Source organism: Mya arenaria, chromosome 17, assembly GCF_026914265.1.
Source record: "Mya arenaria isolate MELC-2E11 chromosome 17, ASM2691426v1".
Classification (NCBI taxonomy): domain Eukaryota; kingdom Metazoa; phylum Mollusca; class Bivalvia; order Myida; family Myidae; genus Mya; species Mya arenaria.
Genome location: NC_069138.1, coordinates 55,676,617 through 55,963,234, shown reverse-complemented (window position 1 = coordinate 55,963,234; position 286,618 = coordinate 55,676,617). Strand labels below are relative to the sequence as shown.

At 35.0% G+C, this 286,618-nt stretch overlaps 10 protein-coding genes and 1 long non-coding RNA gene across 17 annotated transcripts; 6 read left to right on the top strand and 5 right to left on the bottom strand.

Annotated features, from left to right (window-relative positions):
• The first annotated feature begins 12,995 nt into the window (after nucleotides 1-12,995).
• On the top strand, nucleotides 12,996-17,582 carry LOC128223633 (melatonin receptor type 1A-like). The gene is made up of 2 exons (XM_052932908.1): nucleotides 12,996-13,278; nucleotides 16,864-17,582. The coding sequence occupies exons 1-2, from the start codon at nucleotides 12,996-12,998 to the stop codon at nucleotides 17,580-17,582; spliced, it is 1,002 nt and encodes a 333-aa protein (XP_052788868.1).
• A 66,763-nt stretch (nucleotides 17,583-84,345) lies between these two features.
• LOC128223652 (uncharacterized) lies at nucleotides 84,346-85,027 on the top strand. The gene is made up of 3 exons (XR_008259316.1): nucleotides 84,346-84,403; nucleotides 84,731-84,837; nucleotides 84,937-85,027. It is a non-coding gene; the product is annotated as an uncharacterized LOC128223652 (long non-coding RNA).
• An 11,792-nt stretch (nucleotides 85,028-96,819) lies between these two features.
• Nucleotides 96,820-99,229, top strand: LOC128224656 (protein Dr1-like). Its single transcript, XM_052934590.1, has 4 exons — nucleotides 96,820-96,893; nucleotides 97,516-97,852; nucleotides 98,123-98,286; nucleotides 99,009-99,229. Exons 2-4 carry the CDS (start codon nucleotides 97,636-97,638, stop codon nucleotides 99,138-99,140), a joined length of 513 nt encoding a protein of 170 aa, XP_052790550.1. The 5' UTR covers nucleotides 96,820-96,893; nucleotides 97,516-97,635; the 3' UTR covers nucleotides 99,141-99,229.
• An 813-nt stretch (nucleotides 99,230-100,042) lies between these two features.
• LOC128224510 (uncharacterized) lies at nucleotides 100,043-108,243 on the bottom strand. Of its 2 annotated transcripts, none has more exons than XM_052934375.1 (6): nucleotides 108,175-108,243; nucleotides 107,148-107,309; nucleotides 104,545-104,641; nucleotides 103,584-103,714; nucleotides 102,162-102,257; nucleotides 100,043-101,467 (listed from the first exon to the last, which is right to left on the bottom strand). In XM_052934375.1, the coding sequence occupies exons 1-6, from the start codon at nucleotides 108,211-108,213 to the stop codon at nucleotides 101,300-101,302; spliced, it is 693 nt and encodes a 230-aa protein (XP_052790335.1). In that variant the 5' UTR covers nucleotides 108,214-108,243; the 3' UTR covers nucleotides 100,043-101,299. The 2 variants fall into 2 exon arrangements, with proteins under 2 accessions (XP_052790335.1, XP_052790336.1); XM_052934376.1 differs by having other exon boundaries at nucleotides 101,333-101,467; nucleotides 102,066-102,257.
• Nucleotides 108,244-108,397: 154 nt separating this feature from the next.
• Nucleotides 108,398-117,952, top strand: LOC128222906 (isocitrate dehydrogenase [NAD] subunit beta, mitochondrial-like). The gene is made up of 10 exons (XM_052932081.1): nucleotides 108,398-108,463; nucleotides 110,638-110,685; nucleotides 111,112-111,260; nucleotides 111,604-111,744; nucleotides 112,198-112,330; nucleotides 113,143-113,276; nucleotides 113,897-113,999; nucleotides 116,045-116,191; nucleotides 116,549-116,704; nucleotides 117,428-117,952. Exons 1-10 carry the CDS (start codon nucleotides 108,404-108,406, stop codon nucleotides 117,500-117,502), a joined length of 1,146 nt encoding a protein of 381 aa, XP_052788041.1. The 5' UTR covers nucleotides 108,398-108,403; the 3' UTR covers nucleotides 117,503-117,952.
• Nucleotides 117,953-119,280: 1,328 nt separating this feature from the next.
• Nucleotides 119,281-134,444, bottom strand: LOC128222969 (uncharacterized). Of its 4 annotated transcripts, none has more exons than XM_052932164.1 (8): nucleotides 134,335-134,444; nucleotides 127,339-127,512; nucleotides 126,100-126,555; nucleotides 125,648-125,764; nucleotides 124,882-125,009; nucleotides 123,752-123,845; nucleotides 123,409-123,498; nucleotides 119,281-121,948 (listed from the first exon to the last, which is right to left on the bottom strand). In XM_052932164.1, the coding sequence occupies exons 2-8, from the start codon at nucleotides 127,468-127,470 to the stop codon at nucleotides 120,608-120,610; spliced, it is 2,358 nt and encodes a 785-aa protein (XP_052788124.1). In that variant the 5' UTR covers nucleotides 127,471-127,512; nucleotides 134,335-134,444; the 3' UTR covers nucleotides 119,281-120,607. The 4 variants fall into 4 exon arrangements, with proteins under 4 accessions (XP_052788124.1, XP_052788126.1, XP_052788123.1 ...); XM_052932166.1 differs by lacking the exon at nucleotides 134,335-134,444 and adding an exon at nucleotides 130,413-130,519; XM_052932163.1 differs by lacking the exon at nucleotides 134,335-134,444 and adding an exon at nucleotides 130,363-130,470.
• Nucleotides 134,445-134,560: 116 nt separating this feature from the next.
• On the top strand, nucleotides 134,561-212,864 carry LOC128223804 (uncharacterized). Of its 2 annotated transcripts, XM_052933216.1 has the most exons (17): nucleotides 134,561-134,645; nucleotides 136,952-137,085; nucleotides 137,503-137,954; nucleotides 138,373-138,489; nucleotides 139,283-139,427; nucleotides 180,558-180,739; nucleotides 199,236-199,310; nucleotides 200,963-201,128; nucleotides 203,675-203,752; nucleotides 204,545-204,724; nucleotides 205,898-205,999; nucleotides 206,313-206,425; nucleotides 207,360-207,401; nucleotides 208,039-208,214; nucleotides 210,596-210,774; nucleotides 211,475-211,552; nucleotides 211,886-212,864. In XM_052933216.1, the coding sequence occupies exons 2-17, from the start codon at nucleotides 137,073-137,075 to the stop codon at nucleotides 212,038-212,040; spliced, it is 2,253 nt and encodes a 750-aa protein (XP_052789176.1). In that variant the 5' UTR covers nucleotides 134,561-134,645; nucleotides 136,952-137,072; the 3' UTR covers nucleotides 212,041-212,864. The 2 variants fall into 2 exon arrangements, with proteins under 2 accessions (XP_052789176.1, XP_052789177.1); XM_052933217.1 differs by lacking the exon at nucleotides 207,360-207,401.
• On the bottom strand, nucleotides 142,179-153,386 carry LOC128223808 (uncharacterized). Its single transcript, XM_052933220.1, has 12 exons — nucleotides 153,257-153,386; nucleotides 152,994-153,068; nucleotides 152,567-152,651; nucleotides 152,007-152,114; nucleotides 151,409-151,560; nucleotides 150,750-150,880; nucleotides 149,406-149,508; nucleotides 147,805-147,897; nucleotides 146,771-146,887; nucleotides 146,438-146,550; nucleotides 145,898-145,998; nucleotides 142,179-145,682 (listed from the first exon to the last, which is right to left on the bottom strand). The coding sequence occupies exons 1-12, from the start codon at nucleotides 153,383-153,385 to the stop codon at nucleotides 145,489-145,491; spliced, it is 1,401 nt and encodes a 466-aa protein (XP_052789180.1). The 5' UTR covers nucleotide 153,386; the 3' UTR covers nucleotides 142,179-145,488.
• Nucleotides 153,612-168,399, top strand: LOC128223807 (uncharacterized). Its single transcript, XM_052933219.1, has 15 exons — nucleotides 153,612-153,798; nucleotides 153,996-154,076; nucleotides 155,757-155,831; nucleotides 156,160-156,328; nucleotides 156,601-156,713; nucleotides 156,971-157,097; nucleotides 157,517-157,655; nucleotides 158,390-158,511; nucleotides 158,694-158,769; nucleotides 159,460-159,722; nucleotides 159,893-160,006; nucleotides 160,385-160,473; nucleotides 164,692-164,741; nucleotides 165,615-165,662; nucleotides 166,690-168,399. Exons 2-15 carry the CDS (start codon nucleotides 154,016-154,018, stop codon nucleotides 166,831-166,833), a joined length of 1,590 nt encoding a protein of 529 aa, XP_052789179.1. The 5' UTR covers nucleotides 153,612-153,798; nucleotides 153,996-154,015; the 3' UTR covers nucleotides 166,834-168,399.
• Nucleotides 212,865-213,057: 193 nt separating the features above from the next.
• Nucleotides 213,058-229,722, bottom strand: LOC128223806 (A disintegrin and metalloproteinase with thrombospondin motifs 19-like). Its single transcript, XM_052933218.1, has 17 exons — nucleotides 229,628-229,722; nucleotides 227,877-227,964; nucleotides 227,286-227,382; nucleotides 226,225-226,302; nucleotides 225,266-225,417; nucleotides 224,851-224,891; nucleotides 224,418-224,523; nucleotides 223,833-223,985; nucleotides 223,359-223,503; nucleotides 222,477-222,593; nucleotides 221,936-221,987; nucleotides 216,631-216,872; nucleotides 215,460-215,591; nucleotides 215,161-215,212; nucleotides 214,425-214,577; nucleotides 214,018-214,155; nucleotides 213,058-213,254 (listed from the first exon to the last, which is right to left on the bottom strand). Exons 1-17 carry the CDS (start codon nucleotides 229,659-229,661, stop codon nucleotides 213,139-213,141), a joined length of 1,896 nt encoding a protein of 631 aa, XP_052789178.1. The 5' UTR covers nucleotides 229,662-229,722; the 3' UTR covers nucleotides 213,058-213,138.
• Nucleotides 229,723-231,800: 2,078 nt separating this feature from the next.
• On the bottom strand, nucleotides 231,801-242,876 carry LOC128224690 (zinc metalloproteinase-disintegrin-like BjussuMP-1). Of its 2 annotated transcripts, none has more exons than XM_052934663.1 (17): nucleotides 242,777-242,876; nucleotides 242,227-242,317; nucleotides 241,376-241,472; nucleotides 240,965-241,042; nucleotides 239,878-240,029; nucleotides 239,518-239,558; nucleotides 238,936-239,041; nucleotides 238,020-238,069; nucleotides 237,388-237,490; nucleotides 236,557-236,701; nucleotides 235,550-235,672; nucleotides 235,358-235,409; nucleotides 234,709-234,983; nucleotides 233,552-233,689; nucleotides 233,200-233,251; nucleotides 232,740-232,895; nucleotides 231,801-231,985 (listed from the first exon to the last, which is right to left on the bottom strand). In XM_052934663.1, exons 1-17 carry the CDS (start codon nucleotides 242,817-242,819, stop codon nucleotides 231,867-231,869), a joined length of 1,821 nt encoding a protein of 606 aa, XP_052790623.1. In that variant the 5' UTR covers nucleotides 242,820-242,876; the 3' UTR covers nucleotides 231,801-231,866. The 2 variants fall into 2 exon arrangements, with proteins under 2 accessions (XP_052790623.1, XP_052790624.1); XM_052934664.1 differs by having other exon boundaries at nucleotides 242,227-242,311; nucleotides 242,777-242,848.
• Between the last annotated feature and the right edge of the window lie 43,742 nt (nucleotides 242,877-286,618).

Sequence of the window (286,618 nt, the reverse complement as noted above, 5' to 3'; positions counted from 1 at the left end):
CAACGCCTAGGTTCTTTATTATCACACTTGCAATAGGACACATATGTTCTGTTTAACTGTAATACCATTGACATTTTTGAAGTAACCTAAGACGATATTGTGACCTACGAATTTTTGATGAAATGCAATTTGCAGTTATCTGTGTTTCTAATGGTGATCATTTCCATTGATAGATACCTATGTATATGCCACCCCTTTACAAGTTTGATCAATACCTTTAGAATAAAAGTCATAGTGGTTTGCCTGTTGTCTGTTATAACTGTTTGGGCATTCTATCTGCCTTGAATTACAAGTTTGTAGGCAACACAAGGTCTGCGAAGCGCATCCCATCGTCTATGTCTGAACAATACAACCATACGACTCTTTTCTTCGCAGACATCACCATTGTTGAATATTTCGTTGTATCAAGTCGAATCAGGGAACAACGTTATTGTATCGGGCTCATACAGAAGTGAACACGAACGAGGCAGTCATTGCCAACCAAATTCTGAAAGTTTGGAGATGTATAAATCTGTGTCATATGCTTATGCAAGCACATTGCTGATATCAGTCGTTAGAGTGCTTGTGTTCTATGGATGTATATTATGTTTTGTACGCAAATATATGTCTCGAAATAAAAAGATATTCCAGAATGTTTGTAACATTGAACGTGTAAGTTATTTGTTAAATATGGTTTTAGAACTTCAACGATATATTTAAACAAAACGAATACAATTTTTTATCCGAACGTCTGTTAACGAGTTTTGCAAATAATCAAAATGTTGAATGTCAGACCGTGTTAAAGGCGCTATTTATAAAACCCTTTAATTATCATGCTAGCGGGGAAAAAGAAATAGTACGAAATCTGTCCAAAATAACGACTGGCTTTTCGATGATTTCGTGCCGTTAACTTCACTCATCCTAAACATAATTTTAAATGTGTTTTTTTTTGTGTGGGGTGGGGGACTTCAATGCATATGATAATTTTCAAAATTAAGACGTTAAGAAAATGCTTTTCCCGGGATAATTTAAGAACTTGAATATTTGTGCACGTAAACTGTCTTTATTCGGCTAGTATATATAAGAATGAACCGTTTGTATATGTTTCAGTGTGTAGTGTGTACTCAGTAATTGCACTCTGACCGACAGCAACCCAAACAACAACATCAGAACAGCTGCTATGTTGTTTCTTCTTCTGTTGTGTTTATCATAACCATTCTCCCAACTTTACTTATGAGCTTCAGTGTCATAAAAACTGATATAATCATATAACATGTGTACCTCATCAACCATGCATCTTATCCATTCATTTATGTAATCATGAGTACAGCCTTTCGCCGTGATTCTAAAACGGCTTTTGAAGACCCCTGTTGTAAGCAGTAATACGCTGTAAGCTCCAGAATAAAGATATTTTGAAACATGTAAGAGTTCTGTTTTCTTTGTGATTGACACTACGTCAAGTGAACAAATGCACATTATACTTTATAAATAGCACCCAAATACCTTAAAGTGGGGGAGTAAATGTCGCATATATGTCAGCTTCTGCAGAAGTCGGGACCGGTTTTGGTCTTTAGTCGGCCTTGTTCCCGATGTAAGGCTACCGTCGAGGCGCCTGGGACGTAATTTGGTCACCGGTTTCTTACGTCGGTATACGTAAGTGTATCCAAAACGTTTCAATAAGGGCTCACAAACCTCATAATGGGGAGTTAATGTCGCAGATATCTCAAGATACGCGCATGCGCGGGACTGGTTTTGTTCTTAAGTTGGCTCGGTTCCCGACAGAAGCGTCGCGACAGTCGCGGTGCCTCTGACGTAAATGCGTGAACGGTTTCTCCTTTACGTTAAAAATGGCGCCGGAATATTTTAATATAGGGGAGTTCATATTTCATTTATCTCGGCATTCGTGCATGCGCGGAGATCGGGACGTTTTTAATTTTCATTAGATCGCTGTTCCCGTCGTAACGCCACCGTCGGGCGCCTAAGACGTAATTAGGTCACTGGTTCTGATGTCGGCAAGTTTCTTAGAAACGTTACATTTAGATTGGGTCACCAAGACCTTATAATGGGGAGTAAATGTCGCAGATATATCAGTATTCGCGCATTTTGTTCTTTAGGTGGCCCGGTTCCCGACTAAACACGACCGTCGAGGCACCTGTGATGTAATTGCGGTTTCAGACAAGCTTCTACTTTACGTTAAAAATTGCGCCAAAATACCTTATGATGGGGAAGTTTATGTCACAGTTATCTCAGCATCCGCGCATGCGCGGAAATCGGGGCGGTTTTGTTCTGTTCCCGACATTACGCCACCGTCGAGGCGCATTGGAAGCAATTTGGGCACCGGTTTCTGATGTCGGCAAGTGTCTCCAAAACGTTACTTTTCGATTGGGCCCCCAAACCTTATAATGGGGAGTTAATATCGCAGATATCTCAGAATCCGCGCATGCGAGGAAGTAGGGACTTATTTTGTTCTTTAGTTTGCTTGGTTTCCGAAGGAACACGACCATCGCGGCACCTCTGACGTAATTGCGTCACCGGCTTCAGACGTCAACAAGTTAATCCATTACGTTAGAAATGATGCCAAAATACCTTAAGATGGTGGAGTTAATGTCGCAGATGCCTCAGCAACCACGCATGCGCAGAAGTCGGGACCGGTTTTGTTTTTTAGGTGGCCCTGTTTCCGACGTAACGATCATTTAGAAGGCTTTTTTATAAATATGAAATGTAAGTCTATATTTCATCGCTTAAGTACTAAAGTTAGGCTATCATACTCTAGAATGATGTATTTTAAACACATGTTAAACATACGTTTAATATAATAACACAAAATTGTCACTTATTTATAAGGCTTCAACCATCAAAATGAAAAACTGTATATTTTGCAATAATCCACAATGCTTTGAATGGCTTCTATTAATGTCACAGTAGAGCTATTTCATATATAATTTCAACAGAGCATGCAACACTTGCAGATTAAAGAAAGATGCAGAAATGAGTTGCCATGAAAGGAGCAAACGTTAGCATAAAAACATATAAATATGTATGTATATAATTTAAATCATAATGTTTACTTATTATAAGATGAACAATTTAGATTACAAAATCTAAAATTTATAGCATTGAATGAACATGTGTGAAACTATATACACATGTTTATATATATAGTTACTGTGTTTACCTGTTGTATATTGCTCAGTGTAAGAGCACTTCATAATATGTAAATATATTTGCAAATCTTATATAAAGTATGAAATATAGATTTGATTGACTGAGTGATTGTTTGCCTCATTTTCAATACCTGAAACTTTAGCAATAACTTTATAATTCAGACATTCAATTGACCGATAATATGATTATGTTTTGTAAATAAATAAAAGCCTATGGTTGCATTATGAAATGGATCAACTAACAAACCTCCTCCGAAATAATCGCGACAAGTTGCAATAATTGCTTTGGCGCCTGGTAAATTGCTGATATGATTATACTTGACATTTTCCAATATACAATCTCGTACAGTAGAGTTCGGAGGTTCACCTCATTAGTGATAATGAGTTACAAAAAATGCCTTGTTTTCGGTAACTCATTTACCCTATGAGATTAGCCCCGACGCTTTTCGAGCTTGTGGTGTGTTTTTTATCAATCGTAAATCGATGGCAATCGCAACGTTTAAGCAAATATAAATTAGCTGCAAACGTCTTACCTAATCAAACGAACTGATAGTAAATAAATGTTGTTCACTGTTAGCAGCCTTGCTTGGGGGGTACAATATTACTCTCTCTAACACCAAGCTTATATAGGTATCGCAAACGCCCCGTTCCGACACGAGTGAATAACCAAATTTGTCAAGTATACATCAACATATGCTATTTTAGAGAAATATTTAAAAAGTAGACGTTAATGTGTTTCCGGTGAGAACGGTATCATTCGACCAGAGGGAACATGGCAGGTATATTCCCTTCCATACCTGAAACACATGATTGGTACATTTTGTTTGCATAGAAGATTTTTTTATTTCCTTGTATACAGTTTTGTACATTTCATAGAACCAATCAGCGCATGTTTACTGACGTCATGACGCGCAAATGATTCTAAGATACTAAAATACTTAGAGCATCGCAATTTTGCAGAGTTTGATTATTTCGTAATAGATATTTGATTTCGTTCTTTTGATTTATCATTTTTTAAGTTGCAGAAGTTAGACATCAAAACAGTTTCAATCGGTGCATTGTTCCGTGATTCTTAACTTCCGTAGATCAAATTTCTGGCACTCGTCACATGACTGGACACATGTGTCCAGTAAGCATCAAACCTGTTTAGTCGTTCGTTATCTAATGTACAACCCTTTATACGCTACGTCTGTCATAAAGCTCCTTGCATAAAGACAAAAACCAAATTTTTATTGTTTACGCCTGACAACTTAAGCGAAGCGGCTGCCGCGGGTTCATACTGTCATTAATGGTATTAACAGTATGTTAGTTTCGCAAATGTCAGAACAAATTGCTATTAGCATAATGTTTTATGATGTGTAGCTTTTTTGCTTGAAACACAGCTAAAGTGTACTGAAAAAGGTACGTGTGGTGGTCGCTCATACTTGACATGCTTCAACATAGTATTTGAAAGATGACTGTTTGTTTGCTTTCGTTGTTTTCTGTTTGTGGGATTATTGGAAATACGATTGTTCTTGGAATTTATAGAAGCAGACGACATACTACAGCTAGGTTGTTTATAATCACACTTGCAATAGGAGACATATGTTCTTGTTTAACTGTAATACCATTGACAGTTTTGCAGTTGCTTGATTTTAAATTACGATACGATATTGTGTGCAAGGCCTACGAATTTTTGATAACATGCAATACGCAATTTTCAGTGTTTCTTATGGTGATCATTTCGATTGACAGATATCTATGTATATGCCATCCGCTTACAAGTGTGATCAACACACTTAGAGCGAAGGTTATAGTGATTTGCCTGTTGTCTATTACATTTGTATTTGGCATTCTATCTGCCTGGTGTTTAAAGTTCGTAGAAAATACATGGTCTGCGGAGCCCTCATCATCTTTGTTTGTGGAATACAATCGCACGACAATGTCATCGCTAACATCATCGTTGTGAAATATTTCGTCTTACAAAGAACAAGCATTAGCGCGAGGGAAGGAGGCGGTTACTGACAACCAACTCCTGAAGGTATGGAGATGTATGCATCCGTGTCATATGCTTATGCAAGCACTTATCTGATGTCAGCCGTTACTGTGCTTATGTTCTATGGATGTATATTCTGTTTTATACATAAACATATGTCACGTAATAAGGACGTGTAAGTTATGTGTTGAATATGTTTTTAATAGTTCGTTAAATACAGCCTATATTTTCAGCCAATGAAATAAAAAGGCAGTCATTAAATTTAAATTACTGTATCAGATTTTTCATTTACAATGCGTCAGCCAATGAGGTAGTATTTTAAGCCAGTTAGATGACTTGAAGTGAATTCTTTATGATAAAGAAAGGCTCGTTTGCTTCGCTCACTCCGACCATTGTTTATCAGTTAGAATTACCTTCATGTCATTAGTTTTTATAACGTCCGATAAAAGATGTTTAATATCACACCGTATGACAGACGATATTCATAAATCTCTTTTAATAATATACCAACGGGAAAAGAAACTATGCATAGTACAAAATTCCTGAAAGCATATGATAGTTTTTAGAATGTATAAGAACTTGTATATTAGTGCATGCATAATTTCTTTATTCGGCTAGCATTTATAAGTTAGAACCGTTTGAATTTGTTTTAGAGTGTAGTACGGAGTGTTGACGGACAGAGGGACAATAGGAGCAATATAGCTTCACTCTCACTAAGAGTGACAGACACCAACCTGATTTCCAACATCAGAACGGCCGCAAGGTTGTTTGCTTCTGCTGTTGTGTTTATAATAACCTTTCTTTCAACTCAGTGTAACTGATTTTAATATGACCATTTTCTACATGTACTTCATCAGCAATGCCTCTAATCCATTCATTTATGTATTCATGAGTAGAGACTTTCGACGTGATTTTAAAAATACATTAAAAGCCTCCTGCTGGAAGAAGTAATACTTTGTAAGATAACCATCAATCAGATCTTTCGGCTACACAAAACATATCCATCGTTAAAAAACAACAGCCTCGGTTTAATTGAGATTGTTCGTGAACCGCAGATATGGTTCAGGCTTCATCGCAGATACGGCTCAGGCGTTTACATACGACGATACGGCAGTTCGCAGATACGGCCAAAGCGGTACCATTCGACGATACAGCCATTCGCGGATATGGTGCAGGCGTATCTATAAGACGATGCGGCCAAGTTGAACTTATGCGCCTTTACAGCTCATTTAAATAAGTACTAAGTTATTTTAATTAATATTTTATTGTTGTGTATTATGTTTTGATTAGCTCAACTGTTCACGAAGTGCTAAATGTGAGCTATTGTGATCGCCAAATGTCCTGCGCCAGTTCTCTGAAACTGCAAGGACATAGAGTTCGGACATCCATTATTATTTTAAAAAATAATTTATTTTAGGTACCTAATTTTCGGACACCCAAAGGACATCGATTGTAACTTTTACAATTTAATAGTTGGTTCATTTTCCTCTGTATTGCTATATACTTTTGTGCAAGTTGACCCCCTTAAAATTCCTTCGTAACCACCTACTTTCTAAGCAATCTACATCTTTAATAACCACCGACTGTTTTAATCAGGTGAGCAACAAAGGCCATTTTGGAGCTCTTGTTTTTAATCTTACACGTGCATGTACTTGTGAAATTGAATGATGATTAACTTAGATTAAGCTTCAAAGCTTCCTTCTCAATTTAGCCGTGATTATTTTGTTTTGTGAATTTCTGGAAAGTGAAAATGATTTTAAATGCAATCCATTTTGTTAAACAAAGTCTTTAATTAGTTTAAACAAATGTTGATAATTCATCAAAATATTTTGTTTCTTTATTTATTTGAGCTTTGCATGTAGACGAAATAAATATTTGTTAGTAGTTGATAATGGTGACCCGGACGGGACATGTGTGATGCCATATGACGTGGCATTGTTTGTTTTTCCGCGGTGAGACACAATACAATGACAGTTCAGATAACTCATATTTTAGTTTGGTAATTTGAAGAAACATGTGTATTCGTTGACAAACACCCTTCATATGCATATTCATTTTGTTAAAATCTTAGTTAATCACTTTAAACGAATCTGATCATGTGTTCAATAGTTCTCCATTTGTTATCTCATTACTGTATCGATTATATTGTATCTTTATTCAAATAAGTGAATTTGTTTTGTTATAAAAATAATACTATTTTAACTAACCACATTTCCCTTACTAATCATATTTGTTTTGTATAATGATGAACTCCAAACCTGTTGTGGAGCCGCCATTAACCCACCTCTTTATGCACCAGTCAATTGTAACCACGGCCCCCAAGGTCCGGGGGTATACCGGGGATAGCCGGGGAAATGGGCCGTGTTTTTACCATCCCGGTGGCCCCGCAGTGCCGGGTGAATGCGGTGGTTTTGTATTCGCACCAAATATAGCGGGGAATGTGCCTTACTTAGGGTCCCTGGGGTTCGGGGGCATTTGGCGGGGATTTTACCATCAGTTTGTTCCCGCAGGGCGGGGGTTTTACCCTGGCTTGGCTAGACCAAAAGTCAAAGTCCCCACTATTCCCCGGACCTGGAGGGGCCGTGGTTACAATTGACTGGTGCATTATACCTCTGTTTACGTCTATATATATATTGAGTTTTCACATGCTTTTACTTAAATGTAAACTGTGATATAATAAAATAATATTGAGTTGCAACTTATATTTTTAAGAGCCATTATCGGAAAGGGACGCAACTCATTCCATGCTTATTGATCAGTTCGTTTTACTGTTATATGTATTGGAGGATAGTTATTAAACATAAAATAATTCGCTTTTCCGTTTGAGTAAAAATGAAATAATGTGTATAATGAATATATGAGAATTATTTTACTTGACACGTTAGCGTTTCTATATTTATTAAATAAACGAATGTTTTTACATATAATATTTAATATAAACTATTTTACTTGACACGTGAATGTTTTCTATATTTATTTCATTAACGTAGTGTTTTACATGTTGTGTCTGAAAATTGTATTAACTATGATATATTTAGTTTGTGCATGAGCTGTGTATTATGTACAAGTAGATAATTCCTTAAATAAAACATGGTTTATTTTAATTTAATATTAGTTCTTTTGCTTTTTAATAAATGCTTAAAAGCAATGTTACTTCTCATAAAATCATTGCGTGTGTAAGTATCTACTTTTTGCAAATCGCTAATTGGCGTCGGTACCTGACCCGAAATTATGTTATCAAATTCCGTTTTAAGAACCACACTAGAAGAACTAATGTCATTGAAATCTGCAATGTGTTAAAACTTCAACTCTATAATATGGTGACATAAATTTGAACTATGTTCTTATTTATTCACTTTTTCAGAATACGGACATGCTTCGTAAATCAAAAAGGATTGCAGCTTGATTCTAAAAATAGTTGTGCATGATCCGTTTGTATTTATATATTTATAATATTCTCAATTTATTAACATCAAAATGATTCACACTTCAGTCTAGTTTTCATCGCTTTAATACTTGAACTATGAGCAGAACAGAGTGTATTCGACTTAAACCATTACGGTTTCTTCGATGAATATATACGAATAGAGATACACAATTGTTGAAAAATAAAAAATACACGAGTATGAGTTGCTAGATTTGACATATCAACAAATTAATACTTACATATTAAACAATGTATGAGTTCATAAATATGGAAACAGCATAACAAATTCTTGTATTATATACCCATCATATATCCACACGCAATACATATCGCAAAATACGGTAGTCCGTATTCCACTGCAGTGCAATACGGCGTTATTAGTCCTGCGTTTTGATCTGGAAAGTCGCATTCGACTCTCATGGAATTTTGCAGATATTGATTTCACTCGGCTGACGCCTCGTTAAATCCGAATCTGCAAAAATCTACTCGAGTCGAATACAACCTCTCGGATCAAAACGCAATAACCCTATTAAATTTCATCACATCATGTTACGCAAAGAGAAAAACGCTCAGTGTTGTTAAATACGTTATTTCTAAGTCTATATATATATCAGCTGTTTGAAGTTAGCTAAACATACGACATTGGACATTGGACATTCAAAATCGAATGTTGTGCTAGCACGACATTGGACATTGGACATTCAAAAGTGAAAGTCGTGCTGGCTGGCACGACATTGGACATTGGACATTCAAAAATGAATGTCGTGCCAGCACGACATTGGACATTGGACATTGGGATTTCGAAAATGAATGTCGTGCTAGCACGACATTGGACATTGGACATTGGACATTTAAAATCAAAACGGTTTGAAATCATCCGCTGGACACGCATTCATTCTCTGAGGTTTACTTAGATCTGTACATAAAATGGCGTATTCCTTTTTAATATCAGTTTTTTTATTGGTTCTAAAAGTATGCAAACCTTGTATAAGTTATTTTTCAAACAAACGTCTTTGATGATAAAATGTGAAATGAAAGAGCTAGTTAAAGCGTTATTGTTTCTGCGGATTATATTGAGCAATAATGATATAACACCTTTACTGAACATATTCCGGCTCTCAGTAGGGTGTCCACCTTTGATGGATTTAAACTATCCAAATTGAAATAAGACGTATTCTGTATATCAACGATAAAAGCAATCAACACAACTAATGAGTAAAAGAAAAAAAAACACAATCGATTGCAAAATTGCGTTCCACCAAACAATAATTCATATTAAGGTTATACAATAACAATTGTAAAGGATTATTATGTAGTGATATATCTACTGCCTTTATGTATACAATGACTATATTTATGTTCAATTTGGATTTCAATTTATTGGTGCTAACATCTGCAACATTTCATAAATATCGCGCTCACTAATTATTCAAATATAAACCAAACAGGTAAATTCGACAACATTACTGGGCCCGTATTATTCAGCTCATGGACGCGTGAATTGCTAAAATCTATCTTAAAGGATCATTCGAAGTCTCTGTCTATCATGGGTCCAAAATTGATATTTATTAACTAGACAACTAACCAGCACGACGTATTTTGAATGTCCAATGTTGTGCCATTTCGATTTTGAATGTCCAATGTCGTGCCAGCACGACTTTCGTTTTTGAATGTCCAATGTCCAATGTCGTGCCAGCACGACATTCATTTTTGAAATCCCCATGTCCATTTTTATTGAATGTCCAATGTCCAATGTCCAATGTCGTGCTGGCACGACATCCACTTTTGAATGTCCAATGTCCAATGTCGTGCCAGCACAACATTCGATTTTGAATGTCCAATGTCCAATGTCGTGCCAGAACAACATTTGATTTTGAATGTCCAATGTCCAATGTCGTGCTAGCACGATTTTAAGTTTTGAAATCCCAATGTCCAATGTCCAAACACTGGACATTCAAAATCGAATGTTGTGCTGGCACGACATTCATTTTTGAATGTCCAATATCCAATGTCGTGCCAGCACGACTTTCGATTTTGAATGCCCAATGTCCAATGTCGTGCCAGCACAACATTCGATTTTGAATGTCCAGTGTCCAATGTCGTTCTGGCACGACATTCATTTTCGAAATCCAAATGTCCAATGTCGTGCTGGCACGACATTCATTTCTAAATGTCCAATGTCCAATGTCGTGCAAGCACAACATTCGATTTTGAATGTCCAATGTCCAATGTCGTGCTTGCACGACAATCAGTATTGAAATCCAATGTCAAATGTTTAATGACGTACTGGCACGACATTCATTTTTGGATGTCCAATGTCCAATGTCGTGCTGGCACGACATTCATTTTTGATTGTCCAATGTCCAATGTCGTGCTCGCACGACTTTCATTTTCAAAATCCCAATTTCCAATGTCCAATGTCATGCTAGCACGACATTCATATTCGAAATCCCAAATTCCAATGTCCAATGTCGTGCTGGCACGACATTCATTTTTGAATGTCCAATGTCCAATGTCGTGCCAGCACGACTTTCACTGTTGAATGTTCAATGTCTAATGTCGTGCCAGCACAACATTCGATTTTGAATGTCTAAAAGTCCAATGTCGTGCCAGTACAACACTCGATTTTGAATGTCCAATGTACAATGTCGTGCTAGCACGACATTCATATTCGAAATCTCAATGTCCAATGTCGTGCTGGCACGATATTCATTTTTGAATGTCCAATGTCCAATGTCGTGCCAGCACAACATTCGATTTTGAATGTCCAATGTCGTATGTTAAGCTAACTTCACACAGCTATATATATCTCTTATTTAGGTGGCAAGATTATAAAGTTCGTTTCCTATTAAAAAAATGAGTTCGGAGACCGGGTTCGAACTGGTGTCGCCAAAATTGCATTCCAGTGTTGTATCCACTTGCTAGGAAGGATTACGATAAATAGATGGAATATTTAAGCTATATACCTAACTTGGTAATATCACGTGATAACATCGACTAGCCAATCACGCATAAGGAATTAATTCTACTAGGGGTAGACGTACCTAGTAATCATTTTTAATGAAAAAAAATGAACAAAATGCGATGAATTAATTAATTGTAAATATATGGTACTTTAGTTAGTAAGTTTCAATGCATTGTACACATCGATACCAAGTTTATGTCGGTTTTTGACACTTTTTTCGCTATTTCATTATACGGAGTACAGCCCCTTCAAATGTGCTTTAGTGCTTTATCTTTAATAACAATTTGTTCATGGCCCTTAATCCTTTACTTGCTTCAGTGCTTTGATTCGTACTGAAATTACTATTTGCACTAAACACAGTGCCTAGATTTTTGGATTCGTCTACAACGCCTAATTTAAAAACATTCATACAGGCAAACATAATGTATTGATTTAGAAATCACATTACTTACTCTACATTGATTGATTCACTTGTTTACATGCTATGAGCATTCTATAATGTTTTACGCATTAAACATATCGTATCGTATCGTAAAGTCTGAAAAGGACGTATAATTGATTTCGATTTGTGCCGGATTACACGAAAGCGTTATGTTTTCATAGCAGTATTTAAACTGTCAAATAAAATGAACGATGTATGTATAATAATCTGTTTTTAAAGACAACTACTTACGTGCACAAAATACTAATACCATAAATATCCTACATTTCCTCTAAAAAATATTTTACTTAAAAATGTTAAAATGAATTGTTTAATAAATTTTACCCATGTCACTGAACCCGCAAATACTTTTATGAAGCTTTAGTTCAGGTGCACATGTTAACATTATTATATTGTGTAATAATTTCACTTCGATAGCATAGAACTATCTAAGCAAATATATTGTAACGAAATATTCATTACCATCTTGTTTACCGATTCTTTATTGAGCTTTATAGCCTGTTGTAACAAATGTTACCATGGCAAATAAAGGTAATTGTTGTTGTTGTTAAAACTCACAACATTCTCACTTATTAATAAGGATTCCAGCATCAAAATGGAAAATGTTTGTTACAGATTCCGCACGAGATGACGTCCGGTAATTGGTTTCATTAGGTTTATTGCACAAACATATTGATGACGAAGCATTAACTTGTTTGTTTGCAGCTGTATCTCTATAATTGCATATCATATATATATCTGATGGTATTAATCACACTGTCTATTGTAAAACATACAACGTGTTAAATATTGAACGTTATGTAAAATGCATATAAAAACCCTGTTAATTGGTCAATTCAGAAAGTAACATTACTATGAAAAGCGATCCTTTAGGATTTGTGAACAGAGATTAACGCTTTTGCATATCTTGTGAAAAAGAATCTGTAAACATAAAATGTACTATAGAAACAACAAGACATCCTCGGACATGGGTATGGAGTTGACCAGATATAAGAAGTTGTGAAACCATACACGTACTCATCAATAAGCAATCCGATGTCAAAATGGAGAATATCACATACGCCAATGTTAGCGTTCAAATGAACACTGCATCGGATGGTTCATTAGGACGACATGCATTCCTCACTTCCCAACCATATGTTGCAGTTTCGTGTATAATCATACAAGCTGTTGCGTCGTTGGCCGGAACTTTCGGAAACGTTCTTATCCTGTTCGTTATTGCAACGAAATCGGAGTTACGTAACAAAATGGAGTCTACGTTCATCGCCAACTTGGCTCTCAGTGATATGTACGTCACATTGATAGCTGGCCCAATGAGTTTACTAGGTAAGAATTTACCGTTTATATCAGACGATACAAATATTTTTTCATGGATAATGCATATGTTCTCTTTTTTCATATTCGAGAACGGTTCCGTTTTTAAAACAAAACAAAAATGTCAATTTATTATCCGAAACTTCGAGAAAAACTCAAATTAACCTGGCAAAGTTTACATACAATGCAAACATCTTTAAAAACTTTTTTGTCCTTATTATTGTTGTGCTCTTATTTTAAAACTCTTTGTTGCTTTAATGAATGTATTTGCATTTGTTGTAATTGACATGAACATGTATATATGTTTTATGCAATAAACAATGTTGAGTTGCATTGAATATGCAAATGGTCTAATACATTTGTATTATCTTGGTTACTATCTATATATTTTGTTCCGGTGTTCCGGTTTATTAAGTTTAACATTGTAAGCTAAAGTAAACTAATAAAACTTGTGTTTTGATACGTGGTATTTTGTATGTCAACTAGCAGAACCATGCACGTTGCGATTGGCCGTAAAGCCAGCGCAACTAGTTATTGTTATCATTAAATACATTGCTTAAATCCAATTTACATGTACTTTTTGTAATTGGCTGCATAAAATGAATTGACATTTGTAAATACTTGTTTTCAATGTGTAACCAATTTAAAACTATATAGCTTTTCTTTCATGCCTTTTGACGATAAAGGAAATTTCAAATAACAACTGCAAACTAAGGAGTAAACATAAACGTTAAGAACTACCTTTAAAATCATTATAGTATACTTCCCTTTGGTCATCAAAATTAAAACAATTTGACATTTATAAAAGGTTGCATAAGTTTACATAAGCATATGTTTGGAAATAAACAAATTCTCTTTATTAGATAATCCTGTTGTTTTTTAAAACATTTTTTTTAACTTTGAAGCTGAATATTTGAATATATCCTTTTATGCAAAACAAATTACATATGTAAACAACTGCACTAACATAAATACTAAATTATTGCATCGTTTAATTATATTTTCGAAGAGTTTGTCGTTGGAACACGTTTTTTACGAACTTTCCGGGAAATTCACATATCAACAAACATATTTTATTTTTTCACCAAACCCACGTCTCAATTTGTTTTATTTTTTTATTCAAATTTATAATACAAATATTTGTTGTGCAGAAGAATATAAATATGTCCATTTCTTGAAGAAAATGATAATTGATCATATGAAAATTCGAAAATTGTTTTAGCTATACATTTTCCAACATTATTATAAAACAATGAGAATTATGAACACACACAAAAAAGGATTTAAAAATGATCAACAACCGTGCGGTGGTCTTTACCTAAAAAGCGACATTTCTACAAGCGAATCAAGCTTCGCCACTCATGAAAATATTTTTTTCTGTGACACTCGTGAAATAAAATACGATTATACACTGAAATCAAGATGATACGATCATACACTGAAATCAAGAAATATCATCTATTTCATTCGAAGTCACCAATTCCTTGTTATGTTAAGTATGCTTGTTATTCGTGTCGGAAAATAGCTCATAGTTTTTGTTATCGTATACCCATCTTTGAATAAAGATTCCTGTTTCTTGTATCTTGTACGAATGTGAAACAACAGTATCATCGTTTATAAAACAATATATTAGTGTTAGTGATGCTAGTTCCTTTGTTTATTATAAACAAAAGTTAAACTAACACTTCCGGACTAGTGACAAACAATTATGCCTTTCAAAATAATTAATGTCGTATTTTGTTTCTTGTTGTTTTTGGTTTTGATTAACTTCTAACTTATTACTAAACTTTATCTTTATATTTAAATCTGTTTTATTGAAAATAATAATGAATGATAACAAGATTGTAACCGGGCATTTAATAGCTGAAAACGCAAACATATTTATTTAAACGATTGGTAAGTGCTACGATACCGGTTTTTCTTGAGTAATCTAATATTTAATGTCTTATGAAATACTTATGGGGCCTCTATTTCTCAAATGTAAATATTTGTCATGATTAAATTATGCATTGCATTTATGATTCGCTAGACATGTCGTGTTATTTCATGTGGCTTATTTTTGGATCTTTGTTCGTCCATGACTGGCGATTTATGTCACAAATTCTTTACTTGGAATCATTACTAATGTGGTCGTTTGTGTTGCCATATATTGTAATCTTTTGTACTAATTATAAGTTTTATCCCAACTTAGTTTCAAAACGTGTATTTGTATTTCAAAATATTTGATCTCATATCCGACGTGTGTATATCGATCAGTCATGTTTTTATTAAATGACATTTTCAGTTCAAGCACTTGCTTTGAGTTTTAGCTTACATTTTAAATTTATGAACTTTATTCTAAGAAAGAGAATGGATGCATAGAGTAATTTGCATTACATTACTTGCATGTTGGTTGAACTGTTTCGAAAACGTTGATGGTTTTCAGTCTATGAGATATATATTAATTATTACAGAACAAAACAGTTGGTTATATTTCAGTGAAACGTCAAAGATATATTAAATCCTTCATACGATGTTTATTCTGAGAATGTTTAGTTAAATTGTAAAACATAAGGAAAATCGCTCGCCCAAAAATTGCTTAAGCACGCGAGTGTAAATGTGGAACAGTTGATGTTGCATTTTTATATTATATGTTTAAACGGCACACGCTGTTTCAAATTAAGCATGAAATGTCCGTTTAAGACATAGGGTTATCCGTAAAAGGAACCAGTTATACTTAAATTATTTTGAATTACACGTGCTTTGAAGAAATTCTGATTTCTTAGTTAGGCTATTGGTTTGTAAAAAGGGCAAAATATGTCCCCTTTAACTGTTTTCTTTATTCGTAAAAGACCTTGAGTTGTATTTACAAATTGATATTAAATCAGGTAACACATGAAATATATTGTTTTAAAATTATTATACTTAGCTGATAATATGGTCATTGTAGGCGAAGTTACTGAGGAAATTCAAAGCCATTTTGATAATCTATCAAACAAAAACTGATAAGACTAAACTTATGGTGTTTCGTGAATTAGGCGTATAATTGCCTTATGCAAGATTGACTTTTATTAAATGCTTCACTGTGGTTAATAGGAATTTATCAGTGCTATTAAATTGATACTTAACTGTTTAAACCAGTGAACATATAAATTTGATATTAGTAAATGTTTAAAAAAAATCCCGTTCTCACCTTCATTCAAACGTCAGCGCGCACAGGGCTTATACACAATTCCAATCCCGAAATGATGAAGTTCGCATACAATTTAGCGCGCTTCTTAATGACATTTTAAAACCGTTTTAGACGTGAAATAGGAGGATAAAACACTTGTGTAAGATCACAAAATATTTCACCACTCGACCACAAACAGTAAATATACTAATCCTGACTACACCGCTCATGCAATATAGCGTTTGGTGCTCACTGGGTGAAGCATATTGAGATCTTACACTGAAACATACAATTGTATGTCAACTGGTTGAATGTCGTTTCTGTCCGTCCGTCCGTCCGTCTGTCCGTCTCGTCCTTCTGTCTGTCTGTATGTCCGTCCGTCCGTCCGTCCGTCTGTCTGTCTTTTGACTATCAACTCTAAGTGCCATATCGTTTATATTTTTCAGCTAAAATAGAGGGAGAACAATTCTTTGAAAATATACCTAACCTGTGTAAGATCGTCGCCAGTCTTTGCACGATATCCTGCGTGACATCACTAATGACGATTTCAATGATGAGTATAAACAGGTACTTCTTCATATGCGAAAATGCTTTTTACAGCAAAATCTTTACCAGGAAAAGCTGTATCGCCATGTGCGTATCAGTTTACTTTGTTGGAACTGCACTGGTACTTCTTAACACACTAGGTATAGGCGACCATGGCTTTGACCAGAAAAGTCTGGAGTGCATTTGGGACAGAATGGCCACGTACCCATATACAATCGTGTTTTCGATAGTTCTAGTGTGGATACCCTCCATTATAACTGGAATAAACTATTTGAGAATCTACTTGTTCGTACGAGCTCACAGACAAAAGTTAATCAAGAACAGCATACACTCAATTGGAAACATGACACAGTTGAAAAGTGTTCAACTCGCGAAGACATTATTTATCATCTATGCTGTTTTTGTCACGTGTTGGGCACCGTATGCGTTGCTTATAGTGGTGGACACCAAAGACACCTTTCCGCATGAAGTACACATATACATCACGACGTTTGCACATTTACATCCGTCATTAAACTGGGTGATCTACTTTTGTACAAACAAACAATTTGCAAAGGCTTACAGAGAGATTTTTACAAGCTACTGTCGTGCACTACCACTGAGTCCTACATCCGAATAAAACCTGAACAGCAACACTTTCGACGATGGAAACAAGCTGGATTGGAGTATGATAGAGAATAGTTGGATGTGCAAAATAGATATAATGTTGAGTTGCTGATGGCTAAATGACGAGGTGATTTCCTCAGAGTAATTCACTATAAATGAATGTGAATATAAATCTACGTTAGAACATTTTGGCATGTTTTTCGTGTTTTATAAATGCTTTATGTATATGTTTGAATTTTTTCTGAAATATTGTGCTTTATTTTATAAAAACAGCATATAACATATAAACTACAGGGAAAATTCCAGTTTCCAAACATGTAACGTAATTGTTAAAGGCACTGTTAAGAGGCATATTGTTAATGCCTTACGTTCACTTAATGAGAGACACACAACTTCACAAAACAACCGACTGCATTCACATTTGATTACACACATATCAATAAATGTTAATGGGAACTCAACATCACACTTTTCCCAACTTGTATCGACAGATTGTATTTATTCGACAATACACGCACGTAATGCTACGATCTCATCATTTACGACATCAGTATATGTAACATGTTTCTAGCTTATTGCATACGTACGGGCAATTAAGACACTTAGGATTCCACTAGTAGTTTGCCTGTCCCAGTCCTTATCAATAATAACAAAAAAGAAACATATCAGTCTAATCAGTTCCACCATCAATGTGTAGATATCCAAGAATAGGGTAAAACAAATTCTATACAATAAGAAGCGGACTTCTTGTGTTCCACGACCGCATACAGACATTACATTTTATTGAATGAAACAAGCCAGTCAACTGTTCTTAATCTTCCAAGGTACGATCAAGTTATCCGAAAAAGCTTGTCTACCCAAATATTCAGGCTTAAAACCATTTATCAATTACTCTAGGCACGGTTATGATTCTCATATCCCCAGCTAGTAAGTAGTCAACAAACGACCATAAAATGGAAATTTATTAAATGCCGTAACAACAATATACATCAATTGTATAAACAATTGCAAACAGTTTAAAAAATGTTCAGAAACCTGGATGTCAAACCAAATAAGACATCGATTCAGTAAATAATATGTGGGACATTGCCTTACATGTTTGTACCTTAAATGGTAAAATGTTGCATTTCTTTTTCAATAGAAATAAATAAATGTATATGTTTGTATTTATCTTATATTCAATTTTCAATTATAAAAGGATGACATACTTTGCTCATCAGAAAGCTACAAAATCAATAGACAAAACAGATATACATACATTTATACTAAATATTTCATAATTCGTATACGTTAAAGATATAGTAATACACAAGGAACACTAGTATTTTACAAAACACATGTGGACCGCATCGCACGATTTTGTTCGTCGGGTGTAATTATTACAAATGAAATCATGAATAAAACTTGCAACAAAATAAAAATTAATATGTATATCTCTACTTTTTATGACCATTACATTACTCATGGCAGTGTTTAAAACGGCCCAATGATTTGAAAATACAAAACTAAATCATTATTTTTCTCTTTATTACTGTTTAAGAAAGATTCTGTGTTTGGAAAACAAATAAAATTATTAACTAGTTGTAATATTGATACACTAATATTGCAAGTCATTTCATTTCAAAAATGTACTTTTGTAATAACGTCATATGCGTGACGTCAAATTTTGCATTTAAACACGCAATACATGGTCTCACTTATAAACACGTATCTTAGGAATTTTAAGTGAGACATTATTTTTATCAGAAATACGTCCTGAAATGTCATTTATTTCAAATACCAAATAGAATAATAAAGCAAATTAATGTCCAAAGGTCCAAAATCGCACGATGCTGATCATATCTGGGTAAAACAATCCATAAGTTTAATAAACATTAATACATGTGTTACTATATATAGTAACACATTTGTACAGGGATTGAGCGATTATTTGCATGACTCAGCGATTATCAGTTTTGCGGCCCGGGCCGATTTTCGATTATTATTTTGCGGCCAGTAGAACATTCGCACGTGAATTCAAATTTCGCCTTAAAATCAATTTTGGCGACTGCAAAATAATGTCTTGACTAAATAAATAAAATTGTATTGATCTGCTTGAACATATTTATTATTAAAATCCTAAAGGGAGGCCAACGCGAACGCAGTTTAGGAAGATATGCTAGTATTTGATAACCAGTGTTGACCGTTAGGGCGGCGTTTTTTATTCTGCGTTGACATTCAAAAAAGAAAACAAAGCAAGCAGTAAAATAGAATTTACTTAAAAAACAGCAACTGTCCATACATGTTGACATCATTAATACGAGGTATTTGTTTATTTAAGTACAAACAGTCGTTCTACTTGCTAAGTGTTCATGTTTATTGAATTGAATTCAGTTATTCAGGACATGAACAGACAGACGGCAGTGATTCTTACAGAAAAATTCGGATAGACGTGTTGTGGAATTTTCAAAGTAATCAATTGAAATTGGAATAGGGACATAAAAGTGACAACAAAATGTTGTTTGCTTGTTTGGCTCGCTCTCAAAAACTTAATAATAAAAAGCAAATTTAATTTGAGAGTGAGTTATCTCATCGTAGTCAGGCCAGAGCGAAATGAGATTGCACAACTGGATTGCAGATAAACTTTAAAAAGCAAACTTAAAACTTGCTAAATAAGAAAAACAAACATATGTATTAAAGAGGTTAATACACGGTGTAGCCGGGCCGTTGAGTGAAAATTGGCCCTCGTGCTCATAATGTCCCTCGACTATGTCTCCGGCCATTATGAGTCACTCGGGCCAATTATCACTCAACGGCCCGGCTACACCGTGTATTAACCCCTAAGTTATAACAACCCAGTGATTACGCTTAAAGGCAGATTAAATACTTTTATGTATGGAGAAAGATTATTTTTATTTTCTGTTGTAAATAATAACAGATGTTTTCGAAAATAATATGGAAAAAATAAGGTGCACTGTTGGCGACAAATTCACAATTAATTTCCTGGTATTGTTTATTTTCCATTTTAGCTTCCCACAGTTTTTTTGCAACGGAAGCACGCTCTGCTTAGGCCACGAGATCCGCTGAAGCTGGCGACTAGTTGTTTTCTCGGGCCCAAATGAGAAGCATAAACGAGTTAATATAGTATAGGTCAATATTCATTTTTCGGCAATAAAAGCCTCATATGGCGAAAACAAATTCACTACCATATCTTTTAATTGAATCAAAAATCAAACTAATTCGTCTGCCTTTAACCAATTAATTGCATATGTAACTTCAATCCCGAGCTTTCTTGTACACTTTAAGGCACATAAGGGCTGAGAAAATGCGATAATAAATGACAATAGGAAAAAGAATCCTTGTTATCAGCCACCAATTCCTGCGTCCATATGTGTCATCTTGCATATCCTGGATGTATTGTAAAGGAGAGGCGGTCAAAAATGTGTCAGAAATAGAGTGCTCCAAATTTACAAGAAACAGGAAGACAAGGATGCCTTTCACATAAAGGTGTTGTTGTCCAGTCACTTGCGAGTTTGCCACTAAATCGTTGGCTTTGAGTATAAGTGCCAACATAATGTAATAAAATCTTAACAAGATAGATAACCTTCTCTCCTATGTTCTTTTTATCATGATTGTGTAACACGGATATTTTGTCAATTGTTTCAAATATAATCAGTATGAGGAAGCCACTGGCGCATACAATCAGCATTGAATTACATATGTCAAACTTCCACCTTGAAGGATTATTCTTTCGAGGAACTAAGTAACCAAAAAAAGGCACAACACACATAATGTTAGTATAGATAGTCTGAACATAACAGTTTGCCTTCTCGAAGCTATACAATGTTTTTTTTCAACTTTGTTTTTTGGAGTCTGCAATTTCAACTTCAACAAACAACCTAAATGCAAAATAAATTGAAACATATACAGAAGTGAACTTAAATGAATGTCGTGAAACGAAACCCAAAAGGTTAGTCATCATTCTTGAAAACTTATGTCTTGACGATAGGCTCTCATTCGTTAACAATGGCAAATGTTCGTTATATTCGTCGTCCTCTCCATCGCTGACATTGGCGTTAAACTCCTGTGGTGTCGGAATTATTATGTTCCATATTTGCAGAAGAAAACAAAGGGAAAACATGCAGTACTCAAATTGGAATGAATACACATACTTGTACACAAATTTGGCGACACTGTCTGTAGCTTCCGTGGTTGTGTTACACGTTGAAAACACAAGAATATTGTGAAAGTTATCCAATTTTGAGTCATTGCTATTTTGTTGCAAGACAATCGTATTGTTGGAGTCCGTGTTCGATGCTCTGAAAACATCCAAAACGTTGTTCACGCAGAAGAACATATTTTGGGACAAAATCATGGCCAACAGCATTCGGGAATAAAAACTTGTGCATTGCCACTTGTAAACAAATGTAATAAAACCAGTCTGAATTAAACTGAAACATCCTGTGAAAAACGTGGACAAATATTTCGTTAGGTTATAAAACAAGCCAATCTCATGCCTTATGCACGGAAACGTCCGGGTCGAATAATAAATTTGTGAGCAAGAAGTGGCTAAACCGATAGCTATAGTTGGTATAAGAAACAAAACAGGGCTCTCGATTTCTTCATGTCGAGTCACATACGCTTGTCTCCGTTGCACAACAAGATAACCAAAGATGACGATGGCTGCGACGGAAATAATAAACCAGCATATATTCCAAGAGTAAACAATGGCGAATGACAGTTCGTGTTTGGTCACCTCGGAGAGAATGCACGCTAATGGAAGGATGATAGAACTCAGTGTTATTACCACAACTGCCAGAACAGCTGTGGTTCTGCCTTCCGGGACAACCTGTGGAGTATCCATGTATAGTGGTCCTAGCGGACAAAAGTTCCTAGAAGTTTCGCTTCATTGTTTCTGTTTAGCTCACGCTTTTGGTGACAACCATCTCAAAATGTTGCTACAATGTCATTTTTCAATTCACTATGAATTGGAGTAAAAGTCATGTACTATCTCATAATTCATACATTTAGCTATATGTTTTCCTTTTTCCTTTGAAGATTACTGTATTGAAACGTTCCTTTTGTTGTTTGCTATCCATTACGCTTAACTTCCATTTGCAACCAATATTTTAACGATATGTATGACTAATCTTCATCCCTTGATAATGAGTAAATGTTCAGCTTTATTTTTGCAACATCCGTAAACCATTTCACAACATTGAAGCATACAGTCTGATTGTTTTGATGTAAACTCTAGCTATGCCCTTATAAGTTAAAGAAAACAATTCCATATGACTTAAGTACTGATTGTTTCAAAGTCCTGCGCAAATATGCGTACATTGATAATAAAGAATATGTTATAAGGAAGTTTTATCCTTTACTTATATTAAAGCACACATTGGATAAAGTTTCCTGTAATGTCTGAAAATCATTGATCGCGGCTTTACTTTCGTTTACTTTACACTTTCAAGACAAAGTTTGTATTATGATATATTCCATGCAATATCGAGACTAATGTACAAAGCATTAGTTTCATTAAGAGAAATAAAAGAAACTCTTGTACTACTTTTGCCCGTTTAGAATTTAGAAAGACGAAATCAAAATAGGTATTTTTTTCAGGAGCGTTAATAACGCTTTTTGGAAAATAGAGCAGTTCTATGTTATTGGTTTAAAAACAAGTTTTAAAAATAAAGCTCTACTTTGAACGTTGTATCATGTTCTATCGATAAACGAAACATTTAACTCATACTTAAATACAAATGAAATTAATTTGTTTGAGTGCTGACCTTATGAAACGTGAAACGTGAATGCGTCGGCTTTAAAAAAAGTTTTGAAAAAATGATCGAACATTACTACTTATACGGCATTTAATATTTAAGGTAGTCTGGTTTTCATACAAAATACTTAGGTCAGATATTCTTCAGTTATTTATCCGGTTAATAATTTTTTTTGGAATAACCCTTAAAATTTCATATTCATTTTATATCAAATTTTGTTTAATGAAAACATTGCATTTTACTAACATTACAACTGTCAAAGAATATTATAAGTGAAATTATTTTGTTTATTTTATTATGTTTAAACGTTTGGCTACTTAGCTTGTTTTGGTAGTTTTTCACATAGTATTGACCGGAGGCTTTAGCGATAAATTTACAAAACAACAGCATTTTGTTTTCTAGAACTTATAATGCCTTCAATGTTTGACCTTCAGAGAACAATAAAACTTAAACTATAAACTCGACACTTGATCTGTTTGCATAATCATATAATACGTTTTGTTTACTTAAGTTATTATTCACGGAAAAATAGTAAAGATTATCAGTATTGTAGTTGCCGTATCTAAATGATAACTTAATGGAGGTTAAAATTGTATACGTGACCGTGAAAACGTGTTCAATATACACTTATAAATAAAAAAAAGTTTTTTTCCCAAGCAGTATACATGCATTTGAACATAGGAAACATGTTGACAACTGAAAATGTGTTCCTCTCGGAAGGTTTATATTGATGTTATAAAGTTCAATATTATGTACTCAATCAAACCATAGTATGTCACAAAATTGTATGTAGTCCCTCTTAATCGTTATCAAACAGTATCAAATATATTAACAATAATTCATTCGCTATCCGTGTAAGTGTCCATGATAATGAAAGGTGCATCAATACAAACACTAATCCTATAATAATTTATATACACAAACATCGGTTTAAAAAAAAAATCTAGTTTTATTCGTTTGCCATTAAAATATAACTAATCGGCAGCCATATTGTATGTTGTTGTTTTTTGCCTCAATCTAACATTAATGTGCATATGTTTTGTTGACGTAATAGGACAGCTTACGCCATACGTAAAGCTGTAATAAAATGAAGGATGCTTATATGTATAGCTATATAAAGGTCAAACACAAAGGTTTTTAAATGTAATTTTGCACGAACGTTTTAATTTGAGGGGTTCCATCTTATGCAAATACTAGAAACGGATATGATTATAAGAAACATTTGTTAGCCAATTCATATTTACCTTATTTTTATACCAATCATATCTTTTTCACCTGCTCACCTTCTTTGAATATTCAGTTTACGTTTTCAGGACTGTTATTATGTCATTAGTTTTCCCATAAACATTACATATGTCCCTTGACAGTTGAAAACACAAAATCCATTTTTAATATGGGCGCCTCGATGGTGGATTATATTTAGAAACATCAATGCAGTTCTCTTTGCATATAATTTTTGACTCTTATTAAAAATTGGACTTATGCATGTTCTGAAAACAATATGTTGAATATTCGATTGAAACTACCGGGAAAAGCCCAATGGATAACATAACGCAACGACATGGTTAAGGCACTGTTGAGAGGCACATTTGTAAAGCCTTCCACGAGCCACTTAACGGGAGACACACAACGTCACAAAACAACACATACTATTAATAAATGATGGGGTTACCGCCATGGAATGGCCAGTAAAACAACGTTTATTGGGGGTTAAAACTAAATGTAGTTAAAACTAGTTACCCAATCTAACACTTGTCCCAACATTTATAAGTGTGTATATACGGTAATGTAGCCACAAACGATGACGTCACTTAATGCAACCATGTATTACTAAGGCACGTCAATATTATTATGTTTCAATGTAGTTTTCTTTGTCATATACATGTAACAATGATATTAAATGGTCAGCATAAGTATCACTTGTCCGTCAAGTTTCATATACCTAGCTCGCATTCTCCTTGAATTGTCGCAGCATTCATTTTTTTCGGACGAAAGGAAGAAGTTCAAATCATTATACTGTCATAGCAGCAACACATATCTTCCGACAAATTCATTTAACGACACACACAATCCACAAATATCCTTGTAACCAAATACAAGGCTTCATTGACGTAGCTTTCATACTTCTAGTTTTATTGTAGGGTTCAGTCAAAAAGTGTGATGTTTTCTCATAATGGCCCTTTATCCACATCCTTACGTTCATGCATGCAGTTTTTATATATTATTGAGTGATGCCAAGAATAAGTCAAAAGAAGGTATTTTTCACTCTTTTTGATGCCATTGCAAGCATCATTTTTGTGCAATAGAGGATAAAAAGAGTTGCATAATCTCCTTTTTTCTTCATACCAAGTTTCATAAATGTATACAAAGCTCCCTTACTTTTTGTGTTAGACTAAGATCCTATCTCAGAGTGGTGTTTTCACAGTATATGTTGCCATAGCAATCACTATATATTTCCTACTAACATAAAAATTACCGGCATAATCTCCATATGGCCTTCTGCCAAAACACTTAGTTGCACTAACCGAAGTTTGAATAGTTCATGATTTATTGCAGATGCAGTCTAAAAGAGTGATAATTTGTTTCGATAACAAGTAGAGTATTTTCCAAAAAAGGCCCTTTATCGACATCATTACTTCAGCCTTTATATACTTTTTGTGTTATGCCATTATCAAAAGGACGTGCATAATCTCCTTATGGCCCTCTATCAACATACAAAGTTCCATTAACCTGGCGTGCATACTTCTTATTACTTTACTCCAGAATTTAGACAAAAAGTGATATAAAATTCCATACGTTCGTTGCCATACTGACTATAATCATGTTTCTACAAAATAAAGTAATGACGTACATTATTTCCTAATGAGTTTTAAACCATATACCAACTTCATAAACCAAGCTTGCAAACTCGAGATTTTGCAGCTTCTATTTTTCGGAAGGACAGACAGGCGGACGGGCAGGGGATAAACTTATTGTCTATACAGTTTTGTCACATACAGTAGTTATAGGAGTAACACTGACAAACCTTTTGCAAGTGTTACTTTATTAGTAATTTAATAGCCTTTGTCATAGCGAAAATGGGCGGGGCTGGCAAAAAATTAAAATGTTTCAAAACTTCATGTTTTTTTCAGTTCTGAGAAACATTTTTATGCACGAGTAGAACATTCATCCTTTGCAAACGATTAGGGGTAAGGCGTTTAAAGACCCAACTGGGGTAAGATAAGACAGATAAGATAAATTTTATTCCAATCATTGGTCATGTTATATGACATATAAATCACAGATGTACATTCTACACAATGTAGAAAATAAATTGAAACAGTAAGGCAACATATTTAGTAAATGCAAATAAGGCTTCATTTTGATTTTTTTTAAACACAAATAACATAAGCTTATTTGGAAAATTAATAAGCATGTATCCCATTGGGGTATAACAGGGAGGTAATGGCGGGTGGGTGTTTTCCCCTGTTTTTTTATATTTTATGTTTTAGTCCTTCCATCAAGCTATTGCATTCTTAAAGACCATTAAGGCATTATAAACATGAATTTATACACTAATTTAATTGAGAATCCTGTACTGAACGAAAGGATTTTACAAACTTTGTTCATACATAGATATTCAAGAAATAAGCATAACAAATAAACTTACAGGTATATCACAGTTTGTACACAACATATGCATTGAAAGTTAATTCATCGCAATACACAAGGTACTCTTGTATTTTACAAAAAAACAGCATATTCCGGTAAAGCAATCCTAATTGTTTAAACAGAACAATGTTATTCGGCATAAAGGTAGACTAAATAGTTTTATGAATACATAAATACTTTTTTGAAGCTCAGTTTCGAATGATTCCAGATGTTTGCGAGATAATGTAAGTGTTTATGACGTTTCAAAAATGTACTATGTTCCGATTTGGGTTAACGCAAAATTGGCTTTGCGGTATAAATTATTTTCTGCAAAGATTTACAATGGAACCACGCTCAGCTCACGATCTAAACCCGTAAGCGGATGATAAGTTCCGATATTCTTTTTTAAGGGGGTGGGGGGAATTAGATGCATAACTGCTTTAAAACAGGCCAAAAACAATTAAAGCTTAATATAATGGAGATCTGAATGTAACAAAAGAGTCAGAAACAAAACTACTTAGTCTGTCCTTAACCATTTCATTTCATACGCAATTCCAATTTCGAGTTTTCTTATATACTTTAAGGCACATAAGAGCTGAAAAAATGCGATAATGAATCACAATAGGAAAGAGTATCCTTGTTATAAGCCACCAATTCCTGTGTCCATATGTATCATCTCCTTCCATATCTTGGATATATTCTAAAGGAGGGGCTGTCAAAAATGTTTCAGAAACAGAGTGCTCCAAATTTACAAGAAACAGAAACACAAGGATGCCTTTCACATACAGGTACTGTTTTCTGGTCGATTGCGATCTTGCCACTAAGTCGTTGGCTTTGAGGATAAACAGTATTTGACAGTACGTGCCAACAAAATGTAATAAAATGCCAACAAGGAAGATAACTTTTTCTCCTATGTGTATTTCATCATCTTTGTTTAGCACAGAAATAGAGGCAATGGATTCGAAGATAATCAGAATGAAGTTCCCACAGGCGCATAAAATCAGCATTGTGTTCCATATACCAAACTTCCACGTTGAAGGATTATGTTTTCGAGAAACTAAGTAACCGAAGAATGGCACGACGCAGAAGATGTTAGTGTAAATAGTATGGACATAATAACTCGCCTTCTCGTAAGCATAAAATGTATTGTTATAAGCCTCGGAACCTTCGTGTACACTTTCAATTTCAACAAACAACTGAAAGGCAAAATAAATCGATATGTATACTATAGTGAACTTAAAAGAATGCCTTGAAACGAAACACAAAAGGTCGGTCAACAAGTTTGAAGAAGCCGTTTGTCTTGACGAAATGTCTTCAGTAATTAACAAAGGTGAAGTCTCATTATAACTTTCCTCCTCTCGACTGCTGACAGTTAAGTTGTCATCTTCTGGTATCGGAAGCGTGATGTTCCATATTTGCAAAAGAAAACACAGCGAAAACATGCTGTACACGAATTGGAATGAATACACGTATTTGTACACGTGCTTGGTGACTCTGTCAGTAACTTCCGTGGTTTTGTTACACGTCGAAAACACAAGAGTATTGTGACGGTAGTCCCATTCGGAGCCATTGTTGATATTTTGCAAAACATTTGTAATGTCATAATCTGTATGCACTGCTCTGAAAACATCCAATATGCTGTTCACACAGAAAAACATGTTTTGGGAGATAATTATGGCCAACAACATCCGGGCATAGGAGCTTGTGCATTGCCACCTGTAGACACATACAATGAAACCAGTCTGGATTAAACTTAGGCATCCTGTGAACATCGTGGACAAAAAGTTGGTAAGGTTGAAACCCAATCCCAGCTCATGCCGTACGCACTGAAACACCCGGGTCGAACAATATATTTGATAGCAACAAGTTACTAAACCGAAAACTATAGTTGTTATAAGAAACGGAACATTGCTCTCGATTTCCTCACTTCGAGTAATATGCGCGTGTCTCCGCTTTCCAACAAGAAAACCAAATATGCCTATGGCTGCGACAGAAAAACTGAACCAACATATATTCCATGTGAAAACAATGGAGAATGGCAGTTCGTGATTGGTTACCCCTGACATAAGGCACGCTACTGGGATGATGATAGAACAAACTGTTACAACAACAACTATCAGAACAGCCGTGGTACGACCTTCCGGGACAACCCGTGGTGCAGCCATGTTCAGGTGGTCCAGAAGCTTTGCTGTTTTGGCTTTTCTGTTAACACTTATGACAACAACAGACAGTAAAATATTTTAAAAGTAGTTAATACCGTGAACATTCGGTAATAGGTACGTTATATACTGTCACTGTTTAGTTGACGCCGGTGCGGACACTTATATAATGCGACTTATCCGTTTAAGAACGCTATGCAATTTCACAATAATCATACATTTCTCTAGAATTTTCCAGTATTCCTATGAAAATCACTGGGTTTCAACACTTTTATTTTTTATTTATTTTATTTCACTCCTCTTTAAACAAATATTACAGAAACGCATATGACCAATCTTTATCTGATATCGCTTGATAATGAATATGATAAGCTATTATTAACATTCATATTTCACAACTTTACTCTTAATCAATAAAAGTAAAGGCTCCTTATAAAAAACGATAACAAGTGCATATGACTTACAAACTTATGTGCAAAATAATATATATTATATACAGTTAAAATTGAAAGTACTTGTAGCGAATTTGACTATACTCTATGAACATATAATCAAAGCTATACATACACAAACTCTTTTTTGTGTTTTATTCTTGACATATAGATATAAAAAAGTCAAACAAATATTATAACATTTGGAGACATCCTGAGAACTTCCACAAAATGATTTAATTATCATGATTTCAATGGTAATATATTGTACGACTTAATAATAATTATCTAAAATCAGATTCACTGTAATTTATGGTTTAAGGGACTCGCTCATGTTTTTGACCATTTGTTCACGGTTGTGCATCTAAAAACACTAATTTTATAATTATTTTACTCTTTGATGCCGAAACTGTAGTAAAGATACAATTAAAGTATAAAAAACTGGTTTCAGTGCGGAGCGAACCTACGCCGGTAAAGTAAAAGAGAGAGAGAGAAACCGGCAACAAAACCGCTCGACCACGAGGACTCTTGTATAAAGTGAGGGTTAATTTAACCTTAAAACCTATTGTTGAAAATTGTTACTAATATTTTCAAAACTGTGGTCTTCATAGACAATATTTGAGCATTTATCAGTATTTGTTCAAGGGTTCAATTTGCACGTTATTTCGTCATAACAACTGCATTTTACAAAACATAAGCGAGTCCCTTTTAAAAGCACAATGGAGTAACTGATAGTAGCAAAATTTTCTAAATATGCTAACAACCATGTCATCAAATAAACAAGTTATTTCATAGAACCCTGTCACGATAACTTGACAGTATATGAGACGATAAATTCATAATGCGAAACGAGGCTGTTTTAAATGAAAAGAACGTGCAATACTCACATATACACAGCAAAAGTTAATTGTTTTGGTTGTAATCTTTCCAAAATTGTATTATTTCTGTATCCAAAACATGAGCAACCAGTTAAAAGTAAAGGTATAATAATAGTATTGAACACCTACATTTCCATATCAATCGGAAGAGTTAAGGGCTTGCATTTCCTGAGAAGGCAGTACATAGCCCTTAGTGCTTGTTGTGATATTTCAGCGTATAGAAAGAGTCATTATTACTAAATACTATACCTAGTTACTTAAAACTAACAATTATTTTCAGTAGAGTGCCTTTATAAAAAACATGATAATAACGTATTCTGCCTTTCTGAAAAACTAACTTTCTTTGTTTTAGTTGTATTGGTGGTGAGTTTTTATTGATCACAATATTCTTCATAAAGATTAATAGTGTTTTGTAGATTATCGACTGTTTCAGATAAAAAGACTGTGTCATAAGCATACAAAGTGTAAATAATTCTAGATATATGACCTAATTGTTCTTTCATTCAGGTATTTTGGAAAATATTTGAAGATCATTTAAATAGTAAAAAAATATATTGGCGTAATATTTTGTCGAAAACCAATGGAACAAGAGAAGTAGTTTGAACATGTGTCATTTGCAGAAACACACGATTTTGCCTGATTATACATATTATTTATAATATTTATTAACCGACCAAAAATAATGTATGACATCAGCTTAGAACATATCAAGGGTCTTTTTACAATACCAAATGCACCTTTAAGGGTACACTCAAGCATAATATTTTTTCTTATGTTTTAAGTCTATCAACCCTATGCTATCGTCAGTAGAATAACCTTTTTTAAAGCAAGAGTGGTATTGGTTAATTTGAATGTACTTGACACCAAAGTCTATAACCTAAAATATACGTAAATAGTTTTCCTACACAAATTAATAATATTATAGGTCGAAAGTACGACAGTTCTTGTATTAATCCTTTATATTTGTATATTGTCGGGTTTATAACACCTATAGTCCTATGTCGGGGTACTAAACCAGAATCATCATTTCTAAAAAGTTTCTAAATCACAGGTCAACAGCAATATTTGTTTTCATTTGCCGTTAAAAGCTTCTAAATTTCCTCGGATTTGAGGATTTTAATGATGTTAATTTGATAACACTCGAATTTCGAAATGATTTGTAAGATCTTTTAATTGTTTTTTTAATAGAATTTTCTTGCGTGACTCAACAAATCCTTGTTATCGTGGCATCTTTGTAACTTGTATAAATAGTTGCCTTATGCATTTTCTTTCGCGCACTATAGATGGTTAAAATTCTGTTTTCTATCCTTTTAGGATTCTTAGCGTTAAACACTCTTTCTATAACTCGTATGATAAACATCGCTGATGCATTCACCAATCTTATCAATCAACAGCATCAACAGAGACCAAACTGTTTTTATCTAGCGCAAGTAAATTGTTCTAAATGACGTCTATTTTTTTAATCAAAATTTGAAACAAAATTATTTTCTTTCCCTTCGTCCCTCTTTAAGAAATTTGTATTTATATGCCTGTTATAATATTTTCAAAGTTAAACAACACTTTTACAATGCAATGTTCATCTGAAAGAAGTGAACACAAATCTAACACTTTGAAACTTAAGACGCTGTGAAATCAGGTCTATGAACGCATAAAGTAGTCCACTGTGATACTGTGTCGTACATCTATCTTGTTTTGAAATAAATTTCTAAATGGGCTGATTTGTGCAAGTAATGAACGTTATTGACGATATAGATGTTAGGTCTAAATCATTTAGATAAGCAAAAGCACATGAAACAATTGTCTCAAATTCTGTTAACAATACAGCTGATCACAAGTGTATTCAAACGAATAACAAAGAAATGTTCTGAACTATTATTAAAATATTGTTTACTTATGAGAAAGTACCTTAAAGGTGCACAATATAAGTTTTTAGATTTGTATATTTCTTTATGCATAGTCATGAATAAATAATTTGACTTCAATGATAAAATAGAAAAGAAAATTCATTCGATTTTGGTACAGATTAAAAAATATAGGCCTTTGTATAAATGCTTTTGAATCAATAGCTCGGTGTTCACAAAAACCCAGTTAAAATAGCGCCGAATTTTATCTACCTAGATCATATTCATGTTTTATTTGTTCTGATCATTTAAATCAAATGAGCTAAAGATGATATTGCATTTAAATGCAAAAACAATGGTTAATCTTTATTTTGCGCCTGACTCGTTCACGATTTAAAGTGTGAGATTGCGAACAATTTCATTTCATATATGAAATGTGAACATATTGATTGTAACAATGATTAAACTTAATATTTTATGCTTTCCGGTGGTTTCTTTGATACTATGATAAGATTAACCTTTTACGTTTTCCCTTTATTCAGGATTGTTGGGATAAGAGTGAGATTTGTACACGTAAACTGGTCCCCTATAAATTTAAATTTTACCGACCGTTCGAAGGCGGTACCTAACAATCCTTGTTAAACATACCTAGTTTTTTTTATATAGTATATATGCACTGTGCTGTTTGTGAAGTTTTGTGCTGTTGTTCCATGTTTCTTATTTGTGATTTCTTGTTTTTGTGTTCTATATCTTTGGCGTTTACTCTGTGCCATTAAATGGGGTTTATGTTAAAATTTTGGCTACTGGGCTTGTATTTGTAGTTTTTCACGTAAGTCTTTATATAGATTTATCAATGAAATAGAAATGATATTTCAAACAGTAAAATAAAATTTTGAGATATTTACTGTTTTGAAAATTTAGCCCGCTCTCAATACCAAAACGGTAGCGCGCACAGAGCTGGGACACGGGTTCAATCATTTCCGAAATGACGTAACGTTTGCATACAATTTAGCGCTCTTTTCTTAAAATCAACAATATATTATCAATTAATGTCCTTTTTAGGCATATAATTAAAGTAAACATATGACTAATATAGCACAAGTTTAGACATGCTTTCCCCGGCATTTCAATACGCATCCCTTCTATGTCCTTTCTTTCAGTGTGACTTTAGCTGTCCTCATTTGTGTGTTGACCGTAGCCGTTGCCGAGGGCAACGATGTAAAATGAGACTACGAACGAGGCCACCGGTGATGCCAAACTATAACCCTAAAATGGTAATCGTGTTATGGCAAAGAAATTCTATTTTAAACGTTAATGCTAAACATGAAGATATATTTTCCCAATATTATTGCTTATGTAATGAATTCATACAGTATACCACTACAAACAAGTAGAGCGCTTATGTTTAGTACACAAAAAGTGTTTGTTATCCCGTTTGAGTATATCAATAGAATGGTCAACTCACTATCTCGTGGTACGTTTTTGACTATGTGTAATCAATAAGCATTTGTGCAACTACCGTTTATAAGAGTGCAGAACGGTACTTCTACTTGGACCATTACGCCTAATAATTAAAGGAAAGACAATATTTGCAAAACGTAACATATGATTTGCTTTAACGTTTAAGCGTGGAGTCAGAACCTTTATTGGCGACAGAGACGATAACTTGGCAAACTGGCCATAACCATTATCTAACCCTGTTGCGCTTAACCCATTTAGTACGTCATATTGGCTCCTCGCTACCAGGTAGCAAGGATGGAAGGATTGAAGCAAGTCAATTTCGTAAAAAGTCGTCTTTATTACTTATATCACTTTGTCATTTTTCTGGCATGCAAAAGTGTAGCAAACAAAATACAAAACAATATTTCCTGTATCCCGCAGCGGAATGGCCTGTGGTATCTCAGCTATTGGTTTGCACCATGTTCATGGCAGGGCTCGAGCAAGTTTACGGAAAGGGCTGTCGTTTTTCAGCCCAAGGAAAAAGGCGCATTAGAGTTAAAATTATTCTGGAGGTAAGTTTAGAAACAGGTACGGACAATTCGACCAAAATTTCTCATAGTTCAACTGTCATTTCTTACCAAGAGTACAACAAAATGAAACTGACAAAAAATAAATGATTCCAAACATTTGCAGAATATCCTTTGCTTATGAAGCATGAGTGTAGCACTGAATGGGAACTGTGTTCCTGTTTGATTTTTCAGGCTGGTTTTGTTTTTAAACTATTTATATTTGATTCATACTCATTGACTGTACTAATAAATTAAAAACACGAAATGGCATTTATAATTACCATATCAGAGTTTGTAATCTCAGGCTTCGCGGTTTTAACTGTAAGATAGAAAATATGTTTACTGCTCATAGTGTCTTAAATAACAGATGCTTACAAAGTATTCAGTGTATGTTACTCACTGATGCGTTGATATGAACTGCGACATTATTTAAGCAAACAATAAATCACCCATCCCAAAAAGACATATGGCGTCAATATGTGTGATGTATCGGCTATGTTTGAATTAACGAAAAAAATAAGGAGTTTATGTACATTGCTATGCAACATATATATATATATATATATATATATATATATATATATCAGATTTGAGAAGTTTTACTATTAAAATTTAAATTTCACATTCAGATGATAATCAAATTGATAATTACCGATGGTTTTAGGTCTAACGGCCAGTGCACATCAGTGAAAGCGACGCATTTTCCCACAAAAGTGCCAGGCATATATAAGCACATCGATACTATAGGTAAGTTCTGTATATAAAAACACATCATTTTCAAATTTAAACGACAGTATCTGCTTAACCGCGTATTCGATTGTGTAAAAAGGGGCAGTAATACTACCTTGCAATTAAAATAGCTTTTGAAGCAGAACATAACATACTATAACAGAAGTTAATTTAAAATCATGCTACAAAGGATGTAATCGTTTAAAAGCTTCCAAAGCGAGGGGTCGTTTTATTATTATTATTATTATTATTATTATTATTATTATTATTATTATTATTATAAGTATTATTATTATTATTATTATTATTATTATTATTATTATTATTATTATTATTATTATTACCACTATTATCATCATTTTTATAATTATTTTAAACGATCGGCTACCATTTCAGGAGACGTCGTTAGCGGAGAGTTCCAGGTGGTGGCCACAGACAATAAATGTTTCTCCATTGGATGGTGCTGCACGCGGTTCAGTGCAATCAATAACACATGTGATGATCCCTGGCTTACTGTGTTGACCCGGACACCTAAGCCCGATCCGAAATGTTTACAGAAGGCCGACCAAGTTCTTGCCAACATTTGGCAACTACGCCATGGTGATTTAACGAGAGTCCCGCATGGTCAAAATAATGTTTTATCTATCCATAGAAGCTGATTTATGCCAGGCGTGTGCCTTAATTTGTTTCTTAAGGCGGTGTTATATAAAAAGTTTGATTGTTAAGAACTTGTTTATGTCAAATATCTTTGCATTGAGATCTAGTCCTGGCATTTGTGTGGTTGGAATGATTCTCATCAATATTTACAAAACTGCTAGTTTCTATAAAGTTTGTTTCTGGTTCAAATTATAAGGATTGAAAACAAGTGAAATCAGAAAACAAAATTTCGTTTAAAAACGTCGTTTACATAAAATGTTATGTTGCCGTTAAAGTCAATTGTAACAAAATCTAACACGTTCTGTCGTATGCGCATAAGTGGTCTTCCGTGAATAATCGTCGTGGTTTGCCACAATAGTACGAACATGTAAGTATGTACACACCTAATGTGTTGTACAGTGAGTTTTGTAAGCATTCGTTGAGATTCTAGTTTTATTCATTGTGACAACGCTGCGAAATACCTCGATGGCGTTACATGTATGGATAATCTCAGCAAAGTTCACGAACATTTTATCGAGATCAACGACAATGTCACAAGGTTCACAATTTTACGAACAAAGGAGTAATTAATTATTATCATAATTACTTTTATCATATAACATCTTTTGAACGATTGTGTTTGTCGAATATATTATGACTGTATTTCTTACATTTGCGTGGCAGAAACAGGTTTTGATTGCCCTTAATATATTAAAATTCGTTAAATACTTAGCAAATTTGGTTGTAAACTGTATACGTGTTGTTGACGTCTACATGTTTACATCTTACATTTACCACGTATGATGTGAAATTTAGACTTTGCCGATTTATCACGAGTGACATTGGAGCGAATACTGGGGCAGTAACATATGCACGGTCATTGATATGTGCTGATTGCAGTCGTTTATCATACCACAACGTCACTGAATATAAGTTATTATCTGATAATTCTAAATTCTTTTTTTTTTCATTAATTATTCAACATTACACAACACAATTAATCACATACACACTACATGTAAAACATTATGTTTATCATGAAATGCTTATTTAAGAAGTGGGAGTAGTGCCCATACAGAATAAAAGACGTTTTATATTGTTAAACAAACAGATAAAAAAGAAATATGCAAAACAAAACAAAAGATAATTTTTAACCAAAAATAATTTATTAAAAAAAGCAATTTTAAACTACGAAAAGGTATAAAGAAAAAAGCACTGTATTAGAGGATGTTGCTTAAATGCAATTTTTCTTTTAATTCATGCAATTTTTGCTCGTGGATTTAATTTGTCATTTATTTCAAAAATTCTTTGCTCTTTTAATTGTAAATTTGTATTCATGTTTTTTGTTTCAGGTTGCCTCCCATTACTTTATCCACCCAAACATGGTATATTTTAGGACAGGGTTGAACCACACAAAAATGGACTGGTCTAAGGCTGATTCGTTACGATATAATCTGTAACTATTAAAGATGAAATTAAAAATCGAAGGTTTTGAATTTGTTGTGCTTTTACTTTCTCAATTGAATATGATGTTTAACTCGGCCTTTTATGAAGCTGATTCTTTATTATGTTGAAGCTAAACATTTCAAAACGTAATTTATAAATACGTGTTTACAATTTCCAATGAACAAATAAATGTATATGTATGTCTTTATCCTATATTCAATTTTCAATTATAAAAGGATGACATACTTTGCTCATCAGAAAGCTACAAAATCAAAAGACAAATCAGATATGCATACATATAAACTAAATATTTCCTAATAAGTAAACAATGAAGATATAGTAATACACAAGGAACACTGGTATTTTGCAAAACACATGTGGACCGCATTGCACGATTTTGTTCGTGGGATCTAATTATTACAAATTAACTAATCATAAATAAAACATAAATTTAAACATGCAACAAAATAAAAATGAATATATATATTTATCACATGCTTTCCCTTGTTTTCCGTGTAATATACCCATTACGAATATTTTTATCTTACACATGTGTAAGATAACCTATCAGACATTTCTATTGGCTAGAATAATCACACTCAACCTAGATATCCCTCCGCATTGTTTGTAAACAAAATGGTTAAAATGCCAACAAATACTTACCGTAATAATGAAGATGTAAGACTTCCGGGAGACAAATGGCTAACGAATCATAGTGCCAGAAAGCATCTTGTACAAAAACTTTCTGATAACAATGTTCCGCCAACCAGATAATGCAGATCATAAGTCACAGAAATATCCAGTCAGTCAACAATTACAGCCACATAAGTGACACACACCACAATAACATTTCAAACATATCCGTCTTGACCAACACAAGCAATTTATATGCAATCAATGCCATTTGCTTGCCAGTTTAATCAGCTGTCGGTTACCGAAAACACAAATACGAAGTCCGCAGTACAGACATCTCCTTACACATCCCATGGCGGCTAGAACATCATTTTTTCTGGAAACATTCTTGGTGGAACTTTTTCAACATCAACATCCATGCATTACAGAGTAAGGCTTCGCCGTAATCATCCGCGTGTTGTGAAACGCCATATACACTACAAAAACGCTGCAAAATCATCGTAGAAAGCGACAGCGAATAACTTTTAAATCCGTAAAAAAACAGTAAAACTTGACAGACAGATGTAGGTCACAAAAACCGCGTAAATGCATGTACTCTCAGTGTGGCGTCATTAAATTGTACTTATTGTTTTTTTTTTGTTAAAATCGTTCGTTATTCATGTTGTTGGATATATTACAACACATTTTTATATTTGTGACTTGTTAAGCGCTTTATCAGAATTAAAACTAGATAACTGCTAGTTACTTTAGTCATTTTAATTTGGAACTATTTATATGGCGCATCGTTGACATTCTACTCTGAGTACTTTGGCTGTCAAACAATCGGTTCAGAAAGTTGAACTAAATTGGTAATAAAAACACCGTTTAAAGCATGTGATAAAAAAGATCTGACACTCGTTGTCATTTAATACAAGAAATTTTATTAAACTCGTCCATGAAAGTTGTTAGTAAGCTCGCCAGAGGCTCGCTTACTAACAAATTTCATGAACTCGTTTAATAAAATATTTTATTAAATGACAACTCGTGTCAGATCCTATATATATTCTTCTTATTAATTTCTTCCAAACGTCTTTCTTCTAAACATTTTCTCTACTATTTATGAACATTACATTACTCATACTTCCATAGTAACCAAGGATTTCGTACCAACTTAATTTGACTTTATTTACAGTGTTTAAACGGCCCAATGGATTGAAAATGCAAAACCGAATCATTATTTTTCTCTTTATTGCTCTTTTAGAACGATTCTGTGTTTGGAAAACAAATAAAATGATTGACTTGTTGTAATATTGATAATTCAATATTGCACGCCATTTCAATAATGTACATTTTCAATAACGTCATGTTTATGACGTCAAATTTTGCATTCAAAACGCGCGCTACATGGTCTCACTTATAAACACGTATCTTATGCATTATAAGTGATAGCGTCATTCTTTTTTCAGTATTACGTCCTGAAATGTCATTTAATTCAAATACCCAATAACATAATAAAAGCAAATTATTGTACAAAGGCCTAAAATCGCACGATGCGGCCCACTTCTGTGTAAAACGAATCCATATGTTTCATAAACAGTTATAACAACAAAGTGATTACGCTTAAAGGCAGACAATATAGTTTTATGTATGCAAAAAGATTATTTTTATTTTCTGTGTCAAATAATTACAGATGTTTTCGAAAAAAATATGGAAAAAAATAAAGTGCACCGTTGGCGCAAAATTCACAATTAATTTCCTGGTATTGTTTATTTTTAATTTTAGCTTCACACAGGTTTATTGCAACGGTAGCACGCTCTGCTTAGGTCACGAACTCAGCTGAAGCTGGCGATTAGCTGTTTTCTCGGGCCCAAATGAGAAGCATAAACGAGTTACTATAGTTTAGGTCAATATTCGTTTTTCGGCAATAAAAGCCTCATATGGCGATAACAAATTCACTACCATATGTTTTAATTGAATCAAAGATCAAACTACTTTGTCTGCCTTTAACCAATTAATTGCATATGTAACTTCAATCCCGAACTTTAATGTACACTTTAAGGCACATAAGGGCTGAGAAAATGCGATAATAAATGACAATAGGAAAAAGAATCCTTGTTATCAGCCACCAATTCCTGCGTCCATATGTGTCATCTCCTTGCATATCCTGGATGTATTTTAAAGGAGGGGCGGTCAGAAATGTGTCAGAAATAGAGTGCTCCAAATTTACAAGAAACAGGAAGACAAGGATGCCTTTCACATATAGGTGTTGTTGTCCAGTCACTTGCGAGTTTGCCACTAAATCGTTGGCTTTGAGGATAAACTGTACTTGACAGTAAGTGCCAACATAATGTAATAAAATCTTAACAAGGTAGATAACTTTCTCTCCTATGTGCCTTTTATCATGATTGTGTAACACGGATATTTTGTCAATTGTTTCGAATATAATCAGTATGAGGAACCCACAGGCACAAACAATCAGCATTGTATTCCAAATGTCAAACTTCCACCTTGAAGGATTATTCTTTCGAGAAACTAAGTAACCGAAAAAAGGCACAACACACATAATGTTAGTATAGATAGTCTGAACATAATAATTTGCCTTCTCGAAGCTATACAATGTTTTTTCAACTTCGTTTTCGGAGTCTGCAATTTCAATTTCAACAAACAACCTAAATGCAAAATAAATTGAAACATATACAGAAGTGAACTTAAATGAATGTCGTGAAACGAAACCCAAAAGGTAAGTCATCATTCTTGAAAACTTATGTCTTGACGATAGGCTCTCAATCGTTAACAATGGCAAATGTTCGTTAAATTCGTCGTCCTCTCCATCGCTGACATTGGCGTTAAACTCCTGTGGTGTCGGAAGTGTAATGTTCCATATTTGCAGAAGAAAACAAAAAGATAACAAGCAGTACTCAAATTGGAATGAATACAAATACTTGTACACATGTTTGGCGGCACTGTCTGTAGCTTCCGTGGTTGTGTTACACGTTGAAAACACAAGAGTATTGTGAAAGTAATCCAATTTTGAGTCATTGCTATTTTGTTGCAAAACAACCGTATTGTTGGAGTCCGTGTTTGATGCTCTGAAAACATCCAAAACGTTGTTCAAGCAAAAGAACATATTTTGGGACAAAATCATGGCCAACAACATTCGGGAATAAAAACTTCTGCATTGCCACTTGTAAACAAATGTAATAAAACCAGTCTGAATTAAACTGTAACATCCTGTGAAAAACGTGGATAAATATTTCGTTAGGTTATAAAACAAGCCAATCTCATGCTTTATGCACGGAAACGTCCGGGTTGAATAATATATTTGTGAGCAAGAAGTGGCTAAAGCGATAGCTATAGTTGGTATAAGAAACAAAACAGAGCTCTCGATTTCTTCATGTCGAATCACATACGCTTGTCGCCGTTTCATCACAAGATAGCCAAAAATGACGATGGCTGCGACGGAAAAAATAAACCAACATATATTCCAAGTGTAAACAATGGCGAATGACAGTTCGTGTTTGGTCACCTCAGAGAGAATGCACGCTAATGGAAGTATGATAGAACTCAGTGTTATTACCACAACTGTCAGAACAGCAGTGGTTCTGCCTTCTGGGACAACCTGTTGGGTATCCATGTATAGTGGTCCTAGCAGACAGAAGTTCCTAGAATTTTCGCTTTATTGTCTCTAATCAGTTCACGCTTAACGTGACAACAATCTCTTGCTACAATGTCATTTTTCAATTCACTATGAATTTGAGTCAAAGTTATGCACTATCTCATAATTCATACATTTAGCTATATGTTTTCCGTATCCCTTTGAAGATTACTGTATCTTAACGTTCAGTTTGTTGTTTGCTATTTTTTATCCTTAACTTCCATTTTCAACAAATATTGTAACGATATGTATGACTAATCATCGTCACATGAAAATGAGTAAATGTTCAGCTTTTTTGCAACATCCGTAAACCATTTCATTACTGTAACATTGAAGGAAACGGTCTGATTGTTTTGATACAAACTCGATAATAAATGCATATGACTTAAGTACTGACTGTTTCAAAGTCCTGCGCTAATAATCGTGCATTGTTAATGTAGAATATATTATAAGGAAGTTTTATTCTTTGTTTTTATTAAAGCACATATTGGATAAAATTTCCAGTATGCTTTATGGCATGCTATGTCTGGAAATCATTGATCGCGGCTTTGTGTACGTTTACAGTACATTTTCAGTTTGTAAAATGATATGTTCCATGCAATATCGAGATTCATGTACAAAAGCATTAGTATCATTAAGAGAAATAAGAGATATTTTACAAAACAAAAGCGTTTTGTTTCCTAGAACTAAGGCGCGCAAAGATTGTCCTTCAGAGGACAATAAAACTTGAAACTTTAAACTTGACACTTGATCTGTTTGTATAATCATAGCATACGTTTTGTTTACTGAAGTTATTATTCACGGAAGAATAGTAATGATTATCAGTATTGTAGTAGCCGTATCTAAATGATAACTAAATGGAGGTTGAAATTGTATACGTGACCGTAAAAACGTGCTCAATATACATTTTGAACTTATAAATAGAAAAAAAAATTCCCAAGCAGTATACATGCATTTGAACATAGGAAACATGTTGACATCTGAAAATGTGTTCCTCTCGGAAGGTTTATATTGATGTTATAAAGTTCAATATTATGTACTCAATCAATCCATAGTATGTCACCAAATTGTATGTAGTCCCTCTTAATCGTTATCAAACAGTATCAAATATATTAACAATAATTCATTCGCTATCCGTGTAAGTGTCCATGATAATGAAAGGTGCATCAATACAAACACTAATTTTTTAATAATTTATATACACAAACATCGGTTTAAAAAACAAAATCTACTTTTATACGTTTGCCATTAAAATATAACTAATCGGCAGCCATATTGTATGTTGTTGTTTTTTGCCTCAATCTAACATTTATGTGCATATGTTTTGTTGACGTAATAGGACAGCGTTCGCCATACGTAAAGCTGTAATAAAATGGAGGATGCTTATATGTATCGCCATATATAGGTCAAACACAAAGGTATTTAAATGTAATTTTGCACGAACGTTTTAATTTGAGGGGTTCCATCTTATGCAAATACTAGAAACGGATATGATTATAAGAAACATTTGTAAGCCAATTCATAATTACCTCATTTTTATACCAATCATATCTTTTTCACCTGCTCACCTTCTTTGAATATTCAGCTTACGTTTTCAGGACTGGTATCATGTCATTAGTTTTCCCATAAACATTACATATGTCCCTTGACAGTTGAAAACACAAAATCCATTTTTAATATGGGCGCCTCGATGGTGGATTATATTTAGAAACGTCAATGCAGTTCTCTTTGCCATATAATTTTCGACTCTTATTAAAAATTGGACTTATGCATGTTCTGAAAACAATATGTTGAATATTCTATTGAAACTACCGGGAAAAGCCCAATGGATAACATAACGCAACGACATGGTTAAGGCACTGTTGAGAGGCACATTGGTAAAGCCTTCCACGAGCCACTTAACGGGAGACACACAACGTCACAAAACAACACATACTATTAATAAATGATGTGGTTACCGCCATGGAATGACCAGTAAAACAACGATTACTGGGGGTTACAACTAAATGTAGTTAAAACTAGTTGCCCAATTTAACACTTGTCCCAACATTTATAAGTGTGTATATACGGTAAAGTAGCCACAAACGATGACGTCACTTAATGTTACCATGTATTACTAAGGCACGTCAATATTATTATGTTTCAATGTAGTTTTCTTTGTCATATACATGTAACAATGATAATAAATGGTGAGCATAAGTATCACTTGTCCGTCAAGTTTCATATACCTACCTGGCATTGTCTTTGAATTATCGCAGCATTCATTTTTGTCGGACGAAAGGAAGAAGTTCAATTCATTATACTGTCATAGCAGCAACATATATCTTCCGACAAATTCATTTAACGACACACACAGTCCACAAATATCCTTGTAACCAAATACAAGGCTTTATTGACGTAGCTTTCATACTTCTTGTTTTATTGTAGGGTTCAGTCAAAAAGTTTAATGTTTTCTCATAATCATTTAATGGCCCTTTATCCACAGCCTTACTTTTATGCATGCAGTTTTTAAATACTTTTTGAGTGATGCCAAGATAAAGTCAAAAGAAGGTATTTTTCACTCTTTTTGATGCACTTGCAACCACTTTTTTGTGCAATAGAGGATAAAAAGAGTTGCATAATCTCCTTTTTTCTTCATACCAAGTTTCATAAATGTATACAAAGCTCCCTTAACTTTTGTGTTAGACTAAGATCCTGTCTAAGAGTGGTATTTTCACTGTATCTGTTGCCATAGCAACCACAATTTATTTCCTACTAACATATAAATTGCCGGCATGATTCCCATATGGCCTTCTGCCAAGAGATTAAGTTGCACTAACCAAAGTTTGAATAGTTCATGATTTATTGCAGATACAGTCTAAAAGAGTGATATTTTGTTTCGATAACAAGTACAGTATTTTTCAAAAAAGGCCCTTTATCGACATCCTTACTTCAGCCTTTAAATACTTTTTGTGTAATGCCAATATCAAAAGGACGTGCATAATCTTCTTATGGCCCTCAAACTACAACGTTCCATTAACCTGGCGTGCATACTTCTTATTACTATACTGCAGGATCCAGTCAAAAAGTTATATATGTGTCCATATGTTCGTTGCCATACTTACTATAATCATTGTTCGACAAAACAAAGTAATGACGTTCACTATTTCCTAATGACGTTTTAACCATATACCAATCTTCATAAACCAAGCTTGCAAACTCTAGTTGCTGCGGCATCCATTTTTAGTTTTTTATATAGTATTGTAACATCCGTCTCATACGTTTAAAGTTTAATGATTAACTTTCGAAGATATGGGGTGGATCACTGCTTACACCAAGTATTTTATCCGGTGAGCCAAAGTATATCTGTGGTGAATCACTGCTTACACCAGGCCTAGTGCCTGGTGAGCCAATGTATATCTAGTTTAATAATGGTCAGTGATGAATATTCGAAAACGCAAGTCCGATTCTCAATTAAACGTTATTTATTCAAGTTAATGTCAATTCAACTAAAGTTAAGTCAATAATTACAATGGTGGACATGTTCGGTGGACAGTTGACGAGTTGATCAACAAGTTAAATAAAGTTAAGTTCAATGTAATTATAATGATTATTTATTCTTAAATTAGTTTAAATAATATGCGAGGTTCATTTACTTAATAAATGATGCGCGATGATTTAATTATATAATGTTTCAAAAGAATATACCTCGCATGTTTGTTTTCAAGATGTTGAAAATAGTTCAAGTTTCAGAAATATCAACTGTCCTAAGCTCGAACTTGACACTTCTTATATACCCGCAAGATGCTGCAGCAATGCTGCAAGGCTTTTGATTGGTCTGTAGAACTGCAGCTCACATTTGCAGGTGAGAAGAAGGTGCCAAGGCTCGAGTACAATACAACAAGTAAATATGAAAAGTCTTGCAAGACAATCATAATAATATATACATCAATCGATCGAGAATGACAAATTGCATCCTATTCGAAGAATTAATTAAACGGTCTAAATATAATAAATCAAATATCTTAATGCTGCAGAAATAATATTATCATTCATCCGCGAAATAGTGTCATAGCAACAATCGAATCAAATAGTGCGCTTGCAGCATTGAAATTGTAATCTGTAACATGAGCACATTTATATAAAACATTAATAATAAAATTATGTTTGAAACAATTTAACTTTACAATTCATACAGGAAAAGTTTACTCCAATGAATAAATATCTAATAAATATTACTGCGCTGTAACCCAACAGTTAAAATGGAGGAAATATTTGTGACAGTCGTGTGTACTTCAAATTTATAAACGGGTTATACAGCTTCGATTCAAGGTATACTTATGGAATTTATATCTGAATTGAAATTGTAATTATCAACATATTCATGTACTACAAGACTTCTGGAATAATCATAAAAGAAATGGAAAAACAGCGATAAGACAACAGAGTGTAAGTAAATTCGGATATCCGGACAATTGTTAAAATATAAAGGGGGTACAACATATTACAGTATATATGCACTGTGTTTTGTGTGGAGTTTTGTGCTTTTGTTCCATGTTTCTTGTTTGTGATTTTTTGTTTTGTGTTCTATATCTTTGGCGTTTACTCTGTGCCATTAAACGGGGTTATGTTTAAACTTTTGGCTACTGAGCTCGTTTCTGTTGTTTTTCACATAAGAATTGTGACGTCAAATTTGGATATCGCTGAAATAAAAAGTGGCCCGTTTAGAGTAGGAAAGTTCCGGAGGTCATTTTATACTCATAGGGTAAAACAATTGTTAAGTATGACGATATGTTATTGTTGTATTTTGTTCATGAAAAAAAGCAAAATGTAGTTTTGTCACATACAGTAGTTATTAAGTTATAGGAGTAACACTGACAAATCTTTCGCAAGTGTTACTTTATGATGTAATTTAATAGCCTTCGTCATAGACAAAATGGGCGGGGCAGGCAAAAAAATAAAATGTTTCAATATTTATGCGAAAAGCTACAAAAACAGGCACAGTAGCAGAATGTTTAAACTTCATGTTTTTTTCAGTTCTGAGGAACATTTTTGTTAACGACAAGAACATTCATCCCTTGCAAACGATTAGGGGTAAAGCGTTTAAGACAAAATACATAATCGTATTTTGGATCAAAAACCATTTGTATTTTTCGGAAAAGTCTGTCGAAAATATAAACATGCTTCTCTATCAAAATGCTCAATTCTACCGAATCAACAAAGCATTGTGGCTTCTTGATGATATATTTTCAAAACAGGAAGATATTCAAGAAAGTAATGCAAAATAAGGGATTGAGCCATTTTACTAGTTGCAAAAAGCAAATCATCTTTTTAAATAATTGCAATAAACAAAAAGACACAAGATAAGTTTTACAAACAAAAACACATTTTTATAAACAGACATTTCTGAAAAAAATAATTACGCTTTTTGATTGAAAATCTTGTAAAATCTTATTTTATAAATATTGCTGAACCTCTGATTACACCTACACATGTTGTAACAGAAGAATGAATTATGTTTGCTAAACAATGAACATCAAAACTTAATAAAAAATAAGCTTTTATGTTTAGATCCTTCCATCTAGCTATTGCATTCTTAAAGGCCATTAAGGCATTATAAACATGTGTAGTTATACTACACTAATTTAATTTAGAATCCTGTACTAAACGAAAATATTTTACAAAGAACTTTGGTCACACATATGTAAAACAAATATACTTACATGTATATTACAGTTTATACACATAATATGCATTGAATGTTAATTTATCGCAATACACAAGGTACACTTGTGTTTTACAGAAAAAAACATATTCCGGGAAAGCAATCCCAATTGTTTAAACAGAACAATGTTAATCGGCTTAAAGGTAGACTAATATTTTCATGAATACGAAAATATTTATTTGAAGCTCAGTTACGAATGATTCCAGATGATTGTGAGATAATGCGCGTGTTTATGACGTCTCAAAAATCTACTATGTTCCGATTTGGGTTGGCGTAAAATTGGCATTGCGGTATAAATTCTTTTTTTCAAACATTTACAATGCAACCACGTAAAGCTTATGAACTGAGCCCGGAAGCGGATGATAAGTTCCGATATTCTTTTTAAGGGGGATGGGGGAATTAGATGCATAACTGCTTTAAAACAGGCCAAAAACAATTAAAGCTTGATATAATGGAGATCTGAATGTAACAAAAGAGTCAGAAACAAAACTACTTAGTCTGTCCTTAACCATTTCATTTCATATGCGATTCCAATTTCGAGTTTTCTTATATACTTTAAGGCACATAAGAGCTGAAAAAATGCGGTAAAAAATCACAATAGGAAAAATAATCCTTGTTATAAGCCACCAATGCTTGTGTTCATATGTATCATCTTCTTCCATATCTTGGATGTATTCTAAAGGAGGTGCTGTCAAAAATGTGTCAGAAATAGAGTGCTCCAAATTTACAAGAAACAGAAACACAAGGATGCCTTTCACATACAGGTACTGTTGTCTATTCCATTGCAAGCTTTCCACTAGGTCGTTAGCTTTGACAATAAACAGGATTTGACAGTATGTGCCAACAAAATGTAATAAAGTGTCAACAAGGAAGATAACTTTCTCTCCTATGTGTATTTCATCATCATTGTTTAGCACAGAAATAGAGACAATGGATTCGAAGATAATCAGAATGAAGTTCCCACAGGCTGATAAAATCAGCATTGTGTTCCATATACCAAACTTCCACGTTGAAGGATTATATTTTCGAGAAACCAAGTAACCGAAGAATGGCACGACGCAGAAGATGTTAGTGTAAATAGTATGGACATAATAACTCGCCTTCTCGTATCCATAAAAGGTATTGTTAACATTCTCAGAACCTTCGTGCACACTTTTAATTTCAACAAACAATTGGAAGGCAAAATAAATCGATACGTATACTATGGTGAACTTCAAAGAATGCCTTGAAACGAAACTCAAAAGGTCGGTAAACACGTTTGTAGACGCTTGTTTTGGCGAAATGTCTTCAGTCATTAACAAAGGCGAAGTCTCATTATATCCTTCCTCCTCGCGACTGCTGACAGTAAAGTTGGCATCTTCTGGTATCGAAAGAGTGATGTTCCATATTTGCAGAAGAAAACACAGCGAAAACATGCTGTACACGAATTGGAATGAATACACATACTTGTACACATGCTTGGTGACTCTGTCAGTAACTTCCATTGTTTTGTTACACGTCGAAAACACAAGAGTATTGTGAAAGTAGTCCAATTCGGAGCCATTGTGGAACGTGTGCAAAACATTGGTAATATCATCATCTGTATGCTCTGCTCTAAAAACATCCAGAATGTTGTTCACACAAAAGAACATGTTTTGGGATATAATTATGGCCAACAGCATCCGGGAATAGGAGCTTCTGCATTGCCATCTGTAGACACACGCAATGAAACCAGTCTGTATTAAACTTAGGCATCCTGTGAACATCGTGGACAAAGATTTAGTAAGGTTGAAACCCAATCCCAGCTCATGGCGTATGCACTGAAACTCCCGGGTCGAACAATATATTTGATAGCAACAAGTTACTAAACCCAAAACTATAGTTGTTATAAGAAACGGAATATTGCTCTCGATTTCCACACTTTGAATAACGTGCGCGTGTCTCCGCTTTCCAACAAGATAGCCAAATATGCATATAGCTGCGACGGAAAAGCTAAACCAACATATATTCCATGTGAAAACAATGGAGAATGACAGTTCGTGGTTGGTTAGCCCCGACATTAGGCACGCTACTGGGAGGATGATAGAACAAACTGTTACAACCACAACTATCAGAACAGCTGTGATACGGCCTTCCGGGACAACCCGTGGTGCTGCCATGTTCGGTTGGTCCATAAGCTTTTCTTGTTTGCTGTTCTGTTTACGCTTATAAAGACAACATACTGTACATGATTTGTCTAAGTTAATACCGTGACCACTCGGTAGAAGGTGCGTTTAATAGTGTCACTGTTCGTTTGACGTTGATGCGGACAACACTATATTGTGACACATCCGTTTTAGAACGTTTCAGTACAAGTGACAAATTATGCAAGGTTACAATAATCTGGCATTTCGCTAGAACTTCCCATTATTTCTATGAAAATCACTGGGTTTCAACACATTATTTATTTCATTTTTATTCCATTTTTAATCTCCTCTTTAAACGAATACCACAGAAACGCATATGACCAATCGTTATCTGATATCGCTTGATAATGAATATGATCAGGTATTTTGCAACATTCGTAAATTATTGCACAACTTTACTCTTTATCAATAACTGTATAGGTCATTGTTTGATATGAAATCTACGGTATGTCGTAATAAAAACAATTACAAGTGCACATGACTTATAAAGCTTGTGCAAAATACATTTATACAGAGGAAAAAGAAAGTACTTGGATTGTGAATACATATTTTGTTTGTAAGGAGCACATGCTTGAAATAGTTTACTAAAATGTAGACTCTATTAAAATTGTTGGTAATACAAAAAATACAATAATTATATAATATGCAGTTATTCTACAATAAGAAACGAATAATAGGGACATGCCTATAAAAGTTAATAATATTCTGGTCCCAAAATCACGAAAATACTTCCAATCTCAATCTGAAGTCATTTATCTCAATCAAAGTATCTTCATCAACATAATCTACGAGATAATGAAATTTTAAAAAGTTTAAAAACATATATGATTTTTCATAACATTTTATATAACGCTGATGCGTGAGTTGAGATTTGACTTACTAGTATTTTTGTGGTATTGTGGCCAGGTTAAAGGCACACGGATGAATATCAAGCAATCTAAATAGGAAAGACACAGAGTTACGTTAATAAATTATAGTTTTAAAAATATGTAATTACCTTCCCGTACATATTAAAATTATCTCCAATTTCACACAGTATACAGTAAGATTAACAGCGAAAATGTAAAATGGGATTATTGATGTTAACTCGAGGCTTGCAATACGATCACATCTTGAGCATAAACGTAATTATCATACCTTATCATAATTTATTATTTGACACAATAGAATGTATGTAGAATTCCTGTATATTCATAACCAAATAGTTATGATGTCTATTGTAATAGTTTCTATTTCGATGGCAACTAGACGGAGAGTTTATTAAAGCTTTCCATATATTTCCATCGATTTAAATGTTGTTTTAAAAAATGGGTTTTTGTGTTGTTGCCATTAAGTAATTTGTAATTTGTGTCATGTTTAACTATATGCTCGAATGAGCAAAACGTGTAAGAAACGTAAAATGATGTTTTCGATAATTACATGAATTCTTTATATGCTATATATGATACTTTTTCAGAATATGGAATAATAATGTTTCTAGGAGACATGAACGCTGATATTGTTGTAGGAAATAATCAAAGTACTTTTCGAAATGAAGTGTTCACGAATTTTTTACGTACAAATGACTTGCTAACCTTAGTACATTTTCCACTTTGTAAAGGTCCAAGATATACCTATACTACTATGGAATCTATGTTAGACCATATTATTATTTCAAATAGAGATAAAAATCTTATTGAATGTGTAAATATATTAGACGATGTCATGTTTAATGTTTCTGATCACTTGCCTGTTTTTGCAATTGTGAAAGTACCAGTCATACGGATAATCAATGAAAATGTAAATCGCCACATAGCATGGCAAAAAATAAATCAGACACACATATCAGAATATCAAGCAAAACTCGGTATAAATTTACAAATAAGAAATACAATTCACGTTGATGAAATGTACGAAGCTATCGTTAAAGCAATAATATTATCGTCTAACCAATGTCTTCCACAATCTAAATTTAATCGCCATGCGAAACCTTACTGGACGCCGGAAGTGAAAAAATCATATAGTTTACAACGCGAAGCACGACGAGTATGTGTTCTAAAAGGACAGCCAAGAGGATGGCATAACGAATCATACGCGAAATATAAACGCTGCAAGCAAAATTTTGTAACGACACAAAAAATAGCAATTGAAAACGTTGAAAAGTACTTCAATAGTCAGCTTATCGAAGCAGCTGAATGCGATAGCAGATTGTTTTGGAGCTTAATTAAATCTAGGAAAAACAAAAGACCATCTGCCTGTACCCATCTATTCTACAAAAACACCTCTGTTAGAGAACCAGGCGATATTTTAAAGGTATTTACAAACTATTTTCGCGATGTGTACTCACCTCTTCAATGTGAACACTTTGATAACGATTTTAAAAAGCTTGTAGAGGAAAAAGTTAAACAACTAAAAATAAAAAACAGTACCGCAAATAGCATTCCAGAAATAAATCCAACTATCACTAGCGAAACAATTAAAACGTATATTAAAACGTAAAAAAAAGATAATGGTAAACCAAGAAGTGACCCCGGAAACTATAGACCTATAACGTTATTACCAAATATATATAAACTATTTGAAACAGTCTTACATGACATAATTGCAAAATGGGTAAAAGAAACCAACATTGAATTTCCAAACCGACAGCAAAACGCATACCAAAAGAATACAGGGGCAATAACTGTGTCTTTTAATTTGCAAGAATCCATCTATCACAATATTGAGCTCAACAACAAAGTATACGTCGCTATGCTCGACACAAAAATGGCCTTTGACACTGTATGGTTAGATGCAATATTTTACAAGATTGCAGGACTTGGAATTCAAGGCAAAATTTGGTCCCTTATAGTTGACGCGCACAGTAATATGTATAGCTGTATCATTGCAAACGGTTTAACTTCCGAGTTCTTTCCCGTGTTGCAAGGTATACGCCAAGGGGGAATTATTTCAACATGGATATATAATCTGTTCATAAATGGGCTTTTAGATTCACTGGAGCGAAGTGGACAAGGTTTAAATGTTATAAACGTAATAACAAGTAACACTACGTTGGCTGATGACATCGCGTTAGCGGCAATTTCACCAAATGGTCTTCAAAATCTACTGAACATCACATACGATTATATATGTAATTATAGATACATAATAAACTCGACAAAAAGTTTTGTAATGGTTTTCGGTGAAACTGCCAAAAATAAAACGAACATTAACTTCTATCTAGGGCCAAACAAAATTGAACGCACAGATAAAATAAGACATGTAGGTATACAACTAAACGACAAAATGACAGACAATGATAAAATATCGGTAGCGTGCAAGAAAGCGGAATCATCGTTCTATTCCCTACTATCAATCAACATCGGAACGTTTCACATCAATCCCCTTACATCAGCATCGTTAGTGTCAAAAATTTGTATACCAAAACTTCTTTTCGGAGCAGAACTCTGGAACAATCTAACAAAATCAAACTGCATGCAATTAGAACGTTTTATACGAATGGCGGCAAAAACTATTCAACGATTTCCCATTCGAACACGAACCGATATCTGTTTAGCGATGTTAGGCTGGAAACGTATAGAAAGCGAAATAAATTTAAAGAAGCTTATGTTCCTCGAACGGCTGTGCAATATGCCGACATCGGTGCTTACAAAACAGATCTTCAATAAAAGACTAGCCTTATTTTCTTGCAGAACTGATAAGTGTATTCAAAAAGGATTTATTCCAGACATTATAAGAATTTTCTCAAAATACAAGTTATCTGATTTTATTATTAGATATATACAAACAGGAATGTTTCCTAAAAAGTCAATGTGGAAACGTAAATGCAAAATGTTAGTTAATACGGAATTAGACGATCGGAAACTAAGAGTTCAAAGTGACGCAACGTTTTGTCGCTTCATGCTCCTACATACAAGAATCGAACTGGCCATTATATGGACTTGTGCAAACGATTTTCAATCAAGGCGACATGCTCTTGAAGTTAGTAAACTTTGGATTGAACCTAGCATATACGAAAATAAGTCAGTTATGTTATGTCACGCGTGTGGCGTTATTATAAATAATGCCGTAAAGCATGTTCTATTTTCATGCAATTTATCGTCTGATATTAGAAATAAATTTAAAAATACGCTTTCAGAAAACTTTCCTCACGACATATGTTCGTTGATTTCGTTTGGTAATGAGGAGGCAAAGTTGCAATATTTGATTGGAAAAAAACATTTAGCTTTCATAGATAAGAAGGTACACAAACATTTCTTGAGAATAGCAATTCACTTTGTCTACAAATGCTTAACTATCTTGAAAATACATTTCAATTTCAATTAGCATGTAAACATAAGTTAGCAAGATTTCGATGATGACTCTTATGATTCTTTTTATCGTAAGTGATATTTTATTGATTGCATACTTATGTAAGAATTTGTTTGCTGTATGATAATACCAATACAAATGTTACAATAAGTAGATATCGTAAATGTTCCTTTTTAACCTCATTTCATTGTAATAATGTCTGTAAACCTGTTTCGAGTCACTGCTTGCACAACAGTTTATCGTGATAATGTAACATTTATGCTTGTTCGCATATGCATTTTCCTCTCTTTTTTGATATAAACATATTCTTTACAAATGCACATTTTGTCATATTGTGTTGTCTTTCTGCTTGCAAATGTATATCTGATCGTATCATTAGTATATCTTCACATGTACTTATCATGACATATTTCTTTTCGTTTATTTTGTTAACACATGCATTTATATATTTATATGTTAATTAATATATGTATCTCGATCAGAGGAAATAAAGAGCATATATATGTATGCTCGAATGAGCAAAACGTGTAAGAAACAAAACGGTTTTCTTGTTCAACTTAAATTGGATTTTATCTTATAAAATTATCAAAAACATCTCCTATCGTCAGCACCATTTTTTTTTTAATTTAACGATTTTGTTTTTGGTAGTTTGTGCAATAAAAAATAACTTTTTTGCCAAAAAGTAGGTTTCACCGTTGTTTACTCATCACCGTATCTTAACCCCTGCATGAATGATTTAGAACTCTTTTCATCACCGACGTAACAGTCCTATCGCCGTTTTTGCACCTTCTTACGCCATTGTGTTCATTCTTTTCGCTGTAATAAGCCATCATATCGCCGTTGTTTACACTCCTGTCCCTGTTGATATTCATTCCATTGCCTTCAAATACCATTGCGCTTTTATTCCTACCGCCATTATTAGCCCTAATGTCGTCGTGAATTACACTTCTGTCGGCGTTATTCATTCCATTGACTATATTTTACCCCTTCCAATACCGTCGATTCTATTTCTACCTCTGTATTAGCCCTAATATCGCCGTTTTGTTCAGTCATGTCACTGTTGTAACCTATTCCATTGCCGATTCAACTCCTTCCAATACCGTTGACTCAATTCCTGTCGCCAAAATAAAGCCTCAAATCGTCGTTGACTCCATTCACAACGCCGTTATTTGCCTTCATATTGACGTTGTGTACTGTCCTGTCGCCGTTGTTACATTGCCGATTTTACTCCTTCCGTTACCGTTGACTCAATTCCTGCCGCCTTTATTAGCCCTCTCATTGCCGTTGTTTTCATTCCTTTCGCCGTATTTACCCCTCCCATAGCTGATTTCATCCCCGTCGTTACTTGTTTTTCTGCCGTAGTCGTTATCTACCACTTCTGTCGTAGTTGTTGCCGCCTAGCTGATGTGATGTTGACGTTTTTTTTCAACTCATGCTGTACTGTCGCTGTTCTGACATCTTCCGATGTTACCACATGATTTCGGTGCCGTTGAAAGCTATTAGTTTCTCTGCCGTAGTCGTTATCTTCCCCTCCTGATGTCGTTGTTTCGACCTAGCTGATGTGATGTTGTCCCCATCAACGTTCTTCCAGCTCATGTATTACTGTTACGCTATATTCGTAGCTTGTTTGGACTTCTTTCGATGTTTTCGGTTTGAATGCTCTCTAATCACTACATCAAGTGTCGTCGACATTAGTTAAACTGTCATCATCGTTACTGCAGCTCGCGTTGACGTTTTCCGTCGTCACTCAGTCACCAATGAATGCATTTTTTTTGTCTATTGTTTTGACACATCCTTGTCTTACCTGTGTCGTTATAATTATCTAGTGTGGTTGTACATGCTGTATAATATCTCATCAAGTTTTGTTTCGCTAAATTTTAAAACAAAATGGTCAAATCGTGTTCTTCTTCTGGCCCCATAATCCATAATAGTTTTGCTCATTTTCGTCAAGCAGAGCGGATGGATTAGATATAATTGACCCGTAATTATTCATAATCCATAATTATTCAACCCTTTTCCTTCGCCGCGATAAAGTAGTCGTAATTAACGATGTCGAATTATATGTTTATAGCCATTTTGCCAATGAGACCAAATACAGAAATGGTGCTTTTAGCATTCTGTAATCCGTAAAACAAAACATCAGATAAAAGTATTAATTCTTATAAATGAAAAACCCTATTAAGATAATAGTTCAATTGTTTAAAGAAAAACCTCCCTTGTAATACCAGCTTTGTGAAGGTCTTACGACAATAAAACTTTTAATATATTTTGTTTCTTTCTTTGATCTCTGACATCGATTAAGACAGCTTTTGAAATCTATTTCGATTGTACATGTTGAAAAAAAAAAAAAAATGATTATATAAATAATAAAATTCTGTCTACTTATGAGTTTAAGTCCTTGAGGTATCAGAGTAGGCTAAAAACAACAAACTGGCCGAAATTGTATGTATTTTCAAGCAATGTTTAAGGACATTGTCATGTTAACATTTTTGTGACTAAGGCAATTGCTCGTGGATGTCTGGCTGATCACCTTAGATATTTACTTCCCTTCTTGTCCCCGGGTAATTTGACCCGATTTTTAGTTATTAAAGGGGCTGTACTCCATATGATAAAATAGCGAAAAAAAGAAGAAAATTGTCGAAAACTGACATACACTTGGCATCGATGTGTACAATGCATTGAAACTTACTGTGAAGTACCACATAGTTTACAATTTATTCAAGTTTAGCAGTTATTTCGTATTTACTGGGTATGTCTACCAGGTAGAATTCATTCCTTATGCGTGATCATTGTATATGTGGACAGATGTAACTGCAATCATGCAGATGAGGCCACGACGTCAGTATAGGAAACAAACTTTGAAAGCATAATTAAACAAAACAACACGTTTTTCTTTTCAACATATAACATTAACACTTAAGATTTATTTGTCCAAGGCTAATTCATATTATTTTTGTTAACAACGTATGAGCATTTTTTTAAACCTTGATCCAACTTTCAAATACAAAAGCATGACATACTTTACTCATCAAAAAATTATGCAAGTAAAATAGGTATGCATACATATTTTTACATATGTCCAACACAAGGTATACGAGTACATTGAATATGATTTAATAGAAATACACAATAAAATTACAAAAACTTATTTCAGTAAATCACCTTACAACAACTTTTATTAACATTTATAACGACACTGTGATTAAGCTTAAAGACTGAATAGTATCAATGGATGATGCGATAATATTGTTTGACATGAAATGGTTAAATTTCTAATTTAGCTACACGCATGCTCTATTGCAACGGTAACACATTCGGCTTAGGCACCGAATTTCACTCAGGCGGATGATTAGCTCGACTGACTCTTTTATCCGAGTTCTAATAAGATGCATAACCGATGAAATTTTGTTTCGGCCAATATTTGATTTCTAAAAAGAAAGCTTCAAGTATTGTTATAATATATTAACTACCATATGTTTAACTTAAAGCAAAGGCCAAACGACTTAGTCTGCCTTTAACAAAATCGTCATATGTCACTCCAATTTCGAGTTTTCTGATATACTTTAAGGCACATTAGGGCTGAAAACATCCGGAAATAAATGACAATAGGAAAAAGAATCCTTGTTATAAGCCACCAATTCCTTTCTCCAAATGTATCATCTCCTTGAATATCCTGGATGTATTCTAAAGGAGGGGCGGTCAAAAATGTGTCAGAAATAGAGTGCTCCAAATTTACAAGAAACAAGAATATAAGGATACCTTTCACATACAGGTACTGTTGTCTAGTCGATTGCGAGTTTGTCACTAAATCGTTAGCTTTGATGATAAACTGTACTTGACAGTATGTGCCAACAAAATGTAATAAAATCTTCACAAGGTAGATAACTTTTTCTCCTATGTGAGTTTTGCTATGATTGGTTAACACAGCAATTGAGTCAATTGTTTCGAATATTATCAGTATGAAATGCCCACTGGCACATACAATAAGCATTGTATTCCATATGTCAAACTTCCACCTTGAAGGATTATTCTGTCGAGAAACTAAGTAGCCGAAGAAAGGCACAACACACATTATGTTGGTATATATAGTCTGAACATAATAACTTGCTTTCTCGTAACTAAACAATGCATTGTTACCAGCCTCGGTGCCTTTTACCACGCTTTTAATTTCAACAAACACCTTAAAGACAAAATAAATCGAAACATATACTAACGAAAACTTAAAAGAATGCCTTGAAACGAAACACGTCAGATCAATCATTACGCTTGAAAACACATGCCTTGATGATGTGTTCTCAGTACTTAACAAATGTACAGTTTCTTGATATTCGTCATCCTCTTCGTCGCTGATATTAAGGTTAAACTCCTGTGCTGTCGGAAGTGTGATGTTCCATATTTGCAGTAGAAAACAAAGAGATAACATGCAGTACTCAAATTGGAATGAATACACATACTTGTACACATGTTTGGCGTCACTGTCCGTAGCTTCCGTGGTTGCGTTACACGTAGAAAACACAAGAGTATTGTGAAAATAATCCCATTTAGAGTTATTGTTATTATTGTGCAAAACATACGTATTGTTGGCATCTGTGTTCGATGCTCTGAAGACATCTAAAATGTTGTTCACACTAAAGAACATGTTTTGGGAGATAATTATGGCCAACAACATCCGGGAATAGGAGCTTGTGCATTGCCACCTGTAGACAAACACGATGAAACCAGTCTGTATTAAACCTAGAAATCCTGTGAACAACGTAGACAAAAATTTCGTCAGGTTTAAAAACAATCCAAGTTCATTATTAATGCACGGAATAACACGGGTGGAATAATATATTTGAGAGCAACAAGTTGCTAAACCGAAAGCTATAGTTGGTATAAGAAACGGAACATTGTTCTCGATTTCCTCACTTCGAATCACATGCATATGCCTCCTTTTCACACCAAGATAGCAGAAGATGCCTATGGCAGCGACATACAAAATAAACCAGCATACGTTCCATGTGAAAACAATTGAGAATGACAGCTCGTGTTTTGTTACCTCGGATAATAGGCAAGCCACTGGGAGGATGATAGAACTAACTGTTACAACAACAACTGTCAGAAGAGCAGTAGTTCTGCCTTTAGGGACTACCCGTGGAGCATCCATGTCCGATTAGTCATATACGACTTTAAATATCAGTAGAAATTTTGTACTGGTGCCAATATAAGTTCACATCTATAGTAACAAGACTCTGCTGGAGAATCCTTGCTAAATTGTCAATGTTTAGTTCACACCTATACTATACAGACAGCACTCCGAAGAAACTTTGCTATATTGTCACTGTGTAATTCACATCTATATATATTGTCACTGTGTAAATCACATCTATACAGACAACACTCCGGATAAACTTTGCTATATTGTCACTGTGTAATTCACATCTATACAGACAACACTCCGGATAAACTTTGCTTTATTGTCACTGTTTAATTCACACCTATACAGACTACTCTCCCGATAAACTTTGCTATATTGTCACTGTTTAGTTCACACCTATACAGACAACACTACGGATACACTTTGCTATATTGTCACTGTGTAATTCACATCTATACAGACAACACTCCGGATAAACTTTGCTATATTGTCACTGTGTAATTCACATCTATACAGACAACACTACGGATAAACTTTGCTATATTGTCACTGTTTAATTCACATCTATACAGACTACACTCCGGATGAACTTTACTTTATTGTCACTGTTTAATTCACACCTATACAGACAACATTCCGGATTAACTTTGCAATATTGTCACTGTTTAATTCACACCTATACAGACTACACACGGATAAACTTTGCTATATTTTCACTGTTTAATTCACACCTGTTAGACTACACTCCGGATAAACTTTGCTATATTGTCACTGTTTAATTCATACATATACAGACTACACTCCGGATAAACTTTGCTTTATTGTCACTGTGTAATTCACACCTATACAGACTACACTCCGGATAAACTTTGCTATATTGTCACTGTTTAATTCACACCTATACAGACTACACTCCGGATAAACTTTGCTATATTGTCACTGTTTAATTCACACCTATACAGACTACACTCCGGATAAACTTTGCTATATTGTCACTGTTTAATTCATACCTATACAGACTACACTCCGGATAAACTTTGCTATATTATCACTGTTTAATTCACACCTATACAGACTACACTCCGGATAAACTTTGCTATATTGTCACTGTTTAATTTACACCTATACAGACTACACTCCGGATAAACTTTGCTATTTTATCAATGTTTGATTCACATCTATACAGACACCTATTAAACATACGGTTATCATCTTGTTTTCAGTAATTGAAATTTCACATAAATGTATTTTCTGGTAAGGAATTTAAGGTTTATCACTCAAAATTTATGTTTGTTATTCATGTGTATGCACTCCGAAGAATCCTTGCTATATTGTCACTGTTTAGTCCACACCTATACAGACAGCACTCCGAAGACTATTTTCTATATTGTCACTGTTTAGTTCACACCTATACAGACAGCACTCCGAAGATTATTTTCTATATTGTCACTGTTTAGTTCACATCTATACAGACAACACTCCGAAGACTATTTTCTATATTGTCACTGTTCAGTTCACACCTATACAGACAGCACTCCGAAGACTATTTTCTATATTGTCACTGTTTAGTTCACACCTATACAGACAGCACTCCGAAGACTATTTTCTATATTTTCACTGTTTAGTTCACACCTATACAGACAGCACTCCGAAGATTATTTTCTATATTGTCACTGTTTAGTTCACTTCTATACAGACAGCACTCCGAAGACTATTTTCTATATTGTCACTGTTCAGTTCACACCTATACAGACAGCACTCCGAAGACTATTTTCTATATTGTCACTGTTTAGTTCATACCTATACAGACAGCACTCCGAAGACTATTTTCGTTATTTTCACTGTTTAGTTCACACCTATACAGACAACACTCCGAAGAAATTTTGCTATATTGTCACTGTTTAACTCATATCTATACAGACAACACTCCGGAGAATCCTTGCCAAAGTGTCACTGTTTAGTTCATACAACTGTACAGTCAACACTCTTGAAAGTCTTTGTTATGTTGTCACTGATTTGTATTGAACTATACGGACTACACTCTTTGCGTTGTAATCACATCTCAGCTCACGCAAATTTGGACAACACTGTGAAGAATCTTTGCTAAATGTTTACTCCAACTTATATTGACACTACTCTGAAGAATTGTTGCTATAGCTTTACTTCTCAGTTCAAGCTAAACGGACAACTCTCTAAAGAACCTTTGCTTTATTTCTCACTATTCAGTCCTATACGGAAACTCTGTGGAACCTTTGCTAAAGTTTCACCATCCAGTCCACTCTTTACGGACAGCACTCTTGAGAATATTTGTTATACAGTGTCCTATTTCAGTTCACGCTTTTAAGGACAACACTCTGTAAGCTTTGCAAATATTGTAAAACCACAAGTTATGCAATTTTACCACAGTCATATATTTATTTATAATTGTTCTTTACTCCGCTTTCAGCCCTTCATTTTGTAACCATTATCTTTTTACTCTTAACTTCCTTTTCTTAAGGAATATTTAACAGATCAATATCTGATATCGCTTTATAATGAATACATATCCAGCTGTTTGATTAACATCCGTTTTCTATTTTTCACTATTCTTCTCTTTATGAATATTATTATAGGTCATTGTTTATTGTGTTGGTCCTACATCTAACAAGGAGTGTTTCAAACGTTTGTGCAACATATACATACAGTGGAAATCGAAAGTACATGTTTCACCAACTGCGGTGTTGAGTCATAGGTTATACATGTATTTATAGTTGGACATTTATCTCACTTTGTATTAAATTGTCTGCTTGTAGTGTTAAATGTGAAATGCTTTATTTAGATGATGAAAGGGATTCAAAACTAAAACTAACCCTAACCCCAACCATTTACATTATACCTAAACCCAATCCCTCAAATACTCGATTTCGTTTTTCATATAACACGCATACTTTGTTGTAAACACATTAATGATTGTATATTAATTATAGCTAGAGTTTCATCTTTTATTATTTTAACACACTTATGTTATATATTACCAGCATGCTTAAATAGCATATGTTAATTAAAGTTTCATACATATAATATTCATGTCAATGTTGTTGTAAATACATGTATAAAACTCAATATTCATATTCATTTCCCATAAAATGTATTTTGTAAAGATAGATACACATAAAATGATGTTTTGTTTTCTTAAAAATTGGAAGTATTACAGTATTACATTTTCTTCTATGTTTCTTGTTTGTGATTTTATGTTATATGTCTTTGGCGTTTACCCAGTGCCACTAAACTGGGTTTATGTTTAAACTTTTTGCTACTGAGCTTGTGTATGTATTTTGGATTCATTAGCTCAATGTTTATTCGTCTAATTTCATAAATGTAAGATGACCAAGATTAATTCAAGCTAAAAAAATGTCCCAAAATGGTATTTAATGAAACTATTCAGTGAGGATTACATGTCAATTTACTGTTTGCTTTGATTCTGAAAGTGTTATTGATTTAATTAGTGCTCATAGAGTGCTCAATATATCCCTTTATCATTTAGACACAAACACTAGGATGATCAGTCAATATATGTTGTGGACATTTGTACATTATTATTTATTAGTGGTATTTAATTTTTCAATATGTATTTGAAACTATTATGGTTAAACTTTAAGTTAATCAGGTTGCTGTTGTTTAAAAGTGTGTTGCTATTTTCTCTTTCTCTGTTGCTTTTGGTGGTTGTGTTCCAGACTATCCCTTGGCATTGATAAACCATGCTGCTAAATTTCTTCAGACACAGTAAAGATTATATGTAGTTAATTAATGCATGTCACTGTTATGTTCCACATTCAATGGTAACTGTATGAAAACCGTAGAACCCAACAATTACGAAATCAATGCAGTGAAACGGAAATATATTTATATGTTTATAATTTCGAACTATTTCATTATACTTAACTAGCTGCATTGTTGGGGGAGGGTTGTCGGTTTAGTTTTGTTATTGTCTAAGTTTATGTACTTTTAATTTGTTTTTTATTCGTTCCATGTTCAATGTTGGTTTATATGGTGTGTTCCCACTTTGTCAGCCGATAATGTTTTCTATAGAAATTGTAGGTGGGGTTGGGGATGTATTGTTTTTTGGTAACAATAGAGTTGATAAGTGCTAATTGGTGAAAATGCTAGACTGACCCCATTTTTTATTTAAAAAGTTTTATAACAGTTCAGCCGTAATAGCTTTTTTGCTACCATATAAAGTATCTTAATGCATAATAAATGAGTTTAAATCACAAGGTCACAACGAGTGTTCATTCTTTATTTTTAACAGAAAATGTACATGCATAAGAGAGTGAATATTGTCTGCATATAGAGCAGAAATAAATATGTAATTTTAAGAAACTAGAAAGTGCATTATTATTTATTTGGTTATTACTTATTTTATGGATAGTTACCTGTATAGGCTAGATTGTGACTCGTAGAATGTTGGTAGCTTAGCCATAACTTCCTGGGTGGAATCATCCCACTCCATGGATCGTGTGTCTGCCAACATATCATTGAAGATAGAGGGAACAGGTTGTGGTGATCCCCTGACTTGCTTTCGGACACCACTCATGATGTCCGCAGCAACAATAGCACTGTCATCTCTGGGATGATTGTGTTCTCCAGATACTTTGGTAGGAATATCATTCCTAGTGCTTATCTTGGCGGCGTTACAGACTCTGTCTTACACAGCACCAATAGCTTCTCTCATTTTTCCTGGTTTTCAGGCTGAACATGAAACCATTTAAAACCAGTGTTCGACCTCCTCTGCTATTCTTAATGAACATTACATTTACTAATGCGTTTGCCATTTTTGGTTTGACATGCCTGCTTAGGTAAAACTTCTCATATACCATGTTAAACAATGACTTACAGCTAGTGAGCTGTTTGTCTTAGTTTTCATGTTTGTCTTAGTTTTCAATTATCAGGAATGTATTAATTAATTTTAATAGGGCTGATTAGTGTTGTAACTAAACACAATGCTATGGAATGGTAATTGTTAATTATAAACATTCCAAGTTTAAAGTGGATACTTGTACAAGCTTATTAATTGAAGTTGTTGATTAATTTAGATTGATTATTGATAAAGATCATTTGGTTTCTTGTATGATATTACTGTTACAATTAACAAGTCAAAATCAACATTGTTTTTTGTTGAAACTAACTTTTAAATTTTAATACTAAAACATTTTATATCTGATAAGGAAGGATTAGAAGTTAATTTAAACTACAAACTATTTTTTCAAGTTTTTCTCTGTTGTCCGGTTAATTAAGGAATTATCGGGGTATGAACACAATTGGGCTGGTCAAAGTGTGTGGAGTCCGAAGTACTTTGACCAGCCCAATGGCGTTCATACACCCGATAATAACATCAGTCCCGCAATTCATACACCACTTCTGTAAATAGAACGATCCGACTGTAACCGGAAACATGTTATCAAATGACGTAACGATAACGCGGGAAAAGATCAACCAAGATCAAGGTGTTTATCGGATGATAACCACAACTGCCGAAAGGAATGGAAGTTGAGATGTTAATATGGTTGGTTGGTCTTATTTAGGTTACTGGTCATGTCCTACTATTACCATTTGTTTTTACAACTCGTTCTGCTCATATAAGCCATGGGTCAATAAGTTTTTGTTAAATCATGAGTAAGTCTCATTTAACTACATGTACCCCCCCCCGCACCCACCCACACCCACACACACACACACGCACACACACACACACACACACACACACACACACACACACACACACACACACACTGTATGGAGACTGAGGATAAACTTCCCCATTATACGCTTTTAATGACTTTATCCTTGTTAATATGGTTGGTTGGTCTTATTTAGGTTACTGGTCATGTCCTACTATTACCATTTGTTTTTACAACTCGTTCTGCTCATATAAGCCATGGGTCAATAAGTTTTTGTTAAATCATGAGTAAGTCTCATTTAACTACATGTAACCCCCCCCCCGCACCCCCCCCCCCCCACACACACTGTATGGAGACTGAGGATAAACTTCCCCATTATACGCTTTTAATGACTTTATCCTTGTACTTTTTATTGACGTTATTTCATTTTTTGCGGAAGGGGCAACCACTGTGTTTGGGCACTTTAACTTATTGGTAACTACGGCCGAGTGTTGAGTGACGTATATGACCCATGTTCAGAAAGTTCGACCCCAATCCGACGGAGCTTTGTCTATTATTGAATCTGGTTATCACCCAGGAATGCTGGACATCATCGCATGTACATCTACAAATATTTTAGAAGAGGTTTTGAAACCCCGGATAACCATGATAGGTTTTATTTGAACCATCGATCTATGCATTGTATGGTAACACATTTCCTCCAAATCATGGTTTGCGCCAGGAAAAATGTGGGAAAAGGTATAAATGCAATCTAGATAATTGCCCTCACAAATAGTCCGTGTACGCTCAAGCCAAGACCCAGTTGGTAAGTAGCAGTAATATACTTCCGCGACACAAGAGATGACATTAATCTAGTGAGACCTGTATCTTTAACAGGATCTCATTGCAAAGCGTGTAGTCATTCTAATGACACCCAAATTTTGACTATCTGAAACAATGCGGGAAGTATCAACGGGTCCTTATCTGACATTTTGTTTTAATCTCCGTTATTAGCTCTATTATTTTCCGATGATTCCTTGAATTTCGCTATTATAACCCCTCCCATTGCCGTTGATTCAATCTCTGTCTCCATTATTAACCCGTTTGTCGCCATTTATTTCACTCCTGTCGCCGTTATTAGCCCTCTCATTGCTGTAGATTTAATTTCCTTTGCTGCTTTTCCCTCTGCCGTCGTCGTTAACAACCCCTCCCGACGTCGTTGTGTCCACCTAGCTGATGAGGTTTTGTCCTCATTTGTCAATGTTACGATATCATAGTCGCTGTTCGGACTTCTGTTAGTACGGGTTTTCGGCTCCGTAACATTTCAAGTGTCATCGACGTTACTTAAACTGTCATCATCTTTATTGCGGCTCCTGTTGACAATTACTGTCGTCGCCAGTTCCACTCCATCGTCACTTCGTCACCAATGAATGCATTGTTGGCCCATTGTTTTGATATCTATTTAACGTTATATTAATCTAGTGTGATTATACATCAATTTTTGTCTCGTTCAATTTTAAAACAAAATGGTCAATTCGTGTACGTCTTCTGACCCCATAATGGATCCATAATAGTTTTGTTCATTTTCGTCAAACAGAGCGGATGGCTTAGATGTATCTGACACGTTATTATTGATAAACCTTAATGGCATTCGACCCTTTTTTCTCGCGGCGATATACTAGTCTTTATTAACGATGTCGGATTGCATGCTTATAGTAGTGTTGACAATGAGACCAAATGTTCTTTTGCTAATTCAAAGACTGTCAAAGGAAAACCGTCCGTGTGATACAAGCTACGTGGCGGTCGTTTCACAATAAAACCTTTAGTTATGTTATTTTCATACTATGATCTCTGAGTCGATTAAGAAAGTTTTAAGAACTATAGTACATGTTCATAACAAAATTTGAGTAAAGAGAGTAAAGTTGTGTTATGACGATTATATGTCCTTGAGGTATCGGAGAAAATGGCTTGACGAGTTTTAAAACAACAAAACACGCCGGAGTCGATGCTTATTGACGTTGTATGAATTTTAAGCAAGGTCTAAAGACTGTGAAGACAGTGGCAAGTTACCATATTTTAAGGCTATGGTAATTTTTAAAGCAAAATTAAAGAACAATCCAAAACAATAATTACAATTTTTTAACATATAACATTTACACCTCAGATATAACTGTTCTGGGATAATTCAGATTATGTTTTGAAAACAATGTTTACTTTACTTCGATTTTCAAAGAAAGAAACATGACATACTTTGCTCATCAATAAACTATGTTATCAATTAAGAAACATGTATGCATACATGCTTTTACATATATTGAAAAAAAGTGTACGAGTACATTGAACATAACTTAATAATAATACACAATGAAGACAATTATTTTATGAACACCTTTCCCAGAAAAAAAATATCTACAAATAATATAAACATACATAAAAAACTGTGATTAAACTGAAAGGTACACTAAAATGGTTGTTTACATGAAGAAATATTTATTAGCTCTTCAGTTTGGAATGTTTATAGCCGTTTGCGAAATGATAGGCAAACATAAAAGGTAAGCCGTTAGCCAAAAATTGCTCTTTAGTACAAGGGATGGTTGTCTTTTTTAGCTATACATATGCTCTTTTGCAACGGTAACACGCTCGGCTTAAGCTTCAAACTAAGTTCCGGTAGGCTGTTTTCTCGGATTCAAATAAGACGCATAACTGATCTAATGGAGCTAAGGTAAAGGTTCGATTATTTAAAAAAACAAAGCTTCATATATTGCAATTAGAGATTGCATATTATCATTTTTACATGTATAACAGACCAAACAAATGAGTGTACCTTTAACTTATGTCATTCCAATTTCGAGTTTTCTGATACACTTTAAAGCACATAAGGGCTGAAAAAATACGGTAATAAATGAAAATAGGAAACGAAATCCTTGTAATAAGCCACCAATTCTTGCGTCCATATGTATCATTCCCTTGAATATCATGGAGGTATTTTAAAGGAGGGGCGGTCATAAACGTGTCAGAAAAAGAGTGCTCCAAATTTACAAGAAATAGGAAGACAAGGATGCCTTTCACATATACGTACTGTTGCCCAATCGATTGAGAGTTTGTCACTAAGTCGTTGGCTTTGAGAATAAACAGTATTTGACAGTATATGCCTACAAAATGTAATAAAATGTCAATAAGGTAGATAACTTTCTCTCCTGTGTGACTTTCATCATAATTATGTAACACTGATATTTTGTCAATAGTGTCGAATATAACCAGTACGAGGCACCCACTGGCGCATACAATCAGCATTGTATTCCATATGTCAAACTTCCACCTTGAAGGATTATTCTTCCGGGAAACTAAGTAGCCGAAGAAAGGCACAACACATATAACGTATGTATACAAAGTCATAACATAGAAACTTGCCTTTTCGTAGTCAAACAATGTATTTTTATCGGCGTTGTCTTCGACTTCTGTTTTAAGTTCAACAAACATAAGAAAGGCAAAATTAATTGATACGTATACGACAGTTAACTTCAACGAATGTCGTGAAAGGAACCCAAAAATTATAGTCATCACTCTTGAAACCGTATGCCTTGATGATGCACCCTCAGTCGTTAACAACGGCGAATATTCATTGTATTCGTCGTCCTCTTTATCTTCAGCGCTGACATTGACATGAAACTCCTGTGTTGTGGGAATTGTGATGTTCCATATTGGTAGGAGAAAACAAAGAGAAAACATGCAGTACTCAAATTGGAATGAATATACATACTTGTACACATGTTTGGCGACACTGTCTGTAGCTTCAGTGGTTGTGTTACACGTTGAAAACACAAGAGTATTGTGAAAATAATCCCATTTGGAATGATTGTTATTATTGTGCAAAACATACGTATTGTTGGAATCTGTATTAGATGCTCTGAAGACATCCAATATGTTGTTCACACAGAAAAACATGTTTTGGGAGATAATTATGGCCAACAACATCCGGGAAAAGGAGCTTGTGCATTGCCACCTGTAGACACACACAATGAAACCGGTCTGTATTAAACTTAGGCATCCTGTGAACAACGTTGACACAAATTTCGTCAGGTTTAAAAACAATCCCAGTTCATTCTTGATGCAAAGAAACACCCGGGTGGAATAATATATTTGAGAGCAACAAGTTGCTAAACCGAACACAATAGTTGGTATAAGAAACAGAACATTTTTCTCGATTTCCTCACTTCGAACCACATGCGTATGACATTTTTTCACAACAAGATAGCAGAAAATGCTTATGGCTGCGACATACAAAATAAACCAGCATACGTTCCATGTGAAAACAATCGAGAATGACAGTTCGTGTTTTGTTACCTCGGATAATAGGCAAGCAACTGGGAGGATGATAGAACAAACAGTTATAACCACAACTGTCAGAAGAGCAGTGGTTCTGCCTTCTGGGACTACCCGTGGAGCATCCATTGTCGGTTGGTCCTATTAGGAAAATAATTTATAAACTTGTGCTATATTGTCATTGTTCAGTTTACGCTTATAAATTCAAATATCTGGAGAATCTTGCTATAGTGTTACTGTTTAGTTCACGCCTATACGGACAACATTCTGTAGAATCTTTGCTATATTATCACTGTTCAGTTTACGCTATAGGGTATACGATATAGGGACAACTCCCTTGGTAATTTTTGCTATATTGTCACTATTCAGTGTACGCTTAATATTGACAACTCTCTTGACAATCTTTGCTATATTGCCGCTGGTCAGTTAACGCTTTAGGGACAACTCTCTTGATAATATTTGCTATAGTGTCACTATAGTGTCACTGTTTATTTCACGCCTATACGGGCAACATTCTGGGGGTATTCTTGCTATATTGTCATTGTTTAGTTAACGCTATATGGACAACTCTCTTAGTAATCTAGGCTAAATTGTACCTGTTCAGTGTACGCTTAATAGGGACAACTCCCTTGACAGTCTTTGCTATATTGCTGCTGGTCAGTTTACACCATAGGGACAACTCTCTTGATAATATTTGCTTCAGTGTCCCTGTTTTATTACGCCTATACAGACAACACTCTGTGGGAATTCTTGCTATATTGTCACTGTTTAGTGTTTGCTATAGGAACAACACTCTTGATAACGTTTGCTATATTGTCGCTGGTCAGTTGCCCTCTATACGCACAACCCTCTTGATTGCATCGTCTATAGCTTCACTACCCAGGTCATGCTTTAACAGACAACACTCTCAATAAGTTTTTTCTATAGTGTCATTTTTTCAGTTCACGCTTATACGGACAACAATCTGTGAAACAAGGAAAACAATCCGTACAAGCTTTGCCAGAAGTGTCACCGCTTCGTTCATAAACGCTTCAAAATGGTGCAAAATAACAATTTCTTAAATGTCACAACAGTTAAATATTAAGCTAGAATTGTCCTTTATTCCCTTGAAGATCACGTGGTTTCAACACTTTATTTTGCTGCATTTATTTGTTAACTCTTAACTTCCTTTTTCAATGAATATTAAAAAGATTTATATCTAATATCGCTTCATAACGAATTCATGCCCAGCTAACATCCGTATTTCATTTCACATTAATTTACTCATAATAAATATAATCTTGATTTAAAATCTAACATATATGTCACCTCAATTGCATAAGACTTACTTACTGAGTGTTTCAAACGTTAGTGCATTGAAACATATACGTACATACTTGGAAATCGAAAGTACATATTTAGCCCACGAGTTGTTGAGTCATAAGCAATACTTCTTTATGCATGATCGCATATGCTGTGCGAATGCCCATGTTATTTATTCATATACCTGGTCACAGTGTCTGCAGTGCGCATGCTCAGAACCTTATAGATAATCCCGCCACTACATAACATCCTAGCAGTTGTAATAGCATAAAGCATAGTTTAACACGTATCATGTTGACTCACTCTCTCTATACATAACTCCAAACATAACACTTGTATTTAACCTTGACCAATTATCTCCTTTTAAAATTAAGTGTCCACTTAATTGCTGCAAACCCAGTTTTGGGGACATGAACAACCAGCTTCACCTGGCTTTTTACCTGGATTCTTTGCTTTATATAGTTTCACCACCCAGTTCATTCTTTACGAATATCACTCTTGAGAATATTTGTTATATAGTGTATTATTTCAGTTTACACTTTTAAGGACTCTGTAAAATGTGTCACTTTTCACCTAACGCTTCTGTACAAGCTATGCCAATATTGTAAAAGCATGGTTTTGCAATTTTACTACAGTCATTCATTCTTTTATAATTTTCTTTAATCCATTTTCAGCCCTTAATTTTGTGGGTTTTTTCTTTAAAATCTTAACTCCCTTATCTTAAGGAATATTGAACAGATCAATATCGGATATCGCTGTATAATAGAAACATATTCAGCTATTTAAGTAACATCAGTATTTTATTTTTCGCTATTCAGCTCTATATAATATAATAATACGTCATTGATCCTAAATCTGACAAGGAGTGCTTCACACGATTGTGCAACATATATATACATTGGAAATCGAAAGTACATGTTAAGCTCAGTGATGTGTTGAGTCATAAGTAATACATGTATTTATACTTGCACAAATTATCTCCCTTTGTATCAAGTTGTCTGCTTGTAAGGTTATATGTGAAATATTTAAACTAAATGATGGATGAGATTAAAACCTAATCCTTAACCTTGTCCTAACCCTAAAAGTTATTCAAAAAAAAACCTTAAATACTCGATTTCGTTTCCCATAAAACACTCAGGGTCCACTTGTTGCAAAAACAGTTTTGGGAACATGAAATAACAGTGGTGTAAGGTACTTTGACCAAAGTAGCTCATTTAGAAGCCATCTACGTTTTTTTAAATTTTATTTTGTTGTAAACAGAAATTAATAATTGTATATTGAATATGTCAGGAAGTTTAGTCTTCACTTTTATTCTAACACGTCTACGATGTATTTTACCAGTAGGCTTAATCAGCATATGTTAATTAATGTTTCATGGAAATAATAAGAGTGAAAGTGTTACAGGTATATGTATTTTTGGATATATTATCTCTTTGTTTATTTATCTAATTTCTTAAATGTTGGATAGACCAAGATCAATTAAGATACATTTTGTTTTCTCTAACATGGTATTTAATTGAATTATTCAGTCAGAATTACATTTAAAACTAATGTAGGTATTATTCTTAAAGTGTTGTTAAATTCAAATAGTGCTCAAAGAATGCTCAATATATATTTTAGTTATGTGGACACACATACTAGGATGATCAGTCAAGACATATTGTGAACTTTTGTACATTATTATTTATTTGTGGTATTTATTTTTGAGCAATATGTATTTGAAATATATATGTTGTATATAATATGTTTTGTTTCGGAATTACCGAAGTATATGTTCTTTTAATTAGTTTTTAGTTAAATGACAAAAATGTTGGTTGATATGGGGGTTTTTTTCGTGTTTTTTTTTTAATTCTTTGTCTTTTGTCTGGTAACGGATGTTTGGTCTTGATTCAATGATATATCTTAAAATATTGAGTAAGTCTCATTTAATTAATGTATTCCTCACCGTCGGGAGACTGAGGATTAACTATCCCACTTTACTCAATCGATAAGCTTATCCTTGTACTTTTAATTGGCTTTTTTTTCATTTCTTTGCAGTAGGGGTTACCACTGTGCTTGAGCAGAAGAGGTCAGAACTTATTTGTGACTACGGTCGAGTGGTGAGTGAAGTATCTGACTCTGGTTCAGAGGGTCCAGGGCTCGACCCCCGCTCCAACTGAGCTTCCTCGATTATTACCACTGATGAACATCATCGCATGCACATCTTCAAATATTTTAGGAGGAGTTTTAAAACCCCGGATATCCAGGATAAGTTTTATTGGATAGCACGGCCCATCGATCTATGCATTTTATGGTAACTACATTTCATTCAGATCCAGGGCTTTGCTACTGGAATACAGTGGGAATAGTCATAGAAGACATTAAGGTTATTGCCTTCACAAATGGTCCAAGTGAAGATACAGTCAGGAAGTAGCAGTGATATACCTTCAAGACATAAGTGCTGACATTGATCTGAAGTGAGGCATGTATCTTTAACAGAGTCCGGTGTCATTGCAAAACTTGCAGTCATTCTGATAACAACAACATTTTGTGTGTCTGAAACTTTGTGGGAAGTATCAACTGGTCGTTATCTTAGTACTCCCAAAGCATTCCTCATCGTTAGCATGGGTTTTTTTTTGGAATTTAAATTTAACGATTTAACCTTTTTTGGTAGTTTTCCTTCCATCACCGTTATGTACTGTTCTGTCACCGTTGTTACCCGTTCCATTGAACTCTTTCCAATACCGTTGAATCTATTCCTGCCACCACTATTAAGCTTCATATCGCCGTTGATTCCATTCCTGTCGCCGTTAATAACTCTCTTATCGCCGATGATTTCATTCATGCCGCTATTATACGCCCATTCATTGCCGTTGATTTTATTTCTACTGCCGTTATTAGCCCCCTCATCGCTATTGATTTCATTTCTATCACTACTATTCCCTCTGTCGTCGTCGTAAACACTCCCTTACGGTGTCGTTGTTTCAACCTTGCTGATGTAGTTTTGTCCTCATTTGTCATCGTTACGCTATCATCGTCGCTGTTTCGATCTATATCGATGTTAGTACAGGTTTTCGGCGGGGTTAAAGTGTCGGCGACGTTACTTGAACTGTCATCATCATTTTTGCCGCACCTGTTGACATTTTCCGTCGTCGCCAGTTCCACTCCGTCGTCATTCAGTCACCAGTGAATGCCTTTTTGGTCTATTGTTTTGATTATAATAAACTTGTGTGATTATACATGTTTTATGATATCTCATAAATTTTGGTCTCGTTCAATCTTAACACAAAATGGTCAAATCTTGTACGTCTTCTGACCCCATTATAGATCCGTAATAGTTTTGTTCATTTTCGTCAAACAGAGCGGATGGCTAAGATATTTTTGAACCTTGACACCTTAATAGTATTCGACCCTTTTAACTCGCGGCGATATAAAAGTCTTTATTAACGATGTCGGATTACATGCTTATAGTAGTGATGACAATGGGACCAAATACAGCAAATGTGCTTTTGCTAATTCAAAAACTTGTTAAACTCAGATAAAAACAATATTCTTATAAATGAAAGTCCTAATTAAGATAATAAAATATCAAATGTTGTAAAGGGTAACCGCCCCTGTTATACCAGCTTTGTGACGGACGTACGGCAATACAATGATTAGTACAAATGTTGATTCTTACTTCGATCTATGACGTCGATTAAGACAGATTTTCAAATATATTTCGATAGTACATGTTTATAACAAAATTTGATTGAGTAAAGTAGTGCAATCACGATTATGTGTCCGTGAGGTATCAGAGATAATGACCGTGACTTAGTTTTAAAGCAACAACGTTGCAACGTTGTATGCATTTTCAAGCAATGTTCAAGGACAATGGCAGGTTAACATGTTTTGTGGCTATGGAAATTCCTCGTGGAATTTACACTGATGACCTTGAACCTTCCTTTTTCTTTTCTCCGGGAATCTCAATCCCGAAATTATTGTAGAACAGATTGTGCACAGATGTAAGTGCATGCAGATACGCACACGATGTCAGAATCGAAAACAAACTTTAAAGCATAATAAACGATAATAATCAATGAACACACGAATTTTACTGACACCTTTACTTAGTAAAAAATCTGCAAATTATATAAACATGTATAAAACACTGTGATTAAGCTTAAAGGTAGACTAAATAGTTGTTTACATACAGAAAGATTCATTAGCTCTTCAGTTTGGAATGTTTATAGACGTTTGCGAAATGATATGCAAACATATAAGGTACGCTGTTTGCCCAATATTGCTATTCACTACAAGGGATGGTCGTCTATTTAAGCTACACACTTGCTCATACGGTAACACGCTCGGCTTAGGCTCCAAAAGCAGTTCCGACAGGCTCTTTTTTCGGGTTCAAATAAGATGTATAACCAATGTAATGCAGCTTAGGTCAAGAATCGATTTGTTTTAAATGAAAGCTTCATATATGGCAATAAGAAATTGGATACCATCTGTTTTACATAAAGTGAAGACCAAACAACTGAGTCTGCCATTTACTTAAGCATGTAATATGTCGCTCCAATTTCGCGTTTTCCGAAACACTTTAAAGGATATAAGGACTGAAAAAAAAACACGATAATGCAGCAGAAAAGGAAACAAAATTCTTGTAAGTCTGCCTTTAACCATTTGATTTCATTTGCAATTCCATTTTCGAGTTTTCTTATATACTTTGAAGCACATACGTTCTGAAAAAAATGCGATAATAAAAAACAATAGGAAAGAGAATCCTTGTTATAAGCCTGCAAATCTTGTGTCCAAATGTATCCCCTCCTTACATATCCTGGATGTATTCTAAAGGAGGGGCGGTCAATAATGTATCAGAAATATAATGCTCCAAATTTACAAGAAACAGAAACACGAGCATGCCTTTCACATGCAGGTACTGTTGTCTGGTCGATTGATTGTTGGCGACTAAATGGTTTGCTTTGAAAATAAACTATATTTGGCAGTATATGCATACAAAATGAAATAAAAATCAAAGAGGTAGGTAAAGGTAGATAACCTTCTCTCCTGTGACTTTTATCATGATGATGTAACAATGGTATTTTATCAAATGTGTCGAATATAACCAGTATGAGGAACCCACTATTTTAAAAGTCAAACTTCCACCTTAAACGATTATTCTTTCGAGAATCTAAATAACCGAAAAAGGCACAACACATATAATGTATATATCGATAGTCTGAACATAATATCGTGCCTTCTCGTATATATACAAAGCATTTTCAACTTCGTTGTTTACGAAGTATGCCATTTCAAATTCAACAAACAACCACAATGCAAAATAAATTGCAACGTATAGAAAGTGAACTTTAATGAATGTTGTAAAATGAAACCAAAAAGGTAAGTCTTGACGATGGATCCTCAATCGCTAACAACGGCCAAATGGGCGGAGTGTGACTAAGTTTGGTCATATCAGGTGGTTTGTAACGTCAAATTTGTTTTGATATCGGATAAGGTAAATAGCGGCCGATTCGAAAGTCGCTGTAATTTCTCTATTTTCAAACAAAACAAAGTGCAATCCAATTGGAAATGTGTACATTACACTCGGTTAATGAGTCGTATGTTGTACATTGCCGAATGTGGGGACACACGCTTTGATTGTATAAAAAGTCGTTTTATTATGCCAAAAACAAATCGCTTTTCTATACAAAAAAGGATTGCAATCACATCAAACAGTATTTAAATATGAAGGCAAGGTGTGGAGATCATTGTAAATCCATAGCGTATGAATAGTTGGGTATGAGGCTACGGCGATATAGAAATATGTAATTATTGTCAAAAAACATAAGGTATTTTCTATCACATATAGAAATTATTAAGTTATTGCAGTAATATCGACAAACCTTTAAAGTATTTTTCCATTTTTTAAGGCAGTAACGGACGTGATTTTTTCATAATTATAATATAATAATAAACCGTCTGGGGACAAACACGTGACATACTTTGTTCATCAAAAAGCTAAACAAGCAATAAACAAGACTGATTTACATACATTGAACACAAAATATACATTGAAAATTAATATATCGCAATTCATAAGAAACAATAGTATTTTACCAAAAATCAACCTTGATCGTTTAAACAGAACAATATGGTATAAGGGTGGACTAAGTAGTTGTGAACACGAAAATATTAATTTGTATTAATTTGTACAGAGATTTACGGAATTACAAGGTAGGCGCGAAATTGTCAATGCTGATAATGAAACGTTTGCAAAGGAACCACGCTCAGTTTATGATCCGAAAAAGCGGATGATCAGTTCCGACATGCACTTTAATTGCGTTTTAATAAGATGCATAACCGCAAAATACAGTAAAGACTAAGAGCAATTAAAATCTTCGTATTTTTGAAATTAGAATCACCATAGTCTGCCTTTAACCAATTCATTTCATATGTCACTTTAAATTCGAGTTTTCTTATACACTTTCAGACACATAAGAGCTGAGAAAATACGATAGTAAATCACAATGGGAAACAGAATCCTTGTTATATGCCACCAATTCCTGTGTCCAAAAGTATCATCTCCTTGCATATCCTGGATGTATTCTAAAGGAGGGGCGGTCAAAAATGTGTCAGAAATAGTGTGCTCCAGATTTACAAGAAACAGAAACACAAGGATGCCTTTCACATACAGGTACTGTTTTCTGGTCGATTGCGAGTGCGTCACTAAATCGTTGGCTTTGAGGATAAACTGTACTTGACAGTATGTGCCAACAAAATGTAATAAAATCTTCACAAGGTAGATAACTTTCTCTCCTATGTGTATTTCATCGTGAGTGTTGAGCACAGCAATAGAGTCAATTGTTTCGAAGATAATTAGAATGAAGTGCCCACTGGCACATACCATCAACATTGTATTCCAGATATCAAACCTCCACCTTGAAGGATTATTTTTGCGAGAAACTAAGTAACCGAAGAATGGCACAACACACATAATGTTAGTATAGATAGTCTGAACATAATAACTTGCCTTCTCGTACCCATAAAGTGTATTGTAATAAGCCTCGGTACCTTCGATTTCACTTTTAATTTCAACAAACAAATGAAAGGTAAAATAAATTGAAACGTATACTAAAGTGAACTTAAAAGAATGCCTTGAAACGAAACACAAAAGGTCGGTCACCACGTTTGAAACCGTATATCTAGACGATATATTCTCAGTTTGTAACAAAGGCGAAGATTCATTATATCTTTTCTCCTCCCCGCTGCTGACATTGACGTTGATATCATGAGCTGTCGGATGTGTGATGTTCCATATTTGCAGAAGAAAACAAAGCGAAAACATGCAGTACTCAAACTGGAATGAATACACATACTTGTATACATGCTTTGTGACCCTGTCTGTAAATTCTGTGGTTGTGTTACACGTAGAAAAAACAAGAGTATTGTGAAAGTATTCCCCTTTGGAGTCATTGTTTATATTGTGCAGAACGAATGTAATGTCATTATCTGTATTCGATGCTCTGAAGACATCCAATATATTGTTTACACAGAAGAACATGTTTTGGGAGATAATTATGGCCAACAACATTCGGGAATAGGAGTTTGTGCATTGTAATCTATGGACACACGCAATGAAGCCAGTCTGTATTAAACCAAAGCACGCTGTGAAAAACGTGGACAAAAACTTTGTCAGGTTGAAAACATATCCAAGCTCATGCCTTATGCACTGTAACACACGGGTCGAATAAAATATTTGATAACAACAAGTTGCTAAACCGAAAACTATAGCTGGTATAAGAAACAGAACATTGTTCTTGATTTCTTCACTTCGAATCACATGCTTTTGTCTTTGTTTCACAACAAAATAGCCAAAAATGGTGATGGCTGCAACAGAAAAAATAAACCAACATATGTTCCATATAAAAACAATGGAGAATGACAGTTCGTGATTAGTAACCTCAGAAAGTAGGCATGCTACAGGGAGGATGATAGAACAAACTGATACAATCACAACTGTCAAAACAGCAGTGCTACGACCTTCTGGGACAACACGTGGTGCATCCATGTTCTGGTGGTCCAGAAGCTTTGCTTTATTATCACTGTTCAGTTTACGGAAGAACTGAAAACCAATATTTAGAAACGTTGCTATATGTTCACTGTTCAGTTTACGCTTATACGGACGGTAAAGAATTTTCTTTAGTAAATACCATTGACACTCAATAGAAAGTACGCTGATGCGAATAACAATCTGTAGCAGCTATGCTCTATTTATTTTTTAAAATTCCGTTTAAGGACACTTTAGGACAAATCACAATTATGCAATGTCACAATATGTGTACATTTAACTACACTTTTCAATTATTCCGTTGAAAATGAAGTTCTTTCAACACTTGGCTAACATCCTTAAACTAGTTCACATCTTTACTCTTTATCAATAAAAGTAAAGTTCATTGTTTTATATGATATCACGTATACAAACGATTACAAGTTCATATGACTTACATACTGAAACTTATGTGCAATATAACTTTATATATATATATATATACAGTGGAAATCGAAAGTACCTGTATTGTGAATACAGAGAGGCCTGTTGTAAGTTTTTCGGTATCGGAAGTAGAGGATTACCTTATATGAAAAATGCTTAAAATAGCACATGACGTATTGCAAAGGTTACGATCTACGCACACTTCTGGAGAAATGACCCGGAAAATGATGCTTTCTGTCACGGAAAGCTCACGAGAGAGATTCGATTCGAATTTCTTGAGATTGAAACTGAGATTTAAGCTTGCTTAGATATCATCGCTGACCAAACTTTAAATCAAAATACTACTCGCGCCTTTTTTTTGAATATAATTGTGACTGAATTAAGTTCCTAGAATTATTTATCGCGTTTTCGCTTGTATTGTGAATCGTCATTTGATTTCGCGACTTTATTTAAAAAAACAACAACAGTATTTGTCTATATTTTCTTTTCTGTCGAGATGCACATCCAGGTCGAGGAGCGTGTGTTTTCTTCCATTGCAGATTCAAGTGGATGTCTTGGTAGTGCGCTTGTGGCAGGTGATTCCAACGTACATCGTATCCAAGCAGCGATTCCAAATTGGTCCACTATTCGATGCCTCCCAGTATCAGGTACACACATTTTTAAAAGGCAAATGGATGTTATTAAAATGATTATGGCGAACTATTTTGCTTCAATATTGCATAAAGATGTTAGTGAATGTATTATGACCCAAATAATCTGCCACAATATTCAACTTATAGTCTCCTTCAGTTTTGCAGACGACATATTTCATCAACCCGAAGACCTTATTCCTTATAGTATCCAATTTGCCCTGATATATTTGATGGTTATTACTGTAAACACTATGTTATGCACCAGTAAATTGTACCCCCCCCCGCCCCCCAGGTCCGGGGGAATACCAGGGATAGCCGGTGAAAAGGGCCATGTTTCTACTTTCCAGGTGGCCCCGCAGGGCCGGGTGACTGCGGTGTTTTTGTCATAGCGCCAAATTAAGCCGAGATTGGGCTTTATGTAGAGTCTCTGAGGTGCGGGGGCATTTAGCCGGGGTTTAACCATCAGTTCGTTCCCACAGGGCAGGGATTTTACCCGGGGTTGGCTGGACCGAAAGTCAAAGTCCCGGCTATTCCCCTGACCCTGGGGGCCATGGTTACAATATTGACTGGTGAATTAGCGTAGCACTATTATCTCAAGGGTATTCTGTGAGGAAAAGTGTGTCCATGCAGTATTGGCTTTCAACCCAGAACTGCTCGAACCAACTGAGCTTTCCGGACATGTAGGATTTCGTATCCAAACACTCTCTATTCACATTTAAGGGTGATTTTGGCACTCGGTTCTTTCTTTTCTGACACCAATAAAGAAATCCGTGGAGGTAGTGAAAGTACCCAGTGTGGTGGCTGGACACATGAATACCAGAACAATAGCACAGCCCTCTAACCAATTGGCTAGCTGGGCAGCTGGTTTTTACACATGCACACACACACGCATATACACACGCTTCATGCCTTCCACCAATAACCTTTTAGGCTGATCCAGAGATTCTTGCATTTTACTTTTGATATATCAGTATATAAGTAGTCCTGCGAGAAAGAGTGCATCCTGTGTGTGGCTTGAACCCATGATTGCACTAGCATGGCATTCCAGTGATTAATTTTGTGCAAAGGCTTCTCAAGGCTGTTTCACTGGACCATAAATTTTATTTTTACTGTTTTTTACTGTTTATATTTAAACTGAATAATTTTTTTATGTATATGGACTAGGGATGCAAACGAATATTCGAATATTCGAATATTCGATCGAACGTTTGGTATTCGAATGTCAAAATAGGTATTCGAATATTCGATGTTTTTGTTGAATTAATAAATTAATAAACTTTTTGCCTACAACTGTCATCTTCGTCTGTCTTGTTTTTACAACGATGGACCCCTAATGCCATAGGTGTGAACTTGATGACACTATACACGCGTCATATCGGATATATCGCCGGGAACTATAAACAGTCCCCGTAATTTTGCATATACTGGCTGATAGACAAGTGACATAAAACACATTCCAATTATTTTGGGTACATTTAAATGACCATGCCAATTAAGAGTTTAAGAGATCGGCCTTTATACCAATGTTTTGTCTTCATTGCTTATCAAGCTTGGCGATATTGCTCAAATCGCCTTGATGATATGAAGGACATGTGCTTTAAACTGTTTCCATGTTTTCAATATAACGCTCTTGCGTACAAAAATTAACTGTATGGTTTAACGTTTAAGGATATATGTCCTGTATTGTTGTACAATACCTAAGGCAAAAGCGACGTTAAGTCATGGTGTCGTTTTCTATAAATATATTTCGTAAATATCAATCCCAGAACGAGGCTGCAAGTCCCACGTTGGCACATATCGTCATTTAACCGGGACAAACGCAATTCCCTGATCTTATATTGCATTGTTTACAAAAATGAACGCAGAGGTTTTTGTTTTTTTCAAAGATATATCGCTTTTTCTTGGGATATATTTTGAAAATGGGGAAATTCAGAGGCTAATTTGTGGAACAATAATGGTCCGTCGCGTGTACCGAATACGACCAGAAAGGGTAACAGGGGCCCCACTATTACGTTAGTGAATAATAATAGTTTACTACAATTCTTAAAGGTTCATTTTGGTGTTCGAATATTCGAATATTCGATCGAAAGAATTACCGAATATTCGAATATCACTTTTGCCATTCGTTTGCATCCCTAATATGGACAAACAAGAACTCCACACGACCACTTTTTAAACAGTGTATTATGTGAAAAGAAAAGGAAAAATGTTTTTTTATTTAATACCAATTAAATTCCATGCGCCAATCATATCACAAGATATGTTACTGCATATTCCATTCCATATTAATTTTTGAATCAAATGTTTCTTGATTGATTTGAACCATCCAATACCAAAATAATATTATTAATGCATCAGTCAATTGTAACCAGGCCCCCCCCCCCCCCCAAGAAATGGTCCTTACCGGGGTTAGGGTTAGCAGTTTGTCCCCACAGGGCTGGGGTTAAACCCGGGATTTGCAGGACCGAGAGTCAAAGTCACCGGTATTCTGGACCCAAAGGGGGGGGGGGGGGGTCGTGGTTAAAGAAAACATAAAAACAAAAGCTTCCATTGTTCAGTTTACCTCAATTGTAGGAGCCAAGTTTGTGAATGACAAGAAGGGATTTGTGGCAGTTCTGCAGCTTTCATTGAAGAAGGAGTTTTACCCATGTGTCTATATTCATCTTGGCTCCAATGATGTTCAAGCCAGAGAGGATGTGTTTTATAGGTACACATTAAATATGTTTGATTCTATTACGTACGAAGCAGTCTTTTCAATAAGCTTCGTCAAGGTACCAGTTTTTAAAAACTTCCTTTGGCGTACTCTATTTCTATGACACACATTTTGTCTACTAAGTAACAAAACAATTTATGAAATTTTATTTAATCTCCTTTTCCTCAAGTTTTAATGTTATGAATTATGCCTGATTCAAGAAAGTTATGACAAAGTGTTATTACGACTTTATAATGCTTTATTTGAAGAAGTCACTACTTGTTTGCCTTGGCTTTATTAATAGTCTAATAATGTATGTTTATTTCAAAGGAGAGTCACTGAGGTATGTGATAGTATCCACGAGACGAGTCCGGAAACTGAGATTGTTTTATGTTCTATTCTGCCACGAAAAAAGAATGACAGACGAGTATCTTCAACATTAGCGAGAGTCTTCAACAGATGGATCCAGAATGCTAACACCATGCTAATGGACATTTCAGAGGCCATCCCATACATCAGATTCCTTGGATATGGAGCTCAGGTATAAATCAACAAAATAAGTTTATGCAATACAGAAATAAAAGTTGTAGATATTTAGCAAATTTAAGATGATCCTTATTTATATAGACAGGTAGAAATATGTAACTGTAATGCATTTTTATGCCTTTGTGGATATGGGTTGTCATAATGATATTGTTTATTTCATTGGTATACATATATCATTATTATAAGTCACGTGACCTGCCCATGTTAATTTCTCATATTCCCATCATGGGCAATTTCGTACTGTCACACACTGACAGTATCGTTTTGACCGGTTGACATGATACTGTCACATAGCACGCACGTCTTAAAATAGGCATTTTTTGGTTTCCCAAGTCTGAGGTGGTAAGCGCTTATTAAAATGTATTGTGAATCTGGTTACAACCGGTGTTTGCCTTATTTCTAAACAACATTTGCAACAAAATGACAGCTAAAGTAAACAAACAATAATTACAGAATAAATTGATTAAACTTGAAAGTTGTGTTATGGTAAAAATCTTATATATCATGTATATAAATGTAACTGTGTTCGGTATAATAAAATAAATATTGCATGGCTTCCAGTGTGACAGTACATATTGTCAACATTCGGGTAAATACTGTTACCCTCGGCTTCTCCTCGGGTAACAGTATTTCCCTCATGTTAACAATATGTACTGTCACACTGGAAGGCATGCAATATTTATATAATATTCACCAACTTTTTCAAAAACAGTATGAGCAATATCATTATTTTTGTTTCTGTATCTCGGTTAACAAGATAGTATATTGAAGATAGCAAAGATGAAGACTTAATATTCCAATGATTGAAAAGTTTGTTAAACCATGCATTCTGTTTTTATATACAATTAAGGAATGTGCTGATGTGTTGGGTCGTGATGGACTTCATCTGAGTCGTGTTGGTGGTAGACATTGTAGTCAGGTGATTGAGGAGGATGTGTATTCCTGGAGTGAAATAGCCTATCAGCAGGATGTACATTGGAATGAAGACATAGCCAACCACATTCAGCAGAGATTGATGCATCAAGCTTTGACCAGTGGTATTTGTTTCAAATATATTTTAATTCAGCTGAGTTAATTAGTTTTTTGCCTGTGTAAAATATCCGAATATTGTCATTACCTCAGTGTTGTTTAAGGGTATAAGATGAACATGTCGTGTTGATGAATTAACATGAAATATTTTACAATGATAAGAATTATATTAAATGTTGGCATTGTTCGATACTGTCTCACTTAATTGCTTGTTGTATGATGCAAGGTTAAGTATGACTCTTGTTCGGTTTGTAATATGTTAGTCAGTTAAAAGAAGGATGTCCATTTAATTATAGTTCATATGGTGTTCCTAACTCCCTACGTCTGAGATATTAAAAACAATATTTTCCTGGTGCCTTATTTTTAGCTCTGACTATTTTCAAAGCCTGGCAGCTGCTGTTGAACCAGTCAGTGACCAGAATGTCCAGGCCAGCAAGCAGCCTCTGTACTCGGAAATAGTCCGTTTGGTAAATACAACACTTGCTCTAAATGGATGGCATTTGCTAGATGAATAGTTATAATTTATCAAAAGCATTGAATTCTCTGATAAGATGCTTGTGTTGGTTGGTAAATATAGGATGTTCATTCATAAGTTATCATTTACAGGTAATTCAAACAATTATGAACCTTTTCTAATTTGATATTCGTAACATTTGGTCAGTCATCAAGTTAGTCTTTCGGATGAACAAGCCCGAATTCATGTATAAGTGCTTGGCATTTGATTTTTTTAACAAGCCCTGCAGTATAAAACCCAGAAATTGAGGAAGCCAAAACACATTTTACCAGTGCAGGGATGGGGCTTGTGCTAATATATATTTTATCTATTTTGTGTCGAAAGTAAATTAACACTTATTTACTAAGGCAAAAGTGGTCAATGTCAAGTGTTTTAACCTTAGCATGGAAGAATCAAATATGTTGTGTGTTTTTTTGCCTTAATTCCTATTTTGTATCACTGTTCTTTTTATTTTGAAAATGCCTCTATTCAGAGGAGATAACAAAGGTTATTCTTAATTATAGTGACTTCATAAAACAGATGAACTGAACTTAATATTATGACCGCAAAAGGAACATTTGTTTTATTCTTATTCCAGATGTTACCTCAGTGCAGCATAATGTGAAGTTACCAAGGCGCAATGTATTGAAGGTCTCTGTTATGTTTGTTTTGTACTTAAAATATATATTATAACATAATTATTTAATAAATATAGGTAATAGTGCAAAAAAAACTTATGTCAATCTGAGATTCCTGTGCTGATGTTCTTTTTGAAAGCCTGTTAAGCTGTTTCAGATGGGCAATGCAACAATTTTAATAAAATTTAATGAGCATTAACATAACTAAACTTAAATACATTCATTGATGAAAACATTTAAAGCATGAACCTGAAACATTTCCATATTTTGCTATATTTTTATATATCCTGATTGACTTATACCCAGAAGGTAGCAAACGTTTTTTGTCATTAATATTTAGGTTGATGAATGTGCTAGATCAGCCAGACCATGTAACCACAGATCAAACAAACATCGAAGGGCAAGGCGAAGAAAATTTACGCAACACAGACAGCTGAAAGTTCAAAGGTAAATGAAATATATTGCTGATGTTAAAGCTTCTGTTTAATTTACTTGTCAAATCAATTAATTGATGTTACAATTATGTTTCCACATGTATATTTGTAGATCTGAGCAGTATAAAGATCACGTTGAAATTCCGTTGACATCTGATGTAACGGTAAAGGTGAAGGCAGACAATGTACATAGCATCTGGATGGTAAGTTACAATATTCCTGTAGTGTAGACCCCTTAGTTCCTTCACGGGCTAGGTGTGAAGCACTGATACACAGGGTGCAACTTACCTAGACTAAACCAGTACTGAATACACCACTTTTTCAAGCACTACACTGCCAGGCACCAGACAAGGGAGCTACATGTACTTGTACCAACTTTTAAAGTATTTCAGTAAGAAGTGGCTTGGGAGTTTGAACCCTGACCTCCAACTCCTTAGGCGGACAACTTTACAACTGGGCATCGGAGACAGTTATAGATATCTACCGGCAGTATTTATTTACTGTGACAATTCACAAACATGTCTTTTTCATTTCTTAACTCCTGTGTACATGGTTGTAAACATCAGTTTTTTGGAGCATTTTAAATGTTTGACAACTATTTCCTCATGATAAATTGTTTTATTTTGTCCCATTACATGACAAGCAACCACATTATGTGGCTCTTACTTCTAAATAGAAGATTCTGATGTTGGTGATGAAATTCACATACCGTGACGTCAACTTTCATATAACCTGTTCTAATAGCCCCACAATAACTTACTGAGATGAAAAGAATTCAAACAGGAGTTATAGAAGGGCAGCTTAAAGAATAATTATGACATTACTGGTTGACCATACGTGGTATATTTCCAAACAGGGCACAAATACTGATCACCTACTAATTGTGACCAGCCCCCCCCCCCCCCCCAAGGTCTGACTTTCGGTCCAGCCAACCCCGGGTAAAATCCCCGCCCTGCGGGGACAAACTGATGTTTAAACCCCGGCCAAATGCCCCCGCACCCCAGAGACTCTAAATAACGCCCAATCTCGGCTTAATATGGCCCTATGACAAAACCACCACGGTCACCTGGCCCTGCGGGGTCACCTGGAAAGTAAAAACACGGCCCTTTTCCCCGGTATACCCCCAGACCTGGGGGAACCGTGGTTACAATTGACTGGTGCATTATTTGATGAATACAGGGCTTGCCTTGGTCATTAATTTCATCTTGTTTGTTGAGTACTTTTTAAAATAAAAATGCCATTTAATGTAAATACGCTTAAAAATCATAATGTTACGCACACGCGGGAATGACCTCAGAAGATTCATGTGCATTTTTGAGGTTTTGTGGTTATGTTAACTTCAAGATATTTATAAATATAAATAATCTTAACATTTGAATTGCAATTGTTCCAAAAAACATTTGAAACAATAAATAACTTGAGTGAGGCTTATGCACCAGTCAATTGTAACCATAAAGGAACGATTTTTTTACATAAAAAATATTAGGACGGGAATCTGTTGTCACATTAACCAAAGATGTTTCATACGAAATTTTAACTTACAACAAAAAAGATAAGTGTGAAAAAAACACTTTAAAAGTGTACGGATTTGCATCCTTAGCCTATATGTAGTCAAAGTAAAAACATAAAAAGAACTAACAAATGAAAAACATCAATTATTATTTTGGAATTGGATCGATGCCATTTTCACCGTTGGCTACGACGCTAAACTCAATTGAACAAAGTATTTAAATTACACACATTTAACACCACTTATCTTCTCATGATTTCATACAAACATGCAACCAAGTATGCGTAAGTCTCGTTACCGGCAACACATTTCCTTCTTCTAGGCAGCCATTTTTGTTACAGTCAGCATCACGGTAGTGTAGCACCGCGCAGGCCCACACCACGTGACTATTTTAATATTCCATATATGGTAAAAACCGAAAAACTTACCACAGCCTAGTGACATTAAATTTTAATGTATTTAAGGAGCATATGTTTGATACATTTTACCGAAATGTGGACTCCTTTAACAAGAATGTATGTTCAGTTTATATCTGCATTAAATGACCATGACTACAGTTTCCTTTTTCGATGGTACGTTATTAGCTAGCGTTATTTTATACGGCGCCAGTCACCAAGGGCAATAAAAACGTGAACTATTTTTATATTTTTCAACTATTTCCATCTATTAAACTAAGTCTTAAGCCTCATATCGCCATTGATTCCATTCATGTCGCCGTTATAAGTCCATATATCGCCGTTGTTTACACTCCTATCACCGTTGTTATTCATTCCATCGCCTATTTAACCCCTTCCAATATCATTGATTCTCCCCCTTACGCCGTTATAAGCCCTCATTTCGCCGTTGTTTGCACTCCTGTCGCCGTTGTTATTCATTCCATCGCCTATTTAACCCCTTCCAAAACCGTAAACGGTGATTTAATTTCATCCGCCGTAATTAGCCCTCTCATCGCTGTTGTGTTCATTCCGGTCGCTACTATTCCCTCTGATGTCGTTGTTAACTCCCCTGGTTTCAACTCGCTGTTTTTGTCCACATCAACGTTCTTTAAACTCATCATAATAGTTTTGTACATTTTCTTCGATCAGAGCGTATGGCTTGGATATATTTGACACGTTATTATTGATAAACCTTATTAGCTTTCGACCCTTTTCCCTCGCCGCGAGTAGTTTAAATTTACGATGTCGGACTACATGCTAATAGTGCGTTGACAATGAGACCAAAACAGCAAATGTGCTCTTGCAAATTCAAAAATCCTTCTAAAAAAGCTCAGATAGAAGCATTCATTCTTATTAAAGAAAAACACAATTAAGATAATAATAGTTCAAACGTTTTAAAGGAAAACTACCCTTGTGACCCAAGCTTTGTGACGGTCGTGAGACAAAAAAACAACACTTAATAAAATGTTGTTTCTTTCTTCGATCTCTGACGTCGATTAATACAGCTTTTAATAGCTATTTCAATATGGCATGTTAATAACAAAATTTTATTGACTAAAGAGAGTAAAAAAGTGTACTTATGATAACGAGTCCTTGAAATATCAGAGAAAATGGCTGTGACTTTGACGACGTTTAAAGCAACAAAACACGCCGAATTCAATGCTTATTCACGTTGTAAATATTTTCAAGCAATGTTTAAGGACATTGCTATGTAGCATTTTATGCGACTAAGAACATTGCTCGTGGAATTAAGGCTGATGACCTTGACCTTAGACTTCCTTTTTTGTAATCGGGAATTTCGACCCTATATTATTAAACTTTGCACAGATGTAACTGCAATCATGCAGATAAGCCCACGACGTCAGAATAGGAAACAAACTTTGAAAACGTTATTAAAGAACAATCCAAAACAACAATTACAATTAATTTTTAAAAATATAACATTTAGACATAAGATATTCACTTTTATTCGATTTCCAATCATAAAACAACAAGGCATATTTGCTTATCAAAAAGCCATGCAAGCGATAAAGAAACAGATATGCATACATATGTGTCATCTTGAAGATTGTCCTTATACAAGCGTACAAGCGAGAATAAAGAACACGCTGTTACTTTCCGTATATATTTATAAATATAAATCAAGTGCATGTAATAACCATTTATCTAGCTGTGGTCGTATAGTGGTATGTATAAGTATTTCAATGTCCGTTACTGTTCCGAGTCCACTTGTGTAAAACTACTAAAATATCATTCTTGTTCCAAGTCCACTTCTTACATTTAACCATGTAAGATAAAATGACAATAATTTTAATACAATGTTTTGTAACATTCAAAATAAATAAAACAGTTAAATAACTTATCAAATAAAATAAAAGAACTTTAGTATTTGAAATCCAACAACATTACTCCGAGCAGAATTGCCCTTAAATCAAGGACGAAATTGGGCTTCTTAAATAGTCCCAGTGTTTTGGGTGTTGGGACAGGTTCGTCCGGGAGCTAGACAGTCTATCCCGGCCAATTAAATTCTTTTTGCGTTCAAATGTGTATGTAAATAGATTTCTATTTAAATAGGATAAATAGTTTTGCTTGGTCAACACTTTGGTCACGTTTTGAAAGATGCTGACCGAAAAAATACTAGTTTGTATTTCTGGACTCATGGCCAGATAACATTTAATATAGCGAAATCAGCAGTGACCATATAGTGTCACACATGTAAGTACATGTAATGCACACAAGGTGTACGAGTTTAATACATATGATTTAATGATAATAAACGATGAACAGAAATTGTTTTAAGAACAGAAAAAAATACAAATTTTATAACCACTTATAACAACATTGCTAAAGATTCACTCTTGCCATCAAATAAGAAGTACCACAATTAAGAAAATTGTTTTAATGTACCAAAAAGTTCGAATAAATATCAACATCAAAGGTTCTTAACTTCTTTTAAAGGATACCGTGTTTAATTTGATAGAAAGGTGAATAAAAAACGGTATTTCTATGAGACGATCATTGATCTCCATAAATATTTTAGGACCCACCAGTTATTTAATATGTGTGCGTTTTCAGCTATTAAATACACGATTACAATCAGTAATTGATATTTTCCAGAAATACATTATTTAGATTGATTATAAATACGAGTATCACTTTAAAGTTAGACTAAATAGTTGTATGTTTGCAGAAAGATTTATTAGCTCTTCAGTTTGAAATGTTAATAGACGTTTGCGAATTGATGTGCAAACATATACGGTGCCCCGTTAGCGCGAAATTCGCAATTCAGTTCAAGAGTTTAGTTTTCTATTTTAACTATACACACTCTCTTTTGCAACGGTAGCACGTACAGTTTAGCCTCCGAACTTGCGGGTCATCAGTTCCAATAGGTTGTTTTCTCGGGTTCGAATAAGATACATAACCAGTGTCATGTAGCTTAGGTAAAGATTCGAGTTTTTTAATTAAAGCTTCATATATAGAGATAAGAAAACGACTATTATCTGTTTTATTTCTATCAATCACCAAACAAGTGAGCCTGTCTTTAACCAATGCATTTCATATGTCATTCCAATTTCGAGTTTTCTGATACACTTTAAAGCACATAAGGGCTGAAAAAATACGATAATAAATAACAATAGGAAACAAAATCCTTGTTATAAGCCACCAATTCCTACGTCCATATGTATCATCTCCTTCCATATCCTGAATGTATTCTAAAGGAGGGGCGGTCAAAAATGTGTCTGAAACAGAGTGCTCCACATTTACAAGGAATAGGAACATGAGCATGCCTTTCACATACAGGTACTGTTGCCCGCTCGATTGAGAGTCGGAGACTAAATCGTTGGCCTTGAGAATAAACTGTATTTGGCAGTATATTCCAACAAAATGTAATAAAATGTTAACAAGGTAGATAACTTTCTCTCCTATGTGACTTTTATCATGATTATGTAACACTGAAATTTTGTCAATTGTTTCGAATATAATCAGTATGAGGAAGCCACTGGCGCATACAATCAGCATTGTATTCCATATGTCAAACTTCCAACTTGAAGGATTATTCTTTCGGGAAACTAAGTAACCGAAGAACGGCACAACACATATAATGTATGTATAGATAGTCTGAACATAATAACTTGCTTTCAATACATTCTTAGCAACTTCGCTGCCTTCGACTGCACTTTCAATTTCAACAAAAACTCTAAAGGCAAAGTAAATTGATACGTATACGACAGTGAACTTCAACGAATGTCGTGAAAGGAACCCAAAAATGATAGTCATCACTCTTGAAAACATATGTCTTGACGATGGAACCTCGGTCGTTAACAACGGCGAATATTCATTATATTCGTCGTCCTCTCCGTCGCTGACATTGACATGAAACTCCTGTGGTGTAGAAATTGTGATGTTCCATATTGGCAGGAGAAAACAAAGAGATAACATGCAGTACTCAAATTGGAAAGAATACACATACTTGTACACATGTTTGGCGACACTGTCTGTAGCTTCCGTGGTTGTGTTACACGTTGTAAACACAAGAGTATTGTGAAAATAATCCCATTTAGAGTTATTGTTATTACTGTGCAAAACATACGTATTGTTGGAATCTGTGTTCGATGCTCTGAAGACATCTAAAATGTTGTTCACACTGAAGAACATGTTTTGGGAGATAATTATGGCCAACAACATCCGGGAATAGGAGCTTGTGCATTGCCACCTGTAGACACACGCTATGAAACCAGTCTGTATTAAACTAAGAAATCCGGTGAAAAACGTTGACAAAAATTTCGTCAGGTTTAAAAACAATCCAAGTTCATTCTTGATGCAAAGAAACACCCGGGTGGAATAATATATTTGAGAGCAACTAGTTGCTAAACCGAACATTATAGTTGGTATAAGAAACAGAATATTGCTCTCGATTTCCTCACTTCGAATCACATGCGTATGACTTCTTTTCACCACAAGATAGCAGAATATGCCTATGGCTGCGACATTCAAAATAAACCAGCATATGTTCCATGTGAAAACAATTGAGAATGACAGTTCGTGCTTTGTTACCTCGGATAATAGGCAAGCAACTGGAAGGATGATAGAACAAACTGTTACAACCACAACTGTCAGGAGAGCAGTGGTTCTACCTTCTGGGACTACTCGTGGAGCATCCATGATCGATTGGTAGTATACATAAAAACGTTCGTAGAAGTTTTTTTGCTAAATTGTCATTTTTCACTTTATGCTCATAAGTTCACATTAGTTTGTACTGGCGCCAACATTGGTTCACAATGATACGGAGATAATATCACTGTTTAGTCCACGCCAGTACGGACAACTCTCTTGAGAATTTTTGTTTAAGTGTCACTGTTTAGTTCACGCCGTTACAGACAAATGTCTTGAGAATCTTTGCTAAATTTCACTGTTCAGTTCACTTTGTTGTCACTGTTTCGGTCACACTATACAGACAACTCTCTGGAGAATATTTGCTATATCGTCACTGTCCAGTTCACGCATATACGGACAACATCCTGGAGAAGCTTGCTATATTTAGGACGCATCTCTTTGGAATCTTCGCTATAGTGTCATTGGTCAGTTTATACCTATGTAGACAACTTTCTTGAGAATCTTTGCTATTTTGTCACTGTTCAGTTTACACTATACAGACAAACCTGTGGAAAATCTTTGCTTTAGTGTCACTGTCCAGTTCACGCCTATACGGACAACACCCTGGAGAAGCTTGCTACATTTAGGACGGACCTCTTTGTAATCTTCGCTATAGTGTCATTGGTCAGTTCATACCTATGTAGACAACTCTCTGGAGAATCTTTGCTTTATCGTCAGTCGAGTTTATAAATATGTATTCATATGAACAACAACCCGTACAAGCTTTGCCAGTAGTGTCACCGCTCCGTTTATTAATGCTTTAAAATGGGCCAAATCACTATTTGTAAAATGTCACACGAGTTTAACATCAAGCTATAATTGTCCTTCATTCCTTTGAAGATCACATGCTTTCAACACTTAATGCATGCTTTCATTTGTTTACTCTTAATTTTCTTTTTTCAAGGAATATTATACAGATCTACATTGATATAGCTTCATAACGAATACATGTTCAACAATTTTAGTAACATCCGTTTGTTTCACATTATTTTACACTAAGTAGATATAATTGTAGAACAGTGTTTATTGTTTTGTTATAAAATCTCACGCATGTGATCTCAATCGCATAATACTTACAAAGCGAGTGTTTCAAACATTTGTGCAAACATATGTTTACATACTTGAAAATCGAAAGTACATATTTTTATGTAGCTCAATGAGGTGTTGAGTCATAAGTAATACATGAATTTTAACTTGAAACAATTATCTCCTTTTATAATAAATAGTCCACCTGTTGCAAAACCAGTTTGGGGACAGTTGTGTAGGAGCTTTTGACCAGAGCAGCTCATTTGGTATAAACAGTATTTATTTAGATAAACAATACATGATAAATGATACAAACATTGAGCATAATCAAAATAGTGCAAGTAAAAACGTAAGCTTACGTTCATGAGAATGCATAATGTTGTTCGAAATGTTATGACAGAACTGAGAAGAAAGTTTATGCAATGTCTCGTTTCTGTTGTTTTAATAAGCTGTTTTTAAAGCGTAAAAAATATTTGGTGTAAGCTATGTACGTGTATTAAAGTGTTTATATAGTGTAAATCATTATGAATCGTACGTAATGGAAATTGTAATGAGTTATGCATAAGAGTAAATTGCAGATGATAGACGTGTAACAGGGTTTCAAATACGATATGTTAAGCGGACGAATACGACTGATTGGGAAAGTAGAGAAATGACATGTCAAGAAGTAGGTGGTAGATGTCAAATCTGTTCAAATTTTGTTGATGATGAGTAAAAATATGTTAGTCACTTGGATACATGTTTGGTCACATCGAGTTTCTTTGGTCATTTGCATCTTTAGAGCCTGAGAAAAGGAGTTGAAATGTGATCGGTCTTGGGGTATGTAGCTTGTCAAGTATTCTTGCTTTCGTGTTGTCGGTAAAGTGGACAGAGAAAGAAAAAGTGGTATGTGTCTGACACTGGCAAGATGGACCGGCTGCTATATAATGCTCGTTGAAAGAGCATGACATTGCTTGGTGTACACTCTTCCAATTGGTTGGTCTTCCAATATCCAACGTAATAAAACTGAGGAACAATTGCATTGGTTTTGTTCAGATTGCGTTTGAAAGCTGGAAGGTACGGGGCTGTTCGAGTTTCGTCATGAAGGGCATTCTACGAAGATATATAGTAGAAGGAAGAAAAAGAGGTGGACAACAGCTTTGAACAGCTTTGATCTGCATGGCAAGTTGCGGATATTACCCGAGTTCCGAAAGTAAAAAGTGGTTGTATCTCTGACACGGGAGGGTATCATGGACGACGAGTAGAGCGGGGTCATTGAATGAAACATCTAGTAAAATATGGTGAGCTTTTGTGTGCGTGATCTGTCCTTAAGTGGTTCTAGGGCAGTTTCGGATATAGATTGTTTAAGGGCACAAGACGTGTTGCATCAGAAATCATTCTAGCGGCCTCGTGTTGAATTTTCTCAAGTTCTTCTTCCGCATGCGCGATATTGTACCAGGCGACATCCGCGTACTCGAATAAGGGTCTGATAAAGGTTGTATAAAATAAATGTAATGATCTTCCGTCGAAGAGGAATTTGTTAGACCTCATTAATGTATTCTCTTCCATGCCTTTTGTTTGACATACTGAATATGTTCATGCCAGGACGATGAACTCGGGTGTGTGACACCCAAGTGTGTATTTGAGGTAACGTCCTTGATGTGTTTATTATTCATATAATGGCAAATTTCTCTAATCATTGGTCCTTGGGTAAAAAAAATAAATCTGTAAAAGTTTTTTTAGTGCTAGGGACATTTCTACAATCATGGATTTAATTGAACCATTTTGTGAGTATTATATTTTCTGAAATTTTTGTTAGATTTAGATAGTGATCATATGGTGTGTTCAATGTTTCATTTAATTATGTGGACATTCAAACTACCAGAATGATCAGTGAATATATATTGTGAACTTTAGGATTTTGGACATTATTCTTTAGTCTAGGTATTTACTCGTATATACGTTGTTGAAGCTACGGTAGTAAAACTGTTAGTTGATAAATGTTGTTTAAAGTGTGTTGCTCATTTCGCTGTTGCGTTTGGTGGTCGTAACATGTTCTAGACAATACTTTGACATAGACATACCATGTTGCTATATTATTTTGATATAGTTAAGTGTATGTTTAGTTGATATATGCACGGCATGACAGTAAAGATTTCATTTATTATGGTTTCCTATTCGATGGTAACTTTATAGATAGCTTAATTTATTACCTCACAATTACCAATGTATATAAACGAGAACTATTTTCATTAGTATTTAATAATTTCAAACAAGTTCATTCTATTAAACAAGTTGAATTAAATTAATGTTGTTGTTTGTTTCTCTGGTTCTTTGCGTTGTTATTTAAGTATATGCACTTTTAATTAGTTTTTAATTTGTTAAATGCTTAAACAATTAGAGAAAAAAGTGAGTATATAACTATAATAGAGTCCCATATATTGTCTGGTAGATTCCAGAGTCCACACGATTGTTTAGTAAATATATTATTATTATATTATTTATTTAATTATTTTTTTGGGAGGTGGGTGGGGGGGGGGGACACCAACGAAAATCCAAACTGGACCACTGAATCGCTATGTGTTAATGAGTTAGATAAGTGTGTGGAGCATAGCGCTTTGCACACAGTACCTGGGCAGTTGCAGGAATAGTCTGGAGAAATAACTAGAGAAATACTGAATATTTTCAAATGGAATTTCACATAAAGAAATTAAGCTTCTGTTTCTAAAGTAAATGTCATGCAAGTCTTTTCGAATGATAAATACAAATGTTATTTAGTGAAAAATCGCAGATTGGTTCTCGCTCATGTTTTTGTAAAAAGCACTTTTTTGTGTAAACATGAAGAAATTATGTGTGGCAAATCTAAGATACCAAAAAATGGAACCCTTCAGCAAATGTTGATATTTGCTCAATTATCGTTTTTGAAGACAACTATTTTCATACAAGCGTCAACAGCTTTGTTGTTGAGAAATTGGTTGATTAACATTGTCACGTGATGTTATCAATGTATGGTTAACATGTCAAAATATCCGTTGCGTTTAAGGAAGGCGTGTTGGCCTTATGGTTTTCGTGTTGGTTCACTTTGGTTACCTTTTTCTTGACTTTACCGGCGTGGGTTCACACCCCACTAAAACCAACATACTTTTTTTTATACTATAACAATATTTTTCTGCAATTTCAATATCAAAGAGTAAAATAATGATAAATTAAGTGTATTCAGATGCATTAACGGGAAAACAATTCAAAACCAAAACGTTTGGTGTTGGTTCACTTTGGTTACCTTTTTCTTGACTTTACCGGCGTGGGTTCACACCCCACTAAAACCAACATACTTTTTTATACTATAACAATATTTTTCTGCAATTTCAATATCAAAGAGTAAAATAATGATAAAATAAGTGTATTCAGATGCATAAACGGGAAAACAATTCAAAACCAAAACGTCTTAGTTTAAAAATGCAATTAAATCATTAGGTATTCAGTAAGACACGTGATATGCAAATTTCGGAGTGACGTTGTACATGTGCGCTAAATATAGATTATACTAAAAGTAACTTTCGGTTTTGTTGCATTTTTTAATTGCGATAAATGCTCTTTTTTTCTTCTTTTTTCTTTTTTTTTTGGGGGGGGGGGGGTCTTCCATGTGTCTGCTGTTTGTAAGTGTTTTTTGGACTAGACATGTATTGATTACATATTAGGCTACTGGGCTTGTCCCTGTATTACCTTTGGATTATTACAACTCGTCTGCTAATATTAGCCAGGAGTTTCTTATTATTATCAAAAAGCTTGAGTAAGTCACATTACCTCACTCTCTGGTGACCGAGAAATGAACTTAAACACAGTTACGGCTTATTAAACCTTATCCTTGTTGTTTTTCCATTGACAAAATTTCTTTGTTTTGCGTGAGGATCACCAATATTAAACCGGGCTTAGCGTTTGGATGGCGACGGCCGATCGGTAAGTTGCGTAGCGGTTCGATCCCAGCTCGGCGGAGCTTCGTCGATGACTACACCAAGGAATGGTAAACATAACTGCAGGTACATGTACGCATAAACAAATATTTTAGGAAAAGTCTTGAAACCCCGGATAACCAGAATGAGTCATATTTGTAAGTACGGCCCATCGACTAATAGATGCATATTGACTCTGTTCGCAGCGCCCCCACCTCCCGGACCATGTGATACACACCTGATCACAACACTAATGACACTCGAGTTTTGTGCAAAGGGAGGTATATGTACAAATCCACTCATTCTTACTGATGAGTCCATAGGGAATATTGGCACTCAAATTGTCAGCAGACTGTGATGAAGGTAAAGATTTTCAATAGACAAGCAAGTTAGTTAATCGTAACCGATAGCCTGTTGCAATCGTAGTTACTGCCCTTATATATAAATTTGCCATGTATTACAAAATGAAAAAATACAAGATGTGCGTATCCTCAATGTGCTTAAGAGAATAAAAGTATGTATACTGCATTTATTTTCAAATATAATGACATTTTTGTTTTTGATATTGATATTACAATAAGGCTGAAACGCTATATTAATCGTCTTTTATTTTAAACATCCACAGCTGACTTTCTCACAGCTCTTAGTCTTATTCTTATATCCCATGACGTGATAAACAGCCCAAAAATCTGGTTCTGCATCATACATTCTGGTGTCTGTGGAAGTAAAGAGACATAATAACGTTACAACAACTTATTCTTATAGAAATAACTATATTTCCACATACATTTAAACACCGCTATTCTGAACACTGTTTATCCAAAATTATCGCTAATGCAAAATAATTTTTTGGTCCTTCTGTGTTTAATTTTACACATCTTACTTTCACAACATCTATTTTTGACCGGAACTATCCTAGGTTCGAATCCTTGCAACAAATTTTGTTCATAAATGTCAAAATATTACAATAAATATGCACTTGACAACCCATTTACTGTACTGATCATTATCAATTATGGCTAGTTTGGCAATTAATCTATATTCTTAAACATCATTGTTTATGAAATGAAATTTGTTTTATTCTACAAAGTTGATTGGTCCATTTCGATTCATGAAAAAATGATTTTCATTTTCAGATTAATTTTTCTTCACACACTGACAATGCTGTAGATGCTAGATACAGTTGACGTTTTACCAAGCCCTTGTTGTATTCACAATATTCCCATTATATACATGTGAGATCACAATTAAACATCATGGGAGACAATCGAGATGACGATGATCTTAGTATTCCTCGGGCTTCCTTGAACAAGATGATTAAGGAAGTAATACCCAATGTTCGAGTGGCGAACGACTCAAGAGAACTAATTCTCAACTGCTGTACAGAGTTTATCCACCTTGTGTCTACAGAAGCAAATGATATCTGCAATAAACAGCTCAAGAAAACGATATCACCAGAACATGTTCTTGCAGGTACAGCTTTTTTGCTCTGTGATGTAGATTTTGTTTATACTTAACATATTTATGATATTATAAGATTTAATTGCACGAACATAACACAGATCATTGCAGAAATTTAAATAAACATTAAACTTTATTAAATCAGGGTTCTCACTAAACTTGACTTTATGCAGTCCCTGGCCTTGGCTGTTACAGATTTCATATTAAAGAATGGTATCCTTTAAATACTTAGTTCACTATCTCTCATGTGTACCACTAAAAAAGGACTGATCTCTCTCTTAGCCCTCGACAGTCTAGGATTTGGCGCATACAAGGAGGATGCTACAGAGGTGTTGAAGGAAGCCAAGGCTGTGGCCGCCAAGAGACGGAGGGGAAGCTCGCGCCTTGAAAACCTAGGCATTCCTGAGGAGGAACTGGTCAGGCAACAACAGGAGCTCTTTGCTCAGGTATTTCTTGACAAATAAAGTACCTTAGTTATGTCATTTCATGGTGTCAATCAATAGTTTGCAATGTTTACCTAGTCAAGAAAAAAGTATTGTAGGCTTGTTGGATTGCAAACACTTTGACTTTAACTCAATAGTGTTCAAAATTATTAAAATTAAAATTAAATATAACTGAATCTTTTTTCAAGATATGACCATAAAACTTGTTAACAACATGCATATGCCGCAATGCGCATTAATCATTGTCCAGTTATGACCATTGATTGTCTTAAAATATTGTTAGTGAGTATAACCCTGTTGATGAATTAAATTTTTCACATGAAACTTAGTGTACATATCACCAGTGACATAATGCACATTTGTAAAAAGGCTCATAACTCTGGCTGTAAAAGTTGTCATATTTTGCCCTTTAATTGATAAAAACAGAGCATCCACTTGTTGGTTATGTGTCAGGGCTTTCTGCAGGCCTTTTGAAACTTTTAGTGATCAGGCACTAAGGTGCTTGAAATCTGAAATCTGGGTCACCAGGTGCTTAAACTCCACACTGGTTTAAAATCAGATTTTGTCTGTGAAAATACCAGCAACATTGTGTGGTTTGTATGACCTTTGCATTTGTTCAGCATAGTAAGTACATGTATTGTATACATAACATGTCAACTTGCCATTTTTTCTTGCCTAACAAGTTTTAGCCTAATTTTACCATTGTATGATTTATTTGCTCCCAGGCCCGACAAGAGCAAGCCCAGAAGGAGCAACAAGAGTGGCAACAACTGCAGCAAGTAATGCAGCAACACCAGCCAGTTAATACAGCCTCACAACATGGGGATGGGACAGAGGATGATGATGACTATTCTTGAAGGGCGTTGTTTTATATTGTTGTTTTTTTGTAATGAACTTCTTATACATTGATGATTGTAAAGATTAATAAATGTATCATGATTTATTACTTTAGTTTTGTTTTTATATTGGTAAACAAGGGAGACATGATGCAGAGCATATACACCTGTCCATGTGCAGAGATACAAAAGATCAAGGGCCATAACTCTGTAGGATCCAATTGATCATTGAACTAATTCTGGTTTTGTCAGGCAGTGCCCCTTTATGTCATGAAAAAGGCCTGCAAAATATCTTACCTAAGCTATAGGCATATAACTCAAAAAACATTCAAGATATTCACAAGAAACTTCTTACTTGTTTAAGTAGTGACAGTAAAAGCAGAAAACAGTTGCTGAATAGTGACTCTTTATCAACTGTGAAAAGTAGCGTACCTACCAGTATTCGCTTGCAGTGCTATTTTAAGGAGACCCAATAAAGACATAACCCAGTCTTATGATCAAAGTTAAAAAAGATGCAATAAGATATGTGGAAGTTGCGTTCAATGGTAGCTATGGTCACATGGTTAGCGTATCTGACTCTTGGTCTGAGGGTGTGCCCCCTGTTCTTCCCTGCACAAATAAGTACGGCCCATGGTTCTTAATAAGATTGTCAGTTAAAATAGCTGAATTTTAACTTATTAATACCCTTACTTTCAAAGTAATACTTTTCTACAGTGTGACATTAACTTTAAATGTTACCTTATTCAACCTTTGATTTTAAACAGACAGTAAATATGATAATTGAAGGACCAGCACAATACTATGAGAAGGCTCTTAAGAGTATACATTTTTTTGTAAATAAGCAGGATAAGAATAGCGCACTTTTCAACACACTTCTTTAATTGAACACATACAATGAAGGAAAAATATAATTTATTTCCATGTAACTATAGATTAAAAAAATCTGATATTTTCGTAAAATACACAATCACAATAATTCTTTCTGAAGTATCACAAGATATCTTAATCAACATCAATTGTAGTGAAAACACTATAATTAACATCAATTTATAACATACCCAAAGATATATCACTGCTATGAATAATACCCCAACATGCTACCTGGACATGTGGATGGTTAAAGAAATTTGGTTTGGAGATAATCATATCATCAACATATATCATAACATTTTTTTACATATTAATGTAAGGATTGTTTCCCTGATCTATATAACATTAAACTATTTTTTATTTGAACATTCAATAGTCCTTCTGATTTCAATTAAAACCTGGCAAAATTCCTCATTGGTAAATATAGGTTAACAACCTGGACTAAAAAAGAAGAGGATCATGTTAAAGAAGGAAAAAATAGATCTCTTTGTTTTCCTTGCTTGTTTTATTTCATTACTTAGATTCCTACTTATAAATGTTTAAAAATAAATATGTTTTGTATTTTATTTATACTTCAAAACTGTACCTAGTTGGATTAAAAGAGGGAGTGATTAACTTCCTACAGATATAGTCCATGAGTATTTACAACAATTTTGCTTGATTAAACATGACTGAGCATGTGTTATGTACATTAACAATTAAATACCAATACAAACACCAAAATACTTGTAATAAAATAGTTTAAACTTGTTTATTTTACCGTACAACAATTTTGAAACAAGTCTCTACAACATAACATTTATCACTCTCGTTGACGTGTAATTGGAATCATGAATACATCCTTGTAAGGAGCCTCATTCTGTTAGGCAGGAACATTCAATGTGCGAGTTCTTAAGAAACTGATCAGAGAACTTGCATTTACTAACAAAGTCATGAAAAAAACAAGACAAAATTTTCAATACAACAGTTTCAACTACAGGGTCAGGCCAAGTAGCCTAAAATTTTAACCAAGACCTAAAAGTACAGGAATCAAAACCAACAAGCAAGCTCTAACAGGCTTTTCAAAAGCCAAATAAGTAAAAAATTGTTCCATATCTTGACACGCTCCCACACAAAATGACTTAAAGGCATTTCAAGTTAGTCTGATTATAACATTGAAGTATATAATTCATATATATAAATATGTATCCTATATATAATGATCAATCATAATATACATGTAAATGTAGTTAAAACCTGATTAGACACTATTGAGTCTACGCATAATCCTGAACAATAAAATCAAATGACAATTGGCAAACTCTCTACAATCATTTTTTCTCTTTTTTCACTCTGCCCATCAGGTAAAACTCTTTATTTGGTTTCATGTTTGTAAGAAACGCCATTCTGTTTGACAAAGCAAATAGCCCTACAACTGAGCCGATGTCCCAGGCATCGTCTTGGGTAAGTCCATGAGCCTCCAGCTTTGTAAAGTGTTCCTGAAGTAAAAACATAGACGATAATAAAATTTTTGTTTGTTTCAGTGTAAGATAGTAATATATTTCACCGTGTGAGCACCGAAAATTATATTTCAACAGTGGCGCAACAATTCCTGTACTGTTTGTTTCAATATATATCACAACGGGAGCACCAAAAGCTATATATTTCATGAGTGAAACATTTACTAAGTGAAATTTATTGTGATCTTACAGTGAAACAAACAACTGTTCTTTTTATCATTTGCCTAAAAGGATATAAAATGACAGTTAATTGTAGTTTTTCAGAAAAACACCACATGGTTTATCAATCTTATATCATCTTTAAAACCATGTCCTATGTGCGTGAATATTTAATTTGGACATGAAAACAGACTTAAATCTCAAAACGTAGAAACTTAATAATAATCAAAAATAATAATTGATAAATAATTTGAACCACAGGAAGGCTGACAATAAAGTCAAATGTAAAACTGCAACACAGGGCATTTTTCAATAAAGATTGTAAATTTCCAGGCATAACCCCGTTTTTGGTGTTAACTATGCTTCAATAAAATTATTGCTAGGACATCTATTGCATAGATTCTGCCTTTAACTTTACCGGTGTATCTGAGCGCTCCTATGCAGCGTCAGGTTTACGACTTGGATATCTTTTTGAAACAGAGTCCGGGCATTCCATAAAATAGACTAAGTATACCTCTGTGAGCGGTCTACAGTGGCACAGATCTAAGGCAAACTCTAGAATAGCCCTCTGTCTATTGTCTATATCTGCTGTACGCCAGTTTGCAGAAAGCTGAAAGAGCATCAAACAAGAACAGTTATAGGAAGAAGTATTGATCAAGGATGACCATCTCATACTTACAAAGCATTTACTGTGTGTTTTTCATCATTGTTTCATCCAGCATTTTAAAAATAAAATTTTAGCTAAGAATTTCAGCAAATATGCAAAAATAATGCCATTGAAAGTTCTTATTTTTGGTATTTGTTAGGAACTAATAGTATAATATTAAATATTCTAATAGAATTTTACTATATAGCATATTTTCCTGAATTCTTAAGAAATTTATACTTTCTTTGAATTTTTGTTCATTTTTTGTATACAGAAACTGATAAAAAAAGGATGAGTAAATCTTACGCCATACCCATTTGGTTTAGGCCATACCTAATCTGTCAGCTGCGGATAATTGGAGTTTATTCTGTGCAGTGTGCTGTGAGCATATTATGCAGTTCAAACATTTGTTTCCTCAGTTGTAGCTGTTTGGAGTGTACCATGGTATTCTATGCAGGGCGCTATGATGATGATACAGTACATACATGTGTATCCTCACCTGACCTGCCAATTCAGGCTGTTTGGAGTAGATTCTATGTAGAGCACTGTGAGCAATGATTCAATAGAGACATTTGGTTCCTCACCTGATCTGCCCGTTCAGGCTGTTTGGAGTAGATTCTATGCAGGGCACTGTGGGCAAATGATTCAATAGAGACATTTGATTCCTCACCTGATCTGCCAGTTCAGGCTGTTTGGAGTAGATTCTATGCAGGGCGCACAGTGAGCAATGATTCAATACAGACATCTGATTCCTCACCTGATCTGCCACTGATTTGCCAGTTCAGGCTGTTTGGAGTATATTCTATGCAGGGCATGCGAGCAGTGATTCAGTGATACAGTCATTTGATTCCTCACCTGATCTGCTAGTTCAGGCTGTTTGGAGTAGATTCTATGCAAGGCTCACAGTGAGCAATGATTCAATACAGACATTTGATTCCTCACCTGATCTGCCAATTCAGGCTGTTTGGAGTAGATTCTATGCAGGGCGCTGTGAGCAATGATTCAATACAGACATTTGATTCCTCACCTGCTTTGCCAATTCAGGCTGTTTGGAGTATATTCTATGCAGGGCACTGTGAGCAATGATTCAATACAGACATTTGATTCCTCACCTGATTTGCCATTTCAGGCTGTTTGGAGTAGATTCTATGAAGGGCACTGTGGGCAAATGATTCAATACAGACATTTGATTCCTCACTCAAGTCACCTGATCTGCTAGTTGAGTATAGTAGAGTATATAATGTGCAGTGTGCTGTGAGCAATGACACAGTACAGCCATTAATTTCTCACCTGATCTGCCAGTTCAGGCTGTTTGGAGTAGATTCTATGCAGGGCACTGTGAGCAATGATACAATATAGACATTTGTTTTCTGCCGAGGTTACAACCACTATCATTTCTTTGTCTGCCATTGTCAGGCTTCCTGTGAAATTATAAAAATGGTTTAGTAAAAACGTGCATGTATACTCATTAAATTGTGTTTTCAATATATATTTCCTATCAACAAAACTTGTTATCATGTAAAAGAACAATATAAATTCCTTTTTATGCTGCTGTCTTCATTTTTTATACTTATTTCTGACAACCTTAAAGGGACCTGCTCATGATTTTTGGACTAAAATTTTCCCACCAATGCATCTGAAAGCTTATTTTATAAATAGTACTCTTTGATACTGAAATTGCAGAAAACAACAACAATTTAAGTATTAACAAAAATTCTTAACCACTGCCTGTACAGTCAAGAAAAAAGTCACAAGGACTTACACAATAGCTGATGTGTATTTTAACCTTTATCTAATACATCTTATAATAATATCCATCAATCAATCACACTACAAAAATTTACTGAATTGCTAGTTACGTTATTCAAAGACAATTTTTGAGCAGATATCAACATTTGTTAAAGGGATCCAGCAGTCAGCATCTTATTTTTGACACTCCTAATAATTTTCCAGATTCTATTTCGTGTTAATGATAGTGCATTTAACAAAACATGAGCAAGTCCCTTTAAGCCAAAATGAAACATAATAATATTGTTTAAGCTGAAAATAATGATCTTGTTCCCATCCCTCTTTAAAACCATTATTTGCATGAATTCTAAGATGCCACAAGAAACAATACCTTTAAAGCTTGATTTGTTTAATGTAGAATGTAATAATGAATAAATATAAGTATTCTTCATGAAGTAACTTTTAAATCTAAAGACTTATTAACTACAAAAAATGAATAAACCTCAAACCTGTTGTTCAATACCTCTGTCTTCCATAACAATATCATAGTAGTTGAAGAAAGCCCTAAACTCTGCAGGTCGATATGAAAGGGTGGAAAATACATTCGGGGTGAACCCTGACTGAAAGAAAATAAAAAACATGTTGACATTTATAGCTTGTCGAACAAATTCTTACATCAAAGAATCCAACTGCAGCAATTAGCGATAAGGCTAGTGCACTTCATGGAACTTGCTTGTGAGCACTTCTGCATTCATACTGCATAAATGCAAGAAAAAATGTGATCAATCTTAAAAGCTGCTCTCTCACAAATTGAATGTTTTGACAACTTTTTTTTTTTTTGTCTTGGAACGAGCCATTTTTGGGGAAAATCCATGGAAACCAGTTATATAAGACTGCTGACAAAAAAATAGATCGCAGATTTTTATATTTTGTAATAATTTAAGATTTCATAAGCTTTACACACATTTATTCTCGACAAGCATCACAGTACAACTGAATACATTTAGACAATGCAAACCATAAGTAATATCAACCTATAGTCTAATTCACATTACTACAAATTTAAGTTCAACAAGAGCTGTCACAGTATGTGACGAATGCCCCCGAATGTGACATTGACCTACGAACAAGGTCAGTACATGAAAAGTTGATCTTGCCTTTACGTGTCAAATACATATGGCAAGTTATTTTAAATTGCCTCTGAACATAAAAAAATACCACCTATACTTGACAACCTACACTGTTCTGTCCTTATATTCAGAATTCCCTTGGTATGTGGAACACATGTGGCAAGTTATTTTAAAATCTGTCCATACAAGGGAAAGTTACAGCCCGGACACGACAACCTATACTCTATGTCCTTATATGCAGCACTCCATTGTGAATAAACACTTAGTGTATCTTTCACCTTAGAGGTAGGGACATGGGTCTTGCACACGACACGTCGTCTTGGTATGTGGAACACATTTGGCTAGTTATTTTAAAATCTGTCCATACAAGAGAAAGTTACAGCCCGGACACGACAACCTATACTCTATGTCCTTGTATGCAGCACTCCATTGTGAATAAACACTAAGTGTGACCTTGACCTTTGAGGTAGGGACACGGGTCTTGCACGCGACACGTCGTCTTGGTATGTGGAACACATGTGGCAAGTTATTTTAAAATCTGTCCATACAAGGGAAAGTTACAGCCCGGACACGACAACCTATACTCTTATGTCCTTATATGCAGCACTCCATTGTGAATAAACACTAAGTGTGACCTTGACCTTTAAGGTAGGGACACGGGTCTTGCACGCGACACATCGTCTTGGTATGTGGAACACATGTGGCAAGTTATTTTAAAATCTGTCCATACAAGGGAAAGTTACAGCCCGGACATGACAACCTATACTCTATGTCCTTATATGCAGCACTACATTGTAAATAAAGACTAAGTGTGACCTTGACCTTTGAGGTAGGGACACGGGTCTTGCACGCGACACGTCGTCTTGGTATGTGGAACACATGTAGCAAGTTATTTTAAAATCTGTCCATACAAGAGAAAGTTACAGCCCAGACACGACAACCTACACTCTATGTCCTTATATGCAGCACTCCATTGTAAATAAACACTAAGTGTGACCTTGACCTTTGAGGTAGGGACACGGGTCTTGCACGCGACATGTCGTCTTGGTATGTGGAACACATGTAGCAAGTTATTTTAAAATCTGTCCATACAAGAGAAAGTTACAGCCCGGACACGACAACCTACACTCTATGTCCTTATATGCAGCACTCCATTGTGAATAAACACTAAGTGTGACCTTGACCTTTGAGGTAGGGACATGGGTTTTGCACGCGACACATCGTCTTGGTATGTGGAACACATGTGGCAAGTTATTTTAAAATCTGTCCATACAAGGGAAAGTTACAGCCCGGACACGACAACCTATACTCTATGTCCTTATATGCAGCACTCCATTGTGAATAAACACTAAGTGTGACCTTGACCTTTGAGGTAGGGACACGGGTCTTGCAGGCGACACGTCGTCCTGGTATGTGGAACACATGTGGCAAGTTATTTTAAAATCTGTCCATACAAGAGAAAGTTACAGCCCGGACACGACAACCTATACTCTATGTCCTTATATGCAGCACTCCATTGTGAATAAACACTAAGTGTGACCTTGACCTTTGAGGTAGGGACACGAGTCTTGCACGCCACACGTCGTCTTGGTATGTGGAACACATGTGGCAAGTAATTTTAAAATCTGTCCACACAAGGGAAAGTTACAGAGCCGGACGGACGGATGGAGGGACGGACGGACGGACAGACGGTGCGATTTTAATATGCCCACCTTCGGGGGCATAAAAATTGATGTTTTATGCATTTTTCTTAAACCGTTAGTACAATTTAAGTCATAAAACATTAATTTTCGAACGGAAATATGAAAATCTATGATTTGATTTTTTGTCAGCAATCTTATATCATTGGTTTGCAGATATTTACGCATAAATTTGCTCTTTCCAAGACAAAAAATAAAAAAGATGTAAAAATGGTATATCTGTGAGAGTGCAGCTTTAAGTATTAACTACATTCTCATGCTCTAAAATAATAATAATAATAATAATATAAACTGACCTTTTCTGTGACTTCTGAAATTCTAGCTTTCACATCTTCTGGAAGACTGTCTGTGGGTGGCACAGGAAACCTGCTGAATTCATCACTGGTCAAGGTAGCAGTATTGTGGACTGGCCTATTTTGTTTGGATACCATAGGCAACAAAGGCAGTCTTCTGTATGCCTGCAAAAATAAATATATTTTATAAAAGAATGAACTACTGGTAACCAATTTCTTTTCTATCTTTTAACCGGGCATCACACTGGGAATATAGTATATAGATTTGGGTTCTGTATCATCAATCGATTTGAGCTGTGGATCTACACTTCCTTACTTAAAATTTGGCTGTTATATTTTTGGATGTTTACACTAAATAAACTTCAACGAACAATTTTCTGGTACTTAATACTATTTAAAGATGTAAACTGTCAAAATAAAAAGGTACTCTTTTTCAAATTTAAAGGGAATTCAAAACTTAAACAGATCCAGACGATACAATTAGTGCTCGCAGAGTGTCCTTAGATTATATAATGTGTCATCATTTCTTTTTTGAGTTTGCCAAGCAAGATAATCTGCTGACGCAGTATAATCTGCTGATACTACATGTATGTATGTTCTAAAAGTTGCGATGCTGCCTGAACTTGCTTAAAATGGCCGATTATGGCGTGTTTGCGAAGAACTATATGGATGGCTGAATATTATGAAAATTAGAGAGGGGGTGGAGCAATTACGTCAGATCGAGGTGCGTTGAGGGTCACGTTGCGTCAGACACCTAAAGAACAAAAACAGTCCAGCCAACCCTGCATGCCCAGTTCCTGAGAAATCTGCCACATTAACTCCACATTAGAAGGCATGGGGGACCTATTGTAACGTATAAGGTAATACACATCTGGAGAAACCCCTACTGTATGTTTGCCAGGGTCAGCAACTGAGTTAAGATAATCGTAAATAATCAATGTCATTCATGTATGTTGAACGATTTTGATAAATCATCTTTAGAAACAACCCCAAATTACAAAATTTACTTTCCATTCTTCTTTAATCTCACCTTTTGGACCGAATTAATCAAGTGCCTTTGTAGTGACATTTTGCTCTACAGGGATAAGTTATTAAAAAATATATATTGTACAGAAAATCATCAGTATTTTTATTATTAATGATCAGTGATATCTTAAAAAAAGATTTTTTAACTATTTTGGGGAAAAAATAAAGCACTTTCTCAAAATTGAGACGATTAATTTTATATTTTAATATTCTTACTTCTCCCAGTATCCAAGATGGCAGCCTCCATGTCAAGAACGAATGTTCTTAAGAAGTCTGCTAAATTGTGTTCACTGGTACTTTTTATGCTAATTTATCACATATAAATTTAATAATAGAGTTATATGAGATTATTAAAAATGTTTGGGGTAATTTCTATGAGTTCGAGTTTACTTATATAATATTATGGTTGACATTAGATAAATGGAAGGTGGGTGGGGAAAGTTTAAGTTTTGTATATTGTTGAGCCAAATTGGATCAGTAGGATTTCCACTGTTTTATGTTTGTCCTGATTTGACAGTTGTAAACTTTACTTGTTTTTTTAGTCGAACTTTTTTCATACATAATTAACATATTTATTAATACAATTTCATTTGTCAATGTTTGGTTATTAAGTAGTGTTTTAGCCAGGAATTAAAAAGGGCAGGGTGGGCCAAAGCAGGGTGGGCCAAAAAAAGGGCAGGGTGGGCCCAAATAGGGGCATGGTGTTTTCTTGAATGGGAAAACAATGCGTACAATATTAGCTTTGTATAATTGTAAAACGACCATGTACCTTATCAAAGTACATGCATGTTCATGCACACATTGTAGTAATATCCCAACAGAATACTCTTAATTCTTTCTTGTTCATTTTCACTTCAGACACTTTCTTTACCATCTTGGGTTGTTGTCACCAGGGCTCTCACAAGGCGGTTTTTTGGGGGAGAAGCCACTTCTCTAGCCAGTCAAATTAGGGAGAAGTGGGGAGACTTTAAGGATACTTATTGTAAAACTTGAAATAAATATTGTGCCATGCCACAAAACTTTAAATTCAGATTTAATTTGATTGCTTTAACTAGATGGAATGTTAAAAAAAGTGGGGGGTTTTGGCCTATCAAAAGTGTACTTGACTTGAGTCTCCTTTTTGCAATGTAAAGTTTACCTCCAAAAAGCGTCGAAAATAAAAACAAAGACATTAAAAAAAAATACCATTAGAAAAAATCAGAATGGCCTTAAATATGAGCTGTTAAAAACATTTAAGTGCAGAGGGCGAATCTTGTTTTGGTACGATCAGGATAGGGTACGAATGTCACATTCAGCTTTGCTGTTGTTTACTTGTCTTTGGTTAAATAAATTTCAATATGCTGACATTTTAAAACAAAATGACATTTAAAGTCTCTATCCTTCATGAAAAACTCACTAATACTTAATAATAGAACTAGAAAATTGAGAAATAAACTCCGAAAAATGTTCTGACAAAATGGCGGTGACTCGCCGAATCTTCTACTTTTGTACATTGAACAAATGAGGAAAATACCACAAGTAAACGCTATATAAAGCAAATAAAAAAGATTTGAGATAACAAAAATATCCATTATGATCATTCAACACAAAAACTATCAAATATTGGTCATGAAGTCAAATATTTGGTTTTCTTAGCGCCACCGTCTGTTTTTCAATGACCGTCTGCTTCAAACGAAACACTGTTCTAAAAAGTGTGCCTTGTTTTTACACTGCAAGTATCAATTGTTTACTAATGCTTGACAACATTTTTCATTAATTCTTCGCTTTATCTATTGCAATTTTACAAACTTTTTATCATTTGACCAGTGTCTTCTCTGATTGGTTAAAATGGGACGTTTCGATAATTGGATTATATACGACCCTATTATGTGATTAGGAGATTAAATGGCTAAATTAATTAAATTTGTAACAACATCGGCATCAAAGGTCGACATTTAGAGGTACAACTTCGATGTCTCAGACAAGGAATAATGTGTCATAATGAACAGCAATTAGCACCCTGATTATAAGCGTGAATTACCGTTAATCAGACAGCGACATTGACCAATGAAATACTTTTAGGGTGTAACTTTGTGATAAACAACGATCTGAATGGCCAAAAGGGCGCAAGGGGGCGGGAAAAATATGACAGGGCGTGTAAAAAGGGGCAACAGGGCGGAGTAAAAAAAGGGCAGGGCGGGCCGCCCTTCCATTCTGCTTTAGCTAAAACACTATATTAAGTCAACATTTTATTTTTTTATCACTGATGACATTTGGCACAGGCTGAGGAAAATAAGGTGAGCAGTCATGGAATTAGAATTTTGAATGAAAAAGCCATAATTCTCACACTAGTGCTTGCCATAAATGAAGAAATGTCAAAAAAAACCTCTAATAACAATCTGAAATCTCAAGCAAGGCCGAAAAGTATTTCACCTGTCATTCCTCCCCGGTAGATAATACAAGTCCGTCTTCCATTTTTATATTTTAGGTGCAGCAGGTTGTAAAGAATGAAATTCACCTTTCATCGGTGCAACAGGTATGGATGTTACTCAGTTTAACCATTTGAAAATAATTATATCAATATTGGAATTAAAATGTATTTACCAAGGAATATTGAGTCCAGTTGTGAAAGTCAGAGTCGCAGGCAATGCCTGTCTAAAAAGGTAATCTCTGAATTTGTTTCCACATAGCTTGTCAAAACTCAGCCACTTTAAAAGCATGTGAAAACTAAACCTGTTATAAATTAAAATTTATTTATATGATTATATAGCTCCTGAAATCACATTCAGAGTAAGATTATTCTTGTATGCTCTTTTAATGCTGAACATTTATAGGCATTTGCAGAACTGGTATCAAAGCCTGCTAACCTCATACAATGATGTTTGTGCAACTGACCAAAAAAGAAAGCCATTTACAGACGGTCTCCAGTAAGTCTGCTAACTAATACTGATATACATTTAAGGCAGTCACAAAGCCAGTGTCAAAGCCAGCTGGACGTCACACAGTGACCCTGGTGCCTGGGGATGGGGTGGGGCCAGAGATGATGGCCAGTGTACAGCAGGTGTTCAAGACTGCTGGGGTGCCTATTAACTTTGAAGAACATTTTCTCAGGTTTGGTGGAGCTTTGTTCTTATAAAATTATTTTCCAGTGTCCAGTTTATGATAAGTTTTTTGTCTAGATAAACTATACTATTATCCTTTTGATATTGAATTATGCAACTGTAAATGTTGTGGATTTCATATACAATACTGAACTTAAATTGTAAGACATTTCCACTATTTCTTTTCATCAGAATCAAAAGAAACCCACAGACAATGATATTACTTTTTTGGCTCAAATCTGTTGGCCAAATAATGCAAATACAGTTTGTATTACACCAACTTTTATACATACCATTGTTTAAAGCTTGGATTTCATATTACAACTTCACTACATCATTCTTTTTTAATTCAGTGAGGTGCACCGATCCCAAAGTGCCAGCTATGAGACTGTATTGGAGTCATTCAAGAGAAATGGAGTTGGCTTAAAGGGCATTATCTCCTCTCCCCATACCTTTCAGGGGACAGAACTGCAGACCCTCAACATGAAACTCAGGTATGTGTTGAAGATAATGCATCACATCAAATTTGATTTCTGCAAAACTATTGACTTCCATGGCTAATTTATTTTAATGTTTTTTTTCCTTCAAATGCAATGTTTAAACCTCCTTTGAGAAAACATTGCCATAAAGCTATGTAACATGGTAATCTTATTGTTATTTGCATATTAAATTAGTAAACTAAGCACAAACATATTTGATGATAAATCACCCTTTGAGCAGATTTCAAAATCTTCATAATTGATAATAAAATTCCCAATACTATCTATATTTAAGGTGAAAAACCCTTTGAATGTGAATTTTTTATATGCCTCTTTTGAGGAAGTAAATTAATTTGTTAAAAATAGGTGTACCAAAGACAGATTGTGATCATTAGTGTTTTTGTTTTCAAGCTAAAACCACTTGAGGTAAACATATAATGAGATTTACCAGCATTTCTATGTTTCCAGACGTGACCTTGATCTGTTTGCCAACGTAGTGCTGGTACGAAGCCTTCCAGGGTACGTCACCCGGCACAATAACCTAGACTTTGTCATTATACGAGAACAGACTGAGGGGGAATACAGTGCGCTGGAGCATGAGGTTTCTATGTTAACATTTTTAGCTTGTTTGTTTTTCAACAAAAAATTTCAAGGTACGGTATTGTCACATGAAACCCTGTGTAATAGTCTGGGTCTTTATGCAAAATATTGAACCTTGTCAATTAGTCAATAGCTTGAAAACATTTCAAGGCATTTTTCAATAAAATTCTTTTAACTACCGGTAGTCTGTCAAAAGAAATCAATGTATTGTCATATGAAGTTTTTATGTTGTTGTCAGGGTCATTGTACAAAATATTGAGCCTTGTACATAACTTGTAAACAATTCAAGGCATTCATGGACAAAGGTTTTTTAACTTGTCTGTTTTTCCATGAAAAAGGTAAAGATATGTTATTACCATGATGGTGTTGTAAGGGTCGTCATGCAAAAATTTAAACCTTAGACATAACTGAAAATTGCTTTGAACAACTTCCCATGAACCTTATTTATCAAGATCCATAACTCTTTATTATTGTTTTATTGTACTACACTCACTGTGTAGCAGGGCCAATACATGAGCGAAGTGTTATTCATATTAAAAAAAGAAAGAAGCAGATGAGCAAACTGGTATCTATTTGTATTGCTCTTAACAATTAGTCTTTAAAAGATATCTGACAACCTTATTTAATAGCTCAAAATGTTCAATATTATTGCTGAATAAATGAAATTAATTTTGAAAACATTTCTTCCATATAAAAAAGAAATGTATATTTTCAGAAATACATAGTTTTTTTTAATTGACAAGTCTTGAATTTTTAAAACAGTCTTATGGTGATCTTGTAAAAGTAGTCATGTAATTATGTTATGTTTTACAGTGTGTCCCAGGAGTTATAGAATCCCTGAAGATTGTGACCGCCGTGAAGTCAAAGCGCATCGCCAAGTTTGCTTTCGATTACGCGATGAGGCACAACAGGAAAAAGGTGACAGCAGTACACAAAGCTAACATCATGTAAGTTTGCTTGTTATGGACTAGGTTGTACATGTTCATGTATATTTGGATCATGATCTTAATACACATTTAAATCATTCGCTACATATCAGTTAAAGACCTTGTATTAATTTTCATAAAAACATTGTTAAACTAATTTGGTTTATTTCTTGTTTTCATCCAGTAAATTGAAGACAATTATAAATATGATATACATGTACTTCTATTTCCTGTGAACTAATTGTATGTCTTTAAATAGTAGCAAAAGGCTTGTAATTATAAAAAAACCATAAGATTTTGAAATAGTCTGATGTTGATGTTTAAACATATAGTAGATAAAGACAAAGATAAAGACTTCTCTGTCCTCATAACATTGAATGTCTCTTGTAAGAAACAGACATACTAAGATTGCTGAGTTATTTTGTGACATAACAATGTATCCAATAACAGATTCTTACTTGTATTCACTATTTCCCTGGCAAGGGAGCTACCAACAGCATTTGAAAATGTTTTGTATAACACAGCCGAGGGTTGAACCTGCAACCTCCCGCTCCTAAAGTGGATGCTCAAGTATAAAGCTGACTATGCATAAAAACAAATCAACTGTTTGGACATTATAAATCTCATTTCTATTTTTTCAGGAAGCTGGCTGACGGGATGTTCCTGAAATCATGTGAAGAGGTGGCCAAATTTTACCCCTCAATAAAACTGGAAAACATGATAATTGACAACTGCTGTATGCAGGTAGGTAATACGATGAGTGTACAGGATTTATGGAATTTCTACTCATTAGACAGTTGACCATTTCTGAGCAATGAGAACTGAAATGAATACGGTACATCAAAGATTTATAAGATTACTAAAATCTAAAAATATTGTCATCCTAATGACTCCTATAAAGTGAAGAAATGCTTTTTGTGTCGCCTGAAAAGACGACATATAGGGGTTACTTTTGTCGGCGGCGGCGGTGGCGGCGGCGTCCGCGTCCCATTTTCGCTTGTCCGGGGTATATCTCCTAAACTATTAGTGGTATCAACTTGAAACTTCATATGTACATAGATCTAATTGAGGGCAAGTGCAGTGCACAAGAACTGTTACTCTTGCTTCCATATTTTTTGAGTTATTGCCCTTTGTTATTTTTCATGCTTAAAGTTTTGTCCGGGTCATATCTTGTAGAATATAAGAGTTATCAACTTGAAACTTCATATGTAGATAGATCTCATGGAGGGCAAGTGCAGTGCACAATAACAGTAACTCTTGCTGTCTTATTTTTAAAATTATTGCCCTTTGTTAATTTTCATGTTTAAAGTTTTGTCCGGGGCATATCTTGAAGAATATAAGAGGCATCAACTTGAAACTTCATAGCTAGATAGATCTCATTGAGGGCAAGTGCAGTGCACAATAACAGTAACTCTTGCTGTCTTAGTTTTAAAGTTATTGCCCTTTGTTAATTTTCATGCTTAAAGTTTTGTCCGGGGCATATCTTGAAGAATATAAGAGGTATCAACTTGAAACTTCATAGCTAGATATATCTCATTGAGGGCAAGTGCAGTGCACAATAACAGTAACTCTTGCTTTCTTAGTGGCGGCGGCGTTCGCGTCCCATTTTCGCTTGTCCGGGGTATATCTCTTAAACTATTAGTGGTATCAACTTGAAACTTCATATGTACATAGATCTAATTGAGGGCAAGTGCAGTGCACAAGAGCTGTTACTCTTGCTTCCATATTTTTTGAGTTATTGCCCTTTGTTATTTTTCATGTTTAAAGTTTTGTCCGGGGCATATCTTGAAGAATATAAGAGGCATCAACATGAAACTTCATATGTAGATAGATCTCATGGAGGGCAAGTGCAGTGCACAATAACAGTAACTCTTGCTTTCTTAGTTTTAAAGTTATTGCCCTTTGTTAATTTTCATGCTTAAAGTTTTGTCCGGGGCATATCTTGAAGAATATAAGAGGTATCAACTTGAAACTTTATAGCTAGATATATCTCATTGAGGGCAAGTGCAGTGCACAATAACAGTAACTCTTGCTTCCTTAGTTTTAAAGTTATTGCCCTTTGTTAATTTTCATGCTTAAAGTTTTGTCCGGGGCATATCTTGAAGAATATAAGAGGTATCAACTTCATAGCTAAATAGATCTCATTGAGGGCAAGTGCAGTGCACAAGAACCGTTACTCTTGTTGCCATATTTTTAGAGTTATTGCCCTTTGTTAATTTTCTTGCTTAGGTTTTGTCCGTGGCATATCTCGTAAACTATAGGAGGTTTCAACCTGAAACTTATTCCGTAGGTATTTCTGATTGAGGGTTCAAATGCCACTTGAAGTTAAATGGCAACATCATTGTCTATAAATAAATAAAATACCAATCTAACAGCTATAATGTCGACAGTAAATAATTCGTCAGGCGACACATCCGACTCTCGGAGTTCTAGTTTCACCATACCAAAGGTAAGTCTGCCATCATAGTCTGCATCAATCTGTGTATTCTACTATTAGAATTTTAAAGTATGTGAAATTAGGAGCCTTTATAAAATTTATATAATTCAAAGTTTAAGTGATTTACTAATTTGTTTTAGCTTGATTGTAACAAACTGATTACTAATAAAATCACTCTCGATTTCTTTTTCTGGGCAAAAACCGAACACTGCCTGTCCTTTTTGAGTGGCCATGAGAAAGTACCCCTGGTGGGGATCAAACCCACAACATAATGGGTGCCACTCTCATCCACTATCGCTGATGTTCATATTTATTTCAAATCTTCTTTATTGTACTTTTATTCTTCTTTCAGCTTGTGTCCAACCCGCACCAGTTTGACGTGATGGTGATGCCAAATCTCTATGGTAACATAATAGACAACCTGGCTGCCGGGCTGGTGGGTGGGGCAGGCGTTGTACCGGGGGAGTGCTACAGTGACAATGTTGCTGTCTTTGAACAGGTACCAGCATCCTAATTGCATTAATGCCCTTTCTTAGAGTGAGGCATGGTGTGAATTTAGTTTCACTGTTTGCATTGATATTTTTGTCTCTTAGTGGTGTATCATATCTTATTGTAAAGATCAGAATTTATGTTCTAACCAGAATTGAATAGGCTGTCATTTGCCTTTGTCGTAACTTTCGCTCTTTAGGGCTCTCCATTTTTTTGCAACTGTTTAAGGCAAGAATATAGCCAACTTCACGGTTGTGTTACTTCCTGGATGGCAAAATAAATGAGCATAATTGTATCTATTTGAAGTATATTCAATAAGTATCATTTTTTATACAAAAAAAACATTGACATCTCTTACACTTTTCAGGGAGCACGCCATTCATTTGCCACCGCTGTAGGCAAGAATATAGCCAACCCGACTGCAGTGTTACTTGCTGGATGTAACATGCTGCGCCACATGTCTCTAGACTTCCATGCCCAGCAGATTGAAACTGCCATACATAAAGTTGTCAAAGGTGGAAAGGTTGGTTTAATGTATTAATTATTAATCTTACGAAAAGTCATTCAAATTTTTTTAAGCATTTTATTTTTCTACCTTAGGCTAATTTCATATGATCTATCATAGTAAATAAACGAATTTTGATGTTCTCTGTGTGTCTTTTGTGACACAAAGCATTCCAGTATGGAGTACTTTGTTTTTAAGTTTTTCTTTGTTGTCCTATATACATTAACTGCCAGACTGGTGGAGCTCAACCATTCAGTAACTAGCATGTGGATAAATTATTACACTATTCACTTATACCACAAGCTTTTTATCGAACATTGCTGTTGACAGCATGGTACACAACAGTCATGTCACCAAGTACCCTCATGATAGGAATTATCTATTTATAATACAGTAACTTGGTCTTGGACACTGTAACAATTACATTAATGTGAAATACGCATAAAATTAAGTGATTAAAAAGAATCAATTAGAACAAAATCTATACAGCTTCTCTATAAATGATATACTGAAAAGAATGTTTAATTTTACTGTATTTTAATATGAAATCACATATACATTAATATGACATACCTGTAAAGTGCCTTTGTTGGACCCTTTAGCTTTGCAAACATAAGGTTTGGCAATAAAATATACTTTATAGAATATTATGTGATCTTTTCTAACCATCACCAATGATCAGGATATTTCTGTCAAAGTTGTTGTTGCATTTCTACATTTTCCGTCTGATATGTTTTTCAGACGAGGACACAAGACATGGGAGGTTATGCCACTACTGTAGACTTCACAAATGCAATAGTAAATTCCCTCCAGTAGATATTAAAGACATGCATGTGATATGTGGAAGAATGGATCTAGACATTATAACAAGACACTTCTAAAAAGACTGAAACAGTTAAAGAATGGTATCATAATAAATATCGGTCTTTGTAAGTGTATTTGTTGTTGTTAATTAATTTAAAAGATACAATGATAATTAATTAGTTACATATAGATGTTAATTATTCTATGGTTTTCACTTCGGCTTTGTAGGTAGTATTACAAGATCTTTTAAATTCCATGTATATAAATCTTGTGTAGACTAAAACATCTAAATAACAGATTGTAACAATTGAAGCTCAGAGTTTATGTGCAGAATCTAGTGTTGTTAATTTAGTTGATATTTTATTGTTGCCTTGCTGCAATATGATTTTGATTTTCACTATTTCATTTCACCCTGTTATTGTTAAAACGTGCTACTTTAATTTATTAAATGTGTTCAAACTCTAGCTTGTTTGTTTTTGTATGTACCCATTGCAGGGATGGTATAATCAGGGGTGTTAAGAGCTGATATTAGTCTATCCTGAAAAATAGCTGGGTATCTGTTTCGAGTATAAGGGATTAAGGCCCAAAGAAGAGTAAAGGGACTTAGACCCCTTTTGAAATTGTATCCTATGTATTTCATTTCAAGGTACAAAGCAAAAAAACAATCTTTACAATTTTCTGAAGTTAAATGCTCTTAATACTGATTTCAGGATTAATTCTTCACCTTAGGAAAGCAATTTATTAAATAGTTGAAGACTGATTTATTTTATTGGATTATAATTCAGCAAGTATAATAAGCTCTGGAAAGCTTTTAGTGACAACAACATTTACATCTTAAGATTAAATTCATCTACATAATGTGATTAACAATGATTTACCCTTTTTGTGTGATATTCTGAACTTTTCATCTCGTAGCGATGAATCCTGAGCAAAAACAAAGTCTTAAGTGATAACTATTAAGTCAGCATTCCAACACAATACTTGAAAACTAGCATCCTACTGAAGCGGAATGTCCTGTTGAAAAATAATGCGTCCTGAGGAAAACAATGAGTATAGGACTCCGGTTGTGGAGGGAGATGAAACCACTGATGTTATCAACAAAGCTTCAAAACCTCTTGCCTATATGGGTGCCCGATCATGTAGACTTCACCGAGGAGCATTTCTGTGTCACCTGGAAAGCATTGCAGACACAGGGATTACTTTGTCCGGCGGCATCATCAGCATAGTTGGTGTCACATTACTTAGTATAGTCTTTAAACTTGGTATGTAAATTGATTTTGGGGTCATTGGATCAAATATTAAGGTCATGGTGACCGTCACTAGAAAAACTATAGAACTCCCGACGTTCAGCACATCAGCTTAGCGTAATTCTAGTCTTGTACTTGGTTATTAACATGTCAAGCTCTGCGCTCAGTCACCATGGCATATGTTTCAATCGAGCTGCACAATTGCTTTTTAATGGTTTAAGCCAAAGTCAAACAGTTACAAGCTCAGCATAAGATAGGTTGCAAAACACAGTGTTCTTGTCATTGTATGACACACAGGTGTAAAAGTTACTGTTCAGTTTGAGTTGTTTACAAAATTTTACTGTAAACATGTACAGGCTGTAAAATACTCGGATAAATCTTTTCTCTCATATTAACAGACATATCATTCAAAATTTCAAATCATGTTCAAAATACACATACCTTGATGATGGAGTGCACAAAAGGAAGCCCACACATACACAATACTGTACATGTAGTCTATGACAACCTCTCTGTTGTGCAAAGAAGTAAAGCAAATTGTATACAATATAATTCATTTTATTTGACTTTTGTTCTCAGCTGAAAATACTTTGATGTACATGTTTTACAAATTTTTTACATCTTAATTGTGATTGAAATCTTTATGAAGAAGGCTCAGATGGATATAAAGTATATGAATCATGCATAAAATACAAAAGAAATGTTAACCTGTTTCATTGCATAATTATATACGTATAACCTCAATTTTATAAACAATACTGTATACAGAAAAATAATAAAAAAATGCATCTTCAATAAAAGTAAATGATAGAAGTATACAATCACTTTTTGCCCTAATACTAGATATGATCTGTTTATTATATATTTTAACTTCAGCTCTGCATCCTGATGCAACACTAAATTTCGATCCTTCACCAAAGTTTACCATATATTTAATATTTTTAACATATTTTTAATTATTTTCCAAGCATTCTGGTGTTGAAGACCACAAGACTACAACATTAACAGACTCAAAAAAAAATCCTAATCTAATGACTGGAAATTGAAACTATGAATGTAAATACTGAAAAAATATACAGGTGTAAAATAAACTATCACAGAAAATATCAAACATATACATATAGAAAATCAACAAAAAATATACATGAACAATTATATGTCTCCCATAACAAAAATGTATGGGAAAATGATCGAAGTACTAAATGAATGTTTCAATTGAGCATAATTGTAAATAAAATAAAAAGAAATATTTTAAAATGAGAAACCACACAACCAAATATACAGCAATCATGAATTTGGTGACATACATGTAACTATCACTTAGTTTAAACATATTTATTATGCAGAAAAACAACAATACAGCATTTGTTACAAACATATAAAATAAAGGATTGGAATGGTAGAATTAACTAATAAAGTTCCTTTCCTTGAATGGTTATTTGCAATAGTACTAAATACAGGTTTTACTAAATAAAGGATTAATATGATAACTCTCAGAGTAGTAAGATGATTTTAGATAGATCGGTGGTAAAATTTCAAATTTAAAGGAATTTAATATCAGATAATGAAAAAAAATACAATATTTAGAAACACATGATGTTAAATCAACTGAATGAACAGTGCATTGATCAGAATTTAGTTACAAATGATACAATAGTTACAAAATACATGTACTAAGTCTTGACCATTTTTCTGCATAAAGATGCTGCATAGTTTACAAGTATACTCTCACAAAACATTCACTATCGCATTTAGAAACAGAATGGTGATATGAGCTCTATTCCCTTGATATTTTTATTAAAAAAAGGTGAAAAACCATATTCATCAACAAAGCATGTAATTAACCAATCAAAATTGACCAAAAAAATATTCACTGCACCATAGTTTGATGTTTGCTTCCTCGAGCATAAGTCATAAGAATGTTTGTATCCCACCTAGGTAAACCTGGTACCACGTTAGCAGGGGCTGAGCTAGCGGTTGGGACAGGGGTCATCACTGGCAGTGGATAGAATGCTTGAACTGTGTCCCTTCGTGCTTTTTGTTGTGCAACTCTTGTGCGTGCTTCTAGCATGCGATCATTCACCTCCGTCAGCATTCTTGTGTCAAGAGTAGCCCGCGCCATGGCAGACTCTGTTTGTCGCATAAGTTGACGATGTTCTAGGTACTTCTTAACAACCTCTTTCTGTTCCTGTTCAGCCGCACTCATATTTGCAACCAAGTCTGTCTTTCCTTGTATGTGATCTTCAAACTTTGCCTGTCTGTCATGACGCATAAGAGCATTAGACACGGACGTATGTTGGTTACTAAATTCTGTAATGAACGTGTAATCTTGTCTGTAAGACTTGTTCAAATCAGCAGATTTGTTCTTAATCTCATGCCTCTTGTCAAGGTAGTTCAATCGCTGCATTTCACGCTTTTCCAAATGTTCCAGAGTCTTTGCCCTTTCTAAATCTCTTTGCTTCAGAGCGTTTGACCTTTTCTCATCATGATACAACTTAATTCTCTCTTTTGCTCTATCTCTTTCATCTCTCATACTCAGAATATGTTCCATTTTTGATGCTGTCTTTTCTGCCTTTTCTCTATCCTTGTATGCCTGATGCACGGCAAACAAACATGACATTCCCATAGTGCCGTGCGCGCGGGAATAAATCCTTTGATCGTTACTGACAATCTTTTTTGGCTGTTTAATTCTGGGAGTAGCTGCATCTTGTAATCTCTTATGATGTTCAAACTCAGCATCCCGAACGAACCGTCCCGCTTCCTGCTTTGACAAAATCATCTCTGTCGTCGGATCGATAAGTATTATATTTGGTTTATACCCTCGTAATCGATATTCCGTCACCGGTGTTTCTTCCTCGTCTTCCTGTCTGTCTTCAATATCGGGAGTCGGAGTGCTACCGACCATTGGCCCAAAAAATTGTCTTACGCTTTTCACAATCTTTCTCTGTGGTGTTTTCTCTTTCCTTTTTCGTAATCGTCGTTTTGCCGAAGACTCAGGTTTTTCACTGGAGTCCTGAGGTAGAACTGTTTCAATTGCAATCTGCTCTGCATCGTAAATGCTTGAAAAAGTTCCAGTTTCAAGTTTAGCAAGGTTGATCAGGAGGTTTTTACGTTTACGAGGAGAGCCATTCCGTGTCATGGCCTCAGATGGTGGTCCTGTGCCTGGGTCATAGGCCATGTCCAAGGGTGTGGTAAAAGGCTCCTGGTATCCCTGGAATGTAATTATTAGACTTTATTTCTTGCATTCCGGTGGTTAATTGGAATAAAACGGTGGATTATATGTCGATAAATGCACCGTACAAAACAGCGAGTTTATCGTAACATAATTTCGTTGTGCCCGCAGATTTTACCTGTTTCTTGGTAAAATGGTAACCTAAAAACATACAATGCTGTGAAGAAAATGGAATAAAGTCATTTAATTTTGTTTTCAGTATGATGTGATTTGGATGGAACTTTGCAGGGTTTTCCTATTAAATACCTAATTTGTTTTTGTTAAAATTAATTATAAGCATGAATAATAAGAAAAATTGCATGTTTCAGTTCAAGATTGCAGTATATATCATCTTGTGAACACCAAAAGTAAATATTTTACTTGTGGCAAAGCCACTCGTGATATATTACTTTTAGTGCACAACTCGGTGAAATATATTGCATATCTTGAGCTGAAACATGCAATTATCTATTTGTACAAAAATATGTTTCTTTACAAGTTACAGTTAATTCTACAATCAAATTATAAGAGAATACTATATGAAACACCATTATATTCATTTGATCTATTAATGTTATAGGGAAGACATCTGGCCCCAATTTCTTGAAACATCTTAAGTCTCTTATAACAGGATTAAGCCAAGCTCACTATACTTGTTTTTGAAATTATTTGTGCGATATCAACAATCTTAACAGTCTTTGGACTTTAAAAGGAAATTATCTTTAAGAGAAATCAGGAAAAACTGTTCAGTAAAATCAAGACTTAACAAGAACTTTGGCTTAATGAAATAAGCTAGTAAAGCTTGTTACGCTTAAGAACTTTGGCTTAATGAAATAAGCTAGTAAAGCTTGTTACGCTTAAGAACTTTGGCTTAATGAAATAAGCTAGTAAAGCTTGTTACGCTTAAGAACTTTGGCTTAATGAAATAAGCTAGTAAAGCTTGTTACGCTTAAGAACTTTGGCTTAATGAAATAAGCTAGTAAAGCTTGTTACGCTTAAGAACTTTGGCTTAATGAAATAAGCTAGTAAAGCTTGTTACGCTTAAGAACTTTGGCTTAATGAAATAAGCTAGTAAAGCTTGTTACGCTTAAGAACTTTGGCTTAATGAAATAAGCTAGTAAAGCTTGTTACGCTTAAGAACTTTGGCTTAATGAAATAAGCTAGTAAAGCTTGTTACGCTTAAGAACTTTGGCTTAATGAAATAAGCTAGTAAAGCTTGTTACGCTTAAGAACTTTCATAAAATTGGGGCCTGACATAGCTTAATAGCCAGGAATTAAAAGTGTAACTTACAAATAACTTAATCTTAAAACTAGAGGCATCATCAATCTGAGGTCTATATTTCATAACTGACTTTATGTTTTAGTCCCTTTTATGAAAGCTTACATATCAAGATGATATTATAAAATGGCTTATCATCACCAACAGTTTCATTGATTCAGTATCAGGTATACTAATGTACCTCCGTTTGTTCTTTTCTCTGATATGACGTATCCTCACTGGGTGAAGGGGAAGCCTGCAGTCGATCAGTGAAGTGGATCATTGTTGCCTCCTGATATACAAGGCAATCATATGGTTACAAATACAACTGTCCAATAGAAAAATAAAACATGTTTTTCCAAAACACTAGTTAGAAAGATCATGCATTGTTCATCATTATTATAGTTTATGTTTAACTAGATCATCATATCAAATACAAGTAATGTCATAAAAAAATTGATTAAAAAAGTTTAATAAGGAAGAACAAGGTAATTACTGATAAAATATGTCAATATTTCTAACAATAACAACATATCTAGACTAACCCGCTGTATGGAATCAGGTACTGGAGAAGAACTAGGGGGTGGGGGGACAGTACCCCGGGCTGACTTGACCTTGGGCTGACGCACAGAGCCATACCTGTAACATAAAAATATAGTCTTCAAGAGTCCAATTTAACTTTTTGTTAATCTGAAAAACATGGGCTACTAGTACCTTCTGTAAAAAGAAATAGGAATGTTAGAAAATATATATAATATTATTGTTGGCAAAGTTATGCCACCATTAAGCTGACCATGACTGAAAGATCGAGGAGCTGATTTTCAGGATGTTAATAGATAACTAACATGTTTTAAACAAAATTGACAGAGTTATGCCCCCTGCCCACTCAAACTTAAATCTGTGCGCAAACCCATTCTATTAATAGTAAATGAACATAATAAATGATTACAGATGTTATAGACAGTAATCGAAATTAGACTTTTGGATAAACAAGCCTGAATTATACTGGTGATTGCCATAAAACAAATCATTAAGCCCGAATATATAATTTCAGAATTTGAGCAAACCCGGAAAGCATTTTACCAGTGCAGAGCTTACGGGCTTGTGCCAATTTCGACCACCATATAACTCCAATCTTTCTCTAGACAGATGCCCTGAAGCCCCCTAAACCTTCATTACAATTAACACAGGGGAGAACAGGGTTGGAATTTGGTTCAACAGCCACAAACATTATGTTTTATTACTCATTTGTTAATCTTTAACCAGCATCAAGTATCTTCAATAAGTCTTTATCTTATTCACACAGTCTACTCACTTTTTTCTAGACAGATGTCCCCTCATGAACTTCTGCACAATTAACACTGGGGAGAAGTTGGCTAGAATTTGGTTCAACAGCCACAAACATTATGTTTTATTACTCATTTGTTAATCTTTAACCAGCATCAAGTATCTTCAATAAGTCTTTATCTTATTCACACAATCTACTCACTTTTTTCTAGACAGATGTCCCCTCATGAACTTCAGCACAATTAACACTGGGGAGAAGTTGGCTAGAATTTGGTTCAACAGCCACAAACATTATGTTTCATCACCTTATCTTATAATCACTGGATAATCTTTAACCACCATCAAGTATCTTCAATAAGTCTTTATCTTACAAATACAATCTACTCACTTTTTTCTAGATAGATGTCCCCTCATGAACTTCTGCACAATCAACACCGGGGAGAAGTGTGCCTGTATTTGGTTAATATGCCACTCTATCTCCTTCATTAGGTGAAGCTCATCAGCAAAACTTGATCGCTGTTAATCAAACATTATATGTCACTTTTAAATACATTAACTTACTGAGGATATTTCTTTCATAAGTTGGTAATGTACACATGGTTTATTTTTAAATTCAACCAATCTACTGTTAATCTGTAACCTTAAGTTCACTAGATCTAGACTGTGCAATGTTATGAAATTGTCAATTTAACACAGAAACAAAAACATCTACCTTCCAATACATGACTGTAAATTTTCTGCTTTCATGTCTAACAGTTTAAGGTTAAAATCTAACAGAAATTTCTGTGTCAAACGTTTTTTTCAATAGCAAAAATAAAAATAGCTTATGAGATCATACAATGTCCATTGTAATGGGCTTATCAGCCATAGTATTTCATATGTGAAATCATGTGATCCCATTTGGCAGTCTGTTGGGTTTTTTAGCCAAGAAAGGAGCATTATTCAAAGTCTAAGTCATGGTATGTAAAACACATGAGGGTATTGTCGCCAAAATGCGTACTAAACACCACATGAATATCTTGAGCTGATTTTGAGTTATGGCCATGCGGACTAAATGTTGCATGCCAATGAAAAAGACACCAGCTTTCACAATTATACCATAAATTGTTTCTATATATGTAAAGCACATGTTAAGAACAGTAAACCATTCTTACCTCCCCGGTGTTATGATACAACTGGACCCTGAAGTTTGGATTTTTAGCTCCAAATGGACCCCCAAACACAGCATCCTCAATAATTTCCTCATCTGAGATCACATAGTTGTCCAATGCCTGAAAACAAGAGACGAAATTGTTTATTAAAAAATATCCTGTAATGAGGATTTTGGCTTTCCATCTTCGATAATTTATGCATATGAGGAAAAGTTCTCAAACAATTTCTCGGGTTTATTAAGTATACAAATTTAGTTCTAATGCTAACACACTCACTTCTCAAACAGACATCCCAGGTTCTATTACCTGAATGGCCATATGTGAGTTTGGTTTGTGGGCATTAAGTGTGTTTTCTCTGGGTACTTCGGTTACCCCAACAACACAAGACCACACTCTTGCACAACTTAGCATAAGTTAATATAGTTGTTTCACAAACATTGTAAAATAAATAATACCTTCAACGTCCAAACACTATTGACCACATGATGTCGATAGTTCCGCTTCAAACTGAGGGGCGTATCAAACATCGTCAGGGCCATAAGGTTCGGGCAGGTGGCAAGATTCTGCAGGCTTTCATACTTCCCAAGGGGGTTGTCATGGAGATGAAGGAATTTCAGGGCTCGCATTCCTGACCAGAATGCCAGGCCTGGAAGTTGGCTTATCTGATTACTATGAAGGTCTAGCTTAATCAGATGCCTGCATGCTGCTAATCCATCTATCTTTGTTAAAAAGTTATTGTTCAGAACCAAAATCCTTATGTTCATACAGAATGTCAAATCCCCGATTTTCCGCAGATGGTAACCGTCCAATCGAACAAACAACAACTGAGAGACATCCTTGATGTATTTTCCATTGGATAGCTTACCACAGTTTCTGATGAGGAAATCTTGTGAAGGAGTTATAAGCAGTCCCTGGAAAAAGATGTGTTTTTTTATTAAACATATTTTTAAATTTATTGTGTACTCATCACCATTCTGCAAGAAATACGTGTAACAAAATTATCTTCATAACAAGTATTATTGGGCAATGCTTAATGACGTCAGACAAAGTTAAAAAGTGCATAATTTAAGTTTTTCAAATTTTGCTTTCACTCGCTTCACTGCCTCCTGAAATCAGAACCTGCCAAAATCCACTTGTGTGGCATTATGCATACAATATTACAACCTCCTGGCTCAAAACGGGGTACTTATAACCCTATTGTATACTTGTATTCATTGAAGCTATATTGTCCAGGTGCTTATTTTCTAACTATCTATACAATCATAACCCCATCTCCCCTACAAAAAGCTTAAACTTTGTAATGATGCAAAACTAATTGTTAAGAAAGGGCAAATTATCTAGCATCATTCTGTTAGAAATGAATCTTATCATTTTTCACTTATCACTTATTTCTATCATAACAATTATGTAAAAAAACATATTGTGATCATCAGTACAATAATTGTTTTGTTTTCAGTCAAGACCACTCAGCTATGTAGAATGATAACTTGCCCTTCATTGTTATTTAAGAATACTTATTGGTAACATGCAAATTCATTGGAAGAAGACTTGCTTTCCCTGCCTCATGTATATAATATAAAATGAGATTTTGTCAGTCAATTGTTCCTGGGTATTTATGAAGTATTACAGAATTAAGTACCGTGGTTGCCGATGATGAAAAACTACTAACATAACAGGGACAACTATGATGTTACCTGGTGTTCCGCCTGTCTAATTGTTTCCTCTTCCCTTTGCTTGTAGTATTTATCGAGATTTCCAACGTTCGACCCCTCCCGTTGTGTCTCATTGAGACGTTGAAACTTTGTCCAGTCTGGTATACTCACCATTTTGACTGGTTTTCAATTTTATGGGTAGTTTGTTAGATTCAACTGAAAAGGAGAAAAACAATTAATTTACTTATTAGTTTTTTTCTAACAGAAATATTATTAGTGAAATATTGTGCTGTAATACCATTATAGACTTATAATGAGATGAATTTCCATTTTTATGACACTGTGAAATAAACAATTAGATAGCACTGTTACTCTAAGTAAAAGATCATGCTGTATGATAGTAGTCGATTTAGTACCAGTCCTCAGAGCTTGGTCAACTCAGGCCCGGCACTACGATTGTTTCCAGGTTGGTTTCAATAAATTTTACGTAATCAGGAATTCTTTTGATTTTAACAGGCATGTATACATAGCAATTCAAATGTAAGGCTTCAGACTTGTTGAGTCAAATTTAAACTTTAATGACTGCTGTACACAGTCTCAAATAAGCCTTGTTTGCTGAAGTTTATACCAAATTACTTAAATAAATCATAAACATAAACTTTTATTTCAACCAAACATCTCAAATGACATGTTTCTTAAACCGCCCAATATCTTAGCAATACCGTTGTGAAAATAATTTTCTTGGCTTAATGTCAATAAATTAATACATTTGTAGTATATAGATAAGACAGTGGGAAGATTTTCAATAAATTGGTAAAGTTAACAACGATGTTAAGATCATCATTGTTAACTTTCAAATCTTTACTGTCACTCTGGAACTTGTGATCTGCTGTATTTCTAACAAGATTTGAGACAACTGTTTCAGCTGTACTCATTGACTCATTTTATTTAAATATAAATATATGAGCCCATCTGAAAACTAAAAAAAATCCTGTTTGAAAGTTAACAGCAATATTGTTAATCAAATTGTTAACCTTAATGAAGTTCTGAACTTTCAGTCTTATTTTATACTTAAATAACAATTAAAACCTTATATCTATAATCTATTTATATTTGATATATCAACAGAATGCCCGAGTTCATTAAATAACATCAATTAAATAATTATTAGAATGCATCCTTCAATGTAGATGTAGAAAAGTAAGATGAAAAAACAACAAACATTATACAGTAATTTTTACAAGAGCTGGACCCAGAACCTTTTTTTGCAAAATGATTGGTTGTACAGGGAGCTGTATTACAGTGTATTTTGATCTCCAGCTTACTTTTGCGTCAAAATGAAATTTAATTAAATTTCCTTCAATCTTTGCGGAAGCATTATATTACAAAAGTAGGAACACAGATGACATTGATTCAACAATAATAAAAATTTAATCTATTTTTCCATTCATTGCATATTTTGTTTATTTTACTATCCCAGCAACCAATGTTAGCGCTGCCATATAGGAAAGACTCGTAACAAAACTTCTTTATAAATGTTAAGTTTATAATCCAGTACAACTTTAACACCAAAGAACTAACTGCAGTATTGAGTTTAGTAAAGTTTATTAAAATTGATCTGTAAATTGTACACACAGTGTTTTATTCATTGTGAAAATTGCTAATAAAGACATTACGGTGCCTGGCAATCAGAAGCAAAACCATTAAATCTGGGCCTATTTCTGTACAAAGCCCTGCTTTAGAAAGAGCCTTCTTTCAAAGTTTTAGAAAAGGATATTTAAAATCAAACAAGTCTTGAGTTCCATTATATTTGATTGTTTCCTCCTGGGACTTCAAAGTCCAGCTTTCCACCAAACCTGATCACTGAACATTTTTGTTTAACTGCTGAAGGACATTAGTGTTCAACGTTATATTTTGTCCAATGAGAAGGCAGTATTTCTTAAGTTTTCTAGTACATCAATATCACAAATTATTCACAAGTCAGCAGTTATTGATTATAATCAATTAAAGTGGTAGATTAAAACAATGGCTGGCCAAGTTAGTAGCTAGTTTAGACAATATAATGTAAACCACTAACCGCTTTTTTCAAACTCTTTGATCAAGCTATTTAAAATCAGACCAGATCAGATCAATTTTGAGTTTGATTATATTGGATACCACCACTTAAAAGTCCAGTTTTCCATCAAACCCTGGATCACCCAACGATTTTCTGGGACTCATTTAGTTTAAACGAAATTAAACATTCAATTATTCATGTAGTCATTAGTTGTTTGAAGTTTTATTTCTGGCTAGAAGTTGAAACTTGATATTTGAATATCAATATATGTTCAATACATGGCAAAACCATTTACACTTATTTTGCAGTTTTTAGATCAATTAAAATTGAGCAATCTTTCAAATACTGTCTCTATGTCATCCATAGGGTTTAGCATATGAAAAAAACCATCAAAAAAACATTCATATATATATATATATATAATGTTATTTAAATTTAGTATTAATTTTAGTTATAATTATTTGTACATTAATTATTGCTATAAAAAAGTCATGATAATACAATTATAGTATCATTTTTTAATTCATAAATAATCATACTAAAAAAGGGTTGAAGAATATGCAAGGAAAAAAGTAGGGCAAAAATGATTAGCATTACTAATGGATAAAAGCTCTAAAAGGCTTTAATGTTTAGAATGGAGGGAAAACAAAACTGAAACCATCTTCCAAGTCAATTTCATAACGATTTCAGAACCTATGCAGTTAGGCACAGCGGTCAGGCACAGACAATCAGTAAGGTTCATTTCAATTGTGGGGACAAAAAGTGAAAGGGTATAAACATGAAATTTATACCATCAAGTGTTGATTAAATAAATCAACCTTAATTAGACTTGCAAAAGAGGTCAAAACTGCATAAGATCTATAGTGTGCAGGCCTTTTATATATACATAATGTATTGAAAATAATGAAATATTACAACTTATTTGATCATATCTGTTGTTTATTTTTATCATTCTGCATTTATCAAACTGTTTTCAATATATCAGAGTATGAAAATACAAACTTCCTTACCAGTTCAAAAACACATAAAATTTTATGCAAATGTAAAGTATCCAACTCACAATCCAACCGACACCAAAAGAAGGAAAAACAATCTATCGAAGAAACCTTCTACGTTATTCTAATAAACTCTGGTAATCCATAGGCTGCAAGTCACCATATAAAAAACCTTTACAGAGATATTTTAATTGATAGTTTCTTTAACCCTAATTCTTTGGGCGCATTTCTCTACCCGAAGATATAAACCAATCAATATTGACGTTTCACAATATTGCAACCAAATATCTAATAGCAGTTAAGCCTTATATCAATATTTTAGCAGAATCATACCATGAAATATGAGCTTCCCGTTTAAATGGATAATTCAGGTGTCAAAATAGTGTTATTCCATTTATTTCCAACTGAACTATCGAGGATAAAAGATTTGCAATATTCAACGAGGCTTAAATCACCATACTGGCAATATGACAAATAACATTATAAGACAGATAAACCTCACTGTAATATTACCCATTAGATCTTAAATCTGCACTTTTATTACCAATTTAATTTTTGTTTAAGATTAATAAGTGCAATACTTGGGTAAAAATACCTGTATTTCTATATAAATTATAATATCTTATCTTTAATTTATGGCGGTAAGACATTTTTTTAAAGTTATGATTTCTATATAAATTATAATATCTTATCAGTAAATTTATTGCTTTAAGACATTTTTTAACTACTGATTTACAATTAATGGTACTACAAACTTTTTAAGATATATCTTCATAATAATTTATAATGGTCCATAAATTAAACACTAATAACCAAGCAAATTTGCTTTAGCTGATACTGCATAAATTCATTAACCTGAGTTTATAATATTTATTTTGAAAAAAATATGTGTTTCTTTTATGTGTTTCTTTTAAAAATAAAATAGATAATTTTCAAAGGTTTGAAACATGTATTACAGACATTATAAGGGACCCTAAATAATATCAATGAATGACAGTACAATCATTTTTTAATGTTGGTAATTCCAAGTAGTTAAATATTATCAATTTAAAAAAAATACTGTTGATGAAGTCAATGTCACAGATTTTGCAAAACACATAAATTTGCAATTGACGTAATCAATTATTGACCACAACACAATATTTTACACAAGTTCTTGATTTTGTTTAAAGACTTCTCACTGCAGCCCATTGGGTGGTTTAATAATTAAAAGCAAAGGAATTTATTTTCACACAGAAGAAACTTTACAAGCTAGTGGCATTTTGCACAGACTGTTTGTAACTAAAATAAAGTATATGACAGTCATACTGATTCAATAATTTACTAATACTAGTATAGTACTTTTGACAGTGTATATTGTAATTGAATGTGCTTTAAAGATAAGATAGAGATGTGTTTTGTCAGATGTTTGATTTTTGTATCATTAAACAAGATAATTTTTGTATAGGTTATTGTTTATTTTGAGACCTTTATGGAAATTAAACATTAAAGCACAGCGGGGCTTAATATGATAGGCAAACATTTCAACTATAATGGTACACAAATATATCAGACTATTTAAAAGAAACAACTTCAATACGAACAATCTCTATTTTGATTTGACTAATATTATATAATAAATCACTATCATAATATCACTATGAAAATATAATATCACTATGGAAATATACTAACAGATATTTTGAAAAAATACTAAAATGCCATTTTAACCAATTATATACAATTAATTAAAAAAAACACACTAAAAATTAGCTCTTAGAAACAAAATCACAGTAAAACAAAGTTTAACAGATATCATTATATCATTAACTTTTACATTATTATTTATGTAAATATTGTTAGTTTTTCTTATCTAAAAATAAAATCAACCAAACTTTGTGATGTTTCATAGTTATATTTATTAAGTGTTAATAAAAGTGCAGTAACAATGTTTAGACCTATAATTGAAAAAACACTCATAGATGATTGTTTGTGGAATAACAACATGTAGGGCTACCTGGTCCCATGTGTGAACACCACCAAATCCTGATACTTTACACTGTCACACAGTTATAGATGCATTGTTGATATCCTGGTTAAAAAGGTATGGTTTCAGAATGTGTGTTATTTTCATATATATTTAAAAAAATCTTTGCCATTGGATGTATTGGTGATCTAAGGAATGCACATCATCAGATGAGATTGATGCAAGTAAACCAGTCATCGAAATTAGACTTTTGGATCAACAAGCCCGAATTATTATACTATTGCTTGGCATCAAATTTTTAAACAAGCCCTGCTATATAAAATTCAGAATTTGAGCAAGCCCAAAAGACATTTTACCAGTGCAGGGCTTGTGGGCTTGTGCTAATTTCGACCACTGGTAAAATGTCTAAGTTGTCAGTTAGACAACAACATTTTAATCTCAGTCTATTCAGTTCTAAACTCAATTTAGTTCTGACATCCATCAATTAAAATAACTCTTTGTATTTTGTGTGGGGAGGAACTTAATAAGAGTAACTATTATAAAAGGTCACCTATTTTAGAGCTCTGTACTTGTGTTCAACCGGCAATATGGTCCCCTAGTTGATCTCTTGGTCCCTCAATTTGTCTTATAAAATGTATGAATTAGTGAGAATTTTCATTCGTAAAATAAACACAAACATTTGATTATTGTATATATATCGCAGTGTTTTAGAATGCATTTTAATATATTCTTTGGCCAAAAGATGAACTTGGGGACCAAAGTGCATGACAAAAATAGCTGGTAGCCACTATATGGGCTTTTTATTTTTAGTGCTTTATTGTTATAATATCATAATATGAAAGCACAAACATTTTCAGGACTTATAAAAAATTACAATTTTAATCTGGGAGTATTGGACCCAGTTTTAATTAAATGTTGTTGTTTTAGAAGAGATTTGAAATCATTGCACTTAATAAACTATGTAATTATTGGCAGTCAGTTATATGGAAGTAGGAATCTGCAAGTACAAAAATTATAAAAAGACTATAAATGGTCGTTAAACTGACCGGAACTAGTCTAAAATAATAGACGTGTTAAACGGGATTCTTCCAATCCCTAACGTCTAAACGGGAATGTGCAAAAAACGGGGGTGTTTTAGAAATATTGAAATTGTTTTAAGTGAAGTATTTTATGGTTGAAATTGATCATAAAGAGTTATACTCATATTTCACCATGTAAGTGAAATGTTATTTTGCACTAAACAAGCATTTAATGCATTAAAACAAGTTGTTTACCTTTTCAATAAAACGAAAGTTGACTGACACAGACAACAATTATGCGAAGGGGAACAACTCGATACAATCGTAATAGCTCGGCCTCCTCCGAGAAAGCTTCAGATAGACCTCGTTATACAATCGTAACAAATCGGCCATGGCCGAAATGTTCCGAGCGATTTAAAACTGTGCCCTAAAGCCTTACAGGTGCCCTTCATGTATATATCGTTATGTTTTGACAGAATGAAATGAAGAAAAGCCGTCAAACTCATAATTATAAGTTGGATATTTATTTTTTGTGTACGGAACTAATATAAAATAACATTATCTGGTAATATTTCTTGTTTTTATGATATTTTATAGACGCTATATGCTTTAACCCGGAATCCTGATCGGAACAACTACCCACTTTTGATACTAAACAATTTGTACGTGAAGGATTTGCCATATCAAATATCTAAAAAAAATCTGTCAACGTACAATTATTTGGACTAGACCGGAACCAAAGGCCAAACTTCACGTTTTCCTTGTTACAAAATTTAAGGTTTACCAAACAAGATCAGTCAGCAACATAGAACTGTTTGATACAGTTTTTTAAACTGATGTGCATGAAGTTGAGTAGAACAAAGTAGTAATTTGTAGTTCAAAACGATTAAATAAACTTGCGAATATTTATTTTAAATAAACTGTTTTTCTTTTCATTCCCTAATTCAACCCATGCTTCATTCGAGAGGGAACATAATGTTTAGAAAGTTAAACCAACTTTACCATTAATGGAATCACTGTCATTCAGCTAAATAGGACTATTTTGTCCATCAAAAATTATCAATTAGTTATCCATTTGTAAACGTCTCCCCAAGCAACTTGACAGGTTTAGGATTATGTTATTCAATTCATACAGGCGCTTGACGGATAGCAAAATATTGTATATGCGTCTTTTAACTTTGATCGCGTTTTTCGCGAAGTTGAAAACCAGTCGACAAGATGTCTGCGCCCTTATCATCCACTTTTCTGAGTTTTCCGTGTAAAATTGCGGAAATTCGATTAGACAGAGCCCTTGCATGTGGCCAAAACTTCAGGTTTCTATTTACCTAACGTTTATTTCTTCATACGATTTAAAATTGCGCTAAACAATTCATGCTTTCCCGAAGTAAGAAAATGTCACCAAATTTCGCGATGTAAACATTGACTCTTCCATTTATATTGATTTGGAACCTGGTCAAATAGCCCCCAAGTTAAAAAGCCCCCTAGTCAAAACGCCCCCACACTTTTGGTCAAATAGCCCCCACTTGGAAAAAAATGGTCAAAACGCCCCCAATTTGGTCAAACATTCCCATTTTGGTCAAATAGCCTGCACTCATGTTTTTATTTGAAATTATATTATGAAGGTAGGTTGTAATATTTTTAAGATATATTCCATTTACATAATTGCTTATCAAACATTTATAAACTAATTTCAAGACATTACATTTGTTGACAATTAAAATGTTTTAAAATATATTAAAATCAATTTGCCCTGAAAAAAAATAATTTGCCCTGAAAAGGATTGTTTTCATGATTTCAATTTGTATTTATAGTCTTTGTTTATGCCAACATAAATATCTACTGGAAGCAGTTTTAGTTTATCTTTTAATTTCACTCAGGAGGAGAAAACTAATTAAATGCTACGTTTAAATTTCCTTGGCAAACTCGTTCCATATTTGTTACATTAAAGTTGGAGTCTTATGCTGGGACTGGTTACATTCTCCACCCTGGTTTGCCTGGCAATACAGCGACATGTACACTTTTGTTAATAAGATATTTAACAGAAATGGATGTTTCGGAAATATTGGATTAGGTGGAACTTAGGGATTGTATGATTATTATGGCATATTGGATGTTTACGAATGATATAAAAGGAGAGGATTATGTTTTGAGAGTAGAATATAATTGGGATTGAGTAAATATACATCATGACACTCTGTTATGAGATTACCAAATAAGACGTGGTTGAATGTTAGACAGTATTTCTCTTGTTTATTATGCCCAGAGAATTTTAGGCGCTACAGATATATATCTGTTTGTATTTTATTTTCTGTTTATAATGTTTAATCTAGCCTGGGGTTGGTTATATCTCGACATTATTATGTACAGGCGCCACATATCAGCCCTTCTTTATTTATTAAAATAAAAAAATCCCATTATGCCAACCACATGGGTAGCTCCAGGTTGCAATTAATATAACACATACGGTAACATAGCATAGTTTCCAACAAAAGTGCAGAGCTCGGTGAGACTTAACTAATAACACTGGAGGATGAGCTACTACGGACAGCAGGAAGCAGGGTAACATGTCAGTACTTGACCATAACCAGGCGTAATAATGGACTGATTTTGCTGATAATGTATTGTGTATAAGAAATAGACTTTTAACTTATTTCAAAGAAAACACCTTCTTGAAATACCTTGTCACCCTGGTAACATTACGGTAAATCAATAACTGCAAATAGAAATAGAACTGCAAATAGGAATAGAGTCAGATATTGAGTTATTGTATTAAGGTGGTCAGAGTCAGTGTCATGGTTGGAAACCACAGTACTTGAATCTGTTATACTTTATAAATAAATGGGACAATTGACTGACAAAATCTCTTTTTAAAATATGTATACATACATGCCATATCCCCCGGCGGGGGGGAATAATCCCCCGGAATTTCGACCAATCCCCTGGTCGCCCGCCGGGGATTTTTTTTTTGTTCAAAACTAGCTTAAGGTTGACAGTGGAAAGCATCAATAATATTATGAGTGTGAAATTCCATGAAGGACCATTATTGTAATTTGAGTGTATTTCTGTATTTATTCTTATATTTTAAATGCACATATTGCGCAAATTTTCGTCACATAAAAATCCCCTGGTGTAATATCAAAATCCCCTGGAATTCAGACCAAAACCCCCTGGGAAGCCTCTCAGAAATATGGCATGTATGTGTATATGATAACTTTTTTTCAATAAATTCACATTTTACAATTAAATATTCTTCACTCAGTAGTGTCAGTAGCCACCACTGCCAAGTGGTCTTGACTGCTGACAAATATTATTGTACTGAAAAGTAGGACCCGATTCACGTCCTGGATTCCACCAGAATTATAATTTTTAATGGGAAAGCATCTAGTACCATGCAGAACCAATCAAACTGCCTCATTAATTATTCATAATTACGAGATTTTCTTAGCCAAATCACCCATTGTACACAAAGAAGCATAGTGTTGAAGTGTATTGGGGGTTTCAGATGATGGGTCACAGTCTGGTATTAACATTGTCTTGAATCTGATCTGTTAATTACCTCATTTATTTAATCATGCAATAATGTTTCCAATTATTATGATTCTTATATTATACAATGCAGATGGAAGCAGACAACACAAGGGGAATGGACAGGGGTTATTGGCAATGCAGTATGGCGATTGAAGCAGTCTGAAACAGAGATTTTCTACCAAACCTTCCGCAACGTTCACTCCACATTGCCAATGATACACCCAAGTAAGTCTCCTTGCAATATTTATGATTGGTTGTATTCTGTATAAAAGCTTGTAGTTTTTAAACAAATAATACATTCAATTTGTACATTCATTTAATTAAAAAGGCCTTCAGAAAAGTTTCCATTGACAGATACATTTTCAGAGTTAAACAATGATGATGTTCATATTTGTTTGATTGATTACCTGGTACCGGGGTAATTCAAGCTGCGTTTTGCTGTTGTTATCCATAGATCTGAATTTTTTAAAAAGAGAATATAAAAACTTATATAATTTATGATCTTTTTTGAACCAAGGTTAGCTGATAGTTGTTTGGGTACAATACCTTTGAAAATAAAAGAGTGACATGAATTTTATTTTGAAAATACAAACATATTCATTTTTAAAATTCTGATTCTGTTTTAACCTATACTTCTTTTAGTGCACAAGTTTTCTTCGGAGGACAGCTTAGAGAGCTGCTGCAAGTGTGTTTCATATGGCAAGAAATCTGAAGACATTATGTGCAATTGCCAAAAAACTGACTTAAATATTCTAAGAGATTACTTACAGCTTAATGTCAGCTTAGAAAATATGTATGAACTGTGGTCAGAAAGTGACGAAAACTTCAGAAATGTTGCAAGAACTTTTACTGGTATTAGAATGCTAAGGCAAGACCCGATTGAATGCCTCTTTTCCTTCATATGTTCTTCTAATAATAACATTTCACGGATAACATCTATGGTAGAAAAACTGGCTTCTAATTATGGCGAAAAAATAATGGAATTAGATGGTCAGGAGTACTTTTCATTTCCACAAGTGTCGTCATTGGCAAAAGATGGGGTTGAAGAGCGTTTAAGAACCCTTGGGTTTGGATACAGAGCTAAATATATACAGGTAAGGTAGCACCACTTCATAGAAAAATGGTGCTGTTATATGAGCCATACCCTGAGACTTAAATTACTTATATGTTACTAACCATAAACCATAAACTTTTGAGTCTTTGAACTAAAAATGTGACTTTTAATTTAGATAAATAATTTGATTTACCATTACACCTGTTTATAACAGAAAAAATTCTGTTTTGTACCCTTTCAAATGTTTACTGATTAGTTTGTATTGTTAATAGATAACCATTGTTTTCTAAATTTAATGCATAAATATGAAAAAGTCATGTGTTTTTATGTATTGACCAGTCATTGTCTTTCGACTTGTTGACTCAGATGATAATAGGCTAAGTGTTTTCAAGTGAATTGTAACCGTGGTGATTGTGACAGTACATGTATCCCTTTACCACTACCTGCATTTATTCCAGAGGTCTGCTGAATACATAATAGCACAGGGTGGGGAAAAATGGCTGTATGACTTACGGGAAATGGACTATCCAGATGCAAAGGCTAGCTTGCTGAAATTGTGTGGAGTTGGGGCTAAGGTATTGATTTTCAAGTGAATTCATCAGAGCTATAGAAAAGGGTTGTAATGGGCGTAAATACACTTTAAAAATCGCCCATTACGACATAAAATCAAACAGCTGTTTAAAAAAATAAATAGGGCGTAGCATTCTTCCGAGTATTTTTTACTGTTCTAGCTAGCCATTTTGACTAAATGTTAAACCGGTTTGTCAAAATCGATTTACTATCCTAAGAGACATTCACAAGGCTATCAGCCAAGAAAGCAAAATAGTGAAGATGTTTAAATTAATCAGGACTTGTACTTTGCTGAGCAACATTTTAATTTTAAAGTTCTTATATAATTATGTACTATAAAAGTTCATAAATAAAATAATTCATTTAATTTTGTAATTTAATGTATCAGTACACTATAGAAATCAGCATTACACTTTAATGAATGACCCAAGGGTTTACCATACACTTTACAAGATTGGCTAAGGGTGTTAAGTTCACTTTCAGTAAAAACGTTATCTGTAGCTCTGATTCATTAATTCATTTTTTTTAAAACACCAACATATTCTTTTTCCAAATTTGTGCAACTTCTAACACTATTAAATGGATCACGTCTATTTTTAAATGGTTGAGTATCTTTAGTCTTTTAGAAAAAATACATAACTGTATGATTAAAACAGGGTTACTGGTACATGCTTACATGGTAATAGTGCATTGTACTTTCAATAAAAATAGTGTAATTAAAACTAATACAGGTATTAGGAAATGTTTTCATGAAGTATTTCAACCAACTATTCACCTCTGACATCATCCATATTGCAGGTAGCTGACTGTGTGTTACTGATGTGTTTGGACAAGCCGGGAGCCATTCCTGTGGACACCCATGTATGGCAGATAGCTGCACGAGATTACATGCCAAAGCTGAAGCAAGCAAAGTCTCTCACTGATACACTGTATAATGAGATTGGTGGGTACATGTTCATGTTGAACTAATTAAAATTAAGTTCCTTTATGATTGATTTATTTTACAACGTTTGTGAAGAAAGTTACATGAACTTATGCTAATTCACTCTCATTGACATGATGTTCCACTGGAGTGTGGTCTTATGTTGTGGGGAAACAGGAGTAGCTAGAGAAAATCTACAAGTCTGGTTTTGGAACCACCAACCAAACTCATGTATGCCCAAGGGGGAATCGCACCCTGTACTCATTGGTGAAAAGAGAGTATCTTGTCATGAAGTCGTTTGGAAAAACCATGTGGAGAAGCTTTATGTATTAGATTTATTAGCTGCTGTCTTTCAAAATCATAAGTAATAACTTTTGTTTAGGAAAATGAAAAATTTTCTTACACTAGTCTAGTTTATTGCACTGTTAAGTTGTTAACCATTTCATACAGTAACCATAATTTGGTTTAAAATAATTAATTTGTCTAGATATACATCGCATTATATTAATAACACTGTATTATGTGAAGTTAGAAAACCACATTAAATCTAGAAAAGCCATGTTCCCTTCCACAAAACATTGTTTAACAAAGTTGAGGATAACATAGCCAAAATGGGCAATAACGACTGCACTTTGTACTTCAAAGAACTGGAATAATTACACAAAGCTGCATTGTTGGTGCGTGCATCAACAATGGTACTTTGTACTTCAAGGAACTACAACACATCAACAAAGCGGCATTGTTGGTGCGTGCATCAACAATGGTACTTTGTACTTCAAGGAACTACAACACATCAACAAAGCGGCATTGTTGGTGCGTGCATCAACAATGGTACTTTGTACTTCAAGGAACTACAACACATCAACAAAGCGGCATTGTTGGTGCGTGCATCAACAATGGTACTTTGTACTTCAAGGAACTACAACACATCAACAAAGCGGCATTGTTGGTGCATGCATCAACAATGGTACTTTGTACTTCAAGGCACTACAACACATCAACAAAGCGGCATTGTTGGTGCATGCATCAACAATGCAGCTTTGTACTTCAAGGCACTAGAACACATCAACAAAGCGGCATTGTTGGTGCATGCATCAACAATGGTACTTTGTACTTCAAGGAACTACAACACATCAACAAAGCGGCATTGTTGGTGCATGCATCAACAATGGTACTTTGTACTTCAAGGAACTACAACACATCAACAAAGCGGCATTGTTGGTGCATGCATCAACAATGGTACTTTGTACTTCAAGGAACTACAACACATCAACAAAGCGGCATTGTTGGTGCGTGCATCAACAATGGTACTTTGTACTTCAAGGAACTACAACACATCAACAAAGCGGCATTGTTGGTGCGTGCATCAACAATGGTACTTTGTACTTCAAGGAACTACAACACATCAACAAAGCGGCATTGTTGGTGCATGCATCAACAATGGTACTTTGTACTTCAAGGAACTACAACACATCAACAAAGCGGCATTGTTGGTGCATGCATCAACAATGGTACTTAGTACTTCAAGGAACTACAACACATCAACAAAGCGGCATTGTTGGTGCATGCATCAACAATGGTACTTTGTACTTCAAGGAACTACAACACATCAACAAAGCGGCATTGTTGGTGTGTGCATCAACAATGGTACTTTGTACTTCAAGGAACTACAACACATCAACAAAGCGGCATTGTTGGTGCGTGCATCAACAATGCAGCTTTGTACTTCAAGGAACTAGAACACTTCAACAAAGCTGCATTGTTGGTGCATGCATCAACAATGCAGCTTTGTACTTCAAGAAACTGGAACAATTCAACAAAGTTTCATTGTTGGTGTGTGCATCAACAATGGTACTTTGTACTTCAAGGAACTAGAACACATCAACAAAGCGGCATTGTTGGTGCATGCATCAACAATGCAGCTTTGTACTTCAAGGAAGTAGAACACTTCAACAAAGCTTCATTGTTGGTGCATGCATCAACAATGCAGCTTTGTTCTTCAAGGAAGTAGAACACTTCAACAAAGACGCATTTCACTGTTAAGCAAAATGAACATTTCAGCAAGTCAACTTTTCACTTATAACCAACAATTGCATTTCAACAAAGCTACCATATTGGACCCTGCTACTTAGCTTATGTGTTATTTTAGAGTGGTTGAACTTAATGTTCACTGCCACACAAAGTGAATCTGGCCACTTTTATGCTTTTCTTTGCTTTTTTCAGCAATTGAATACTTCACAAATTCATTATGTATGTGTTTTTGTCTTGTTTTATTGAAACATGGTAACACTAGATGCCCATAGTCCACTAACTACCTATTCACATGCTATGGTGTTTATAACATAGTGATATGGTGGGCGGTAAAATTGTTGATATGCATGATGGCTGTACCGTATATATGCTTGTGTGCACGCATGTTTCTTGTGTATCCTGCATTGCATATCCCTGTCACACATAACCGTTCTGGATTAATGAATTTTCAGAGCCCTTTTCAAATTTTTATTGTCTTAATCTAGAGCTTGTTAATCTGACATGGCCTCTAACTTTGGAAGTGATAGGCACTGAAAATTCATTCCAACCATTCATCCATTCTTCTCATTACTTCAATTCATACTAACTCCTAGTAGTTTGCAGTGGGTGATGGTTGGTTAACAAGGCAACCCCAGTGTGCAGGGGACCTTGGGGCTCACCATAGGTGTTCGCCATATTACTTTTTAACATGTAATCCTTGTATAAGTCAGGTAAGTGGTTCATGAAAGACTCAAGACTGTATTAGGGATGGTTTGCATTTATTTTGGGGCTAGAAATGACTTTATGTTTTGTTATTAAGTATGACTTTTCCCAAATATACATGCTTATTAAGGTGAAAGTTCCATATTCTTCATGACAACCAGTCAATTGGACAACTGTAATGAATTGACATACTTGCAAATCTGAATTATATTTTCAAACTCAAAATGCTTGCAAAATTGGTTCCCTGTACATGAGTAGTAGCTAAAACAATGAAAACATGGCTAAACAATATAGAATTAACACTTAAAGGGGATGCATTCAATAATTCATAGTTTTGATGTACTAAGGAGTTTTTGGTAAAAAATGTTTATCCAGTTCTCAGTAAAATAGCGTATGTTTTAGACAATTTTTGCAACAAATTTGTTTACTGATTTTTAAATGGAAGAAATAACTTATACTTTATAACCTAATATAAAATTATTTGGAAATGATTAACAAAAATATGTAATTGTCAAAATCTCAGTTAATGTTACTATATTATTATTGAAAATGTAATACTGTTTGCTGGTTGTGAATAGAAAAATTAACAATTTATAGTTGTCATTTTGTACAGCATAAACACACTACTACAAATGAAACAAACACCATCCTTTTCTTATTATGTTTGAAGGGTAAGAAAAATTACATTTAGTTTCAATTATAACAATATTGCGCACAATTGTGTTTGAAAATAACTTTCATCGACTCCTAACATGTAATACACATCAGCACAATTTATATCTACCTTCATCATGAATATCAGATTGACTTCTTCAAATTATGACCAGTGGTTATACCCAATTTCTTTATTTAAAGTCATAACTATTACATGAGAAGCTTTCTTACAATGAAAGAGTACCAATGCATGAAGGTTATCGTTTTAGTAGTCATCATTTATTATGACTTGTGTCAGTGACTGTTGTAATTGAATGTGACAAATGATCTATTTAGATCTTTGATGATAAATCCAGAAGGCAGTCATTCTCAGTCAATCTTATGTTACATTCAGAAGGCAAATGAAGAACAAGTATTATATTCGTTACATAACAATTTACAAATTTGTAATACCCTTTACATGAGGAATAGCTCAAACAATGATAATATGGATATACAATATCGCTGAAAGCGATGCATGATTCTAAACGCCCGTTTGCTATGAAAAAGCAGAACTTGTAATACAATTGCTAGTAAAAACTAAATTGTTGTAGCATTATTATACACAGTTGGAAAGATTCATAATATGGAGAGATGTGGGCAGGTTTGAATAATAAATTTAAAGCTAATTTACAATGAATGAAGCACAAAAGCAGCAATTGAAATCCATCAATATTGAAGGTATGGAGCAGATGAACTCCTGCCAAGAAATGTATGAAAATGAAAAACATTTATGATGGTTATTGATGTATTTGAACCGTAGCGCTACCTTGAAACCCCCAAAAGTTTGGTAGTCATGTTTGTATACAGCAAGGGGTGAAAAGCATTGAGCTTAACAAGTTTCAAGTGGCGGTTCTCATAAGGAATGTGCTACCTTAATATGAATGATAGGCTTATGATGAATGTGCAGTACACTCACTCTCATTGCAATTTGTGTAAATACAAAGTATCATATCAGTCCCATCAGTAGTTTTTGCAGTTATTGCCTGGACAAGCACCAATTGTGAAGAATGGCTGTTGGGGTGGATTTTATAACTATGCATTAAAGGATTATGGTACCAGCCCAATGCATCTTCTATCAAGCCATCTATCTAAATACTAAGTGTTATTTCAAAGTAATGAACTATTGGTTTTAATATAAGTTATAAATTGCAGGACCGATGTCATTTTCGGAGATATGAACGCATTTTGGCTGGTCAAAGTATGCATCAAGTCTTTTGGACTCCACACACTTTGACCAGCCCATTTGCATTGATAACCGAAATGACATCAACCCCACAATTCATTCCTAAAATAACATCCGTTCTGTTGACATTGAAGTATATATAACAGCTAAAGTATTCATGGCAAACCTAGTAAAAGTATTTGCAGCTCATACACAATAGGTAGTGATCATTGTCCTTTGCAAGTGATTAAATAAATCATCCCTTTTCAGGTCTTGGCCAGAGCACTATATTATAGTTATTAATTGGAACAAGGCAGTCCCCTACCGTTGTTTTTTAGTATATTTTGTTTATCTCGCAACATGACTGATACGCTTAATCTGACCAAAATTGTACACAACTGGTCAAGAGTGGAAATGTAGGTAATACAATTAGTTTGATCGGTAACCTTCAATATCATTTAAAGATTCTTAAAGATTATTTTGACTAAAAATAAGAAGGAGAATTAGTCCTTGATGTATAACATTGATGAAATAGCAAGCCTTAAATATATATGATCAAGTGATACATATGTGTTGTGGTGACGTCATAACATAGTTTTAATGCTTTTGAAGAGAAAACACATGTTGTAAATATATAATCGCATTTGAGTCCATTGTATTTTTATATATTAAGCTTGTTTCACCTAATGATATTGCTTGATATAATGCGCCAAATATCAATCTGTGCAACTTGTTGAAACACTTTCAAATAGCATTAATATCTTATCCTCTATTTAGCATTGTCATAATATGGACCCAAAACGTAATGATGGATTACTAGCACGAATTGCAATTGGTACGTGTTCTTGGATCAATTCAGTTATTGTTGCTAAAAGTACATGAAATCTATAAGGTCAATGAATATAATAATAATTGACATGCCTTCACTGCTAAATGTAAAAAGCCTGGACACAAGCATGTGTACTATGACCTTCAAATGGCATATGTGACCTCGACCATAAGATACTGGACTCAGGTCCAGATCCTTGCACAATAAGGACAACATTTGTACCAAGTTATAGTTTTTTTGGTAATCCTGAAATGCATAAGTACGGAAACGAGCGGGTGTACTCAGACCTAAAGAAGTATCATGAAACCTAGACCTTTGAGGTATTGACCCTCTTCAAGGTCACTGCACATCGTGTCAATGAGGACAACATTTTTACCTAGTAATTTGGTAATCAATCAATGCATAAGTAAGTTTTAGCACGGACACTAGCATGTGTACTCTGACCTTTTAATGTCTCGTGTGACCTTGACCTTTGATGTATTGATCCGAGTCAAGGTCACTGCACATCATCAATGAGGACAACATTTGTACCAAGTAATATGGTTATCAATCAATGCATAAATAAGTTATAGGCTGGACAATAAATGATACAGACGGACAGATGGACTGACGGACGGATGAACTGACAGACGGACGAAGTGCATTACTATAATAAAATTGCATTATTCCTCATTCATTATTTCTTTTTCGACCAATGTCTTGATTTCTTTGATTTTCTTCCCGAGTATCTCATTGTCGAATGTCCTCTCAATTCCATTAACAATTATGGAAATTATTACACAATTGTCACTGTTCAATGAAAGTTTGTTCACAAAAGTGACATATCTCCCCCTTCCTTCAGGTGAAGAAATTTCTCCTGTAATGTAGAAGATAGTTCATTGTAAGCAGTAGAAAAAGCATGTATGCTTATTTCAGTTTACAACATATGGCATTTATGGCATAATAATATAAAAATTAAAAAATGCTGTATGACTCGCCTTTTGGTATGACAATTTAGTGAAATAAATCATTGAAATTGTCTGAACAGACTGCCAAATAATTCATAAATGTTTTAGAATTTCATTTTCATACCCGTGTAACGGAGCATTTCTTCAGATTTGAAGAAATGTTCTTCAACATCTTCCCATGTTTGCTGGTTTAGCGACTGACATGCAAGGATCTTTAAGTTTTCCCTGTAAATTGAACGGGGTTAAAGGTCTTATTAATAACAAAATATGCATGTGGATGAATCAAAACCATAAGTCCAGTGTTAACATGGAGTTATTTTGTTGTTAATGATATGAATATTTATCTCACGCGAATTGTCCATGTTGTAATCTCACGTACATGACATTATATATTCCGTACTGTTACACTGACATAAAACATTTTCATCAGGTGTTAATATCATATGCTATCACCTTAAATGGCATATATATTTATATAATTGTAATGAAATGATGACTTAATGTCATCCTATGTTAATTTATTCCCACTGATTGATTGAAATGAATTTCTTAACGTTACATTCAACAGTGTTTTATTACGTAATATTCTTCCATCAGATATGGATGGTAAGCATAAGTTGCCCTATTTAAATGACGATGATTGGTCAATGCGTAATGATGTCACCTCCGTTTGTCTGCCACAATGATTCGGGACACTTTTACTCCGTTCGTCCCAACAGCTTTGGACAGGTAGGGGGTCCTCTTATCATCTGCGACTGACTGTAAGTTTCGGAACAGCTGTAAGTGAAGATTTTCTTTAAAAGTTAAATATGTGTTTAATTCACAGGCTTTTTTTATACAATGTATAAAAGGGCATACATTTGTATATTTGCTTTAACAGCCAATAATGGATTAATGAACGAAAAATTTGTTCTTAACATATGAAATTAAATACTCTAACGTAATGATATGATACTGGGATGGAACTGACTTTGTATATGTTCTTTCATATATTTACCATTTGGGGGAACGATCCATCACTGAAGTGGTTGAACACTTGTTCAACCAGCAGGTAATTATTTGTGGAATAACATGCCACAGATAAGATTGTGGACAAACCGGCCTTCGTATGCGTCTGCAAAGTATAAACTTATATTAAAATTGCTGTATATACATTACATTGACTTTGACCAAAGACTATTTTTTAACAAGAGATGTCACAGAGACAGCGCGCTTGACTATTCCGCCGCTTTTCGGTGTATGGATTGTTAAGTTTTGGCGAAACATGCATGGATCATTGTTAGATTAGATTTTAATAAAATACATGATGTGCTGAGATATTTACATTTGAATGGAAAATTTTAGAATTGGTTCGCAAACTTTAACGTACATTCTGAGTATAAAAAGGGGCATAATTTTGTCAAAATGCTTGATAGAGGTACCTCCTCTTGTGTACATGATGAGGGCATGTTGGTGAACAAGTGTTCAAAGTTTCAAAGGCAGATGTCAATGGACATTGAAAATAACTGAGGTGGTATGCAAACTTAAACGTAAATTCTAAGTAGAAAAAGGGGCATAATTTTTTCAAAATGCTTGATAAAGTTACCTCCTCCTGTGTACAGGTTGGAAGCATGATGGTGAACAAGCGTGCGAAGTTTCAATGCCAGATGTCAATGGGCATTGAAAATATTTTAGGTGGTACGCAAACTTGAACATAAATTTTAAGGTGAAAAGGGGTATTATTTTGTCAAAATGCTTGATAGAGTTTCCTCCTCATGAGTATAGGGTGGGGGCATGATGGTGAACAAGTGTGCAAAGTTTTAAAGCCATAGGTCAAAGGACTAGTAAGATATTTGAGGTGGTACGCAAACTTTAACATAAGTGGTTACGCTCGGGTGAGTAGGATAGGTCTCCTTATTCGTCGAATAGTCGAGCTAACAATTATCTCATTCAGTAAATGTAGGGCTGGAATTTTGTCTTAATTGAATATTGACACAGAAATGAAAGACATGTACGACTTCAACATGAGCTTGATTAATACTGTACTCATACCTTTCCCTCTATGTATCCCAAAGATACAACAGCCTCTTCTTTCCACGAGTCCTCATTTTTCATATATGCCCGTCGGGCAACTCGTACTTTATCCTGCATTGTGAAAGTTATAGTACAACTTATGCTTTATGCTTTCAAAATGTTATTAACAAGATAATCATGAACAGCATGCAATAAATGAGCATGCACAACAGCTGGCATTAAGAGGACTAGTTAATTTCAACTTTATATTTCCAGGCACAACCTTTTTTGACCACAGCTTATTTTCGACCGCCCCCATAAAGTAGGTAAAACACTTCTATGTTGCGTCACTTTTGGTATAAATATGGTCAAAAAACAGGTTGTATAAAGGTCCAATACAACATGTGACAGCTGCCATTTTGGATGCAATATGTAAACAACAGATGATTGAAACATTTAACAAATTAAAGATGAATTATTTATTCAAATGGTACACAAACTTTTGTCTAGTATCATCAATTTTATGATTGAAATGTAAGTAATACTACGTTGGTCAAAACAGGTTGTTCTAGGATAGCTGTCAATATTTCCATGTTTTTATTATCATAGACTGTCATTTCTATGTCATACAATGAGAAACCAGTTTTTTATTCCTGTTCTAATTCTTCAAAAACAATGTCTATTCAAACTTTTACAATGGTCAAAGAATGTCTTAACAGCTATCTATTGTGCACCATATGTTGTTGATAAACTGAAGTATTACATTAATGTGTGAAATGTTCATTGTTGTTATGTTAGTTCACCAAACATAATGATCTTATTTGGAAACATTCAAACACATAGGCTAAGATAACCTTTCATTACTGAAGAGCCAAATGAACTTGTTATATTCTTAAAAGATTTGAAGTTGTTAATTAGAATAACAATACTATCAAAAGAACGGATTGCACGGTGTATCATTAACTTTACACTTGGAACGTACAAACAAGTGGCCATGATGGCCCTAAAATGCTCACCTAGGGAAAGGGCCACAACTCTGTGAAAACGCTTTAATAAAAATGCTGCAATTTAAACTTTTATTTACTGATGACAATGCCTTGTTTATAATTGTAATGGGTCATTTAATGAAGCCACCTATAAAGTTTCATATGAATTTGGCCGGGTAGTATCATAGATTTTTTTAAAAGCAAAACAGTAAGTTGGCCATTATTTTCAGCAATTGTTGACGGACGGACTGATGGACTAAAACCGATCACAATATCTAACTATCTGTCTCAATTTAATTATAAAACATAATCAATAGGGACACCCTATCCCCATAAGCTAAATCTTAATTGTTTAGAGATTGTTTTCTCCCAGTAATATCAAAACTTAATCACACAATAAGAAATGAATTTTATTTTGTATATGTATTTAGATCAGTCATCGAAAAAAGACTTTCGGATGAACAAGTCTGATTTCATATAAAATTGCTTGGCAATTTTTGAACAAGCCATGCTATATAAAATTAAGAATAAGAGTAAACCTGAATGACATTTTGCCAGTGCAGGGCTTGAGGTCTTGTGCTAATTTTGACCACTGTTAGATTCTTTGAATATTTTCTAATATAACAGCGGCGCAGTCCCATTATCATATCATACCTGGAAGGACAGCTGTAGTGTTTTTGTCTTAGCATTGTGGAGGGATGACAAGTACAACGCTTCCACATCATTTAATCCCACATACACCTGCGCATTGACTTTGCTGAAACAAATGGTAATGATTAATCAACTTTTAGGTCATACATCAATGGGCAGATTGCCAGTGTGGTAGCTGTCTTAATCATATAATGTGTATTATAATAACTAGTAAAAGTTCTACGATGTTATTTGAAATTAATGTCAAACTGTTACTTTATACAAATAAAACAACATTGACGGTGGCGATACTATTTCACGGTCCCGGTCTCATCCGGTCTCTGTTTTCAAAATGTTATAGTAGGTATTGGGCGTGATCGTGAAGGTGTGAAGGACCATGGGGGTAATAGGATTGCAAAAGATTACAGTTTATTAATATTTTGATGATAATTATTTCATATTTTTTATCAATAAAACAAGTAAAAAATTAAAGCAAAGATAAAAAACACATATAATATACACATGTACTAAAATTAATGTCAACACATTGTTTGTTTGATTTTTCAATATTAAATTTAGTTATGTATATATTAATGATAATATTAATAGAAATAGAAACAATGCATGAATACCTGTAAATCAATTTTGCAAATTAATTCAGTAATTCAGGAATTCTAAAATATTGTTGTTTATTATAAAGACAATGATATAGAATAAATGATTGTTATGCAAAGGCTCTAATAAAGATTAAAAATAAAATGATTTTAACATCTAACCAAATTTTAAAATAAATACTGTAATCAGCATCATATTTCATAAACGGTTAGAGATTCATTGCAAAGTTCCAGTAGACGAATAAAATATATTCTGCTAAATTTGTGTAATAATGACAAAGGTATTCAAATTTATTTAAGGAATGAATTGCGGGGTTGAAGTCATTATCGGGGTATGAACGCAATTGGGCTGGTCAAAGTGTGTGGAGTCCGAAGGACGAAAAATACAGACGTAATAGTTTACACCTATAACATATCGCATCAATAGTTAACACATGTAACAAATTGCATAAATTAAAACATAATGTTTATATATTTTATTCCATTTTGTAACATATAAAAGCAAATAAGATTGTCATATTAGTTTAACATACTTCGCAAACACAATCTGCTGCCTGATGCCATAAGTTATAAACCGGGAATTGAGAGGCCGGATGAGACCAGATTTTACGAGGAGAGACCGGGAAATAGTATCGCCCCATTTACAGCCTTATAAAAAATCAGCAACTTTAGCAAGATAAAACTGTACGCATTTTTAATAATCACAAATAGTTTCCAGTCCAATTTTCCGTACTCATAACACAAATGTACATACCCTAGGCATTCATAATCACTGCTGGTCTGATCCGCCATGATAAGCTTCATAGCTGATACTAAATGGTTCCCACCCAGTATGATGTACGAGTTGTTGTCATCAGCTTGGAAGTCATCAATTGACAGGCACAACTGTATAAATTTAATGTGTGATATTATGCTAAATCAATATGTGTATGAAAGTTATTTTTTGGAGCAATTCACTGCTTTCTGAAGGCTGTTTCCCCTTACCAAAGAACGCCCCCCCCCCCCTCCCCAAATATTGTTCTTAAAGAAGTGCAACATCGAAACATTTACGTCAACACTTATTGTATGTAATGAAATATGAACGTAGGGCATTATCTATACAAATGACTATGTGTTTGTAAACGTAAGGATTTCAACTACCATGTACATATTGAAACATAATAAAAAAGAAGCTGTGTTAACGAATTGGCTGTAACACATCAGCACTAATTGTATAGAACTGGTTGTGGCTTTGATAAGGGTTGAAGTTAGCCAAATTATTTTTTGATTGGTCAATATTTATCCAAAAATTAATGAGTACCATTAAAAAATAATGCTTTCATGAGCAAACTAGACAAAATATAACATTGCATAACTTATTCAGTTTTATGCAATTAGCTGCTGATCGTTTTGATCATTGAATAGATGACAAACCTCAGAGTCTAGTACAACCGGTATCGTGGTGACCGGCTGTGACGGGGTCTTCAGCAGATCTTTTTTGATAGCACTGACCCATGATGTATTGATAGGCCTGATACAGAAACTTTCGCTGCGTACCAACTGACTGATGGCAATACAGAAGACACCTGTTTCGAGTAAATGACAAGATCACTTCTGTTTTAACTCACTGAAATGTGCATGGTTCAAATTCAGGAATAAAAATTAAAAAAAGGCATGTTAAATTTAAAGACACTCAATTTTTTCAGAAGATATGCAATCCTTGAAATAGATATGAACATAATTTAATTACCACAAGATAGATATAAAACTTAATTAAAAAATGCATACTTTTGTTTTTATGATAGACACACATAAGTTAATGACATAGATTAACATTATGCAGTAAAGATAAGTTTTTTTATGCGTGTTGATTTTAAAATCGCCAGCAGCTGATGGCAATGATCAGTTCCGAAAAGCACAGTTTTAAGTATTAGTGGTTGAACATTGAATTTGATATGTATCATATCTAAGGTTCAATTTTTATAAATAATGTCAGATACAAATGTAATGCTTCGAGCACTTGTTATGTTACCGGCGCATTTAGATTGGATGATTTTATGACCATCAGGAACAGTAACCGTCTCTGGTACAGGATCATGGTCAGTCACACACTCAGCAAAATCTTCACTGTGAACGTTTCCTGAGAATAAATTCCGATTAATTAATTGTCAACTCAGGTCCAATTCAGGGGCATATCCGGAATTTGATTTTTACAGGGGGAATAATGTATTCATGTGACATTTTGACTTAAGCCCCTTCTTCATAACCTGAATTGTTTTCTTTATACAATGGTCGAAATTAGCACAAGCCTGCAAGCCCAGTGGTCGAAATTAGCACAAGCCCTGCACTGGTAAAATTTATTGTTGGGCTTGCTCAAATTCTGAATTTTATATAGCAGGGATTGTTCAAAAATCATCTATACATTCTAAGGATTTGTGCTGAAATCTATAGTTAAGAAAAAAATCAAAAAAATCTGACCTACCTACCATATTTTTTTGGCAGCGTTACCTGAAACGTACCTATTTTTTTATTTGGCTTTATAGTGCAGTTATGTAAGTAACTTATACAGGATCAAACAGGGCAAAGACCTACTTTTCTTTGTTGATCTCCTGTGAATAGGAACACCCAAACTTTCTATCACTTTGAGGAACTCCACGTTGTTTGTAGTTCCACGAAACTGTTAAATATATAATGGGTTTTCAAGCATTGTTGAATTTCGTAAGTATGGAGTATCGTAGTTGTCAAAACTACCAACGTTATCCGTTAATTTACAGAATGGGCGGCGGAGTTATTGACGTCACATAGTTTGACTGCTGCTAATAGACAGTTACTGGTTAGAAACTGATTGACAATTAATTGTCACTTCGGGAGTTAATTAGTTTTGACATGTGTTCATATCCTGTGGAAAATCAGTAGCCCCAGATGAAATTTGTTAGCCTCTGGCTATCGGTCTACTGCTAATTTCAAACATTGATAATATACTGTATGTTGAATACATTACAGATGCAATCATACTAACCTTTGCACCATCACCATCAAGATTGTAGTTTTGCCTCAACAGCCGCTTCCCCACTTTCTCGCCTTTACATTTGAACTGTTAAATTAAAAATATTACTTTTTCAAGAGGTTTATTTTGTTCAATCATCCGATCAACTTGTATATATTTTTCTTACATTTTTTCATTAAAAACATTGCCATTATATATTATAAAGACATTATTTACTTTACAGATATTATTAATCGGAAACAAAGATTTTTAATTAATAGAATAAATATTCTTACCCACACTTCATCTTTCGTGTGACCAGCCCCTGCCGACGAAATAGTCAAATCCCCATTTAAACCACAAGCCTTATTGCCATTAATATCAAGGTAAAAATCTCCACCCTCTTTCAATATGGACCACTTCATGTTTTTACGTCTACTGCATAATGTCTTTTGCAACACTAAAAATTACTAGTACTGTAGACTGGCTCATTAAGAATAATACAATATGTGAATTGTTTCAACATGGAACGCAGTCACTTGTATCAACTTTGAACATGAACAATTAAAAAATGATTGTATATTTGTATTAAAAAAAATTATGAACATATACAAATTGAAAGGAATATCAAACATTATGTATATGAAGTTAATAATAATTACTGAAACATGGGGGAAAAACTAGAATTAAAATATAAACCTTATCCGTATGCCAGTCTATTTTGTGTTTCACTGACATACATTGGATCAGTGCCAATTTGGATCGGTGCCAACCTGGACTGTTTCTGCTCTGCAGGCGACACTTTCAGATTTCAGAAAAAGTTCGATTCTCTTCACAAGTATGTCGTTTAAAAAAATATTTATTTTATTGTCTGCTATAAAGTTTTTGACTTGCATGTTATAACATAAAAACACCAACTTTAAATTGATTTTTGTTTATTATCTTTAAAAAAATTAATATCTTACACGAATTAATCTAAAAAATATTTATAACATACATGGAAATTTATATAATTTTTAAATAATGACTTTGAAGGTGCACGAATGAATTGAACAATGGACACCATGAATGGAATGGAGACTGACGACTTAGAACCAAGTGAATGTCTCGCTGAAGGTACATCAATTGTAATGGTTGTCAGTAAAAATCATGTAAATGAAAATATGTCATTTGTTACCTTAGTCATTCTTAAATGCCGTCAATGATTTTTTAATGGTTAGCCTGGACTAACCATCTGACATAAAATGAATGCTGGACGGCAAATTAGAATTACTATTTATTCCCTCAGCCATTTTCAACAATGAACCTACCTTGTAACGACATCAATTGTAACCTTTCCAATCGCTTCACATTTGATGCATCCAATAAGATTTTTAACTTTGTTGAAAAACAAGATGCTTACAAGATGTGCACAGTATAATTTCAAATTGATAATGAATGTACACTGACACAACAACATTCATTACTTCATTGAATGAAATGTGCACACCTTAGTTGCTCCTTATGCACTACCGGTAGGCATGGGACACGGTTATGATCATTTCTTTAAGGGATTTTTTAATTCAATATTGGAGTTGCATAGGAATCAATTTTTACCACGTTTTTATTTTTGGTCTTGGCAAGCTAATTTCTTTTTGCGTGAATGTGTGCAAACCTATGATGCAAGACTGCTGACAAAAATCGGATAGTAGATTCTCGTATTCCCGTTCGAAAAAATAATAAAGTTGTCAATACGTTCAATCTGTGAGAGTGCAGCTTTACAATTATTCAAATAATCAAATGTTCAATTACAAGACATAGTGAAATAAACAATCCCGACTAAAATGCTTTATCACACTATTGCATCGACAACACGTGATCCTAAGAGAAACCATAAACCGTTCACGGTACATGAAAATAGCCATCATAACTTTTCCTTTTTGAAAGATTTGTCACATTTTATCAAGTATACATCATCGTTTCGAGTCGTAATATCCAATGAAACACATGAAGATTTCTTCACCTTTTTACTGAATTCACTTCACATGTTAATCCTTCGAAATCCCCACTCAGACTGACGTGTTAACCCACAAATTCGTGTAAAGACGCGAGCTTTCTATACACATGTTACTACGCATTCATGTGATTCTAATATAATTACTGACGATAAGTTGACTTTCAATTTAAACAAGACCATGTGCAAGTTCATATTTCTAAACCCAAATTACATACTTTGTTGTCACACATGTCACGTTGATATTTAAAAAAGTACAATTTCTAGGACCTATTTTCCATACGCGTATCAATAAAATATTGTATTTCGGTTGGACTATTTGTATAGTCAATTTAAAATACAGTTATAAAAATTATTTATAGTCTGTTTCATACAGAAAAAAAAAAATACTAATTAAATGCATAGTTTAAAGCTGCACTCTCGAACATTGAACTTTTTTTGTCTTGGAAGGAGCCAATTTTTGTGGAAGCACAGTGAAACAAGTAATATAAGAATAAAATGATAAAAATTGATGTTTTATGTGTAAAACATTTATTTTTGAATGAAAATATGAACATCTGTCATCTGATCTTTTTGTCAACAATCTTTTATCATTGGTTTGCAGATAATTACGCCCCTACTGTGACATTTTCGCAATAAGCAGGAGATGCGTAGCAGGGGATTGTCATGCCAAACACTCCTTAAACTAGGACAATCCCCTTATGAGAAACTAAAGTTAATTGTGGCCCTCATCACAATATATATTTCAGGTCAACGAATACATCCTCTATGCAAATTAAACAAATGTCAATACTTTCTTCTAGTAAAGAGATCTAGAGGAAGACGGCTTGGTTGGCGAAAAAGAGCGGAGCAAGTGCCTCTTCTTAGGCGCAGGAAAAGTAAGTACAAGTATATGTTATGCAATGTTCTTATCCTTTACTTAAATGGTTAGAGGAAGCAAATGAATGTAATGTTAATTGCTTATGTTACATAATGTAGGAGACTATCTTTTGGTATGACTCGGCCAGGGATCAAACCCACGACCTCCCGTTCCGTATGCATAAGCTTAACCACCACGCCACGAAGATGGTAAAGTAAGAACAATAGTTAAAGTAACATTCCTTGTACGAAATGAGGACATAGAGTGATTAAGTTGTTCAGTGCACGTTCATGCTTCGGTTCACATTTGCAGAGCACATAAACTTATACAAATGCCACATTTTTCAGAGAGCTCTATCATGCCGATCGATATAATAGCCCAATTCCTGTGCTGTATTCGTTGCTGTTTGGCTGACATTCCTGCTGCAGTCCTGCTGAAGGCTCGTAGTATTTACAGGGCAAAGAACATGAACGAGCGCTCTAGATGGGTTTTTGAGTGGATCGAAGGGCATACCTTGTAAGTTAATAAATATTATAATTAAGGAACATGGATGTAAGGATGTGAATACAGGCAGGGCATGAACGCAATTGGGTTGGTCTAAGTGTGTGGAGTATGAAAAAAAATCCTATATCCTGAAGCCAACAAATGTCCATTACTTTATTGTTTAACAATATGACTTATCTATTCAAGATAATTGCTCACTAAGTCATGTTTCAGAAAAGCCATGCTTTGTTCATGAGCAAATTAAGTACAATGGTTTATGATATATAGTACATTCCTTTTTTCAGGAACAACAAGACATCATTCCTCATAGGAGGAAAAGCTGTGTGCTTAAAGGCATGGTCTGTCTGTCTGGGGTGCCCAGCTAGCACATACTACCAAATTAAAACAAAATTCCTTGGTAAATTTACTTTGTGTGTTAATAATCATACCAATGATATCCTTCTTCTTTCTTATTCATAATTGGATTAAAAAATAGTGTAACTTATTAAGTCTTAAGTTAGTGAGAAATGTGCTTTTGTTATTTGCAAAACAATCATGACTGCAACCAATTGGTTGTAAAACACATTCAGGAATATAAATGAAATATTGCATCCTTTGACATAGAACGACAACTTTAAGATGTAAGCCAATTATTGGGCATACTTTCACTTACAGCCGGTGTTACACACATAAATGGTCCGGGAAATGTACAGGGAAAGCTTTCCATGGCAAGCAACAGTGCAATTAGTTGGTTGATCAGCTTCTCAAAAAGTCATGGTGACAAGATGCCAAACACATACAAGTAAGCATAACATTGTTCAAAATTGACCGTATATATGTATTATAAATTTACACCAGTTATTACTTTGAAAGTATCACTGTTTTCTACTATGATTTTATTCAGCGAATTTGTGTAATCATTGGATAGGAAGATGTTTTATTTTAAATTGATTCTTATAATAAATTATGGCATCACATTGTGAGCAATCTCTACCATACCTACTTCAAAATCCTGCTTATGATTGTGGTTTTGTATTATATGGGAAATCAGTATAAACATTGAACATATTTGGCCAATGTATTATTAGCGGGATGGGTTAATTTTTTCCCACTGCTTACTTGGTAAGCCTTGGTGAAAAACTTTTCATGTGCTATTAGTAATTATAGCGATTTTTTTTTCCAAAAACATCATTTTGATTTCACAAATATATTTTTCATAAGGATCCATCTGCCATCATGTATGCAAAAACGAGCAGTTTACAGTTTATACAAGGAAGAAATGGATCAGCAGGATACTATCTCTCACACACATTTCTTTCGTCTGTGGAAGAGATTTGTCCCTAACGTCATCATCCCGAAGGTAATTCTCCTACATCAGTGGTCGAAATTAGCACAAGCCTGCAAGCCCTGCACTGGTAAAATGTCTTTCGGGTTTCCTCAAATTCATAAATTTATATAGCAAGGCTAGTTAAAATTTTTGAAGCCAAACGATAGTACTATTATAAGAATTCGGGTTTGTTCATCCAAAAGTCTAATTTCGATGACTGCTATATACAAATATAATAACATGTTCAATTAAATAATGCAATTTCATGTAAAACCTTAATTTGTATTTCCACCAATATATGGTGGAAAGCATGAATGATGTGGTATATTTTGTTAGTCCATTATATCAACCCACCTGGCTAACTTTTAAGTAACTGGCATAGTATTCAATAAGCATCTAAGTAAAAAAATATAACTTGCCTTCTTTCTTATTAAAATTTTAAGAAAACAAAAAAATGTCTGTACAGAAAAAATATGAATATAATGAAAAAAAAAAGTCTTAACAATATATGCATAATAATACATTTGAAGAAAAGTAGCCGTTATTTAAAATTATTGTTATCAAACATTCTGAAATTCTCACTGAATTGAAAATTTTCACAAAGATGCTAATTGAATACCGCCCTATCTAGATTTATACCTTTCAGAATTTCTACAAAAGGTATCTTGCAACTCATTTATTTTACTGCAACAATTTGCAAGTCTGCATTACTGTTTGCCAATGAGTTAAAATTGAAAGTTTATATAACTATATTCATTTCATTTAAGAGGTCAAGATTCACGGTTTGTGACACATGCCATGATATAAAGTCTAAACTGGAAAAGACTACCAACAAAATGGAGAGGAAGGAATTACACCAAAGAAGAGAAAAGCATCTACGACAACAAAAGTAAAGTTGAATATCAAACTGTAAATAATGCAATTAAAACAATAATGTCATATAACAGTTTATGCTCCATGCCTTCATGATACTGAGCTTACATAAAAAAATAAGCAAAATGAACTTATAACATGATACGTTATCTCATAAATTTTGTACATTTCATAATATCCATATTGTTATACTTTCAGTGCGGAACGCTCAAAATACTATAAGCATATTAGAAAGGCAAAGTCCCAGCCGGACCAGTACCTCAGCATTATACTGGTAAAATTGATTAAATTGCAATTTCAAATAATGATTTATCATTGGAATACCAAATCTATATGAATAAGAAAAAAAAAATATATATATATATAATCTTATAAATTCCTTTGCGAAAGAGTGTCAACATCTGGAAATCAAACAGTTTCTTCAAATAATACAATTTTTTCAACATATATTCAATTACCCAGGGTCTGCATGCTCAATGTATCAGCCTATAACTTTCAGATACTGTTTACCATTAAATGTGGCATTTTGTCTCTAAATTAGATAAATATTAACGTTAGCTTCAAGTCCATCAGAATGTGATACACTAGTACATTATTTAATGAATGAATTGCTGGGTTGATGTCATTATCGGGTTATAAACGCATTTTGGTTGGTCTAAGTGTTTGGAGTCCGAAGGACACCACGCATACTTTGACCAGCCCATTTTCGTGACCTGCTGACACAATACAAACAATAACAAGAACACTAGCTTTCACGTATATTGTTATACGATAAATTGCGATCCAAACGTATCTGATGATGTTGCATTAATCGATTGATAAATGCCGTTGCTGAATGGCAGTTCATTGAAGGAATGGAAATTGAGGTGTAAATATTGGGACATATATATGTTAAACATCTGTTAAATGTTAATATTACTATCAAAAGTAATTGAAGATTGAAATTATTCCTTTCTGATAACAGGATGGTATGGACCAGGAAAAAACAAGACTGCCGCATTTGCCAACTACACCAAAGTCATTGTCCAATGCCTGGAAAGTCCAGTTCAATCTCATGGGTGCCATTGCCCATGGGATAGGCATATATGGATTCTTTGATCCGTTCCAGTGGTCACATGGTGGAAACTACACAATTTCAATACTCTTTAGCATTTTTGGCATGCTGGACTCCTTACCTGAAGTGTTATACCTACAGCTGGACAATTGCCCAGGAGCAAACAAAAACAGGTATGATTAAGTTTGTAAAAAAATGAATATTATTCTCAAATAAATGACTATTTGTAGGTTAAAACATTCAAAAATAACAAATTAACTATTAATGCAGAATGAAATAGACTCAATTTGAATGACTATTCTACATGTTTTACTTCAAAAGTTTTCATTTCATTTTTTTGCAGATTTGTCATCGGATTCCTTGCCCTTCTGGTTCAGGCAGGAATATTCAAAAAAATTAAACTTTCGTTCCTCATGGTTGGACATACCCATGAAGATATTGATCAGTTGTTCTCAAGGTACATGTCTAATTGAATAAAACATGAGCAATTAAGCTACAAAAAACATTATTCATTTGCCATAGATATGAAATACCAAAAAATGTCGTCAAAATCGACAGATTGCCATCTAGCAAATTAAAGGTAATCTTTAAAAAACCACTCATTTTCTTCGTCAAAAACATTTAAACATAAGCACATAATGGAACCTACAGAATGGGATATTTATGAAAGCATTGTTTCAAATAAATTTTGCATGCTCTAAAACAATATGAGTTAGTTCACATAATGCATGGGTATTGTACTGATATTTAAACATCCGAGTTTTAACATGAAAACATTGATCACTTATCAAAATTATAATGATTTTATCTGCAATGTAAATGATATTTTATTCAGGTTTTCAACCAATGTGCGAGATAAAATGATCATGACACTGGATAGCTTGATGCAGTGTTTTGAAAGATGCTACAGGCCGACACCTACAGGTATTGTTATAGAAAATAAATGAGATGAAATAATCATTAGTATAATAAGTTACAAATATGGTTTCATGCCCTAGTATACACCATATCGGTCATCTACTGACTCTGTAACGTATAAATATATAATTTGTTGACCAATCGGGAAAAGTATGCCTGACCAGGAAACAATGACTCTGATGATGTCACGAATACAATAGCTACGTCATAGGTCAATCGGTCTGATATTTGATAATTGTCCAATTAAATCAATGAATTTTTTATTGTACAGTGGAGGAAATGTTGTTTTTCTTATAAAATGAAATAAAAAACACATATGCAATAAAACGGTTAAAAAACGACGCCGGGTTGCCATCTGTCCATAATGGCACACCTGGCCTTCGATGACCCTAGGGCCATTACAGACCAGGTGTGCCATTATGGACAGACGGCACACCACCGCCGTATATTATCCTCTAAGTCATTTACTTGAACCAACTTAGAAAACGTTCTAAATTGTACTTAAAATACAGAATCAATAATCAAAACTATGTTTAAGTGAACACATCCCCTTTGAAGGGGCTGTCTCATGTATGGGAACCAAATAAGTTTTTTCTGTAACGAATCTCTAGACAATGATGTAATAGAATGTGATACGCTTTGATATCATAATTGTAAAAAAAAAATACCAAAAATCTTCAGTTAGTAAGTTTTAATGCTTGTACACGTCGATGCCAAGTTTATGTTAGTTTGCAAAATTTCTCTTTTCTTTTTCGTTATTTTATCATACCTGAATGCATTCCATTTAAGTGTTAATTCTATATTGTTTAGCAATGTTTTCATTGTTTGAGCTACTCCTCATGTACAGGGAACCAATTTTGCAATCATTTTAATTTTGAAAAAATAATTCAAATTTGCAAATATGTCAGTTCATTATACCCGTGACAAACAAAGTTTGAAGGGGATATATTGGAGTCACCCTGTGGTCAGTCGGTCGGTCGGTCGGTTTGTTGGTCATTCCGTTGCAATTTACCTTGACCGGATTAAACTTCATACTATGAGAGAGCATAATGAGAGGAACTGCAGTGTACAATAACCATAACTCTATTCTTGCTTATTAATGACTAATTGCCCTTTGTTACCGGTACTTTTTTTGTCCGAAGAATAACTTGAAAATTACTATATGGAAATCATTGAAACTTCATACAATGGTATAGCACAATGAGAGGAAGTGCAGTGTTCAAGGACCATAACTCTACTTTAGCTAATTACTGAGTTATTGCCCTTTATTTGTTTTTTTGCTGTCAAATATTTTTCCAGCCATTAACTTTCAAACTACTAGATGGAATTTATTAAAACTTAATAATACAATGGTAAAGCAAAATGAGAGGAAGTGCAGTGCACAAAAACCATAGCTCTATTTCAGCTAATTACAGAGTTATTGCCCTTTGCTACTTTTTTCTTGTCCGGAGCTTAACTTGAAACCTATAAGAAGGGATTTAATAAAACTTCATACAGTGAGAGATCTTAATGAGAGGGAATGCAGTGAACAGGAACCACAATTCTATTTCAGCTGATTACAAAGTTACTGCCCTTTGTTACCTTTTCTTGTCTTGAGCATAACTTGAAAATTATTAGATGTAATTTAATAAAATTATAAGAAGGGATTTAATAAAACTTCATACAGTAATAGATCATAATGAGAGAAAGTGCCGTGTACAAGAACCGCAAATCTATTAAAGCCAATTACAAAGTCACTGCCCTTTGTTACCTTTGTCTTGTCTGGAGCATAACTTGAAAACTACCGGATAGAATGTAATACAACTTTATACAATGGTACAGCACAATGAGATGGAGTTCAGTGTACTTAAATCATTACACTATTTTAGCAAATTAAAGAGTTATTGCCTTTTCCTGTGTTTTTTTGTCCGTACAGTCACTTTAAAACTACTACATGGAATTTCATAAAACTTCATACAATGATAAATCATAATGAGAGGCGGCATTCGGGGGTATTAATCATGTTCAGTGATAGCTCTAGTTAAAGTTATCCAATTGACTGGTTGTCATGAAGAATATGTAACTTTCATCTTAATAAGCATGTATATTTGTGAAAAGTCAGTCTTAATAACAAAACATAGTCATTTCTAGCCCCAAAATAAATGCAAACCATCCCTAATACAGTCTTGAGTCTTTCATGAACCACTTACCTGACTTATACAAGGATTACATGTTAAAAAGTAAAATGGCGAACACCTATGGTGAGCCCCAAGGTCCCCTGCACACTGGGGTTGCCTTGTTAACCAACCATCACCCACTGCAAACTACTAGGAGTTAGTATGAATTAAAGTAATGAGAAGAATGGATGAATGGTTGGAATGAATTTTCAGTGCCTATCACTTCCAAAGTTAGAGGCCATGTCAGATTAACAAGCTCTAGATTAAGACAATAAAAATTTGAAAAGGGCTCTGAAAATTCATTAATCCAGAACGGTTATGTGTGACAGGGATATGCAATGCAGGATACACAAGAAACATGCGTGCACACAAGCATATATACGGTACAGCCATCATGCATATCAACAATTTTACCGCCTACCATATCACTATGTTATAAACACCATAGCATGTGAATAGGTAGTTAGTGGACTATGGGCATCTAGTGTTACCATGTTTCAATAAAACAAGACAAAAAACACAAGTATTCAATTGCTGAAAAAAGCAAACAAAAGCTTTAAAGTGGCCATAATCCCATTGTGTGGCAGTGAACCTTAATTTCAACCACTCTAAAATAACAAATAAGCTAAGTAGCAGGGTCCGATATAGTAGCTTTGTTGAAATGCAATTGTTGGTAATAAGTGAAAATTTGACTTGCTGAAATTTTCATTTCGCTTATTAGTGAAAAGCAGATTTGTTGGTGCACACACCAACAATGAAACTTTGTTGAATTGTTCCAGTTTCTTGAAGTACAAAGCTGCATTGTTGATGCATGCACCAACAATGCAGCTTTGTTGAAGTGTTCTAGTGCCTTGAAGTACAAAGCTGCATTGTTGATGCATGCACCAACAATGCCGCTTTGTTGATGTGTTGTAGTTCCTTGAAGTACAAAGTACCATTGTTGATGCATGCACCAACAATGCCGCTTTGTTGATGTGTTGTAGTTCCTTGAAGTACAAAGTACCATTGTTGATGCATGCACCAACAATGCCGCTTTGTTGATGTGTTGTAGTTCCTTGAAGTACAAAGTACCATTGTTGATGCACGCACCAACAATGCCGCTTTGTTGATGTGTTGTAGTTCCTTGAAGTACAAAGTACCATTGTTGATGCACGCACCAACAATGCCGCTTTGTTGATGTGTTGTAGTTCCTTGAAGTACAAAGTACCATTGTTGATGCATGCACCAACAATGCCGCTTTGTTGATGTGTTGTAGTTCCTTGAAGTACAAAGTACCATTGTTGATGCACGCACCAACAATGCCGCTTTGTTGATGTGTTGTAGTTCCTTGAAGTACAAAGTACCATTGTTGATGCACACACCAACAATGCCGCTTTGTTGATGTGTTGTAGTTCCTTGAAGTACAAAGTACCATTGTTGATGCATGCACCAACAATGCCGCTTTGTTGATGTGTTGTAGTTCCTTGAAGTACAAAGTACCATTGTTGATGCATGCACCAACAATGCCGCTTTGTTGATGTGTTGTAGTTCCTTGAAGTACAAAGTACCATTGTTGATGCATGCACCAACAATGCCGCTTTGTTGATGTGTTGTAGTTCCTTGAAGTACAAAGTACCATTGTTGATGCACGCACCAACAATGCCGCTTTGTTGATGTGTTGTAGTTCCTTGAAGTACAAAGTACCATTGTTGATGCACGCACCAACAATGCCGCTTTGTTGATGTGTTGTAGTTCCTTGAAGTACAAAGTACCATTGTTGATGCACGCACCAACAATGCAGCTTTGTGTAATTATTCCAGTTCTTTGAAGTACAAGGTGCAGTCGTTATTGCCCATTTTGGCTATGTTATCCTCAACTTTGTTAAACAATGTTTTGTGGAAGGGAACATGGCTTTTCTAGATTTAATGTGGTTTTCTAACTTCACATAATACAGTGTTAAAAGATGATTTACAAAAAAACCATTTCTTTATGACTATTATCTATTTAAATAATTATAATACTATGGTGTAATACATTGTGCAAAAACTTGTTGATAATTTCCATACATCATGTTTTTCTTACATTTCAGGAGATCACTTCAGAAGTTTATGGGGGCCTTATGCTGGATGGGCTCACAGTGTGAGTTTTGTTATTTCAAAACCTAGATTTACTCTGACAGTCATATCTTATTCGTTAAAGAAGGAGGACTTGTACTTGGTATGACTCTAACATACAAAAAGATCCAATCTAAACTAAACAGTGGCTACATGCACCAACTTTCCTGGAATGGAGACATTGTATGTGCAAGAGAACATCTATATATAGGCTGTTATAATTCTTTAAAGGAATGGACTTTGTACTTGTGTTGTTTGTGTAAATATGTAAACAGATTATGTGGAACACAAACAAGACAGAAACTAACCAAATTCTGAATTCCCCCCAAAGGTAGCATGAAATACAGAAAAGTTTGGAATGTTTGATATATGTTAAAGGTTGACAAAACATAATTCAGCGGAACGTTTGTAATTTTGCTTTATTTCATGCTTTTTGTTGGTTTATTGAAAAGTTACAGCGATATATATCCTGATACTATTGTAACATAAACCGACACAGTACAGGGAAGAAAAATAATGACGTCACTTTCGGTATGACATCACTTGGTGCATGTTTTGAATCAATGGTCAATTAATTATTACTGGTACTTTTGATGAACTGTAAGCATACGAAAAGAAAAATTGTTTCCTTTAGTGTAAGATTGCAATATATTTCACCTTGAGAACTGGAAAAGTGAATTTTTCCCTTTTTTACTTTGATGCTTTAGACTTTTATTCTGGGCGGACTGAACTAATCAAATAAAAAACAAACAGAACAGCAAATAGACATTTTATTAGTTATTAGCAATTTTATCTTGTTCTATTAATGAATATTAATGTATATTAATGACTTTGAAATCACCTGATAGAATCATGCTTATGTACATTTATTGAGTATACACTGTAATATACATTTCAGGTACTCTTTACTGCTGACCTCCGCCAGTTCCAAGAACCTGGATCAAAGGTATGGTCAAGTCCTTACATATTTAATTAACAAATTTTCAAAATTCTACTCTTTTTTAAGATAAAACTAAAGGCGTTATGTAAGTAAATGTTTCTAATATTCCTTACTTAATAATATTTTTTACATCTGAACAAAACCCCGGCTATCACTAGAGTTAAGCTTATGAGTTAAAGAAGAGTGATGAACTCTGCCCGTGTTCGGTAGCACCCTTCTGCCCTCATGGATACCAACATGAGTACAAGACAGGGTGCAGTGCCTTTACATGAGTCCTTTAGTCTTGAACATTCTACATTTTACCCTTAGTACTCTGTCCCTTTTCTGTATCACGCTGCCACAGTTAAAAACCTGGCTAAAACCCTTGCACTAAGATTTTTAGCATCAATAATTAGACTTTGAAGGACATAGACAAAAATACAGTGTCAGATTGTAATATATTTCACTGAGCGAGCACCAAGGGCTATATTTCACGTTTGGTGCAGTTTGAAACAGTGAAATATCATTTTTATTTCACTGATAAATCACTATAAATCACCGGAAACCATAAATTGGAATCTTACTTTTAACAAACAGTTTCTCTTTTTATTGTATGCTTTAAATTTATTTTTAATAAAATTTAAACAGGGAGTTCCACGGTAATTTTTAAATAAACTACAGAAAATCATATGTTTTTTTTTTATTTTAAATCTTACAACTACAATGACCCTATCTTATTATCATGCGGGTAACTTAATTTTCTGGCCCCAGTTTCTTGAAACTTTTTAAGCTTAACAGGCTTAAGTCGCTTATTTCAAATAGCCAAAATACATATACTAAAAATGGATTTTGATGAATGAAAAATGGTTTATTCTGATAATCATACAGTTATTCCTACATAATTTCTAAAAATTCTTGAAGAAGTAAATATAACACATTTAACAAAAAAAGTGAGATTAGCTTAATCCTGTTATAATGGACTTAAGAAGTTTCGAGAAATTGGGGCCGGATGATTATTATAAGGGTCAGACTGACCAGACCATTTTTGTTTTAGAAGCCAATGGTACCATCACCTGGTAAAAGAAGACAGACAATGAAAATGGACAAGCAACCAGTCAAAAGATCACACTATGAAGAAACAGACAAGAAACCAGTCACAAAGAAATCAAAGAAAGGAAAGAAAAAATCAAACGCATGAAAATAAAACAAAAACATATGTACTTTCTTAAATGTAACTGTTTGATTATCAGACAAATTTCCTAATAAAATTGAAAATGATGATGGATTCAGAAATAATCAAAGTGTATTTGAAACATTCATTCCAAATATTGGCATGGCAATAGCACATTAATGTTTATTTCAACAACTTCTGTGTGATATATTTAACAATTAGTCGAGACATAATGAATGACAGGAAGAATAAGTTCAAACCATGAATTATTTTTGTACATTCATAGCATCCATATTATGATGTTTTGACTCCAAAAAGAATATCAAACAGATGCATTTTCCATGATTTTAAACACAAAGTTCAATTAAGGAATGAATTGCGGGGCTGATGTCATTATCGGGGTATGAACGCAGTTGGGCTGGTCAAAGTGTGTGGAGTCCGCGCGTACTTTGACCAGCCCAATTGCGTTCATATCCCCGATAATGACATCAGCCCCGCAATTCATTACTTATATTTACACCAAAAGTGCATTATTTTATTCAATAATTGTTAAAAAAAACTTCATTTCATTTAAGAAAACCTTTCAGTAATCCGTCCTTACCCATTCTGTAAATAGAACGACCCGATTGTAACCGGAAACAATTTTTTCAAATGACGTCACAATAACGCGGGAAAAGATCAACCACTTGAAATCACTTTTAAAAGTAAAATTGAAATACTTATGGTAACAACACATTTAAAATATAATAAGTTAACACTTTCTAAAATGTTGATTTATATTTTACGGGACCTGCTGACAAAATATAAACAATAACAAGATCAATAGTTTCAATGTATATTGTTATGCGAGGAATTGCGATCCGAAGATGTTGCGTTCATCGGATGATAACTGTAATTGCCGAAAGGCAGTTCATTTAAGGAATGGCAGTTGAGGTGTTAATATTCACCTATGTTGTGAATCCCATGCCTTTGCTGCTACTGTTTTTTATATAATATTAGCAAAATCTCCTAGTATTTAAATTACATGATAATTAAGTAGCAATACTAAGCAATTCATTCTGATTCCAAAGATATTTTCTAGCAAGCTGAATTAATTATAACATTTTTACCAACTACACATCACTGTACCATGCTGTAATTCCCATGTACATGATGCTACTTACAATTTCGTTTAAATACAAATATCCATAGTTTATACTCTTGAAAAAACTAACCATTTTACAGTGGTAAGTCAACAAGAGGAACCGTGCCCATGTGGACAGACCATACAACTGGGAAAACTAGTTGTTATTACTCTCTACAGTGCTCTTATCCATCTTATTTTTTGAAAATGTATGCATAATGTAAATGTATGCATTATATAATAGGAAACGACTTTTGTAAAAACTTGTTTCAATATTGTATCTTTGTAAAGCCATATGCTTTTATTTCTAAGTCTCCAGCTTTTGTTGTGTTTTGATATGTTATGTATGTTTGTTATTCATATAGCTAGTGTTTCTTGTTAGCATATATTTGACTTTATTGAATACAAATTCTTGTATCTTGTATCATTTAAAGGCACAAAAGCTGTGTTATTAACATAGTAAAATGTCAATCATTTTTAGCTCTTCGATTTTTTGGAAAAAAATAACGAGCGATTGTCGTCACTCGATTGTCGTCGGAGTCGGAGGTGTTGGTTAAGTTTTGCGTTTAGGCCCATACATGGATACTATCAAAGCTATCACTTTCAAACTTCGGGAACTTGTTCATCTAATACCCTTCTTCACATTTCACCTGTTTTTTTTGGGGGGGAGGGGGTAAAAAATATTAATTTTGATGGATTTTGAGAATTGGACATAGCTTCTTCAATTTTTGTTGAATTGAGATAATTTTTTTACAGACAATAAATCGCTAATGCCTTCAATATATCAAACATGTTTTTGAGGCACATATTTGGAAGGGTAGTGGGAGGGTGGGGGATATTTTGGAGTATTTTTGGACTGTAATTTTTAGCAAGTCTGATTTTTAGCTCTTCTGGCCTTTGGCCAGTAGAGCTTATGCGATGGTAATGTGTACGTAGTATGTGCGTCCGTGCGGTCGTGCGTTCGTGCGTCTGTAAACAATTGCTTGTGAACACGATACAGTCTTCATTTTTGATTGTATCTCGATGAAACTTGTACAGTATCTAGATATTCATTAGAGCTCGGTTCCTTTCGAAAACCAGCAAGATCCGCCCATGAACGCCTAGATTATGGGCCATGAAAGTTTTAAAGAAATGCTTTCTATTTTTAGCCAGGTCTGCATGAGCGAATTCTATTTTTAGCCAAGTTTACATGTAAATTCAAGTCTAGAGTTAAGGGAGACAATTTGCAAGACTAGGATTTTGAGAGACAATTTGCTTTTTGCTTCTGCAGTTGATTATGTGAATTACTCTGCCTTGTTCTTGTTGAAAGCCCAAAGGCCATTTTTTAGCTTTAAGTTCTGTAGTTTGCGCATTCATCTTAACAAAATTGGTTGTGAATGTTTAAGTTATGCACCTGGTGTCATTACTGGCCACACCCAGGGTTCACAGGTTTGGTAAACATAAATCTGGAAAGGTTTGAAAATCTTTTTGTGTGTTCGTGCATCCATCTCAGCACAACTGATTGTGAATGTTTGTTCAAATTGATCAATGTTGTCCTAGGATGCCCTTGACTTTGACCTTTTGACCAACTTTTTTAACTTTTAAAACTACAGAAATTTTTACTATGAGTACAGTTTTGAAAGCAATTGTTTTTGTCGGATGACTTTTACTTTGCACATATTAAAATAGTTCATGCAGCTAATCTGCTTACAATACTTTCTGGGCTCAGATGTTGAACGTGCTACGTTTTTAGGTAACCCAAACACAAAACATAAACTATATGTCGGTTGCCTTTTACCCTTACATACATGCTCTGGATTAATATGACCACAAAAGCCATGCCAGTAGAGCATAGGCCCTTTTGGGCCTCTTGTTTAAGTTAAGTTTTGTATTAGGTCACTTACATGGAAACTATCAAAGCTATCACTTTCAAACTTTGGAATACATGTTCATCAAACGTACAATAAGTTATAAACCGTAAAGGTATAAAATCAGACGAGCGTGCAGCACCCACAGGCGGTGCTCTAGTCTTAAATTTACCACTGGACCACTGAGGAATCCATATGTAATATGTGTTGTGTAGCATAATAGGCATATATATTTTTACATTCATACTTGATTTTCTTGATTTTGCATGAACGGTCGACCTTTCGTGACTTATGTGGTCGAAGTGTTGGAAGATCATGAATATTTGGAACAGGAATAAAAAAAAAATCCAATAATTTTCTGGTAAAATGTGAAAAATACTACACCAACATCGTTATAACCACAAACAAGAGCTGTCACAGGAACATGACAAATGCATGACATGTATGTATTTGTGCATGAATGGACAGATAGCTTTGAGTATGTAACATGTTTTCATGATGACCTACCGTACCTTCCCATGAAGTTTGGAAATATTAACCTGAAACATTTTTAAAGAGCCAAGTATGTACATGGAAATGATAAGTCACTGCAAGATGGAGTGGATTGTAATATCGTCTTCGGGCCTTCAGTTATTAGTTTGAAATAGTTTTTCAGCTAAAGGTAAACACGACATTTACCTTTGATCCACTGACCTCAAAATCAATAGAGTTTATCTGCTGGTCATTTTCAACCTGCGTAACACGTTTTGGGTATCTGGAAGTAAGAGTTCTTCAGTAATAGATCCGAAACGGATTTTCAGCTAAAGGTTACCAAGACCTTGACCTTTTGAATTAATGATCAAAATCAATAGGGTTTCTCTGCTGGTCATTACCAACCTGCGTACCAAGTTTGATGTCCCTGCGTCATAGCGTTCTCAAGTTATTGATCGGAAAACGATTTGCAGCTCAAGGTCACCAACGCCTTGACCGTTTGACATAATGACTTCAAAATCAGTATAGTTTCTCTGCTGTTAATTACCAACCAGCGTACCAAGTTTGAGGTATCTAGGCCTAAGCGTACATCAGTTATTGATCGGAGACGGATTTACAGCTCAATGTCACCAAGACCTTGACCTTTTGAATTAATATTCAAGATCAATATGGTTTCTCTGCTGGTCATTACCAACCTGCGTACCAAGTTTGATGTCCCTGCGTCATAGCGTTCTTAAGTTATTGATCGGAAAACGTTTTTCAGCTCAAGGTCACCTTAACCTTTGACCCACTTACCTCAAAATTAATAGGGTTCCTCTGCTGGTCATTACCTAAGTTTGAGATTCCTAGGCTGTAGCGTTCTTCAGTTATTGATCGGAAACATGTGGGTACGGACGAACAGAAATTCGGGGGCTTAAAAGGAATGAAAACTGACAAAAGGTAAATACAGTAAAACTGCGGTCGTTCGAACAAGCGGTCGTTCGAGAACCGGCGTTCCCTCGAGGTCGGAGCTTGGTCCCGAACTTTATTCCTTCTCTTTTCATATAAAATATACCTACGCTGCATCGAAATTTAATTATGTCGAGGAATCGAGCAATATTCTCGGTCCCAAGTACACAAATCATGCACAAAACGTTATGGCTCCCTCGAGGTCACAATTTCACACTTTTTCCCGAACGCGTGTTCCAAAATAAACATACAATTGTTAGGTATTCAAATTTTTGCAAGTTGTAAAAATTGAGGACTGTTGATTGGCAATTGATTAGGTGTGAAAAACCGTTTAACACTGTTAACGCATGACTGATATTAGTTGATATGGGCGTTTTAGAAGATAATTACGAGAAGTTAATGACGAGAAATTAATGACGAGAAATGTAAATAAGTAATACAAATATGAATAAACACTACCATATCGATCCAACATTGGAATCTCTGAAAAGAATTCCTTTTTGTCACTTTGCTTTGCAATATGGCCATTTTGTAAAAAAAACACGAATTATTGATATTTCTTTTACATTTTATATTTAGTATACATATAGTAAACGACAGCCTTTGAACATATGAGGGATTTCCACAATGCATAATCGGTGTCTTAGTAAACAGACTACTTCATACTCGAAATACACTGAAATATATTTCGTAACAGACTGGAGAATTGAAAATCGGGTCGTTCGAAACATCGGTTCCCTCGAGGTTTAGGCTTGGTCCCCCGGCAACCTCGAGCGATCACAGTTTTACTGTAGAAGGATGATTCTTATTTTTTGTGCGTTCATGCAATATGAACGTTCTGCTGCAATTTCGTAAATAGCTTTGTTTAGCATTATATCCACATTTCATGATTTGTCAACATTCCTGTGAACGTTGTTAACAGTGAAATGTTAAGTTTTACAGGTTACAACCAGAATAACTTATTTTTAAGAAGCCAAGTACAATCATGTTTTTGTTTATTATTCATGAACAGTGAGCTGAAAGTGAGTGAGTGTGATTTTAAGCTGCACAAGTGGGTTTCCTCTGCCTGGGTACTCCGTTTTCCCTCGTAACACAAGACTCGCATAAAATCGTGACAACTCGGGTTATTAATTTTATGTTGTTATAACTTGTTTCACAATGGTTGTAGGATGAATATGTTTCAACTAAGAATAGAGTCTTTTTTGTGTGCATTCATGCTAATGCGCTTCATTTATTTGCATGATCAGACCCGAGTACAACGCAGTCCTTTAACTTATCATCTTCTTTGCTTGTTTTAATGGTTTAACGTGTACCATATAACACACACATTAAGCTAAAATTATGGACGTTCTTTTTCATCGTCAAGTCCGAGTGCAGCTATGAAAATAAACCAGGGGCGGTTCCAAAATTTGACGTTAGAGGGGGCGTAACTTAGGGGACGTAACCTTTGTACTTTCGCCCCACACCCAGAACCTAAATTGATTTGGAGGTCCCCCATCATTTATTTTGAATACTTTCTAGCCAGAAATGGTGCATAAAAGTAAACTTTGACGATTTTAGGGGGTGCCGGGTGACCCCACCCCTGGACCGGCAATTGTAAACGATGTCATCAGTGGCGGATCCAGCTTTCTCAGTTAGGGGGGGGGGCGTAACTTCTGAAATTGACTTCTGTTGGCCGCTAAGGCCCCCATGTGTTTTCATGGTAATTCAGGGGGTCGGAGGCCTTCGCGACGGCCTCAAGCTCTTAAACTATTGCATGTTTTTACTATGGAACGCCGGGGCTCAATGCTTCTTGCGAAATGCGTTATGCAAATGCTATATATAGAACAATAGTTTCATTTTCGACCAATCGAATGGCCGGGTACGGAATTACGGAAGCTCGTGCTATGTGAAATCTAAATATAGTAACACCTCCTGAATAACGGATTTCCTTCGCATTTCGCATGAAGCAATTTAAAAGCATTTAGCATCTCGCATTTTGCACAAAAATCATTTCCCAAAAAGCATTTCGCATATGGCATAACACAATCAAATTGAATCGGACGAAATATTGTGCACGTTCCGAACTGCTCCCGGCAGTGAAGGGGATGTAATGCGGCGTTCACACAGTGCCGATTAGGGCTCCCGTTTGAGATCAGACAGCGCTACGACACGAAAAGCGAAAAAGTCGGATTACTATCCTCAATGATCTGGAATGTCCTATCACTGTCTGAACGCAGTCGTATATGTTCGTAACAGAGTCCTACGGATCGGGAATGGTCCGGAGAGGTCGGCCAAGCACTCCCGACAGTTAGGTGCGTCCCGTAACATTCGGGAAACTCAGCCGATTTTGTCTAGTCGGATTGCAATCGTGACTATGTCGTGACGGATTCTGCTGTATCGGATCAAAATCGTAACAATGTCCTGTGTTGTCTGGTAAGTGTCCTGTGGAACGGGCATGATCTGGAGAAATTTTGCATTGCCATTTCTTGCCGATTGAGTCCAGATTGCGTCCAGATCTTGCCGTCAGCGTCGGTTCATTGTCTGGTCACTGTCTGATCTCTGTCGGATCGCATTCGGGAGAATCGGGACGCTGTCGGGACAGATTCGGTCGTTTTTTACCATGACAAAGACACAAATCAGATCAGAATCGGATTGAGAACGGGATAATCGGGACGAATTCTCTGGAAACGACTGGATCGGGACGCCTCCTGAACAATATCTGATTGTTGTCGTGATTAAATAAATGTTTTTACAAATTTTAATATAAGTTTGAATTTCCAGCCACGAATCACAGGATCTTGATCAGACTTTTGAAACATTTTAATCGGGAATGGTCCTATCAAGGACGGCAGTAAAAATCTTGAATGTGTGACTTAGGCTTAAGACATAGGCTACTGATACTGCTACAGAAATATTATTATACGGTGGAAGAAACGATACTCTTTCTAACCTAACGCGTTTACAGTAATATACAGAGTTGCACATCTTGCTATTCGCAATCTAACTGACTTTCTGGCATATTTTCTCTAGGACACCTCTTTACTTTACCGTTTCTGAATATTATATTGTATTGGTGTAATGAATAGACACAACAAACGTATTATTTTTCACCTCTATTACATGCAGATAAAAGTATTTTTCAAATTAATGTGTTCCTTTTTTCATTTCATACATATGATTCTGCTCAATTTATGCTAACAACGGTAAAAATATTGAATCGAAGCTTTTCGCATTTCGCAAAAAGAATTTCGCATTAAGCAATTCGCAAAAAGCATTTCGCATAAAGCATTAAGCGTTTTGCAAAAAACATTAAGCATTATGCAAAAAGCATGAAGTATTTCGCATTTCGCAAGAAGCATTGCGCCCCGGCGTTCCATAGTTTACACTGTTTTTACAAAGCTTGAACTGCGAGAGACACTTTGTAACGTAGTAACGCCGTTAAGCTGATCGTCACTTCCCTATAGATCAAGTTTTTTCCCCGCATAAATTGAAAGACCTTGGTAAAATTGAAAAAGTAATTCATACAGTTATTGGTCAAACTTTAATGTTTGTTCAGTGACACCGAGTGAAAGTGTCTGCTTTAAGCAAGTAGTCCGCTGAATTCTCGTGTATTTGATCTCTTATATGTATTCGAGAACGTCTATTATATTACACTGTAAATTACTAGATTACCTTTTTTGTTCAGAATCCGGAGTCCTCCTTGTGAAAAAACTGGTAACTGTTCTTTGCCCTCTAAGTCTTATTTGAAATTTTCCGCGCTTTGAACTTGGAGGATCAGCCATATTTTTTTACAATTTGGAACACCTCGGCAAAATAATTTGACCGGTGAGCAGAAAGTGAATTAAAAGCTCGCAAGGTAATTCATTTTAGCAATTTCTCCGTACTGTCGATTGAGTTTTTAACGATGCTACCTCTCATAAAGTAAGTCTGGGCGGTGGCAGTCGGTAAATAAGAAAACACACATGTTATTAAATCATTTAGAAATCTTATATTCATTTAAATAATTATAAAAGGTTGTAGATCCAGATCTACGCTATATTTATAAAGTTTAAAATTTAAAAGTCCTGTTTTGTAAAGTTTTAGACGCTCGGCAAATATGTTAAGGGTCCTCATGTCAAGTTTCATTTAATGCATTAATTCAAGCAATCCACATAGATTTGCATGAACGGTCGTGGAGGCTTTTATTTATGTTTTATGATCTAAAGACACCTCTGACTTTTGCACTCGGTAAAATTGATATCTTACTTGGCGATTAATGAGGATGATGATGATGATGATGTAAGCATTGTACTGCAGTAGGACAATGTTTTTGTCCGATTAAGTATTCTACGTTACGTGTCGTCTGATCTGAGCAGGGTCTTAACTTATCAATGTAGACGGCATGTGGTTATTTTGAGTTGTTAACAGTGCAGAGTCAGATCATATGCCGTACATCCAAAGCAGCGTCTGATCTTATTCTAAATTTACTGCCATTCATTTCTAGTTTATTGTTTTAAGTCGCTTTATACTGACTTCTGCGAATATATTCAGAGAAGGTGAAATATTAACTCCTTTCCGGCTGATGATATAATTAATATGGAAACAGCTTGGATCCATATAAGATGACAAGCTACTCGGCGTCTGATATGATTCAAAGCTGTTTGACACTCCCGCCATATCAATCTTTCGAACAGATTTGTTTAGCATAAGACAGTCGCTTATAGTAATAAACTTTAAAATACTTCCAAAGTCATAGAAATGTGAAGACAAATAAAAAAAAAATGTTTGCACAGAACGTAGTCTGCTGGGTGCTATTCTGTACATTGTATTTATTCATTATAATAACTTGCGTTCTTCAGAAAACAAGGATCTTTTTGTTGTAAAACCTAGAACAAACTATATCAAAAATACATTTGCCTATAAAGCAATGAAAATTTGGAATAATCTTCCTACATACATAAAATGTCAAGATAAGCTACCAGCCTTTAAACATGCATTAAAAGGCTACTTATTGGCAAAATAATTTTATCACATGAACAAAAAATCTTGACACTTTATTTAAATCACATTATAATAAATAGTTCATTGTTTACATGAATTGTGTTAATGTACGTATATGACATTCTTGCAACAACTTGTAATGGATACTACCAAATATGTAAATATATTGATTGAATGTGGTTTTACTGAATATATCTACATTATTTACAGTATGAAATTATTGCAATTTATAATCATCATATTAAACTGAGTTGTGTTTGTCGAAGAAATGTATGATAGTGATAGTGTGAATGTATGTTTTGTATGTTGCTTAATATGTATAGTACATGTGTTTTTGTAATACTTTTTGTGTGAAGACCATGTTGGAAATAAGTAGTATGTCTGTAATGATTGTACACTTAGTATGTAACCTTCGTTAAATAAAGTTGTTATTATTATTATTATTATTATTATTATTATTATTATTATTATTATTATGACGAACGATCCGAAAAGTGAAACAGACGAGCAAACGTCTGTTTCACTGACTTCTCAGGGTTAATACATTTAACACAATGTCGAATAAAACCAGAACATATTTTATTAAAATGACTGTTGTGTCCGATATTCCCCGCATGTATTTCAGCCGTCCGATATTCACTACAAAACTACGCATGTGTCCGATTGAACGGCGTTTTACTTCCTGCGTATAGCCGTAAAAATGGAGGATAGCCAAACGCTAACACATTCTACTGAATACGTCATAATAGATAATTTAATCGATAAGAGCGTTCCACAACGTCTCGGACCAATTATGTTTCGTAAGAGTCCAATGTGGCCAAATAGATGTTCGATACAACCACGGTAAATCGAGATCTATTTTTTTGTGTGGAGCAAATCATAACCTTAAAAGCTATCTACAATGATGGAACGATATTAATAATTTATACATATAATTTTAGGGGGGGCGCCGGGTCCGCCCCCCCCCCCCCTGGAGCCGCCTATGGTCATCACATTTTGTGGTTCAAGCAATTTAAACGGCGTTTTTTCTCACCAAGTACGTAGAGTGCAAGGTATCGTAGCATGTAAAGTGGCATTGTCGTTTAAAACTCAGACACGTATACAGCTATTTTCATAAAACTCACCGGCCTATGAAAATAAGAGCTGAAAGGCCCATACATGTGTCTACTCCCGCGAGTGCTTCAGTACGTGCACTATGGCAGGATTTTCCCATCCGCCCTGGAAACACAAGAAGTATACAAAAAAAAGCATGCCATGCTATGCATGCGCAGGCGACACAAGCAGATTTCTGACATGAATAGGCTTTTTTTCTTACAATTTTAAATTGTTAAGCGTTCAGAAATAGTTACTACATGTATTTGGAAATGGGTAACACCTATGGAAATTGGTAGATTCGTGGCAAGAGATACTAATTATTCATTTATTTCTAATGTTCTGTTTTAACGTTTTTAGTAAAGTAAGGGCATCATTATTTTTTTATCATGAATTTATATATATAACCTAAATTAAATTAAAATTGAATTTATTTTGAGCATACTAGAATAGTACGAACTTATGTTAGTGTAAGTCGATTCTTTTATACATGTATGTAGTATTCCCGAGAAAACAGACATTTAAGTATATGCTACCGTTTACAACTGATACTAGTTTAAAGTAAGCCTTGGTGGAAAATCGGATTGACTGAAATATATGCTAGGAAACTATAGATTTGTTGGTGCCTTCGTCAGAATCGATTTACGTAAAATTAATTATCAGAACATTTGATAAAATCATAGATTGTGTCTTTCAAACACAAACACGCCAACACAAATTAAAATAGGGTTTTCTGAACTTTTAAGTTTAAACCTCGTACTTGGATTATTCATAATAGGCATTACATTAGGTCTGCTGTTTTCGACAAAACGTATTTTTTGAGGCAAATTTATGTATCTTGAGTCAGTCGTTTACTTTTATGCATTCAACAATGCAGTGCGCAGTCATCGTTTACATTACCGTCTTGTAACGATAGCATACTCTCATGTCAAGTGAGTTAAACTGTTGACATGTATAAATATTTCCGATAAGATAATTTATGATATGGTTAAAATGAAGTGCTCTGTCAATATCGCCCTCCGTTATTTCTGATATAAATCCTTACATTGCTGTTCTCCATGCAAGTTGCTGAGGTTCTGGTCGGAATGTGAACTTCAGTGACGCAGAGTTTATGGCTCTAGCATTAGAAAAGACCAATCGCCCCGAGTTGTGCTATAGAAACAAAGTCCCCAAATATTTGGGTATGCCATTCAGTTTAACAAACATTCTACTTTTTCTTCCGGTTTGTAGTTTTCTCAATAAATATTTCACCCATAATACTGTTGAATAAACTAACACTGCTTGAAATTAAGGAAACGTATATATACAAAAATTGTATTTTGTTCTGCAATTTTGGTACAAAACAGTTAAATAATTATAAAATAATGCATCTGAAAACATCTATATTGTATTTTTTGTACTCTTTGATACCGAAACTTCACATTATATATATAATTTTGATGTGTTTTCAAATTTGAATTTCATTGCAGTTGATTTATCATTACAGTATTTCAACAATGATCTTTATTATTTATTCAATAGAAACATTAGCCAAGGCGAATCAGTATAGTCAGGTATTCACTAATACCGCAAGAGTATACCTAGCTATATAGTTCATTCACGTAATGCGGCATTTGATAAATAGCTTCACACAGTAACGATACGGTTCGCAGCTCCTTAAGGACATGCTCTGCGCTACCTAATGCATTATGTACCTACTGTAGATGTATGTATACGCCTAAGTTTATAGTACATTTAGCCTTTCTTTCTTCTTAAAGTTAACACTTTAAATCATCACACTCCCCAATGTTTGGTTATGTTTTTCTCCTCCGAAAATGGTGAAAATAATATTTATATGTTTAACTGATTGAATGGAGTATATTCTTAAGAGCTTTTACAACTATACGTTAATGATTACAGGATAAGAAGCTTGCGCAGGTAGGTATCATTTTCACTTTTCGGTTAGAAATCAGTTTCACTGTATATTTCATCAGACATTCTAAAATTTGCGGTTTTGATATTTCATTGACAATTACATCCTAGTATTTATTTATAAACGAGCATCCTGTTTTATCTCATATCATTATTTTCTTTCCTATTTGTAAATTATTATTTTTTAAGTCATAGATTATGCACGACTTAGACGGAAGCTTATTTTTATGTATGAAACTATTCATACCCGGGTCTTCAGTCAAATAAATTGAATCTATATAAGGTATCATACATAACTATGTGAAAAACGGATGTTCTAGATATAAAATTAGCATGCGTGTATACATATATTTAGTGTTTACGTCCATGCCTCCGTCAATGAGATCGTCAGACACCATTAAGCAGATTACCGCCAAATTTACATTAAAAATATAATGGTTTAACGTTGTTAGTACTTATACAAATAAATGGTTTGATGCGACTCAGAGTCTCATAACCATTTATTTTGTATAAGTGCATACATACTTTAACTGTTTAGTGGTCTGTTGTTAATTGTGTATATTACCTGCTAGATGGACCAGCAACTCTTTATAGCTACCGCTAAACGTTTGTTGAATAAATAACAGCTGACTGCTAATCTTCTGGCCCCAATTTCTCGAAACTTCTTAAGCTTAAAAGGTTTAAGTTGCTTATTTCAATTAGCCAAAATACATACTAATAATGAATTTTGATAAATGAAAAATGGTTTCTTCTAATTAGCTTTCAGAATGTTCACACATAATTCATAAAAACTCTAAAAGAAGTAAATATAACGCATATTATAAAACAACAAAAATAGTGAGTTTAGCTTAATCCTGTTATAAAGGACTTAAGAAGTTTCGAGAAATTGGGACCAGAAGTTAATGTATGGAAACTATTAAGAAATACTGCCTTCTCATTGGACAAAAACAATTGCTGACCACTAACTATCAAAAACAACCACCAAATTTCAAATAAGTCATGTAAGGCTCACAGTATAGGTTTTTGAGCGATATTTGGCGCTATTTTAAATGGGGATTTAATGGCTACGTAGCTATCTTTTTTATATCTTTGCCTAAATCATATGCCACATATGAGCACTCAGCAAACACTAAAACTGTGATATATTTTTGGTCTTGTAAACGATTAGTAAGCAGCGACTGAATCGTTTAGAAGACCAACAAATAACTCGATCTATATTACCTGAAACTTGTAACATAAACAGTTTATTAAGTTAGCATTTATTGGCAGTATACTGCTCTTCTCCGTCAAAAGAAAACTTAACTAGTAAAATATAGACTCTTACAATGACAACAAAATATTCTTTTGCATTTAAAAAATCAGAAATCAAAAATGTTCAATGTTTTAATTTCTTGCAGAAACTATGACGATTACAAAACCTACGGAAGTGATACTAACAAAGCGAAGATGCGCCAAATGCGAGGCGTTGGCGGCCGTTTTGGACACGCCACCTTGGTTGCTAGGGGGTGTGGTTAATAAAGGCCCAAGGTCACACGAAAGTTGGTGCCAAAGAAGAGCTCGGTATGAGGCCTATAACTATGTAAGTATCAAAGGCCACACTAATAAATGTATGTTTCGGGACCAGGATTAATGTCAGTGTGTTTGTATCTGCTATTAGAAATAAGAATGTTCTCATCGGCTATTCTATTGCATTGTTAACCTCTCAAGATCCAAATTATGTCAGATTTATGATACAAACTAGGCTCGGTAGGTTGCTTATATCATTGTAAGGCATAATATTACATGTCTAAATTTCCTTTAGAAGGCGTTGTCGCAAACTGAACTGCCAATATATCACATTTTTTAAGGTCCTTAAGGAGGCGTTGACACAAATTGAACTGCCATTAAACCATCAAAGTTATCAATAAATAATTCAACATGAGACTTAAGCTCAATGTCAAATGGGTTACGTATCCCTTATAATTTCAAGCGATACAATATTGAAAACGAATGTAAAAACGTGTTGTTCAATGCAGTATCAACACCCACATGTTAAACATCAAAACGTTTGCCAATTTTGTTTGTTTGTTTGTTGTCACGCAAAAATCTCAACATTCACGACTTCTATCGAACCGCAAAGTCCTATATAGTCATCAAGCCCACGCGATGCGCCCAAATATTTACTCTATGACAGCTGGGTATTTCAAATGTCTGAGCCCGGATGCAGAAAATAAACCCCATTTGCGAAACCTGGATACCATAATTTCGGTTTCTGGTAATATATGCTCGAAGAAAACTGAAACGTGGACGTGTAGACTTTCGGGCGTCAACTTCATAGTTTAGTCAGTTTAAATATCGCAGTATAAGAGAATATATATGATGCATTGTCGATGTGAAAGGCCTTTTTGCACATTAAATGCACGTTATCTGTGGCCAGCCCAGAGTAAACTATTCACAACTGATAAAGGCCCGTTACGTTGTCCGAGATTGAATTGTTCAAATACTTGGACATTTGGGATAAAAGGTGTTAGATCATCGGCCGATTAAAGGCCGTGGTCAGTTTTAACCGTATTTTAATTTTCATTTATTTGTGAGGTAAATTGGAAATGTAAAATATACATCATTTGTAAAGTGTTTAGATGTGCCAAAGAGTTAAGGTCTCCTTATTCCAACAAAGGAAACCTTCATCAGAAATTCGTTGAAAAAATGTTTGCAATCAAACAGAAAAATCTTTTGTATGAACATGTTTTGGGCCAAATATGCTCCAGACTATCGTATAATGCATAAACAACGTCGTGTGGTTTCTTGATGATATATTTTCAAACACGAATTATATTGACCATTTATTTACTTGAAATAACTTCCTGGTAATATTTTCTATGTTATAGAAGCAGTCAAAGCCAGCCACAATACTTTGTAGAGGTTATAAAGGTCTGCTCACGTCCATAGGATGCATTGTGGCTAAGTCCGCAAGGCATTTTGTTTAATCTGTAAATGTATTGAACATTATACTGTTCTTGCAATTTACCATATTTGTGAAGAACTTTACGGTTGAATTCAAATGATAAAACCTGCTAAACTGCTCATGTAAAAGTTTGAAAGAAAGGATACATATATAATGCTGGCAAAGAAATGAACCTTAAAAACACCTCTTCGAAACCCAATTTTGCCTTGTGGTGGTTCATTTATCGCACGCGCATTATTGACAGACGTTTGATCAGCCCTTTTATTTTAAATGTTAATTAACCCTTTTTAGAGTCATTGGATAACCGATAAAGTATGCTAATATTTCGTATTGGTCGTACTCTGACGATGGTCATCTCGTTAAGTAAATCAAAGCCTCTTATGTCGTGTGCGTCACAATACGCCTCATCTGACAAAGAAACGTTTGGATTAATCAATTCAACCAATTTTATATTCAAAACGTGGGTGCTTTGGTTTATAAATTGATATTGTCAAACCACAGTTATGGCCGTCTACATCGCAGGTCGAAAAGGGCTATGTTTAAAACAAGTTTGAAATCCGCCAATTCAATAAAGTCTCTACTTTTGCTAATCGGCATGAGGTATCCCCAACATCAATAATTTATTAATGAAATTTTGATATTTGTGTGAATTTGTGTGTCTGAGTGCGTAGCTAGATCCATTTTTATGTGCAGATACAGAAATGATTTTTAAACGAAGAGTAACAATGGTACTCTTTGACGTGTATCATGGGGTTAATGATAAAGAATTTCGATTAAAAAATGTCCGATTTGGGGTAAAAACAAATCTTTCTTCATATGAAAAAAACTAGAAAACTTATTTTTACTCAGTCAAATTAAAGGGACTGTGTCACAGATTGGCACCAAATAAAGTTTTTTTCTGTAACGAATCTCAGGACAATTATCTAATAGAATGTGTTACGCTTTGATATCATAATTATAAAAAAGTACCAAAATGTAAAAAAAAAATGTGTCGAAGACCGGGTTCGAACCCGCGTCGCAAAAAAATGTAGTCAATCGTCTTACTCACTGCGCTACAAAGGCTTATTCTGTTCGAGTGACATAATCAAGCTATACACCTACCTCGGTAATATCACGTGACAACACCGACTAGCCAATCACGCATAAGGAATGAATTCTACCTGGTAGACATACCCAGTAATCTTTTTTAATGAAAAAAAACACGAAATAACTGCTTAACTTAAATAAATTGTAAAATATGTGGTACTTCAGTTAGTGAGTTTCAATGGATTATACACATTGATCCCAAGTTTAGGTCAGTTTTCGACAATTTTCTTTTTTCCCGCTATTTTATCATACGTGAGACAGCCCCTTTAAGATTAAGTAATGAAGTAGTGTGTGTCTCCAATGGTAGTTATTAAAAATCTAAGCACATATGGAATCATTATGAAACAGATGCATAATTATTAAAGGTGACCTAAAACCTATAATTAAATATATGATTATTACCTGAAGAAAATACGCATGGAATTTATGGCAATGGAAACTATAGAGGGGTGAGCCCGATAGCCTTAAAAACTTCTATAAGCTTTCTCAATGAGACAATTGATCTTTGGTAACACAGTCGAGCCCCGTTGGCTCGAACACCCAGGGAATGGTAAAATACTTCGAGCTTCAGGAAGTTCGAGCCAAGCGAGAAGACTTACTGAATAATTCACAAATCGGTTCTTTGCATCCAGTTCGAGCCGACGATGAAATCGAGCCAAACGAGTTCGAGACAACGAGGTTCGACTGGAACTGAAACACACATACTCAGATCATAGAACAAATTTTTATTAAAATAAAACAAACTGTGCCATATAATATGTAGTGGCGATTATTCAAACACTGACAATTCTTTCGCGAGTTGTAAACTTTCACCCAAAGTCTGATATCAGCCTTTATTTATACAAGGACAAACCATTAGACAATAAAAGGCCAACGGAAATTTATTCGAAGTTATACGATTTAAAATAATTGAAAAATTGTAGAAAGAGTAGACGAAATTTATAAATCAAACATCAACAACATCCCCGAATACTTATATGCACCAGTCAGCATATATTATGAGATTTGCCATCAAAAGGCCAATATTTGCACTAATTTGTTACACATCCGACAATATAAATCCACTTTATTGACAAACTAAAAAGTTTCCTTTAGAAGCGTACATGAACCAGACGATGGAATAATAATAATAAGGCTAAAATGAAGTACTTAAGGTTATACACAGAGACGAAATCGCGACTTTGTAGTACCAGGATCAAGGTTTAGAGATCAACTGGTCGAGAGGGAAAGCCATCATCAAAGGCACATTAGCATTTCAAGTGCGTAAAACAATAAGAACTAATTTCCATAAGGATTTGTTTAAGGAGTTTGAAAGTGTGCAAGGTAGATTTATTTTGTATAACTGTAGACTAGGGAATATAGTTTATTTAAAGTTTGCAGATATGTTTTATCATTGCTCTAAAATGGAATCTATTGCTTAAGAGGGCAGGTTTAGTGTTATTGTTATCTACCGTTTTCAGCACACTATTTCGCTCGTTTTGCATGTAATTATTTTAGGAGAATATTATGGAGTGTTTTAGAGAAAACGAATTAATTCTCTCATATGCAGATCTATACAATATTCCACTAGCATTGAGCTCGTTTTTGTTTGGGATTCGTTTAAGCCGTTTTGATGAAACTTTACACTAATCATGTGTTTGTATGAAAGTGAGTGCCTTTTTTGTCTGAGTATAAATCAAAGTTTTATTAATGTCAAGCATAAACATGACACTTATTGCATCAACCATTTGCTAACAAATTCACAAATAATACCGATATTAAATTCCAATTTTAATATAAAACCTCTAGAATGAATTAAAATAGTGATATAGAGGATCTGTATGCAATCTTGTGCATTTTATTTTTCCGTATTCAATATTCCCCTTATTTAAACAGTGAAGGGCGATAGAATAGCTTTGGTAATTATAACCATTGTTATACTCTGAAGTGTACTTCATAACTTGTATTCACTACAAAGTATGTAAGATTTATATCTCTTTAAAGTTAAGTTGTATTTCAAGTGGACACCATGAAACACAAGTGACGATGTGAATTATATGCGTTAGCTGAATGAAGGAAGTGTAATTTATAAAGTTTTTTATCGTTTCAGTATTTTTAACTCATTCCCCTGATATGGATTCATTTATCATTGATTGATTTAATGATTGGTTGGTTGATTGATTGATTGATTGATTGATTGATTGATTGGTTGTTTAGTTTATTTGCTGATTGTTTGATTCATTCATTCATTCGTTTGTTCGTTCGTTCGTTCTTTGATTCAATTATTCATTTATTTAATCATCCATCCATCATCAATCCATCCATCCATCCATCCATCTATCCATCCATCCAAGCACCCACCCAAACCCACCCACCCAAAACTCACTCACTCACTCACTCACTCACTCACTCACTCACTCACTCACTCACTCACTCACTCACTCACTCACTCACTCACTCACTCACTCACTCACTCACTCACTCACTCACTCACTCACTCACTCACTCACTCACTCACTCACTCACTCACTCACTCACTCACTCACTCACTCACTCACTCACTCACTCACTCACTCACTCACTCACTCACTCACTCACTCACTCACTCACTCACTCACTCACTCACTCACTCACTCACTCACTCACTCACTCACTCACTCACTCACTCACTCACTCACTCACTCACTCACTCACTCACTCACTCACTCACTCACTCACTCACTCACTCACTCACTCACTCACTCACTCACTCACTCACTCACTCTTCATTTATTCATTCATTTATTCCCACATAGTTATTAACTTATTATCTTTAATATCATGAACTTTGTAATTTATATAATAGACTATAAATGCTGAGTATGTAATTTATTTATCTTATCAATCATTTGTCTATTTTACTTTTATTATTTTACTTATTTACTTGCTTATTGGTCGAAATATTTTTTTGAGTAGGCATAATCCAATTGAAGAATATTTAGCCGACTTATTTTACCGCCATATGTGAAGGTTAGATCAATTTTGTTAGCCTTGAGGGTCGCTGATAAAAGCAATAAAATGGTACCACGTAAATAATTGAATAGCGATGCGTTATTGACATTGGTCTTAAAAGAGTTTGTTTATGGAAAAAGTTCTATAAAAATGGCAGCATACGGGGTACTCCACTAAGCAAGGAATGTAACTAGTGCACGACACTCGGCTTTGATCATTTGCCTTATAAATAATTCCAAGAGTTGTTCATGTTTTATATGTATGTTTTTCTCTTGTACCTTCTTAAAACAATTAATTTACAATGTGGATTTCTTAATAACTGATTTTAAAGCTATTTTTTATGTTTTAATCTACCAATTGCCATAGAACGACTATATCATTTTGTGTACCAATTCATGGGCGGACCCAGGATTCGACATTAGAGGGGTCGTAATCTAATGCAACCCTCCATCAGAACCGAAATTTATTTGGTTTAAAGTGTTGGTAGGTTTTATTTTAAACAATTTCTAGTCCAAAATGGTGCACCGCCCCCCCCCCCCCCCCCCATTTTGTCCAAGTTTACTTTTTTATTTTAATAGAGGAGGAATAAAGTAATATTGTACGCTCAAAGTGCACCATTTTGGACTTAAAATTGTTTAGAATAAAAAATTAAAATAAGTTACGCTTCCTCTAACGTCCAATTATGGATCCGCCCCTGTATACCACCCCTGTATACTATTGTAAAGAATATGCCAGCAATGTCACATATATTTTAGTCAGTGTATCAATACATGTCTATCATTTCTTTGTAGAGGCGTTGACACATACTGAATTGCAAATTAAACAATATAAAATTTATAGTTAGACCTCTTACATGTTTTTGAATGGCAACATTGGATTTGTAACCTAATGTTATGTACACAAATAGTCGAGGCTTATGCATACTTAACCCTTTTGAGTGAAAACAAGATTTTATCTAAAACAAATGCAAACACCAAAACATTTATTGATCAATGCAATGTCAACAGGAACAAATTTTAACAAGAACATACGACAAAAGATGTTCATATTTGATAATGTTTGCTGTCGCGCAAGATTTTCAACATTCTGGGTTAGAGGTTGCGACATCTATCGAATAGCTTTAGTCGTATTAAGCCATCAAGCCCACGCGATGAGCCCAAATATTTACTCAGGCTAGGACAGCTGGGTATTTAAAGCGGTTGAGTCCGAATGTAGAAAACAACACATATTTGTGAAACATGGATAGCTGATTTTACTTTTCGGGCCATTTTATTATTATTTTGATTTATTAAAAACACTTTTTTGAACACTAGAATGTGGGCGTATTGCCTTTTGGGCGTCAATTCATTATTTAAGCCAGTAAAATAGCGCATTATTTGAGGACATACCATTTATAGTCCTGATGTTAAAAAGGACTTTTTGCACGTAAAATATACGTTATCTTTGGCCAGCCCAGAGTAAACTGTTCACAGCTGATAAAGGCCCGTTACTTTGTCCGAGATTAAATTATTCAAATACTTGGACACTTAATGAAAAAATGTTAGGCCATCGCACGATTAAACCCCGTTTTTCAGTTTTACCAAACGGTACTTTAAAATCACATACATCATTTGCCACTGGCAACGGGCCTTCTTAGCCTTCTTATTTTATCTTCTGGATGACTCGTGTGCCAAGAAATTAAGATGGACGGCATAATAATATTTTTTTGTATTCTACAGTGTTAGATGTTACCAATCCCCATCTCATTAGGTAAATCAAAACCTATCGGAAATAGTTTCTTGTGCGCTTCATTTAACGAAAACATATGTATAGAATATTTATCAGCAAGTTTTTTAAGTGCTTTGATGGACTCAACTGTCCATATATTAGTAGACAATGGCTATGAGTGTTCAACTTTCAGGTTGAGATGCCGGACATCCGATTTCCACCATCCCATCCCAGGAGAACTCTCCTATCAATGATTCCAAAGCGTAATCGATAAACGATAGCATAATATTTATGTTGACTGTGTTTGTTGTCCCCTATGTCTCTTGTTCGTTGTCTGTTTGACTTTGATTGTTGGTCATTATGCCAGTTGCCAAGAATATCATAGTAAGCCCTACTGCTTGTCTTTGACCTTTGTTGTTTATGCCAGTTGACAAGAGGATCATATCAAGGCGTTGGTTGCTTCCACCTTTGGTATTTAATCCCTGTACCACTTAAAAATAATCACAACAAAGCGTTGACTGTTTGACTTTAGTCTCTGGTCCTTCTGTCAGTTGACATGAAGATCACAGAAATACGTTTGTTGTTTGACTTTAGTCTCTGGTCCTTATGCCAGTCGACAAGATTGACATTGAGATCAAGCTAAGACGTTTGTTTTTTTTTACTTTAGACTCGTCTTTATGCTAGTCTACAAAAAGATCAAACCAAGGTATTCTCTGTTTAAATTAAGACTCTTATCCGTATGCCAGTTCACAGTACGTCACATCCTGGCCGTTTGTTGTTTGACTCATGTCTCTGGTCCTTATGTCAGTTCACAGTACGTCACACCTAGCCGTCTGTTGTTTGACTAATGTCTTTGATTCTTATGCCAGTTCACAGTACGTCACACCTAGCCGTTTGTTGTTTGACTTATGTCTCTGGTCCTTATGTCAGTTCACAGTACGTCACACCTAGCCGTTTGTTGTTTGACTAATGTCTCTGGTCCTTATGACAGTTCACAGTACGTCACACCTAGCCGTCTGTTGTTTGACTAATGTCTCTGGTCCTTATGTCAGTTCACAGTACGTCACACCTAGCCGTCTGTTGTTTGACTAATGTCACTGGTCCTTATGTCAGTTCACAGTACGTCACACCTAGCCGTTTGTTGTTTGACTAATGTCTCTTGTTCTTCTGCCAGTTCACAGTACGTCACACCTAGCCGTCTGTTGTTTGACTAATGTCTCTGGTTCTTCTGCCAGTTCACAGTACGTCACACCTAGCCTTCTGTTGTTTGACTAATGTCTCTGGTTCTTCTGCCAGTTCACAGTACGTCACACCTAGCCGTCTGTTGTTTGACTAATGTCACTGGTCCTTCTGCCAGTTCACAGTACGTCACACCTAGCCGTTTTTTGTTTGACTTAAGTCTCTGGTCCTTCTGTCAGTTCACAGTACGTCACACCTAGCCGTCTGTTGTTTGACTAATGTCACTGGTCCGTCTGCCAGTTCACAGTACGTCACACCTAGCCGTTTGTTGTTTGACTTAAGTCTCTGGTTCTTCTGCCAGTTCACAGTACGTCACACCTAGCCGTTTGTTGTTTGACTCATGTCTCTGGTTCTTCTGCCAGTTCACAGTACGTCACACCTAGCCGTTTGTTGTTTGACTCATGTCTCTGGTCCTTCTGCCAGTTCACAGTACGTCACACCTAGCCGTCTGTTGTTTGACTTATGTCTCTGGTCCTTCTGCCAGTTCACAGTACGTCACCCCTAGTCGTCTGTTGTTTGACTAATGTCTCTGGTCCTTCTGCCAGTTCACAGTACGTCACACCTAGCCGTCTGTTGTTTGACTAATGTCTCTGGTTTTTCTGCCAGTTCACAGTACGTCACCCTTAGCCGTTTGTTGTTTGACTCATGTCTCTGGTCCTTCTGCCAGTTCACAGTACGTCACACCAAGCCGTCTGTTGTTTGACTAATGTCTCTGGTTCTTCTGCCAGTTTACAGTACGTCACACCTAGCCGTCTGTTGTTTGACTCATGTCTCTGGTCCTTCTGCCAGAGACATAAGTCAAACAACAGACGACTAGGTGTGACGTACTGTGAACTGGCTTTGACTTAAGTCTCTGGTCCTTCTGCCAGTTCACAGTACGTCACACCTTGCCGTTTGTTGTTTGACTTAAGACTCTGGTCCTTCTGCCAGTTCACAGAACGTCACACCTAGCCGTTTGTTGTTTGACTTATGTCTCTGTACCTTCTGCCAGTTCACAGTACGTCACACCTAGTCGTCTGTTGTTTGACTTATGTCTCTGGACCTTCTGCCAGTTCACAGTACGTCACACCTAGCCGTTTGTTGTTTGACTTATGTCTCTGGTTCTTCTGCCAGTTCACAGTACGTCACACCTAGTCGTCTGTTGTTTGACTAATGTCTCTGGTTCTTCTGCCAGTTTACAGTACGTCACACCTAGCCGTCTGTTGTTTGACTAATGTCACTGATCCTTCTGCCAGTTCACAGTACGTCACACCTAGCCATTTTGTGTGTGACTTAGATCTCTGGACCTTCTGCCAGTTCACAATACGTCACACCTAGTCGTCTGTTGTTTGACTTATGTCTCTGGTTCTTCTGCCAGTTCACAGTACGTCACACCTAGCCGTCTGTTGTTTGACTTAAGTCTCTGGGCCTTCTGCCAGTTCACAGTACGTCACACCTTGCCGTTTGTTGTTTGACTTAAGACTCTGGTCCTTATGCCAGTTCACAGTACGTCACACCTAGTCGTCTGTTGTTTGACTTAAGTCTCTGGGCCTTCTGTCATTTCACAGTACGTCACACCTAGCCGTCTGTTGTTTGACTCATGTCTCTGGTCCTTCTGCCAGTTCACAGTACGTCACACCTAGCCGTCTGTTGTTTGACTCATATCTCTGGTCCTTCTGCCAATTCACAGTACGTCACACCTAGCCGTCTGTTGTTTGACTAATGTCTCTGGTTCTTCTGCCAGTTCACAGTACGTCACACCTAGCCGTTTGTTGTTTGACTTATGTCTCTGGTCCTGTCAGTCGACAAAAAGATCATACCAAGGCGTTGGCTGTTTGATTTTAGTCTAAGGTCCTTATCCCTGTTGACAAGAAAACTAAAACTTGGCGTTGTCTTCTTGGCTTTTATCTCCGTAGCTTCCATTGCATTCTTTGCATTATTCTACCCATCAACGTTGGAGGTAGAGGAGGTTAATTTGCCGTCATTTGACTGTCATATCGTAAAAGGAATGGAAACATATGAAATAAGCCCAACATATTTGATGATATTTCATTAAAACACGGATCCGCAGTCAAGCGCCATCAGCGAAACAGTAATAATATAATAATTCAATCAAATAACCTCTTACGTATAATTTGAGCAGTTCACTGACTATTCTTTCGCGAGTTAAACATTTCAAAGTATGTCCGATATCGGCCTTATGTAAAAAATGAAGAACCATTCGATAAAAAGGACACCAAAATTTCATTAATATATTAAATTTGAATAATCGAAAATATTATCAGTTAAATATACGAGGCTTATGAATCACAAGTTCAATATCACCCAATATAATACTACAGCATATCGAACAATTTACCCAAAACACCAATATTTGCACACAAGTTTTCAATCAGAAGCTGACCTGAAACAAATAATAAATTCTAAGGCTAGAATGAAGTACTATCAACAGACACAAACTCGCGATTGTGCAGTACCAGGATCAATGTTTAGAGATCAATTGGTCGAGAGGAAAGCACATACGTATATGAAGTGCGGAAAACAACAAGGACTAGTTGAAACGTACACGTAAACCACATTTCAATTTTCGAAGTGCTTATTGTTTAAAATAAATATAAAATTTGGATTTGAGTTTGAAAGAGTGCAAGGTAGATATATGTTGTATTACTGAAGAATTAATATGGTTGCTTTAAAATTGTGCAGACAATATTTTTTATCATTGTTGTAAAGATGGAATATTTTGAAACTTTTGTTAAGGGTAAATGATTGGTTTTGCTGTAAATTTACTATTTGCAGGACAAAATGTGCACTTATTAATTATTTTTACATTGTTCAGTGTTTTAAGAAGAACTAGTTACTAAAATCATATTTGGAGATCTTTACCTAATTTAATATAATGAACTCGTGTAACTCGTAATTAATTGTGTTTCATATAACAGTGGTTCTAGAAATATAGCAAATTTTAAGAAAAGGATCGAATGCTGGTTTAATATTAGGCAACTGGACTTGTTTCAGTTTTATTGTTTTATTGAATCTGAACATAAATAATGTTGTAATTTGCTCGAAAGGAAACTGAGTATATCATAGTTAGAGCACTTACAGACACTCAGTTTCCTTTCATGTATACTATCATTATAATATAATGATAGTATACATGTGCCACTAAGTACGCCTACCATTTGCTTATATTATCACATATAATACCAGTATTATATTTCAATTTTAGTATAACATCTAGCCTTTAGAATCCACTGTAATAGTGATGGAAATCATCTGTATACAAGCTGTCACATTTTGTATTTCCATATTCAATATTTTCCGTATTTAAACAGTGATCGGAAGGGCGATATTATAGCTTGGTAATTATCAATATTATTGTTATACTCTAAACTGTACTTTAAAACTTAGGCCAGAGTTTTTTATCTTTAGATTTACGGGAGATTTTTCAAAAAGTTGGGTAAGGAGGAGGAAATAAAAATAAAAATAAAATGCATAAAATGTCCCAAAGGAGAAATAAATAAAAATAAAACGGATTTTTCTCCGATTTTTTTTTATTTTTGAAATCTTCTTATATCATGAAGACAAAACACACCTTACTTGTGTCAGCTATTTCATAGGCTGAAAAAAGGGTGATAGATCACCATAAAGTTTCAAAAGCATAATTAAAAGATCCTTTTAATGACTGAAAATATTGACCTCAACACTGTGAGTTCAAGCGCTCATTGAAATTAATTGTATATATTTGTTCGAATGCATCTATGCATATAAGGTGCATATATTATCAACCCATGGATTTTAACCCATGAAACATGTCAGTGTAATAAAGAAGTTTAAATGGCCAATTCTAACCTTTTGCCCACAATATAAGCATATCCTTTCCACTGTGAAGTAATCAAACATTGAACACAGTTTCAGACACGGTATAATAAGGAGGTCAAATGTGTTTTTCTGTCTTTAACGAAATAGCACCATGACAATTTACCGTGATGTGGTTTTTATATAGAAAATATAACCAAAAAAAGTAGAAGCCCTGATGGAAATTCCTCTTCACTTCAAAGTTTGACAGGGCTTACGGATGCACAGACAGTCAAAATCTACATTTATGTACTTCACCAAAGAAAATTCGGGAGCATTAAGATAAATTTTACAAGTGTTATATGTTTTAAAAAAAAAAACAGGTCTAAGAACTGATTTTAGAATCAGTCCTGAAAAATATCCTTCTAATTCCAGCTATGCCCGTTGGCAATAAGCAACGGATAAGTTTGACTTCTTGCACTGACTGCCAGATATCTTATGTTCAGATTTTTTTTCTGTTTTATCGGAAACACACACTATGTTATTATTACATCATTTTCAGTATTCTATAACGATTTAAATTCTAAATCATTATTAAACTAATTAACAACTACGAATATCACGATACCTTGTGTTTTTCTCTTCAAATATGTGAGCAGTGTGTTCAATGCTCCCCAGAGTCAAATTCAGAAAAAAATATCCATTTTGACTATGATGAACACGATATCATTTCGCAGTTTGTGTTTGTCAGAAGCTATACATTTTTGCGCTGTAATCCAATTCATCCTTGTTAATATACGACGTGCGCCAACGACTTTTAATAGACAATACAACCCACGAATTTCTGTCTCCTTATTTTGACCGGAAGTTTCGCAATCATTCCACGAAACGCGAACAACATACTGAATCTACAAAAAAATCACAATAAACACGCTCTAAGTTCACCATGGTTTGATTTAAATAATGAAACATAAACATCGGAACGTTTTTTGTAGTAAAACATTTCTATATAGCTGCAGAAATTGTGAGAAATAAGGGGTATGACAAAAAGCACTTTCACTTTTGACAGGACGTTGTTATAGTAACGGGTACCTGTTCTGTTTCCCCGCGTATTTCCGACTGGTTTACGTGGTTTGTGCAGTAAAAAGACCGATAATGAATGACAATTGGTACACCAGGGGGTTCTGAGATATGGGTTATAGAACACTAATTTTATTTTTACTTAACATTGGAGCAACGTTCGTCGGAAAAAATAAAAATAAAACTACGAAAATGAATTTTATTTTTATTTGGGTTTTGCAATATTTAGGTACGGCGCTCCCGTAAATCTAAAGATATAAAAACTCTGGCCTTATAATCACTTGCAAGTATGAACAATTTCTGTCACTTAACATTTAAATTTAATTTTAAGTGGATACTGTTTTACTCTAGAATGGATTCATTTATCATTGGTTGATTGATTTAAAAAATCATAATAGATCGATTCATTGATGGATTGGTTGATTTATTTGATTAATTGATTAATTGATTAATTGATTCATTTATACATTCATTCGTTCGTTCATTCTTTCGTTCTTTCGTTCGTTCGTTCGTTCGTTCGTTATCATTTATTCATCACGTAGTTAAATATTCATTCATCACGTAGTTAAATATTATATACTTTGTAATTGAGGTTTTTATCAATTGTCTGTTTTACCTATATTATTTCACTTATTTCCTTGCTGATGTATTTGCTATTTCCCTTCCGCAGATATTTTAGCCAATTTATTTGACCGCCGTGTGTGAAGGTTAGATCAATTGTGTTTGCCTTGAAAGGCCGTTGATGAAAGCAATAACACAGTGCCATAAATAATAGAATAGCGATTCTTTATTGACCTTGCACTTATATAAAGTTTGTTCATAGAAAAAATACTATAAAACTGGTGGTCAATGGGTTGTCCATTAAACTAGAAAACTTAACATGGGCTCGACACTTGATTTTAAAGGGCATTGCGGAATAGTTCAGACAGTACGGAATAGTTCAGTCAGTGCGGAATAGTTCAAACAAAGGACGTTAAATATCTAAAGTTAAATGTACGTATGTTTTTGTTTCTGTTTGAATTTTATTCAACTACAAGCAAACTGTGATCTTCCTGATCATTTATGTTAAACATACTTTTCATGGGTATTCCAATCGTTTTATATATTGTACAAATGCCATGTTCATCCCTCCGATGGAATAAATAACTCAACAGGGACGCAACTAGACTTAATCATTCATTGTATAGGTTCTGCTATATAATAGTTAGCTGACATGACGTTTTTACCTAATGGTTAGGAATTGATAGAGTGTGTGTAGACCTTCTTAATCATTAAGATTTTACTTCAGTTAATCTTATTGACTTAGAATACAACTTCATCGACTGACACATTTCAACGCTAAATCTGACACATGGAGTGTGTATCGTATGATTGGCAGTAGGCAGACTTTGAAACAGCCGCGAAAGTTGAAATTCTTAATGATTAAGCGTAATACAAACTTATTGCCTATCTGCATTTTCATTTGCTGAAAATATCGGTTGTTTTTTAAGGGACTTTAGGGCATGAATTATGGGATTTTTCTCAAGAATGTGCATTGGACTGTTTTCCAGTATATTTAAGACCGAAACACATTCAGTTATAAAAGTACTGTCTGGCTGTGTCATCAAAGTTTCACTTATAGTCAGTGCCTCCACAAATTGTAATAGATTTTCTTTGTACGTTTACTTTTTGTCGTAGACTACGAATTACCATTTTGGATGTCGATTTATGTGTGTTCTTATTTCATCGTCTGCTTTGATGATATGGCCGTCTGTTTCCAAACGTGTTGTTATGAGCTTAAACCGCTGTTTTTAACCACCTTGACCTGTTTATTAATCCTGTACTTACACACGATATGCTAGTATTTTGGCCCTCTTTTGGGATCCATTCAAACAAATATCATAAGTGATAAATATATAAGTGTCACAATTTAGATAAAAAATTGGAGTTTCAACGTACTAAACTAGTTTGTCTTTTATGACCAGTTAAAAAATTGTTCCGCTTCTATAAAGAAAATATTGAGTATACATATGAAAAAGCGACCGTGTAATACGCTTGTTGATAATGTGAATGGAATGCCCCATGCTTTAGTTAATACATAACAACGAGAATACGTATGGATCCTTCAAGAATTTAACCCTAGTTTTACATGTAAGGTTGACTACTCGAACACAGAGTTGTGTCCCCGCGTATCGATTCCTTCGGTGTGTGTTTTTGTCACTGGCCGTTCCAATGCGATAACCCCTTCATTTACTGATAGATGATGTATGTGTCTGTGTTCTGCTGCTTTTGTTCTAAGAACATTTGAACGATTATGAAAGGTTGTGTCTATCACGAGGAATTTCTTGATGAAAACAGGCACAAACTTGATTGATTAATTTAAGTATCTGTTTGATAATCTGGTTGAACTACTACTACTACTACTGCTGCTGCTACTGCTACTGCTACTGCTGCTTCTGCTGCTGCTGCTGCTGCTGCTGCTGCTTCTGTTGCCGCTGCTGCTGCTGCTACTGCTTCTGCTACTGCTACAGATACAGCTACTGCTACAGATACAGCTACTGCTACTTCCACTACCACTACCACCAGCAGCACCATCAGAACCACCACCATCAACACAACCACTACCACTACCACTACCACTTCCACTACCACTACCACTACCACTACCACTACTACTACTACTACTACTACTACTACTACTACTACTACTACTACTTCTATTTCGGAGTTAAATTGTGAAATCGATGTTTGACCGTGCAAATTAGGTTACTCTGACCGTGCCAGTTAGGTTACTCTGACCGTGTCAGTTATGTTACTGTGACCGTGCCAGTAAGGTTACTCTGACCGTGCCAGTTAGGTTACTCTGACCGTGCCAGTTATGTTACTCTGACCGTGCCAGTAAGGTTACTCTGACCGTGCCAGTTAGGTTATTCTAACCGTGCCAGTAAGCCAGTTAGCTCACTCTGACCAAAATGTCTGGTTTCTGTATCTAAAAAGCATAATTTTAAAATAATTAACATTAAATTGCAGATCATGGACTTCATACGGAGTAAAATTTCTGTCCGGTTTTTGCCACTAACTTTAATGACTTCAGTGTCATCAAACATAGGTGCTCTCCTAATTTGTTAATTAAAGCTGACAAAGCATAACACTTAATTCACAACTGTCTGTCAGGTGTTCGGAACGATATCATTGATCTGTAAAGATAAAGGGTCAGTGTTATCCTTCATGTCACCAAAACACCCATCGTTATCTCATGTGTCATATTTGAACATATTAATATTCTGATTTTAGTAATACTCTGCGTGATAGGAAACCAAAATATCCCCATTGTAAGCAATTTAATGTCTGTTATCAGCTGAAAAATGTCGATGAACGTGCGGGAAGTATTATGTAATTGACAATCAATGTAAATAAATTTGAACCAAAAAAATAACTCAGAGTATTATAACTTTTACGGTCAGTGAAAACTGTACGCACTCGGGGTTTAACCTGATTTTCGAGCACCAACTTTCACATTTTCCCCAACTGTTACATATGAAGGCAAATCCGTTTTAACAAAGCCCTGACATGCCATTTAATAAGATTTGCTTATGGAGTTAGTGCCCCAATAAATTTAAAACTTTCAATTCACGAACCGGATAATAAAAGCGTATGCGGCGGTCTCATTTTAATACAGATTGCGTGTTAGTTCCCATCAAAGATAGGTATCAGGTTTTCATCCTGTTCTGCCTTTCAAACCCAACCGTTAATTCTGCGTCAACACCACATTTGAAAGGGCGTTTGATATTTCACACTTTCCAGATGGCATTACTACCATGTAAATGATATAATACCTGCAGAATAAAGGTTAATACTATGCAATATCAACATGCAAATATCACATGGCCACACTGTAAACTTATAGTGCGTAAATTATACAAAAACAGTATCTGAATGCACAATTTTTTTGTCTTGGAATGAGCATTTTTTGGCGTAAATATCTGCAAACCAGTGACAAAAAATGCTAACAAAAGATCAGATCGCATTTTTTCACATTTCCGTTCGAATTTTAATGTTTTATGGCTAAAAGCGTTACTAACGGTTTAAGAAAAATGCATAAAACATCAATTTTTTTAACTTCAATATAAAAATCTGCGATCTAATTTTTTTGTCAGCAGTCTTATATGACTGGTGTTCATGCATTTTTGCATAAATTGTCTCGTTCCAAGACAAAAAAATTAATGTCAAAACGTTCAATCTGTGAGAGTGCAGCTTAAAACTCATATTTGATTTCACTATGCATACGAAAACAAACTTATACAAATCAGTTGAATGATAACATATACAAATAATGTTTTATTCGTACTCACTAATCGTACCAAGTGGTTACCAATACATGCTATAATAACGATATATCAGTATCTGTGTAATGTGTTTGATGCATTTTGACGTTGTATGTCTCTCTGTAAAATCTTTGTTTGGTATATATACCTGTTGGATCCCGATCCAAGATCTTGGTTTAATTTAAAGCATGATGGCTTTTCACATTAGTTTTCATTGCGATGCAAAAATGATTCCAAGCGAACTTTAAAATGTGTGGAAAACTATCAAATTTAAGTTCAAGGTTTTTCTTTTATTGCAAAACATAACTATTGTCAAATATTTACAGCGGTTTCATATTATTTCCAAAAAATATAGGGTATTGAAATCTGGGAACGGGCTGTTTACAAATTCAATGAATTAATGTTCTCCAATCATAAAAACTCGGCCATATCCGGCATATCGAGATAGATTCTGTTGGATAAAGGCCGAGATGTTCCGGTTGAATGTTCTTTTGTTACACACTTTCCCGCGTTTCTGCCGCTCATTCACGGTGATTGTAGTCTCGATAGATGACCGTTTAAGAGAAACTTCATTTTTAGTTTGGAATATTATTGGAACAATAATAAAAAAATGCAGGAAGAATTTGATGTATGTAAATAGTTAAATTATATATATATATTTATATGTTATAGAAAAAGAAATGTTTGTGGTTTTATTTCATTGAGCAAAAGAGAGATGTCGATTAAGTGTGTTATTAATTTAATGTTCAATGTGGAGAATATTTCTATACAATGGTTAAGCATATATATGCCATAGAAATATCAAACAAAACATTCAAATGACATGTGCTATGATAAAACTTCTGTGAAGATTTATCTTGAGAGAAAATAGTAATATCACATGAACACTTCAACAAGAAGTGACTTCTCATTTTTCAGACCGAGAGCTCTTATTTTAGATTAATATATAAACGCTGTTTTTGTCATTGCAGGAATCGAAGATGTCGGACAAGAAGTTTATCGATGAGATGGTGAAAGCCCACAACGAATACAGATCCAGACATCAGGTATCCTGGTTTTCAAGTATATAATGGGCTCCATTAGTTTCAAAGCATGGCCGATTTATGCTAGTTGTGTTGCACACGCAATAGCAAACCTTTTTGTATTATGTATTTGAGTTTATCAGGGTCTGCCCGCGCCCATTGGCTGCATTATGGCTTGACCCCGCTGTGACGCCATCACAACTTTATTTGGGTTTACATGCTATTAGTGGGATTAGATATACTGGAATGTAATTCCCAGTCAATCCAGATATTAGAAGACTTAAAGAAATAGAATGAAATACAAGAGATCCGAGTGCAATATCCCAGCTCGCAACACCATTTTCCAAGTGGCAAAGAAGCTACTGCAGCACTGATAATCTTTATCACCCTCTGGGGTCCTATATCATTAATCAGATCTCCGGTCAATGAATATGGATATATCGGTCTAAGCATAACCGGTGTAGCCCTGTTTATGAGCACATCCCTAAGTGACAAGTCAGACATTTCTTAAACCAGACCTTTATGCGTAATGGCAGAATTAAGCCACATTTATATAGCCGTTTATTATTGCAGTTGAAGACTTTTTTTCAAAACGATTGTCTTCGAAAATGTACACGTGATGTGCATCATGTTTGTCAATTTTAACAGCTGCTTAAAATCGCCTGCATATGCAGAGCACAGTTAACTTGAACAATTCCAATCTATTCTTTACCAATTTTGTAATGATATTTCGACCGAATTTGATAACCGTTTCAGATTGCACGATCTCTGTAGCTTTATCGAATATGATCATATGACGTGCACCCATTGTTAACACTCTTTAACATATGTGCCAGTATGTATCATTGTACTCAACAGCTGTTGACTGAATAATAAAACAGCAGGGCTTTGCATGAATGGAATACATGGAACATAATCAGTTTAAGTTATTGCGAATATGGAATTGGGGCGTACAAATGATTTAACAGACGGACATTCTCGTACATAAGCTTTTTACTAAATAAAACCAAAATCTGGAAAATGGTCTGGTATCAAAGCGTTAACACGTGTACGCATCATTCAGGACACCGTATATGAAAAGTAACTAACAGCCTGTTAAATTATTCTTGATCATGTGTACACAAGCTTATTTACCGAACACGATTGAATTAAATTGCAAGTTTATAGTAATTCATGTTTGCTTGATTGAAGTGATCATTTTTAGATTTTCGCGGGTAGAACCAAGTACTTGTGTCCTTTTTTAGTGACCAAGAGAACTGCATCCGGTGTAAGAGACGGACATCCAGGCGTGTAGCTGCCTATACGACTGTACGCGGCTGAATCCACATGATTATGACAAAAAATGAAGAAAAAAATCACTCAAAGTTGCACTATGCGTACTTGACTCCATGATCCTTAAGTTTTCCATTTTCCCGTACTAATTAAAGCACCTCAGATCGCACAGAATGCACCAGTTGCACCATGGTTTTCAAAATTGTCCGAGGGTCATCATGCCCCCGGACCCCCCCCCCCCCCCCACTCCCCGAGCACAATTATGAACCCACATGGATAGAGGGGTAGCTACGCCCCTGACATATATACTACTAGTCCACCTACTAGAACTATACTAAACCTACTAAACCTACTACTTTTGCTAAGACAATTAACGCAAGCATACTTGTTTATGTCAATTACAGGCAAAAGATCTCAAACATGCGAAGGACCTGACGGAGTTTGCTCAGAAGTGGGCCGACCACCTCGTGGCTACCAACAGTTTTGAGCACAGCAATTGTGATTTGAAAGGCGAAAGGCTTGGAGAAAACATTGCCATGAAGTGGTCGTCAAGGCCCGATGCTTATTCTGGTAGTTATTCCATTTTAAAGAGTCTCGTTCATGTTTTATAGGGTCAGGCCACGAAACAAATAATCAGTCACATTTGCTCTACGGCTAGGCTACGGCGGCCGGAGATTCCCGATATCGATACATAAATGCTGCGGCCGCAGAGGATCTACGTAAGCCGCAGGGTAACTATACGGCGTATCCCAATAGTTCACAGGCCGTAAGGGTCGCCACAGCGCGGAGTTATTACGTTTTTCATTTCTGCGTTTGCCGTAGAACCATGACGTAGAGCGATTACAAGGCGACCTTGTGCTTGCCGTGCGTCTGTCCTAGGGTCTTGTAAATTACAGGCCGTAAGGGTCGCCGTGGTGCAGAGTTATGACCTTTTTATTTGTACGTTCGCCGTAGAATAGACATGCCGTAGTTATGCCTTAGAGCGGTTCCACGGAGACCATACGTCAAGCGTACGGTGGCCTTGCGTTTGCCGTGCCCGGTAGTCTCATGCATTATAATTGACTTTTGCGTACCCCAACAAAATTGCGGCGGCCGCAGGAATTCCACAGGCGCCCTAGGGCAGACTTGAGGCCGTAGGAATGCTGCGGCGGCTATAAAGTATTGCTTTTGGGCGCAGATATTTCAGACCCTACGGCCGCTGTGGCAAATGTGACTGAGGCATTAATTTTGTTTTCATAACTTTGAATTTAAACCTAGGTACATTGATACTAGTTTCAACACCAGTTTTATCTTCTCGCCTTTTGATTATGATGTTTCATTTAAACTGACATTTGGCCTCAATTTCAAGAAACATCTTAAGTCACTTGTAACAGGATTAACCAAAGCCCACTATTTTAGCTTTGGTATAATTTTCGCAACTTTCTAATTTTAAAGAGTATTTAAACTATTACAGGAAGTCATTTAAAATTAAACTCTCTTTCTTATGTTCGTAATATTAAGTATAAGCAACGTATGTATCTAAATGGAATAAGGGATTTAAAACTTTTATGCTTAAGAAGTTTCGATGAATTGGAATCTGGGTGACAACCTTCAATCAACGTACATGTACTTTATTCTACTTTTAATAAAGACGAATCATTTTTCAAACTAAATTTTATATGAATGTTGTTGAATGAAGCGGAAAATAACAACCGCCTGTTTCATAAATGTATTTCATATCGTGTTTATTAAACCATATATATGCTTTACTTAATAACAATAATTGAATGGTTTGCTACAAATTACAGTCACTTGTAATATATATAAATCATCTTTGCCTCACTGAAAAAGTTTGAAAATCACTTAGCGTTATCAATAAATATGATTGGTTTTTCAACAAAAGTTAATACATAATTATTCACAAATGAACCCTTAATTTACTAGTACACTTTTCCACGGTGTGTGACCACATAACCTCTTGAGGCTGGCATCCGGATATTGTCAACACTCAAAAATACTCGTTAATCATTTTTTAGTTGTTATATAGAATAAAAACAAATCAGTGACGACGAGTTATAGTTAACATTGGATTTATTATTGTATCAAAGCAAAAGGTCATACACGGAATGTATATGTGTTTTAATTTTAAATATCTAAATGGCTTCTTTTAACAAGCGAATTACGTATTCCCGAGGATTTAGACGGGGTAAGGCCATAAGATAAGATAAGATAAGCTATGATAAGATAATATAACTTTTATTTCCAACCATGGATTATGTAATATGACATGTGAATCGCAGTTTGCATAATTCAAAAAAAATAAATAATTGTAAATATAAGGTTACATATTAAAGTTAATATAAATCAGGCTTCATTTTATTTTATTTAAACACAAATAACATTTATTTAGCTCAATTTGAAAATTAATAGACATAAACATATATTTACATTACAGTCAAGTTTGCATCTTCCCCCATATTTTCCCAATTTATCTGTGAAGCTTTGTTAATTTAACGATGTTATAAGATATGTTGAAATCATACACTATTCAAATGATGTTCTTTTTCCAAGCAAAAACTACAAATTCACAAGCATTTTAGGTGTATAATACAAATTCAGGATAATCATCTGTATTTTAATGAAGTTCGTATATATGACCATTCAAATGAAACAGACTAGTTTATATGCATGATGTATACATTAAATTGTTGTCAAGGCCGTCAAAAAAATAATTTTGCATAGCGTCCATTTAGTTGGAAGTGTCAATCTGACCAAAGTAACCCAGTTCGCGCGCATGTATATATTTCTATTTTTAACGCTGGGAAACGGAGCCTCGAAATGGCATTTGAGATCGAATCTTAGTCGGAATCTAAGTTTTACTCTTTTTGATCTTAGTTGCAAATTTTGATCTAAGGACCGATTTAAGATTTGTATTTTAAGATAAGAGCGAATCTTAGTCAAAATCTAAGATACATATTGAATACGGCCCCTGACCAAATTCTTTAAAAGCGGAAACGAATGATCGATTTAAACTATTAGCGAAAAAAACAACACCACAGCATTCGCAACAAATTTTCCTATGCACTTTTTATCAATCAAAATAGTATTCCCAGATTTTGATATTCTTGCCATTTCAGGTCAAGACGCGACAGACCAATGGTACAGCGAGGTCAAGCAGCACACATTTGGGGGTGAACCTCGCACTCTATCCTCGGGTAAGACCATGATGAATGTGGCATATTGCAGACATAAGCGCGTCTCTAATCATTCTTTCTATTGATTTGACATTATCTTTATAATTTGGTTTTATAATAAATGCTTTTACTTGGTTTTCTAGTTTTTTAGTTTCATTAGGAATTTGCACGCATGCCATCCTGCATTCACACAGCATGTAACACAGAAAATGCGATCAATTCTTGTATTTACGTTTTAAATAGTAGCTCATTAGGATTAACAATACATTAAGTATTGTACAGCTGACTTGTAAAAAGGTAATTGACAGCGTACTATTGCATTAAAGAATAGCTGCCTTACACGGCTAACGTCCAATATCAGTGACTAAATGACGTCACGCTAACCTGATCGCAGTATTGGAATAAAAGATGACGTCATAACCCATTGCATGTTTTACAATATGACCCGGGAGTTTTCTACGACTAAGAATACTTTTATTTAAGCCAGTGCCAGGGTATCCAGTTTAACACTCCCGATGCTGTCAATGAAGAGTTTCAAACAAATCATAATTTCTACTTATGTTGTTTTTTCATACATTCTGTACATGACTATAACCCTAACCCTAACCCTATCGACTATCGGTGAGCATTCAAGTGGAAAGGGTGTTCGCTTCTGAAAAGGTTGCGGGCTGTATGCACACGAGAAGGCATGCTTCATCACCTTTCATTATTATAGACAACATCTGGTTCCAGTTGTTTCACTCAAACGAGATGTAATAGACTATCGGCTAACGTCGCATTAGAAATAAAATGTTTCCGTTTTATAATTTTCAGGACATTTTACTCAGGTTGTTTGGAAAGGCAGCAAAGAAATGGGTGTCGGCAAGGCCCAGTCAAAGGATGGAAAGACCATCGTTGTTGCAAGCTACAGACCTGCAGGAAACATGGGGGGAAAATTTGCTGAAAATGTTCTTCCCCCGAAGGACGGGAAAATTATACTGCCTGTGCAAAAAGGTATATTCTTGATAGCAATTATTGTAGTATAGCTTTAAATAACTTGACGTATGCAAGCCGAAAGCAATGGGTCTAAGAAATGTACTGCTGGAAACGTTTTGGGAGTTCATTTGGCACACACTTTGCCTGTCTAGTCCGGGATATTAAATGTCATAGTAATATCGGGGAACAGCAGACGTTTCCCATTGCCAAATGTTGTGATTATGATTAAAGCGTCCGTAGAGACTGACAACAATATTAGTGTATTCAGACATCCGATGTAACAAGCAGTTTTTAAATGACTGAAGCATTGGGCGTAACTTTTAATTCTTTTAAATGATGACTCATGTGTAAAACGATCAGAAATGCATAACATATAAAATTATGGCAGTTTTCTATATTTCAACTGAAATCGGATGAAATATGACCGATTGTTCAATCTTCCAAAGCCATAACACCGTGTGTGTACTATTGATTTCGATGTTATATTAATATATTCGTCATCTACAGATTAAACCCTATTAAATGAGACCGAATTATCTGGGTTCATCAGACGTCAAAAATAACAGGATTGTACATCGAAAACCTCAAGATGCAAACCGTAGCGTCAAACATAAGTTCATCTTTGTACACGTCCTCTTTTTGCTTGTTATAATGCGAATTGTCACGGGGACAACACATCACTGGTGTTTATGTATGCAGTAAAGCGAGGGGCACCTAACGGGCAAATTTGTTCACATCAGACAAAGTGAACTCTTACATTTTCTTACAGACGGTCTCTTCGGAATATTTAAACAATCGGAACTTCAGAGTCATGTCTGGCCACCAAACAGTTAATGATATATCTTATTTACAGGAGCAAGGATAAAGGAAAACCAGACACTACCTAACACGAATATCAAATTATAGTTATTAGTAAATAAGGGGTTACCGCCTTGGTCGGTGAAAACCAGACACTATTGGTGGTTCCGAGAGAATATAACTTGATTAAGATATTTTCAAACAAACGAAATCAAACTTGTTATGACCTTCCTTTGAAATTAAACAGCAGCAGCAAGTTTGCAAGCAGATTCGAGGACACCCGGCAAGGGTTCTGTTGGAAGTTGCTAGAAGAGATACCGATGAAATGTATATCTTTAAAAAAATCTTAAAAAAAAGATAAGAAACATTTACGATTTCTCTCGTTGAATTCAGACACCAGCAGCAGTGGCGGACCGTTTGCAAGCAGATTCGGCGATGGAGGTGCCTCTGGAGGTACCGAGCGAAAAACCACCAAGACAATCACCCGAACGGAAGGTACATTTGTACCTACATCGCCATAATAATATAATTATTTAAGCCAATGATTGAGTACAACGGTAATTATTACAGAACACGCGATATTTTCAAAAAAATGTATTTGTATTATCCATACATGTACAAGGGTGTCACTTATATCTATTTAGTAATACGAGATATTAGTACTTACAACCAAGTTTGAAATGCATTGAATCTGAGTTGGGTTCATTGTAATATCATAGTACAAAAATATCCAAGAATTATACGCTATTCTTTGAAATCAAAAACAATTTGTTTAACTTATATGAAGTACAGTCCATTTGACCTAAAGGTGGAGTGAAAAAGACAATCGTAGAGGAAACCATAATCAAAGCTGACGGATCCAAGGTCACGACGACACGGGAGACAACTTCCACTGATGGCGGTGACGCTGGACGTTTCAAGGTCAGTTCTCAAAATTGCGGCATGTAGCATTAGAAAATACGTTATATCCAATACTATACATGTATATATCTCGTATTTGTATACTGATCTTGATATTAAATGCATGGTACTGAGCAAGATACGTTTCTATTAGTGTATACTACCTCAAAGTGGTTTGAGGATAGGTGAGCGATTTAGGGCCTTAATGGTATTCTTGGAAAAAACATAAGCTAATAATTCATGTACCCTCACTCAGAGTATAGCCCAAAATCGCTTAACTATCCTATAACAACTGTGTACTGCGTATCATGTATGCGTCCGAATGTGTAGAGCCTGGTATAACTTAATACTTTGTATATAGGCATGACATTCATGGATATAGCTTAATCAAGTGTAGGATCCATTGTCACAGAATTATAATAACAGTCTGTGTGTTTCTTCAGGGGCCAAAATTACGAATAGTCTCAATTCCAAATCAAGACTCAAACTAAGAAAAGCATTTTTATGAAGGAACAAAGCATCATTTTATTTCATTCCTTTTATAAAAATATAATTTTATGCAACTAATAAAACAAAATCTAAATAGTAACATATTTCAACAAATTTCACTATCAATGCGTTGCTAAAAGGAAAGTTACAATGAAATGAAGTTTTGCCATATTGAGTCTTGAGTCTGGAATTAGATTTGTGACTGACACTGCCCCAGATATAACAGGCTGGCCGTTAAGGCGGACATTTGATGCACTATTCCCACGTGATTATTTAATAGGCCAAACCCACGCTGACATTTTATACCTCGGCTCAAGGGTTACTTTTTACAAGTTTATCTGCGAAACCATATCAGACTACATCACTTTAAGAAAATATCATACATTAATATCAATGCTCTACTTTGAAAATGTGACCTTTTTCACTGCCTTGCATGAGAATGTTATATAATTGTATCAATATTTAGGGTGACGATGACTTCGAGAAACTTGCCCTCTCGGATGACAAGGTAGGGTATCCGTCTAATTGATTTCACCGCTAACTTGATACACTTTGTGCATATTAATTTTAATAATTAAATTTGAGATGCATAATATACGTGTATAGCCTGTCCTAGATCACAGTAAACAGTAAATATGCTTTATCATCATGATGTTTTCTATAAGTCACTGTGTGAAATATAGGAAATAATTGTTAAACAATTAAGTGCATTCTGGACCATTTCAAATATATTGCAATTGATAAACATTTAAACAACATACAGTCGAATCCCGTTGGGTCGATGTTTTCCCACGTTATGTAATATTTCCCGCATGGCTCGAATTTTCCGAGGCTCGATGTATTTTTTGCCGGTCCCTGGGAGTTCGAGCCCACGGGGTTCGACTGTCTGTCTTTACTATAAGTATTAATACAGTTTTATTCCTTTTTGTTAAACTTTTATTTTTAATCATGTAATATACTCCTAGCTTTTATTCTAAGTATAACACCTTGTTTAATTTGGTCGTATACCTGCATTTTTCAGGCCTTTTTTATATTAAAAAGGCAGTTTACTAATAAAAATGTTCGTTCAAAAGAACCCATTAAACATGTTTGTTTAAAAGAAACATCTCCGCGTTTGATTTCATTTATTCTGTTCAATATTTTAGTTAAAGAGTAACGGTTCAAAAAGCAAGAGCAAGAGGCGAGACTCGAGTTCCTCTTCTTCATCATCTTCTGACGACGAGAAAAAGAAATCAAAGGACAAAAAAAAGGATAAGGCTGATAAACCACAGAAAATCAAAGACTTTATTGATGAGGCTGTGAAGGTTCATAATGAACTAAGGTACGGAATTTAAATATATAGTGTTTTTAAAGATTTTAATCGGGATATCTATATGTAAGTATTCATTAAAGAAACTTTAGTAAGTGTGTTAAAAACGTGCTTTTCACATTTCAAGTGAAAATTATTACAAGATGCACTCTTACTCCCAAACAATATATACCACGATTAAAACAATTGTTTAAATCTGACGAAAAGAATGAATAAATATCGAAAACAATGGTTTTTATAAAGGATACCGTGTTTTATTTGAAAGAAATGTGCAGAAAACACAGTATTTCTACCTTATGGGATAATAGTTGATCACTGTAAAAAATTCAGCTATTAAATATACGGTTACATTCTTGTTTCAGTAATTGATATTTCCCATAAATGCATTTTTAGTAAGTATTTAAAGGTTTATCACTCAAAATTTATGTTTGTTATACATGTGTATGTATTGATTGAAAATACAAGTGTCACTTTAAATACATATGACACGATTACGAAAACGGAAAAGGCACTTGTACCATGCTTGACATTCACAAGGTGATCGTTCATATAACGCGATATGAACTAAACAAAACAACAAAAAGTAAAATGGTATGAGTTGTTTCTTTGACATATTCATCGTTTTTTGCAAATGTAACATTCGTTATTAAACATTACTACTTTGACATACAGGTCTTTGTTGCAAATATAACATTTATTATACAACATTACACCTCACCTTTGGCATACTGGTCATTGATGCAAATGTAACATTCCTTATATAACACCTTTTCTTTGACATACTGGTCATTGATGCAAATGTAACATTCCTTATATAACACCTTTTCTTTGACATACTTGTCATTGATGCAAATGTAACATTCCTTATATAACACCATTCCTTTGACATACTTGTCATTGATGCAAATGTAACATTCCTTATATAACACCTTTCCTTTTGCATACTGGTCTTTGCTGCAAATTTAACATTCCTTATATAACACCATTCCTTTGACATACTTGTCATTGATGCAAATGTAACATTCCTTATATAACACCTTTCCTTTGACATACTGGTCTTTGCTGCAAATGTAACATTCCTTATATAACAGCTTTCCTTTGGCATACTGGTCTTTGCTGCAAATGTAACATTCTTTATATAACACCTTTCCTTTGACATACTGGTCTTTGCTGCAAATGTAACATTCTTTATATAACACATTTCCTTTGACATACTGGTCTTTGCTGCAAATGTAACATTCCTTATATAACAGCTTTCCTTTGACATACTGGTCTTTGCTGCAAATGTAACATTCCTTATATAACAGCTTTCCCTTGACATACTGGTCTTTGCTGCAAATGTAACATTCTTTATATAACACCATTCCTTTGACATACTGGTCTTTGCTGCAAATGTAACATTCTTTATATAACACATTTCCTTTGGCATACTTGTCATTGCTGCAAATGTAACATTCCTTATATAACAGCTTTCCCTTGACATACTGGTCTTTGCTGCAAATGTAACATTCCTTATATAACACCTTTCCTTTGGCATACTGGTCTTTGCTGCAAATGTAACATTCTTTATATAACACATTTCCTTTGACATACTGGTCTTTGCTGCAAATGTAACATTCCTTATATAACACCTTTCCTTTGGCATACTGGTCTTTGCTGCAAATATAACATTCCTTATATAACACCTTTCCTTTGACATACTGGTCTTTGCTGCAAATGTAACATTCCTTATATAACACCTTTCCTTTGACATACTGGTCTTTGCTGCAAATGTAACATTCCTTATATAACACCTTTCCTTTGACATACTGGTCTTTGCTGCAAATGTAACATTCCTTATATAACACCTTTCCTTTGGCATACTGGTCTTTGCTGCAAATGTAACATTCCTTATATAACACCTTTCCTTTGACATACTGGTATTTGCTGCAAATGTAACATTCCTTATATAACACCTTTCCTTTGACATACTGGTCTTTGCTGCAAATGTACCATTCTTTATATAACACATTTCCTTTGACATACTGGTCTTTGCTGCAAATGTAACATTCCTTATATAACACCTTTCCTTTGACATACTGGTCTTTGCTGCAAATGTAACATTCCTTATATAACAGCTTTCCCTTGACATACTGGTCTTTGCTGCAAATATAACATTCCTTATATAACAGCTTTCCCTTGACATACTGGTCTTTGCTGCAAATGTAACATTCCTTATATAACAGCTTTCCCTTGACATACTGGTCTTTGCTGCAAATGTAACCATTCTTATAAAGCATCTTTCTCTTTGCCATACTGGTCTTGTTGCAAATGTAATATTCCTTATACTATAATACTTTTTTGGCCATACTGATCTTCTTTTCAAAAAGCTTAAAAGTACTTTTTCGTTATAGATCTAAACACGGTGCTAGCAAGCTGAAGCATGCCAAGGATTTGTCAGAATTTGCACAGAAGTGGGCGGAGAACCTTGCATCAAAGAACGCCTTCCAACACAGTGATTGCATGCTGGGTGGCGAGAGGATAGGAGAAAACATTTGTTGCAAATGGTCATCCACGGGGGCTGACTACACCGGTGGGTGCAATGATTGAGATCGGTCAAGCAAGACCTTACCTAATGTTTTACACTCGATCCTACTTTTTTGTTGCCATCTGACATCGTTTTCAGTCATTATTGTTTTTCCCCTATTGGCTTCATCTTTTTTAATGGTTTCTTTATTTGAAAAGACACTAATACATTAATTCTTTTAAAGAGCGCTGTGGGTTACCTTATTCCGGATCAATTGGTGCTGTTTGATGTTCAATCACATAATAAATAAAAATATCCAGACTTTTCTTCCCTATTGTTTGGGGGCAGTGTTAACGGACAATTTCCTCAGTATATATTGATGTAGTTTTCATTGTATTCTAAGGAATAATATGTAACTGTATGTGGAAATAGTTATTCATGTAATGAACATTTTCATTTTGTTTTGTTTAAGAGAAGAATGATTAAAATAATAAATCTCCGTCTTCACCGTATGAACATTTCTTATTCTGTCTTAGCTTCCTTTAATTTATGCATTAAACAGATTTCTATTTTTGATTGTTTAAGAAAACCTGCTTTAATTCATCCAATGACTTATTTTAGCAATAGTTCAGCATTGTTGATATATCTGCATGTATCAGCAATTATCCTTTACAATACAATACATATACAGGGAAGGGCAATTCCAGCAGTAACTAAATCATAAGGGGTGTACGAGACAATGCACTAAGACCTCTTTTGTTTTCAGGACGCGAGGCCTGTGAGCAATGGTACAGCGAAATTTCCAAACATGACTTTTCAACTGAGCCAAGGAGTCTAGGTTCAGGTAACGTCATTTGAAAGTTAAGAGATTAACACTACGTATTTATGCAAGATTTTCATCGCACAGTAAGAAAGCCGAAAATCAAAATGCATCAAACAAATATTCTAGTACCGTCGAATGGAGGTGTTTGTCGCCATTATTTCTCTAGTACTATTATCTAAACATAACTATGATGAATATGAATAGGTGTCCAACAGAATGATTCGTTATACAATTTGATATTTAACGCCACAAAATAAAACGTAACATATCTACGTTTGAACATAAACTTAAGCATAAGTGTGTGCATGATATTTAAATATAATTGAATACATGTAGTTTGGATGTTCTCTCTAGGTCACTTCACCCAGATGGTATGGAAAGGATCCCGTGAGATGGGTATCGGCAAGGCCAAGACGTCAAATGGCAAGGTCATTGTCGTGGCCAACTACAGACCTGCTGGCAATATTGTTGGACACTTTGTGGAAAATGTTGCCCCATTGAAGAAATAAGTGTGGTCATTGACAAAGCCATTACACAAGAAGTATTGCTATGGCCAAATATCGTCCTACTGAGAAAATTATTGGACAATTAAGGGAAATTTTGCGCAACGAAAGAAATGGTTTAGTTTACATATTTTTGATTATATTACTGAAACTTCGATCCAGTTAAACACATATAGATGTGTAGCACCAATGACAGAATGTAGGCTATATAAAAGTGCTATTTTTCGTACATATTGCTTTGGTTTTCGTCACCAGATATTTATTATATAAATGGTGTTGTCTTATTTGCGAGTAATGAACAAACGCTTTCTTTTTCTTACTGCATATCATGTGGCTTTGAAATAGTGTTAGGAAATATTTAGAAGTAATAGCGTTATTATAATACTTATGCATTTATTTCTATATAACTTATCTATGTGTACATTCCAACAACTGAGGCTTGCACATGCCCTTGAAACAACCTCAATACATGACGTAATGTTGTGGGTTTTACTTTGAATTTTGGTTGTACATTAATCTTATATTGCACTATAAAAATTTACCCTTCTAAATTATCCTACAACTGGATAAAACATGTTTTTAAAGTAGTTTAATGTGATTTTATGTTTAACTTATTTATCAATTCATTCCAATATATATATATTTTCTGATATTATTTTTAAAATATGCCATGTAATATTGTGTTTTAACATTCCATTTTAACTTGTATCTTTACATTTCATTTTAACTATTTCTTTCATATCCGGATTTTAACATTCTATAAGAACTAATACTGTTATAAAAACATCTGTGTTCGTCCATTATATTTGATAATAAACACATAACTGATATATTGGTAATTGACTCATACACAGTTCTTCTTATTTCACTTAATGTTTTTGAGAATCAGTTTCAGATTGCATCATTCTTTACTACGGTCTTACTTACCTTAATTTAACGCGTAGTACATGTCCAAAAAACGTGAGAAGTGACTAAATCAAACACACAAACAAAAAGGGAACGCTCGTCTTAACATACGACCTGTTGAAACATGTTATATGGTTTATTGGCATGAAACTCACACCAATATTTCCAAGATAAATTCAGAAATAAATCATGCTCGTCTTAACCCACGATGGTTGTTGCTTGGCAGGTTTCACAACACTTGTTTCTGGTGTCAGTGTCATAGGTGGAGCATTGGGAATGTTGGCAGGTACTGATTCTGTCCCCGTACTCGCAACCTACAGCAGAAAATACCCTAGTTGCAGTACATAAATCAAAAGTAAAAACGCACAGACAAACAAACCCAGGCTATAAAACTTACGTTAAATATCAATTGTTGGTCAATCAATTTGGGGCATAAAATGCAATCACAAAAGCAGTGATCTCCCTTAAAGTGCAGCACAGATAGTATTGATCGACAACAAGAAGTAGCCACCGTGTGTAGTTTGCAAGAAACGTTCAGCGTAAAAAGTGGAATTCACTTTGGGCTTAAAACGAATAATTCCATACTCACTAGCGGATTTAGGGGCGGTGGTTGCATGGACCAACTTTAACTGTTTCGGTAAATTTCGGAGAAAAAAATACAAAATATACACTAACACATCATTAGAGATTAAAAAGAACCAACAAGTTCATGCGGGAGATCTCCTAAGCCCTCCTACCAACATTTGAAGAATATATATTATAGGTAGGGACGCATGTTCAGAGCTGCAGGCCTCAAATTGCGTAACGTTTTACTCAAAAATCTAGATCTGTCCCTAATACATCATTGTTAAAAAAAGCAAAATAAAGCGCATTTATTATGAAGTTACTGGTATTTGATTAAACTATGTTGTGGACTCAACACATGTTAGTATTGCTTGTTAAAAGGTAGCAAATACAACAAAGATACAAAAGTGTACGCTGATAAACTTATCATTCCGAACTGAAGTAATGCGCTTGGATATCGTGATGGTCATTTAAAATGAAGACAAATTTCTTCCTTATAGATTGGTGTCTTACCGACATGGGCTGCGTTTCTATAATGCGAGCAACTTTCACAACACAGGTGTACATTATCTCCATAGTAACACATCCTTTTGACCGCCTGTGAGTCAATACTGGTCTGACACCAGTCACTCTTGTCGCCGAATTCACAGCCTGGAGTGTACTTTTTTTTATACATTTTGCCATCATTTGATAGAAAAGTTTAATCCGTACATAGATACAATACATGCAGAAATGAGAACTAAAACAAACTTTTAAAATGGGACACTGTAGAGACACTATATTTCACAATTATACTAACCTTAATTTGACTTAATGCCATAGGGTAAGAATGATTAACAAACAACCACTGACACCATTGACCAGCAAAACACACTTTCTTACTTATTACAGCCGGGTTCTTATATAGAAATGTAAACTACCGGATACACTTCTTCTAGCTGCATTGCATGAGGCGCAACAGACTTTCTGTGTGAATGTGTCGTAGCATCTCCAGTGATGCTGCGGCTGCGCAATCTGGGCACACGTCATTCCATAGGACGCCACGCCTTTTTGGTCACCCCAGGGGCAATTGTCTATATGGTTAAATTGTTGAGATACATATACTTTACATTACAGTGTAGACCTTATAGTTATACACATGCTGCCTTATGGGTTGAATATAATACGTATTTGATTTAGATTGAAATAATAATTGTGAAGTTCAAAAAGTTGAGAAGGTTACTCCATACATCGTTTTATCTGTATGGATGAATACAGTATTGGTTAAATTACAGGTTAAATCATTTGAAGGGGGCAGAGATAGCGCATTTTTACCATTACTTATTCTAATTAGAACTCAGATCAGCACTGAGTTCAAGGCTAACATTCGCTCACGTAAGCTAACTGTTTTGTTTTTGTACCCCTGTTGAATCGCAACGCTTACACTGCAAGCGGGGAATCACATTGTTACCGTTGGCCGCAGCCATAACTGAACACACATGCAGATGAGAACTAACTTGGAAATGACAACAGGCGATTCTTGTTACGATTCTTGAAAATTGAGATTTCATAATATTTCGTTAAATTCAAACTTTATGAAAAACGTTATAGTAACTTTGGATCAACTATAGTGTTTACCGATGGAATCTGTTCAAATTAAAATGTACATTAACATACCAGGAACGGACGGGGCGGAGTTGTCATGGACGCATGTTCCGCGTATACACCACTGTAACAGTTCAAACAACCCCAAATGCACTAAGACAATATTGCGCATACATTTACATCGAAACTGTGTTATTTTATTACATACTAGTATGGTGTTACTATCAATGTGGCTGGTACTATTAAATTGAGGCAACTAACTAAAACTGAAACATAAATTTCAGAAGTGATTTAATAACTATGACTTACTTTGGTACATATTCAGGTGTCAAAATAAAACAACAACAAAATACAACAACAACAACATTTACCTTTCTGTTGCCACAAGAAGTGCGGTCATCAGCGACTGAGGACAGACACCAGTTGTCCCTTGTCGTGTCGTGGCACTGTACGTCACCACATATCACTTCTGAGTAAGCTTTACCATCATACGCTGTTGCACCCTTGAATTATTTGTGGAACAACATTATAAATGAATAAAACTATAAAAAGGTTTTTCAAAATGTTATTTACATGTACAGGTTCACATCAGGTAAGACATTTCTGTCTCATACGATGGTATAATTGTCTAATGCTCCCTAGAACTCGTGTTTCACTGACCGTTTCAATGCGGTATTTCCAATCAGTTATCGGTAAAGCTATTTCGATTCGTGTGTGGTCAGTTGTTTCGTGATATAATTTGCAATGTTTGTAACTCTGTAGAGGTCGGAGACGAATTTTATTACTTATTCAAAGGTATTTTTTAATCAATTACGAAAAAAGCAAATTCCAGAGCGATTCCAAAGAAACACAAACTGTCTTAGTTTCGAATCTCTAATGAATGAAAACAATGAACAAACACTTCGTCAATTAGGCAAATATTTGGCTATTATATTGAATCATTTTAAAAACGCACCCGGCATTCTTAACACAAAACGTTAGATAATCATAGAAGCATGTATTTTCCTTTTGATAAATGTGTAACCACTTTTCCACATTATTTCTTCCCTCTGAAAGTAACAACCCACAGCCTGGCTATTGTAATTATTATTATACTATTGTATACCAATATCGCTTGTGTCTTTCGTTCAGTGTCGTTATGGTACTTACCTCATGCCTCTAAACATGGTTTAAATTTGATGTTCTGACTACCGGGCCAGTCCCTGTAGTCTTCGTGGTATAATTACTAATTCATTGCATTTATCTCCACCCTCCCATATAACACTATAACATTTATTTACGCCCCCCCCCCCCTTCCCAGTACTTTCCTACACTCAGCTCCCCCTTAATATTCAACTTATATGATGTGCTTTAAGGCCTCCAACCAATTCACATATAACAGAAACTCAGATTTACATAAACAAAATGATTTCAAAGGAGCAGACAAATATAATCTGACATATTCATGTATCATCAAAATATAGTGCCAATAATTGGCATGTTTAAATTTACAATATCATAAAACTATACTTAATCGGACTTGTATATTGTCAAACAACCTACCCTACAAAGAAATGAACCAGCACCGTGCTTGTTCACACACTGTCCGTCAATATCAGTACTAGCCGAATACGTTTGTGTGACGATGTTTGGCGTGGCTGTGGTGACTGGGTTTGAGCTGCACGCATTACAACACATACGTTTGACTTCACTCCTTGAACAATCACTGTGATGGGATATACGTATTTGTTCGCATGTTCTCCCATTGTAAACGACTCCTGGTTGATCGCCTGCTGCACAGGTATCTACATGTTCAATTATTGGTATTTCATAAAAGGAACATTCCGCTAGCATGCCATTAATGAGTTGTTTAGAAAAAATAAATATTTCTTTAAAGCTGATTGATGGTAGCTACAAAGGTATTTTTTACGGTCAACTATAATGTGCAGCAGGACTTAAAATTGTGTAACTTTGTACATACATTGGCCAAATAGGCCATTTTCATTTTCACGTTATTGAAAAATAAAAATTGTGCTATATGTGAATGTTAAGTAAATAAAGTTTTATTAAAACAACGGGATTGACTTTGTGACAAAACATCTTCATTATGCCAAAAGCTACACTACAGGGAGAAGCGCAAACGATGGGCCACCATGCAATTAGAACCAACGATGGGCCACCATGCAATTAGAACCAACGTTGGGCCACAATGCAATAAGAACCAACGATGGGCCACCATGCAATTAGAACCAACGATGGGCTACCATGCAATTAGAACCAACGATGGGCCACAATGCAATAAGAACCAACGATGGCCATAATGAAATTAGAACCAACGATGGGCCACCATGCAATTAGAACCAACGATGGGCCACCATGCAATTAGAACCAACGATGGGCCACCATTCAATTACAACCAACAATGGGCCACCATGCAATTAGAACCAACGATGGGCCACAATGCAATAAGAACCAACGATGGGCCATGATGAAATTAGAACCAACGATGGGCTACCATGCAATAAGAACCAACGATCTGCCACCATGCAATTAGAACCAACGATGGGCCATAATGCAATTAGAACCAACAATGGGCCACCATGCAATTACAACCAACAATGGGCCATAATGCATTTAGAACCAACGATGGGCCACCATGAAATTAGAACCAACGATGGGCCACCATGCAATTAGAACCAACGATGGGCCACCATGCAATTAGAACCAACGATGGGCTACCATGCAATTAGAACCAACGATGGGCCACAATGCAATAAGAACCAACGATGGGCCATAATGAAATTAGAACCAACGATGGGCCACCATTCAATTACAACCAGCGATGGGCCATAATGCATTTAGAAACAACGATGGGCCACACTTGAATTACAACCAACGATTGGCCATAATGAAATTAGAACCAACGATCGGCCACCATTCAATTACAACCAACGATGGGCCATAATGCATTTAGAACCAACGATGGGCCAGAGTATAATTACAACCAACGATGGGCCACCATGCAATTAGAACCAACGATGGGCCACAGTATAATTAGAACCAACGATGGGCCACCATGCAATTAGAACCAACGATGGGCCACCATGCAATTAGAACCAACGATGGGCCACCATGCAATTAGAACCAACGATGGGCTACCATGCAATTAGAACCAACGATCTGCCACCATGCAATTTGAACCAACGATGGGCCATAATGCAATTAGAACCAACAATGGGCCACCATGCAATTACAACCAGCAATGGGCCATAATGCATTTAGAACTAATGATGGGCCACCATGAAATTAGAACCAACGATGGGCCACCATGCAATTAGAACCAACGATGGGCCACCATGCAATTAGAACCAACGATGGGCTACCATGCAATTAGAACCAACGATGGGCCACAATGCAATAAGAACCAACGATGGGCCATAATGAAATGAGAACCAACGATGGGCCACCATGCAATTAGAACCAACGATGGGCCACTATGCAATTACAATCAACGATGGGCCACCATGCAATTAGAACCAACAATGGGCCACCATGCAATTAGAACCAACGATGGGCCACAATGCAATAAGAACCAACGATGGGCCATGATCAAATTAGAACCAACGATGGGCTACCATGCTATTAGAACCAACGATCGGCCACCATGCAATTAGAACCAACGATGGGCCATAATGCAATTAGAACCAACAATGGGCCACCATGCAATTACAACCAACGATGGGCCATAATGCATTTAGAACCAACGATGGGCCACCATGAAATTAGAACCAACGATGGGCCACCATGCAATTAGAACCAACGATGGGCCACCATGCAATTAGAACCAACGATGGGCCACTATGCAGTTAGAACCAACGATGGGCCACCATGCAATTAGAACCAACAATGGGCCATCATTCAATTAGAACCAACGATGGGCCACAATGCAATAAGAACCAACGATGGGCCACTATGCAATTAGAACCAACGATGGGCCATAATGCAATTAAGACCAACGATCGGCCACCATGCAATTAGAACAAACGATGGGCCACCATGCAATTAGAACCAACGATGGGCCACAATGCAATAAGAACCAACGATGGGCCATAATGAAATTAGAAACAACGATGGGCCACCATGCAATTAGAACCAACAATGGGCCACCATGCAATTAGAACCAACGATGGGCCACAATGCAATAAGAACCAACGATGGGCCACTATGCAATTAGAACCAACGATGGGCCATAATGCAATTAAAACCAACGATCGGCCACCATGCAATTAGAACCAACGATGGGCCACCATGCAATTAGAACCAACGATGGGCCACAATGCAATAAGAACCAACGATGGGCCATAATGAAATTAGAACAAACGATGGGCCACCATGCAATTAGAACCAACGATCGGCCACCATTCAATTAGAACCAACGATGGGCCATAATGCAATTAGAACCAACGATGGGCCACAGTTCAATTACAACCAACGATGGGCCATAATGAAATTAGAACCAACGATCGGCCACCATTCAATTACAACCAGCGATGGGCCATAATGCATTTAGAACCAACGATTGGCCACACTTCAAGTACAACCAACGATGGGCCATAATGAAATTAGAACCAACGATCGGCCACCATTCAATTACAACCAACGATGGGCCATAATGCATTTAGAACCAACGATGGGCCACACTTCAATTAGAACCAACGATGGGCCACCATACAATGAGAACCAACGATGGGCCACAGTATAATTAGAACCAACGATGGGCCACCATGCAATTAGAACCAACGATGGGCCACCATGCAATTAGAACCAACGATGGGCCATAATGAAATTAGAACCAACGATGGGCCAACATGCAATTAGAACCAACGATGGGCCACCATGCAATTAGAACCAACGATGGGCCACCATGCAATTAGAACCAACGATGGGCTACCATGCAATTAGAACCAACGATGGGCCACAATGCAATAAGAACCAACGATGGGCCATAATGAAATTAGAACCAACGATGGGCCACCATTCAATTACATCCAGCGATGGGCCATAATGCATTTAGAAACAACGATGGGCCACACTTGAATTACAACCAACGATTGGCCATAATGAAATTAGAACCAACGATCGGCCACCATTCAATTACAACCAACGATGGGCCATAATGCATTTAGAACCAACGATGGGCCAGAGTATAATTACAACCAACGATGGGCCACCATGCAATTAGAACCAACGATGGGCCACAGTATAATTAGAACCAACGATGGGCCACCATGCAATTAGAACCAACGATGGGCCACCATGCAATTAGAACCAACGATGGGCCACCATGCAATTAGAACCAACGATGGGCTACCATGCAATTAGAACCAACGATCTGCCACCATGCAATTAGAACCAACGATGGGCCATAATGCAATTAGAACCAACAATGGGCCACCATGCAATTACAACCAGCAATGGGCCATAATGCATTTAGAACTAATGATGGGCCACCATGAAATTAGAACCAACGATCGGCCACCATGCAATTAGAACCAACGATGGGCCACCATGCAATTAGAACCAACGATGGGCCACTATGCAGTTAGAACCAACGATGGGCCACCATGCAATTAGAACCAACAATGGGCCATCATTCAATTAGAACCAACGATGGGCCACCATGCAATTAGAACCAACGATGGGCCACTATGCAATTAGAACCAACGATGGGCCATAATGCAATTAAGACCAACGATCGGCCACCATGCAATTAGAACAAACGATGGGCCACCATGCAATTAGAACCAACGATGGGCCACAATGCAATAAGAACCAACGATGGGCCATAATGAAATTAGAAACAACGATGGGCCACCATGCAATTAGAACCAACAATGGGCCACCATGCAATTAGAACCAACGATGGGCCACAATGCAATAAGAACCAACGATGGGCCACTATGCAATTAGAACCAACGATGGGCCATAATGCAATTAGGACCAACGATCGGCCACCATGCAATTAGAACCAACGATGGGCCACCATGCAATTAGAACCAACGATGGGCCACAATGCAATAAGAACCAACGATGGGCCATAATGAAATTAGAACCAACGATGGGCCACCATGCAATTAGAACCAACGATCGGCCACCATTCAATTAGAACCAACGATGGGCCATAATGCAATTAGAACCAACGATGGGCCACAGTTCAATTACAACCAACGATGGGCCATAATGAAATTAGAACCAACGATCGGCCACCATTCAATTACAACCAGCGATGGGCCATAATGCATTTAGAACCAACGATTGGCCACACTTCAAGTACAACCAACGATGGGCCATAATGAAATTAGAACCAACGATCGGCCACCATTCAATTACAACCAACGATGGGCCATAATGCATTTAGAACCAACGATGGGCCACACTTCAATTAGAACCAACGATGGGCCACCATACAATTAGAACCAACGATGGGCCACAGTATAATTAGAACCAACGATGAGCCACCATGCAATTAGAACCAACGATGGGCCACCATGCAATTAGAACCAACGATGGGCCATAATGAAATTAGAACCAACGATGGGCCAACATGCAATTAGAACCAACGATGGGCCACCATGCAATTAGAACCAACGATGGGCCACCATTCAATTACAACCAATGATGGGCCACAGTATAATTAGAACCAACGATGGGGCACAGTATAATTAGAACCAACGATGGGCCACCATGCAATTAGAACCGACGATGGGCCACCATGCAATTAGAACCAACGATGGGCCACCATGCAATTAGAACCAATTATGGGCTATAATGCAATTCTAACAGGTGTTGCCATTATGATACTACCTACCTGAGACCCCCGTAACGTGTGTACTTGCTATGCATTCATTTGACATACACCACTGCAAGACAAACATACAGAAATCGCTCAGAGTCGACATGTGTTATTATACGGGTTATAGCTACTCGTTGTGGGATTCGTTTATATATAGAAACTATTAAACATACACAAAGTAACAGACCAAGTCCGTGTTTCATAAAAGAGGAAAGGCGGTACCTAACAATCCTTGATTAACATACCTAGGTTTTATACAGTATATATGCCCTGTGCTGTTTGTGGAGGTTTGTGCTGTGTTGTACCATGTTTCTTGTTTGCGATATTTTTGTTGTTGATTTTTCGTTCTATGTCTTTGGCGTTTACCCTGTGCCATTAAACGGGGTTTATGTTTAAACTATTGGCTACTGAGCTTGTTTCTGTAGTTTTTTTACATAAGTCTTAACGTAGAAAGGATTGTTAATAGTTTTTGTTTTAAAGGGAATATATTTTCGTCTTTTATATTTTATGAATCGGTCCAAAATCAGATCTACGTTCAACGTCATTGCATTATTACCTTTCTGTCACCACAAGGTGTGCCGTCCCCTCCGTCCAGATAATAACAGCCCCTCTTCACTGGATCATGGCAGAACATTTTCAAACACACGCCGGTGTAATCTCCATTATACTGATCCTGAAAACATCATTTATTTACATACAAGGCCACCGCTTATCGATCCTTTCCAAGGTGAGAAAGTCAACTTTGAGAAATATGCTCGTTCTTGAACATATCGTCACTATCACACTGCCATTTTACACAGTACCTTATAATGCACCAGTCAATTGTAACCACATCCTCCCCCCACCCAGGTCCTGGGGTATATCGGGGATAGCCGGGGAAATGGGCCGTGATTTTACCTACCAGGTTGACCCGCAGTGCCGGGTGAATGCGGTGGTTTTGAATTCGAGCAAAAAATAGCGGGGAATGGGCCTTACCTAGGGTCCCTTGGGCGCGGGGGTATTTGGTGGGAATTTTACCCAGAGTCAAAGTACCCGCTATTCCCCGGACCTGGGGGCCATGGTTACAATTGACTGGTGCATAAAATTGAAATGTCAACCGCTTAAACGAAGTAGTACTATTGAAGGGTTGATATTGTTGCTTATTGCACGTTTAAAAGATATAATGTTATTGATAACATGTTCAATCCATCTGAGGTTTTAAAAACTTCTAATAAAAATTGATTGAAACACTGCATAAAAAGTTAATAGTATGCATAATGGGTTTGCGACATCCCATTGGATGATCATTTGGCCTACAAAGCCTGCGAAACCAAAAGGCAGTCTGCATTCCTGACCTAGATTTTACACCTGGTCGTACAGTTCATACTTTGTCGTTTATTACATCTAAATGGTTGCTTTTTTATTGCGTTTTTTTATGAAACTACAAAGCAATTCTTACCCTACAAAGGTAGGACGTGGGACCGTAATGCATTCTGCACTGTTCATCAAGATTGTACACCTGGCCGTACCACTGATGGGCTGCTGTTGTAATCGCCGGGGGAACATTGTTATTGTTTATATAATTAAGACAGTTCGTGTGGTGACTGCAAAACACAGCATTATAATTGTATATAATAATTCTAACTAGTAATTCATTTTAGTGCATTTAATACAAATGTCTATCTTAGGAGATGGCTATTTATTCGCAAACTTTAAGTTTTATCACTCAACAAATTAGGGAATGTTGATGACACATATATATCATTAATGAGGTATCTATGTAGTTTTAGGATAAAAAGGTAAATTAAAACAATAACGACAACATAAATCATGGAACACAAACTGTTTTAAACATAATTGGTATAAAAAGTGTGATTACAGATATTGTAAACACAATTTATATATTCAAAATAGCATTTATGTGAATGCATACGTCTTCAGGAAGTCTAGATAATTCCTAATGTACGTCACAGAGCACGAGGAAAATATCCACTTTTTCTTGTTTGCGAGGATAAAGTTTGCCTCCATGGCGTAACCTGCGTTTGTGGGACAAGAGTTTCCATTGCCGTCATGCTCACATCCCAGGCTGAAACAATCATGGTTGATGTACACGAAAATGGTGTAAAATATAAACCAAGAGTGCTCGTTATATGGGTCCAAACCGCAGGTGGGGAAAAACGCCATTCCAGCCATTCATTTTGTCCCGCCGACAGCTTCCAGCTGTTATGGATTTTGTTTTACAAAACATGTCGAACGTACATATTGCCCTCTAAAGCATTTATTTTATTTACATGCAAGGTTAAATAATATGACAATAATGGTTCTGTGACCTTTTACATTGACAACACAATTTTCTTTAGAGCTTCCTCATGAAGCGCATTTTACTTAACGGATGCACTGTTGTCAAATTTGATACTTAAAGCTTAGGTAAGATTTATATTGTGTTTGCATGTGTGTGCGTGTGTATGTGCGTGTGTTGTTTTTTCTGCAGTTTAACATTACGTATTTTTTTTGAAACCTGTGTCCAATCTCGTGAGCCATCAACTGCGCAGTGTAGAAGTCCTCGTTGTCCTGGACAACGGAAACACTCTTGGCCTTACACTCTGCCTGTGTGTAGGCGTAACCTGAAAGTTATATTGTTAATATAACAGGAAGTCATAGGCCGTTTAAGTATAAGTGTGTTTTTTTTTGTTATTGAACTAAAAGTGGTTGTCCATATGAACCGCTTTTATCTCTTAACGTATAAAAAAAGAAAGGGAAGATCATAAGCCACTGAAATCGATATTTCACACGTATTTCGTTTTTCAGTATTAATTGCATTTATACTGTACTCTTTACAGACCTACATCTGTGTTTTCATTTGTTTTTTCTTTAAATTAAAAAGTCTAAGTTTCCACCCTGTTTGATTAATTGAAAATATGATAAACAAATGAACAATCTAAAATTAATACCAGAGAAAGTAGAACTGCTCCCATTGTAGTGCAGGGGGTACCTGGAATATTCAGATTGTATGCGAATTATTATGACGTTTCTTTCTTTAAAACATTATTGTCATGGTAATTGCTATGTCGTGTATGTCTTTAAAACATTATTGTCATGGTAATTGCTATGTCGTGTATGTCTTTAAAACATTATTGTCATGGTAATTGCTATGTCGTGTATGTCTTTAAAACATTATTGTCATGGTAATTGCTATGTCTTTTATGTCTTTAAAACATTATTGTCATGGTAACGACAATCGTTTGTACCCGTTATACAGAATTTCATATTACTTTGAAACATCATTTAAACAAATAAGATGTGCTCACGATTGTGCTCCTTCGAATAATGATGCGTATAGTTAAATGTTCTATACTACAAACTTACAATGTCATAAGCATAGTGTGGTCATGGGGTGCCGTCTGCTGAAGCTCTATGGCCTTTTGTTGGAACAGCGGAAGTACGTCTCTAGGCTCAACGACATACCCATTGTTACCACTCACTTTCACATGTTCAGTCCACGGGGAATCCGCAGCAGTCTAAGAAGTGAAATCGAACATGGCAAAATTTAATGTTAAAGTATCGAGGTTTCACGACATACCCGATGCTTGTTAGCATGACGATAGTTTATGACGAAGTATGAAGAGTTGACTACAGTGTAGTGGACTCATGATAAGTTGTATTATGGCGTGATAAATAGCTCAAAATTACGATTTTATTTTCAATGTCAATGTCGCCTTTACACAGCAAAGGCTAAAGGAAACTATTAAAGTAAGCCGGAGGCAGCTGTTTGGTTCTGCATCATACACTTATGTTTCTTGCATTTCAATCATTCACATTAACACTTTCTGTCCACGGAGTATTCTTGGTCATGAAAAAGATAAAACAAATAAATTTGGAACACTTTTGTCCGAACGAAAAAATAAGAGTGTGTTTATTTGCGTGGAAAAATACCAAAAGTAGAACAATAATCATTGAACATGCAACTGCATTGTTTGTCCTTCCTTTTCTTATTGGTTAAGGACACCACTGGAACTTTCATTACATATATGGTGTTGATGGTTGTTAACTACCAAAAATGAGTTTAAGTTAGCTGGCATACAGGTTAATTCACTACATAGTATATAGGAAATTTATTTAATGGTCAGTAACCTGGAATAGGGTGTGATTAGTAGCAAAGCCAACACCTTCTGACTTGGAATAAACACCGTTCAGCTGATGATATATTGATTCGCTGAGTTAACGATTTAAAAAATACAATCATTAGCTAAATGAGCTGGTTATGAGCACCTCATTTATGTATTCGCTAGTGGTCGGTAAACTAGTATTCTACATTAATTGATTACCGTCATGACCAAAACATCGACCAGTTTCAGTGTGATGTATATCTGATGACTCCGAAGACTTTTGTAGACATTGTTACTCTGAAAGTGAAAAAATATAAAGATCACATGCATGCACTATCTTATAATCAAATACCCGTAACCCTTTCTTCCGTCTTCATCTATGTGTACAATCTTCGCCCTCGATTCACCACTCCGCTGTACATACCTTTTTGCAAGTCCTCGTTTATACCACAGTGGCACAACTGCTTGAAAGAATTTGTTTGGCTAATAAATGTGCTGCAGCTATGATCGATGTCATTTTTCTTAATTCTAACAACAGATCATTCACTATGCAATATAAAAGATTGTACCTGATACTAGTAGCTATTAACAAACCTTTAAATCGAAGAAACAGCTATTTTGAAACCCATGCAGAGCATATAATTTGGAAACTGACTTCTGCGCAAAAACAACAACAACATATTCATACAACATACCGGTATCTATTAATCCAGAACCAAACTGTCTTCTTTTTTCAAAACACTGCACTGATAAGTGACAGAAGACAAACATCGTATTCTTGCTTTAGTCATTAAACATTTTTCAGATAAATCTGCTCTCTTACTCTTGTTTTCCCTTTGATTATTTAAAAAAAAAATGTTTTCTTTTGTATGATATATTAAGACATATAATGTATAAGCAAACTAGTGTTGTGCACTCATTCTTCCCTAAACTGTTCAACAAACTCTCATTTACAATACATCCACTTATAATGTCATCGTTATACTGTACGGGCATGCTTATGAACATTTAATATTCATAGAAATTTTTACAGATTAAAAGCACTCGAACAAAAGAACTATGATTTTATTCAAACGAATATAGTACGTATTGGGGATTATTTCCAATAATAAACACATAGCACTAATGAGTATATATGCTTTAGTACTGTAAGAACGATAAGCAAAATATACACAAGACAAACCTAAAGGATAATAACGTATACCAGTTTAAAGCTCACTTAAAGCACTTTTAATTAAAACATGAATTGTAATATCGTATGATAAAAACAATTTACTCACCGAGTGGATCAAGGAAGAAACGTATGTTTTAGCATCGTTGACTGCATTCGAGACACGCGTTGAATGAGAGTCTGTTGACGGGGTGAGTTGATACCACCTGACGTATGAAACTATGAATAACACAAGGTCACCAAAATAACAATAAGGTTATGTTGTAATAGTTAAATGGCAGTATTGAACACTCTAAGAAAAAGTTAGCGTTTGTTAGTAATACAAATACATATAGCTCAGATGCGTTTGGATGTCCACAGTGAATAAGATGATTAACTGCATCAAATTATGTAAAACTTGGATAAATTCTCCACCGGTCATCGTTTGGTGAGTTTGCAATTTAAATGTTTTGATTGGCTAATAGTTATTATTGGATAAATGTTAACCAATTACTAAACGTTAAGGCTAGCTTTGACCAAACTGGCGATATTTGATGACATCGTGTTCGCTAAAACACTGAATAATTAAACGATAATGAATAAACTTTGTTAGAAGGATTCAAAAGAGATTTTTGTCCTAAAAAAATACCATTTCTAAAAAAGTAGGCTTTGAGAGTTTCTACTTTCAATTTGTAAAGTAAAAATAAAAACAATAACGTACTTTTCAAAGGCTTTGTAATCCACAACTACCAACAATTCAAGTTGAAGATGAGGTACAGCCCTTTCAACATGACTTGCCGTCAATGACCCTTGAAGGAATAATAAAATGCTTTACCTTCTCTTTGGTTTTGATGCCTGTTAACAATGTATCTGGGCATCTAAGGTTGTCTCTGCCATTTCCATTTCAATATATTGATTGCAAATCTCATTCCAATTAAACAGCGGAAACATTGCAATGTGAAATAATATGTTGCCATAAACCTTTAAGAGTGTGAGAGAGGTCCAGTCCAGTGGTATAGATGTCCTCCCCTCACCTAAGAGGTTGTAGGTTCGATCCCCACCATGGTGACAGTGGTCATATGGAAAAGGTGTCCGCCCCTCACTCAAGAGGTTGTAGGTTCGATCCCCACCATGGTGACAGTGGTCTTATGGAAAAGGTGTCCGCCCCTCACTCAAGAGCTTGTACGTACGATCCCCGCCATGGTGACAGTGGTCTTATGGAAAAGGTGTCCGCCCCTCACTCAAGAGGTTGTAGGTACGATCCCCACCATGGTGACAGTGGTCTTATGGAAAAGGTGTCCGCCCCTCACACAAGAGGTTGTAGGTTCGATCCCCACCATGGTGACAGTGGTCTAATGGAAAAGGTGTCCGCCCCTCACTCAAGAGGTTGTAGGTTCGATCCCCACCATGGTGACAGTGGTCTAATGGAAAAGGTGTCCGTCCCTCACACAAGAGGTTGTAGGTTCGATCCCCGCCATTGTGGCAATGATCTAGTGATAGAGCTGTCTGCCTTTCACCCAAAAGGTTGTAGGTACGATCCCCACCAGGGTTACATTGGTCTAATGGAAAAGGTGTCTGCCCCTCACCTAAGAGGCCGTAGTTACGATCGCAACCAGGGTGACAGTAATTTAGTGGTAAGGTACCCGCCGTTCACTCAAGAGGTTGTAGGTTCGATCCCCACCAGTGTGGCAGTGGTGAAGTGAAAGAGGCATCTGCCTTTCACCCAAAAGGTTGTAGGTCCGATCCCCACCAGGGGTACCTTCGCGTGCTGTTTCTTAGGATACCAGTACTGGTTTCTATTTAGGACAATGATTCATTTTAGCTTTCAGCTCACAATATCGCTAATATGAAATTGATATTATCTTTATCATAAAATGATTAAATGTTTGTATGACAAAGCAGGAGAAAAAACCAAACACACAATTGAAAGGAATACTCAAGTTAAATGTTGTACTCCGTTTTATAAAGTAGTTTTGTTAGATTGACGCAAGCGTTGAAAAAATGACCCTCCAATTGTTAATTCCAAATTTATACTGTAACTGTACTGTAACTGACTTTGACATAATTTTACAGGAGCTCATTTAAATTTTTTGTTTGGCACATCAAGTCATGCATGTGCATTTACTAGATTGTTTGCGCCAATATACTACACTTAAGGTTTTTCTCAATTGCAGCATTCTACTATTTGCGTATTTTATTTAACGGACATATTTCCATCTTTAATCAATATTATCATAACATATGAACTGCATTTAGTATATAACATAAGTGCACGTACATAACTACCAGGTATTTTTCGAAAAGAAATGTTTAATATGGACTAAAAAATTTCACAGGATGTGTAAATTGGTGAATCAGATTGAAATACTTTGAAAATATGAATTGAAAAAAGAGAAGAGTTAGTTACATGACTTTTTGTGCATTGTAGTGCATAGAATCCATGTATTAATACACATTAATAATATGACCTACCGAATAGCAAAATAACCAAGGCGTACCACCACATGACTCAAGGAGCACACGACGTGGTCTGCTTTATTTCTTAACTTATATCGACTGTAACTATTACATTGACCAAAAGTAGGACATTATTTTGAACCAAGACACAGTTAAAATGATAAGGCGTGTACTAAATTTGTTCCAGTTCTAACTAGTTAGCAATGTTTTGAATTTGCGATAATGGAACCTTTATCGGAGCTAAAGGGAGCTTTATACTTAGAATATGAATCAAATACAGTAAATGTCAATGAACTGAATAGCTATTTTTCAAATTAATCATAATTTTTAATAAAAAACATTAACACAACGATGACAACGACGACGACACGGATGATTTGAGCAAATGCATATCAAACAGAGATAAAAACAAAACAAAAAAACAGTAAAACAATGAAAAAACATTTTGAATCTCAACTATATTGTGTTAGTCATCATTCTATCAATAAACAAGTGATGGTTTCTTCTTGAATATTTATTTCAGTAATTAATCATCAAATCGTTATAAAGCACGTATTCATTGATATTTGCACATTCTGATTTATATCGGTCAAACTAGTTATATTATAGATAGAATAAGCCATCGCACAATCATAAAGTTCGTAAAATTCTACAATGCCGTAGGTCACGACGGAAATAAGTTACCAGATCCGAATAGTACGGAAATAAACGAACTCAAACGGACACCCACGAATACTCTGAGTGAAAGATGACGATCTACTTCTTTGGTTCATGGGCAAAATTTACCATGCTTGAAACTCCCATGACCACTCATGTCTACCAACGGTCTGGCCACGATTTCTCGAAACTTCTTAAGCTTGAAAACAGGCTTAAGTAACTTATTTCAATTAGTCAAAATACATACTTAAGATGAATGTTGATAAAAGAAAAATGGTTGATTGAAATTATTATAAAGATAATTCCTTTTTAAAGTTTAAAAATTCTTAACTAATTAAATATTATGCAAATTATTGAGAAAGAAAAATAGTGAGCTTAGCTTAATCCTGTTATAAGAGACTTAAGAAGTTTCGAGAGATTGGGTCCTGAAGGCTAATTCTAGATTCAGATTCAGACTATTAAAATATCAAAGTGAAACACGACATAGTATTATACATGAAATATCAGGCAGGTGTAAGAGTTTTTTTACGCCAGCTCACTTAACCACATATTTCAGTATTTGATCAATAGTAAAAACAAACACTTTTTAGTTTTAGTGCCTCCAAATAACAATACATTATACCTGTTAAGTGTTTAAATTGCATATGTCGTTTGCATTGCTTAACTTTAATTCCATTACCTAAACTATGTCCTCTTACATACTTACAAAGCTGACTTTGCTTCACGTTCGTAGTCCCGGGAGATTCCAGCACTGTTGAATCTAACCAAAATACATAGAGCAGATCGTTTAATTTACGCGTAAATGACCGAAAGTGTCCGTTTACGTTCGTTTATTTTCGTTCCTGTCACATCTAGTATATTGCTCAAAAGAGACTGCCGATATACATATGATGGGAGTTCTTCTGGTCGTTACGTCCATTTGTTTTAGAGAAATAATTGTAAAAAAAGGTATGCTTTGCTGCACGTGTTTATATGTCTGTGTCGGAGGGAAGCTATTTAGCGCCTAAAACACCCATGTAGAACTAATATCACGCCACCTACTGGACGTTACATCAAATCAAGGATAATAATTTTCTTCTTCTTCATAAATTCAAACACGAAGAAAATTATATTTCTTTCTTGCTGATGATTGTATTCATTGGCGATTTCGTTCTGTTAAGATTTAATTTAAGAATGAACAAATATATTCCATACTTACTGCACCCCCCCCCCCAAAAAAAAACAACAACAAAAAAAAACAAAAAAAAACCCCACAACAACAACAACAACAAAAACAAACAAACTCAACAACAAAAATTGGACATGCAATGTTGTTATTAATTCATTCATCTGTTCAAAAATAAAACAATTGATGTTTTGGAAAAAACAACCAGAACATACAAAGGACATTATTATCAATAATTGTCCTCCCTTGTGACATACGGGATTCATCCTATGCATTTAAGGTATTATCAAAATAGTGTATAACAAAAGTGGGAGTTCAACGTTTGATAATAACAATTTAACAATAAGAGACACAATAACGACAACATAGCTGCGGTTGTTTATTTTATTTCTAGTACTCATACAACTCGATGTGTTACAGCCCGGTAAAACATTATTTCCCGACTATGGCAGTTCCACCGCAGGTCTGACAACACCTCCGTAGCTTGTCGGCGTTGTAGTGGGAGCATGAGTTATGATGGCAGGTCGTGGATTCGTCTCCCCATTCGCAGCCTGTAAATAGTGTAACGACTTTGGTATCACTGGAATGAAAGTTATTATTTCCCAACAACGCCTGAACTGTAGCAGATTTTAAGCAACGTTTAAGTCACCGTTGTAGTGGGCATAGTAATTATAGGAGTAGGACGTGAATGTATCTCACCGTCTCCATCATTCAACACAAGTTTTACAAAATGAATTTGATCGGGAAGAAAGTGTCAGAAAACATTTCAAAATATAGCAGTTATTCCCAGACAATGACGAAGCTACTGAAGTTTTAACAAAACCATTTCAGCTCATGGTGACATTAGGAAGATATCTCTCCTGATCATACAAATATGTATTTCAATATTTCTTTCTACTTTTATAACTGATAATTATCGACGATTATCGACGCATAAACATAATTTCAACTTTTTCGTTTTGAAAAATATAACAGCGCGACAAATAGAAAATTATCGTTAAATTTCAAGTTGTAGCCTGCCTGATTTGTCGACAAGTCAATGGCGTCTTTTCAAGACTTATTCCATGTCAAAAAAGGTAATGTTAAACCAGATTATTTATTGTGGCGCAAAAAAAGGAGCAAAGAAACAGTTTCTTTCATTTCTGCCTGGAAATAGGGTGCGGTAATCACTGAAGAAAACTCCCTTAACTGTTTAAAGAGTAGCATATATTCCTTTAGGTTTCATAAAAAACACTAGAAAAATGATTTTAAATAAAACCAATACACCAAAGGCATAACTAACACAAAACTGAGAATTACACCAACCTGATCTAGCATTGTTTGCAACAGCAGCACACGAGGCACAGCACCGCTTTTTGGTGTGAGCATCATAGCACCTGTGTTTGTGGGCGTCCGTACCGATCTGAGCACAGGTGTACCCGTTAGTGACTACACCGGGCTGGTCACCGTACGGGCAGTCATCTAAAACAATAAGTAATCTTTAATGTACTGTTCATTTTGTATCAAAACACACGTGTTTCCGGACACACGTGTAGTTGCTCCTCCGTCATCGTACAGTCATCTAGTTAAAACACCATCTTATTTTTTCAAATACCGGACATCTGATTATTAAAGACACGGTCATGTCAACTGTTATACACAAAACTTTCACATCACCCGGAATTGGATCAGCCCTGAATGAATAGCTATTAACAGGTTAATTTGAGTTGTGAATGTTGTCTCCTTAAAACATACAGTGTATAAAGTTTTCAATGTTGTCAAATACCTGGAACGGAGGGCGCTCTGGTGTCATGAACACATTGACCGTTGATGCACCACTGAAATTATAGAAAGTAACCTAATAAACAATAGTGACAATTATAGTATTAGAAATTCAGTTCAAAAATATTTAATAATGGTTTCATTTTTTTACGTAAGTTCGAAGTAAGAGCGCCCAAATAGTTCAATTCTTGCAATAAAGCGACAATAATCACATGCCTTGTCCCAGCTAGCGTTACCAACCATGATAAAAACGCAATAAAAACAAAACAAAAGACACTATTGAAATATATTACATAGTTATCACAGACGATAACAGAACTAAAACTCAAGCAGTTAAATGTACGGAATTGAGCTACCTTTTTATTTCCACAGACTGTCTTCTCGGGAGCGGTGGCCCCATGGCAACTGTGAGAACCATCTGTGTAGTGGCAATACAGATGGTGTCGTTCGCAAACTATATCTGAATACTGGACATTGTCATACCGGGTAACTGTCTGTAAACGAAATTCATTTAAGTTTTTTATCAAGACTAGGAATGTAATGCTCAAGTCGTTGGGTGTACAATTTTTCGTGAGCTCTCATTGTTGACACATTAACAAGATTCTGCATCCAAACGGATACACGCCTTATGTAGCATTCGGTGCTTGTCACAATCAAGAGAGAGGTATTTAAGAAATTCGACCCACAAATATGCTAGTTCTCTGAATAACTTGTGATGCCTGGTGATCCCATATAATTTAAGTATCATTTGAAAGGTATTGGTTGCTGCTTATTAATATTTAAAGCACTGACTGAAATAACACCACATATATGGTTATTACAGATCGTATACTATAAGTGAAATGGGAAGTAAACTGTCTATTTTGCAATATATAAAGAAAAAAAAATATCTTCTAACGTTGGCTGTATATTACATTTTCCATTTTACACCAACATCCCAATCACATGGAACTTAAATTGCATGGGGTCATCAGTCATCTGAAATTCTTATCAATGGATCGGATTCCTTGATATTAGAATCTAATATTTTACTATAGGTGCAGATACACCCAAAACATTACTACTACATATATACTGATCCTTCGAATGAATACATGCATTGGCACGAAGTTTTTTCCCAACGTAAGCAAAACACAGTTTTTTAATTTGACAAATAGTCCAAAAAACAATGCCTTTCTGGTCTGTCTGTATTTAATGATTCGTTCATTGCTGACATTATCTTGAGCGGTATTATCGTATAATTGTCATCAACGAGTTTATCCTGTTGTTTGCCTATCCCGTTTACCTATTTCCGACGGGGCCATACCACTTCCATGAAACGATTAAATACGTACAGTTATGTTGCAGACGACAATCCGAATACATATTTCTCTCTTATAACCTGCATTAGTTATCGATTTAACATTGCAAATAATTGAAATAAACTGCGACCTTACTCCTAACTAATCGGATACACATGCTTCGAATACAGTACGCAGACGAAATACTTGAACTCAAACATAACGCGGCTAACTCTGCAAAAGAACGACCCTGCTCCATACTGATTCGCACAGAAACCGTCAACATCCGTCACTGCACTAGTTGACGAGGACCCACTGTGAGTTGTAACCGAATGGGACGGTGGGGCAGTGGCTTGTGTATTCGAGGAAGTGCCCGGATGTAAACATGTCATACAGCACTTCCGCCTCACGGAACTATGGGAACAGTCAGTCGGGTTTGATTGACGTATTTGGTCACATGTTCTGCCATTGTAAACAACTCCAGGTTGGTCTCCCGCAGGACAATCATCTTAAAGCGTGAGAAAATACTGGTTTGGTACCAACTTATATTTCCACATTAACACTTATATTTATAAAGCATTGTACATACTTTTTCTAGTGAACATTGACATGTTGACCGTTTCAATATTGTTTACTATTAAAGAGGTTTTAAGCATGAATTTAAATCTGAAGGAATTTATCATGTTCAGGGTGGGTCGTATTCCCCGTCACTATTGCAAATTACGCATTCCATGTTTATTTCAACTGCTAATTTTAGTGAATACTTTTGTCATATATTTTTATCATTGAAATTCTGTTTATTTAATACGAAATAAATTTAAACAGATCTTTAAGACTCCCTTTACATTTTATTGCAAAAATCGACTTTTATTTATAACTTACCTGTTACACCAGTCACATGACTGCTTGCTACGCATTGATTGGACATGCACCACTGTAAGATATATACATCTGTCTTTGACATGAAGTTTATAATCAAAGATATATTCATGATTGAAATACATGTAAATGCAAATAAAAGACAAACAAGCAGTAAAAATAGATACACGAACAAAAACAACAACAACAGCTTACCTTTCCGTTGCCGCAAGGTGTCCCATCTCCTCCTTCGGTGGAGTGGCAGTTGCTTGTAGCCTCCGTCCTGCAATACGTGGCCATACACATGCCAGCATAATCTGCGGCACCGTCGTATAGATTCTGAAACCAGGTATTTAAGTGCAGGTTAGAAATAGTTTGTTTAACTAACCCTTATGAACAAACACAAATCATTTACTGGCAGATACCTATTCGAAAATAAAATTTTGTAGAGAGGTTTTGATCAATTTGCAATAGCGTTACCTACGCTTTTCAGCAATATAATATTAACTGTATTTTTTAATAAGTTTTATCAATAGATTTGTGTAGACCTTTGAAGAGGGTTTGTCATGAACCAAGCTTTTTGTGCACGTTTACCTCGATTTTATTTCGATGTTTTACCCTATGAGTATGTTCATAGTACTAATTTACTTATATAAATATTGTGTCTACGCATGTTTTGTTAAATATCAAAACCTTCAACATGCACATGTACATATCACTTTGACAAGGAGCTGCAGCATGTACACTAACAAACATTTCAGACGTCTATCAATAGATAATTAGATAACCGCCCGGAAACGCCAGGTTTAAAGCTATCTTAAACCATTTGCGGTATTAAGACACAGTTTAAAGTCAGTATTATAAGCCGTTTCTGAGATCAATACTATTTATCACGGCAAATATCATTTATCGTGTAAAAATCACTTATCGTTGTAAATATAACTTATCGCGGTAAATATGCGGTTAAGAATCTCTAACCGCGGTAAATATCATTTATCGCAGTAAATATAATTCATCTATGTTATTTTCAATTATCACGGTAAATATCACTTATCGTAGTAAATATCACTAATCGTGGTAAATATCACTAATCGTGGTAAAATATCACTAATCGTGGTAGTTTTCACCTATCGTGGTCAATTTCTCTCACGTCTATTATTTTCTGTGGTCTCATATGTGGAACAATGCATATAGACAATGCATAGGTTATATATAAAACATACCCTACAGAAGTACGAGTCTTTCCCATATGCAATCCTGCACTGTTCATCAACATCATACACTTGCCCATACCACTCATGTGAAGCAGTAGAGAGCACAGCATCGGTGTGTGTATTGTCAATGGTAGTCAGGCAATCTTTATGATGACTGAAAATTGCATTTCAAGAGATGAGACCAAAATATGACACTCTTATTCAAAATCATTACAAACACATGTATAACAAACATAAATTTTGTGTGATACACCTTAAACTACTTACTGAATAATGCATTTATGGACAATATAAATTACCAATAACTAGATTGTAGCCGTGTATAGCTGAAAACGCAAAAAAATAATGATTGGTAAATGGTAAAAGATTAACTGTGATATACTTTAGGCTCATAAGGTAAGAATACCATGTTTTATGCACCTTTCTTTCACATTTAACTCGGTATCCTTCATCGGAACCATTATTTACGACATTTGTTTATCCTTTTAAGTATATCAAACAAATTATTATTTGTGGTAAATCATATTTGGGAGTAGGAGTGCATCTTTAAACTGATTTTATTTACCTGTCACACGTTTAACCCTAGATTTGATAACTAATGTACATTGTTAGTGGTAAGAGGTTTCTTTCCCGTAAAAGGTGATGGCATGTGTCTGCAATTATTATAATATCACGGCCATTTGTTCGTAAATGAACCTTTTATCTCATGTGAAACTCATATGTTTATAGGATATCTTATAACTTACTTATAATTTACTTGCTTAAAAAGAACTTTGATCTCACCACAACGTAATATTACAAATGATTCAACTTCTGCAATTCAGGGGATACAATACTTACGTCGTTAAGTACTGAATGTAGTTCTTTATATAGTCCACGGAACATGAAGAAAATTGCCACTTCCTGACATTGTCATCAACATAGTCAGCCTCCATGTTATACCCTGTCCAAATGAAAAATGACCAACCAAATAACTCTTTCATAAGGCCAATACTTTCAAGTGTTTCGTAGAACATCTAGATCAAAATAGAACCCGACACACGTATATGGATTATCAAGGAAAAGCGACAGACTAATACTAAATAGGGTTTTCTATAAACTATTCGAAAGACTAAAATATAGGACAGTTAGTAGTTTGTAATCCTGTTCCGAGAATTCCACAAACATGTCTACGGATCAAATGACATCATACGTTTAATGGTTTGATCAGCTTAATGATGACGTTTTTTTTTTTCAAGAATAACAGTTGCTTATCAAATATTCACTATTTAATCAATTTGAACAACCTGAATACACCCCTTTGTGAACTGGAGAGTGCCGAACTAATTCCGCAAACATTTATTGTAACGGGATCGTATTTCGTTGAATTCCATTGGAAATTGTACTTGTTCGGCTTACAAAAAATATCTTATAAAGATATGGTTGAAAAAAAACAACATCACTTGCATACTCTGCAGTGATAAAAGCATTACCTGCTCCTACGGGACAAGAGTTACCGTCGCCGTCATGCTCACAGCCAAGGCTGAAAATGTATGATACAGTACCTACGATTAAAATATGTGTGTAACATATTGCGTAATGAAGACTTAATCAGAGCAAAGCTTTTATAAACAAGAGCACAACCTACGGGTGATGAACGCTCGTCTGATTTTATCCTTTTACGGTTTATTTATTTCATATTGAACATTTGATATTGAACAGTTATTCCAAAGATTGAAAGTGATAGCTTTGATAGTTTGCATTTAAGTGATCCAAGCATAAAACGTAAAAAATACAGACTAGCTAAAAATTACGAAGTCCAAAAATACTAAAATATCCCCGCACGCTTCCAAATGTGTGACTCGTTTGATATATTGAAGTGCATTATCAATTTATTGTCTGTGAAAAAAATTGTAATAAATCCAACAAAAAATGAGGAAGCTATGACCAACTCTCACAATCGGTTCAAATCCATCAAAATTCATGTTAAAAAACAACAACAACAAAAAAACAGGTGAGACTCAGCATCTTTGTGGTACAATGTAAAGAAGGGTAGATGAAGAAGTTCCAAAAGTCTCAAGGTGATAGCTTTGGTAGTTTCCATGTAAGTGCCTCAAACGCAAAACTTAACCAACGCCTCCGACGACGACGCCAATCAAGTGGCGACAATAGCTCGTCTTTTTTTTAAAAATCAGACGAGCTAAAAATGATTATAACAATAACAATATAACATTAATTCGTCTGTATACAATGTATCTTTCAGTTATCGGTGTCATTTTGCCATAGCATTATATCATTAATAAGAGTATATGATACCATGGTGATCATTAAGTCTCGTAAAGAAAATGCTTTAAAAATATAACATTGCTTCAAAAGTGTAGATACATTTGTTTTACTTATAATAATAACCTGTGTCCGAGTTCATGGGCCATAAGTGCCGCAGTGTACATTTCCTCTTGGTCCTGAACAACAGACACTCCTCTTGGCTGGCAGTCAGCCTCGATCCTCGCATAACCTGAGGTATGCAACATTGTATTACATTTCGTGTGGTTATCATTGCTAAAAGGTACCAAACAGAATCAAAATATAAAGATATTGTTACATTCAGGCATTACTTACGCAATACGAATATGTTTCTATAATGATGTTACTACAGGTAAAAAGGTAAGTGATGGCTTGACGGCACTTCAAGTATACACAAAACTAAATTATATTTTAATTTTCGCGTAAACCATTTCTGGCAGAAAAGATGTATAGGCTGTCAGCAAGTAAAACAGAATAATGTAACAATAATAGTAATGGTAATGGAAGGCGATGCTAGGAAGTGCTTAACATTTATATCAAACCATATATACGCTTCCCAATTCACCCTCATAGGATATATTTTGACAGCCAATCATTAACTGTCCACGAAAAACCTTCAGTCTCACCTAGAAGAATTATCATCCAACTTGTTTGATTATCTATACGTGTGTTTCCAAAAGTACGTACCAGCAAATGTGCTGTGACTATTGTTGTGTTCAAGTGCATACCTTGAATAAATTAAAGACAAGAATATAATTGTCATACTGAAACTACAAAAATGACTCAATTGCATTTAGTTGAAGCTTTATTTGGTCTACAACGATTGTGAAGAAAGTAATAATCACTTATGCTAAGCCACTAGATTGATTTGTTGGTTGTTAAACTTGACTGCCCGGAGAAAACCCAGGTGTCCGGCTTGGTGACCAAAAACCAAACTGACGTAAAACCAGGTAGAGAATAGAACCCGGAACACATTGGTTCGAAGTAAGTCTTCCTACCACAGCGCTACCCAGACTTTTATAATTGATTCAAACGTCTTCATCTTACATGGTGAACAACATAGCGTGATCGTGAGGGTAACTGTTTTGCAACTGTATGGATTTGGGCTGGAACAGATTCAGCACGTCCTTTGGCTCGATGACATACTCATTGCCGTCTAATCGCTTTACGTTCTCTGTCCAGGGTGAGGCAGCAGCAGTCTGGTAATTATAGAGAACAGGTTAATGGATCATGTAACGTGTTTATAGCGGCAATTATACAGCCTCGCTAAACTAACGATACCGATACGCACGAGTGTCCGCATCTATAATAAAGGCAACATTTTATTTGCATATTTGTGCAGTCTTATTGCTCTCGCATGGATTCAGATGCTTTAAAAACCAATTGACTAAATTGAAGGAAAATGAAAACTGAAGAAGTTATGCCCTTGTATTGCTTCACATGTCAGCAACAGTCAAAATTTAATGTAAAGCAAAAGGAATGGAGAACAAGTTAGCACTAGGTAGCATGTAACACTATGTAACATTAACTCAAAAAACTATACGGACGTTTATTTAGTATGTACTAAAATACCAATTAAGGTAACCTTATGCCATATACTTCGGCTTGAAGAACACACTTATGATATTTAGAGTACAAATGTACTCTTATGTTATTCTCTATTTGACATAACCTTTTTTATTTCAAATAAAACTTCATTCAGCAGCTATTGTGTATACACATCATGCAATCAAATGCATAATTATTACACGAAGCCAATGTACAGAAACATTAACAACTTAAAAGAAAATACATTGACTGAGCACACATAATCGCTGAAAATACAATGGCGAATGGCACAAAATCAATGACGGTTATAAAATACATGTACTGATGGTTTTAATGCACACAATTATGACCGAGACGTCTGGGTTCTACCCAAACTCCGATGAATATGAGTTTGGTTAATATGTTAATGTGCCTGGCCGGTTAAGAAGGCATCCTTTGGATATTTACATTACGTTGTATTTTTCGCTTATCGTACTTTCTTGGGACATGGCAAGTTAAATGTTGATATAGCGATTTAAACAATCATTTTTGATCAAAAAGGTTCAAAATAATTATTATTTCGTGTATTGATATTCTCAATACTTACCTGCATCACAAGCACGTCAACGATCTTCAGTGTAATGTAGATGCCATGAGGCTCCAACGTCTTATACACATTGTTGCTCTGTAATGTAAACGACCTATCGGGGTTCACAACGAAATTCCTGCATGCTGTTTGACTGCAGTAGGTGTAGAAAATCAAATGTAAATTAAATAAATATTTGCATTTGCCTAATCATTTGTAATTTAAAAATAAAATAAAATTAAGTTTATATATTATGACCCGAAAATCCCTGCCCTAATAGTTGGTAAACCAAAACAAAGCAGTAACCTGATAGACTGACTGACTACTGGCGGCCTGACCGACAGGTGAAAAAATAACCCAATAGGAATCCCCATGAATACGGAATACATAGTAAAATAATTTAAGACCCATATACGAACTGATTGGACTAACCGAATGTATGAGAGTACCCAGGTACTGTTTTAGGTCTGCTGTTGCCTTTGACACTCGTGCTGAATGTGACAGAGAAGAGTCAGTCCTCTGGAACCACCTGGAATGCACGAAATATAACTTACTGTCAAACATTATTGAAATTATATAGGGCCAAAAATGGTTTGGTTAAGATAACATCCGTTTCAAAAACAGTTGGGGTACGTTGTGGTACGAAGGCTTTAATAAGGCTTTATGTAATAATGTTATTGCCATCATTTGGAAAAACTGTTAGAGAAATCTTCCGAAAGAAAGAAATCTAGGTTTTTAAACTAAAGGTCGGCGCCTATTTCTAAGTAGAGTTGGGCAACCCGAATCAGACGTATATTTTCTAAAGGCCTAGCCATGAAATGCCTTCCAATTTTATTGGAGGTACATGCAAGACATAAAGGGAATACACAAATAAAAAGTAAACTAATGATGTAAATGTTACATCCACATGTTAAATTGAAAACTTGCATTTGCTATGTATGTCAAGTTTGTACCGCTTATGACCTTAAGGAGAAATAATTGAAACGGACTATATATGTAAGCTTTCCGTTATCTTATGTACTGGTAAATACATATAGGTTAAGTGATTGTAGTAATTTAGTCAAGTAATAACTTTGTCCGCAAATCGCTAAACATTTCTCGGTTTTGATCTTAGCTGGAACATGACAAAAATCAAAAGAACGGAATCGACCATATAATTCAGCTTTGTTTTAAAAATGAGTCTTCATTCTTAACGTAAATGTTTTCCAACTGGGCTTGTGTCTGTACTGTTCATCGTTTTTTTATATAAAGTTTCAGTATCTAAACTATATAATACAACTTACTTGTCGAATGCGCTATGATCTACCACATAGAGAATCTCCAATTCAAGTTGCTGCGTTGCCCTGTTTATACGCAGCGCCTCAATGCCTGCAACTTTTAGAATGGATTTATCAATGCAGAAAGTGTTACACTCATACATATCGCAATTACCGCCGAGTCTTTCTGTGCGTGTTTTGTATTTCAGGTATTGTTTTCATCATTTCCTGAATAGATCTGAGAGGAAACGGTACCCAGTTTCTTCCATCAATGAAATACTAACCAAGAGTAGTTCTAGTGTGTTTCCATATGTTTACACCGTGCTTTCTGTTTATTGCAGAGAAAATGGCATTCTGGTTGCGCGGTCTTCGCAAATGTTGTAAGCAAAATAATAAATAAGCTCAACTAGGGCACATACATAAAACATTGCCAACATTTGTTTAAGGAAGGAGATAACGAGACGTTAAATTGCAAATATAGCGACATAAACGAACATTCAATTCTCCAAAATACTGCTTAATGTTTAATAACAGATACCACATAATTTATATATAATAATTATATTTTCTAACTTACCAACAAGACAAACCGCCACCAGCAACAATACATGGAGATGCATTTTCGACAATGGCCAAGTCACAAACTGAACCGAAAATGAACCTACTGACTGTGACCTTCAATCTGTCACTGACAGATAAGATCATTTTGAGGTCACAGATTAAACAAAAGAAGGATAGGTCATCGGTGCGTACTTTCTAAAAGTCAACAGTTTGCTTTATTTGAAAGTCACGACTTTTGATCAACATGAAGTTATATTCGCGTATTATGATTAACACAAGTATTTATCAATGTTGTGTTACACAAATACCTATCTATGTTCTGTCATCAAAGTACATACGCATGTTCTGATACCCAAGTACTCATCCATGTCCTGTTACCCACGTACATACCAATGTTCTGTCACTCAAGTACATATCCATGTTCTGTCAATCAAGTACATATCCAAGTTCTGTCAATCAAGTACATATCCAAGTTCTGTCAATCAAGTACATATCCAAGTTCTGTCAATCAAGTACATATCCAAGTTCTCTCACCCAAGTTCATATACATGTTCTGTCATCCAAGTACTTATCCATGCTCTGTCACTCAAGTACTTATCCGTGTTCTGTTACCCAAGTAGATATTCATGTTCTGTCACCCAAGAACATATCTATGTTCTGTCCCCAGAGTACAAATCCAAGTTTTGTCACCCAAGTACATATCCATGTTCTGTCACCCATGTACATATCCATGTCTTGTCACCCATGTACATATCTATGTCCTGTCACCCAAGTACATATCTATGTTCTGTCACCCAAGTACATATCTATGTTTTGTCACCCAAATACATATCTATGTTCTGTCACCCAAGTTCATTTCCATGTCCTGTAGCCCAAGTACATATCCATGTTCTGTCACCAAAGTACATATCTATGTTCTGTCACCCAAATAAATATCCGTGTTCTGTCATCCAATACATATCCATGTTCTGTCACCCAAAAACATATCCATAAATACAAATAGAAAATATTTAATATATAATTAAATCGCCGTTTTGATAACATCAAATGGAAAAGCCATCTCAATATGAAATTAAACAATGCAACATTTCTGAAAACGTATTTGACTGTGCGTATCCATATCGGTACCATCTTTGCGAAATCAACTGAAACGGTACCCTTTTTGCACATGCACCGGTCATTCCCTGTTGAAAACAAATCGGCGATGGACAACAATCCAGATAATCTTCATTCTAATGATGAAAGGAGGTATGTCATGTGCAAAAGAACTATACCACGGAACACTGGAATGTTATAGTTATGTCTTCTTTTGTAATGTGCCCATTTTTCAATTACTGCAACTCAACAATAAGCTACACAATATCGATATGTCTTGTCTCGCCGACCGCCTCTGCATGTTCTGCGGGCTTAAATGAACCACTGGTATGATTATGTACACACCATACATACTACATGTATTCATTTATATATCATATTCATACAAATTGCAATAATATGTCAAAAATATATGTAAAATTTAATAGAATACCCTACTTTCGGTTTCACAGCAGCAAGGGTAACCTCTTTGCTATTGATTTTTTATATCACAGGTAACCTCTCTCTCATATTTTTTTAAAGTACAGGTACCCTCTTAACACGGTACGTATGATTTTGAAGTCTGGTGTTGATACTTTATGACTGGTATGTACTGTACCTAGGGACGATGGGTTGCTGTCACATGCCTTAAACATACAGACATTTCTTGAAAATTCACTTTTTAGTACTTCAAAACATTATTATATTCATTTTCTAATTTGTTGTCAGGCCTTTTTCACGAATTAAAATACAGAAATGTTTAACAGACTTATGCACGAGCTATTTGCATGTGAATTTTATTCTGTGTTAGAGACCAGTTTGTCTATTCCTTACCAATAAATACAGGCAAAACTCGCTATGTCCAAGTCCTTGTTACCCCGTGAAATTGTTTTGACATTACGAATATTCGGTACAACTCAATACAAAAGGTTTTAAGTTGACCGGAAAAAAAAATCAACATAACATTAACAAAGATAACAGAGTTTGACATAGGAGTTTCGACTGCACCTAAAGACATCATACCTTATCAAACTTCTTGGATCGTCCACGTATACAATTCCGCTCAACTGACAATGGACTTTCAAACTGAAAAATAATTATATGTTTATTGAGGTTTAGTGATCAAGAACCAATAATATGGTTTCTCATTTGAGTAAAAGTGTAGATGACTATAGCATATCATGTAAATGCTATATGTTTTATAGCTGCACTCTGTGACAGCTCTTGTTTAACGAAAAAATATAATATATATAGTGTTTTCATTTTATAACTGAATACATTCACACTCAAAACGAAAAATAGATGGATCACTGTAAAATTAGATTAGAATAATGCCGTCGAACATTCAAAAACATTCATCCTTAAGTTTAATGAAATACAGACTTGATGGAAATAGCATGCAATAATAAAGGATTATAGGTTGTATACAATAATGCAAGAGTAACCGTATTTTCCTCAATTACAGTGGAGCATTGTTTAAAGTTCCTATCAGTTGGTGGGATACACAATTAATTGGTGGTTGTGCACAGAAAAATGTAAATTAAAATTAATGTTGAACTAAACAATAATAAAATTATGCAATTTTGATAGCTAAATGCAAAGACAAGACCTACTGGATAATTAAACTCTTACACTTTTTGAGTGCTGTTCCATTAAGGTTGAAAGTGTCAGATTCTGATGACTCCTGAATATACTATATGTTTGTTGTGTAGTGTGGAAATCTTACAACACATCATTGACTGGCAAACACTGTGCATTGTTGTTTAAAACAAACCATCAACACAAATATAATTAATTCCAAAATAAAAGTTACACATGCATTTCCATAAAAACAGTCTGAAAACTAGTTGTATACAAAGTAACAGTTTTTCAACAGTTTTTTAACAGTACGAGGGTTGTCCGGAAAGTTTTGAGACTGTGTCTATATTTCAAAATGTTTTAATATAAATCAACAAACAATAAATAGCTGTGTATATAGACTATTCACGAGTTTCCTTTTGAAAAATAAAAATAAATAATCTCAAATTAAGGAAGGAAATGGTTGTCAAGACAACCCATCTAGCGCTTCACGGAGCACTTTGAAATTGACGTTTTCTGAAAATTGTTCACAATTCATATATACTACTCCGTCTGAATAATAGACGCCAAAACGTCACGTCAAAACATATGACAACAGTATGACGTCAGCTGCATCACTAAGCAAATTATTGACGCAATCTAACAGTAGACACGGTTGTAACGATCAGCGAAAGTAGAGAGGTATTTCGAAGATGTTGAAAAAAAAACCAACGTTAACGTCACGCACGGAGCAGCGCGCTATGATCAAACACTGTTCGCAGCGGAATAACTCTTACAAATACCTATACGTTTCTAACACGGGATAAATCAAAGCCAGCATGTTCAAGGGCTTTGGTATTTCGCTGGTATGGACGTTTCAGTGACGAGCATGGAAATGTGTGCGATTAGAAGCGGAGCGGCAGACCGTCAGTCCTGAGTGAAATTGACGTAAATTCAGTGCAGGACATGTTCCAAGAAGACTGGCGGAGGACAGAGAGGGAAATTGACGAATCCGTTCAGCTAAAAAGAACAGTTGTTCATAATATCATAAAAGGGTGGTACGGACAGATATTCATGCAATGAGTTGATTTTCACCGTAATTGTGTATGTGCAGAAGGAGCGTATTTTGAACTGTCTGCTACAACAGTAAAGGCAGCTTACTTGATCAAAGGAAATACACTGCATTCGCTTTTTTCTATCCCTGCTAGTCAGGGATTTTCTTATCAAACCCTCACAAGTGCTAAACTGAAAACTCTCAGATTCAAATTTGCAAGTGTGAAACTTCTTATCATTGATGCGGTCTCTATGGTTGGTTATCGAATGTTTTCCTTTATAAACCAGCGACTTCAACAGATCATGGGATCAAAGAAGATATCTGGAGGCATATCCATATTGGCAGTGGGAGATCTCTTCCAGCTGAAGCCGGACTTTGACGGTTGGATATTTTCAAACCTACAAGACGAGTATGGCCCACTAGCAGTGAACCTGTGGTGCGACAATTTTCTAATGTTTGAACTCCAACAGATAATGCGCCAAAAGGACAGTTAGGAGTTTGCTGAACTTTTGAATAGACTCAGAGAAAACAAGCAAACTGAACAGTATATATGGATACTTAAAAAACAACAGATCAAGACAGACTTGCACCATCCAGATTATCCCATACATGTACGTCATGTTTATCTGACAAGAGCTCAGGTGTGCACGCACACTCTAGTGGTGTGTGAAACTCAGCAGGCACACAGGATAAAGAATGGGTGTCTAGATGTGGTTATAGGAGATGAAACACCGGAGATCAAGCAAAGAATACTTCATAAGATTCCAAAAGACTCTTCAAAAACCATGAACTTAAACACTGCTTTAGGTCTTAGAAATGAAATTTCAACAAATGTTGATGTGGAAGACGGCCTAGCAAATGCGGCACCATGCATTCTAATGGCAGTTGGACCTCAAGATAAAACAGGAAGGTACAGATATGTATGGGTGGAATTTGAACACGGTGAAATAGGAAAAGAATAGGAGCGAAAACAAGAACCTTTACACCAGAGGTGTTAGTCTAAATTGGACTCCATTGCACAAAATCAAAAGGCAATTTTCAGTAGGAAAATACAATTCTGCTAAAGTTTTGAGAGAACAGTTTCTATTACGTTGTGCAGCAGCTAAAACATGCCATAGATGTCTAGGAGACACCATGGAGTCACTTGTAGTTGATTTTTCAGGAAAACGTTTTCCACATGCCCATTATGTTGGCTTGTCAAGAGTTACAAAACTTGAAAACCTAATGATTAGAGATTTAAATATGGAAGGTTTCAAAGTGGACCAAGTTGTTGTCATAGAAACGAAGCGTCTGAGATCATCTCATCTTCCCTTGTCATGTCCCCTTCAAGCTACAAATTTATTCAGTATTGTGTACCACAATGTATGATCTCTAAGGAAACATTTCCAAAATATAGTTACAGGAAACCACTACAATTTGGCTGACATCAATATTTTCGCTGAAAATAAACTTGGCATCCGTGATCAGACACAGGATTACTCCATTACAAACTTCAACTTACACAGATTTGACAGTCCAGTAAACAGTAGCTATGGATTATTTGTTTATTCAAAAAAAGAAATTGATATTACTGTGGAAAATAGCCATGAAGTGTTCCAGAACAATTATGCGGAAATGGTCAAAATTGAAGTAAAATCTGACAGTGTACCAAAATTTACTGTAGTTGCTATGTATGTGTCTCCCAAAACAACATCCGAGTTCTTGAAAAAATGTTTTAATAATATGTATAGCACATTTTGCCAAAGAAGCCAACCATTTATTGTGAGGGACATGAATGTAGACTTATTAAATATAGATGGTCATTTCATTCAAAACATACTGAATTGTATTCAACTTATCAAAGTTCCAACAACAGATTTTGGATCACTTTTAGATCATATCTATGTTAGTGCTAACATGAAAATAACATGAAAAAAACGTATGAGTGTGGTGTAGTTGAATCTCACTTTTCAGATCACAAGGCAATATTTGGTTGATCTGGATTGGAACCTGGCCTCGAATTGATCTATCGTATGAGAGCTTGGTAAATCACGTTTACTACCACTGTTTTTTCCGACACAAGCTCCTCCGCTTAGGATCACAAAAAAGGGTATTTTCAGTTGTATTGAAAATCTGGAATTGCATTCAGAATTATCTCAATTTTTGGCAAGCTTTTGTCACTAACAAATTCTGAAAACTCTTCAATTTCTTCTGATGTTGCTGCTAGCGGCCCAAAAACAACACTTTCTCTCTGACCTTCCTGTTTATCCATCTCTTCTTCTGCTTGAGTGTGAGAAGCAATCTTATTCCAACCTGCCAACAGTTGTTCTCTGATAAGTGTAGCAGCATTCTCTATTGCCTGTTCAATCTCCACTGAATTGTGGTTGTATTCCTTCATCTTATCTTCAATATGGCTACTGTTTGGAAGGGAAAAGTAATGATCACTGAAGGTGTGACTCTTCCCAATGATGGACTGCTCACATGTCCATGGATAAAAAAGTAACAAAATTTCCCTGAAATAATTTTCTTGATCAATCAACTGCTGGTACCGAACATACCTGATGATGATAGGTCTTTTCCTCTTTTTCAGAAGATTTTTATCAGGAAGCACAAATTTATCTTCAACTTCTTCTTCCTCAAAATTATCTTCTTCCTCAAAATTATCGTCTCCTCTATCGTTTACACCAGTTTTGTTACTTGTGTAAACAATTTTGTAGTGTGACACAAAATCAGCCAAGCAAATATTTTGGAGTGTTTTTTGGTCTTACTGTATATCTGTCAACAATACGTTTTGCATGTTGATGTGGAAGACGGCCTAGTATCAGTTGAATCGTCAGGTAAGCTTTCAATTATGGAAGAATGTTTCAACATCAGGACTCGCTCTTGTGGGGGGAGGTGTTGATGAAGATCACATCTCTCGATGACTGCTTTAATGGCAGTTGCAGAATAAAGTAGACTGCCTCTTGTGCTGAAACCTCCACATGATTTAAAAATGTGTGGCCTACTGAGCGAACCTGTTGCCTTAGATCAGTATTACCTTCCTTAGCTTCCTTCACAGCGTGGAACAGCAGGTTGGACATGCCACGCTGGGATTTCGCAATATATGTAACGATATTGACAGCACAGGCATATGCATCTAATACATATTGAAAGTCGATATTTGCTCTCCAGCACTGAAGCAAAGTTTTGTTGTAATAGTTTATTCTTGTTTCATTTGCACCTCTTCTGAGAAAGATTTTATTTGCTGTGATCGAAGATCTAATGGCATTCAAATACTCTTCTTTACAAGTTTCTTGAGAAACTCATTAAAATTGTAAATTTCCTCTGTTTCTTTTCTAATGTCATCTATCTTCTTTGATATATAATTCCAGTTTGTACATTCATCCAAGGGGTCAAGAATACATGTTTTTCCATTGGTGGTATTGGATAGTTGAATCTGCAGATCAACTGACCCTTTTTCTTACATGTTCGGCTGTGGTTGTGTTCTTGTAATGTCACAAGGTTCTGTAGCTGTGGATCTATGTAGCTATGTTACATAGCTATTGACAAAGTCCAAAACCTCCCTTTTAGATCCTTCATCTTCCTCTAGCGTTGGTGCTTCTTCTACCCAGACTAGCATGTGGATGTGAGGAGAGCCTCTCATCTGGAATTCAACCTTGTAGAAGAAGTCAAAAATCTTTCCAACTGGACTGAGTGTACTTAGAAGGACAGTGTTGATAAGCTTTTTAATTTGGTAGTCAACGTGTCTGGCACAGGTCATTGGGTCTTTTCTAATGATGCAGATTTTTCAAAAAATGTAAGATGTGAAATTTGGTCTGGTGTAAGCATTTTATTACTCACTATTTGTGAACGTGTTTGCAACAAATGGGTCCATCTAGTCTCTGCTGATGAAAATGAAATAAACCAAGTTGGAATTTCTAGAACTCTCAGCATAGCAAAGCAAAGAGATCTTTTTTGTCTTTTCCCAGTCGGAGAGCGTCTCAGGTCTTTGAAGATTTTGTATCCCTCATCTTGTCTACATAATTTCATTAAATTTTCTGGGGATCTCAATTCTGCAGCTGTTTTATTGGAATTACCCTTTGTTTTTCTCAGCACCAAGCTCGATTTTTCATATGTGTTTTGCTTGAAGCTTTTTCATTTTAAAAATATGTTGGGAATATTTTCAGCAACTCTTCTGTCTGATCTTCTTAGTTCTGATTTACAGACATCGTTGTATGATAGCTTGTAGCTACCGTCTCTTTTCTCTCCACAGAAAATTGTAGAAAAAGCTAATTCTTCTGAGTATTTATCTACAAAAACACTTAGTGGCCGATTACCCTCGGCTGGAGCAATTGACAAAATCTGGGTTTCCTCTTCTAAAAATATGTCAACTGGTTGTAACATTGTATCTAGTGTTCCTGCTGTCTGCTGCTCTAGAGGTGTTTCATCCCACTTATCATCGTCATCTTCTGGAACTTCTGGTGAATCATCTTGAGGTTCTTCAGTAGCTACAGCCCAATCCTCATCAACAGTAATTCCATCTTCCTTATAAAGATCACTGTTTTTTACCAAGTAAGATAGAGCTTGGCGTACATTGTTTGGCCTTATGCTTTACCTCTTGCTTTACAGGAAAGCTGATGTTGATTTTTGACAATGGAGGCATTTTTTTCTTTTTGGCATATGAATAACATGTATTACAAATCCATTCTTTATTATCAGCACTGAGTATGCCAGTAAATATTTTTTCTTCCTGTTTTATAGATAAATGAAGATTTCTTTATTCTCTTACACTTTCACGATACCATAGTTGGTCACAACACGTACAAATATATGAGGTGCCTGATTGAACTGCGGTGTGGAATGTGTTAATGAAAGTCTCTAATGTCAAAGATGTTTTTGACTTGTGTTTGTTTTTCTTTTCAGTTTCTCTGTATATACTGTCAGCTCTTTTTATTTGTTTGTGTTCTTTTTCCTTGTATCTATATGCTATATCTTGTTTTTTTCTTTTTCCTTTCCAACATTCTTACTTCATGTGAAGTCTTTTCTGAATTTTGATTTCCCTTTCAACACACCTACTATCAAAATTTTCTCTTTTCCTCTTATTTCTTCATTTCTAAACTCATTAGATGTGCGCCTTTGTTTTTTAATATTTTTTTCTACTATTCTACCTTTTGAACTGCCTTTTTTCCTCTTGTTTTCTTCCTTTCTAAACTCATCAGATGTGCGCCTTTGTTTTTTAATATTCTTTTCTACTATTCTACCTTTTGAACTGCCTCCTTTCCTCTTGTTTTATTCATTTCTAAACTCTTCAGATGTGTGGTTTTGTTTTTTACTGTTCATTTCTACTATTCTACCTTTTAAACTGCCTCTTTTTCTCTTGTTTTCTTCATTTCTTAACTCTACAGATGTGCTTTTTTGTTTTTTATGTTAATTTCTACTTTTCTACCTTTTAAACTGCCTCTTTTCCTCTTGTTTTCTTCATTTCTAAACTCTTCAAATGTGCGCTTTTGTTTTTAATGTTCATTTCTGCAAGTCTATTTTTTATTTCCTCTTTCTTTCATTCTGCTCATTCCTGATTTCTTCTAAGGCCCGTCTTTTTCTTGCATATGCCTTTTCTTTTTCTCTGTTATTCATACTTTCCCTTATTTTTTCATTTTCCAGTTCTCTATTTGCATTCATATTTATTCATCTATTTTTTTTAATCTGTTCTTATCCCTTTTTGATAATTTTTCATCTTTTTTGGGTTCTTGGTCAGGTGTGATCACTTCTTCAGACTTATTTCCATATTGCTTCTTTTGAAACATTTTAACTTGATTATTAATTTCTTTGTAAAGATTACTTTCTTCTTTGTAATTGTCTGGAATTTGGAATAATGTTCCTCCAACATCTATTACAACTTCGTAATGATTTCTGTTTTTGTGACTTAGGTAGATACTTTGAGGAGCTGATGTCAAATTTGTATCTATAAAATTTGCTGAATGTTGCAAACATTGACAAGTATTAGAATGTTCAATTAGGGAGTATACAAATATGTTTGTCTTCAGAAGGTGGGCCATAGCAAAAATTTCAACCTGTGCAAGCCCATGTCTTATCAGAGTCCATTTTTGTTGTTCTTAAATAATCGTGCACAGACTGATTTCCATCAAATAATGCCCTACAAAGTTGTGGATTTTCCTTCATATGTTTGACTACTGTAGATTGAAATAATGCATGATGTGCTTGTCGTCAAGTAACCATGTATGAAATACTGCGGAAAAAGCAATTCCCGTCACCTGTTATACTTTTTACTTCTGAAGGTCTGTCAATAGGTTTCTTAATACACTGTGAGTCAAATGTCACATGACCAGACAGATTTAAAATTTCGCACTGATGCCTTTGCCAACTGGACCACACTGGTTCAAAATACTGAGCTGGTTTGTGCTCTCCAGTTACAATATTTCCATGAGGTAAATTACCAATATATTTTTTGGCGTCAACTAATTGTTCTTTTGAGACTCTATGAAGTGATTCTGGGGCTGTGCAAGAAGATTCCGTAATAATGTCATTCGCCTGCTGTTCTGGCATACTACAGGATTCCAACTTTGGAATGCATTTATGGGGAAAATATTGGTACACCTTCTCGCAGAGTGGGCAACGGCTGCACTTATGTTTTCTAAATTAGCTTCTGTTTTATACTGCTTTGAACAATGGCAGCCGATAAATGTACTTGTTTTAGAGCACTGATGTTTATTAAAATTTGCTTTCCTTGTGAATTTATGCCCGCATAAGGAGCAAATGTTGCAAGTGTGCTCGTCCATAGTTTTTTGCCTTTCGAATGTTTTTAGGCATGCTGGACAAATCATTCTATTTCCGAAGTATGTATGGGCACCTTTGTTTGACAGCAGGTAATGACCATAAGCTGAAAAGGAATTAAAATATTTGAAGCATATTTTATGTTTGAAAATAAATAATGATATAATTCTTGTATAGCACATTGTAAGATTATATCATCATGCATATGTTTTACAATATAATCAATCATAGGCTATACAATGAAGCATAACGATATAATTCCCGGGAACATACATGCTAAAATTAAACCAAGTAATACGAAGTAAAATTGTAATACATTCTTTGTATAACTTCATAATTGAAACATTTACCCTGTTACAAGAAATCCTATGTATGCAGCTTCTTAATGTTGTATTATAAACAAAAACGTGCATTTATACAATAAATGTGATTACCCGATTGACCTTCCCAGTTTAGTAAAATAAATAAGATATTATTTCATATTTTTTAGTAATGTGAAATTTTATCCATTTTGAATGGATATTGACGAGCGAAATTCAGTGTTTTCATCTGTCCTCTCAATTATAACCAGTGGATGAGTGGATGAGAAAACATCTTCACCAGCAACCTAGACAAGTGATTGTTAGACTCAAGTTGTTGTGCTTCTGAAAGCAACAAAAGTATATGTATTAAAACACGTAATATGTTATTTCTATTTAATGTCATAACTGTGCAATATCACTAGTATATCTTCAGAAGGGTGCACAGTTAACAATAATGTGATTGGTGCACCGAAATACAGTTTGAGCTGAAAGAAACAAATGAGTTATTTCCATTTCCCCTGGTTTAGTTTTGGGCAAAAAGTATTTTGTTATTAAAACCCATGACCTTTTAAACATTGACTTACGTACGTACTTCCATGGCAAAACATCTGATTTTTTTCATTGTACATAAACATATGAGATATTTAACACAAATTAAGCGGAAACCTTGTACTGGCTTTACGCTTCTCAATGTCTTAAATAATGACATACTATTAAGCATTTTCTGTATTATTATTATTAATGAACGTTGACAAGCTATTCAAAGAAATACTGCTTAAACCAACAGAAATATTAAACTAGGCAAAGAAAATAATGTTTTATATTTATCTCTATAATAATTATATATTCTATACTGTCCAAACACATGAATTCACACACAGCTGAATTTATAGTTCCATGCAAAGCGACTAGTAACTTTTTAATGTAAATTCATTATACATGAAAATCAGAGATACAAATTACAAAGAGCCATAATTTACATTATATGCAAAATAAAGTAATCTTACTTGATTAATTAAGATGATTGGATAGTTGGAAAGACGTGTCTAAAGTTTCTTTGCAATACACAAGTATTTGCTGAGATATTGACTTAAATGTGGTACGCTTGATCGTTGAGAGCCGTGGTATTAAAGCTGCACTCTCACAGATTTTGCGTAAGTATCTGCAAACCAGTGATTCAAGACTGCTGACAAGAGATCAGATAGCAGGGTTTTATATTTTCGTTGAAAAATTACTGTTTTTTGGCTAAAAACGTTACTAACGGTTTAATAAAAAAGCATAAAACATCCATTTTTGAACATAAATATGAAAAACTGTGATATGATATTTTGTCAGCAGTCTTATATCACTGGTTTCCATGCATTTTCGCATAAATTGGCTCGTTCAAAGACAATCAATAAAAAGTTGTCAAAAAGTTCAAGGTGTGAGAGTGCACCTTTAAGTCTCAATTCAATAAATGAAGTAGTTGGTGAGATATTAATCTATATGTGCTTACATGCAAAACCTTAACCAAAATTTCCAAGTTGAATAATAAAGGGCAATGATTTTGCATTAAGAGTTATATAACTTGGTTAATTAAGTAGGTTGGATGGTTGAGTACCATTCAATAAAGTCTCAAGGCAATACCTCAAGTACTTGCTGGATATATTTACCTGTGTGCTAGCACGCAAAACCTTAATCAGAATTTCTAAGTTGAATAATAAAGGGCAATTATTTTGCATTAAATACAAACGAGAGTTATCTAACTTGTTTAATTAAGTAGGTTGGATGGTTGAGTACCATTTATGAGGTCTCAATACAATACCTCCAGTAGTTGCTGAGATATTAATCTTTGTGTGCCTGCATGCAAAACCTTAACAAGAATTTGTAAGTCGAATAATAAATGGCTATTATTTGCATTAAATGCAAACTAGAGTTATATAACTTCGTTAATTTAGTCGGTTGGATGGTTGAGTACCATTGTATGAAGTCTCAATACAATACCTCAAGTAGTTGCTGAGATATTAACCTTTGTGTGCTTGCACGCAAAACCTTAACCAGAATTTGTAAGTCGAATAATATAGGGCTTTTATTTGCATTAAATGCAAACTAGAGTTATATAACTTGGTTAATTAAGTAGGTTGGCTGGTTGAGTGCCATTGTATAAAGTCTCAATGCAATACCTCAAGTACTTGCTGGATATATTAACCTATGTGTGCTTGCACGCAAAACCTTAACCAGAATTTCTAAGTCGAATAATAAAGGCCTATTATTTGTATTAAACTCAAATAAGTGTTATCTAAGTTCATTAATTTAGGAGGTTAGATAGTTGGGAATACGTATATGAAGTTTCAATGCAATACATGATGTATTTACTGTGATATTGACTTAAAGGTGCTTGCATGCAAAACCTTAACCAAGGGGTGACGCCGACGCCGACGCTTGGGTGAGCAGTATAGCTCTCCTTATTCTTCGAATAGTCGATCTAAAAATGCAGTGAACAGGATTCATACCCATAGTAAACAAGGTTTGCGGATGCCAGTAGAAGTGTCATATCTTGGATTAGCTTATTCCGGAAGCATGAACTTGAAGTAAAACGCTTCCAATTTAGGAACCATAACAATCCACATGTCAACATCACGATATATTCATTAAACAAACATATCATAGGGGTTTGTCCTCCTTAGAATCAAATCACATCTCTCCTAATCAAGGATGCTAAGTTGTCCTTGTATCTGATAGTAGATTTTATAATTTTTTTCAGTATTATTTTACTTTCCGTTTTTGAACTTTACCAATGGCTTCAAGTATCATACATCTCTTGTTTTGTAATAAATGTAATTTAATTTAAACCGATTGTATTGTCATTTACATCGATTACTAGGCCATCTGGGCTTGTTGCCAAAAATGAATGTTTTTTTAGAAATCACTAATCCACATTTTCCAACCTGGCAGTTTTCATTCTTATCTTGAATATTCTTTGATGGCATTGTCCTGATTTAAGCCACGGATAGTGAAGATGTTTCCCTTGAAATTTGAATCAAGGTTTTTTACAAGACAAGTTGAGTTGTTATTTTTTTCCTTCTTGATATCACAGCACCAAAGTTTGAACCTGTTTTTATTGGTAATATTCTGTGTATTTTTTTACTCATTTACTCAACTCTGTTGCAGAAATGTCAGGAGTGTCATCTAACGGTTGTCCATAAACTAGTTTTGCTTTTTTATGCCCTTGTTTTTATTGAAGATAATTTCCTCTTTTGCCTTGTTTTGATTGTCTATATTTCTTGCATGAAACTGATTTTTTTCTGGATGGCGAGCATTGTTAAAGAAATAAGATCCAGGTTCACACCCCGTTACTTCTTGAAATACCATTGGCGACCAAGCTGGACCTAATGGTTTTCTCAATGCGCCCCACAGCCCCCACGAGCATCTCTGGCATCTGTATATTTGTTTACCGCCATCAAACTTAGCACGAATGGCCATCCAGTTTTCTGCTAGATTTGTTGTAAGATTGCCAATGAGGCGGTCATTCTTCTCTGCACCTATATTCTTTATATTAACAGAAACGTCCCTAATTATGAATTTAAGGTCATCAATTTTAAAAGCTAATTTTGCTGCTACCCTTGAAGATTCCATATCATTTTCAGATGGTTCTTTCCAAAAGTCATGTTGCTATGTGGAAAAGCTGTTTCATCATTCAAGTGAATGGCAAAATCGCATAGTTTTTTTTTCAATTGCATTTTCTCTTGACCTACAGAAACTAGAACATTTGTCATGATATCAAAGCACATGGAAAATTGAATGTCTTGTTTTGAGTTGTTTTGCATTTTGTTCTTGAGATCTCATTCGAATTGCACACCTAATAGCTGTAGTTATTCTTACAATGTATTTGGAATTCAACTTTTCCTTTCCCTTTATAAAAAGGTTTTTCTTGAACTAGCTTTTCTAAGTATTTTCTTACATATATACATGCCCACCTCATACTGGGACACATTCCGCAATTTTAGTACACTGAGCTATCACCATCAGCAATCATTCGCATGTACCTAACCCCATGTTCTTTCTCTTCCTGCAAAAAGCCCTCTAAAATAATGTCAGACTCTATACTCTGGGATGTGCTTGACTTGTTTCTGTAACAATCATGTTATTTGGGGGCTACATCTTTATTTGCTGCTGCTGAGCATATAATACATTGTTTTTTTTTATTATTCCTATATGTAAAAGTATTTTACTTTCTGAACCAATCATGACAGCAACTCCTCCGAGTGCATTATAAGTGTGTTTGTGGGTACACTTGGACCATCCATCATCACATACAACTGTTATTGCAGGAACACCCTCGTGCTTGTTATTTCACATGATGGCTTTTTCTCTTTCCTCATTTCCAGCTTTTCATTTCAAAAGATTAAACCCCCACTTTCCTATTGTATTTTTCAACACTAGAAAACATAGCTTCATGCATTTGAGGAATGTCCATTGTACTTAGCAATTCGTTCAACTGGGCAGGATCTCTACCTGATATTAAAGTGCCCTAGACAGCTAGAACATCGCATTTCTTTCACACCATTGTCTTGAACTTTTCTGTTTGAAACATTGAACTGAAGTGGACACTCCTGACACTGTGCAACTATGATACTAAATTGCCACATGTTTAAGTCTCTGCCTTTAGAACAAAAGGTAACATACCCTTTTAAACTACATGCCTTGCCTTTAGACACACACACAAACACACACAAGTTGTTATGTCACTAACATGATGCTCCATTATTTAAAGATTCATAATTCTATTCCCAGTCAATTTGGATTTCTGTATTGATGATTTCAACCCGGATATTCTACATAATCTATATTTATTCAAGTTCAAAACAGGTAAACGCTTTACCACAAGATGAGTGAAGTATTTTCCATTGGAAGAAACTTATTTTCTGACAATTTGATAGGGTTTTTATATTTGTTGATATTTTAAGTACTTTCTGTTTGAAGCATTCACGTCTCTTTTTGATGTTTATTGATGCATTTTGTCCACTTGGTTGACCATTTTTTTCGCCTTCTTCCTTGTTTATAGCCATGGCAAATATCAAATCAAATCAAATTAAATGTCAATAAATTAAACAAAAACCTAAAATACTTTCAAAACAAAAAACAGGCTAAGATAATAAATTTGTTGAGTTTTCAGATTAGCTCAAGTATGCACTGTGCTGTTTGTGGAGTTTTGTGCTGTTTTTCCATGTTTCTTGTTTGTAATATTTTGTTGTTGTGTTCTTTGTTTTTGGCTTTTACCCAGTGCCATTAAACCGGGTTTATCTTAAAACATTTTGCTACTGAGCTGGTTTCTGTAGTTTTCACATAAGTATTTAAGACCGTTTCCTTTGGTCCACCATACTTTTTCCTTTCGACACGACATTATCAATAACTTCTTACCTTTTACAACCGTTTGTTTTTCATGTTTACTAACAACACTTTTGCAGGAAATTTATAGTATATATATATATATATATATATATTTACTACTCGATTGTATTACTGACCTTTCACTGTAGCGTTCTAGTTTCGTAGCATAGCGGCGTTTCTCGTTTGCGTATAATTTTCTGTATTAAATTCAAATGAGTGTTATGGATGCAAATACTTAATACATTAAATTATATTTAAATTGCAGGCTCTCAAATTTTCACATATGTAGGGAAAATTAAAGCACATTGGTCCTACATTGATTCTCAAAAGAAAAGTTTTCACCATTTCATAAATTCATATTTTGGTGCAAGACCCAAAGTATGACGCATTAGTTTTAGAAACAAAATATAATTTAATTGTAGTTGGGCAAAACCGACGGAAAAGAACTTTCAAATCATAAATGATTTAAAAACTGGAATGAGACTTCAAAACCATAATTCATGAGGGATTCATTTCATGTGAATCAAAAGTATGGTCTTCGTTACCTGCGAATTATTAGAGATGGCATAGTTTCGTGTATATGAATATATTGAACTTTGTTCCAGTTTGGGGTTGTCACGTACAACAATTGAATGTGCCAATCATGCATCTCAATGTTAATGGAAGTAGTTTTGCAATATATATTATTGAAAAAACAACAACAACAACACATTGTAAACGCAAGGGCAGATTAAACAAGAAATATCATGAGTATAGAATTAAAAACAAATAGAAAAAAACCCGGAATCAGTTAAAAAAGATCATTTCTTGATAAGAATGTGATGAAAGCTGATAAAAAGTATAGAACACTGAACAAGAGGACAATTAAATAATAATTATTGGCATGTGGAAAGAGAGAAATCTATGGGTAGATTTGTTTGTAGGTCAATCAATAATAATAACATTTTATAATAAAATGAATTGCTTTACGTCAATTTAAAAAGGAATATGTTCACTTTAAGAGGCTGTGAAAGAAAGTAAACAGGCGGGATTGTTAATAGATAAAGGAACCCAATTTTGCAGCATCATGTGATGAAATTGTGGTATAAGTGGGCGTGAGGGAATACAAATCAAGACTTCAGAATAAACTAACAAAAAAGCAACAACAATAAATGATGCCGCAAAATCAGAAAATTAATTTTGTTTACATTACGTTGATGGTAACATAAAAAACCGCAAAATAACAAGTGTTATTATCAAGTTTAAGGAATGCTTTTTCTCCCACCTCAGATAAATAGATCCAAATATTTAACCATGCTAGAAATTCTTTTCTTGCCCACGGACAAAGATGAAACGCCCGTATGGAACTCCTTTTTAATGGTCATCACATTGTAATTGCCTCCCTTGTTGAAGACTGTCGTCTGTAGCATCATAGAAACCTTGTCTTGATGCAATATTAAGAAAGCTTATTATTTCTCGCTTCAAATGTCACCATAAAAAGGTTTTCACGCACCTTTCAAGACATAATGCTTCACTCTCCTCAGAACTATTTAAAGACCGAGTTCACAATTAACATTATCTGAATAGCTGAGCGCATATTCATGGCAACCACGAACTATCACATATTCATTCGCATTTATTTTCACTACGCACAAAAGAGTTCCAGCAAAAACAATACGTTTTTACTTAATTTTGTTTAACTGAGGTGGAGAAAAAACATCTACCATAGCCGCTCGTGTAGGAAACGTTCATCCCAACCCTCGCGCAAGGTGTTTTGCGGAAACTCGGTAAACCTCGTTTCCGCAAAACACCCTACGCTCGGGTCGGGATGAACCCATCTTACACTCTCGGCCATAGAAGATACTTATCTTCTAGAATTGAAATGGTGTGAATTATTTTGATAGGCTAGTACTCCTTCATGAAATGTTTAATGAAAGAATATCCAAAGACAGCTCACTATGGAAAATAATGTTACCAAAATTAACAGGTTTTACAAGTCACACCTTCTTCCAGAACTTGCAGTTCCAAAACATGGAACTATTTCAGGGATTAGAAAACCTGCTTTGCCAAGGGTATGCATATCGAATCACCCCATCATACATGTAGAAGTATTTATTAATGATTGGTACGTTACTAATGTGTCTTTATATGTGTATTTCTATAAATTGCTTAATAATATTTAACCATACATTGTTATGAATTGAAGAATATGTATGTATACATGCATAAAATGTACTTGGAATATTAAAAAAACGACAACAGTGTACAGAAATTTATAAATAAACAACATTACCCCCCCCCCCCCCTCTCCGAGCGCCATAATGTCAGGATTACTTGGACAATGAAATGAAATATGCATGGACCTCCAAGGCAAGTTTTAGGGCCATGGGTAAAGGCAGTGCCAAGTTATCACACAGACAAGCTTTTTGCGTTTAAGGTCACTGTGACCTTGACCTTTGACCCGATGACCCCTTCAATTAACAAGAGCAAGACAGCGCACTCGACTACGCCGCTTTGACTTAGAAGAGAATTCAATAACGATGTACTATGTGCCTGTCAAAAGCAATAAAACAATCAAATTGAAAAGTGAACAAGAATCGTAATGTGACAAATACAGTTTTTTAATGATTGGCAGAAGAGATTCAGTTTCAACTGTTTCTTCTTTTTTTTGTAACAGTGACCTTGATTCTAAGGGCCCCAAAAAATCCCATGGAAGACCTCCATAAACTCTTCCTACATATCAAATTTGGTCACAGTATGTGTCAACCAAAACTGAAACAGTAATTTATTTTTAATAACAGTGACCTTGACCCTAGGGGGCCAAAAGGCAATCCATGAAAGCTCTGAATAAACTTGTCCTATATACCATGTTTGGTCACACTATGTCAACCCTTACTTGAGTTATTCAGTACTAACCATATATCTATTTTGACCTTGACCTAGACCATAACTATCGGGGCCCAAAACACAATATCAGGAAAGGTCTCTATAAACTCTTCCTATATACCAAATTTGGTACCAATATGAATACCCTTACTTAAGTTATTCAATACCAACACTTTTTCTATTAAAAGTAACCTTGACCTTAATCCTAGGGGCCTCAAACGCATTTCCATAAAAGATCTCCATAAACTCTTTGTATATACCAAGTTTGGTCTCTTTATGTCAAACCTAGCTAAAATTATTCGAAACATAAGGCGACTTTGACGCTGCCCTTACACCAGCCCGCCCAAACAATGACGCAAGTCATTAAAAATTCTCGTTTTCTCTTTATGAAAATGTGGTTAGAAATATAAAAATGTGCCTTTCAAAAGAAATTAAAAGAAAATAAAAAATAAATAAAAAAACATTCAAGGGCAATAATATGTATTTAGGGCTAAAATGGAGTTATGTTGCTTGTTGTAAGATGGTCGTCAATAATCCTGCGAAGTATTAAGCGCATTGAATGGAGGGTATAGATTTTTTTTTAATTAAAATCCAAACTTGCCCTTAAAGATTAACCTGCCCTAAAACTTTAATCAAATCAATCAGGGACCATAACTTGTATTTAGGATAATATGGAGTTATGTAACCTCATTGTGTGATGGTCCTGAACAATTGTGTGAAGTATTAAGTCATTTGAATACAATATGGTGTTATCTGAAACTGAAACTGAAACAACTCTTCCATAGTCAATCAGGGGCCATAATTTGTATAGAAGATAATATGGAGTTATCTAACCTCATTATGTGATGGCCTTGAACAACTGTGTGAGGTATTAAGACAACTGAAAAAAGGGCATTGGACTTATAAGTGAAAATCCCAACTTGCCCTAGAACTTTAAACGGACGCCGGCGGCGAAGCTGACGCTGGGGTGAGTAGTATAGCCCATGTTATTCTTCGAATAGTCGAGCTAAAAAGGGTCATCTATAGGTCAGGCCCAGCCCTCTAGTCAAGTTTGATGATCATAGGTCCAACATTTGTTGAGATATCACTGGGTGAAGCTTTGTTAACCTTTTTGTATTAAAGGTCACTGTGAATTTGACCTTTGACCCGATGAAACCCAAATCAACAGTGATGATCTTCTGGTCAGGCCCAACCTTCATGTCAAGTTTGATGACCATAGGTCCAGGAATGACCCCCAAAATAAATAGGGGTAATCTACTGGTCAGGCCAAACCTCCCAAGTCAAATTTGAGGGCCATGGGTGAAGGCATTGTCGAGTTATCACTCAGACAACCTTTTATCATTCAAGATCAATATGACCCTGACCTTTGGCCCGGTGAACCCCAAAATATATAGGGGTCATCTTCTGGCCAGACCCTATCTCCATGTTAAGATTGAGGGACATTGGTGCAGGCATTGTCAAATAACCAATCGGACAACCTTTTAGAATTCAAGGTCACTGTGACCTTGACCTTTGACCCCTTAAAGCAATAGGGGTCATCTACTTGTCAGGCCCAGCCTCCATGTTAAGTTTGATTACCATAGGTGCAGGCAATGTTATTAAGTCACTCGGACAAGCTTTAAAATCCTTTTACCATTTATGGTCACTGTGACCTTGACCTTTGACCCCTTAAACCAATAAGGGTCATCTATTGGTCAGGCCCTATTTTCATGTCAAGTTTGATGGCGATACGTCAAGGAATTATTGAGTAATCTTCTTGAGTAATCACTCGGACAAGCTTTGGTCTACCGACCGACCGACATTTGCAAAGCAATTTACCCCTCTACTTTGAAGGGGGGCATAAAATTATTTACTAAAGATGAATAAAACTTATTTGTGGTATAAATTTATTTTAAATGCTCTGTGATTCATAAAACGCATGCACTTCAACAGAACTTTGGTACTTATCAGAGAAGCCAAGAACAGCGCGTAGACTTACCAGTACAAAGCAGTGTCACAGATTGACAACCATCATAATCAGACATATGATTGCACACTGCTACACCTTTTACAGAAAGGATACTGGGTTAATATATAATTCATAAATTGTGAGATATAATTAACACCATCACATGTCAATGAAAAAAATAGCAAAAAACACATGTTTTACTTTTGTTTCCCAATTTTCATGTTTTTTTAATGAGTTAAGAAAATACAGGACAAGACAAAGAAAGCTGAAGTGTATTGGCCGGAGGATCAACCATTAGTGGATTGAGGGTGACGGATCCAGCTACTGGTACAAGGGAACCATGTCGTCTGTTGAGAAGGGCGTTGATGGTGCCGTGAATGGTGTGTACCAAGTTCAATATGATGAATACAATGACTTGTATGACGTGGATTCACTGCAGGCAGATTACAAAGAAGTCAAATTACAAAGAACAGTTGTATTGTATATTACCATGCTTATATAATACACATGCGATATTGTATCGTTTACAATTGTTAAGTCCCTTTTAGAATATATTTGTCTCGATATTATTTAGAATACATGTAAGTAAATTTGAGTAAAATTATCTGAATCCTTATACATGTACAGGTTATTTAACTGCATAAATTTACATATAAAGCCATTGGAAGCGAATGCAATATGCGGGAAATTGTAGAACTCACGCCGGTGTTAAATACTCTAGCAAAGCAGCAAGATTCCACAATACAAGACAAAACAAGACAGAAGCTGAAATACCAGATTTTAGTGAAGGGCTCACAGAGGTTAGGGGGGAGTGCCATCCACAGAACGGTCTGGGCTATAATCAATCTTTGTTCGTTATGAAATGTTTTGTCTAACAGCCTTTTTTTGCATTTTGTATGAAACATTCTACACGAAGCTAATCAGTACCAAGCTGTCGGACTATTTAAAATTACCTGTAATTTTTAACGGAGTATTTCGGAAATGCAAGAACAATGTAAAAATATGCTTATATCGTTTAAGATGTTTAGGAATATAGAGCTTCACAGAACCCAAGGGCGTATTTAATTGGCGCCACAATACCAACATACGGCTGGTGCACATAGTACTCGCATTATTTTACAACGAAAGCAACGGCATTCTCCCGTTTTCCCAATATGACTGTTTTTACAAAGTTCACATATTTCATGTCATTTCTCGTATCATGAGTGTTGCTAGAACTGGTGTCCCGTGTTGACACCAAAGGTGGTGTAGCAGTCATACTTGGCGGGTACAATATTGCCGAGGTTACGGTTTCAGGCTTTACACATGTTGCCGTTGTGTTTGGCGATGTTCCTGTGTATGGTGTAATATGTAGGATAAAACACATTATCGAAATGTCTACTGATATTATCTGTTCTACAAATTAAATATGAATATAAAACTTACGATTGTATAATATATAAACATGCCGACAAAATTTCAGAATTCACGTTTTTGATTATTCACTATTTGTATGTTTCCCGGTGTGCCTTGTTTGAATGGTTACAGACCCTTCTCTTGCCATCCATCCTCACGGTTTTTACATCGAATAATACTCTCAAGGCCTATTCAACACAGTTTCTATATGCTTCAACGATATTTCCTAGAAACGAGCAATGCTTGTTTACGATGACGCTTGTTTTAGTTGAAAGTTATGTCTGTATGAAAATATTTCGTGAAAGCAATACACTTTCTTCATTCGGTGCACAAAGCCTTTAATAAAATATATCGTTGAAACATATCGAAAACAATGCTAATACTCATCGAATCGATGACGTTTCCAGCCCAAACAAACCAGGAAACCTGCTGCACCTGACATTACTGCCCATGCTATTGTGCTTTTCAAAAACTCCATGTGTTCCTACGTAATTTTTTGAGTAAAACATGTGCTTGCTGTTAACTGTATAGCTACTGCATTATACACGCATATACATGTACAAGTATAAGAGGCATTTAACAATCTTTAAAAACTCTCCATCAAGTTCATCATTTGCCAAAATTAATTCTCCAAAAACCTTTGCTAGGCCCGTATTCATTTCACGGATGCTGTTGTATTATTGCAATTCTAATTTACAGCATGCATTTTAACGACATTATCGAAGACGATTAACGCCAATGTTTCAAATACCAACAAAAACACTGAATTATGATGATATTTTAATTATCAATGTATAGAATTCTGAATGTCTTTGCTATGGTAATAATTAATTATAGTGTATCTATCCTGGGCGTATACGCCGATTAGTACTTCCATGTGAAGAAAGTAGAGAATAAAAGTTGTAAATATTGCCTTATCAAGTTTGACAAGGCTGATGTTTAATATTTATTCAGATCTATATTATAGTTTGTACACAACTTAAGTATAAACACCAAAATGCTTGAACAAAAAATAGACATGTGATATATGGACGCAAAAAGTTAATTCCTATGTTTCTGCCTTTTTTTCTGGGTCGACAGAAAAACAACAATTAAATAAGATAAGACACTCTTCGATCTTGGGGAAATATCAAAACGAATTGATATGTCTCTTAAGCGATGAAGCCCTGTCGAGTTTTACGCAACGGTCTGCTAGTAAAACATTGTGCGCGCAACATTTTCCGTTGCGATAAAAACCGTTGCATTAAACCGTTGCGATAAAACCGTTGCATTAAACCGTTGCGATATAACCGTTGCGAACTGAAAGGGATTCATCGAGTTATGAAGAATAGTAGATAATGGTGTATGCACAAAAAATAAATTGAAACAGTCCAGCTGGTATGAAAGGCGCATTATACAACTTGTTCGTGTCAGTTTATTATCTTAAAACTGGAAACGATATACGTATTGCATGGTTTATTTTGTTATCCATAATACTTCAAAAAGAACTTCAATATATTTCTGAAACGAGGCTTGATTCATGATATTTTTTATTTCTAATTGCTTTTCCTTAATAATGTACTTTTTATATTCGTATATTTTCTGTCTGTTACATCTGTATTTGCCACATTAATGTTGCCTAAGGCATATACAGTATAACACTTGTTACTTTGACTAATGTGACTATCCATGTTGTTATCATTGTATATTTACGATAATCCAGTTGTGTCATTAATGCCACTGTGGGCATTTGTAACAGTCAGCACCCCTAGTCAACTCTGGTCAATGTTGTCTACTCGGACTGTCCCTGTTGTTTTCATTGTATTTTTAGGATATTCAAATTGTGTTGGGGACATTTGTAAGTCATTGAAAGGAAATATAGAGGAAAGGTATTAAATATACGTATTTATCCTCAAAAACTCTTTATAAACCATGTAATAATTAACATGTGCAATTTTTAGCATACATGCACTTTGTAAATTATTCCTGAAATATAATTATATATATATTATATATATTATAATATTCCTAGCAACAATATTTTGCCGCTAAAATTATCTACCCGTCTCAGTCGCTAATATGTGAGCAGGAACTCGAAATCATGAGAGAGCGGTACGAAATTTATTTTCATGGATAATATGTAAGTATATTTTTTTCTAGTGAAAGTGTGTTTGAATAAAGCGTATGCTCTTAATTTTGGTGACTTATTGATGCTTGCATACCAGCTTTGATAGTATGTATCTAACAATTATTTTTAATAATCTCTAACGTATTATTATCAATAGCTTTTGTTAACGAAATATCGGAGGTACCATGGTCATTTAAAATAGTTTTGACGTGAGTTGTCCAATTTTTATTTCTATGTTTTATTATTTGAGTCGTCTGCACTTAATACTTGATAGGTGATTTTGATTCAACTGTTCGTCTTTGGAAGTAATTATCTTTTTTCCAGTACATAATTAGACTGATTGTCCTGTGTGTTGACATTGGTACTCTCCCTAGTTCGCCATACAGGGCATTTAGGTTTGTAGATTTTACGCTAAGTAAAAAGCGCAAAAATGTTACATGAACAATTTCTATGTCAGTGGCTGCATGCATACATACCCCGAATATCTTGAGCAGAAATATTGAGCACTGAGCCCACTTAGACGTCAAAGTTTTTTCTTAGGATAAATGGGAAGTTCCGTGTTGTTTAATATAAGGAAAAGTTGATTTTATGAGAAGGATGCATGTTGAGCGATAAGTTTGAGTGACCTATTAAAGTTACCGTTCTGGAACAAATTAATTCCCAAATATCTAAACGAGTTAACAATTCTACTGCCTTGTCTTGTGTTTAAAGTTTGTATGTGATGATCTACCATTTTCAAAGATTATAGCCGCCTTTGTCATTTGATACATTAACTTTAAGACCCCACATATTACAATAGTTTTTCACATCTTTTTGCATTAGACTTAGGATTCAGGCGAGTTTGCAAAAAGTACCATATCATCAGCATCAAACCGTCAATATATTTGAATCATCTCTAGTGATTCACCCCCGGAAAATTTGGATTTACATTATTTACTAAATCGTTGATAAAAAACATCGCCAAAAGATGTGAACTGGGGTCCCCTGTTTCACCCCGGTGGAAGAAGTATTGTGATTCCGACATATCAACTAACATCCAAATAATATAATAGAATAAAATGAGCTCGAGCGTCGAATCTTGTATAGGATGATGATGGATGTAAAAGGTGATAGTCAGGACGTTAATGTTCGCCAAGTCTCAGTCGTCGTCGATCAAAGTCTGTCTGGTTCCCAGATCACCACACACCTCCCAATTATATTTTTCGAGATGTTTCGTTATCCATAGAAATATTAAAATAGTAAAACAGTCTTTACGTCATAATTACAAAGCTAAACATGCACCCAAAACTTCACAAATTACTTCTTAAGAGATCACTTAGAACCATTAGAACCCCGAACCATTGGTTGATATCCCATAAATTTGAAATGTTTGATATTTACAGATATCAATTGAGTATTACTCACTTGAAAAAAAGCTGACCATTTAGTTATATCACATAACAATGGTGATATTTATTACCATGCATAAACGCCCATACACATGAGTTATATGAAAATTAAATGTAAAAGTTTGACCTAACCAGTGGGTTATATCACATTAAAATTGAATATCAATCACCACGCACAAACGCCAAAACTCAATGAGTTATATGCAAATTATATGAAACGAATAAGAGTTATTGCTTTTTATCTGTCTTCCAATCCCCTTGGTGTTTACAATTTATATAAGCGACTGGTATTTTCCATAGTTATGCTACAGATGTCTTGAACTGTTGAGTTTCGGTATTTGACAATTTCAGCAGCTACATCCCAAATGTAATTGGAATTATTCATACTTGCAGCCTTTGACACTTTAAAGATATAGAGAATCCGATTTAATTAATAACCCATACGTTGGAACTGTCTGCAGTACTGCTAGCTGGTAATTGTCAAAGAACTGGATCATTCAAGTAAACTCAAAATAAGTATTAGGAAACTCAGATAACCCGCTTCTCATGGTCTCAGTTGTACCAGTGAAGCAATGTAGATGAAACGGTTGATTTCTGGCAGTGTTACCACTAATTTTGGTGATATCTTAACATCTTCCGTAACTTTGATCAGCTTGTTAAATTCTTTAAGTATATCATTTTCTGGATTCACAATCAGAATTTAAAAGAAATTTACCGTCAAAAAAGCACTTTTATTTCAATTTGAATTACCGTACACCATCTCCCGACTGACAAGATCAGTCCCTTTTTATTATTTCTTGCAAAATTATAATAATTATACGAAGAAATATTTGATTTCAGAAGTTTAGAGTATTGATCACATCAGCAACAAATATAATGATACTTTACTTAAATGGCCATTTCAAGTTTAACTAAAATTGGAGCATCGATATTTAGACAAAAACAACACTATCTTGAAATACTCATGTAGTTTAGTATTAAGAATTGTCTTCTGAGAACATTATGCCAAAACATCGAAATGTTTAACCGTCTCATTCTTAACAAATTAAGTTTGTGAATCCCAAACATCTATTTCAGCCGTAATTGCGAGTTAAAAAACGTCACAGAAGCTAATATATTAATATGTGTAAACATCTATCTCATTACTTTTAATTAAAATACAATTTGAACTTTTGTATAGAAATGTTAGGTAATGAAACCAAAAAAAAAATTAAAAAAAATATTGCAATGTGCTTCTGGCTGGATTCGAACCACTATCATGAAACCCTCAAAATATTCTTAGTCCCTGTGATTAACACTACAGGCTAAAGCATTGAGTATCGAGTGGAGGTTTTATTAGGGGTGTGCTACCTTAATGGTCGCATACTTCAGGAACTGTACAAATACATTTCTATATTCCCCAATGTTCTTTCATATTATTTGTACACTGGTGACACGTCATCTTGTTTTGAGTAATAGCTGGATTATACACTCAATTCGCCCATTCTTAATCATCATGATTTAATTTCAGCTCATATAACTGTCTTTGAAAACAACACATTGCAGGGAATGTGTATCGGTTTTGTGGCAGTGAACTGCTACTACCATACTTCTTTGTGATTACGCTTGGCTAGAATAAATCGCGTTATTAATCACAAGCTGAGGGATTTCGCTTTCTGTACGGCAAATTGGTTTCGCACGCACGCACAACTGCTTTGACTGTAGTCAGTGGCAAAAGTACAATAAATGAAGACAAACTGCATTCCAGATTAAAAGTGTTTAATCGGGCATATAACAGTTTTTTAAGAAGCAATCCTGCAATGTTTATTATGCTGAACACATGAACAGATACAAATTAACATTATTGACGAATGAAACGAGCACAATTACATGTACCGGCACACTGCCGACCTAATTCTATAAAACAACTTTTTCAGTCCCTTCTCATTTAAATGTACTTTGTCCCGCATGAACTCGGCTGGAAAACGTATGTGGGGAAGCCGCAAAACTTCAACGAGCTCTCTCTTTCCCAGCAACTGGTTAATTCGTGCGCGCTGGCTTGCAAAAGACCTGTACCCCAACCCGTCCCGGAATGCTCCACGCTCCCCAATCTCCAACACCAGGATGGTAGATACACCACTGTCAAGGAAGTCCTGGGCAATGTCAAGTACGGCCGCCACTATGTCCTTCGGTACGGATGCAGTTGTGATATCATTGCCGTCCAAACTCACTACCACCAAGTCCGCCCCGTACATCTTCACCTGTTTCAAAAGTCCTGGTTTGGGTTTGGAAGCTTTCATCCCGCCCGCACCAAAGAAACGCACCTCTATAGGCACCTAAACGAATACATTTAATATTGTAAATGGCTTCACAGTCGTTGCCTTTGTAATATTCTTTTCAATTATCACCTCATTGCAACATTGTTTTAATAATTGTCATCCGTATATATTCAATTGAAGTAAAACATAATATATACAAAACAGAATATATATGCGGCCTTTCAATTATAGAATTACTACACAATTTATGACTGTAACATTTCACAGTGTGCAAAGTGCTTAAACATCACATATGAATACATAATATATCATTGTACATTCAGACCTAATATTTAGTACGCTTAATTAGGTTGAGTCATTAAATCGTGACAGTAGATGTTTACAAAAAGTCTACAAGCTGCACTCTCACAGATTGATCATCCTAAACCTTTTTAGTACGAGTATATTGGCATGTCGTCATATGACAACTAGAAACAAACACGTATAAATCGCCGATGTAAGCTAACTAAATAGGAAGTTAGGTTTTACTGTACATAGTGAGTGAACATGAAAAAACAACGCATCTTGAGGTCCTCATTGCAGAATGCGCCTAGTCGCCAGACGTGACTGTCCCCGAAAATTGCAACTTTCTTCATTTTAAATTACAAGAGTGAACACAATATACATGCAATATATTTGAACACACCTTTATATATACTGACAATCTGACGATTGTGCTCAAGCCATGCCAAGGTGTTAATTCTGCTACAAACACTCATTACACGGTTCTAACTTTGATATATCGACAAGCGCTTTCATTAGGTACTGCGAAATCGAACCTTTTTACCAAACACGTGAAATTTAACATATCACGTTCTCAAGGTGTTCCGACTTTAATTAGCCAATTTTAAAATCCATATTCGCTTTCAACTCTTCCCCAAATATTCCTCGCCTTTCTTTTTAAAAGCAAATGCTTACAACGCTTTTCTTAAAATGTATTCACTTAATCTATATTGTACTATTATTATACCAAGAACAATACGAATATAACTGATAAAACATACATATATATATAAATAGAAACACTGACGTGCAATGTACTCTTGAACTGCATTGCATTAAGAAATAAATATTCCGACTTCAGATGTTTCTCTCATACACCGCGTACTCTTACTTGTTACCTTCGTGTAAATAGAACAGAACATATATTTTATTAAGACTTGTACAACGTACATCATCTTCTTAACCACAAATGAATAATAAATAAACACATGGTATGACATAGGTTATACATAATATGAAATAGAATCATAAATACATTCAAAAAATATTCACATCAGGTGAGGATGAACAAAACTATTATAATTATAAGTCAACATTTAAAGTTGATTTCTAATACTCCTTTGTGTAAATACAAGATTTAATTTCTGGTTCACAGGAGCATCCCGTTTTGAACCTGACCGCCATTGGGGTTCAATACACATCGTTTTATAGTCATCAGTGACAGCATGGTTCCAAGTACTGACCGCACGATAAGAATCTGTCACAGCGGGGTGTCATTACTGATAGGTATCAGACATGTACCAATATCTCACAATGACATGTCCATATCGATATTGAGACGAGTATTTCATGTATGAATTTAAATGGTATGCTTTATGATATTAAATCTTATATTAAGCCTTTATTCATTAAATACACTTTCCTATCATTGTCATGACAAATGTTAAAATATGTTGATGATTCTTATTTAGGTACAGTGATGGTATTTATGTGAAATTGTACAATTTGCATTTCTTTCTTCGCGAGATTGTGCAATGAAACATACCAAGCGATTCCACATAACAGTTGAGACACATACAAATCGTTATGATAAACATAAGAACAATTGTATAAATTAGGCACACAATTGTTAGATATTCTTTTTCTTATGTACAAGTGATTCAAAGGTAATATTTCTACTATTGATACAACCTTATTCATTGTGATTTGACTATAATGTTTTCTGGCTTCTTGTGAATGACCGTCCGATACTCGTATTGGGTATCATATGAATTGTAGTTGGAAATTTACATTATATCTGCCGCCATGTATATATGTTTTGTATATGACCTCATTTGCGATGTTTATGGTATGAGAGAATAAACCGTGTTTGACTTTGACTTTGAATATAATCAACTCCCGCTTGATACCAATTATTCACCTTTCTCGACACACAACTTGTTCACAATACACAATTATTATTTATCGATTAACTTATACAGCACCATTTTTAACCACACGTTCAAAGGCGCTTTACAACGAAATAAACGGATAACTTATTACAGGAAATATCAATAACAAATAATACACCTTTAAAATATTCAATATACGATATACTTAAAATACAAATAGCAATCAAACACAATAAAATGTGATATTGAACTAGTCGTTAAAACATTAACATATATGAAATTAAAAGGACTTCCCGGGATTTAGCCATTCCCTCGTTCGACTTCCACACCCCCTCCACCCACCAACAATTTTGGCATACAGGACGACCAAAATGACGTATTAAATATCGGCGTACACACCCTCGCATACTCTTTTGTATACGGTAAGGTACGACCCTACCCTCCCTTACCACTACAATTTGAAATGAGATATGTGAAAGTAGTATTTGAGACTTCTTCGTAGCCACCACCCCCTTCTCCGACTCCCCCACCACTCTCCAAACAACCTCAACCACGACATACAACCCACTTAAACACAATACAGTTTTAAACCATACTGCATACTTTTGTGTATGTACTTAGAAATATGAATGGGGTTCCCGGGATTTAATCACTCCCTCACCCCTCTCCAACCACCAAGATATACATCATACAACCCACTAAAACACAATGCAGTTTTGAAGGAACGGCGTAAGAACCTCCTCGCATACTCTTCTATTGTACGAACTTTTGAAAATGAAAAGGGGTCCCGGGTTTAAGTCACCACGACCCCCACCCCCACCCTTTCCAGGCTTCCCCATCCCTCTCCAACCTCCAACAATTACGGCATACAACATTCGAACACAATAAAGTAGTAAATCCGGGCGTATTAAAGAAAACGCTATATACCTCAGAGAATGGAAGGGGATTTCGGTATTTACGGGGATTTCGGTAATTCCACCGACCGCTGAAAACTCTCCCGGCAAATTTCAAAATATCAAAATTCCCAATTTTGATATAAAAGGCCAAATAATTGGGTCTATTTTAATTGCATGTCATAGGCAATTCCTTAATTCAATGTATTCTCAACATTACACTGAACAGTTATTACAGAATAACATATTTGAAAATACAACGGAAGCATGTTCCGATAAATTTCAAAGTGAAAGTATCAGAATATTAAATCCTGAAATAACTGACAAAAATATCAAAACTTGGTTCAAACCAATTGCGATTCATAAATATTACATAAATCAAATGTATTCTTATGTCATTGAGAAACAATTGCAATAAAATGATTTGAAAATCAAGATGGCTGCCACCCACAAATCTGAGACTTTTTTGGCAACTATTTAAAAGCAGGAAATATGCACCAGTTTAAGTCGCAGCGCCAATATTTGATTCCGACATATCAACTAACATCCAAATAATATACCTGAATAAAGATAAGCTCGAACGTGGAATCTTGTAAAGGATGATGATGGATGTAAAAAGTGATAGTCAGGACGTTAATGTACGTCAGGTCACAGTCGTCGTCGATCAAAGTTTGTCTGTTTCCTGTTAGCTGGTTCCCTACATAGGCTTCTATTAGACTGGTTATTTAAATAGATTGTAATAGATAAAGTGACTGGTTCCCAGATCACTACAAAAGCGTCGAAAAACTGGGACATAGAGGACCTGCATCTAACACACGACTTAACACAATTATACATAGCTTTAAGCGCATTAACGAACTTGGTACGTACATTTTCATTAAATAACTTATGCCATAAATACGAGTGATCAATGCGATTAAAAAAATGTTGATAATCTTTGAAGACACAGTACAACTTTTCCTTTTCACTAAGAGTTCTTGAAATACTCGACTGTAAAATAAAAGTACAGTCTGATATTGATTATCCGTTTTGAAAACCGAATTGATATACATGTACATATTTGTACAATGTCGTAAATATAAACAACTTGCGCGCTCCTTAGTAGGAAATAACATGACGAATTAGAAAATGTCGATAAAATGACATTATAAAATGGCGCCAGTGGCGACAGCAATATAAGCAATGTAGCACCATAAGTAGCACAAATAAACAATGGTTGTTGTAATTTCGAGCAGGGTGTACATTCCCAGTAGCACTTGCTCATAAAAGATAGCATACACAAGTAGCCATGATTTCAGCCAAGTAGCAATTTACAGAATATCAATGACTCCTTGTTTTTTTATAAACTCTTAATTCCACAACACTTTGATTTATGCACTTAACTTAGGTAACATCCTTTAAGTTTCTGCTGCACAAAGGGTCATTCTGAACGAGGTTGAACATGAGGACCTTGAAATCTCATTCTGGTCTCAACAGGTTTGGTGGTTTCAACCTGAGGACACTCGGTCTCAACAGTCTGTGAGGCCATGCATACAGAAGACCATTGGTCGCAACAGGTTGCGTGGTACATCAGGCTAGACAACAGGTCGACCTTGAAACGATTCATTAGAACTTGTCCTTGGGTCTAAGTTTTGCTTGGCCTGAGGGTCATTCCCTGCAAATCAACGGAAACGTCGCTGTTGGAGGAATCTGACTGCAAGCCTTCCTCCTAAAGTTAGCTTTTGTTCAACTGTTTGTTATGGCAACGCCTGTCTATGCTCGCTCTCCAGACTTCCTGTGATTGCTCACCAGCTGATATTAAATTTTATCTTGTCACCTCCACTGGGCAGGTTTCCCTCCTTCTGGTTTATCGTCTGTTCGGTCGACTCCGATGTCAGGAACGAGGAAACTGGCCGATGTCAGAGTTGTAACGTATTGACACAGGAGCTGAAAAGTCCTATGTACCCGGATATTCTCCAACCCTCTAATATGACGCTAAAATTATCGTAGACTCGATGCTATCCGAAATCGGCACAGCGAAAATCCGAGGGGGTCGCCCTGTGAATAAAGATGATAAGTACCTAAATAAGGCTTTCGATGTTTATTGTCCAAGGTTAAATCACAAATAAACTAAATATTAAAGTAAATCAGCATAATGATGTAAATGTATGAATATTTGACATCTAAAAATATTAACAATATTTTGGGAATATTTTTAATAAAACGCTTAGTAATTAGAAAGGTACTAATAAATATGAATGTATTTGATAAAGATATATATGCAAAAAGCTACAGAAACATGCTCAGTAGCAAAAGGTTTAAACATAAACCCGGTTTAGTGGCAATAGGCAACGCCAAAGACATAGAACACAAATTCACAAACAAGAAACATAGAACATCACACAACTCTACAAACAGCACATCTTTTATGATCTATAAAGTACAAATGATATATATATATATAAGGTCAACAGTATGCACTTGCAACCAATTGTAACAATAATATTCAGAACATTTTTTAACCTATTTAATTAACTTAATTTAATTTCATGCTTTTAATAAAATAACTGACAAGTACCCAAATAAAATTTCCGATGTTTATTGGCCAAGGTTAAATGACAACCTGGACTGAGAGAAGTCATGGGTTTAAATACTAAATTGGAGTCTTAGTTGTCAACATCTGACATTGTCATCTTTACTCGGCTTATAATTAATCGATGTCTCTTTGATCTAATATATGGTTATCACAACTTGACTGGCTTGTATAGGTGCCTCATTTTTATGATAAGCCAAACCGTGGAACAATAAAGGTGCTAAAATATAGTGACAATAGTCAAATGTAAGAATTTAGTATTGGCTTAAGACATTACTGAAGTTATGCAAGTTGCAAATATGAAGAAGTATCCGCTTATTATTATTCCAGATATAAAGAATTACAAAAAAAAATACGAACTATTACATTCGGCCCGTGTTTTGTCAGTCTTTATTCAAGATTATGTTTATGAATGTAGTATAGGATAGATCACGAGTAGCCGTTTGATATTTCCGACTTAGACAACAGAAAGTGTATTGCTTGTTTCTCAGTCCGATACCATACATTTGTATGAGAAAAATGTCAATAAAGCACAGGAAACAAACATTTCTGTAGTATTAAGAACGTCATTGTAACATAAGTAGGTGCACGATTTGCACGAGATTTATCAGTTGAAATATCCGACAGAAAAACAGTTGTGTACGAGATTTATCAAACACTTGCAGGCCTATGATTGGCCGGCTGGAGGTAGCTGTTGTCTAAGTGTATATATCCATTGGTATTGCATGTGGCTTAATTATAACAATAGTTTTCGACCAACTGGATAATGAGTGTTATGATCACTGTTTACAGTGTGCCCTTTAAGGCTCAGATGTCTTTTCACAGTACCCAAAAAGTGACTGATTCTTGGAATTGTATGTTGGGTCGTAAGCATGTCAGCCAAAGAGACCGCACTGTTTTGTAACTCTGCCACAAGTGAATAGAGTAGTGGCCTCTTCTGTCCGTGGACTTTCCTTATTACACTACCGGTGGCATCAAAGTACAAGTCCAATGTTTTGGCCGATGACTAATGTTGGATTATTTTCAGTTGTTCGTCCGAAAACATTAATACTACTAGAGGATCAAGACCTATTTCACGTATGTAGGGGTGTCCCATTAATTCATCATTCTCCTTTAAAATTTGCAATTCAGTTATCATGTTAGAATGCATGTCCTCCTTTTTTAGAAATTCTGAAACCATCATTCGTAGGACACCTTGGTTTGGGACACTGCTAAAGTTGCCTAGTTCCATTTCCTCAGGGCAAGCACATGAAAGATTTTCGTTGAAGACTACAGCTGGGGTGGTCTGCTGTATCCGTTTGGCCATTTTAAACCTGTCTTGACCAGTTATGTTTCTTCTATTTACCTCAAATACATCATGCTGAATGTTTCCCTTCACCCTACAATGTACATATATCCTCGCTTGGTATGTTCATTTCGAATTGGCCACTGCAGTTTTCCCCCTTGCATTTAGCACTAGCGCCAATAAATGGAGCCGGCGACTTCCTGCTTCCACTTGATTTAACCCAGTGTGCCGTGAAAGCTAAAACGCAGCCTGGGTAGAAACTGCTTATATGCTTTGAAAATACATCAGTCCATTTCTTCTGCAGTCGTCTACGTGGTAACTGTCTTCTGCCATATAACTTTACTTCTGGCTTGATGATTTCCCATTCATGGCTGGGTATATGAAATGTAAAGTCACGATTTCCATCGTTCCTTTCGTCATGAAATTGTAGCTCTGAGTAGTCAAAAATAATTTCGTCAGTATTGAGCTGAGCGTCCTGTCCACGTGTGTCCGAAGTGTGCATTTTATCTTCACTGATCTCGTCTCTTTGTTTCCTTGTCATTCTTGTATTACTAAGTTCTCTTGGTGTTTCTTTGTTGGGGTGTGGTTCAACACTTATGTCTGCATTATTTACACTTTCTTTATTATCTTCACTTATCCTATCTTTTTTCTCCTTCGTTTTAGTCTTCCTAATATCGCTTGTCGGGTTTTCTTTATCATTACGTTGTTCAACAATAATGATATTATTCACACTCTTTTCGTTACCTTCACTTATCTTGTATCTTTGTTTCTGCTTCCTTTGTGTCTTTTTTAAGTTCTCCTGTCGCGATTTCTTTGTCCGGATGTGGTTCAACATTTATGTCTGCATTTCTACAAATGTCTTCATTATCTTCACGTATCTTGTCTCTTTGTCTCTTGTTCTTTTTGTATTTTTATGTTCTCTTGTCAGGTTTTCTTTGTCAGGATGTGGTTCAACATTAATGCCTGAATTATTTACAATTTCTTCATTATCTTCACGTATCTTGACTATTTGTTTGTTTTTTGTTTTAGTCTTACTATGTTCTCTTGTAGGGTTTTCTTGTTTAAGATGAGGTTTGATACTTCTGATATTTGTCACACTTTCTTCGTGATCTTGACCTCTATTGTCTCTGTGTTTCTTCTTCGCTTTAGTCTTACTAAGTTTTGTTTCTTCTTCTTCGTTTTTGTCTTGTTATGTTCTCTTGTCGCGGTTTCTTTGTCAGGATGTAGTTCAACACTGTTGTCTACATAATTCACACTTTCTTCATTATCTTGACTTATATTGTCTCTTTGTTTCTTCTTCGTTTTTGTATTGTTATGTTCTCTTGTCGGGTTTTCTTTGTCAGGATGTAGTTCAACACTGTTGTCTACATGATTTACACTTTATTCACTATCTTCACTTATCTTCTCTCTTTGTTTCTTCTTCGTTTTTTTCTTGTTATGTTCTCCTGTTGGTTTTTTTCATCAGGATGTAGTTCAACACTGCTGTCTATATAATTCACACTTTCTTCATTATCGTGACCAATCTTGTCTCTCTGCTTCTTTGTTATTTTAGTTTTACTCTGTTCTCTTGCGGGTTTTCTTTGTCAGTATGTGGTTCAACACCAATGCCTACATTTGTCACACTTTCTTCATTACTTTGACTTATCATGACATTTTGTTGCTTTATTGTTTTTGTCTTACTGTATTCTCTTGTCGGCTTTTCTTTGTCAGGATGTTGTTCTACACTTAAGTCTATATAATTCACATTTTCTTCATTATCTCTATTTTTCTTGTCTCTTTGTTTTTGTTTCGTTTTTGAAACACTATGATCTCTTGTCGGGTTTTCATCGTGAAGATGAGGTTTGTAAACTCTTTTAGGTTTGCAATTTATTGCGTTTTCGCTTAGGATACGTCTTTGGGGCTGGAATATACAAAATATATTGATGTAAACTAAATGTGTCAATATACCACAGGAAACTTTAATTTGTTAACTTCTATATTTCTATTTTACAATTATCATAGTCCACGAAAAGATCTAATACTAGTATTTTATGGAACACACGCTTATCCTGGTTAAACTGACACTCAATCACGTCATAAGTTCAGGAAATGTTTGAAGTGAATTTATCAAGAGGAATCGAATTGTATAATAGTAATTGTTGAGTATATTAAATTCAGGGCTGAGAATCAAACTTAAGTCAACTGTAACAAAAAACTGTGTGTTTCACTAATATGTTACGACTGATAGCATTCTGAAGCAAACATAGTTAACAACCTTCAACTCAATTGGTTGTACCCATCGGTACTATCTGAACAAGAAATGTTTGTGAAACATGTATGCCCCCACCGGATGCAAGCTAATAAGTCTCTACCACATGTCCAGCAGTTGCAAAGTTATTCTAGGATCAACATTTTAAAGTTATTGGTTTAACAAGGTTTGTTATTTAATGGTAACTTGACCCTACAATGTACAATGTCACTGAGACCTTGACCTTTGACCTGGACCTCAATATCAATAGGCGTCATCTACTGGTCAGTAACAACCTACCCACCGAGTCTGAGGACACTAGGACCTAGGACCGAGGGTTCTCAAGTAAATGATTGGACAAGGTTTTTGATATCAAGGTCACTTTGACCTTTACCTTTGACCTACTGACCAAAAAATAGTGGTCATCTACTAGTCATAAACAACCTCCCCATGAGGTTTGAGGACCCTTGGCCTAAGGTTTCTTTAGTTATTGATCGGACAAGGTTTTCGATATAAAGGTCACTGTGACCTTGACCTTTAACCTACTGACAACAAAATCAATAGTGGTCATCTACTAGTCATGAACAACCTCCCCACCAAGTTTGAGGACCATTGGCCTGAGGGATCTTTAGCTATTGATCGGACAAGGTTTGGTCTACGGACGGACGGACGGACCGACGGACAAGTGCAAAGCAATATACCCCCGCTTCTTCGAAGGAGGTGGGGGCATAATTAAAATTGGTGTGCTATTAATTTCTTGAAAGCAGTCACAAATATCGAAAAACAATAATTGTACCGATGGATGAAGAAAAACATGTACCAGCTTGTTATCTATATTTTTGTCACTATCTATCCGACTTCATGCATGGAACCTATGTTTACATCTGATTCTTACCTTGAAACTACATACGCCAAATGTTTCCAAAGATTTCACCACAATAGTACAACGACGTAGTAAGTCTCCAGTATCCAGTAAATGGTCATCAAACTGCAATATGCAATAGTGTAGGTAAGCGTTTATGAAAACGTTGTTTAAACAAGAGCACCGTTGAGGCGGGGCTAAATCCGCCCGAAGCAAAGTTCAAAAGAATGCAATTGTAGAACTTTTAAATGGTTTAAAACTTGGTGGCAAAATGCAATGTTGGTTCAACTTAACTGAATTCTTTATTGGAACAGCAATATTTTGCGAAGTATTATTTCACATAAATCACATAACAAGTGTAACAAGTGTATTGCTTCAAAAGTCAAATACAAGATGTACTTTAAAGTTCATATGTAAATGGATAGCAAGTTCAACAGTAGTAAAATATAACAAGAATAAGTAAGCAAGTTCAAAAACAAATACGATTTAAATTGGTTACGATTTTCTAAAGTTATTGCGCGGAACACACATATTATCACAAAATTAAAAAATCTAAGGGCACGCAACTTGGCAAAAAATTGTTGGATTGTACCCAAACTTGACCTGTAATTTAGCATTATATACTTGCATATCAAAAACAAATTCATTTGGTTAAGGCAATGTCAGGTTATGTGTGGAAACCAAATGTTATCGCAAAATTAACAATTCAATGGCACATAACTCCGCAATAAATGAATGAATTGTACTCGAAATCGAACTTGACCTGTATTTTAGTATCATAAACTCACATACCAAATATGATTCCAATGGGTTTAAATTAACTGAAGTTTATTGTGCGGAAACCAAATTGTCCGCTGACAGACGCCCGCCCGGACGGAGGGACAGACGGACGGACAGCAGTATACCATTATACGTCCCGAATTACAAAGGACCCTGGGTCGCCCACCTGAGAAGTCATAAAGAATCGCGCGTTTAGCCGCAGATTTTAAAACCATACAAGATATGTAGATCTTTGATTCATTGAAAATAATCTTTGTTTAGGACGTTGTTTTACATCTCTATAGAGTTATTTTCGTCAAAACTAAAGTATTGATTCGCTGTCTTCTTCCTAACTTTTTATAATATTTTAGGGGATAAATTGTCATTTCAAACAATTTTGATCTATTACATGTTAACGTCGACTTTCCTGACATTACGGGGGCATAGTGTTTTTGAAAACACATCTTGATTTTGCAAACAAAATATGTTGTTTACATAGAACTATCTGGCGTCATTATTATCATAACGATCTGCTGTTTCAATTTGTTTTTATCCGGGATATAGTACGCCTTAACCAAATAGTGTGTGTGTGTGTGTGTGTGCGTGCGTGTGCATGTGTGTGTGTGTGTGTGTGTTTCTAAATGGGCGTCCTCACCCCAAGGATATAAGCACTCCTGTTATAGAAGCTGAATTTCCTTTATTACATATCGGTAGATATACTTACTTAGGCTTCGTTATATCAACTTAACAGCTGAACGATAATCGCAAGATTTATGATGACCGCTCAAATAAAAACAGGACAAAAATGAGCCGATGGCAGTAGGGCCACTGATTTCTACGATGAGTTTCTCTTTAAAAAATCTTACGGCGGCAGCTCCATATGTGACCGAAGCATAAATCAAAATATAACATATGGTGGATTATCACCGTTGCAGATAATCAACACTGTCCTTGTGGATTCGCTGATGTCATCCAGTTCAACATGGGTTCAAATATATTGCATATTATTTCTAATTTCTAAATAGAATAAAATGACAACACTCGCTTGTATTTTGAAATCGAGGTTCCGGTTCCGGTTGCCTAGCTGTTAGCTTTTACCTATTTTGGGCTTTGACTTATTTATCATTAATATTTAAAGCATAAGAATTTCTTACATACAGACCCAAAAATCTCATAAGATAAACGGAAAATTTGTTATCCATATAACTCGATCGTTAATGGGGCTCAGACTGTTGAACCAAACTGTGAAATTTCATATAGCTCGAAATGTACTTTTTTCACATTATCTCTAATAAACCTCATCTGAAAGTGTCGCCGTATCAGTTATTGTAACTACACAGAAACGTAGTTCACCAGTAAAACGTCCGAAAAATAATGACGAAAAAAAAGAATGTCTTAGTTACACTTATAGAACTTTCAAAAATATACAAATGATTAGTGCATAAATAAAAAGATAACACTTAACTGAATGTGTTCAACACGATATGAGTGGATGCCAAAAACTACTCCTTAGTGCAAAGGACCTAAAGAAATAGAAACAAATTAACCATATTGTACAAACAGAAACACAAAGAATTTCTTTCTGCACATAAATTATTGTTTTATTTTCAATCGGCATCATTTACAGTTTATTTCATATACCCGGTAAGAAGATCATTTTTAATACAATTAACTGGTTTAACTGCATAAGAGGCTAAAGTACCTTTTTCTTATAGAAATTCCTGATTATCCTCATTACACTTTAATTCTTAATAATAAATTATTGCATAATTATAAACATTATTACAATTGTCAAAATATTTACATACATGTATATAGAAAAGTTTGAAATAAATGTTATCAAAGTTGTATGCAAAAGGGTCGGGCCACAAGTTATCAACAGCATTAGTTACGGCCCTCCCCTTATAGTTTCGTTAGAGTTAACAAGATGATTGGTATGTAAAGTAGTATATGCTAAAAAGAGCATATAATGCATAATATGCTAAAAGTATATAATGTGTTTAATTTGTGAATTTGCGTGTATAAGTAATATTCGTTATATTATAAGAAAAAAGAGAAGAAAAACAACATTGAATCAAACAAGAAAATGAAGAATTGATATAGAAGAAGAAAAAGAAACTGACGAGAGAAAAAAAAAGGACAGAGAAAAAACATATAAAGGAGACAAAAGCACACACCCCAAGCACAACCCTCACATAGAGTTACATCAAATGTTACAGCGCTTATGCTTCCACATGGCTATTTACTATTTCGTATACTCGCTTAGGTATTTTGCTGGTTAAATCTTCCTGTATGTTTAATAAAGGCTTGGACTTGTTGAAAGAGTTTACTATTATCGTCATCAGTTAAACTGTCTATACCATTCAGGAGTTTATCAGGACTTAAAGGGTGATAGGGTCTAGTTTTTGTAAATAAAGTTAATCTCGCATTTTCATATAAAGGACATCTGAAGAAATAATGTTCAGCATCTTCATAACTATTGCCACATTCGCAAAATGGATCGTCACGTAGAAAGTTGTTAAAAAGATCTGCATGAAGATTGCTACATTTGTTTCTTATTGGAGTGTGTTGAATTTGCATTAATCTCTCACCATGATAGTAGTAGTTTGGGACTGTTGGGGGTTTGTACATCTTTTTAAGCTGATATTTAAAAGCTGCTAGTGTGTCAGACATTTTTATTTCTGGGTTAAGATCATTCCATAATTTCGCTGAGGATGGTATCGTGGAATTAGAATACATTTCAGTTCTTCTTGCAAGTGTTTCAAGGTTATCATTATTTCTAAGATTATATGGGGTATTATTTCTAACAAGTTGAGGCATATCGTCAATTAAATAATGTGGCAAGTAACCTTCCTTATATTTATACATCAATATTGTTTTTGCATTTTTCTTCGATCAGCTAAAGATACCCAACCTATTTCATTTAATAAATTGTTAATAGAGACGGAACGGGTAAGTCCAGTGACTAGTCTTGCAGCCTCATACTGAATTCTTTCTAACATGTCTTTCTCATATTTAGTGCAATTGTCCCAGATTATTGACCCATATTCTAGAATTGGACGAAGGTATGAAATATATATTTGGTTAATAGTGTTCCGCTTCAGTTTATATTTAAGTAGTCTCATGGAGCCCAATACTTTGCCTGCAGAATTAATTATAGAGTTAATATGTTCATGCCATTTTCCATTCTCACTAAGTGTTACTCCGAGATGTTTATGGTGTTCAACAAAGTTGAGTTGGCTGTTATTGAAAATAAGAGTTGGACGGTTATCATTGGTTCTTGAGAAGAACATAACTTGCGTTTTAGCAGAGTTAAAAGTTATAAGCCATTGCTCTGCACAACGATGTATTTTATCAAGATCATGATTCAATGTACGTTCAATGTAATTAACATCAGTTGAAGTAACAGCTAGCGAGCTATCATCAGCGAAAAGGCGTGTTATACTTAATAACGGATCAGTTATATCGTTAATATATAAAAGGAACAATAAAGGGCCTAACACAGACCCTTGGGGGACTCCAGCATTTATTGACATTTTTTGAGAGAATGATGATTTTACAAAAACCCTTTGAGATCTACATTAAAGGTAACTTGAAAGCCAATTTAAAACATCACCATTGATACCGTATTGTCTTAATTTAAATAATAAACCTTTATGCCATACTCTATCAAATGCTTTACTAATATCACAGAATACAATACATGTTGACTTTTTATCGTCAAACGATTTACAAATTTGATTATACATATCTACGAGCTGGTATATTGTCGAATGTCCTGGTAAAAAGCCTGATTGGTTTTTGAATATGAGATTATTTTGTATAAGATAATTATGGATATGTTTGTGTATTACTCTTTCCATAACCTTGCCAACACAACTAATTAGGGAAATTGGTCTATAATTTGAGGGCAAATACTTTTCACCTTTTTTGAATAATGGCAATACATGAGCTAACTTCCAATCGCTAGGAAAAGTGGTCTCTACTAACGATTTGTTGAATAATATTGTGAGTGGTTTGCAAATTGTATTTTTTGTTTCTTTTAACATACGGTGAGATATTTGATCAGGTCCTGTTGCTTTATTTATATCCAGAATACCAAGAATGTCTGTGACTTCTTGTTCATTAATAATAATATTGGTAAAAGAGGATTTGTTTTAGAGGCAAATGGAGGAAGAGAAGAAGTTGAATCATCAACAGTAGATATTGACGAAAAGTAATTATTAAGAGTAGTTGCTTTATCGGTGTCAGTAAATGAAAATGACTGGTCATTGTTTTGCAGTGGTGGTATATTCTGGTCACAGTTTGTATTGCTTTTAGTTAAGAGCTTTACGGTCTTCCAATATTGTTTTTGATTGTTGTTTTTGAAATCGTTTAAAGACTCCTCAATGTTGTTATAAAAATTTGTTTTAGCGTACTTTTTCATGTTATTAACTTTGTTTCTAAAAGTTTTGTATTTATTCCAATCTAATGTTTTACCACTTACGGTTGCTACCTTCTTTAACCTGTCGCGTTGTCTTGAAAACTTTCGAATCTCGTTTGTGTACCATGGTTTTACGTCGGATCGTATAGTAACTAAATAATTTGGAATACATTGTTTGACTAAGTTTATGAATATTTCTGTAAATTTACGTGTTGCTGTATTTATATCAAGCGGGTGTAAAGAAGACCAATCATAATTATTAATTAGGTCATTTAGTTTAGTAAAATCTGCGCGTTTATAGTTCCAGACTCGCCTTTGGTAAGTATTATTATCCGGAAAGTTAAAATCAATGTATGCAAAAGTACCTAAATGATCACTGATCGAGTTTTTTTAATCAAGTATGCCAGCGTGATGCAGTTTTATGTTATTGCTTATCGCGATTGGGTCCGAAAGTGTTGCAGAGGTATTTGTCACTCGCGTAGGAGCATTAATTATATTTGTCAAATTATTTAAAAGAAGAATATCCTTAAATTTATGATTTGAAGTATTGAGCTGATCTTCATTTATGTCACCTACGATGATGATTTGGTTCGAAATTTCGTAAGCCTTCTCAATG

Excerpts from the sequence above, each read along its gene's own strand:
- LOC128224510 (XM_052934375.1), bottom strand. The coding sequence starts at position 108,213 with ATGTCACTACAAAGGCACTTGATTAATTCGGTCCAAAAG. Across the intron at positions 103,715-104,544 it reads TATTGTTATGGAAGACAGAG|GAAGCCTGACAATGGCAGAC; the intron begins GTATTGAACAAC and ends ATAATTTCACAG. Across the intron at positions 102,258-103,583 it reads AGCCTGAACTGGCAGATCAG|CTTTCTGCAAACTGGCGTAC; the intron begins GTGAGAAATTAA and ends ATGCTCTTTCAG.
- LOC128224690 (XM_052934663.1), bottom strand. The coding sequence starts at position 242,819 with ATGCATCTCCATGTATTGTTGCTGGTGGCGGTTTGTCTTGTTG. Across the intron at positions 233,690-234,708 it reads CAGGGTCGTTCTTTTGCAGA|ACAGTTACCCGGTATGACAA; the intron begins GTTAGCCGCGTT and ends TTTCGTTTACAG. Across the intron at positions 231,986-232,739 it reads TGCAAACAATGCTAGATCAG|GCTGCGAATGGGGAGACGAA; the intron begins GTTGGTGTAATT and ends CACTATTTACAG.
- LOC128222906 (XM_052932081.1), top strand. The coding sequence starts at position 108,404 with ATGGCAGCCTCCATGTCAAGAACGAATGTTCTTAAGAAGTCTGCTAAA. Across the intron at positions 114,000-116,044 it reads TTGACAACTGCTGTATGCAG|CTTGTGTCCAACCCGCACCA; the intron begins GTAGGTAATACG and ends TTCTTCTTTCAG. Across the intron at positions 116,705-117,427 it reads AAGTTGTCAAAGGTGGAAAG|ACGAGGACACAAGACATGGG; the intron begins GTTGGTTTAATG and ends TATGTTTTTCAG.
- LOC128223806 (XM_052933218.1), bottom strand. The coding sequence starts at position 229,661 with ATGTGGTGGTACGCCTTGGTTATTTTGCTATTCG. Across the intron at positions 214,156-214,424 it reads AGCTAGAAGAAGTGTATCCG|GCTGTGAATTCGGCGACAAG; the intron begins GTAGTTTACATT and ends AGTACACTCCAG. Across the intron at positions 213,255-214,017 it reads TAGAAACGCAGCCCATGTCG|GTTGCGAGTACGGGGACAGA; the intron begins GTAAGACACCAA and ends TTTCTGCTGTAG.
- LOC128224656 (XM_052934590.1), top strand. The coding sequence starts at position 97,636 with ATGGGAGACAATCGAGATGACGATGATCTTAGTATTCCTCGGGCTTCC. Across the intron at positions 97,853-98,122 it reads ACCAGAACATGTTCTTGCAG|CCCTCGACAGTCTAGGATTT; the intron begins GTACAGCTTTTT and ends TCTCTCTCTTAG. Across the intron at positions 98,287-99,008 it reads AACAGGAGCTCTTTGCTCAG|GCCCGACAAGAGCAAGCCCA; the intron begins GTATTTCTTGAC and ends ATTTGCTCCCAG.
- LOC128223808 (XM_052933220.1), bottom strand. The coding sequence starts at position 153,385 with ATGAAGTGGTCCATATTGAAAGAGGGTGGAGATTTTTACCTTGATATT. Across the intron at positions 151,561-152,006 it reads CATCCAATCTAAATGCGCCG|GTGTCTTCTGTATTGCCATC; the intron begins GTAACATAACAA and ends TACTCGAAACAG. Across the intron at positions 147,898-149,405 it reads CACTACAGCTGTCCTTCCAG|GATAAAGTACGAGTTGCCCG; the intron begins GTATGATATGAT and ends TTCACAATGCAG.
- LOC128223804 (XM_052933216.1), top strand. Across the intron at positions 137,955-138,372 it reads ACAGAGCTAAATATATACAG|AGGTCTGCTGAATACATAAT; the intron begins GTAAGGTAGCAC and ends CATTTATTCCAG. Across the intron at positions 204,725-205,897 it reads TATACTGCCTGTGCAAAAAG|ACACCAGCAGCAGTGGCGGA; the intron begins GTATATTCTTGA and ends CGTTGAATTCAG.
- LOC128223807 (XM_052933219.1), top strand. The coding sequence starts at position 154,016 with ATGGACACCATGAATGGAATGGAGACTGACGACTTAGAACCAAGTGAA. Across the intron at positions 156,329-156,600 it reads TGGATCGAAGGGCATACCTT|GAACAACAAGACATCATTCC; the intron begins GTAAGTTAATAA and ends TCCTTTTTTCAG. Across the intron at positions 157,656-158,389 it reads CTAACGTCATCATCCCGAAG|AGGTCAAGATTCACGGTTTG; the intron begins GTAATTCTCCTA and ends ATTTCATTTAAG.
- LOC128222969 (XM_052932164.1), bottom strand. The coding sequence starts at position 127,470 with ATGGTGAGTATACCAGACTGGACAAAGTTTCAACGTCTCAATGAGACA. Across the intron at positions 125,765-126,099 it reads ATAGTGTTTGGACGTTGAAG|GCATTGGACAACTATGTGAT; the intron begins GTATTATTTATT and ends TCTTGTTTTCAG. Across the intron at positions 121,949-123,408 it reads AGAGAAAAGAACAAACGGAG|GGATACCAGGAGCCTTTTAC; the intron begins GTACATTAGTAT and ends ATTACATTCCAG.
- LOC128223633 (XM_052932908.1), top strand. The coding sequence starts at position 12,996 with ATGGAGAATATCACATACGCCAATGTTAGCGTTCAAATGAACACTGCA. Across the intron at positions 13,279-16,863 it reads TGGCCCAATGAGTTTACTAG|CTAAAATAGAGGGAGAACAA; the intron begins GTAAGAATTTAC and ends TATATTTTTCAG.